A 278,176-nucleotide genomic window follows, 5' to 3' on the forward strand; every position below is an offset into this window, starting at 1 on the left:
AAATAAGTTTTCCAAATAAAATGACTTTTCCATAAACTCTTTATCTCCCGGGTGTCTAACTTCCAATTCAAGTATCATTCACATCTGCATAATCCATTTTACCTGACTGATTAAATATCTGACTGATTGTTGATTGATTGTTGATTGCCTGGTTGTTGAAGAAGAAAAGTGATGTTTTCTGCCATCTTTTTTTTGCCATCTTTTTTTTTCTGTCAGCTTTTTTTCTGCCATCTTTTTTTGTTGACGTGTCCCYSGCTCACCGATCACCCACGGGTCTCCCACCGGCACCCCGATTTTCACAACTACACAATCAACTGCCTCCAAAACAGTCAAATAACTTACCCACTAAACTTCACAATAGAGTCGCAACKTTAATAGTTSTTCTGACTTGTTTAGCTGTTTCTAAATTTAACTTTTGCCATCTTAAACTCAAAAATAGACTTCCCTTACTCCTTTCAGTAAATTCTATTCTCCTGCTTCTTCTTTGAAGTTAATTCTCTTACTATACACAATTACAAGTCTAAAACTCTATTATTTGCTGTGCATCAATTCTTTGTTTGAATTTCCCCATTTTCACCCCAACTAGAACCAACTTTTAGCTCAGAATTTTTGCAAACTCGAGCCCAAAATTTTCCTCTCCTCGGAAATAACTTATTCCCGAAAATGGCAAAAAATGTCGTCGCCTCAAAAAAGATGGCAAAAAATCCCCATACAAAATTAAAGATGACAAAAAATGTCGCACCACCAAAAAAAAGATGGCAAAAATATGTCGCACCACCAAAAAAAAGTCGCATAGTTAAAAAAAAGATGACAAAAAAATGTCGTAAAATCGGCCAAAACTGACTAAAACGGGCTCTAGCTCAACAMCCAAAAGAGGTATCRACTTCTAACCTTGATAGGTAGAATCTACAGAGTGAGAGCTATCTAGTGGTGCTTTAAAAAGTGCAAAAAGTGGGYATCTACCTACTGTTTTTCCGCCTTTTCTGTTCWCCCACCTTTAACCGCGCATATCTCGGCAACCAGTGCTCCGTTTGCTCCCAAACACAGCCCATCCTATTCCTACRCCCCTAAACAAYCTATATAAGCCTAAAAAAAACCCCAAAAAAACCCCAAAAAAACTTGGTAAATTTTTGTCATCTTTTTTTGACARCTTGTAAAATCTTTGCCATCTTTTTTTTCGCGCCTAACAAAATTTGTTAGCAAAAAAATTTTTGCCATCTTTTTTCCGCGTTTCCATTAGTATGGAACAACACGGGGGGTCCTTGTAGGTTGTGTTGATAGAGCAGGTAGAGCAGGTAGAGATGTGTTCGTATTTTTGYGCGTATTTGCGCATTGTGGGGTGTTGTTGCGCATTTTTTCTGTTGACCACGGATGTCTAACTTCAAGCGAGCACCCGAGCAAAGCGAGAGTCACACAAACAAGTTTAGATTTAGCAATAATTTTCTAGCCAATASAGGCCACACACCTCGAGTGAGCARCACTTCTCCAACTGCCGCACCACAACCGTACGGATGCTCACCTTTTTTTTTTTTTTYTTTTTTGGGGTGCTTGCACCCCCWWTAGTCCGGATGTGTGTGAGAATGARTTGGGTGTGCGGATGCTTTAGATAGTTGATTGACYGTACGGATGTTTAAATTGGGTAGKGTGTTGTTTAATTAGAGATTGGTTTATTTGAGAGAGTTGTAATTTAGGTTCGAGGAGTTGTTGAGGTATAGAGTATTTCAAAATAGGAATGTTGTTCCAAACTAGGGGGGTTGTTCAATTAGGTATGAAAGTGGTTCAAATCAGTGAATAAGTTTAATTTTGATATAGTTTTTCAATCTCAGAGTAGTTCMAATTTGAAGAGAGTTCTAGATTGGTGTAGTTGTTTTAGAGTTAGTGTTGAGAGAKGTTTAAATCAAGGGTAGTTCCGGTACAGTGATTTGTACAAAGTCAGAGTAGTTGTAAACRAGAAGAGAGTTTTAAACTATTGGGGTTGTTGTTCAATTAGARATTGGTTTATTTGAGAGAGTTGTAATTTAGGTTCAGGGAGTTGTTGAAATTCCGAGTGGCTCATTTCAGAAGAGAGTTCCAAACTAGTGTTGTTGTTGAATTAGTTTTAAGAKTGGTCTAAATCAAGGGTTGAGTTCTTGGTTCAGGGAGTTGCTCAAACTTAGAGTTGCTCATTTGTGAAGAGAGTTCTAAATAGATTGTACAGTTATTCAAATTTATCACCCGGTTAATACATTTGTTGAAATTAGCTATTCACTGTTTTACTGGTGTAGTTTCCAAGAGAGATATTCAATTACTGAGTGGYTCAYTTGAGAGTGTGCCRAATTGGTTGAATTGGGGTTGTTAAATCTGGTTTAAATAGTTCTGGTACAGTGAGTTGAGAGTTCTAGAGATATTCAAATTGATCACCAGATTAAAGCATTTGTTGATATTGCTGCAAATTAGAGCAGTAAGTTAGATCATTTTGAATTGGTTACAGAACTGCTAGTGTGGGCTAACGAGTGGGTTAATTGTTGTGGTGATTACAGCAGGGGGTAGTTTTAGAGTTGTTCAAATTCGTTAGGCAATTGATAGTGTTAGCTTGATCTTGAGGGACTTTGAATTCGGAGTTGCTAACACGTACAAGTCGYTCTTGTTGGCAGTTAGACTTCCGTAAATCAAACCAGTGGCCCCCCCTTGGTTAGTCTTGGCTGGGGCTACATCTGAAGATGTCCAAAAAATTTTGGGAAAATTCAACACTATCTCTGATGAAGAACCTTCGGGATGAAATTTGATCGACAAATTTCTCTTCACCTGTCGTTACCGCGTTTTTATGTAAGCTTCATTTTTATGATCTGATTACTCCTTGAATGACTTTTTGGGGTAAACTTTTCTCTACAACTGTGYTTGGTGTCTTATAGACATGGGTTTATCCTCCAATTCAGAGTTTCTGCTTCGTTTGGCCTACAGTAGCAGTCGGTCTTATAGAGAGGAACCTGAAATTGCCCCAGTCTTGCATTGCATAATCGTATATTTATTAAACTTCTAATTAGATCATTTCAAGTAGTATTATGGACATAACCAGATTCAACAGCATCGCTTACTCACCTTTGAGACTTGTGCCATAATTCTAGGGTTAGCTGTCTCATCATTTCTTGGTGTAATGTTTTGCCATTTCCCCTGGTTCKGTAATTCATAGACAACAAAAATTGTTAACTTTCCATGTTTGCTGAGACTGATGTTCAATCTGAACMCGAATCCATGAGCGTGGTAWTATTAATCGTTTTTTTTGATTTCTCTTGAYGTTTATATTTTCCAGCTCCTTTTAAAATCCGTCTTACTGCTCGTGTTATAGCTAGATACGTGTACTCTAGGTGTTCGTGAATCGGTGTTTTTCCATCCTGCTGTGTTGATTCGTTGCTGGCACGAAAGATAATGTTATGGCAAATCTGGCGAGAGCTATTTGTAGTTGAAGACTCTGACCTTGTTGTTAGAAGACAATTGGATGATCTGCTGCTCCGTCAAATTGAACAGAACTATCACGAGATTCTTCCATTGGTTCTAAGCAGCCGCAAATGACTACTWGTTCACAAACAACGTCAATGTGTTGGATACATCTGTGGTGSAAAGTGAACTGTTTTTGAAAGTTTTTATTCCAWCCAATTTTTTTTTTTGTGGTGGTGAGACGGTACAACTTTTCTCATTTTGGCAAAAACTTTGCAGTGCTAAATCAGACTTCTTGGTGAGCCCAACCRAAACAGCCATACTTCTAGTGGATCTTTCTATACTACAACATTCACACTGCTTGACCTACAACTACACATATTCCTTGTTATAAGGGCAATCTATCACACAAAAGATKTACTGTTKACTCACAAGATATCAACCCTTTAAGAAAACACCAAACTCATCCTTGCTCTCATTGATTGGTATTTATAGTCAGGTATAACCCTTTTTAGCAACTACATAACCCTCCGCACTTAGAAAAAATTTTTTGCTTAATTTTATCAAAATTTTTGAGTAAAAACATGCCAGACTGTTTAATTGGTACCGTTTAGTTTYATAYTATTCAGAAGTTAAAGTACCTTTAGGAATCTTATCTTTGAGTAGTGATAATAATATAAATTAATGTATTTCAATTCTATACTATAGTGTAGTTTAATAAGGAAATGTACTAATAAAGGAGTGCATTCTATGGCCTCTGGAGATACGTATCATAGAAAAGAGAAAAGGGAACTGTTTGTATACACGGAATATTCGTGAGAATTAGTCCTAGTACACGATAGGCATTAATTTTTAATAAGCAAAAAACAGAGTAAATAAAGTTTACGCCCACTAAAAGTGTCTACTGAAACTCGATGGAGGCTATTTTTACAACAAAGTGACGTGAATTTCTTTTTATTTTAATTACTTCAGATAAATTGCTCGCATGATTTTAGATTCTCAGTTACTAGTTTAGGAAGAAAAATCAATAAAATGACCTCATTTGTACAGCAAAATATGCATAAAGTGGGTTCATAATTTTCATTTTTATTACTATAAATAGAACAAACATGCAATAGCTCGCCTCAACATTTCCCTTTTTGGATTTTCATCCCTTAAAACAAATTTCTAGGTCGACAGCTCTAGGTCGAAGTGGTATTGTTGTTGCTTCGTGCTAGAAAACGCTATCTGGGCCCACCTCTTCGACTATTATTTTAAGTCTTCATAATTTATAYTCAAAAAACAAACAACTATGTACGAATTAAAGAACTTTGTATAAAGATAAGAACCGCTTATTAATTTAATTTCCTTCGTTTGTCTGACCGGCGAGGGTGTGATAAGTTTCTCTGGYCAGTTTCTACATGTTTTACACTTCTCTTGAGTATAGTAATGACTCTACGAATATCTTTCCACTGTGAATTGTGGTATGATCATCTTCTTTTAATAGAAAGGAGCAGATGGTAAATATCAAGGCTTTCACGGATGGGCTCGTCGATTTCTGGATCGTATTCTGTAGTATTTGCTGTCGTATTCTGCGTATTACGACTTGTTGTATTCAGTGTATCACGACTTGTTGAAACTGATGTATTGTGCGATGGAGGTGGCAGCGAAGGGAGCAGCTCAATTGATCTTCCTTCTTCTCGTGAAAAAAAATTTTCCCCATTTTGAAAATTGGAATTGGAAATCTCTTGATTTTCATTTTCCTCATCACTAATAATTGGAGAACTGCTCATTGCCATTGCTTCTTGCAATCGACTTTCAAAACCATCTGGATCATTAACATAATCATCAAATTGAGGGTCATAACTACTACCGATTTCGTCTAGGTGATTGCTGGTAAGAATAGTTGGGGCTTCATCATTGCTGCTCTCTGAAGCTTCATCAATTATGGCAATAGCCAGACTTAATAGGGAACTAATTGGAAGACATCCCTCAAGCGATTCATTTGATGCAGCTAGTTGATTCATTATCTCGGAAACACTTGTTTCCAATTCTCCTTCTTCGTCTAGTTCTTCCAACAATTCTTCTGCAACATATGCACCTATTTTTTGACCAACCAACGGGAACATTTCTATTCTAAGACAAAGAGGTATGGCATTTTGGGGGCTACCTCTGATTTTTTCCCGATAGAAATTTTTGTGGATGTTTATATAACGATATACAGCCAAGGTATGAATACAGCTGCATTCTTCAATTGTAAACATTTCACAAGAGCATTGGCCGGTTTTGTTTTGATAGTTCAATTCAACGTTGTATGACATTTCGCTTCGATGTGGTGATTGCACAACAAACAATTCCAGGTTATTAATAATATTTAATTTAACAAGTTCTTTTATTTCTTCATCCTCAAGAATATCTAACTGTTTTTTTTGTGAAACTTCTGGTCCCCTCGTATTTGGCTTTTCATCACCCGTAATCACTTTGAATTCTTTCCTCCAGAAGCGGGGGATTACTATCTCCACTAACACATAGACTAATGAGTCAAGCCGTTTGTTTGGTTGATTTTTGAGAATAACTGTTTTCAACACCGAAAAGAAATTTTCTGTTAAATTATTTGTTAAAAGAAGTATATCAAAGGTATTGTTTTCTGTTCGTAACCACATATTGATTTTACTCATCCATTGCTTTTGAAAATATGATTTAAATCTTCGAAAAGATGCATATTTTTCTAGGAATTTTTGAATATCATTTTCTGTGTTTTCTGAATTGAATAATATTCGTTTCAAGTCTTGGGTTATCAGGTCATGAATAGCTTTTTGCTGCTCTTTGTCTGGAAGAATTACAACTTCTTTGAGTTTTATAGTAACAGCTCTCAATACGTGAAAGTAGCATAGAACTATTTTGGTGTCCTTGAATATGGATTGGATACCTGAAATTTCAGCAGGATCAGCATCAATTACAAATTGGGTAGGGTTAATTCCAAATTCTGTTTTGAGATTATTTAACCAATGTTGGATAGTTATTTTTCCAGTATAATTTGTCAACATAAATGATAATGGAAAAGTGTTGCGACTAGAAGGTATTATTCCTGTGAGAACAAAAAGATAGGCATTTGATTGACCGTTTAAAGATTTTACCAAACCATGAGTTGCATCTAAACCAAACAAGTGGACGTTCTTTAGTAACTGAATTTGAGTATCAACACAGAATTGAAAAGAAAATACATTGTGATGTTTGGAATTTGTTGTATTATATTCATTACAAAACTTGGCCCATCCACCGTACTGTGTTTTTATAATATTTTTCCAACCCAATAAGGAATCCTTTATTGTTTGACCTTTTTTGACTTTGGATTCGAAAAGTTCACTAGAAATATTTTTCAAATGATATGAATAGACATCAAGACTTTGAGGATAGTAGTCTTTAAATAATGCTGCAATTTCATTTCGATCACTAATATTACATCTGTGGCAACTTTTGTAAATTGGATCTAACATTGAATTAATTATTTCAACTATTGGTGTTTTTTGTTCTATTGCAATCTTCAATTCTTTTGTTAAGTCTTTTCTAAGTCTACTATTATGATAATAACTATCAGTCAAGGGGTGATTATGCTCATAAATCCAATCAGCATAAAACTTTCCATCTTGTTCGTATTGGAACGCAATAATTTTGGCTGGGTATTGGGTTTTTATTGTTTCTTTTCTGTTTCTTTTTTTGACAGCTTTTTGATTGTTGATATTGTTTTCATTCACGGCACCGTCTTCATTCACAGCACCGTCTTCATTCACAGCATAGTTTTGATTCGGTTGGTGGTTTAAGCTTTTTTGAATATAAGATCTGGATTTGTTGCAGATATAGCTTTGGTATTTGATATAAGCTGAACCCTTGGGGGGAGTTTTCCTTTCTCGAACCCAAACACATCCAAGCTGTCTTTGTTCGAGCCATTCCCGGAACTCTTTTTCATTTTTAAAGCTGTAGTTGTAGCAGTCCAAACCTGTTCTCTTTCTTTTCTCGTGTCCATAACAATGTGGATCAGAGAATGATGGATATGCGTTCTTTTTATAAAAAAAGACCAGCTTTCACTAGCCTGTTTTCCTTAAGAGGTGAGGAATCCAAAAGTTTGTCTCTAGATTGCTGAGATGAGTCTTCAAATTCGTTGGTGTTAGGCATTGGTTATATTGATTTCAGTGTTTCAACTGTTTTAAAAGTTTTGTTTACATTTTTTTAAATGTATTTAAAGTGGCGTTTTTATATTAAAATCAATAACAATCGCGCGTTTCACTGATCAAGAGAAGTCATAGTATACTTCATGTAGTCTGTCACACTAATTATGAACAAATCATTAACTTCTTGGTGTATACACAACCACTATATATTAGAACCTACATTGTGATAATTGGTTTCTGTTTTTGATATTGAATCATAAATCCTAGTTGACTGGTAAATGTACCTTGCAAAAACGGTTTATCTATCAGTAATCCTTGTCACGGACCACAAGTTCAATTGATACCATAAATTCACCGAAAACTAGGTTGATATCCTTAAAATCCTGTCATCTCTTATCAAAGCAAGTCAGATAGTCCATTTGGCCACTTTAATGTTAGATTTTATGGTCAATTACAAACCCCTGAATAATCAATTTCCAGTAAAAAAAAAACACTTTAGAACAAGCCAAATCAAGCAATAACATGTGACAGAAGTTGTCAAATAGAAGTACCCTATTGTGTAATCATCATAGCTGACCGAACCGCGATACCAGAAGCATTATGGGTAGTCTCCAAACAACAATCAATAAATTATCTATATTAGTTAGTTAGTAAACAAAATTCTTCAATACCATAGGTAATGATCATACATATCTTAACTTAGGGCATCTCTGAAACACTTGACTAGAATCTTTTCAATGATTTATGATGAAAACCGATACAATCATGAACAATAATCTCTGACTTTTCTATAATACTTAGTTAGTAAACAAAATTCTTCAAAAAAGTTGTATTATTCATACTTGCCATAACTTAAAGGATCAGTAGTCGAAGTAGTAGCACTTATTCAGTCGATCTATGATGAAAACTAATGGATTGATGAACGAATGGTGAAAAAAGAAGGAAAAGAAAGTGATAGGGATAGTAAAATTTTTGAGGTCACGCCAGCGTGGCATTTATGGTGGTGAAAATAGGGGGGCGGGCAAGGGATGAATGTTGCTTAGGTCGACAAAAAATGTAAACAAAAGGCAACAACTTGCATAATTGCGCATAAGAGTCTGCAAGTCGTGGCTATTGACCTTTTCACGTCACTTTGTTGTAAAAATAGCCCCCATCCTGAAACTCGGTCTCTATATCCTAAATACCTTTSTTTTCTCTTCTTTTTATACTAATTCCTGACTCTTGATGAGTGCAAATTCTTCACCAATGTTGACCTAATACGTACRACTTATATTAATGGAATCTGAGTATCAGTGAACAYTTRATAGTATATTAATCACTATGTGTGCGTATGTAGATATATACTTCGTCAATTCCTCGGGATTGACCAGCTCGTCTAGGTCACATCCAGGTCCTTATACAGACCGATCCTTCGGAGGTCGTGTCTCCGTCTACACTCTGGGTGTAGATGTCCCTATATATTAACATATATCAAGGAGTTATTTCCCTGACACAATCGTCGCATAAACCAACAAGAATAATTTTATCACACCTTTATTTCCCCCCACCATGCCAGAAAACCTCCAAACAAGATTACATAACTCACTCGACGAGATATTGAAATCATCAGGATACATATTTGAGATAATTGACCAAAACAGAAAACAAAGCAATGTGATAACTAGCCCCAACAACGAACTAATCCAAAAATCCATAACCCAACTGCTCAACGGTGAAATCCAAAACTTCCATGCTATTCTAGACCAAACAGTGTCGAAACTCAATGATGCAGAGTGGTGTCTCGGCGTTATGGTTGAAAAGAAAAAGAAATTTGACGAATTGAAAGTCAAAGAAGAAGAGGCAAGAAAGAAACGTGAAGAAGAGGCCAAGAAGAAGGAAGAAGAGGCCAAGAAGAAGGAAGAAGAGGCCAAGAAGAAGGCAGAGGAAGCCAAGAAGAAGGCAGAGGAAGCCAAGAAGGTAGAAGAAGCAGCCAAGAAGGCAGAGGAAGCCAAGAAAGCAGAAGAAGAGGCCAGAAAGAAAGCAGAGACCGTCCCACAAAAGTTTGACAACTTTGACGACTTTATTGGCTTTGACATCAACGACAATACCAACGACGAAGACATGTTGTCCAACATGGACTACGAGGACCTAAAATTGGACGACAAAGTACCTGCCACCACAGACAACAACTTGGACATGAACAACATACTTGAAAACGACGAGCTGATACTAGACGGGTTGAACATGACATTGCTCGACAATGGCGACCACGTAAACGAAGAGTTTGATGTAGACAGCTTTTTAAACCAGTTTGGTAATTAGGGGCTCTGTTCTACAAGACATATACAGATAGTGCAGGAATAAGAAAAGAAATATTTTATATAGCTATATATTTCAAGTGTTTATTCTGTTCAACAAGTTCTAACCGTAGATACACCAAATCACCAAGTCAGACATTACTGAGCTAGCTTAACGGKCCAACTACTTTAAATTGCAATCCGTTCTTTACTTGAGTCAGTCGACTCTACAACAACTATCCTGAGGTGATTATTTTTTGGTGGAAATTTTGACCAAATTCTTAAGCAAAAATCTAGTTTCTACTGATAAATAAATACACATTGCTCTACTTCTGTACTCCACACTCTGCTATTGCTTGATAGCCATCCTTAAATCAACAGAATCCACTAATTCTGCTACTTCCAGAACCATGACTACTCTACATTTTTAACCATCTCAATTAATTACCATCTTTTTCTCTCATTATTTGGCACTATGGCCGAGTTGGTCTAAGGCGGTAGACTCAAGAATTATTCTTCTCCTGCGATCCAGGGGTTTCTACTATCGTAAGATGCAGGAGTTCGAATCTCCTTGGTGTCATTATTTCCAAGAACCTCTCATTTTTTTTTTCAAAAATTATTTCTACAATTTCCTCTATTCTTAAAAATCTTTGGTATTAAACTAAAAATGTACCTAACTAAACTACTAGGCTGGAAAATAATAAATCTAACGTTAACGAAATAAGCAAAARTAATTTTTTTTTTTCAAGACAATTCCATGTTTGGGGATSAAAACTGCCTGCAATTATATATCCTGTAACAATCCCCTTATATCAACAACAACCCAAGAACAACAAAAAGTCCACTGGCAGAAACCTTACCACCAATATTCTCAATTTGTGTCACTGATTGGGCAGTTTGTGTCGATATCCATGATGTGGTCAAACTGGCAGCAGTGGTAGATGGATAAACACTTTCAGCAGCAACAGTAACCGAGTTGACAACTTCCTTAGCAGCTTGTGTATCACACTCTTCATCATCATCCCAGCTATCATCCTCATCGTCACACTCTGGTTCAGGAGTTTGATCATCTTCATCATCGTAGCCATCTTCACCAGGGCAAACATAATCGTTACCAGATCCACCCCACCAGCTTCCAGACGATCCACCAGTAACTGAAGAAGAACCGGAATCACCTGAACTAACACCAGAACTGGATCCAGAAGTAGTACCACCACTTGATCCAGCACCAGAACCCCACCAAGAGCCTGTGCCAGATCCAGAACTTGATCCACCTGTTGGCACACATTCGCCATCATCTTCTTCATACCATTCCCATTCACCATCATCAGAGGAGCCACTGGCAGAACCACCGGCATTGTCTTCCCCTTCATAGCCATCATCTTCCCAGTCATCTGGATAGACAGTGTGTGTGGTAATAACAGTCACAGTCGTGGTATATAGCTGTCCACCTGGAGCAACAGTTGTCAGTGGACATGTGGTTGTGATTGTCAACGTAACAGTTTCATCACAGATTTCACCAGATTGTGTGAGATAAGTGGTAAATGTCTGACCACCACCAGTATATGTGATAGAAACAACTTCCGTTTCAGTATGTTGATTAGTGGTTGGAGGTAATTTTGTGGTGAGTGTTTGAGTTGTTGGCACCCCATCGGAAGTAAATGTTCTAGTGGTTGACACAGTTGGATGGATAGTAGGAATTTCAGTTTCACAATCAGTCTCGTCATCGTCGTCATCAGAAGTGGTTGACTTTGTTGGGAGAACAGTAATAGATCCTGACCCAGTTGGAATAATAGTTGGAAGAACAGACGTTGTTGGAAGAACTGACCCACTTGGAATGATGGTTGGAACGTCTGTCTCACAATCAGTCTCATTATCTTCTGTAGTGCTTTTTGAAACAACTGACGAGACACTTGTCTTACTTTGACTGGTGATTGGAAGGGTTGGAATTGTAGGACCAAAATTTGGGGCTTCCATTGGATCTTTACACTCTCCACCACTGCACAACTTTAATTTGGAACCACAACTGGAACTAGTTTCTGTTTCAAGGCTTTACCAGTTGACCTGATCGTAATAAGCCACGGGGTTACCAACTTGTTGCATCTTCACTGATCAGCCATCAATCTTTGATAAGCCCTGATTTCTCTCATCTATGCAACAATCTTCTATTGTGAATCATTTGTTTTGCTAAACTTGTAGTTGGTGTCCAAAAAAAAAAGTGATGTAAAATTTAAATTTTTCTGAACTTGTCGTGTAAAAAAGTCTCCAGAAAAAGGGACAACACACACACCAATTTTTCACCATACCACACAATTCACCAATAAGCTCTCTCATATCCATCTAATAATTACAGTACAGCCTCCTATTCCCAATTTTTGGCATTTCAACCAGTTCACCTTGGCAGGTCAACCAGTTCATCTTGAAAGCGTTTGGGTTCTACAGCACCCTTATAGATAACCTTCTTTTGACCTATTTGACTACGAAAAATTCGTATCAATTAAACTTTCAATAATGGCAGATATTATTGGCCAGGGATAATAGATAACGGTGTCATCATAGAGATATAATTGTGGCGCTTGATATTCTATATTGTAATTAAACTTTCATCCGTTAATTTTTAGGTTAAATGGATCCACGAAATTGCATTTCCCACGTTGTCACTGATAAGGGGATCATTAAATTTTTGGTATATGTCAACGTTTCAACTTCCGGTTACGAACAACAATACTGCTACATCTATAATATTAACGGCTGTATATGCGGTTTTCTTTTGATTTAGATTTTGACACATCATATCTTCTGGCACCTGTTTTGCGGATAATTTTGAAATGGCCGTTTTAAATATTCCTATTGTTCTCTTTGTGTGAGTATATGCAGGATAAACTCCGCATGTAACATATAATGGCCATTTCTACATATCCCAATCAGGAAATAACTCTTTGCTTAGTTGGGAAAGTAATTGTTCTGAACCAGAATCCCACCCAAACTACTAACAGTCTTACCACCTGTCAGTGATAAATTAAACTTTTTTTTTTCGTAAAATTTACAAAAAATCCCTGCCAAAAAAAATTACCACTCCGGATATTCGGAATATGACAAACCGTTATCAAGGTTAGTATAAATGCAAAGTTAACAACACCCTTGGCTTTTACAAACTCCGGTGCCCTTGTTGGCTTATTCAAGATCTAGGGCTTATCTAAGATTCAGAAAATAACCGTGGGATATTTCTAAACGTCGTCCTGCGTATAACCAAATTATCTCCGACAAATCAAATTGCGCTCTTTTTTTTTTGGACCTACTCCACCGCCTGGTGGTGGTGCCGGACATAGAAAATCTCTCCTTTATAGATCATGCATATTATTTCCGACCAATCACCATGACAGATACCTGTTTTAACTGAGCCTAGCGAAAACAGGTTTGCCTAGGTTCTCATAATTTTTAATCGTTGTTCACTGCTGCAACGCAAAGAATAAAGTGGGGCATTAACAAGAGTCGGAGTTTAAAGTGGGTAGATAAACTGTTACTTTTGGCAAGTCAGAATTTACGATAAGCAATAGAGTTGGACAACCAAGCGTGCCCTATCAACTTTGTCCGCACTAACATGTAAAAAAAAACTTCCACTTTTGGAAAATATGCAGCTTCCGGAAAAGAAATAACCTATGGGGAGACAACAAGAGGGGTCGGCCAGAGGGACAGCAAAAAAAAAACAACGGAGTAACACAAAAATTTTTTTTGGTTGTTATTGTAGGTGGAGAGGCAGAAAAAAAAATATAAATTGTTCTGGAATTCTGGGTGTAAACAAAATTTTTTTTTTTTTTTTTTCCTAAATCAACACACCTCTCTACATGTCTTCCACTGTTACCCAAACTATGAACAATAATCCCACTGAAAAAGTGACATTCACAGCATCCAACAGTCAAGCAGACTTTGACTTGCTCGACATCTTCTCCAACGACATGGACTTCGAACAAGCTTACGATATGTACAACAACTTGCAAGAGAAAAACGCCATGGGGTCATTCGAACAATTACAAAAAGTCCAAGCATTGAACCAGCAATACGTCTCAAACTTACAACCACCATCGTCGGCACAGTTCCCAGACCAGTTTGCTTACGAAAGAGCCCAAATCCTAAATGGCGAATACAACAAACAATCAGGACTCATGAACGATGCCACGAACAAAAACTACTCATTCAACGACGACACGTTTGACCAATTCTTTACCAACACCGAATCCAACGCATTAGAAAAGTTTTTAGACAATTTGGCCAACCCCGTTGCTTCAGTTAACCCATTACAGTTCTACAACAACACAAGAACTTCTGTGCCCGATGAAGATGTCGATTTGAGTTTTGAATTGCACACCATGAAAGTGCCGCAACAGTTTAAACCACGAAGCCAAAGTCTCGAGCACAACCCACCACTACAACAGAAAGTAAGATTCACTGAAGAGGAACACGCTGCTTTAAAGCAAGAGTTGACAGAAGCATTTGCTCACCCATGTACACAACTACCATCACCAAGCACAACCGAATACAAACCCAAACCCACCACCCCCAAAGTTGTCAAGCAATTTGTCACGCCACCAAATTCTGGAGACGAGCTGAGAAAGAGAAACAGCGACATCGAAAGCGACGAGAGCGAAGAAGAAACCACCCCCACCACCAAAAAGAGAAAGAGAACATCTAGCAAGCCATTGCTTAGCGTTGAACAAAAACGATTAAACCACTCCCATTCAGAACAGAAAAGACGCCAGTTGTGCAAATTCGCCTACCAACGCTGTCTCGAATTGATAATAGACCTAGACGCATTCAACAAGCTACCTGAACTAAACGAAAGCGAACGCAAATCAAAACGTGCACGAGTTAATAAAGATGGATTACCCAATTTGAGTAAACACAACGCCTTGATAAGAATCAGCAATGAAATGATTCTAATCAAATCAATGAACGACAGTTTAAAGAAATTAATAGAAAATAGGTAGGTCTGGTTATGTAATATATATATTTATTTAGTTCTTATACACATTTTATTTTTGGGCAAGAAAAAAAAAAATCACATGCCAAAAAAAAAAAATGGCAGCCCTATCATGACTAGCAATCATAGTCAGTGGGGGTACATTGCTACTTTTCTATACTTGCTCTAACGACTGGTAGAACATTCTCACAGCATTCGACGTCGTAACCTTGTCTGGTCGAAAGTGGCGCAACTCTAACCGATCTTTGCTGGTCGCCCGGGACAACGCCACATACGCCTGGCCATCAGCAAAACTACGACCCAAATCAACCCTAACCCTATCCAAGGTCTGACCCTGCGACTTGTGAATCGACATGGCCCATGCAAGCAAAAGCGGCAACTGCTCTCTTGCCAAAACATTAAGGTCGTCTAACTGGTCAGTAACTTTCTTGCTCGCCTTTTCCATCTTGAAATCCTGTTTATCCACAAGAGCAACAACATCAGATCCACGCGTCTTGAAATTAACCACCGGAAAACATTCAACACCAGTTCCTCTCACGGCAACGTTTGTAGCATTCTGTACCCACTCCTTGCGCTCATTCAGTAAGCCCTCATAATACTCCTTCTCTTCTGCAGTATACTCGCTCTCGTCAATTCTATGACATATAAACCTCATCTCTTTAATCGCATCCTCGTCGTTCGCATTGATGGGCCCATAATGTTGGATAAACTTATAGTACAATTCCCTAGTCGCAAAAAACAAAACCACTCCCAATGACCCATTGACAATATCCTCGGAATAATTCACAATATTCATCACTTGTGCCCCTTCCTTGAGACGCAACACCTTCTCACACATCAAGTTATCAAGCATTTTATGCTGCCTGGGGTCTCCTCGATCAGTGGCAACAAACACCCTTTCTTTCCCTGGCAACCGTGCAAGCCTCGACAGGTTCGCCTGACGCACCTCATTTAGTGTAGGAAACAATTCCGTGGGCTCTAACTTGTCCTCGTAGTGAATCTCCCGCTGCAAAGTAGCAAACTTCTCCAACACCGCCGCATTTAAATTCCCAAGTCGCAATGCATTCAACATATCAATAAACTCCGTGTCCCCCTTTTGTCTAAAAACTTGTTTCAACACAATCGATTTCTTAATCACTTTGTGCCAACTTTTCCCTTCAAAACAAAACCTCGCCTTGCCGTCCTTGTTGACTGGCGGCAACTGGTAGAAATCCCCACACGCAACAATCTGGATCCCACCAAACGGCTTCTCGTTGTTGCGCACTATCCGTGCAACCTCTTCGATCTTGTCAAACAACCCGGCATCAATCATCGATATCTCATCAATAATAAGCAACCTCATTTGTTGCCATTTCCTTAACAACATGACATTCTTTCTCACTTTCGCTGCCAACTTGTCGACGGGGTCTCTTCCAAACCCAATACCTAGATATCTGTGCACTGTCTGGCCCTGGATATTGCATGCAGCCAAACCTGTCGATGCCGTAACCCCAAAATTGTCTCCATACACTCCTTTGCACGCTTTGACCATCTCTTTCAAAACAACCGACTTACCTGTTCCTGCACTCCCTGTGAAAAAAATACTCTCTTTGGCATGAACCACAGTATCGACAACCATCTGTTGTTCAGGGCTTAAACAAATCTCCTGCGGTGCTACCTCCTTGGTGGGTTCCACCTTGGTAAGTTTGCGGGGCTGGTACACTTCCAACACATCAGCACTTCTCTTTGTTTGGGTCGGCAACACAGTATTTCTCAAATTAACCACTTCAACACTAGTATCATACGAAACATCAACATCATCAAACCCTGCATCATCATCTAAAGATGTAAGCACCGAGTCTTGTCGCTGAAAAACCGGCTTCACCGGGGCTTTCACAGGATTGAGATATTTGGACTTTTTAAAAAAGTCATCCAAACTAAACTGCAGCTTTACTGGGGGTGTCATGATGAAGAGTAATGGTTGTTGTTGTTGTTTTTTTTTTTCAAACGCGACTTCTAAATCTCTAGCCATACCCGATCCAGAAACACTTGTTTTAAATTTTTTTGGTTACCACACACACAAAAATATTCCAACACATACCAACATCCAACAATGAACGAACCACCTCCCAAACGACAGAGTGTCTTTGCCAAAGGAATGAAAAAACTACAACGATCCAAGTCCTTACTCAACTTTGCTGAACAAGCAAAACCACCCACCCCCGAAAACTTTTCGTCGTTGGACCCTAAAAGCAATCTCAATTCTATAGGGTTGAGTCTTGTTGGCTACGGTTTATCCAGCGACCACCTACCCCCACCACGACTAGACACCGACTCTGAATCAGTATCATCTCGAACTAGCTCGCCCACATTGCATGTCACCACCAAATTCAACCCCAAACAACGAGTAGAGTCATTCCAGACCGCCACCAACTTTAAAAACCAAATACCACCAGAAGAGATTGTCGACCAGTTGTTTGAAAAACTCTTATCAATCCGAGTATTCCCCGATGAAGCAGTCTATTCGCTAAAGAAACAGCCAGTTGAACGCAAATGGGAACTCTTGCTACGAGAACACGAAACCAACCACCATTTTGACCTTAAAAAATTGTCGGAACAGGCTACCGACAAGTTTCTCACCAACCGAGATAGATTCCAGGAACACGAGTTTCTCATAATGTCCCGTAGCACTACCCAAGAACCTAAACCGAAATTGAAACCGCTAAGAATTGTTTCTGGCGGCGAAGACTACGACGACGAAGAAACACCTACAGTCACCAAACTAGTCCACGACGATAGCAGCACCAGCAAACTATCCATCGAGTCCGGAGGCTCTTCTGGTGCACCAACAGAGACCGAAAGTTTGTTGGGGTTGGTCAACAAAAAGCTCAAAATCAGAGACGGGTCCCCTGATTGGTATGTGTCACGCATAATGGCCAACAAACTCTCACTCAAAGATTGCAAGAAATTGGAAAGGAAATTAGTCGAAAACAACGTGGTCAAAAACAGCGGCGTGACCTGGACTCAGGGGTTTATCAATGCCCAAGGTGAAACGGCACTTTCGGTCGTTTTGACAAAAATCAACAAGAAAAGCATTAAATCGAACGAAGAGTTTGACAAGGAGTACCTTATAGTCAAATGTTTGAAACACATCAACTCTGAAAAACGTGACGAAACCCTGTCTTTGAAGGAAAAAGTGTACGTCGTCAAGGCATTGGTGTTTTTGTTAGTGTCGCCAAGACTCACAACCCGAATCTTGGTAACTGAGGTGTTAGTAATGCTAATGCTCCTTCGCGACAAAACCTTATGGAAAAGCGCCCTAGATGGGTTGAGCAGTTTGCAGGACAGAAACGGCGACTACGTGATCTTCCAGCCGTGGCTAAATGCATTTGAGGAAACAATCATAAAGTACTCATGGAGCCAGAACAAAGCCGGCGAATTGTCGAACCTCAAAAACTACGCCACAATTACCTTGATTTTGATTAACTCGATGGTCGACATGTGCAGCTCCTTGAAACGGCGTATATCAATCAGAAGGGATTTTGGAAATGCTCGAATCCTAAACATTTTTGAAAAGCTTGCCCAGATCGAGGATACAAGAATCGATAATGAAATTGAGAAATACGAAATGTATGCCGAAGAGGATTACAACGAGTACGTCGAAGGCAAGAAGAAAAGAAATAGCAAGCAGTTGCCCAATATACCCCAATCCAAACTCAAGCTATTGCAGGTATCCGACTTCGTAACCACACCCGAAGCTAACACCTCACTCGAGGAAGACGAACTCACACCTGAATTGGAAGACAATTTATCCGGCACTGAATCCTCGTTTGACGAAAAGAGTTTTATGACAAAACTCAAGGAAGCAGAAGATATCGAGTCCGATGGCGCCATGAAAAGTGTTCTACAAAGATTAATGAAGTTGAAACAGAGCGAACGATCCACCGAGGACGTACACAAAATGTTGGTTTTGGTGGACTCCATGTTGCAGCATGTCACCAACGAGTCTCGTGTTATCGGGACAGACGCCCATTCAGTGTTGAATATCACCATCCAGAAATTGATGGATCGCTTATCTACCGAAGATATGGCTCGCAGAGCCGTTGCCGAATCAAAAATGTTGTCACGCCAATTGGAGTTGGTCAAGGAAGAGAAAGAATTGCTTGAAAAAGAACTAGAAACAAACAAGATCGAAACTATCCGTGAATTAAAAAAGGAAAACTATTACCAGGCCGAATTGATTGCCACCCAAGAACGCCAATTGTCTAAATTACAACAAAAAATCGAACAGTTGCAGTCTCCCAACAATACGGCATTACCGGTGGTTGATGTGGGCCAACAGGGGTTTGGCAATGGCACCGTAGCCAGTCTCAAAGATACGTCTTCGTCAAGCCCATCAAAAAGACCACCTACACCTCCAGGATTGTACAGTATGCAAAAGGGTTCATTAAGGGGTGGTATTTCAGCACCACCAATGCTCGATTTCAAGGATGCAAGACCAGTGTCCGATTTACAGGATTCTCGACCAGTGCTGGATTTACAGGATGCTCCTCGATTGGTGGAGTCTAGCGCACCACCACTTCCAGAATCAAAGGATCCAGTTGCTCAACCACCGCCACCAGAATCAAAGGACTCAGTTGCTCCACCACCGCCGCCAGTGCCAGACTTTATAAAGTCTGCTGCACCACCGCCACCACCACTCCCTGGATTTATGAATGCATCTGCACCTCCACCGCCTCCAGTGCCAGAATTTATAAAGTCTTCTGCACCTCCACCACCTCCACTTCCCGGATTTATTACCACTACTCCTCCACCACCGCCTCCACTTCCGGGATTCATTACTACTACTCCCCCACCCCCACCTATGCCGGGGATGTTACAACCAGGAAAAGTCAAGGAACTTGGCACCCTTTTCAAGGAAAAACACAAACAAGAACCACAAAAAGGCATCACCAAAACCAAAGCCGACGTCGTCCCATCAATCAGGCCCAAAAACAAACTCAAACAAATGCATTGGGACAAGTTGGAAAACATTGAAAAAACATTCTGGAATAATCTCGAGGATTCTGTATTGTCAAATAAATTGATCGAACAGGGTGTTCTTGGTGAGGTGGAACAAGTCTTTGCTGCTAAAACTGCTACCATCAAAAAGAAAACAGCCGTCGAGTCTCAACAACAACCTACAAAAAAATCTTTCCTTTCACGAGACTTGTCGCAGCAGTTTGGTATCAATCTCCACATGTTTGCCAACCTCAGTGAAGAAAAACTTGTGCTAAAAGTACTTCGATGCAATTCGGAAATTCTCGAAAACCATAGTGTGCTTGAATTTTTCAACAATGAAGCATTGGTCGAACTAAGCGATAGTCTATTTAGAAATTTGGCACCATACTCAACCGACCCTCGAACACGCAAGAAACCAATGAAAAACCCTGAAGAATTGGAACGTGCCGACAGAATCTTTTTGGAATTGTGCTACAACCTAAGACACTATTGGCGCTCCAGATCGCGTGCATTGTTGTTTCTGCAAACCTACAAAAAAGACTATATCGATTTGATGAGGAAACTAAATATAGTCGATGAGGCAAACGCAGCACTAAAAAAGTCGGAGAGTTTGCAGAATGTGTTGGGTATTATACGTACGGTTGGTAACTTTATGAACGACGACGCAAAACAGGCGTTGGGGTTCAAGTTGGATACATTGCAGAGACTCAAATTCATGAAAGATGACCAAAACTCAATGACATTTTTGCATTACATTGAAAAGATTGTTCGTCACTCGTTCCCCGAATATGGCTCATTTGTTGACGATTTAAATGTTTTATCTACCTTGCACAACATATCCATCGAGCAATTGGAAACCGACTGTGAAGAAATGTCTCGATCGGTCAAGAACATTACCGACTCTTTGGAACGAGGTAAACTTAGCAACAAAAAGGACTTGCACCCTGAAGACCGGATCTTAACCACCATCAGCTCACCCATGCTAAATGCCAAAAACAAAAACGCAATGTTACAGTCCCATTTGAAACGCACAGCAGGAGAGCTCAACTCGTTAATGACGTTTTTTGGTGAAAACCCGAAAGATGCAACTGCCAGAAACACATTCTTTTACAAGTTTGTCACTTTTATCACCGAATACAAGAAAGCACACGTTGAAAATATCCAAAGAGAAGAAGAGCAAAGAACATACGAGATTAGGAAAAAGATTTTGGAAGATAAAATCGCCAAAAAGGAAAAGTTGAAAGAGGAACTGGCAGAGCCAGAAGCGGTGGTCGACACCGCCGAAGAGTCGTCTGCGGTTATTGACTCTCTTTTGGAGAAACTAAAGTCCAGCACCCCGATCACCACAAATAGAGCCAAAACGAAAAACAGACGCAGCAAGGCTTTGTCGTTCTACAGCGAGAACCCCTTGGAAATCGTTGCTGACACCAAATACGAAAGTGTCAATAACTTGAAACGACGCATGACAACAAGAAAACGCACCACAGACGGCGAAACCAGCCCCAAAAGTGAACAGTTTATGCTGAGGGCCCAAGCAATGTTGCATCAACTTAGAAACAAAGAAGAATAGTTATAGTTTGTAGGTTAAATGACTCATCGGAAAAACTACACCGATACTGCATATACACGTCTAAAAAATTTTGTGATGCTCTTCCTTAAAAAAGAACAACTATTTTTTTTTTTTCTTTTTTCTTTTTTTTCACTTTCTATCCCACCAGCAATGCTTAGGTTAAGACCAACTATACGCTCGTTGAGTAGAAATTTCCACCGTTCGTGTATCAACTTAGATGCCGTAGTGGTTTCCGGAACCAAGTTGGCAAACACCATCAGAGCCAACGTGGCAGAAAAAGTTATCAATTACAACAAAGAACATTTTGGCGACAACAACAAATCTTTTGAAAATTTTAGATTTCAGCCAAGTTTGACCATTTTACAGGTCGGGTCAAGACCAGACTCTTCTGCGTATGTCAAGTCCAAGCTAAAGGCAGCAGCCTCCTCAAATATCAAATCAAAACTAATCAAACTAGACGAATCCATCTCCCAAGAAGATTTAGTTGAAGTGATAGAACGTTTAAATAAAGATCCAAAGGTGCATGGGATTTTAGTGCAATTGCCATTACCAAAACATATTGACGAGTCAGTTATCACCAATTCTGTCGCTACCGATAAAGATGTCGATGGGTTTGACCATTACAATGTTGGCCAATTATCGAAAAGGGGCGGTACACCATACTTCAAACCATGTACGCCAAACGGTATAATGGAGTTGATCAAGACTACTGGTATTCCACTAAGAGGTAAAACTGCGGTCGTCATTGGTAGATCTGACATTGTTGGTACTCCAGTTGCTACAATGTTGAGAAACGAAGATTGTACCGTTACCGTGTGCCACAGATACACGCAAAACTTGCCGGAAATCGTGAGACAGGCCGACATTGTTGTTGCTGCAGTTGGTATTGCAGAATACGTTAAAGCCGATTGGGTCAAAGATGGTGCTATTGTTATAGACGTTGGTATTAACTACAAAGATGACCCAACTGCAAAAAGAGGAAGACGTTTGGTGGGGGACGTTGACTATGAAGAAGTCGCCAAAAAGGCTTCCTTTATCACACCTGTCCCTGGAGGTGTGGGCCCAATGACAGTGGCAATGTTATGCTCCAACGTATACGATGCTGCATTAATCCACGCCAAGAAAGCCCATGAGCACGGGTTCAAGCCTTTGGAACTCAACATCAAGGACCCAGTTCCGTCAGATATTGAAATTTCAAGAAACCAAAAGCCAAAGAAAATAACCAGGGTCGCTCAAGAATTGGGTATACTAGATGCAGAATTAGAGCCATACGGCCACTTCAAGGCTAAAGTCGACCCCAAGAGCGTGATTGAAAGATTGGACGAGCAAGCTGAAGGTTCTGCTCAAGACAAAGGTAACTATGTTTTGGTGGCCGGGATCACCCCTACACCTTTGGGTGAAGGTAAATCCACCACCACTATGGGATTGACACAAGCTCTTGGTGCGCATTTGGGATACAACGCAATCGCTAATGTTAGACAGCCGTCAATGGGACCAACATTCGGTGTCAAAGGAGGTGCTGCTGGAGGTGGTTATGCTCAAGTCATTCCTATGGACGAGTTTAATATGCATTTGACTGGTGACATTCATGCAATCTCTGCTGCCCAAAACTTATTGTGTGCTGCTGTCGACACAAGAATGTTCCACGAATCTACATCCAAGACTACCAGTGGGTTTTACAAGAGATTGGTGCCTATTAAAAAGGGCAAGAGAAGTTTCACCCCTTCCATGCTTAAGAGATTGGAAAAATTGGGTATCACCAAAACTAACCCAGACGACTTGACTGCTGAAGAAATTGAAAAATTTGCCGTGCTCAACATCGACCCCGATTCCATCACCATCAAGAGAGTTGTGGACTGTAACGATAGATTTGTCAGAGAAATTACAATCGGCGAAGGTAAAAACGAGGCTAGCAAATACCCACCTCGTAAAACTGGTATGGACATTACTGTGGCCAGTGAGTTGATGGCTATTTTGGCATTGTCCAACTCCCTAAAGGATCTTAGACAGAGAGTTGGTAAGCTTGTGGTTGGTACTCAACGCAAAACCGGCGAGGCCATCACCGCCGAAGATATTGGCTGTGCTGGAGCAATAACTGCTTTATTAAAAGACGCCATTAAACCAAACTTGATGCAAAGTCTTGAAGGTACTCCTGTTTTCGTGCATGCCGGACCATTTGCAAATATCTCAATTGGTGCTTCGTCGGTTATTGCCGACAAGCTTGCACTTAAGTTGACCTCACCATCAAACCCAATTAACAATGGCGAAACTGGTTTTGTTGTCACTGAAGCTGGTTTTGATTTCACAATGGGCGGTGAAAGATTCTTTAACATTAAATGCAGAGCTTCTGGGTTAAAACCAGATGCTGTGGTTTTGGTTGCTACTTCCAGGGCATTGAAATTACACGGTGGCGCTACTGATGTCAAACCTGGCCAGCCATTGCCAGCAGAATACGTTAACGAGAACCTTGAGTATCTTGAAAAAGGGTGTGCCAACTTGGCCAAACAAATCGCCAACATCAAACAATACAACGTCCCCGTTGTTGTGGCCATCAACCAGTTTGAAACAGACACCGATGCCGAAATCAAATTAATCCAGTCTCTTGCATTGAAAGCTGGTGCCGATTTCGCTGTTCCATCCAACCACTGGGCTAAAGGTGGTGCCGGAGCCGTTGAGCTCGCTTCTTCAGTCGTCAAAGCTGTCGAGTTGGCACCATTGGAACAACAAAAGTACCTCTATGATGTGAACGATACCGTCGAAAATAAATTATTGGCTATTACCACTAAAATGTATGGTGCGTCAGGAATCGAGTTATCTCCATTGGCCAAAAAGCAAATAGAGACATACACCAAGCAGGGGTACGACAAGTTGCCAATTTGTATTGCCAAAACCCAGTACTCTTTGTCGCACGACTCATCGTTAAAGGGGGTGCCAACCGGGTTTACTGTTCCAATTAGAGAAGTAAGATGCTCGGCAGGTGCTGGTTATTTGTATGCTTTGGCAGCAGAAATAATGACTATTCCTGGGTTGCCAACCCATGCTGGTTTTATGAACGTAGAAGTAAACGACGAAGGTGAAATAGAAGGATTATTTTAATAGAACTAAACTTATACACTTTTATATATTCTTTTATCTCTAATATCTAAATCCCCATTAGCAATGTTGTAGCTCTTGCCAAAAGTGTCTTTGTCATTAACAATCTCATAAATGACTTTAGCCACGTCTGCTCTGGTGATAGTACCAATCTCCTCGTCTGTGCTCTTGATGATTCTGATTTTCCCTGTGGCTGCATCGTCGCTCAATGACGTGGGTTTCAAAATCGTGTAATCCAACTTGTCACTAAACTCGTCAACCAAAATCCGATCAGCATAATGTTTAGCAATATAGTAGTTTCTTAAACCCAACTTGCTAAAGAACTCACGATTGTCGGCATGGAGAGCACTAATGATAATGAAACGTCTAACTTGTGCCTCAACACTGGCTTCAAATGTCTTGACTGCAGCATCCAAATCAACTTGCAAAAGGTTCTTGCCAGCTGACCCAACAGTGAAAACAACAGCATCATGGCCCTTGATTGCTGAGGCAATTTCTCCAACACTTGCATTATCCAAGGTAAAGTTCAACGAAGAAACGTTAAGGGAATTGGCAGTGATCGATTTAATGGTGGTGGCCTGTTCATCGTTTCTAACAACAGCAGTTCCTCTAAAAACAGATGTCTTATCAGCCAACAAACGAACAAATTGTTGACCAATCTTGCCATGAGATCCAAAAACAATAATATTTTTAACAGTAGACATGATACGGGGGCTGATGAAAAAGAACAGAAAAGAGAAAAAAAAAATGTACAAAGTATATATACCCCCTTTGATTAGTAATCTCGCCACAGTTGCCTGCCGCGGAAAAATTCATTGACTATTTACGTGTTCTATTCAACAACATAGACCCAAATCTAATCGATTGCGTAGATGGACTAATACCATTCAACTTTGAAGGATCCAAACTAAATGGTTCAGTTGTTTTATATTCTGTATCGAACTTCCACTTTGACTGTAATCGTTTAATGGCATCCTCTTTACAATACACATCTGGGATACCTCCCACACGATCTGTGTCTTGCTGAAAATTCGGTTGCGGGTACTCTTGCTGGTGGTCCAAAAAAACCCTGCCAGCCCTGCCCACTCTTCGACGTATTCTCTGGGGAAACGCCATAACAGGTTCATTTGTTTCTTTTGGCTCAACATCTTTAAAGCCATTGGTGTATGAACTAAAATCTTGCGTCTCCACGCTTTGCAATAATCGTTCAATATACCCACTTGTCGCCTTATACTTTTCCTCAAGCAACGACAGCAAATGTGGAAATGCCTTCGATGGTACCAACTCCCCGTTAGAACCCAAAAACGTTTTTACACCAGGTAAAGGTTTTTTCTCTTCAAGTAGCTTTTTAAGTTGGTCGTTCATGTAGTTCGATGTGTTGAATTGGTGATAGTGTGTGGCCGCAATCGACGAATACGGAATATGGCTCAACTCTTCGGCCCTATTGGTTGAAATATCGAAAAATGGCTGATACGGATCGTCTGTCAAATTGATAAATCCCTTGTCGTGTTCCTTTCTCTTGCGCAATTTCTCCAACACAGCACGTTTGATGGTTTCGTTCTTTTCCTTTAATACCAACGAAACTGTAACAAGATCCATATCTGGAACTTTTGCGGGTGGGAGTTTGACATAAGGCTGGCTCGTTGATGTACCATCTTGTTTTGATGGTGCTTGTTGTGGTGGTTGTGGTGGTTGTTGCTGCTGTTGCTGTAGTGCTTGTTGTTGCTTGAGTGCAAGTTCTTGGTCTTGCTTCTTCTTTTCTCTCTTCTTCTCCCTTTCTTCATCTTCAGTACGAACAATTTTCTTCTTTTTATGCGGAAAGAACAAGTATTCGTCACCCTTGATATTGAGCTCCCTCTTACAAGCCTTGGTAGCGCACCTGGCTTTAAACAATTCATGCTCTGCTTGAAAATTGTCGAGTTTGAGGATCTCTCTTTCACTAACACTCATTATCAAATCACGTGCGCGGTGCAACGACTTTTGCATCAGTCTTATTCTCTCTGCACCAATTGTATCGGCTCTTCTCGTCTTTCTTGCTTGCCTAAACTCACGTCGTCTGAAACATATATATGGGTCATTGTCGTTTTCCTTTTCGTTCGAGTTAGGATCCTCAAATTTGAGTGTGGGCTGGATGGTTTTGCCCTTTCTTTCTATTTTTCTCTCCTTCCAATGATCATAAACAGGTCTGCCGAACAACTCAAACAATTTGGGAATAGGTCTCACCGCACTTGTGGACATTTGGTTCTTATCAAAAATAGTAACAAACGGTTCATACTTTATTTCCTTCGACAATCTCTCTTTTAAAGCTGTCGTCGATATATACTCTAGATTCCCACCATTGGTAACAATATACGGGTTGCTTGTTTTCACTGCACTTTTAAACTGATCCACAATGTACGACGACAACTCCTCGTACGATAGAATGTTGCTGGGGTCCATAGACAAAAACGGTTGTCGTGCTTCAATGGTCTTTTCCAACTTGTCACAGATTGTTTCAAACTCCAATTCAGTACACTTTCGATTGTTCTCATCTGACTTGTTTTTCTTTTTGGGATAGTACTTGCATAGTGTCTCTCTATAAAACTTTTCATCTACCTCGTCCATATTGTACTCCACACCCACTGTGTCCTCTACTGTCGCACTAAACTTGATATATGTCTCTGGCTGCTTGAACTTTTGATCCTTGTAATACTTGTGTGCCTCGGGCCATATCCTCGAAGCGTCCGGTGTGGGAATATACATATCACTGCTTTTTTCTTCTTTTTTCGAACCCAAAAGTGCTTTTTGTGCAGCATTGATAACTTGCTGAAGATGCACTTCCTCTTCCTCATTCTTGTCAACCCCAGTTTCAACTGCATGAAGGTCTCTCGGTTGTTGTGTTGATGATGATGACGCATTAGAATTTAAATGATGGACTTGACTAGGCTCTAACTCATTGCTATCTAGAGTAGGTAGGTCTCTCTGTTTATAAATAGTCAAGGGCTGCTTTACCGAGATTTTTCGCTGACGGAACCTGGCACCTGTAACATGCTGTTTTGCCTTACCCTGGTTTTTCGCTGGTGGTGGTGGTGCTGCTGCCATATCCAGTCAATGTCGTCGAATAAACTATTGATGTTTGGATGTCGCTGTGTTATGATTTTCTCTCTTGCTCTTTTGTCCAATGGCAGAGAAAAATTTTTTCTGTTGTTGTTGTCGGTGGTGCGTGGCGAACAAGTATGTAAAAAACTGGCCGTTTGACGTTAAGTTTATACCCCAGTATGCTCTTTAAATCAGTAAATAATGGTGTCTGGGGATGGTGGACCAATGTATAAGTACTCTTATCACTTTTTTTTGATCGATTAACCCTTAGAATGGCACTATAACTGATGAATTTGTCCGTCAACTGATAATTCGGTCGTTCAAAACAAAATTTTCTCCTTGTTTTCGCATTTTCCTAAGTCACTCGATTTTCTTTTTTGTCTTCCGAAATTGGTTTCAAAGATTTTGGTATGTGCACGACAAATGATCAGTATGGGGGAATGACATTACACTCATCACGTTGGGGCAGTGGTCTTCCCATGGCGTAGTTGTAGCTGGTGGTGACTTCATGGCCCGTTCTATTTGGGGAACTAGCTGCCACACCAAAATTGTGGCAAATCTCGTGAAACGCAGCAGATACGACGTTCAATGGATGAGTATACCCGTTGTAAGGCCATCCCAATCATTATACTAGCCTGACAAGTTGTCTCTTATACTATGTGTGGTTTGCCATTAGTGGAAGTAGTGGGAAGATGAGGGGAAGAACTGGGTAAAGCTTGGGCAAGGACTAAGCAAAGCCTGTCACAACCAGAACGGACTTCTCTTAGTCATGTCGTATATATTGTAGCTCTCATATCCATATCTCACTTCATATACCCCTTGACAGTACTGGTAGGAAGAACTAAATAGTTGGTAGTAAGTTCAGATAAATATTTTCTAAAAGGTCTTTTTTTTTTTGGAGAGACTCTAAAAAAATGAAACCAAATTATATACAGGTACTCTCAAGTAACGTGACCAGTTTTTTCTTGAATGAAAGCAAGTTTCATAAAGTCTTGGACAACACCACCAACACCTTCGACACCGATGGACCCTTCTTCTCAAGTGCCAAGCTTAACCCCGTTTTTAAACTCTGTGTGTCCTGGGTACACTGGTTTAGATGATAATGTCCATTATCCCTTGGACGACATACCCCATGAGTGTGGCGAACTTATTTGGCCGAAATCCACTACAAATGCAACTATCAAGTTGGACTACACTTATTTGAATGTTGCTAGACCTGGGCTAAACAAAAACGAGTCAACAACGTACGTTTCGTTGCCACTTCATATCACCAATTTGTTTGACAATCTAGTGAGCAAAAGCGACAAGACCCTGGAAGGGTATATGCACATTGGGGCCAACGTGAATGCATTAGCCCACGATCCATTCAAGATCATCAACTTGAATCCTGGATGCATAACTAGAATTGTTGATTGGAACCGCTCGAAGAACCCTTTTGCGGATAACAAAACACTTTCATTTAATAAACTTGCAAGCAATTTCAATAAACTATTTGTGAAAAACGATTTGTTTGACGATTTAGGAAATAGCAACGTAAAGATCTTGAACTCCAAACCAATTACTGCAGCTAAGCTTCTTGTCTCATCACATGTGAACGTGTTGAACGTGTTTGCGTTGAACGAAAAATCGGAATATTTGAATACCGTAAAAAAAGAACGCACAACAGGTCCACCAGACACCGAAGAGCCTGTTCTTCGTCTTGAATTCAATTCCATAATTACCGCCTTATCCACATTTGTGCTTAACGAAGATCCAGTGGCTATCATAGGATTCCACTCAGGGGAGATTATGATTTTGAAATTGAATGAACAAAAGTATCAACTATTTGATGCGTTGAAAGTCCAGAAACTTTCGGAAGTGGATGCAGTGACTTGCATTGAAGCAATTCGTCACCCAAACTACGAGTATCTAGTTGTTGCTGGATACTCAAATGGGGAGGTGGTGATACTAAACCCGTATGGTGTCAAAGACAGTTATTCAAAATCGGTCGTCGACAAAGACGTCTCAACAACGTTTTTCAAAAAGTTTGATTTGAGTCCGCTAGGCAAGGTCGATAACTCGTTTGTTTTGGGTCACTTTAAAGTGAGCCACAAACCCATTACTTCGCTAAGCTCAACCTTACCGATAAATAAACCGTTGCAACCATCTGAAGCACAACCGTTGATTCTCGCAATTGCCGCTGACGATGGGTATGTCAGGTTTGTTGATTTCATTTTCACATACAACTGCAACTATGGCGATAAACAACAGGTTATTACTACCGATATAATCTCCAACTATTTCAACACAAGCATAACTGATATTGAGTTTTCACCTGACTTTAAATTCTTTAGTGTTGTTGGCAAGGGCGACTTGATTGAAGTGTTCAAAATGAGCTACTACAATGTCAATGGCTTGTTGCATAAAAGTTCTGGACGTCGGTCGAGGAGCGGGACTGTCAACAGTGCTCATTCCGGGTCTGAAACAAGACTGAAAGAAACAAAAGAAATGTACCCTCCACTTATCAAGGATATCCAAATTGTTGGAAGATTCAAAGGACATACAAATATTGTGAAATCCACCAAGTTTGTCAAAGACGATTTTAGCACCCTGGTTTACAAGTTGGTCAGCTGTGGCTATGACGGTAAAATAATCGTGTGGGAGTTTGACTACAAGGCGTTGCCAAAAATCAAGAAATCGCATCTCAAACCCACACCAACAAGCCCAAGAGAGAGTCGTTCTAAAACATCACACGAAAGAAAGCCGGTATTGTTGAGCCCAAGTCCGTTGGCAAGACGTAATCACCATACAAGAAACAGATCAATCGAAGACAACCAGCTCCACACAACTAGCATGAATATGCTCTTGCAAGATACAAACACTACCAAAACTCCATTATCGAGCGACCAAATCGAGGTGGCAGTCACACTTTACAAATCGCTCTATGAAATCAGGTTAAAGAGACACTACAAGAAAAAGTCAACAAATCAGATTATAATCTGTCCTATAGAGAACGACAAATTAGTTCCCTCGATCGAGGTTCCACTTTTAACTATTGACTTATCGAGATTGATAAAAGATGGTAAAATAGATTCTTTTCATCTAGACGAATCCACACTTTGGTGCTTTGCCAAAAGCGGTGACCTATTTAGATATAGTATATTAACTTAGTAGTTGATTGAATAAAGATAAGATTAGATTGTGAATTACTATGGAGAAATCGTATATAGACTAAATATAAATATAAAAATAAAGTAAAAGGAGGTACTAAAGGTCAATATATATAATAACCACCACTAATGGATAGACTAATTCGAGAGTAACATACCCCGGGATAACGTGGTTGTGTGTTTCAACTACTGGTGGTCGTTACAGTAGTTGTTAAACATAGCACCATCTAATCCAAACCCAAGCTCTTCCTCTAGCTTTATATACTCTTCTCCTGATGGTTTAGCCATGTCTTGGAACAAATTCATGGAGCTTGAAGATTCCAAATTTGAAAAAGTAAACTCATCCAACTCTTGTGGTCTGGGATAATCATCTTCAACCTGAGGAGTACCTATATTCGTTTCCAAGTTATTGTAAGGGGTCTGAGAAATATCCATACTCTCTTGAGCTGGAAACTGTCTTTGCTGTTCTAGTAGCTCTTTCTCTTCCTCCTCTTGTCGCTGTTCTTCACGTTTTTGCATATGTAGCTGCATTTGTATTCGCTGCTGTTCCTCAATTGGCTTCCTCACAAATTCACGAAACTTCTGAACTTCATCCATGATCAACTGTTTCATTTCGTCCAACCCATCTACAGTCTCAAACGACTTGAAATCAAATTTGACTTGGCACTCAATTTCTTCTTTAGGATCATGCCAAAGCTCTAAGTACTTATGATTCAATGCATCTCGAACTGTAATTCTCTCACGTGGGTCTAAAGTCAACATTCTTTCCAATAAATCCAACGCCAACGGGTTGGCGTCAGGGAAAAGTTCTTCGTAGCTAGCTTTTCTCGTAATCGGCAAAGATCTGACATAGTTCTGGGCTCTGTGGGACCCTATTCTTTGTAACGTGGATTCTGGTGGGGTACCTAATATCATTAAAATCTGATTAAGTTGATCTACGTAATCTTTGCCACGGAAAAGTGGCTTGCCCCCCAAAAGTTCTGCCAATATACAACCAACAGACCAGATGTCGATTGCCTTAGTGTAGTTGGTGAAACTCAACATAATTTCTGGTGCCCTGTACCATCTGGTGGCAACATACTCTGTCATAAACCCAGCATTTTCGTCGGGGTTCTCAGAAAACCCTCTTGCTAAACCAAAGTCACAAATTTTAAGCTCACAGTCGGCATTGACAAGTAAGTTACCTGGTTTCAAATCACGATGCAACACATCAGCCGAATGGATGAAGTTCAATCCACACAATACCTGATAAATAAACGACTGGTAGTGCTGATCGGACAATGGTTGTCCAGATCTAATGATTTGGTGCATGTCACATTCCATTAATTCTTCGTATAAATATATTTCATTAAACTCGCCTGTCATGGGATTGGGGATAATGTCCAAATCATATAAACATGTTATATTTTTATGGCCCCTGAAGAACTGCAACAACTTCAATTCACGCAAAGCACGTTTACATAAGATGTTTTTGCTGAAAATATTAGTGATCTTTTTGATTGCCACAAACGATGCATTAGCTGAAGATGAGGCATTACCGTTGTTTGAATCAGGAACCTTTTTGGACCCATTATCGTATTTTGCTGAACACACAATACCATAGGCACCATGGCCCAACTCCTTGACTATTTTGAATCGACTATCAATGATAAATTCCTGGTTGTAGACCTTATTTACGGATCTGCCATAATATATGGGTGCTTCTTGTTGATCCATTATGGAAATTGGTTCTTTATAAAACTGCTGTTCAAGAGAAAGTTTAAAAAGGACAACTAGTAGTGAGCAAAAAAAAATTTTTTTTTTTGGGTTTCAGGTTTTTTTTTAGTGTAGAATGGATAGGAAGTGGGGTGGGAGAGCGACGGAAGTAACTGTTGTTGTTGTCGCTGATTTTGTGTATGCTCGTGAAGCTTATGAGAATTTCAGAACTAAATTTGATGAGAGAATTTCAAGAAACAATAGCTTTTATATCCTGTTCATATGAACAAGATCAGTGGGGGTACCTGTGGCACACATAGTGTCCAGCCCGAGAGGGAATACAGCTATGGCGATAGTTAGGAGATTGGGTTTGCACAACACTATTTCCGCTATTTTTAGCAACTTTTCAATTATTTTTTATTTTGATTTGCGTTTTAGTTTAATTTTTTTTATCTTTTGAATATTATTGGTGAACGTTTGAACGGCTTTCTGTAGGACCGGCTTAATACGAATGTTTGTATCTTCGATTTAATCTTATTTATAGGTATGGTAGGGCAATATTACGCAGGAAACCGTTGTCGGTGAAGTTGATGTGACATCATAGTAAATACATTTTTTTGTCTAAACACTCTACTCTACATAAATGATTTATTTCTATAAATAGATCTAAATGCAACCAGGTCGTTATCAAATCTAATAGCTCTTAGATTCAAAATATTCCGACAACCGTGCTAGACCTTGCTTGATGTCTTGGGTACTGTTCCCAAATCCAATTCTCAAGTACCCCTTTTTATTATCAAAAACTTCACCAGGAACAATCAATGTTTTGTATTTCTCAACCAACTCAACACACATGTCCATTGTATCGATATTGTCGATGTTTACTTTCACAAAACAGATTGACCCACCTTTGGGCTTTACCCACGACAACAACGGAGTGCTGTCAATATACTTTTCCAAAATTTGAAGGTTGGTTTGGCATATATCATAGCTTCGGGCAAGAATGTGCTTGTAGTTTGATAGAGCCACTGTTGCAAGCATATCGTCTATAGCGGAAACAGAAATAGTGTTGTAGTCACGTTTTGAGTAAAGTTTCTGAATGATATCTTGATCTTTGGTCACAATCCACCCCAACCTGAGCCCAGCCAACGCAAACGCTTTGGAAGTGGACGAAGTAGAAATTGTTTTCTCGTAGCCGTAGTTGACGATTGACTTGGGTTTGTCGTCTGTAGAGTGATACAATGGACGATAAACTTCATCGCACAAAATGTAGATACCTTTAGCAGAACAAATCCCAACAATCTTTTCCATAATCGTATGGCCCCACACGACTCCTGTTGGGTTATTAGGGTTGTTAATAATAACAAGTTTGGGATTGTGCGTGTCGACCAAGTTTTGCAATTCGTCTAAATTTGGTAAATAATTGTCCTCAAAATTCAAATTCCATGGAATAATGTTTTCTGAAGCTCCAGAAAAAACTCTTGAGACCGATGCTAATTGCTGGTACGTTGGATTTACTACAATTACTTTATCCCCTTGGTCAACTATAGCATACAATGTCAAAAAGTTGGCACCAATAGCCCCATTAGTGATAACTATATCGTCAGCAGTAATTGACCCTCCTTCATCATTGTACAACTGAGCAATTACCTGTTTCAATTCTGGAGATCCTTTAATACGCCCATAAGTTAACCGTGTATCAAACACTTTCTGTTGAAGTGATTGGGATACTGACTTGTCGGGAATCAATTCAAACAATTCATTGAAACTGAGGGAAGCAGTACACGTCTCTGCCATGTTCCACTCGATTTTAGTCTCATATTTATCCATAAACTGCTCTACAGCAAAGTCTTCTTGTTTAACCATGTTGAAGTTGTTCTATAGTGTTGGTTGTAGAAACCTTGTTTTTTTTTTTGTCGGGGACTGAAAAAAACGTTGAGCTTATTTTTGGTGGGTTCTAAAATGGAAGGCGTCAGCGCGGGCAATCACATTTTCATGCTCTAGAAAATTCTCTTCCCCAATAACCTTTTCTTCATGTTAGAGGAGATAGTGGCGGGGCTGGTAACTTGGCGGAGATAAAACAGTGGTGGTGGTGGTGTCAATGAATGTTTATCAATTAACTTTATTTCAAACTCTGTTTTTKGGKTGGGCTCTTTTTGTTTTTAGCTTTCATTGTTCACACTTTTACCAGTGATAGAAAGGATATCCCTGTGGGAATACAATCTTCACTTGCATAGCAAAAGTTTGAGTTCTCCCCTCGATATTGATTCTTGCTTTCAACTTTAGAAGTTAAAAGTTGTTTCAATGATTTTAGAGGTTTGCATAATAGCGATTATGTAATCACGACTTTGCACTTTTTAAAGTATATTCCACATTTCCCACAAATGTTGGATTTTATTGTTTCCATATCTTTACACAAAAAGTGGCATTCATTTGATTACAATCGTCATCTGTCCAGTACTTAGTCCTTTGTTTGTGCTTTCTAATCAACAAACAACTCCAATGAGAATACAAACTATAAAAGTTTAATGAGAACATAACTTTAAATTGGGGCACTCTTTAATAGCACTTTTTTTTTACCCAAATGCCTAACAGTAGATTATGTAATCCCCCTTTTGGTATAATTTGTTTCCTTTTAGTTCCTAACCATGTCGTGGGTATACTTGTAGTTTTTCGGAAATCCAAGATTCATTTCCAGCAATCTAAAAAACCTTAACCACTAAGCAATCCTATAAAACACATGATCCAGAAACTCTTTCTCCTCATTAGAAACGTGAAGCTTTTCTTGTTTGCAGCAATTTCTTGAATATTTTCTCTCGAGGAGGAGGGGAGAGTTGATAAGATAGAGACTATCTCATGCAAGGTTATGCAAGTGAATTCCATTTTAAGTTACAGATCTCAAAACAAAAAAAAAAAGAATCTTAACACTACCATGTCACTTTTCTTGAGCTAGTCATTGGACAAGATTGTTTAAAGTTAAGAAGTTTCTCAAGCACCAAGAAAGTTAATCCATGGCATGATACTAGATCGAACGACATTAATTCTAGAGGTCAGTTAGCAAACACTTCTTTAGCCTTGTTGATTTCATGTTATTATTTTACCACCTCTCTCAACACAGAACTATCGTAAAAATGCGACAGTGTTGCAACGAGGCGAGACTACAAGGCGGTCTCTAGGGTAAACCAGATCTATGGGCTGTGAGACAAATCAACCAAGAAAATAAAAAAAAATGGTGTAAAAAATAATATGACAATAATTAAATTGGGAAATAAAATAATTTGACAATTACGCCAAAACCAAGTTATTGTTCTTTTGTGACATTTTTATCAAAACGATTACGAACAAAACAATAGAATCATAAACCACAATGGTAGACTCACTCTTTCTCCTGTGGTGTCTCCCTTCTACAAGGCGTCCTGTCATCCTTTTCTGTGGTTGTTACCTTTCTTTGATCACTAAATAGCATGATTTATTTTATTTGCCTGAGTTCAAGATGGTCTATAAAAGCATGTATTGGGTATGTCAATCTGAACAATACAAACTAAACAAGACTTGGAAATTTCATATTAATTTGCTTTCATTGTTTGTGTTTTTTCTTCCCCAATTGTTGTTTAGTGAAATATCCGATAAGTTTAAAATTTCAGAATAGTGATTTTTTTTTTCACCAACCACAACCATAATTAAGCTTTCTTTTGTTACCAAAAGTATCAAACCTAAAACAAAACTAGCTAATAAGGTTTAGATTGTTAAAGAATTGTGTTTTTTTTTTTTTTTTTGGCTTGGAATTTTGCTATTCTACAAGAAATAACCATCTTCAAGCGCCAATTTACCACCATTTTAAGTTTAAACTACATTTTTTTTGTTGTTGGGTTGTTATCTCATATCAATTCAAAACTTAATCTTCACCCTGGAAATTACAAGAGTACTTAACTGGGTCTTTTTCCTCGACATTTGCCTCCCCAAACCTTTTTCATCCTCATCCGCTAATACTTTCGTTGGTAAATCTGGATTTAAAAACTACTTATCTCCAGTGGAAAAAAAAAATAAAAGCTGCAAAAACAGACAAAAGTCAAATTATTTTAACCCTCACCCTGAATATTCTCAAAATAACCTGGGAATAAGAATTCTTATTAGTATAACCAATCTTGGGCAAGAGATTTTCCAAGGACATTTTTGAGATCTTGTTAAAACGACATTTTTGACATTTATTTTTTTTTTTTTGTTTATTTTTTTTTTAACTTTCCCTCCACACGCATCTACGTGAAGAATCAAGAAAGTGGTCATAGGTATTCCCCCACAAGTGAAGTAATATAAATTCCAGACCAAACCCATAAGAAAAAAAAAAAGGAATCATTCGAGCCACACCCACAATGGATTCAAATAAAGAGAGAATCGAGGACTTGGCTTCTTTGTTCTTGCCAGATCTTTTACGCCCTTCAACAGTCAATTCGTCACCTTCAAATGCTACTAGTCCCCATGCATCTAAATCTGAAGACTACGATATGGGTTCAGTATTTTTGAAAGACTCAAAACTTACCAACGCTCCGAGCAATTCAGGATTACCAAGCAGTTTTCAAGAGTTTTTAAGTAATAACAATTTTATCAATAGATCAAACGATATGGAAGATGGCCAAGAAGAAAGATCACAGCAACAACCACAACAGTATTCACATCATTATAATGGGTATATGCCTTTTGAGATGAACCCATCTGTATCACAACACATGATGAGTTACAACCCAGGTATGCAACTGATGTTCCAACAACCCAATAATCCCCAGCAACAAAGTTTTCTTTCTTCAACACTTCCTGGACAACAACAAATGGTGTCTAACTTCCCAAGAACTGGTTCTTATGCAAAATATCCTGGTGAGTATGATGAATGGTTTGCCAGTACGAATAGTAGCATTACCAATTTAAATGGTCTATATCAGCAACAGTTGTTGCAGCTGCAAGCTTTACAACAACCACAGCCAATGCCACAACCACAGAATGGAGCCAAGGATACACGTATGGATACCCAAAGTGGCTCATCGACTCCAAAGAGGAAAAAAGCCAAGAGTAGAAAACGAGACGTAAAAAATCTCGAGGTTCAAATCGACTACAAACCTAGTAAATTGAAACGATTACTTGATCTCAAACAATCTGGCGCAACGTCTTCAAATGATTATAAAATAATAGACAAGGACAATAATGAAGTCACTATTGATTTCAACGGGTTTTTAAATGGAAGATTTCTCACCAACGATATTGATAATAATAATTACATCTTCACTCAGAATGAATCACAGCGTGGCGAAGACGAGCTTCCTAAAACTGTTGTCAACAAAAAAGAGAATCCTAAAGTTGTGTCATGCTATCGACGCAACTATATTCAAATATCAGCCAATATGAGCATTCGTGGATTTAAAAATGATTCAAAGTTGTTGAAACTACAGACCAGCGAGTATGGCTACACTACAACTAGAGTGATTAAATATTTCAAAATAGAGGTGCTGGCAGCAGCTAACAATTCAAACAGCAAAGGAGTTCCTATAATTATCAAGAACGAGAACAAGGATATAGAGAGGGAACGGGAAAAAGAAGCAAGAAAAATGAGTTTACCTTCCAATTATGAATACAAAGCTGACAATGTTCTGCCTACATATATCAACACCAACGAATATGTCATAATATTGAACGATGAACCTATCAGCAATGGAATGATTGACAAGTACTTTGTGGTGAAAAAATTACAATTTAAAAATGCAACACCAAACAACGGGAGTTTGACGTTTCAAAACTATTACCATTTAAAAGCCAAGTTGAGTTGTATTGTTGCTGATATTTATTACGATGATTACGATATTGATGTGGCCAATGATGGCGGTGGTGGTAACAATGAAATATTGTTGGCTGAACTAGTTAGTGAGCCCATAATTGTTCGTGGTCGTAACCCAAGCTTCTACGCTGAAAGAAACGATATTCTAATCAAGGGTCGATCTGCTAGTTCCAAGTCATCATTCAAGATAGCAGGACAATCGTCTGAGCTCAAATTTAGAGCTGCAGCAGATGCAGAGGAAGATGAAGACGATGGATTCGTTGTGGAGCATGAAGACGAGCCAGAAGATGAAGATGACCATCACAACCACAGTGAAGGTGATGTGGCTGGCCAGGAAGACCAACTACCCCACACCCAAAATGGAACTGGAGAATCACCAATCTCATCTGGCGACGACGACGAAAAAGACAATACACAAATACCGCCATTATCATATTCGACCAACCAGTTGGCTTTGGATGTCAAGTCTGTCGACAAATACAAATATTATCCCATCAACAGCGTATATTACCTCCCACCGATAAACGTGGTATATTTTCCCCACAGAGCTCATCAATCACAAAAAGACGATCAAGAACAGACTTCAATTGTTCAAGAAAACAGAAAGAGTTCCAATGTTTATTTCAAATGATACAGAAAAAGACAATGCCGAGACAGTTATATTTTTAATGTAGTTATTTATATTTTTTTATTTCTTTTATTTGTAATATTTAGTATCTTACATGTAGATGTCTGTTACATTTGTATGTTCATTACTTGCTATACAATACACACATTTATTTTTGATTCATAAGACGCCTATTCCTTAATCAATATGGAGGCAGCACCCATACCACTACCGATACACATAGAAGTCAAACCAATTTCACCTGGTTTCAACAATCTCAAGATAGTGGCATATTGTCTGGCACCAGTACAACCAAGAGGATGACCTAAAGCGATGGCACCACCGTTTATGTTCAATTTTTCTTCTGGAACATTACATTGTTCAGCTGAGTAAAGACATTGAGCAGCAAAAGCTTCGTTGATTTCAAACACATCAACGTCATCCACAGTCAATCCAGTTCTCTTCAACACTTCTGGAATGGCGTAAGCTGGACCAACACCCATGATTTCTGGCGGAACACCAACAGTTGAACAAGCAATGTATTTAGCAACAATTGGGTAACCTTTGGCTTCAGCCAAACTTCTCTTCATCAATAAAACACCAGCAGCACCATCTGAAATTTGAGAAGCGTTACCGGCAGTGGTAGTACCACCAAATGCTGGTTTCAATTTGCTCAAGGAAGCAGCGTCAACACCCTTTCTTGGACCTTCGTCGGTATCGACAATGATTTCTTTTTCAGAACCGTCTGGGGATCTGATAATGGATCTGATTGGTAAGATTTCATCTTTGAAAGCTCCAGAGGAGATGGCTTTTTCGGCTTTACTATAAGATTTAGCAGCAAAGGCATCTTGTTTTTCTCTTGGAATGTTGAATTCATTAGCAACATTTTCGTTGGTGATACCCATTGGAATCAAACATTTACTCATTTGTTCGTCATCAGCCAAGTGTGGGTCAATCTTTGGAATAACTTTTGGACTACCATAGTTTTTAGACATGGATTCAATACCACCAGCAAGACCACATTCGATTTCACCGGTTTTGATTTTGTTGGCAATGTCAGAAATGGCCATTAACCCTGAGGAACACAATCTGTTGATGGCAAGGAAAGCTGCAGTGTAAGGAATACCTGCAGCCAAACTAGCACCTCTGTGTTCGGTGGCACCAGCAGCTTGGTTCAAAACGTTACCAATAGCAACATCTTCAATCAAAGATGCATCGACTCCAGTCTTTTTAATAAATTCTTTCAAGAATTCAGTCAAGATGAATTCAGATTGCACAGATTTGAAAGACCCTTTGAAACCTTTACCGATGGCAGTTCTGTATGCTGCAACGATGACAACATCGTCTGGGTTCTTTTGAGTAAGGGATTGTTTTGAAGTTGGTTTTAATTGACCACTTAATTGATTTAATCTATCCATGTTGTTGATATGTGTAGTTAGCTATTGAAAGAAAAAGTGAAGAACGAAAAAAAACTTTACAATTTCATTTGGGGAAAGATTGGTAATATTTTATATTCTTGTTATTTTGCTTGTGAAAAAGTAAAAAAATGTGAGGGAATCAAGATTATGTGGGGAGAAATTAGAGATTATGGAAATGGAACATTTTTATTTTTTTTTCGCCCTTGAAATTTCTCGTTATCAAAATCTTCTCCAACATTTGAGCCGAGGCTTCAATGGGTAAAGTGTTTGTCTGCAGGAAACACTTGTTTTTTCCTCCTCGCTCATTTCCTCTCCAATCAAACTATGATAATGTGGTTCATGATAAAAGGTGATACTATCAATCTTGTTGATCTTATGTGTGAGCTTAATGGTAGAGATATCCGTCGTTTACCATAGTTTAATTAATCGGCATTTTTCTTAATCTAGATATTCCGTTTAGAACATCTTGTGTGTCTGTTGCGGGGGAAAACCCCTAGTGGTAGGCGGGAAATGCACCACCAAAAAAAAAAAAGGCTAGCGGATTTGAATCTACCGTGGGAACACATTTACGTCACAAATTCATAGTTACCTATATATTTACTAATCTCTATTTTCTTATGTTTCTCTTTCGAAAGAGAAGATTCCTATAAAAGGTTCGATAGTGTCAGGTCTACCTTCCGGACACTTTCCTCTAAATACCAATGTTGGTACTTCCTGAATCTGTTTTTCGTTGTTGTCGTTTGAAGCGTCAGTGTATATTTTGGTGAAATCAATTCTCAACATATCGTCATCATCTATCACAACATATAACTTGTATTTCTGATCAATCAAATCGTTACTATCGTTGTAATGTATCAAGCCTCTAGTTGATCCCGTTATTAGCCCCATGGTGGACCCAATGCCCATGATATCGGTGCCATTGATTTTTATATATAACCCACTCAAACCAAAGGGCGAACAGTGAATCTCTAAATCACATTCATTGGCAAACTGAAACGTAACTTGTTTGTTGATGGTTTGAGGTTTAGGTTGTGGATTGGATGTAGCTACTTCCATTGTGTGTTATTGTGATGGACTCTGGAAGTTGTAGTTTTGAAAGGAATTTTTTTTTTGGTCACTTTTTTTCTGACTCCAACAGAATTGTCAAAATACGCTTTAGTTTGGCTCTTCCTTATTACTAAGACCTAGTAAAGTAGATTTGAAGGCACCCCTGTTTCGAAGACAAATGGGTATTCCCACTTTATTTGTGTTGGGCTAGTTTTGTGTTTCTCTGGTATTGCAAAATATGCAGCATTTATTTCGTGATAATCCACAGTTTTCAATTTTAGTATAATTAGAGTGGATTTCCATTTTTTTTTTTTTCTTTTTTGTTTCTTTTGAACCTATTCATGTCAAATTCAACAACTACACCTCGAGCCAGTGTTGCTTGTAATCTATGTCGTTCAAGCAAAATTAAATGTATCAACAACTCAGACTCAACACGGTGTCATCGGTGTGCATCGTTGGACTTGGAGTGTACCTACACTTTAAAGACATCCCAGTTGAAGAAACGAAAGTTGACCAAAGAGTTTGCATCAAAGTCGCCTCCAAAATCAACTGTGTTCCTACCAGATAAGAAACTAATAATTGAAACAGCAGAAATATTTTTCGAGAACCAATACAAGGGAATTTTTCCGTTGTTTCACAAACCCTCTTTTTTCCAATTCCTAAGGTCAAAAGAGTTCGACCCACTGACATACATACAAGATTATCGTCCAAAACGAAACGTTCCGGACCCAGTAGTACTATTAGCGATCCTTGCGTTGTGTGCCCGGTTGCATCCAGAAATGCCCAAAATTTTTGGTGAATTCGATGAATCAGAAGCAGAATCGTTTTTCCCCTCTTTCAATAGTGTGGCAGCACCTGGGTTTGCATCAAATGCTTCTAAATATTTTGGATGGCATGCTCGGAAACTACTACGGTTCGATGAACCTTCCATTGAGCGTGTTCAGGCATTGTGCATTTTGAGTAGCCACGAGTGGGGTGAAGGCAATGCGTCTAGGAGTTATATGTATGTTGGGATTGCCGCCAGAATGGCTTTGATACTAGGTTTGGACGACGAACCAAAACCAGAAGCTGGTCTTTCAGATACAGAAAATTTTATCCGCATGGAAATGAAACGACGTGCAATGTGGTCAGTGTATATGATGGACCGTTGCAATTCTAGTGGACGCAGCAGTCACACGTGCATTTCATTAGACGAAATCAAAGTAAGGCTACCTTGTAACGAGAAGGAATTCATATTTGGAGTCGGTAAAGAACAGCCATTGAGAAGTGGCGAGTTGGTCGACTTGTCATTGTGTGGATATCAAATTGTGTTGTTCGAGACATGGAGAGAAATATCTCGGTGGGTGGGCATCACCGGTGCCAAACTAGAAAAAATACCGCCATGGGAATCTACTGCTCCATACTATACGCTTTCCAAGAAGTTAGATGACTTTGAAGAGAAGTTGCCAGCAGAGCTCAAGTATAATGAATTTAATTTGCAAGCACACATTGCCGGTGGCTCAGCTTCTGATTTCGCATACTTTAGTGGGTTGCTATTGCTATGCAGGGTATTTCTCAACAGAGAATACTTTTATGCATCTCCAGAAGCGTCTCCGCCAGGATGGTGGAAAGAACAGGCTACTATACTATTTGACTCGTTGGACAAGTTGGACCAGATACCGAAATTGCTTAAACCGTTGAATTTAATGGTCATTGCTCCGTTTACTGGTTTCCATGTTTTCAGTACGGCTGCCACATGTTTGTATATTGCCGCATATCCCAAAAAAGTTATGAAAACACATTTCAATGGAGATGTTATAAAGAAATACCAGAAAATGGCTCATGATAATTTAGAAACGTTATTTTCGTGGCTGGACTCATGGGGTTTAGGGAAAAGCTGGATCAACACCTTGAAAGAGATGAAAGAAGTGTTTGCCAGGTCTACAGATTACGATCAGTTGCGGTTCAAGATGCGTGACTACGGGAATATAGAAAAGAAACCGGATATTCTGAATTTATTGGTATTAGATGAGGCTCCTATTCTAGACTTTATGAACAATTTGGATCTACCAAATATTTTCCCTGACTGGAATGATGCTATGAACATATAAGAGCAAGTAGTGGAATAAATAACAACCAGCATATTTGCAAGTTTGTAGATTTTGCTTCAGCGATAACATCTCTTTTGTCGAATAAGGATTGTAGCATTTGGCTGCCCACTGTGGTAGTTAATGTCACATATACTGTTTGATCTGCTGGGACAGTTGAGTACACAGTTTGTAGCGTCGTGGAGGTGGTTGTTCCATCAAACCAACCAAACCAATTGAACGCTGACGCCGTGGGTTTTGGAGCAGATGTAGTAGTAGCAGCAACAGGTTGTGGCGTTGCTGTGACAGACTGGACTGGTGTGGCGTATTGTTGTACAGAGGATTGAGATGAACCAAATAAACTATCTATCCAGGCGAGAAGGTCATTGGTGGTTGTAGATCCGTGTGTGGCTCCTGCTGTAAATCCAACTGAAATATAAGCTGATGCAGTAGCAGTGCTTCCACCATAAGTTCTTGTGAGTGGTGTGTTTGGTTGGTACGAGTTTGAAGGAGCTGCTGGACTTCCTGATCCACTCAAAGCTTGATGTAATTGGTTGAGGTATCCACCATTTTCTGCTGAGGAAATATCCCAAATAGATATACCGCCAAAACTCAGATCCCCCTTGATACTAGCCACGACTCTTTGAACAGTCGACAAACCAACAAATCCGGAGCCAGCAGACGATGATGAGCCAGGAAGGCCCAAATAAAGTTTAATACTTTTACCTCTGGCATAGTTGCTCCATGAGTTCCAGTTGAATTGCTGATTGAGCGAACAGTAGTTGTTATAAAATTGTATAAATGCAAAATCTAAATCAACTTGGGACATTAAGTCACCTACCGACTCATCAGGGTATGGGCATTGTGGAGCAGCTGACAAGTAATAAGATTTAGTTCCAGTGCTAAAATATTTTCTTAATTGAGTCGCTAAAGCAGCATAACCTGTCTGGTCTTTATTTTCAATATCAAAATCAAACCCATCAACAATTGCATCGTCAAAAGGTCTTTCTGAGTCTTTCCCACCTCCAAATTTATTCCATAATGTTCCTGCAAATTGAACTGCTTCTGAGTCGGAAGAAAACCCGTAATTGCCCGTGGCTCCTCCAAGTGAAAGTAAAATTGTCTTGCCTTGTTGTTGACACGATTTGATATCTGATCCTATTTGAGAGCAGTGGGCAAGACCGCTGCTGAATGTCCCAGAACATTGATTAGCAAAGTTCAACAGAAGATTGGGGAACCCATCAAGAAACGAAAGTATTATAATGCTTGCAGGACTAGAAGAACAGTAATCTCCCAAAGTTTGTTGATCTCCTCCAGCATTTTGTCCCCAGTATGCTGCAATATTTGACGCAGATGCCACAATAGATATGGCAAGTAGGATTATAAGATTGAGAATCATATTGGTTGTTGTTGTGTTTGTTGGAAGAAAAACGGACTGGGGGAGGACATAAATCAAAACTTTTATAAGATCCCATTGAAAGGGGGGGTGTGTGAAAAACACCTGCCAGGGACAAGTTTATGTAAACATTTCCACAAGAAGGTAACCTGTCGTAACCAATATCATTTTACGGTTATAGAAGTAGTATATAATTACTGAAATAGGAAGCAGGTTTTTGATGAAGCTTCGTTCGTTTTTTTTTTTAAGGTTTTYCYCCTTCGGATGTTTTTTTTTTCGCGTAATTTTTGGTGAACAAAACAAACAAACCTTTCGTAACTAATTGGATTTTTCCATCATCGCAATTAGTGGCGTCACGAATATGTTAAGTAGTTCGTTACTCCTTTAAAATGTTTTAGAACGCCAGTTTGACGTAGTTTTTAAACTGACTAACAATTAGTGATCTCTTCTATTTTTTTGCAACTTGATGGATGATGGAAATGAACAATTGTCAATCGAAAAAAAATAATTTTCCCGATTAGGTTACATAGATTTTGTGTCAAATTTTTGGCAATAAGAATTTTACTTTCTTTTATTTCCATTATCCTAATTGGGATGGTAAAGTGTTGATCATCACAATTGCCTCAACCAATTAGGCAAAACGTTTATACGTAGTTTACTCCCAATACTCTCACTGTTGATTAATATATCAGAGGCACGTTATAATGGTCTTGTTGGTGGGGAAATTAAGTTGTGGTAGTGTCGTTTGCCCATAAAAAAAAATTCTCAAAACCAAAACAATCTTTAAAAACTTATACGCTCAACCTCTTCACCTATACAAACCCTAAGTAACAGTTGAAGAAAAAAATGTCCACATTTTATGCTGGACAATTATTATGTGGAGGATTTCAAGGTACCACCGTTACCCCTCAAGCGTATCATTTAATTGTTGAACACCATGTATCGGCCATGATATTATCGCGGAAAAATGCCTTTAATGTGGAGCAGATGACGAAATTGATCAAAGACCTTCAGTATATTGCCATGACAGAGGGCAGGTACAAGTATCCAATCATGTTTGCCATAGATGAGGAAGGTGGGATGATGAACTCGTTGTTTGACCCCGACTTCTTAACTCAGTACCCTGGGGCGATGGCGCTAGCAGCGACAGGTGATCCTCAATTGGTGTATGAGATTCTGAGAGCTATAGCTATTGAAATAAAGAAAATAGGGTTTTCTATAATTTTAGGTCCCGTGTTAGATGTTGTGACAAAACTATCACATCAGTTGGTGGGAGTTAGGAGTTTTGGAACCACCATTGAAGATGTGGTTAAATATGGACGTATGTGTGCCCAAGGGTTACAGGATGGAGGGTTGTTTACCGTGGGGAAACATTTCCCAGGTATTGGAAACGCTACTGTTGACTCATTACTAGAACTACCCATGATGGGTGACTCGTTAGAACAATTGAGGCATTTTAATGTTGTGCCATTTGAAATGTTGATCAATGAAGGGTTGTTAGATGGAATAAGTGCTGCTGGGTGTGGTGTGCCCAATATTAGCCCCGACGAAACGCATGCATGTCTCTCCCCAGTTGTGATTAACCAGTTGCTACGACAAGAATTGAACTTTGATGGGTTTGTTATTAGTGAGTGTTTAGAGATGGAAGCTCTTTACCATTCTGTGGGGTTAGGCCAAGGGGTGATTTTGGCAATCAATGCCGGCTGCGATTTGGTGATGGTGTGTCATGACATGGAATTGCAAAACGAAGCTATTGACTCAATTAAAACGGCCGTGGTAAACGGGAATTTGGACGAAGAAACAGTACTAAAAAGTTTGAAGCGAATAAATAAATTGCAGACAAGATTGCCGAGCTGGACACAACTTTTCCCTGAAGGTGAAGTATCAGCCAAGTTACCACCAACTTTGTTTAGAAACGAATGTCCCGTGGTGTGGGAGCAGCATCAGAAACTTTCGTCATTGGCTTATAAGAAATCAATCACATTGATACGTGATTTTGATGGAACTTTACCTATCCCAAAGCATTTAAGTGCTAGAGGTAGCGACCAAATTGACTCTATTTTGTTGCTAACGCCATTACTAAACCCGATATACCCGTGTAAACAAACAGGGTCAAGTCAACGGTTGTTTACTGGAGAGGAGGTGTTTCAGAAATTCGGCGACTTTTTATCTAACCATCCAATCAACAAAACAAAATCATACAATGTCCTTCACACAACATACACTGCTAACGGATTGACACCGCTACATGAATCGTTAATTGAACAATCTAAAATAGTTATTTTTCTCACTAGTGAAGCGGGAAGAAACATGTACCAAATTGGTATTGTAAAGTATGTTTCCATATTGTGCGGAGTCAACCCGTTGACTTTGACTAAAGGGTTGGGTCCAGTTCAGCCAAGAAAGCCATTAATTATAGTTGCCACGCTGTCGCCATACGATTTCTTTTACAACAAGAGTATTGGAAGCGCATATTTGTGTTGCTACGACTACACAAATAATGCTTTAGAAAACTTGGCATCTTTGTTGATGGGGGATTTTGAAGCCCAAGGATGTGTTCCTGGAGAAAAGAAGTTTTCGACAAAGCACAAGAAACTGGCGGTGGAAGGTAGAAATGAAAATAACCACTTGAGTGCAAAATCAGTGCATAAACCTAAAAGGAGATGGTTGGTTGACGAGTTTCTGATGGAAAGAGACTGGCAAGGTTTAACCAAGTTATTGAAAACAAACAGTGATCAACTTACAAACGATGGGTTTTATAAAAGGCTCGAAGGGTTGTTGAGCTCCACAGCGAAACATCAAAAGCATTTTGTTGTTCGTAACTCGTCTTTGAATATCTTGTATGGGATTGTTTTGACATGGGTCAATGAATCAAATTGCGGACATCTTGTGTACATATTGGTTGAAAAATCAAAACGTTTGCAGAGTATTGGGAAAAACTTACACCTCAGAGCAATACGATATTTGATAAAGGAGAGGAAATGTAATGAAATTGTATTAGGTAGCTCGTTCCCGTTGATTTCACTTGGTGGTAACAACAATAAACCATTTTTTAAAGGTGTGGGCTGGAACACACAAGTTTCTACGGAGAAGAGTGTCATGCTTTTGCAAAATTTGGATAGCTGGCTGGTGCCACAGAATATTTTGCAAGAAATCATGATTGTTGGTGTAAGGTTTGATATCTGTTCTGATACAAGTAAATTAATGAAAATGATGGAAAGATGTTTGCTGTCAGAAGCATACGATGCAAGAGAGTATAAAAATGTCAAGAGTCTATACAGTGAGGCACAAAAATACCTCAAGATCAATTCTCCTTACGAAGTAAAGATTATTCTTGCCCTTGAACCAACCACACAAAATGTCATTGGAAGTATTGTGATATTTACTAGCAATTCCCAATTGTCAAAGTTTTATCCGTTTATTGATGTGTTTGGAGAAGAAAATGACAGCCCTGGAAACAGATCGATAATTGGTGCGATTGCTGGTCCTGTTATTGATCCACTGTATTCCAATTTAACAGAGATTTTTAAGTATGGGTTAATTTGCAGTGCAATTACGTTTTTGAAAACATCTTTGAGTGAGGATAATATAAAGAGTTGTATAATGACCGATATGGGTACTGAAGATAAGGCTATGCGTGGAGTTAAAGAGATAGGATTTAATGTTTGGAAGCCTTATCACGATAATTACGGATATAATAGTGTAAATAGTAATGTAGAGAGTAAGTTTGGATTGTGAAATATATGCGAGTCTTTTTTTTCCAGTACTTTTCTTGCAAAATCTTTACAAAAAAAAAAAGAAATACAAAATGCAACCACCGAGATAAGTATCCCCAACTGTTACGTAACACATCTTACTACTCTGCAACAGCCTTGGCCAACACTACTACTGGTCGTTGGTCGTTTTCTGGCAATGCCCCGGAAAAACCTTAAAACTGTTATTTGGTCCATTGCCGTCAAGCAACCAAAAATAACAATGGCGGTCCCGGAAGATGCAGCGTACCAAGAAAAGAGGGGATAACCGATGTGTTTGTCACCACTAAGCCATCTAGCAAGTCTATGAGCTCAAATCAACACAGAAGAGAAAATCAAATCCACACATGCTTGGTAGCACTAGGCGAATTAGAGTTTTCAGTTTTCATTCTTATTGTTAAGTGTTGATTGAGCAACATAAAAAGCCTTGTCCACTTTCTCGAGGCAGTTACCGGAATATTACGTATTCTCCTCCTTCTCCCCTATTTTCTAAACCAACAAACAAAAAATAAATATCATGAGAAGTTAAAGAAAATAAATCGCTCAAAGTTTATCTACGCAAAACTATGCTAAAACAACAAACCACAAAAAAAAAAAAAAGAAATTGTCGACAGCCGTAATAGAGTCTAGACCATCTGCTCATTACCCGAATGAGCTGGTCAGTATCTTTCAAAATTATTGGTTAACCAACAATACCGTCAACTCAAGTCCTAACCTCTTCTTGCCAACCCCTCTAGCACCCCAAGGAACAATCGAATGTTTCTTCCTTCTCTCTTGAAACATTCTTAATAATACGTATGTAATTATTTGCTGACTTCTTTTTTTTTTGTTTTTTTCTTATTTTTTAGAACTTCCGTTTCCCCGCTCCTACTAAAATCTTCCCGGGTTGAACGGTAAGTCTCGGAATACACTTCCTAATAATTCCTATACACCAATTCTACCCCAGATTTTTTGGAGGTTGCGCGTAACCTATTCATATGCCCCCGGGACAAGGGAAGCAATCTTAAAAAGAAAAAAAATTTTCCAGCAAAATTCGTTGATACAAGTCTTTATTAATGGTCTGATAAATTAGTATAAAACCACCATCAAATTCCCTTGAAAACTTGATTGATTTTTTTCTTTCTTTCTTCGAATCAATCATTAACTTATTCAAATAATTATCAATCATGGCTCCTCCTACTGCTGTTGAATCTTCAATCAATTTCGGAGGTCACCCAACTATCAAATCCACTCAAGACCCATTGGTCCAAAAGTTGTCTCTTAATACCGACACTGTGATCAGACACAATGCTCCACCTCCAACCTTATACGAAGATGGTTTATTAGAAAAAGGTACTACTATCTCATCTACTGGTGCTTTAATGGCTTACTCTGGTAACAAAACCGGTAGATCTCCTAAAGACAAGAGAATTGTCGACGAATCCACCTCATCCCATAACATTTGGTGGGGTCCAGTGAATAAACAAGTTGACGAATTAACTTGGAAGATTTCTAGATCAAGAGCTTTGGATTACTTGAGAACTAGAGAAAAGTTGTTTGTTGTTGACGCTTATGCTGGTTGGGATCCAAGATACAGAATCAAGGTCAGAATTATCTGTGCTAGAGCTTACCATGCTTTGTTCATGACCAATATGTTGATCAGACCAACTGAAGAAGAATTAAAAAACTTTGGTGAACCAGATTTCACCATCTACAATGCTGGTCAATTCCCAGCCAACATCCACACTAAAGGTATGACTTCTGCCACTTCTGTTGAAATCAACTTTAAAGATATGGAAATGGTTATCTTGGGTACTGAATATGCTGGTGAAATGAAGAAAGGTATCTTTACTGTTATGTTCTACTTGATGCCAATCAAACACAAGGTTTTGACTTTGCACTCCTCATGTAACCAAGGGGTTGAAAAAGGTGATGTCACTTTGTTCTTTGGTCTTTCTGGTACTGGTAAGACCACTTTGTCTGCTGATCCACAAAGAAAGTTGATTGGTGATGACGAACATTGTTGGTCCGACAATGGTGTGTTCAACATTGAAGGTGGTTGTTACGCCAAATGTTTGGACTTGTCTGCTGAAAAAGAACCAGAAATTTTCAACTCCATCAAGTTTGGTGCTATTTTGGAAAATGTTGTCTACGACCCAATCACCAAGGTTGTTGACTACGAAGATTCATCAATCACTGAAAACACTAGATGTGCATACCCAATTGATTTCATTCCATCTGCCAAGATTCCATGTTTGGCCGACACCCATCCAACCAATATTATCTTGTTAACATGTGATGCTTCCGGTGTGTTGCCACCAGTCTCCAAATTGACTAATGCTCAAGTTATGTATCATTTCATTTCTGGTTACACCTCCAAGATGGCAGGTACTGAAGAAGGTGTTACTGAACCACAAGCTACATTCTCCGCATGTTTCGGTCAACCATTCTTGGTGTTGCACCCAATGAAATATGCTCAACAATTGTCTGACAAGATTTCCGAACACAATGCCAACGCTTGGTTGTTGAACACTGGTTGGGTTGGTTCTTCTGTTGCTCAAGGTGGTAAGAGATGTCCATTGAAATACACCAGAGCTATCTTGGATGCTATCCACTCTGGTGAATTGTCTAAAGTCGAATACGAAAAAGTTCCAGTTTTCAACCTTAATGTTCCAACTTCTTGTCCTGGTGTTCCAAGTGAAATTTTGAACCCAACTAAAGCTTGGACCCAAGGTACTGATTCATTCAACAAGGAAATCAAATCTCTTGCTACCAAGTTTGCTGAAAACTTCAAGACATACGCTGATCAAGCTACTGCTGAAGTTAAAGCTGCTGGTCCAGAAGCATAAACAAACAAATAAACAAAAAAAAAAAAGATCAAGACATGTCAGTTATGTTTTTTATATAGTTCCATACATTTCATATTCATATATATATTTATTTTTCAATGGTTTTTTCAAAAAAAAAGTTGAGAGTTTTGAATGTAGAAGTGTCAACCTGTGGTGCACATACGAAAAAACACCCAGAATAACTGAACTCTATAGTTAGCGCCTCATGATTAAAAAAGGGGACAATCAAAGCCACAACGTGTCAATCTAGACATTATCTCTATTACCATACTCATAACTCAAAATCTCAATTTCCCATGTGCATAGCCATTTAATTACGAGTTTAGAGATAACAAACTTTCACAGGGGCTTGGTGATGTTATGTTCTATTGTTTGGAGCGGATATTCCTGTAGCAAAACAATGAAGAGTCTAATTGCATAACCTTAATTGGATGCATTGATTCAGAGAAGAATGATAAGGCACTGTTTCATTGATAAGATTAGGTCTCATAATCCTATGGGGCGTTGAGCTTGTGATAATTTTTCCTTTTTTGACAGAAAATTAAGTTGGTTATGAGTTGGTACTACCTGGCCTGTGATATTCACTTAATAGCAGCATACAAGCATTGTCAACGACATAGTACTGTGTATGACAGAACATTTTGTGTGACTAGAGCTTGCAGAATGTAGAGATGGATGGATGCTGCAAAGAGCGGCTGCGGATAGTAAGCAATAGTTGTGTTCAGATATTTTATTTGCAGTTGTTATCTCCGCCAAGTGATGATATAATTTCCACTAACCGCAATACAAAGAACGGAGAAAAGACAAAAAAAGTACACAAAAGCTTAACCAGGCGATGGAAAAAATTAAAATCTTTACAATTTTTTTTTCCTTAATTGTTTGAAAAACTCCGCATTTGCACATGCACTACTGAACTAGACATTTGGATTATTATTTATAACCAATGTAATATCCCACCTTCCATCAATATGAAAAGTTGCAATATCAAATTCAAATTCAGAATAGCAATCCATATTTATTTATTATCATGAGTGTTTCAGACATTGTCCAAGAATATATCACCAAATGGTATGTCGTTATACCTACTTTGTTTGTTGTCTATCAGGTTGTTGATTTCTTCTATGTTAGAAGCTTAAGAAGTCGTCTTGGTGCCAAAGCTCCTACAAACAACGAATCCGATGGTTATTGGGGGTTCCATTTACCATTCTTGTTGGTTTCCAAAAAAGCTGAAGGTACAATTATTGATTTCGCTGGTGAACGTTTCAAAAGTATTGCCCACCCAGAAGTCCCAACTTTTCAGTTCCCAATTTTCACTGTCAAAGTTATTTCCACCGTTGATCCAGAAAACATTAAAGCTGTATTGGCCACCCAGTTCAATGACTTTTCATTAGGTACTAGACACAATCAATTTGCTCCATTGTTGGGTGATGGTATTTTCACATTAGACGGTGCTGGTTGGAAACATAGTAGATCTATGTTGAGACCACAATTTGCCAGAGAACAAGTTGCTCACGTCAAGGCATTAGAGCCTCACATGCAAGTATTATTCAAACATATCAGAAAGAGTGGTGGTAGAACTTTTGATCTCCAAGAATTGTTTTTCAGATTTACTGTTGATTCTGCTACTGAGTTTTTATTTGGTGAATCCGTCGAGTCTTTGAGAGACGAAAGTATTGGTATGGCTTTAGAAGCAGTCGATTTTGATGGAAAAAAGGAATTTGCTGAAGCCTTCAACTTTTCTCAAAACTATTTGGCCTCCCGTGCTGTTATGCAACAAATGTACTGGTTATTGAACAGCAGTGAGTTCAAAAGTTGTAACTCCAAGGTCCACAAATTTGCTGAATACTATGTCAACAAGGCATTGGAGTTGTCTCATGAAGAATTGGAAAAGCAACAAGGTTATGTCTTTTTGTATGAATTGGCAAAACAAACTAGAGACACCAAAGTGTTGAGAGACCAATTGTTGAACATTTTGGTTGCTGGTAGAGATACCACTGCTGGATTATTGTCGTTTGTGTTTTTCGAATTAGCTAGAAATCCAAGAGTGTTTGCCAAATTGAGAGAAGAGGTTGAAGAAAAGTTTGGTGTTGGTGAAGATGCTCGTGTTGAAGAAATTAGTTTTGAATCATTGAAACTGTGTGAGTACTTGAAGGCTGTTCTTAATGAATGTTTAAGATTGTACCCATCGGTCCCACAAAACTTTAGAGTTGCTACAAAGAATACTACCTTGCCAAGAGGTGGTGGTTCTGATGGTATGTCTCCAATTTTGGTCAGAAAAGGTCAAACTGTTATGTACAGTGTTTACGTTACCCACAGAGACACTAAGGTTTACGGTAAGGATGCTGACGAATTCAGACCAGAGAGATGGTTTGAACCAGAAACCAGAAAATTGGGTTGGTCGTTTGTTCCATTCAACGGTGGTCCAAGAATCTGTTTGGGTCAACAATTCGCCTTAACTGAAGCTTCTTATGTTACTGTCAGATTACTTCAAGAATTTGGTCATTTGACTATGGACCCAAATACTGATTATCCACCAAAAAAGATGTCACATTTGACCATGTCTCTTTACGATGGTACTAATGTTGAAATGTATTAAGCAGGGCTAGATTTATATAGGGTATATAGGTATTTTAAGAAGGATAATTGTTTGCAAAAAAAGTGCTGTAGATTTTCACATGACTGAGGGTCTTTGTGTTGTATGTAGAACAAAACCTATATGCAGAACAATAGGGATTGCCATTTCCTTGTTTTTGATTTGACAACTTTGTATGCGCCCTTTTGTTGTTGGGCATACATATATATTTTGCGACTAGCATGTGATAGACCAGCAGAATACACTACTATCGAATCAGTTAAAGTAGATCTAGAAATAAACTCAATGATAATCGTGGCACTATTATTAGAGTTTAACTTTTTGCGGAAATTCTAAGTTCTACCAAGAAATCCTTTGACTGATCTTGATGCTCCAATTTATTTTTTTTTAATTATAGCATCGTCTCGTATTCCCAAGCTTCTAGTGTATTATTTTGATTATATCGACAAACTGACAATGCATAGAGGTGCATGTGAACCAGCTCTATTGTCTGGCTAACTTCTTGGTGTGGGACATGTAATCGAGAATTTCAGATTACACACAGAGAGGGGTAAATTTAGCTTTGTTTTAGGATCGTCGCAATTGATGGAGAACAATAACCATTACAACTCCGCAACACTCCGAGAAGTATACCAGTATTCGTTATTCATACGGAGTACATGTGAAAAAGAAGGGAGGCACTAAAATTATGAACATTTCCATTGTTCAGCATAAAAGGAACGTTCGTGTACTTGTGCAAAAGAAAGCACCAAACCTCCTTACTATTCGTAACACATTTTCTATATTGAGGGGTTATTGTAATGATACTTTGACAATCACTTTAAACAGCAAAACAATTGCCATGTGAAGAAAGAGTACAAATATATATATGTTTGATAGGATCCTGCTAGCTACAATGTTTCATTTTTACAGAATAACCAAACAAAATGTCCCCCTCGCTTGTTCACCAAATTCTTGCTATCACTCATCCATATGTTGAATATTTGGAAGAAAACATTACTAAATGGTATATCCTAGTACCAGGTATTCTTATTGTGTTAAATGTGTTAACAACTCTTCATACAAAGTATTTGGAATACAAATTTAATGCAAAGCCTGTCACAAACTTCATTCAGGATTACACTTTTGGTGTCATAACTCCATTGATTTTGATCTACTACAAGTCTCAAGGTACAGTAATGGAATTCGCCAATAATTTTTGGAACTTCAAATTTCTCATCAAAAACCCAGATGTAGGAACAGGTGAGCTTAGAATATTTGGTATGCATTTAATTGAAACCAAGGACCCGGAGAATATCAAGGCGGTATTGGCTACCCAATTTAACGATTTCTCTTTGGGCACTCGTCATGGCTTTTTGTACTCATTGTTAGGTGATGGTATTTTTACATTGGACGGTGCTGGCTGGAAACATAGTAGATCTATGTTGAGACCACAATTTGCTAGAGAACAAATCGCTCATGTCAAAATCTTGGAACCACATATGCAAGTGTTTTTCAAACACATTAGAAAGAACAAGGGGAAAACATTTGACATCCAGGAGTTATTTTTTAGATTGACAGTTGATTCTTCTACAGAATTTTTGTTTGGTAGTTCAGTTGAGTCTTTGAGAGATGAAACCATCGGCATGTCACCTAGTGTGAAGAATCTTGCTGGCCGAGATGAATTTGCTGATGCATTTAATTATTCACAAACTATCAATGCCTACAGATTCTTGTTGCAACAATTTTATTGGTTGTGCAATGGGACTAAGTTTAGAAAGTCAATTGCTGCTGTGCACAAGTTTTCTGATTTTTATGTTCAAAAGGCTTTGAGTTTAAGCCAAGATGAATTAGATGAACAAAAAGGGTATGTTTTCTTGTATGAGTTAGCCAAACAAACCCGTGATCCAAAAGTGTTAAGAGATCAGTTATTGAACATTTTAGTGGCTGGAAGAGACACAACTGCTGGTTTGTTGTCATTTGTGTTTTTTGAATTGGCCAGAAACCCAGAAGTATATGCCAAGTTGAAAGAAGAAATCTACAATAAGTTCGGGTCCGGCGAGGATGCTCGTATTGATGAAATCACATTTGAGTCTTTAAAACAATGTGAATACTTGAAAGCTGTTATCAACGAGAGTTTGAGATTGTACCCATCAGTGCCACACAATTTTAGAACTGCTACTAGAAATACCACTTTACCAAGAGGTGGTGGTCCAGACGGTATGTCACCTATAGTTGTTAAAAAGGGTCAATCAGTTATGTACACAGTTTTGGTAACACACAGAGATACCAAAACTTATGGAGCTGACGCTAACGAATTTAGACCAGAAAGATGGTTTGAACCAGAAACTAGAAAATTGGGATGGGCTTATGTCCCATTCAACGGTGGTCCAAGAATTTGTTTAGGTCAACAGTTTGCTTTGACTGAAGCTTCTTACGTTACTGTTAGATTACTTCAAGAGTTTGAGCATTTGACTATGGATGCAGAAACTCGCTACCCTCCTAAATTAATGAATAGTTTGACTCTTTCCCTCTTAGATGGGGCAAATGTTGAAATGTATTAAGCGCAAGTAGTTTATGTATGTATAAAACATTCGAAATAAAAAAAAATGTCGCCTTTTACTTGAGTCGCTCGATTGTGCGAAGCAAAAAAAAAAGAAAAATTTGTAAACATTTTTCTTTCAACTCATCCGTCATTCTTTATTTACATCCCACTCAACCAACGACAACGAACAAGAATGAGTGGCATATTTAATTGGTCGCTGGATGTGTTTGCCGATATTTATAACACCCTCAAGTTTGAGTCCAATATAGATTTGGATACAATCGACTTCACCAGCATCAAGAATGATCTTGCAAATGTTTTGATTACACCAGTCCCTCTGGATCAATCACGTAGCAAACTTGGAGACGCATCAAAACCAGTGGCGTTGCCCAGTGGAGATGAGGTGAAATTGAATCAAGCATCAATTGAAATTACTGGAGTTTTATCAAATGAATTGGATTTAGATGAACTAAATACAGCAGAGTTGTTATATAACGCAAGTGACTTGAGCTACAAGAAGGGAACGTCCATTGGCGATAGTGCTCGATTGGCTTATTATTTAAGAGCTCATTATATACTAAACATTGTTGGATACTTAGTTTCGCATAAACGTTTAGATATCATCACTAACAACAACCAAGTGTTGTTTGACAATATTTTGAAAAGTTTCAGCAAGATTTATACTTTGAGTGGTAAATTAAATGACATGATTGACAAGCAAAAAGTTACCGGCGACATCAACAATCTTGCATTTATCAATTGTATCAATTATTCCAGAAGTCAGTTGTTTAATGCACACGAGTTATTGGGACAAGTTGTATTTGGATTAGCGGATAATTATTATGAGAGTTATGGCACACTAAACAACTATAAATCCTTAGTGGAGTTTATACTGAAAAATATCAGCGATGAAGATGTTTTTGTTATCCATTTTTTACCATCCACTTTACAATTGTTCAAGAAATTACTTCAACTAGGTGAGGAATCTTTAGTCGATCAGTTTTACAAGACTATAACCTCTTCCATACTAAAAGATTATGAAGCCAACAATTTTTCCAAAAGTGAAGATATTGACTTGTCAAAATCAAAATTGTCTGGCTTTGAAATAGTCACAAGCTTTATTTTTCTAACTGAGTTTATTCCATGGTGCAAGCAGCTGTCAAGTAGAACCGCGAAATACGATTTCAAAGATGATATATTAAAGTATATGGAATTCTTGATAAGTTATGGAGTTATGGAACGATTATTATCGTACTGTTCTGAAACCGCCAATGCAAAAACTCAGCAAGTGTACGACTGGTCAAACATGTACGATTTCAGAGCATTGCTTCAAAAGAATTTCCCACGACTTACACCAGCAAAATTTCATTATCCTGGCAATCAAGAATTGTTGAATGCAGTTAGACCGGGATATGAAAATGTATCCAAATTGATTGACATTTCCTTTTTGACGTTAGATCCATCGCTTAATGAGACGTTGGTTTCACCTTTTTTCCAGAGCTTTTTCAGTGTGTTTATATCTAATGCGGCAGTTGTTATGACCTCTTTAAGGGACTCAGAGGAAGATTTTGTTTTATCGTCGTTGAATGAAAGTGACGAAGAGGAAGAAGAAGAAGAAAGCGACAGCGACGAAGATTCTTCGACCCCAAAAAACAAAGAAAAATCAACTGGGTTAGACCTTGACAAGATTGCCCAGCGCGCTGAATTAGAAAGGTTCTACTTGGCTTTCGCGTACACCTACAACAATAGACCTGAATTGTGTGCGTTATTTTGGGGGAACGAGCAGGTAACTCATGACATTATAGGATTTATTTCCTGGGGACTTGCTAATAATACGTCTCCGTTGATCACTGCAACATTCTGCTTACTATTAGGGTCGTTGGCATCTGCTGGTGCAGAGGCAACTTCAAGGATATGGGAGATTCTTGTACACAACAATAACAACGCAAGTACGAGAAAAAATGATTTTTCAAAGATATCCGTTGACTCCCTTTATGATTCGTTGAAATATTACATTGACTCTTTAAATGAAAGCTTTGAACAAGATTTAAATGCCCAATTGATGTTGAATCAGAAGAAACAAGATTTTCTCTTCAGCACCACAACAAGCAAACAGGACCTTGATGATTCTGGCGAGAATAGAATTGTTATAGAGTTGGCCGAGGATTCACTTGTCTTCATTTCAGGGTTTATTCAATTACTTTCTGCAATTGTGAAGAATTTGAACACTAAGAATGAAAGAAGCAAAGAAATCAAATCCGTGGTATACACTAGATTCTCACCAATCATTAAAGGGTTTTTAAAATTCGATAATTTGATCAATGGTAGCAGGTTCCTTCAAGTTGATGCTAGCATTCAAAGCACAAACAACCCCAAATTTATTGATTTGCCAAATGTTTTCGTCAGTGATGACTCGAGAATTATATTGACGAACCTCATTCTAACCTTTTTAGGCGATTTTGTTACCAACGATAGTGATCCGTATATTAGATATGAGATTTGGCGTTTAGTCGATCGATGGATGTACCAGGGGTTGCATAGTTTGCCAGAAGATAAGAAAGATGATGCTTTTAGACATATTAAGAGAAAGTATATCAGTAAGAAAAATGTCCCCATCAATCAAGCATTTTCAACAAACCTAACTCATCTTAGTCAGATTGGGAATTTCACTGTCTTGGTGAAAAAATTGTTAACCCCATACGCAGATAGTAATGAAGCATTCACCAAGTACTCGTTGTTGTATCCTTGTGATTTAGGATCAGGGTATAGATTCAACAACCAACTTGGAATTTGGCCATACATTGAATTTTTAATGCAAAATGTGTTTGCAAACTCTGCTACTATTGCTAATAAACGAGATAGGGTCAACTTGCAACTTAATTTGCTAGAATTATTTAGCAATGCATTACAGGAAGTTGACTGGAAGTTTCTTATTGATGTGGCACCGAAAATTATTCGTGACTTGAAAAATTTTAATGGGATATTTGACTCGCTTATTCCTGGTGTTCAATTGGACTTTGAAGTGTTTGTCAAATTGCATCATTCAGTTGCTGTGATTAACTATCTATTTGAAAACAAGACATTTTCTGCTTTGTTTAAGCTTGTTAATATTGGAGTTGATTCTGTGAATGAATCAGGTGAATCGGCTGCATTAGTGTCACATGCCCTTGGGTTGATTAATTCTTTGTTGAGAGTTCAAAATTCTTTTATAAACAAGTTGTTACCAATATTGCGAAACAAAGATACGCAGCAACAATTACATTGTGGGACAGCCATTGGGATTGGTACTTCTATGAGTCTTTCGTTAGCAACCCCTAGAACCATATTTGATTGTATATACTATCCAAAGAACTTGGGAACACATGGTGTTGCTGATTTCTACGAAGTGATATTGTTCCACTTATCTGCAGTTGTCCAATTTGCCCTTTATGTCAGTTGTGAAAATACTATTTCCAACAAAGCAATTTCCATATTGAAAGGAGTAAGCCAATCGAAATTTTTTGTTACCAGAGTTTCAAGCTCTGCTGATCCCTTACTCAACAACGATAGATTGATTACCACATTTGAAAACATCGACGAGTCAATAAAAATCAAGTTTGCTTTCATTGACAAGTTTGAAGAACTCGAGGACTCTTTGAATATGAAATATGAGATATTGGATTTTGTTTTGGGCAATCTCAATCAATTTGATGGCAAAGTGGCTACTACTGCCCACTTTTTGTTGGGATACAAAGTGAAAGGCGATACATTAGACTTGGTACAGACAAACGATCAAAACACATTACTAAAATCTTTCTTAAATACATTGAGCATTAGTCTTGATTTAATTTCTGAAATTGATTACAATAATGGTAATAACCATATTATTGATGTTGGTCCAGCCAAGCTTTCGTCGTTGATTTTACAGATTCTTATCAAGTTGTGCCAAGATCCAATTTCGTCGTCAATAACATTGAATCAATTACGTGAATATGAAGAATTGTTTGAAAAATTGGTTAACTGTCAACCTAAACTTGATTTGAATACCGTTTGGTGTGGTAACCAGTTTGATGGGGATTTGCAGATTGATGCTAGCAATGTATTTGTTGACAACCAAGCAAGCACCCAGGCTTTCTTTTCCTTTATTAACCAGAGAAACTTAATTTTGCAGTATTTGTCATTGGAATTCCATAGTGTCAAATCAAGAACTAAGCGGGAGTATTATTCTAAAGTGTTGACCAACGACAAGGAATTTGTTAATCGTACACCTAAGGTGTTGACATTTTTAAACATTCTAAATTATTCATTCAAGAACTTTGAAGTGCAGAAATACGAATGGCTTGACCAAAAATTTAACATGTCGTTGTTATTGGCAGAAGTAAACGCTCAAAAGAATGGTACATTAGATTTTTCTGTTTTAACAAAGGTTTTCCGTCTTTTGTGCCAAACGTCAAACTTAATAACACCCGAGTCAAAGCAATTGTTTGCCGAAGAAATTATGGTTGAAGGAAGTAAGATTTCTGACTTTGTCACAAAGTACCTGGTGTCGACCGACTTGAAGGATGTGCAGTTGAAATGCTTACATTCATGGTGTCAATTGATAGAGATTTTGGTTACTGACAGTGGAATCAATTCGCTGAATTTCATCTTGGAAGTGTTGCAAGTTATTATTCCCAAAATCAATGACTATTTTGATGTGGACATACTGTTTTCTGAAGAAATGGTTTCATTATGTGTTTTATTGTTTGATCTTTATGATCAGCTGACTCTTGCGGACAGAAAAGGTGAAGATTTTGCACTTGGAATTGAGAGATTGATCCCCTTATTTCAGACTTGTATTGCAGGTATTCTTAATTCTAACTCAACACCCAGCTTACGCTCAGACTTGTATGTAGTTGGCAACAAGTTTTTGTTAAAATGTTTTGAGAGAGAGTCGTTTTTGAAACAAGTGATGCATATCATCAAGTCGGTAGATAAAAAGTTTTTCCAGGTGATTTGTAATGACGCTATCTACTCAGAGGGTCCATCTAGAATCACTTCTACTTTATTCCTCGAGTCATTAGTTCACTTAGGGACTTTGGTCAAGGTTGATTTTATTTTGAATGCGTTGATCAAAAATAACGCATTGCTGTTGCTAGTCAGGTCAGTTAAGCGGACTGATGCCATGATCAAATTGTGCCAGGAAAAAAATTCAGGAGTGACTTTAGATCATTTCATATTTGACTTGATGGCATTCAAAGCAACGCTATATTTTTTTGTTAGAGTGGCCAAATCGAAAAACGGGGCATTGCAGTTGATTCAAAATGAATTGTTTTCAATTTTGCATCAGTCGAAGTTTTTGCAGATTGATCCAGATATTGGTTTAAGTTTACGAATTGAAGAAGTTCAAGATCACAAGACTGTCAATGTAAATGTTTTGCTAGATACTCCACTTTCGATAACTGACTTGGTGGATCCATACAAGTTGCGAAGTGAAAACACTATATCATATTTTGAGTTCCTTGTACCAATATTTCAGCTACTTACAACAGTGTTATTGTCAATGGGACCAAATTATCAACCTGCAATTATTCAAACTAGAGAACTTATGAAGAGTGTAAATCGATTGGTGGTAGGTGTTATGAAAAGAGATTTCTTGGTAGAGACCAAACAAATTGGTCAAGGGTTGTACAAGGAAGAGAGTCACGAGTTGGTATCGTTGAAAGAATTGGTGAAGTTGTTTATTTTGATTGATTCATTAGCTCATTATAGTGTGTAGTTGTGGTAGTGACACGACCAAATATATTTTGTTCTTGGAAAAAAAAAATATTTCGCCTTCTCCGAAGATTACAGCAAACCATATCCATAACCAATCAAGTATGGCCGACAATACAGAATTTGAAAAGACAGATCCATCAAAGTTTTTGAGTGGAATAATAGGGTCTTCTGTGAGTGTAAAGTTACACAATGGTGTTGAATATAAAGGAAATTTGCAGACAATTGATGGGTTTATGAATGTGGTATTAGATGAAGGTAAAGAAACTGTCAATGGGAAAGTGACTAAAAAATATGGAGATGTGTTTATTAGAGGGAATAATGGTATGTATAAGGAAAACTATTGGGATATAAATAGCGTTTTACTAACATTTCGTTTCTAGTGTTATATATAAGTGAAGCTTGAAGTAGGTTGTATAATTAAATGTATTTTAGTGATGTCAAATGCTAATGTCTGTAGGAATTGAGCGCAGATTGGACGAATCATATGTCGTCGTGTAGTCCGTGCGAAAAACTTTTTCTGTTTCAACCCACACAACAAACAACCAGAAAAAAGGAAGAAGAAAAAATCTATCAATCAAAAAAGTATTTCACTTTCCTACAACCAACACAGTAACTATTCCAAAGATGTCATTCGTGATTAGAAGACAATTGTCCACTTTGATTCCTCCAAAGATCGCATCAGCAAAAGTATGTTAGGACTGCTAGAAGTGTGTTGAATTAGGATTGATTTACTAACGTTATCATTATAGAACCTTGGATCCAACCCAAATGCCAAAAGAATGGCTGAAGTTGTCAAGTTCTACAACAAGTTACCACAAGGACCAGCTCCAGCTGCAAAGAAATCCAACAATCCATTCGCCAGATACAGAGCTGCTTACTTTGATGGCGATAATGCTTCTGGTAAACCATTAGTCCACTTGGCTATTGCCGTTGTTATCTTTGGTTACTCCTTGGAATACCAACACTTGAAACATGCTCAACATGAAGGTCATTAGTTAATGTTCATAGATTAAAAGAATGTATAAAAAATTTGAAGTGATATTTAGTCTTGTGTGGGCGAAGGGTACACGACCATTGTAGTGGGAGATAGTTCTGTTGAGACCAAGAATGGAAACGCATACGACAGAACGAGAAAACAATGATCGACCACACCGCCTCCAATCAAACAACAGAGGCAAAGTAGGCGTTTCTTATAAAGAATTGTAGTTCTTTTAAGTGTAGTTGTAGACAGTATTCATAAACCAGGTGCGAGCAATCTGAAACTTCCAGTAGTAGTGGTGGTGAGAGAGAGAGAGACCCCTTAAACAAAAAAAAAGTAATCTTACCAAGCTGGCTTGCTCAAGACTCATTTCGGGAAAGAAAAAAATATCCAACATTTTTTTTTCCAAATTAGACGACAACAACACAGGTAATTGATAACATTATCATCAATCATCGAAGGCTCACGTTATAGTTGCTTTGATTGGGTCTGATTTTTTTTTTTTTTTCTAATCCACCTAAAACAAAGAGCTAAACGCACTGACTAAAACGAATAAACTAATCTTGGACATTCCATTTATAATCAATTATGAACAATCAAGACCCAGATTCACAATACCATAATAAAAAGGTGTATCCACCAAATCTACCATCAATTCCACCTCCACCGCAACAACCTTTGAGTGGAAGACCTGCAACACCAAGAATGTTACGTAGTATAAGTGGCACACTAAAGTCTAAAACAGAACTTGCTCACTCTGACAAGGGTCAGGAATCGAACAATGAAACCAAAAATAGCAATTCCCCTCACTATGTACCTGATACACATACCAGACAACCACCACCAGAATCACTCAAATCAAATATTCAAGCTCCAACAGCTGTTCATGGGAATCAGCAAAAAGGACTGTTGTTGCCACCACCATCTATTCCGAATCCAAACACTATGAAACCTGCGCCAACACCAACTGGAGTCGACCAACCACCTGCAAAACAAAAACCACTGCCAGCACCTAAACAACCACAACCACAGCAACAGCAGCAACAACAACAGCAGCAGCAATTTCATAGAAAATCTATTGGTGATTGGAATTTCGTAAAGACTATCGGTGCTGGGTCAATGGGTAAAGTGAAGTTGGCACAACATAATGCCACACATGAAATTTGTGCCGTTAAAATTATTCCTAGGGCAGCTAAACTTTATCAAAGAGCACATGCCAACGACCCTCCTCCGCAAACCACACAAGAAGCAGCTCAGAGACATAAAGAGTTTGAAAAAGAAGTTGCGAGAGACAGAAGAACTATACGTGAAGGGGCATTGGGGAGATTATTGTATCATCCTTTCATTTGTCGTTTGTATGAGATGGTACCTATGACAAACCATTATTATATGTTATTTGAGTATATTGAAGGAGGACAAATGTTAGATTATATTGTTGCTCATGGATCGTTAAAAGAACGACACGCTAGGAAATTTGCCAGGGGCATTGCATCAGCTTTAGATTATTGTCATCGAAACAATGTTGTTCATCGTGATTTGAAAATTGAAAACATTATGATAAACGAAAAAGGTGACATAAAGATTATTGATTTTGGGTTGTCTAATTTGTATGCACCCAAAAACTTGTTAAAAACGTATTGTGGTTCGTTATATTTTGCTGCACCAGAACTATTGAGCGCCAAGCCGTATATTGGGCCAGAAGTTGATGTGTGGTCTTTTGGGGTTGTGCTTTACGTTTTGGTGTGTGGAAAAGTACCTTTTGACGATCAGTCGGTTTCGGTTTTACATGAAAAGATTAAAAAGGGAAATGTTGAGTATCCTGCTTTTCTTTCCAGAGAATGTGTGTCATTGCTTTCAAGAATGTTGGTTGTTGACCCCACTAAGAGAGCATCTTTGTACGAAGTTTGTCTGCATCCATGGATGAACAAAGGATATGATTATAAGGTGAACAATTATCTTCCTAGAAGAGAACCTTTGCGTTTACCGTTAGATCCGGAAATAATCAAAACCATTGCAAATTTTGAGCTAGGCACGGTGCAAGGTGTCGCTGATGAGTTGACGAGTATTTTAACGAGTGTTGAATATCAAATGAGTTGTGAAAACTGGTACAAAATTACTGAAACAGGAAGAGAGTATGCGTCTTCTCAGAATGCACAAATATTACCTGATCCAACTGGCGGGTTCCATCCTTTGGTATCTATTTACTATTTGGTTGACGAAATGAGAAAGAGGAAAAAGGCAAAGGAAGAGGCATTAAAGGCTCAAAGACGTGCTCAAGTTCCGACAATCGCTGTTCCTACACCAAAACAACAACAACAACAACAGCCACAACCAGCACAGCCACAACCACAACCACAACCAGAAGTATCTCAGCCATTGCCAGAACCAAAACCTGTACCCCCTGAGGAGATAATCAACCCTGCAGTGGCAACACAGGCACAAGCTAACATGACAGCACCAAAAATTGTGGAAACATTTTCAGAGACCCCTCAAAGAACATTGGACCCATCCAAGCAATCAGTGGATGAAAAACCAAGTGCACCAGGTCCATCTATTGCTGTTCCAGAACAAGCACACACCACATCTGTCCCATCATCGTTTGTTAAAACACAGACATCGATTGATGAAGATCAACTTTCCATTCCTGAACAACAAAGTCCAAGAACCTCTACCCCACAAACTTTGGATCCTGCAAAGGTGGTTGGCGGCTCATCTGGATCTGCTATATCAGCCCCTAATGCTGGTAGTGGTGCTGGCTTCAATTCTTTGTTAAGAAGATTGTCTTCGAAAAAATACAAGGGGGCCAGTTCTCCTAAACGTTCAACATCTCCACTGCCAAATGTTGAAGGGCTCTCGCCACAACCAACTAAGGCCGACCCAATGGTACGTCGTGGTGTTAGTATGAAGGTTACTGCTAAAGAGAAACAAACGAATACAAGACCACCAAAGTCAGAGTTAATCAAAAAGAAACCGCAACATGGTCGTTCTTCCTCCACTTCAAACAAAATGCAAGGATTCATTCCTGTTGAGTATTTGCCACCATTACCAACCATTGATACCAATACCAACACGATTGTTTCAGACGGTGCTAAACAACAAAATTTGACTGTGCCTTCTACAGCACGTCATATGCACCCTACAGCCAGAGCAAAATCTGTTGGTGGTGGTCATATGCGTAAAGATTCGTATGGACGCGTATCACACGGACTGCAGAATCCGTTGCCACCGCTTCCAACGTCTATGGCAAGCCAGAATAGCCAAGAAGTTGTTGGGAAAGATACAAGCGAAGGCTTTTTTGATGACGTTCAATTGGATGATGTTGGATATCAAGAAGTTCCACAACTCACTGAATCGGAGATCATTGAACAGTATAATATTTCCAAACCTAATAGCATGCCATCAATTGAGCATTGTAAGACATTGTTTTTGAAAGGTTTTTTCAGTGTTCAAACTACATCAGCCAAGCCGTTGCCTGTTATTAGGTATAATATAATTAACGTGTTGAGTAAGTTGGGAGTTAAATTCCAGGAAGTGAAAGGTGGATTTGTATGTATGCACACGCCTTCGGTACAGCCTAGTCACAGTAACGAACTTGATGAGGAGAATAAATTGTATGGCGATGCCTTCAAGTCAAAATCGAGTGATTCATTTGAAGCAGCTGAACCAGAAGGATCAAAAACACCTAGTCGACAACCTTCACTTCAGTTGCCGTCTCATACCCCAACAACGCCATCGGGTCCTAAATCACACAAATCAAGTAACTCTATTGGAAGCATTGGTGGAAATGTGCCAAGACGTAAGTTTTCCATTGGTAATGCGTTTAATACTTACCGTAAAAAGAATGGATCTCAAGTTATGATGCCACCAAATACACCAGCTACAGCTAAAGTGATTCATGGGTTGTATGACGACGACGATAAGGAGAGAAATGGTGAAGACGACGATGACGAAGATGACTATGGATATGATGATTCTGCTGATTCGCTCAATGGATATGGTGGTGGTAGTGATATGTTGATTTCTTCGCGTATTGAGCAACGTGCCAAACATCAACGAACTGTCAGTAGTTCGAGTCAGAAAGCTAGCAAGTCGCCATTGAAGTTTGAAATTCATATTGTGAAAGTTCCATTAGTGGGATTGTATGGTGTTCAATTCAAGAAAATATTGGGTAATACATGGAATTATAAGACACTAGCTAGTCAGATTTTAAATGAAATGAATTTATAGTTACATAGTTGTATTTATTTAATCTATACACCTTCGAACTGGTAATCTCTTTCAACAAGGGCGATCCTTACTTTGAAGTAATCGTAAAATTTCGATTTCCCTAATTTCTGGGCCAATTGATGATCAGACTGTTGTTTCCATTGTTGAATGCTTGACTTGTCTTTCCAATAACTAATGGTAATTCCAATTTTGCTTGTGGGGTCGCGTGTTGACTCAAGTCCAAGAAACCCTGGTTGTTGTTTGGCTAAAGATACCATAAGGTCTGCCACTTGGGTATATTCATCACTAGTAATGTCTGAGTTTAATTTGGAAGTGAATGATACCATATAGTATAGCGGGGTTGCTAAACTCATTTGTAGGTGGCGAGGCAAGAAAAAGAAGAAGTGATGACTAATTTGACACAAATAAAAAATAAATTTAATCGAGAACGATAACTTCTGGTTGTTCTGGTTCTGGTGTGGGATTAGTTTCTGTTTCTGGGGTTGACTCATTATTCAATTGTCTCAACTTCATTCTTTGATCTCTTGACAATTTACCCGTATCTATGTTTTCAGTATTTTTCAATTTCATTCTTCGTTCAAATCTTCTTTCGGCAGCATATTTTGATTCTTCTTCTCTCTGTCTGTCTAATTCTTCTTGCCGTTGCTTTTTGGCCTCTAAACGAGAACTTCTTTTACGTACTGCCAATAGGTTAACCATTTGAATCTCCTTACGCTTGTTTATTAAATATTTTCTCTTTTTTATTTCGTTGTTGAAAATTGTGTCAATGATGGCACTAGACTTACCTGCCAATTTGGTATATAACAATTTATGGGCCAGACTCTTTTTGATTTTGGTCAAATATTCGTTGAACTCGTAGATGTTCTTGTATATCAATTCAAATTTAACATCTTTAACATCAAAAACTTTCTCCTCAAAATAATCTTGTGGTGATTCAGGTGATAATTTTCTTTTCTTGGGAATGGTCAAGGGATAATAAGTTATTGTTCGTTTGTATAATCGATTATCATCAAATAATGAAAAATATTCAGTCAGTGACAATTTGAATAGTGGGTCAAGTCTAGTTGCTAGTCCCTGTTTTTCCGTCCAATCTCTGAACTTGGAATACTTTGAAATGTAGTTAATTAAAATGTACAAGATGTCAAACTTCTCTGTGATGTTTAGAAGGTCAAATTTTACCGAATCTTGTTCATTGTCTGTTTGGACACCAAGTGGAGAGTCACTCCCAAAGTGAGAACGGAACACAAACTCAAAATCTTCTAACTCAACATGTTTAGAGTTCTGAACAGACGTGATTAATGCCAATTTTAATTTATTGATGAATAGACTCGATAAATCGAATGCACTGAAAAAGCCCAATAATTCCAATTCAAATAAATCAACATCAAATAACTCTGATTGGAGTTTTAAATAGCCTCGGTAATTGTAGAGCCAGTTGATAACGAACACGTATTTGTTGCTGTTTCTTAACGCAACTAACTCTGGTGTTTGAAATCCATTTTCTTCTTGTTGGTTTAGTAAGATTATAGGTGTTTGTTTGGACAAGGATGCTATTTGGTCTTGATTACCAATATTTAGGGAATGGATAGGATGACTAGCATCTATTGGCACTGGTGTTGATGAGTGGCTTCGGGATACCATGGTTGTTTGTCAAGAAGAGCTTGAAAACAAATCGTTGAAAAAATTATTAGTATATACAGATTGCTGGTGAGAATTGGTCTTAGTACACGATTGGTATTATTTGCAACCAGGAGACGCGTACCAGAAGTTTTCATTGAAGCATAGTTTCTAAATTTCTTCTCTTGTATATTTATGCCAAGCTATAGATGGTCTTAAGTGTTTTGCTAATGTTGATATCAATACTCGCAAAAAGATTCTTGCCATAAACAAGCGCTGGATAAATCAACAGTGTTTGAAACAATAAAAATCTAGTTGTGTTTCAGTGAAATGGACAAGAGCGCAAAAAATAAAACTAAGCAAGACAATGAAGCTTGTATTATTTCATCCATGCCTACAATGCTTGATTAAACAGAATGACTTGTAGCTGACTGTCAAACTACATTAGAAACCGAACTTTCCTCAGTGTATAGAAAAAGATCAACCACACAAGTCTTAAACAGCGAATCTTGAATTTCTCTGTCATGGATCTTAGTATGGACTCCCCCTAACCAATAGATGTAAAATAATTGTATATCCTTGTTGGGGGCTGTTGCTAACAATTCTTATCTTATCATTACTTGTTCTTGCATTATCAAACAACATCTAAAAAAAAGCCTTGTTTAGATTCATCAAGAGAGAAATCTTATCGACTAATCAGGAATTTTGACGAAACCCGCAAATATGTCTTATAAAGAAAATGTTCAGATAATAATAATACTGTGGTCAAACTTGAAATGGGAAAAACCATGTTTTACGTCATTTACGTCATTATTGTTACTTGCTAATATTGGTTTAGACGAAGAGCAAGAAGTGAGAAAATTGAAAGGGGGGAAATCCTAGCACGAGGGCGGAGTAAAAAAGGCGGAGCGGGGCGGTGGCAAAAAAAAATTACAAAACAAAGCAACAACATTTTAGTGGATGCGTAAATAGTATCAAATGTTTCAATTGTGGTGGTGGTGTCGAGCGCAAAATCAAACAATTCATTTGAAACAGGAATGACTTGTTTTTGTTGATTCTAGTTTGAAGTTTATTAGACCATTAAATAGAGGGGGAGAGGACATAGGAGATCATAATTGTCATTAAATACAAGTGAAATCTAAAATTTGAAAGGGGGTCTAGAACAACAGACCTGTTGAAATTTCAATTAAAATTGATCAAAATTTTTAGTGTAATTTGATATTTTACAGTATGAGAAGAAGCACTGATAACGATAGATAAGTGATTGTAATATCTCTGATTTTACAGTTTTAAACTATTCCGTAGTTGTCCATTCAGTGTCCCTTGACTATCCGAGTCGTCTCCCTCTTGTTACCATTATAGCTTAATTTGGAGAATCTAGTTTATTATTTCGAGTACGTGTGTGTGCTGTTGTTAATAGTAAATGCACTGCAAAACCTTAATTCTACTAGTTGATCATTCATTTTATTTATAAATGGTTTGTATAGGTGGCAGATATCCACCACGCTGCCAATACTGAAACAATGAATAGGAGGAAAATATGAAACTAAGCAAATATGTTTAATTGCAATTCAGGGAAATCCACCGTAATCCTAACGGAGTCCATAAGAAATTTGTTGGCTATCGTTCAAAGTCTATCGTTTAAACTCAGATTTTGTAGAGATCATGTTGAATTGCGGATCAACAATTGAGAAACTTGCGCAACCCCTAAAACAGAATTTTGTTGAGAAAGTACGGAAACCGCCACCACATAATTAAAATAAGAAGAGTTAGGCTCAAGTAATTGCTCTTCAAACATAGTTAACCACCATGTAAGTTTTGCAACACGTTTTCCTCCACAATCTATTTCAATAAGCCAAGCAATTACGTTGAGTACTTTACTTAAGAAGATTAAAGTTCAAGTATCAACTACCATGTTGTTGGAAAGACTTTAAACAAAGAAATCAAGAATCAGACCATTTATGGATCTACTACAGATACTAAAATAGGGGAAACTCAACCCAACCACAACAACCACAACCACAACCACAACCACAACAATAACTACATTCCAGTCGTTAAATCTTTTCCCAATTTCTTTGTTATAGCCACAAAAGCATTACATGGGTGAGGGATGAGATGGTACTGTATATTAACCCAACCATTGATGAGATGGATTGATTATTGTTGGATCTGGACTTCCTTTGGAAAATAATAGGAAACTCTGAAAATAAGAAAAAAAGAGTTACAAAATTGAATTGATCTGTTGTGTAATAAAGAAAAATGAAATGACGGTATAAAACATCCATGTTAGTAATAAGTAAAAGCTTCAAAGCCTTTGCATACACTTGAAGAGTTGAGAGAATAATATGTGGAATGTAGAATGGTATTTTGGGCGTGTAGACGTGTAGTTGCCAATTTGCCCTTTCAATTCTCATTCCAGTATCATTTCTTTTTTTTTTTGGTACTTTTTGAGTTGGTTAATGTAGTAGTTACCCGTTTTCAAAGCTTATTTTAATGTAATACCAAGTGATATACATTAACGATACGAATAACACTTAATCTGACATATAACTAAGAAACAACAACAGACAAGAAATAAGTAAAAAAAAAAGAAAATAAGTTATTATAGAAAGAATAGAAGCCAATAGAAATCAATAGAAAGAAAGAAAGGAAGAAATTATTTGTTAAGAAATTTGTTGGCAGTAAGTAACAAGAGAGAAAACAAATCAAGACACAAAACCCAAAATCATAAAAAAAATACAACAAAAAAAAAAAAAAGAAAACTTAAATACAGAAACGACTGAAGACACAGCAACAACAACAACAATTATTACTAGTAGTATTATTATTTACTATTAAAAATATCAAACTAAAATATTCTCTCTCTCTCATTATCTTCTCTTCTCCGCTTTTAATTAGTAAAAATTTATTTTTAAAGTATATAAATTGATTGTAATATCCTCTTTCTTTATTTCAAAAATTTTACTTACTTGTATAAATAAAGTATATCTTTCTGTCATTAATTGAATTTGTTTTATTTTGTTTATACATTCTTTTTTTTTGCCAAATTATCTATACAACTTGAACAACTTTTTACCTTAGTTGTCTTCATAACATTTATTAATAGAGCTCGTTAAAATAAAGAATGGTTAATAATCTCACTTCTGGTATTGCAGCCACGTCGTTTAAACACAATCATCCTCAACATGCAACTTCCCCTCCACCAGCAATTTCTATAAATACCAGTTCACCAAGAATACCCAATCATTCCCCTATTTCACCTCCTTCAGCTAACAATAGCAACAGCAGCAACAATAGTAGTGTTTCGGGATTTCCATTTTCATCTACAGTGATTTCTCCTAGAAATAGTATTACATCGTTTAGTAACCCAACTAAGCAACTACGGGCTAACAGTATCAACAGTGATAATGGCAACAATAGCAATGGAAGAAGGACGAGTAATTCCAATTATTCAATCACTTCAACTCCAACTACGAACAATCGATACTCATTTAGTGAATATTCCAATGAACAAATTATTGATTTAATGGAAAGAGAACAAGATGCTATTGTCTTGAAATTAATGAAAGAAATTGAATTTTTAAAACAAGAAAATAAAATGTTACGACTGACTCCTGGCGGTAATAGTGCTACTAGTGGCACTTGCAGTCCCAGTAATAGTATGAGTAGTCCTTCAACACCACCAGTTCGTCGATCTTCATCATTATCGTCTCGTCGATCGTCAATCACAACCAATAATCTCAATAGCACATCATTTGGTGCTGGTATTAACGAAAGTTCAAGAATGGGGAATTGTGGTAGCGGTGCTAATAATACTGCAATGTCTGCCCCTGTATTTAATTATCCATTTAGAGATTGTTCATCTACGATAAATTCAGGTTGTAATTTTGATGAGATTCGGAAAAAGCAAAAGAGTGAAATGACGTCTAGTATATCTATAGCTCGGAAACCAAGTTTGAATGGTAGATATGAAGAAATTATTGATGAAAATCGAAATTTAAAAAGACAATTGAAAAAACTACAAGGAGAATTGGAATTATTGAAGAAAAAATAAGATCAGTTTATATTATTAGTTTTATATACATATATTTGGGTTGAATATTTTTTGGGGAGTCGGTCACATATTTTATCTTTTATATCTTTTTCAATATATATATATACATGAAGAATATGTTTTACTCGTAGTTTGGATTTTTTTTTTTTGATATTTTTAAAATCGGTCAATATTGTTGGTGTTGAACTTTTGGTGAATTATGTTATGATATGTTGAAAGGTCAATATCAAAAAACAGAGCGAATTAATTTTAAGGTAGCCTACAGACTAAAAGGTATCAGCTCATTAGTCACTTCTATATCCCTATCACTACCATTAATACAAGACTACAACTTCCTCAAACCTTTATCAATAAACAAACAACTCATCCATCAATGATTACTTGGTTGGTGTTTTATCTAATGCTAACAATCCCCATGATAAATGGATCGGATTTATCTTTAAGACTTCAATCTAAATTCATGCCTACTTCATTTTCACCTCGTAATATATTTGATACACATGGTCCAGCCACAATAAATAGTAACAAAGAAGATAGTAGTAGTTCTAGTGGTGGTGGTGGCGGCAGTGGATTACCACCTTCTCCAATGCAGTTTCCTCCCAAATTACCATTTCCTAAATGGTTAAGTGACTTTACTGGATTACATGAATGGCCAGATTTAGATCCACCTTATATCCCATTAGATTTTATTGATTTTAATAAAATTGTCAATATCCCCATTCATAAACAAGGTCAATGTCATGATACTGGTAGCAACAACAACAACAACCTAACACCATTATCGATTTTACGTACCCCTAAAGCATGTTCATTTGATTGTTTTAATTGTGTTGAAATTGATGATGTTTATACATGTCCTAAATTACTGCAAACATTTGATGATGGACCATCAACATCAACATTAAAATTATTACAATCATTTAATCAAACTGGATTAAAAACTACATTATTCACCTTAGGAGTAAATATTGTGCGATTCCCAGAAATTTATCAACAATCTCATTTTATGGGTCATATTATGGGATCACATACTTGGCTGCATAAATTTTTACCAAGTCTAACTAATCAAGAAATCATTAGTCAAATAGAATGGTCAATTTGGGCCATGAATGCTACTCTGAATCATTTACCAAAATGGTTTCGACCACCTTATGGAGGTATTGATAATCGAATAAGAAGTATATTACGACAATTTGGTATGCAAGCTGTATTATGGGATTTTGATACTTTTGATTGGAAAATGCTTGGTGGTGGTGGTGGTGCGACAAGCAATATTCGTAAAGAGGAAGATGTTTTCTCTGAAGTTGAAAAATTTAAATTGACGAAAAATAATAAAGGATTAATATTACATCATGATGCCATACAAAAAACTGTTGATGTGGGGATTATGATTCATGAAAAATTATTAAATCATGATCAATTGACAGTACCTTTATGTGTTGGTGGTATTGATTATATTAAAACTTTCCCCAAATAAAGAGCAGTTATGTATGTAGTTGCAAAGAATAAAGTGTTTCCTGAATAATGAGTTTATAAATTAAATTTTGGTCGTAAGCAAAGGGTTTGCAAAGATATTGTAGTTGTTAAATACTCAATTGAATAGATACAACCCCCAGAAATGCTCAACTAGCGACAATCAGACAACCATTGAATCATTGCAACTGTTTTACAACCAATAATTTTGACGACAAGTAAACGCTACCATGTGGCGGCATTTTATTTTTCAGACAAACACATTAAACTTGAAAGAACATTTATCTCTACAAAAACGTGATCATGTTATATGTGTGTATAGTAGACGCAGGTTTATATTTTAAAACCCTAAGCAAACTATACAAGTAAAAGTGGTGGTGGTGGTAGGATTATTATAATTTGCTGCACCATTTTTTAACCCCACCACCACAACCGTCACCCCACGGGAGTAGTCCTTACACCAATTTCCAAAAAACTACTAATCTCATTTTGTGGTAAATTGAATTCTAGGGGGGGGATATATATTTTTTTTTGCAATCATGTGGTGTATGCACACACGTGAACTCTTTGTTCTTCAAAAATAACACCACAGATATAACAAAGAGCCAAATGAAACAATTATTTGAAAATTTGAAAATTGAAGCAATAATCAGTTCATTACAAACGAGGCTAAAAAAAATGGGTCTAGCAATCTATCCATCATCGCAGTTATAATGGTTATTGATAAGAGTAACAGATTTTTAGATGACGATGAGGATGAGCAATCCAAGCAAGTAAAGCCGAGCTAAGCAAAGCAATAATAATATAGAATTAGATAACCATGCACATATAACCCACACGTTTAACACTTCCCATGCTAATCTTTTATTCAAAAATCGTACTCATTTAATACTAGTTGTTATCAATAATGATAGTATATTATATGTATATAAAGTAGACAAATAAATAAATAGATACTTAAACAACAGTTAACTTCGTTACTTATCAAACCAAATACAATAAAAGATGTAAAAAAAAACATTCAATAATGATGGGTAACTCAATTTTAGCCACAACATGATGAGCAAACAAAGTTTAAATAAAGATAAGGGAGATAATGAAAGACAAAAAAAAAAATAGGAGTTGAAAATAATAATAGTAATAATAAAAAATTAAATTTCAAACTAAACACACAACATACATTTATTGTTTTCAAACAAAAATAAATTTTTTCAAAACCCCCCTTCTTCAATGTTTTTCGCAATCAAGTGGCATTTAAGAAAGGGAGGGATGGAAGGAAGGGAAGGAAATGGCAATGGATAAACACACATTGATAATTATTCAATTAATTCTTTTTTGAGGATTTTTTTTTTCTCTTTTTATTTTTATGTTTCAAAGTATTACTCTTCTTGTTCTTGGTTTCTGATTTTCAAGCTGATGCAGAAACAATTGGAGCTGATTCCTTCAATTCATTCAATTTAGGGGAAACCTTTTGTTTAGCATCATTAATAAATTCATCAGCACGTTGTTTAGTTTGAGTAGCAAATTGATCGACATAATCTTGAGTTTGGTTCTTCAATGGAGTTAAATAATCGTCATTCAACTTGTTAATAGTTTTAGAAGCAGTGTTATAACTAGCTTGTAAATTCTTACCAATCAAATTTCCCTTTGGGTCAGTAGATTGTAATTCTTTATTATAAGTAGCAACTAAATCTTGTTGAATTTCAATTGATTTATTAAATGTAAAGTTTTTCAAATTGATCAAAACTTGTTGAACAGTTTCAACAACTTTGTAAAATTCACCTTCACTTCTAGTTTTAACTTCAATGGCAGTATTTAAATATTTGTTATTAAGATTAATCAATTTATTTTCAACTGGAGTAACATAAGTTTTACCGAATGAATTTATAGTTTGTACGGGGATTTCCAAAATATATTTATCAAAAGTAACCAACCCAGAGTTTATCAATTGATCAACAAATGATAATAAATCAAATATTGGTGAAACTGAAAAAATATTGACATTGACAAAATCAATCAAAGGTAAAACAAATGATTTGTAAATTGAATTGACAATTTGGAATGACAATAAATATTGAGTAATGTATTCAATAAATGAATAATGATAAACATGTTCAATGGTAATGGATTTGAAATGTTGTTGTGGCTTAACAGCCTGTTTAACTTTTTCAACAGCGTCAGACATTATAAATGATAATATGGGGGGGGAGGGAGTTGTTGTATAAATGATAGTTATTATCTTCTTAAAGAAAGATTTGTATAAATTTAAAAATGTATATGCAAAGAATGCAGTAAAGCTAAGATTATAATATGAGCGGGAGGGTATTAAAATGCTAATAATGATACTGATAATGAATTACACTGAATAATATTGTAAAGTAATATCAATGTAAAAACAATATATGATAATGTATTTGATAGATTGATAAATCTGTATTCTTGTTAGATTTGGGGAAAAAAAAATCAGAAAAGAAGAAGGAAGAAGTAAAATAAAAAAAATCTTAGAAATGAAAATTTCAATTTAAGGAAATTATTACAAATATTTATACCTCCTTTGTTGGTAAAAACAAGAAATAAAATTTTGAGAGTATAAATAGGAAAAGGGAAAAGGGAATAATTTTGAAGATTGAAGATGAAGAAGTAAGAAGTAAGAAGCAAGAAGAGGGGGGGGGTGTATGTGTGCAAGTGTGGATAAGGAGATTATAAAATTATTATGCAATAACACAAAAGCAAAAAAATATTTAGTGACACAGCATTTGAGTACACACTACAAAAATTAAAGTGGAAAAGAAATTTTTGCTTCAATAAAAAAAAAAATAAAAAAAAAAAGCAAAAAGCAAAAGATCTTAAAACTTTAAGAAATTAAACAACAACACAAAAGACAATGAAGATACATCTCTACAATTATCTTTATCACTGCTACAATGCTCTAACGCAGGTCACTCTTGTCTTTTGACATAAACTGAGCTGATTCCCAAAGAAGTTAGATGATGATATTCCTTACCAGTTGAAAATTATCATCAGTTTTCTTACAAACAGTGTTACAATTGATAATTGTTAGGTGTAGTTTGTGTGTGTGTGTGTGTGTGTGGTGTATATACATTGTTTTGCCTGTGATTTATTTTATACTGCAATATGAAGAACTCTTGGTATGTAAATGGAAGTACAGGTATTGGTAGACTTACAAGTAACACATTTTTTTTTTGCAAGCCTGTGAAATCTATTACACCAAGTAATTAATAGTAGTTACCTTATCTAACGTTATTTAATTTCTTTTAAAAAGTAACTTCCTATTATTCTTGGTGTTGGTTCTATTAATGGAAAGGAAGGGAGAAAAGTGTGAAGTGGATGTAGAGGACTATCAGTGCATCTTAAAGTAGGGACGAAAAGAGAAAGGGGGAAATAAAAGAGGAAATTGAAGCGGGATTACAAGTCCAATGTAAGTCGATGAATCTTTATGCACGCACATACGTTTACCTCACCTATTAATAGTGTACACACGAATATAAATCCAATAGCAGTGAGTAAATATAGATTAATGTGTGTTAGTTGTGTATGGTGTGTGTGTGAAGAAGAAGATATTGAATGTTTTGAAAAGTTGTGCGTTCTTTGTTTGTGTTATTTATGATAATCCCGCACTTTGTGTGATTAATGCATCATTGGTTAATCTTAGGCAACCGAAAATTCTGCAGAAAATTGCTCGAGTTTTCTTTTTTTCTTTTTCTAGTTAGTTAGTGCAAGTTATTAAAATTTGCATGTGATAATTTTCTCATTTGTTTCAATTCGCGTCTTTAATTTTCTATTTTGCCATAACCATGCTCAATTTTGCACCCTATAATATAATATGATCTCTTCTTACATTATTATTATCAACATATCCCACAATTATCCCTAACTTATACTTGTATAATATATTTTACTTTATATCAGTTCCCGCTATACATTTGACTATTTGTTTTCCGATTACATAATATATCTGCCCTTGTTATGTTATATCTTACTTGTATTTTTTTGGTATTGTTTAAAGTAGTCATTGTAAAAGTTGACAGCCATAATCAAACCACCACACCATTTGATAACTACAATAGAGACAACTACAATCAGAACAAATGAAAAGTATAACAGCCTCCCCAATAGGATTTAACAATAATAATTATAATAATGATGTTCAATACCAAATCTCAAATGAACGTGAAAAATTATACTCACCTAAACAGAAAATAATTTAAGATATATTATTATTACCTATTCCGTAATTCTATAAGAAAAAAAAAATTTAAGATTATAGATCTGACCATTGTCTTATTTCTTGGTCCTCCCTTCCTTTTTTATTTCACTTTCTGTGGAAATCTCGAGATTTTTTTATTATTATTGTAGTCTACCTATCAATTGCTTTACTAAAGACTGATAAATTGAATCATTCATGTTATATAGTTTCTTTTTCTTTTTTTTTTTTGTATAGTAAAAGCCTTACATGTTCACATGGCTTACTTAAACATTTGTATATGACATTTGCTTTTTCAAATATTTCTTTCTTTCCTCGGGATAAAATATATTTTTTTCTTTTTCAATTCTTAATTAATTAATTAATTAAACTATAAGATTGCTAACTAAGGAAATAAGATAATACTAAGAAATTTAGGTTGATGATGAAACTATTATAATCTAAATAAACTTTACATTAAGAATTTCTCTTAAAATATTTAGAGAAAAAAAAAAAAAAAAAATTTCGGCAAGCCCGAAACTATCACCACTAATTTGATTTGAACAATAAATGTATATATACTTTACGACACAAACATAGATCTCAGATACACCTTAATATGAAATAACTCTATTCGGATGAAATTCTCACCACACACAGGTTGCTCTTCTTCTTTGGGCAATTTATGCAAAGGTGATGGCTCACCAATTATACATTACAGATATGCACCATTCCCGCCTCTTATGCACCTTTAGCACGAGTCATATGTACCTGAGCAAAACAAAATGCAAAACTCTCGTCTTTAATTGTCAGTAATGGCATGATTATATTTTTAACACCCCCTCCCTTTTGGTCGCCTCTTCTTGCCCCTGTTTCTTGGTCCGCGTGGCATTCTGGTCTTGTTGTATCAGCCACTTTCTTCTTCTGGTCAAACTCATTCCTCGGCCGTCGTTTACCTATGATGACCTACAGCGCACATTAAAAGCTCTCTAGTAACATTTACCTTGGCCGCCGATGCTCAATTTCTTTTATAAAACATTACTATTGTTATTATTGTTCACAATTAAGCATTTCTAACTATATTTGTTGGTGAATTGCAAGTATCCTTATCTTACTCCTTGCCTGCTCCCTAAAACTTTTTTTTTTTCAATTCTCAAAATAATTTTCCTGAGTCTAATTGTTTATGCACCCTTGTTCTTATTATTGGCTACTTTGTTTTATGGACATATGGAAATAAGATTTATTATTTTTTTGTTTCGTTTCGTTTTGATTTGCAATAATTAATTTAATTAATTGATGTTGATTTATCACTTTATCAAACGTATGAGCAATAAAAATTGAAAGTTTCTCGTGAATCATCCCTGAATGTACCTTTATTTGTTTTAAGTTCAAGGTTGGAAAGTCACCACTTTCTCCCCATTTTTGTTATTCATATTGTAATTATTACTCTGTATTACTACTACTGAGACGTCTAATTCGATTTATTCGATTCTAATAACTTATCATTTACTCTTTGTTCAATATATCGAGGGATATGACAGTAGGATCAACGGGGGTGGGGCATTTTTACAGGAATTGTTCGGAGTTGTATTACCCCACTCGCAAATCTGATGCAGAACTCTTCTTTTCCAAATTGTTCTTCGACGATCTTTCGGGTCCTTTTGTTTTGTGTATGGTTTGACTAAACTAATTGTAAATCAGGTTTAAAAATTTACAATTCTTTGATTTGTTCTTCTTTTGGGAGTTTGAATCACGAAAAGAAGAGAATTGTTGCAAAAACAATTGACGTTAAAATAAGATCAGAAAATTTCGAAAAGTATACTACGTTTGCATATTTGATTTCATTTTTTTGCCGAGGAATGTACAATAAACGAACTGGAATTAATTCATCATTTACTGTTGATACCAAGTACAGTGATTAAATCAATATAGTATCCAAAATACCTATTTTGGGTGATAATTAAGTCTATTACAGCAAGATACTAAGATATGTTTCGGTACAAGAAGTGCGATTATAAAACAGATTGTTAATGGAATGGAAAAATCGGATAAGTCTTTAAAATGTAGTATTCGATACTTCATCTAAGCCTTGTCACTGTATTTGAAAAGTCCTTTTATAGTTTAATTTATAAATAAACTAAAGAAATGTAAGGTTCATTTTTTTTAATGGTTGCAGTAGTGTTTTCTTTTTAGTCAATATTTCGTTTTTTTGAGTTTGTTTCACTCATTTTGATAGTTAAAATTATCACATGCAAAAAAAAAAATCCATCAGTAACTATCGGAGCTTTTCTGATAATGGAAAACTCCTATTTCTGTTCATTTGGTTATGTGATTAGTTTATGGTTTAATTAGCAGATGTTTAGTTGAATCATTCTTCATTTCGGGCCAATCTCAATGTATTTGTGAAAATAGAAGTGTAGTTATTCGTATGTTCTACCTTTAATACAGATTGTTATGCTTCTCGAATGAGAGCTTTCCCATGTTTATCTGTATTTTTAACCCTCCTTCCGTCACTTCCTGTTCATTTAAGCAATAAAAAAAAGATAAAAGAGGTGTGAGCCAGAGGGGCGGGTTATTAATATCAATTGTTTACTTTTCCAAGATAAGCAGCAATAAATTTTGGCCGCGTTATCTTCTTCTTCATTTCTTTTATCTCTTTTTAGTCAATTTGCTGTGGTTTGGCATCTTGCGCCAATCAATTAGTTTGTTTGAATAATCACCGAGGGCAATCAGTAAAATCAACAGAAAGCAGCAACTTGCAACTATTCTTGGTTGCTCTCAACGAAAACAATACCTTATTGTGTAGTATTTTCTTACATATTTCTGTTGGAAAATATAGATATTTGGTCCTTACATGACGTTATTACAATCGTTACACATTTCAATCATCAGTTGCACCCCCTCCTTGATGGATTGTGATATATCGGTTTGTATTTATCTCTTTGTAACCAAAAATAAATAACTGCTCAAATTGTGGCTGCCAACTCAATGTGACGTAATTTGGGAATCAATAAGCATGTACCGATAAGTGATAAGAGAATGACATAATTTGTTCTTTGAACGTTTGATTCCTTACATATCTGCATCGGTTGTTACTTGTATGAGTGATTTATAGACACCCGGTAATGACCAAATCAAAGGTTTCGTTTTACAGATGTTCTGAATTTGTTAATCATGATTGAGAAATTTTTTTGGTTGTCAATTTTTATCCAAATATAATTGAAAATATTGTTTACCACGCATATTATTTAATAGATTTCTTAAAATGATCTCGATATCTCATGTTAGAACAGCAAACAAACAATTCGTTACAACTCACTTGGATATTTACAACTAACATTTGTTGATTACAATGATAACTATATAAAATAGTGTATATACAAATAACACTCACACAAACAGATAGATTCTTTCGTATTTACCTGCTTACTGTTGTTTACATTCTGGTGGTGGTTGCTTTTGACTACCAGCAGCTTCATCATCGTCATCATCATCATCATCACTATCACCTTCACCATCTTCATCACTATATTCATCTTCATCACCTTCACCTTCAAGTTCCGGATAATCAAAATCAACTGCATCACCAGTAAACCAATCAATAGCACGAGGAATCAACCTATCTTTAATTTCTTCACCCAATTGGTAATCCAATTCCAATCTGGCTTCTAATTCTTCATCTTCTTCATCACCTTCTTCCCCTTCATCATCGTCGTTAGCCTCTTCTTTATCTTGTAATTTATCATCATTGTCATCATCTTCAGATTTAATCTTTGGAGGTTTTGGAGGATCAAAGAAATTGAAAAATGATTCAGTTGGTGTCAATTTTTCAATGGTTCTAGTTTGCTTTGTAGTTTTATTTCTTTGTTTTCTTCTTTCAATGGTTATAGTGACATTGTTTTCTTTCAGTTTCCAACGAATTTCACAACCATCAGCATGATCATATACAAAATCTCCACTGTAACCTAATTCAGCTTGATAATGATAAGTTTTAGTCAAAGTTTGATTTTCAAAAAAATCATTTGGTTTGAATTCAAAAATTAATTGGAATCCAGGTGTTGATAAATATTCCATTCTAATATCAATTAAATTAGACAAGACTTCAGAATCTCTATCAGTAATGGTTTCAGATACTGTAGATAAATTTTCTAAAGCAGTCAACCAAAATCCTGGAATACCTTGTTCATCTTCTTCTTCATCATCTTCTTCCTCCTCTTCTTCTTCTTCCCCATCTTCTTTATCTATTCCCTTTTCTTCTTCTTCTAATTGTTGACCTTCTTCAATCTCTTCAACAGTTGGTTCCAATTCACCATTAATGATTTGTTTTCTTTTAACATATAATGGTTGATATTTGGCGAAAAATTTCTTTTCCAATTCCAATAATTCTTTTTGAAATTGTGCTTCCAATTTCATTTGATTTAATTGTAATGATTTCAATCCATAAACACGATTCTTGACTGGTTTAGATAAATTATCAATATATCCAGATTGTTTACCAACTAAATCTCCTAATTTACCTTGAATCATACTTAATAATACTGGATTATTTGCTAAACCTCCAGCAGCAGCAGCAGCACCAGTACCATCTTCATTGTTTGATTCTTGAATGGTGGACACCGTCGGTGGTTTGGATCTCATATAGGAGTTGGTGACACTAGCAGGAGTGTTCTGTGGCGTAGGGGCTTTAGAAATATCCCCATTCTTCTTTTTGGTGTTGATTGGTTGTTCAGTCATAGTTAATATGGGTTGTGTTCTTGACTAGGTTTATAGGAATAGAAAGTAAATGATAAGATTGGAAATATTGATGGGAAATAATTTTTTTTTTCTATGAATATATAATAATTGAAAGCTTCCATCCATCATCGTTCTTCTTCATCATCCGCGTGTTCATTTTTTTTTTCGCCTCTGTTTCAATTTAGGCAGTAATTACCGTTTCTTTTTTTTTGATTTAGTCGTGCCGATTGGCTATAACTGTTTGATTGTCTTAATGCGTAAGTAGAGTTGTTGTTATAATGGGTTTGGTTGCAACCGTATTGGGCGTATGTTCAATGTTTTACTTACTAACCACCACATGACTTGCACAATAAATAAAATATGTATAGAATATATAACTCTGAATAAACTCATCTCATCCTATATACCAATAAAAATACAAAAAAATCAAACTCCCCCCTCAATGGACAGTTTTCAATTTCCAATCTCCTTCCTCTATTTCCAAAACATGGTCATGGTATTTCTCCAAAGATGGTCTATTCGATAATGAAATAAATGTAAGTTTCTTCTTGATCAACAATTCATAAAGGTATTCTTCAACATCAGTACTGACTGCATTGGTACAATCATCTAATACAATCAATTTTGGATGTTTAAACAAAGCTCTAGCAATACTTAATCTTTGTCTTTCACCACCACTCAAAACCAGCGACCAAGTTTTAACAGTATTAAGACTCTTCTCTCTTTTCAATAAATATTCCAATTTAACTTCACGCAAAATGTGATACAAATAATCATCATTATATCCCATTTCTAACATTTCAGTGTATGTGTGAGGATAAATTATTTGGTCTCGTAAATTACCAGTGGTGAAATAGGCCTTTTGTGGCAAGTAAAAAATATCATCATCATTAGGTTTCGATAATAATCCACTATACAATGGCCACAATCCAGCAATAATACGTGCAATAGCTGTTTTACCACATCCATTTGATCCCAAAATTAACATACTCTTGTGTTTCAATTGGAAATTCAAATTGTCAACCAATGGTGCATATTCTGATCCTTCGGCAGTTGGAATAATAACCCTAATATTTTCAAATCGTAATCCATCAGGGTAATTGTCTTGAATAGTACCTTGGATATCAGCGTAACCATTCTTGTCACCATAATCAAACTTAGGGGCATGAACTCGGTGTAATTGAGTCAATAAATTGAAAACTCTATCAGTGTATCCAGTCAATGTGTTAACATCTTTAATAGAGTACATTAATCTGGATCCAGCATCAGCTAGTGATAACAATAATCTTTTGTTGGTAATGAATTGTCTCATATTCTTGCCTTCAGTAGCTGAATCTACTTGTGCATCTTTGCCATCTTGTTGCTTTTGTTTTTTCTTCTTGGCTATGACAGCAGCGATATCGTCGTCGTCGTCATCTCCAGTTAATGCTACTGCTTCTTTAGGCCACAATTCATCTAAAAACACTGGCAAACCAGCAAAAATATATCCCCATGCTGACCAAGTATATTTCAAAACATAATCCTCTAATGCTGCATACCCAAATGATATATTAATTTCTTTACTAATATGCTGAATCAATTTTTGGAAATTTTCATTCAACTTAAATTTTTCAATTAATGATCCCTTGTAGAATCCAATTTCTTCACTATTGGTCATCACATTCAAATGTTGGTTGTAATAAATACCTTCTAAATGTGCTCTTTGTGACGATAATTTACCAAATGATGGTGTTGCCCGTTTCAACATTAATGCGGTCACCATATAATTGGCAAAGATACCTATAATTGCCCCGGTACCTAAATTATCTCTCAAGTAAACACTAAAGAAAATCAAATCAATAAATGGTTTACCCATTGACGAGAATAATGAACATAAGGATTGACAGAAATTGGTAACATCGTCAGTAATATACTGATCAATGTTTAAGATATCTGAATTGTTTAACCCAATTTTATAATAGGCCATACTTTTGTCCAAATACATATCATGAATGTATCGGGTAAGGTTGGTTCTAAATCCCAAGGCTAATCTAAGATCCAAATATTTTATAGCTGCATTAGTATAAGAGGCAGGGAAGGCAATCAATAACCAATAAATCAAATCGCGAGAAAATTTTCTTCCGTTTGCTGCAATCAAATTTTTAACAATTTGACCATCTAATTTAGCAACCAACAAAGATAACCACGTTCTGAAAATTAAAAAGAAACATTGTGAGACTAACAAAGATGTGTTTTGACAATAAAATTTGGGGATCAAGATCTTCCAAATGATCATCAATTGATTAAGGAATTTCGAATTGAATATAACTCCCTTTTGTTGCTGTTGTAAAATCCTTTGGTTTCTAACAAAATCTTTATATAGATATTTATCAGCAGCATATTGATCGTTGTTAGGTTTAGGAATAATTATTCTTGTGACTTTGTTTTTCCCCTTTGGTATGTATATCTCTCTTGCCCCATTTTTCAAAATATTGGATGACTGTCTAATAAGACTTGGACGTCTTAATTTCTTGTTCAATGCATATTCATTATATTTGGTAATGATGTTTCGAAATGTAAAATATAATCCAAATCCAGCAGTGGCAATCAATGTACTGAAGAATAATATAACTGGTCTACTCTGATAATTTAACTTGACTTTGTTATCTCTATAGGTGGTGATAAACTCATGTAGTAATAACAAGATGTTTTTAACATCCTGTTTATTATATCCAGCTAATCGTGATATGTTGATCATTTCAACAATCAATGAAACTTAGAAGATAAGAACAGAATATATGTAAATCAACAAATAATATATTGGTTAGTTATGATTTAATGTTGAAAACTGTAAATACTAATCAAGAGTGAGTTGAAGAAGTGATTGTTTCTCCAGTTTGTCGATTTTTTTTTTTGTTTGTTTGTTCAATCAAAGTGGGGAAGCAAAAACATGACACGATCAAAAACTCTAAAGTGAAAGTAACAAATTGATAAAATTCTACATTTGCACTACAAAATCTAAACCACCCAAAATACTAAATCACAGCCCTTAAACCTCATCTATTCACCTGGTTTAATATAATTGAGTAAAGCGTAATGTTGATAAAGTTTTACACAGTTAGTGACTAAGAGTCCGACAATAATAAAGCAAATCCTGTATACAAATGTATTTGCATGTGAAAAGAAACTAACATTGATTACAACGTATAATCATATCAAGTATTCATGAAGTATATACACAGTGATATATATACTCTGAGGTTTGATCTTTAGTCAGAACCTATTGGTCATTGATCTCCAAGTAACAATTTGGGCGGTGTCCATTTTCTTCCTTGCTAGTACAACTCCATTGGTGAATCTATAGATAACAACATGAACTGATATAATGAGGAGAGTGGTGGACTATTAGACGGCTGCAGTTTTGAAATGCTTAATTGGCAACTCTTCTCACTTCTTTGCTAATTGATTGGTAACACAGGTTTTAAACTTGATAAATTCTTGTCCACACAAATCCTTCTTTATAGTAGTATAGTTATTTAGAACACAATTCCCATAAGCTAAGCCTTCTGAGGAGCATTTTCCACTAGCTTCCATTAATCTTTTAGCTGGCCTTATTTTAGTTGTTGATTGTGGATTCATTGGAGGATGGTTTCTATAGCATCTGTTCGGATTTTCATGTCTTTTTTCTCAGATAGAAAATTTTTTATGTGTGTCTTTTGCATCGCGGTACTGGCACAATAAATGGAAATAAGCCAAGTAAAGACTGCAAACATCACTTTATTTGTGATCTAAATATTAACTCTTGATTTTCCAATTCAAGTCAACTCTAAATCTATGCAGCTGGACAGAACCAAACTCCGGTTGTAATTTAGTAATAAAAGTGGAGAAACAATTTGCAATTAACATTTTGTGTGAATATCTGCACAGTTTTTTCAATGAGCAATCTCACCAAGAAGTGTGATCAATGGTAACAACAAATACTACGTACGCCTATCGAAGCATATGCTACCTCTAATCTTACATAGAAACAATGCTTGGTAACAGATAAAGCTAATGCAAACTTCAGCTCAAAGCAGTGTAAACTCCGCAGCAATCTCCGGAAATAGGACCAATTCGCACAACTCAACCAAATAATTTAAACTTTTGTGGATATTCCGTTGGAGTCAGTTTTTTTTTTTCAGGACGTTGAGAAAAAAAAAGTTTTCTTGTGTCTCAAGATTTACTCATACCACCACCACTTTTGCTACCGCTACTACCACCACCACAGCAACAAAAATTGTTATCGGAATTCTCTACTAGGTTAAACTACACAAACAATTCAACAATCTTTTCTCTTTAAGAAAAAAAAAAAATAAAAATCACTCGGCTTACTTGTATTCTTCTTCCTTTATTTCCTTTAAAACAATAGATTGAAGATCATTACTAACAATTATATAAATATTGTGGAGGGGTTAAACAAAGTTGGAAAAATTTTCTATAAATTGTACGATAATTATAAATTTGGCATAATTATTACTACCACCACTACCACCCCTTACAAAGAAATAGAAAAAAAAAATTTTTTTTCTTAGTTTATCAATTGAATTATATACAGCCTTTCTCCAAATCAGTGCTAATCATGGACCCTACCAATGACCCAAACTTCACACCACCTTCTTTAAACAAAAATATAGAGCCGACGGCTCCATCCGACAAAATTCCTAGTATCATGCCTATTCAGCCGTTCGTTTTAGAGGAATTGGGTGAAGGAGTTGATGGTCCAGTGCCACACCCAGCGTCGTCTTCGAGACCAACTCCAACCACTGCCAGATCATATGATGCCTCTCATGCATCAGACACCGAGAGCAAATATCACTCCAAGATCCCTAGAAAGCACACTGAGTTGATTAGTTCATCCTCATCCGATGAAGAAAATGAACCACTATCACCAAAACCAGAAATTATCCCACCCAAAAAAGAAATCTTACCACCTTCAATCAAAGTTCGATCTTCTCAAATTGCTGATTTAGAAGAAGTACCACATGGAATTCAAAGACAAGCATTGAAATTAGAGGATTATCATTTCCCCACACATAGATTGGCAACCACATTAACTGATGATTCGAAACATCCATTGGTTATTGTTGCTTGTGGATCATTTTCTCCAATAACTTATTTACACTTGAGAATGTTTGAAATGGCATTGGATGCTATCACAGAGCAAACCAGATTTGAAGTCATTGGTGGGTACTATTCACCAGTTTCCTCTAATTACAAAAAACAAGGTTTGGCGCCAGCACACCACCGAGTTCGAATGTGCGAATTGGCATGTGAACGTACATCATCGTGGCTTATGGTGGACGCCTGGGAGTCTTTACAACCTAAATATACTAGAACCGCGTTAGTATTAGATCATTTCAATGAAGAGATAAACATCAAACAAGGTGGGATCATGACCCGTCTGGGTGAAAAAAGAGGGGTTAAGATTATGTTGTTAGCGGGTGGTGATTTGATTGAAAGTATGGGTGAACCAGATGTCTGGGCTGACCAGGATTTGCACCACATATTAGGCAAATACGGTTGTCTTATTGTTGAAAGAACAGGATCTGATGTTAGAAGTTTCTTGTTGAGTCATGATATCTTGTATGAACATCGCAAAAACATATTGGTGATCAAACAATTGATATACAATGACATTTCATCTACAAAAATAAGATTGTTTATACGAAGAGGAATGTCAGTGCAGTACTTGTTACCTAATTCAGTCATTAGGTATATTCAACAACATAACCTCTACGGTGATTCTGAACCAGTAAAGCAAGTTATGTCCGATAGAGCTGATTAAGTGATGTGTAATGTTTCTGTTTGTCGTATTATTAGATTTGTATACTATTATTTGCTTGTATTACTGCAAATTTATATTACTGTTAGAAGTACTGTTTCCTACAATTCTACCACGGATGTATTCCACAATTTTATATAAATACTTTATTAACTATTAATTTTTCTTTTATTAAACTATTAAATTACCATTCTTGTGCTCTGTTACCGTAAATACTCTTTTTAGTACCTTTTATAGGTTTGATTAATTTAGAACCTCCTTCCAAGAAAGAAAACTTGATTCTTCTTTTAGCTTCATATTCTTTAATATATTCTTCTTTTTGTAAAGTCAAACCAATATCATCTAATCCATTGACCAAACAATGTTTTCTAAACTCTTCCACATCGAAATGTTCAATCAAGACTTCGTCGGTTTCACCGTCTCTGATTTGCTGGTTTGGCAAATCTATCGTCAATCTATGACCTGATGTAACAACGGGAACCAATTTAGATTCAATGATTTCTTGCGGTATTCTGATTGGCAAAAGGAAATTTTTAAAAGAATTATTATAAAAGATATCACCAAATGATGGGGCAATTATACTTTTGATACCAAAATCTTTCAAAGCCCAAGGAGCATGCTCACGACTTGATCCACAACCAAAATTGTCTCCTGTCACCAATAAAATTTCTGCCTTTCTATATGGTTCAGTATTCAATACAAAATCAGTTTCCACATCTTTACCATTTTCACCTTTAACAAATCTCAATTCATAAAACAAACCATCTTTTAATCCGGTTCTCTTGATTGTTTTCAAAAATTGTTTTGGAATAATGGCATCAGTATCAACATTGGCTTTGTATAATGGAGCAGTAATACCAGTTAAAACTTTGAAACTGTTATCAATACTAGGAGTACCAGCAGCAGAGTTGTCGATCTCGGTTCTGGCCCTTTTAAATTCTGGTTCATCTTTTGGAATGTCTTCAAGTCTTTCTGCTTGAGTTTCTGGGGTATCTTCAATGTATTCCTTTTCGTGCTCATAAACAGCTTCTTGTAATTCTTTGTCTTCAATTTCATGAGCAATTTGTATTTGAGGTTCATCTTGTGTGGCATAGTCAAATTCTCTAATATCAGTGAAATGACCTTTAATAGCAGCAGCAGCAGCCATGGCTGGTGACATCAAATGGGTTCTTGAAAGAGCACCTTGACGACCTTCGAAATTTCTGTTGGAAGTAGAAGCACATCTTTCTTCAGGATCCAAAATATCTGGGTTCATACCAAGACACATTGAACATCCGGCTTCTCTCCATGAAAATCCAGCGGCTTCAAAAATCTTATCCAAACCTTCTTTTTCAGCTTGCTTTTTAATTAAACCAGAACCCGGCACCACCAAGACCAATTTCACATTGTCGGCTTTTTTGTGACCTTTGGCAACTTTAGCAGCTGCTCTTAAATCTTCAATACGAGAGTTGGTACATGAACCAATGAATGCTTTATCAATTTTGATTTCTTTGAAAGGTGTGTTTGGAGTTAAACCTTGATATTTCAATGCTCTTTCCATACCCGATTTCTTAATTGGATCGGTCACAGTTGCTGGGTCTGGGACACTAGCAGTTATTGGTAACGCATCTTGTGGTGAGTTACCCCAAGTGATAGTTGGAACAATATCGGAAGCAGCAATTTTAATATCGTAATCAAACTTAGCTCCTTCATCAGTATGTAAAGTTTTCCAATATTTCATGGCCTTTTCCCATTCTTGTCCCTTTGGAGCCAATGGTCTACCTTTGATGTAATTGAATGTAGTATCATCTGGTTTGATCATACCAGCTCTGGCACCGGCTTCAATGGCCATATTACATATCGACATTCTTGCTTCCATTGACAAATTCTCAATGGCTTTACCAGCAAATTCAATAACACAACCAGTACCACCAGCAGTACCAATAACACCAATGACATGCAAAACCAAATCTTTCGAAGTGATACCTTCAGACAAATCACCATCAATAGTAATTCTCATGTTTTTCGATTTGGCTTGAATAATAGTTTGCGTAGCTAAAACATGTTCCACTTCAGAAGTACCAATACCAAAAGCCAATGAACCAAAGGCACCATGAGTAGAAGTATGGGAGTCACCACAAACAACAGTGGTACCTGGTAAAGTGAAACCTTGTTCTGGACCAACAACATGGACAATACCTTGTCTGTCGTCTGTCATACCAAAATAAGTAACATCAAAATCCTTGACGTTTTGTTCTAAAGTCTTAACTTGCAATCTAGAATCATCTTGCTCTATGAATGAATCGACATTCTTGAAATTTGCTCTTGAAATAGTTGGGATATTATGATCAACTGTGGCTAATGTACAATCGGTTCTTCTGACTGAACGACCAGCATTCTTTAACCCTTCAAATGCTTGTGGGGAAGTAACCTCATGGACTAAATGTCTATCAATGTATAATAAATATGAACCAGAATCGTCTTTATGAACTATATGGTCTTCAAAGACCTTGTCGTATAATGTTTTAGGAGCCATAGTAAAGTAATTGTCCTTATTTATGGGGTAGGGGTATTTAATGTAAAGTAATAATTATGGTAGAATAATTAAAAAGGTGAAAAAAAAAAGAGTTGGACGGACAACTTGAAATTTTTTTGGTGGGTTTATATAGAATTGAACAAAGAGAAGTTTTTCAACAATTGTCACACTTTTTGTTTTTTCATGTGGTGAGCAATGCCGTTACAGGAGCGGAACCGGCAAGCATCCCGTTCAGCCAATAACAGAAAAATGATTCATAAGCTGGAGCGGAGACGGTTCAACTGGAAAGTGATTTTTGTGCGGCGTCATGAAAATGTCGTCACATGTCGGAAAGCTAGCTCCTGCGACTTTTGTCGATGCTACCAGAAGAAAAAAAAAATGTTCCAAATCACACTACTTCATTGATTGTTTCCCGTTGCACTACCACTTGAAGTCTCAGAATTTTGAATAAATCTAAACTTTCATAGTTACCCATACACTACAGAAAAAGGGAGTGGGAACCACCTAACAAAAAGAACAATTCCCCGTCTCAATATGATGCCACCAGGGGGACGAAAGTCCAAAATTAGACCACCAAGAAAATCACTAATCAGCTCGTCATCGTCATCGGAAAACTCAACCACCGATCCAGTAATAGATTTCGATAAAAATTGGTCAGTTTTATCTAGTGCCATCTCCCAAATCCAAAACAAAAATGTATCAAACTTATCATATGAGCAATTGTATAGAAAAGCCTATGTGTTGGTTTTACGAAAGTTCGGAGGAAAATTGTATGATAATGTGGCAAACGTTATTAAAACCCATTTGCTAACTAGAAGAGAAAAATTATTGAGCGTGTCTGCCAATCATGATTTGTTCATGCAATCGATACTTCAAGAATGGAGCGAACATTTACAAGCAATGAAGTTTATAAGTGATGTTCTCATGTATTTAAATAAAGTTTATGTTGCTGAACACAAAAAATTGCTAATCTATGACTTGGGCATTCAACTATTCAAAGATTATGTGATAAAATATAACAATGATGAAGTTGGGTCTAAAATTGTCAATATGGTGATTGATGAAATTGCCAAGAGTAGAACTGGGGTTGTTATCACGTCAAGCATGTATATCACGAAAATTATCAATATGATGGAATTGTTAGTGGAGCCTAGTGGATCCTCAGATATCCTTTTCGGGGATTCATATTACCAAATTAAATTTGAACCCAAGTTTTTGAAAAGTTCTGAAGAGTCACTTTACAACTTGTCCCAAGAATTTGTGTCTCACAATCTAGGAACAAAATATTTGCAATTGACAACTCAATTTATTAAAGATGAAGATAATAGAGTTCGATTTTATCTACCGCCTTCAACATATCCCAAATTGGTGGAGTTAATGAATAACATAATGATTAAAGATAAAATAGATAAAATGATTTTGTCACTGAATCAAGGTTTGGAATATTGGTTGAAACCTGTTGTGAGCAATATTTTTGAAGACACTAACATTGAAACCTATCATTACGCAGATTTGAAAATGTTGTACAATTTGATTGGCAGATTCGATGACGAATATCAACTATTAAGATTGCGGTTGAAAGAAGCCATTGTTGCCCAAGGAAATTCGTTACCAGATTATGTGCGTAGTTCCATTGAAAATTCAGGTAAGAAACAGTCTAACAATTCACCAGCATTTGCTACAAAATGGATTGAGACTATTTTAAAGTATCGTGACCAATTAATGCAAGTTTGGAAAAACTCATTTGATGAAAACTTGATGATCGAACAAACTTTTACTTTTGCTATGAGAGATTTCATAAATGGAAGCAATAAAAGGGGCCCCGCATCAGTTAATGCTCCTGAATTATTATCAGTGTACATGGATTATTTTATAAAACAATTAACGAAAGGCAGTTCATCAAATAAAGATATATCATTAAAGTCTGGTGACCAGACAGAGGACTTGATTTCCAATTCAATACAGTTCTTGAGATTTATCAAGGACAAAGATGCATTTGAAGCAAACTATGCTAATCATTTTGCCAAGAGGTTTTTAAATTCCAAAACTGGTAATTCTCCTTCCTCCAACAAAGACATTGAAGAAATAATTCTAGCCAAGTTGAGTGAAGAAATGGGGACTTCATCATTGGATAAAGTTATCAAAATGAACAGAGACGTAAGGCTGTCAAAGGATACCACTAATGACTGGAAACGTTATTTGAATAAACAAAGCAAATCAACAGATTTGGTTGAGATGGAATTGAAAATATGTAATGTGACTGATTGGCCAAAATCCATGACTAAGGATTACAAATGGTTTAGTAGGACTGAAAATGAAGAGACCCCATTCAAATGGCCACGTCAATTACGTAACACCATTAAACAATTTGACGAGTTTTGGAGTAACGGTAAGAAAAACGATAACAAGTCGTTGTATTGGTCTCCCAAATTTGGATCTATGGATTTGCGGATAACGTATCCTTCTAGAACGTACGAAATCAACTTGTCTACATTTGCAGCTATTATTATGCTCCTTTTCGCTCCTCAACTGACAAATGCAGATGGTTCTACAGTTCTGGCATTTGATGAAATGAAGGAGTTAACATATGAAGAGATTCTAGAGTTGACTGGTATTCCTGAACCAGAGTTGAAAAGACATCTACAATCAATTGCAGTTGCTCCAAAGCTGAGACTACTTGTTAAAGTTCCAATGAGTAAAGATGTGAACAAGAATGATGTTTTCAAATTGAATGCAAAGTTTAAATCACCATCAGTGAAAGTCAAAGTGTTGACAGTTTCTGCTTCTTCTTCTTCTTCAGCATCTTCGTCGTCGTCATCTTCTAAAAACACCAACAAATCTGTTGCAAAGACCGAACAAGAAGAGGAACTAGAAGAAGTTAACGCCAACATCATGGAGGGACGCAAAATTGAAGTTAATGCTGCCATTGTGCGTATTTTGAAATCAAGACAATCAATAAAACATAACGATTTAATTGAAGAATTACTTAAACAGTTGAGTAATAGATTCCAGCCACTGATTATATTGATAAAACAACGAATTGAAGATTTGATAGATAAAGAATATTTGAAAAGAGATACAGATGATAGGAATTTGTATCATTACATAGCATAACTGATTAGAAAATAAATAAAATGGAATGTTAAAATGTTTGAATGTATGTCATGTGAAGAATGAAGATCAACACTTATTATTCGGAATTGGTATTTACTTTTTTTGTATTTCCGAATCTGCCTTCGGGCCGAGATCAACAGAAAAAGAAAATCTGGAAATAAGCCATAATTACTCTTTATCAGCAACAGCCTTGGATGTTTCATTTTTTAAAGACCAAATATGATTATCCGCCAAGAAGTTTATAAATAGTAAACAACAGCCACGTTTGGATCTGTATAAACTTTCCAAGCAAAAAAAAAAGAGGGCATTTCTGATTTCAACATTACTTTAATCCTCATCAGTTCGTCTTTTCTTTAACTTGTACTGTTAAAACCACTACCAACATTTGACTTATGACGGTTACTATTCCTTTGACTGAAACCAATCTTTTCAAACCAATCTCTATTGGAGATGTTAAGCTAAACCATAGAATTGTTCATGCACCCACGTCAAGGAAAAGATCTACTAAGGACAACTATCCTACTGATTTTATGATTGACTACTACAAATCAAGATCTCAGTATCCTGGTTCTTTTATCATATTTGAGTCCTGTTTGGTGTCAGAGAGAAGCGGTCTTGTACCTCATAAAATAGGGTTATGGGATGAAAAACATTGTCTTGCCTTGAAACAAATTGTTGATCAAGTGCATAATAACAATTGTGTTATCAGTTGCCAAATCATGGCTAACGGAAGGACTTCAAATGCCAAACTCATGCAAAGTAAGAATTTACCTATTTTAGCTCCATCAATTACTTATCCTAATGAAGCTGCTGAGAAATTAGCTACTGAATTGAATTTCCCAATCAAGCCGTTAACAGTTGACGAAATTCATAATATCCAGGACGATTTTGTTAATGCTGCTGTTAATTCATTAAAAATTGCCGATTTTGATTTTGTTGAATTACATGCCACATCTGGGTTTTTGATTGAGCAATTTTTGTCACCACTTTCAAACAAAAGAACCGATGAATATGGTGGTGATTTGGTCAATAGATGTAGATTTTTGATTGAAATTATTGACAAGTTCATTAATCATCCAGATATTGGGCCTAAGAAGTTTGGTGTTAGAATCAGTCCATGGTATTCCCATAATGGAATGGTGTATCCGGAAGAAGTAAATTTAGAGGATGGTATTCCGTATCAATTTTGTCAGTATATTTTGAAGCAATTAGAGGTTAGAAAATCTCAAGGAAATGAAATCGCCTATGTTTCAATTGTCGAGCCAAGAGTATCTGGAAATTCTGATGTTGATAGTTTTGGTGATAAATCGAACGACGAGATAATCAAAAGTTGGAGTGGTAAACTTATTCGTGCTGGTGGTTATGCTACTAATTTTAATGTTGAAAATCCTACTTTAATTAAAACCAATAAACAGGTTACTAATGAAGGTGGTGAAATTGTTCATTATGCTAATTTAATTAATGATGTCAACAATGATGATAGAACATTAATTGGATTTTCAAGACCATTTACAAGCAATCCTGATTTGGTATATCGATTGGAAAACAATTTGAAATTAGAATACTACGACAGGCCAACCTTTTATACTCAAACAGGTGAAGGTTATTTGACTTTCAAGAATTATGATGGGTCTGCGGTGACTAAGTTGCCAGAGAAAGAGCTTATGCGAGAGGGAATCCTGTTGCAATAAAGACATATTACTAAATAGATTGAAAATAGAGAGATAGAATACATTATTGGAAACACTGTAGACAAATTATTCGCTTGGGCGACACTGTGGTGGCAAAGTAGTGCGACGTAGGTGCAAGTCTAAGACGAAGAAAAACTAGGGAAAGGCAAACGCGTCCAGCAATATTATTTTTTTAGGAATTTTTCGTGTTTTTTTTTTCTACACTCCTTCCTCTTCTTCTTTCTTCTACTGTTTACATCCATTAACTTAATCAACATACCAACAACTAACCTTGTTCCCACTTTCAAATATAAATAGAACCATAACTTAATGATAATATTAAAAGATATAACACAGTTTCATTCACTACTTTAGCATTTTTCATAATAATCATGTCGAATACTGAGTATATATCAGATTCGGAGGATGATTCACTACGAGGGGAATTATTAGTAGATAAGAATAAATTTACCAATATTTTATCAACACTATCTCCCAGTAAACAAGAACTAACGAGACAACGACTAGAAACATTAACAAATATATCGTATGTGAATATAGAAAATAGCACCTGTAGTCCTCGACTAGGGCATAACCAAAACAGCGAGACAAGGAATACCATTAACAACTTAATCGAGGATAGTGACGACGATTCAGATTCAAACCCAATTGATCTTATTAAAAATCTACCGAGAAGATCAGCTAACGAGATAGAACAACGAGAGCATAGCACTTCACAACATCAAAGTCAAGACAATGCAATAACACAAAACATTGTTGGCAATACAGTTGTACCTGAAGACCAAGAAAACGAAAATCATTTGCAATCATATTTGAATACCACGAACTCATATGTCACATGGTCAGGTAGAAGTTTAAGGAAAAGAAATTTTGCTAGTACACATCCCTATTTAGCAGACCAAGCCCATTATTTGGGTCTTTCAGATATTGATTATTTAAATGAAATCTACGAAGAGAATGACCATAATCTAGAGAAGGTGGTGAAATATTTAAATTATAACTATGAAAGACTAAAAAAAAGGTATCCAAAGGATGAAAAGTTTAGGAGTAAGAATTTTTACACTATAATTAGTCGACAATCACATTTGGCTAGCGAAAAAGAGCTTCAAGAAGAGCAAAGAAATGGGGACTCTGGGTCTTTGCCAAATATTGACGAAGAATTTGAGGATGAAGATGAAGAAGGGAATAAAGAATTTACCATCGACCCTTTAGATGATTTGAATTCACAAACCTATGAAACTGACGAATCAAGCCACGAGCCTGATGACTTTTTGCAACCAGTCAAACATCACCGATTGGTTATACCAGACGATGATGATGAAGATGATAACTTTGACACCAATAGCAACTTCTATAGTAGAAATGTTGCTAATGAGGAAAGTGGAAGTGGTTCTGATTCTGATTCGAGCAAATCTGATGTTTACGTTAGAGTGGGTGGCAGGTTTAGAAAGGAAAGGAATGCATTAAAAGGGGTTCTCCCTGAATCAGCTAAAAGATTATCGATATATCAGCCAAAGTCCAAAGGGCCGTCTAGCCGGCATTTGCAGAAACCACATCCGGTTCTGGAGCACAGAAAGGGAATAGCATTGAGAAAACGAACTAAACGAAAAATTTCTGAACGAGACGATTTCACTGGGTTTGTGGATGATACCATAACTTATGACACCAATAATGAACTTTATCACGAATTGTACGACCAGCCTATCGTTATCGAAGAACCGACTCCAGCATTGAATTACCCTAGTTTTGAAAGTGTTACGAACTTTTCAGAAAGTTCAGCCTCAGAAGATGAAGGTGAGCAGATGAATTATGAGAGTGATTTAGATATATTTGATGTTGGGCCACCCCAGGCAGATATTACAGGTGTTGATGAAGAGACCGGAAAACTAGATGAGAATGGGGATTTAGATGAACCTCTGGATTACGAAGTTCGTGAAGGTGACTACATAAACCACATGCTAGCAACTGCACCTAAACGCAAAACCACGGCACCAAAGAGACAAAGTGCTAGCGCCACTACTATGGGTACTTCTGGCAATAGAACGTATAAATCACAAAACCGTTCCATAGATGGAATGTTGTCACGACCCAAAAAGGCTCATAGTTATAATACCAAGAGAGACGTTAGACGTTCAGATTCAAGTACAGTCTCGGTAATTAACAGGTCAACTCCAAATTCAAGACGACAGCGAAAACCTAGAACTGCAAGAGCTGCATCTGATGAGTCTTACAGCAGGCTTCCAGTGAAACGAATTACTTCTCTTCGAGACCAAAACACCCATAAAACAACAAGACCCACTCGCAAATCAAAAAAGAGAAAGGACAATTTGCAGCTAACCACTTTGGATAATTGTATGAAAGGCAATCCAAAAGATTTGTTTACTGACAATTATTTGTTTCTGAGGTCACCTATATTATCGACAACAATCGTTGAAGCAGCAAGTGTGACGAGGTTTGTCAAGGAATCATATAAAAATGTTAACCCTTCAGCTCCACAAATGGCCCCAAGTATAATTCTAGGCTCTCAACCTATTTTTGAGTTTGGGTGTATTTTAAACGATATTGTGCTTGATAAAATAACTGCATTGGGTGATGGAAAGTTCTATCAAATACACAAGGACTCAGTGACAATTGAATTTTTAGGGGAAACAGTAATATTGACATTGATTGATCTTGAGTCCTCGAAATTTAGATATGAAAAGTTATTAATCCATTTGGCTAGACTTTCCAAAAATTCTGATTTATCAAATGAATCATTAATTCAGACTGTTTACACCACAGTAAAAGGCATTTTGGAGTGGAATTTGATTTTGCAAGAGTGTCCTACAGAGAGAATTTGGAAGCTCATCCATTTGGCTGTGTCGAATATTAGGGATAGCCCGTACTTAACTGCTAGTACTATGAAGTTTATTTTGCCTTATTTCATACTTGTGGAATATACCATGAGTATGATTACTAAGCTCAATAATAAGCCTAGCTCGTTTGACTCAAATCCTTTAGGAATACGATACTGGCAATTATTTTTTGAAACCTTCTCGGGCGATTTGTTTGAAAAGCTGAATTTTGAAGCTGGAGCTAAAACCAAGGAAGCAGAGTCCTATTTCATACTATGCAGAATATTAGAAGAATCGGGTGTTTGGTGGACTACAATCATTAAAGCTTTACAGGTATACGAGGCATTTGATCTATCATTATTACTAGAGTCAGTGTTTTGCTTATGTGTATTTGCAAGAAAAGGATTCTCATGGGAACCCTTACAATTGGTATACCAGAAAGCTATTTTGGAAGAAACTCTAGGTGTTGAATTCTACTATAGATACCTTGAAATTGTTTACTTTATGAATCAGAGAAATAATTGGCCACTTCCTGAAACCGTTGTACTACAAATTTATTCCTCAATCACAAGAATGAAATTTGCAAATTTTATTGACGAAATTGGTATGCCTGACTTAATTGGGAAAGTTTCTAACCGATTTGATATCCCTGATGATTCATTTTTTGAACGATTCATGCAATTGCTTTACTGGTACATTTCAGGATTATCTGAGCCTTCGAAAGTGAAAAAATTAGTAACAAAGTTATTCACATTCAGCAAGTTTCAATATGTCAACGATCAAAGCCATCATGTTATGTTTATTAATAGATTGAATTTCATATTATTGTTGGCGCTGGTATGTAAAGTGGATTTGAAAACTCAATTACTAAATTTGTTGGAAGGTATTGAAAATGCCAAAGACGCAAAGCTTATAAAATTGGCATCACAGGGTGTTTGTGTGTTAACAGAAATTGCCATACAAAGAGATACAAAGTTGCCCATAGAGGGTATTTCAATTGTTATACAATGTTGTATCAATGGATATTACAATGTTCATGGGATACTAAAGGTATGGAAGAATTTCTTAATTTCGCTTAAAGATCTTTTTCGTGATCCATTGAGTCGTCTTTCACATCTGCTCCAACTTTTGAATATATCTAAATCCATTGATATCAATAATGTTCCTGACAAAATCATTATAGATATATGTCATGTTTTGTCGCATATAACTTCGTCCATGATAAATGTGAAAGATATGGTTATACAGAAGCATATCAAAACTATTAAATCTTTTAATGAGTTTGTATTATCCTTGTTGCACAGACAAATGGGGCGACTTCCCTTGCCGAGTGTGATACAAGAAAACCGTGTATGCGATTTAATTGAAATATTGCTATCCATATGGGTCCAATGTGCCTTTGTTTTGGATGAAAGTTGGGACAGATTGATATTACAAACGTATGCATATACTGGAAACCAGCAACTGCGTGAACAGTTTGCATTATATTTTTATTCTAAAATTTTGCAATTCAATAATTTGAAAGGGTGCAAGGAACTTGTCACGAGACAAGTATTACGGGATCTAGTATGTTTCAATCCGTCAAAGTATCTTTGTTCGATATTACAAAAACTACAGAAAGAAAAATGGGGTACATTTAATTTTGGCAAAACCAATGGCATCACGTTACTGATGATAACAAACTCCAGATACGTTGTTGTGACAAACATACTTCAAAATTTAGCATCAGATTCTAGTATAATCAGCATGTACGAATACCAGTTGTACGTTAAAGATATTCTACGGACTTTGGATATTGAATTTGAAAAATATTATTCTTCCCTTCGTTATAAAACTTTTTGTGTCAATGTAATAAAGGACATTCAAAAGTATTGCGAGCCAGCAATTATCAATGAATCATTGTTAACAAACTTAGCATCGAAATTGGGTATACTGGAGAACGAATTGTCACATTTAAAAATTCAAAAATTGCCGTTAAAGGAGAAACTAAAAGCTTTTGTTGGTGAATTTTTAAATGCGGTATACTTTGGTGGGGACTACATTAAAATACTAGAGAAATTCACATTTGAAGAAGGTGTTGAATTGATCTATCATTTGGTGTCAGTTTTGTTGCAGGAAATGCAAGCAAATTCTGATTTCATTACTTGGAAAGTAATTTATTTGTTGCTAAAGTTCTTTGATGAAAACTTGAGATTGTTTAAGTTTAAATTTGTTAATTTTCAGTTTAAACGGTTTTTGAAACAGCTTGTTGAATTGCCAAAAGTTAGACAACGCAGTTCCAGTACTGCAGACCAGTATTGTAGAATTTGCTGTTTGTTGTGTATCACATCGATTTTAAGATATTGCAAAATTATATTTGAAGGTTACACGGATTTGAATGAGATTGAATGTTATTGGGTACTTTTCAGCAACGCCGTTCATTCATACAACGCAGACAAATCTAAATTTTCAGAATATGTTTACTCGTCATTCAGAATGCAGGATTTACTAAATGATTTTAGATTCCCAAAGGACCCAAATCCACAGGACGATATCCTGCAAGAGTCCTTACAGGTTGCTCACAGGGTATTGGTTTCAGAGATTGATCTAATTGATACTACCTCGGGTGAAGTGCCGGATACATGTATACTAGATTATGACTATAATTTCTAACGAACAATAATAGAACATATATTTAAATTATAGCCCTCTTTGACTCTTTATCAATTTGATTTCCGATTCCAATTTGTCTTTGGCCTTTTTCACATCAAGTAAAGTTACGACTGACCGAATTAATTCGTCGTATTTTGCCATGGTTTTCCTGGTGGGCATTATTGGTTTCCAAGAAGTACCACCTCCAGTAGGGATATCCATTTCTTGTAACAAAATATTGACTGACTTTAATATTGATTGTCTTTGATTTAAACCAGGTAGTTTTTGTTGAGACCTAAGCATTACACCTGGATTTAACTTTTCTGTTCCATGGAAATACAAACCATATGCTTCTTCTTCCTTTTGAGTCAACCTTTTCATTAATAACTGTTGTATAGAATTGATTTCCTGTTTGACTGCAGGGTTTGTATGATGATTTTGTTTCAAAAAACTAGACAAGTATTGCTGAAGTTGAGTTTGGAAACCGCGGTCACGTTTCACAGATGATGATGCAGCTAATGGTATTGGTGGTGGGACTGGTTCTTGTTGAGGGTTCGACTTATTTGCCATTTGCTTCTTCTTTTGATGTTTGTCATAAATTAACAAATTGTTATACAAGTTGGTTATACCTTGAGAAGATTGATATTGTGATACATTTTGAGTAGTTTGTGGAGAATCGAGCAATGTTAACAAGTTTGATCTCTCCATTAACATCTTCTTTGCTGCTATTTCGAACCTTCTTGCTTCAATAACTAATGATTCCTCCTCAGCAATTTCTGCTGGCGTTCTCTTAAGCAAGTTTTCAAGATATTGTTTTCTTTCCAATTCTCGAGGTTTGCAATAAGCCTTTAATGAATCTATTAATGCTTGGTTTTTATTTTTTTGATTCTCGAGAATTTTGATACATATTCTGTAGAATTGTTCTTTCAAGTCTTCTGCTGTTCGATTTGGATTTGGAAACCTATCATGAATTATTGGCCATTTCAACTCAAATGCCTGACATAATTCAAATAAATGTTTGGTTTCTTTATATGTCCACTCCAGCTCTGTGTCTTCGTCATTTTCTTTTTTATTGTTTGATTGATCTTCCGTAGCAGAGTCTTTACTCTTAGTAAGGTTCCCTTCTCCATCTTTATCGTTGGTTTTGTTAGTTTCATTTTCATTGGTCTTTTCAGAGTTGTTCTGTTCAGTAGTTTCCGTTTCTGATTTTGTAGTCTCGGTGACTGGTTTCGTCTCATTTGTATTATCTTTCAATACCACATCATCTTTCTTTTCGTCAGTTTCCTTTTTTGCCTCTACGGTTGGTTTGTCCTCAGATTTTTGTTCACTGTCCTTTTTATCTGTGTTGTTTCTTGTATCCTGATTTTTTTCATCGTCCTTGATCTGGTTCTGTGGATTTTGTTGTGATTTCTGTTGTTGCTGTTGCTGCTTTTTCTTCTTCTCTTCTAAATCTCTCTTCTCCCTTTCTTTGCGTTCTTTCTCTCTTCTTGCTCTTTCCTCTTTCATCTTACTCTCATATTCTTTAATCTCGATCATATAAAGATCATAAGTGTCTTCGTCGACAAATTCAGGGATTTCCAACTGAACGTTATATTTTTCGAAAAAATATGGTTTGGGTGTACCATCTTCTTCGAACTCTTGTTGTTCAATCAACTCTTTGGAACCCTTAACCCAATGATTTAATTCTATACCTTGTTTAGGAGTGAATGGCATTCTAGTCCATGGAGATGGTTTGAACTTTTTCATTTTTTCTTTATTAGCAGTATATGAATTTGAATTTAAGTTTATAGGTGGTGTATTTGGACCTACTAAATTATATAATTCTCTGGCCATCCCAGTTAATTGTTTACCATCTGGTAATGTAGGCGTCGAAGATGATTTCTGCTTTTTCTTGGGTGGCTGATTCGACTCATCTCGTTGAATGTTTAACACATCAAGAATATCATTTGCTGACATGGTGAAGATGTTGTGAAGATTGATTAGCAAGTGTTGTTATTGTGGTGTATTCTTGAATATTAGTAGATTTTTGCTTCGCATAGATTTTTTTGGTTTAATTTGTTGTTGGGAATCGATTGAGGCAGAAAAAATTTCAAGCATATTGAGAATAACTAGAAGTGTTGATTCTTAAAATCGCGTCCTTTCATACTTTCCAATCGGTCCAAGTGAATTACTGGATTACATGCTTCCTCCAGATATATTACAAAATGGTGAATTTGAAACCATTTACTTCCAGACAAATCCAACATATATAAAATCACCGATACATATCCCCAAATCTACAATTGGGAAACCTGATACAGTTAAAATTCGACACTTTTTCGCTTTACTACATCAAGATCTTGTTGTTTTAGGATTAGAAGTTTTTGTATATTTACAAATTTATTCAGACTTTGTTGAAAAATACGTTTACGTATCCAAATGTGATACTGTTGGATTAGAAAAATCAACAATCAAAATTGGAAAAGTAATTGGTCCGGTGTTACAATACATCATCAACTATAATGGTTATAAAATAAAAATGAAAAATTTGGATGAAAAATCAAAAGATTTGTCAGACCCATCAACTTTGGTTCGTTTACAAAGGTTGCGTGATAAGTTACCAGATATTTATCCAAATTTACCTTATTATAATGATATCCCACCAAAAGAAGAATGCATTGAGTACCGAACTTTACCAAAGACGCAAAACTTGAGATTATGTGTTTTTACAAAACCAGCTAAAGAATATCTTTTCCCCAATTCAGCCAAGAACCCATATAAAAACCTTTTGAATGGACAGTCTCTCTTGAGATGGTGGATATCAATAATTGATAGCATTACCAAAGGTTGGAACAATCACAAACTAATGATTCCTGGGGCAGACAAGTATGCTACCAGAAAATTCATTGAAAAGTATTCTGACTGGAGTGAAGGACACATTTTCAAAAAAGATGGTTTGGCGGTACAGGCAATTCCATTGTTTCCGGATGATCCCAAGGGTAGATTTTTGGAATTGGTAATTGTAGAGTGTCGATATGGAAAGATGACAGTGTCGAGATTTTATCAAGAACTTGCTTATAGACAAGAGTTTCTTCTTGGTGATTGTGTATCGTTGATTGGATGCTGTAAGGAAAACTTGGAGGTTACATATCACGATGATCTGGTTTCAACTGTGACAATTTCAGAATATAAAGAGTTTATGAACCTGTTGAAGCTGGTTGATTTTAGTGATCGTGTTGAAGTTAGTAATTTTGTAAGTAATTATAGAAAATCAAAATAGATCGACGATAACCTCACACGATACGTAATTGCATTGGGGCCAGTTCGATTAAAACCTGGGACCGATTGGTCTTGACCTCTGTCATTATTTTATCATATATTGTGATTAGAGTATAGATGTACACTGTATGTATGATTGTTGGAGGGTGACGTGATATTGTTTGGTGGTGGTGAATGGAATAATTCTCGGGATAATTGAATTGGCAACAGCCCCTTGTGGCCGTTGTCTCCTCCACTTTATTCAGTGCGCAAGTTCCGTTGTAATCTTGCGGCGGAGAAATAAGTATGAACTGAACTAAGCCAAAAAAAAAACGCCCTATCCTATAAAAGTATAAAATGGAAGTTGACTTTTCTTTCGTTGAATAACCTCTTTTTCTTATCTCGAAGTGAATTGTTGATTGGTTTTAATTCAATTCTATAATTTTTTGTTAGAATTACGGAAAATCCCTTTATCAGCATAGACTTAGTGATAGACAGACATTACTGTTGAATTAGTTTGGAAAATCTGATCAACTATTCAACTTTCGTTACATATTCTTTGAAAATTAAAAAACTATCATGCTGCAAGATAACGACAATCAAGATCTTGAATCAATAACCATAAAACCCCCCACATCACAAGAGACTACAACTTCTAGTAGTAGTGGTTCAACTGTGGTAGTGCCGCCCTTGCAAACACCTCAATTTCAAAACGTTAAACATGAAATAGAATATGAAGGTGAAATATTGACTATAGATTCAACAAATTGGCGTAATTCTCGACTTTTAAAATTGCAAATACTAGTATCATTTGCTGTATTTATTTTATTTGGATTAGCTGAACAAACTGTGGGCACAATAATCCCAAAATTACAACATGATTATGCTATCAATGATATTCAAATTAGTTTTATATTTTTCTGTTCTGTCAGTGGTTATTTATTAACCGCAATGATCAATAGTATAACTCATGAATATTTAGGGATACGTGGTGTAACAGTTCTAGGATCAACATCAATGGCATTAAGTTATTTGATTGTTTCTCATAAGCCACCATTTGTGATTTTTTTAATGTGTTACTTCATGAGTGGTGTAGGGTTTGGTACTTTGGATGCATCAATAAATACTTGGATGGGGAACCTTGTTGATTCAAATCAATTGTTAGGTATTGTTCATGGATGTTATGGAATAGGAAGTTTGATTTCTCCAAGTTTGATATCATATTTATTATCAAAATCTAATCATCCTTGGAAATGGCAGAACTATTATGTTATTTTAAGTGTTGTAGCAGGATTTTGTTTGGTATCATTGATCCTTACGTTTAAATATGAAACTCCCAAGAAGTACAAGTATATTTCGGAATTACGTCATCAACAGCAAAAGGAACAAGGACAAACACAAAAAGATGGTAGTATTGAATTAGAACATTTCACTGGTATTCATGGAAGTACTACTAAAGATAGTTTTGATTTGGAAGCTACTGTCGAGGACAACCAGGAAGATGGTGAAGAGGAAGAAGATGACGATGATCACCACTCTACATCAGTGAGAAAAACCTTATCTTCAACATTGGTATGGTCATTTGCATTGATTTTATTTATTTATGTTGGTGGTGAGGCGGTATTTGCTGCTTGGTTAGTGACGTTTTTATTAAGAATCAAGAATTTGGATTATAAAACTGCATCTTATATGGCTACTACATTTTGGTCTGGGGTCACTATTGGAAGAATTGGTTTAGGATTTGTGACCGCACATTTCTTTAGTAGTGAATTGTGGGCTAACCTTATTTACATTTTGGTATCATTTTTAGGTTGTTTATTGTTTTGGATTTTAACTTTCATTGAGACTAGCACTTTATTGGTAATTGTATTGTTTTTGGTTGTGCTTGTTACTGGAGTTGCTATTGGTCCAATATTCCCTACCACCATTGTATCGCTGGTCAATATATTACCTGCTAAATATCAAACGTCAGGCATTGGTTTTATTTGTGCATTTGGTGGAGGTGGTGGTGCGGGAATTCCATTTTTAATTGGATTATTGGCAGAATCAAGTGAAGTTGGATTAAGAACTTATCCTTTGATTATTAGTCTAATGTTTGGTATATTACTTGGAGTATGGATATTGGTTATGCAAAAATATTCCTCAAAATATAAACGAAATACATTATAAATAGATACAGTAAAATAAAGTACACCCATACATAAATATGTACATATAGATAGATATACAAAAATTATTATAATTTGGATTGTCTATGGGTTTGTATATGCCAACAGTTTTTAGACCATCTCTCTCTCTCTCATTTATAGATGTCCACCTTGAGCTATCCATTCATCTGGTGTAAACCCCTTTTGAGTAAATGCATGAATACTCGCTATTTCATCTTTTAATTCATTATTAACTAATCGATGTCGAGCTAATTTATTTTTCCCTTGAAATAATGATGATACAATTATTACAGCAAATGCTTGACCACACCCACCAGACATATCTTCAACTTGAACTAAATTAGCATTTAATCTGGTGGTGATTATATCTCTTAATGAATCAGCAGTTAATGCAGAAGATGACATAACTGTTAAGTGTTGTATGTTGTTGTGTTGTTGGTTGCTAAATAAATAATAAAAAATTAGTAGAGAAAATGATAAATATTCAAGAATTTTGAGCTATTTGTTAAGAAAAAAAAAAACTGGCTTGAAAAAAAATTAGTCGTGTGGTGTTTAACACTATTGATGGTTTAGATTAAGCAGAGTTTTGCTTCCACTTTAAAGCTACACATCAACATAAACCCACAACATTACTTCAATTTACAACAATTATGCTAAAAGTAAAACTAATAATAATAATTCACACTATACATGTATTTATACATATAAAAGAAAAGAATACGGGGGAAAAAAAAGGAATGATTGGCAATTCTTTATTAATTTCTGTTTATCTCTCACTAATACCATTTAATTCTCTATTTTGGATTTTGGATTCAATTCGAGAAACAGAGTTTCGTTTAACTTCTTGACTAGTTAAACTACCGGTAGGGTTTTTCAATTCAAAATTATCAAAATAATCAGGTTTTTCTTTCAATTCCTTGTCAATTTTTATCATTACATCTCTAGTTGTAATTTCTTTTTTCGTTGAATCAAATTTGTCAAATCCACATTTCTCGTAAAACTCAAGAATATCCAGCGGTATAATACTAAACTCTTCATGCTGTTCAATCAATTGATTAACAACTTCAATGGCAAGGAAATAGTTATCCCCTGATGCTTGTTGTGAATCTGAATTATTGGTACCGGAATTAGAAGAATTTCCTGATGATGAGTTTGATGATTGCTTGGAAATTAATATGTTAGGTGCTATAACTGTTGCTAAATTATGGATATCCATTTTAGAACCAGTTTCTTCATCAATTTCTGAAAATGAGGCGACCCAACTGAAAAAGTAAAGCAATACTTCAACCAAGTTTCGATGACTTCTAGGTAACATACAATATGTCAATTGTAAAACTCGTTTACGCAAAACGGGGTTGACTTGTCGTTGAGACGAAACCCACATATCATAAAGACCAAATGTTAACAACGGATTAGGTAGTTCACGTAACCATTTTTTCATTAAAGCAGCTAATTGAACAGCATTCTGAATACTAAAATCAGGTGATTTCAAGGGATTTTTATTGATTTGTTCAGTAAGTTCACGGAGCTTTTTGATATTACCATTCAAACGGAAAATACCTTCAACTGACATATCCTTTTGTCTTAATGCAGCAATAATGTCGTCCACAACAATAGGAATCCTTAGTTTCGAAGGTCCTACACCTAAATCTGAATCAATACCATACTTTTTCGTCAATACTTGTAAATCAACTCCAAACACTGCCATAACTTTATCCTTTTTACCATCGCCGCCTCCAAACTTGAACTTGTCCCAAAATGTAGGTTGCTTTTTTGTTTGAATCAATGACAACAACTCTTCTTTATTGGAATAACTCTTACTTATGTGACTAAGAGCTTCCACTGCGATATGACGAATAATGAAATGCTCATCTTTGGTCAACTCTGAATAATACTTTTGCTTTCTGACAGCAACTGGTTCTTCAGGATGTGGTTGTGATGTGTTCAAAATATTATCCAATACACCAGTTGGGGTAATAACAGTAGAAGTATGACCAGTAGCTTTGAGTCGGTGAGGAGCAGTTTGACGTTGGTATAAACTATTATGGTGTTTGAAAGCATTTGGTCGTTGTTCTCTTGCTTGTTCTGCAGCAACAATTCTTGGTATATCATCTAAAGTTAATGATTTCTCATTCTTTAACAAATCAGATGTTCTATCAAGATGAGTATTTGTGGTTTGCCTTTGAGGTTCATCTCGTATTTTGAGTGATTTACGGGTTACCGAAAGGTTCTCATCACCACCAGGATTATATGATAGCTGTGATGCACTGCTTGTTTTTCTTGATCCTTGTTGCTTTGATGTTTGACTATCAAAACTTAAATCATTCAACTCGTCAGCGATGGTAGTTTCATCATTGATACCGCTAGACCTTGATGTGTCATTGGTTCCCACACCACTACTTTTCATACCTAAAGGATGTGTTTTGATATCTTCCTTTCTTGCCTTGTCAGCTTCTGGTGCCTCCACAATGATTGATTTTCTAGCTTTCTTTTTGATAGATTTGGATAATTTTTGACTCTGTCGTTTGCTTCTTAAACTTGTCACGTCATTCAAGGTTTGTGAATAATTATCTTGAGCAACATCAACAGTATCAGTGTCTGATTGTGAGTCCGAAAGATAGCTTCTGGGTACTTTTGTCAAATCCACTTTCATGACTGAACGTGATCTAAACAATGCTATTTTCAACAAGTATATCAATTGTGATAAATCAGACACCAAATGGAACCCGGTATCAAAATGCTCACATGGACATTCTCGACAAACAATCGATTGATGAATTACATCAAATTTGGTTTCACTGGCTTCTATTGAGGGAATTGTTCTCTTACACAAGGAACAAACAAAACATCTAACGTGCCAACGATTATTATCTAATTTAAGACACGATTTTTCAATACTCTTAGCACATGAGCTGCATGCATCTGTCGAACTTGCTGGAATCGTCAATTTGGAATTGATCAAACTCAATTGAGTCTTGCTATCACCAGCTAATAAACTAATAGCTTCGTGTTCTGATGTTAATTGTAAAAACTTTTCTATAGCATTAGTGGTCCCGTACAATCTGTTCAATTTCAATGCATTATATAATCCAAGTCGAATTAATAGCTTCAAGTAATGGGCACACCCGGTAATCACTGAAAGTAGTTCAGCGGAAAGGCTCCCTGATTTGGCTATGTGGTCTGATTTTCTCAATATGGCAAGATAACTCATAATTTTACCCGTGATATTTCTTGGTTCTTTTTTCAACATTTGAAAATACTCTTCTTCTGTACTTGAGGACTCCAGGTCATCCTTATTAGGAGGAGTACCAAACTTTTTATGCAATAACTCATGTGAACTTTTGCACATAAGAATCACATAATCCAACGCATTAAACAAAACTTCGACATTTAGAACCAATTTCCCAGTTACCACTATACCGTTGAATTTGTTACCAGTACAAGCACATAATAACATATCGGATATACACTTGGCAGTTATCTCCTCATATCCAGAAAGCGTGACCCAACATTTCAACACCACTTGTTCGATTTGTTGTTCAATAGACATGAGCATGGCAGAATCAACCGAAATGTGGCTTTCGTTGTCATCTTTTACCAACTTTAATCCATTGAGAACATCATCTGGTAAATCAAACAATTTTTGGAGACCAACTGAATCTGGAGTAATACAAACGTTCCAAAATTTATGTACCATATAACATTCTGGGTGCCAGTGTTGGTTTCGGCCACCTCTGAACAATTCCACAAATTGTTTGACAATTGACGATTGGCACCCTTCACAATGACTGGCATATAGTTTAGAATAATGGAAATGGCAATATATGTTGTTATCGTGTTCATAATAACTCTCGTCTGACTCAAATACTCGTTGACAAACATTACATCTAAAGTGTTCTAAATGATACTTGTTACCTAATGCGGTGATATATGGACCTCTCAAAGCTGAGTTACAAACATAACAAATGAGGTCTAACTTCTTGAAATAATCATATTCACATAATGCCACTTGAGTTTTCGTGCCATCTTGTTCATTAGTGATTTCGTAGGGGAAGAATTTTGCAGAACATTGTTTGCCACATTCATGACAAGTAAAACAATCAACATGGTAAGCGTTATTTAAAGCTCGAACAAACTGACTGGTGATTTCCAATCCACATTTGGCACAAACTTTACGACTTTTCTTACGACCTGGTTTCCTTTCCAGTTTTGAAGGTGATGATGGTTCTTGTTGTTGTTGTTGTTTATGTGGTAATGAAGATGATGAGCCTGCTACGTATACTGAGGGTACTGGGCGAATTGAACTGGTATTTATCGTGTCGGTCGATTGAGTTGCTGAATCTTGTTTTTCCGGGGTCGGGGAAACTGCTATTGAATGTCTTTGAGAAGGGTCTAACCCTGATCGTGTTGATGATCTATAATTACTATAATTATTGATAGTATTATTATTAAAATTCGATTGATTGGACAACGGGTCAGGGTGTTGCCTTGACGACAGTTCTGGTGACGATATTATTGGTTCAGTGCCAAAATTGAAATCATCGGTATCGATTAGTTTATTCTGTTTCTGTTGCTGAAAACTATCAGGAGAATTATATGATGGTTGTGGTTTCCCCGGTAGTGGTGGGATCAAGTTTGTCCAATTAGGTTGGGGCAGTTTCCCCACAGGTTTCGGAAGTTGACTCATTGGTGGGGTTTGTGGTGGGGTATCTCGGGGTATATAGTATCTTAGCGATTGCTCTCTTTTGGGTTTGCTGCTAGATGTGGTTGTAGGTGCTGGTGCTGGTGTAGGTGTAGGTGAAGAAGGAACTGGCGAAGATGGATGCATTGATTGTGAAACTGTCGATATTGGTGGATATTGATCATTCATATTATGATACCTTCCATCATGATGCACTGGATAAAACAATCGTTTGCCGTTATTAGAAGTATGAGAATGGGAACGAGAATGTCCAAATGGATTGAATTTTCGTCTAGGACTTGAACCTGAGTCTTTGAGGGGTTGTTGTGGTGGCGGCGGTGATGATGGTTCAGTTGTAGCTATTATTGATCCTCTATTGTCGGGACTTTCAACAATATTTATTGTCGATCGAGTTGTATTTGATGCATTAGGGTTGCCAAATGAATGGTGTATACTATTACCTCGTTGAGGGGTATCAAACGAATGCTTCATGTTATTAAACTGTCAAAAATCAAAATCACAAAACAAAACCCAGTAAAACAAATAATAAACAAAATCAAAATGTATCGTTTCTGTTATATCAACTTGGAAATATGATTGATCTAGATGTTTGTTTTGATCAATACAGGGTTAGAATCAATATACCTCTTAAAGATACTTCTTGGCAAGTCTCCTACTTGATTGTTGTAGTACTTTTCTTTCCTGTTGTTTCTGTTTTGTATTTTGTTGAGAAAAATGAGTTGAGTTGTGTTGGGTTGGGTTGTTGAATTATAGTGATTTGATTTGTTAATAAATTCAAAATTAGTTAAATGTAGTTTAATAAAAATAGAAAAATTTCCCAAAAAGAACAACTAACAACAAATTAAAACAAACTAAACAACTTTCTTTCTTTTTTTTTTCTTCTGAGTGTTGTCTCTCTCTTTCTCTCTCTCTCTGTCTGTCTTTTCTGTCTCTTGTTGTCTAAGCAAAAAGGTTTAAATTTTAGTTACTCAGTAAGTTAACTAATTAGTTAGGAGGAGGAAGACAAAAAAGCGAGAAAAATTTAAATTTTTCTGTTGTTGTTGTTTTTTGAATTGTTTTTCTTTTCTTGGTTGTTCGTGGTTGTAAAAATAAAATTATATTTCTCTTTTATTCGTTCGTGATTTTTTTTTGAACTATTATTTCTGTCCACTTGACTATGAATTATGTATGCAGCCCAGGACAAAAGTATTTAGTGCTGTTTTATATAAACACTAATATAACAACAATTAGATAATAAATATATCACAACCTGAAAACTGAAAAAGTACCGTTGATTGGGAAGAACAACAAGGGCAAGGTTGTTTTATAATGAGTGACAAAATAGTTGGAAAATTAATTGGTTGTAGTTATATCAAGTGTAATAGATATTGTAGATCTATGTCTTCTATTGATCCACTAACAACAAAATTGTAATATACTTTGATTTCAAGAATTTTTTTTAAAAAAAAAGGAATGTATGAGGGCTAGTAAATGTAATTAAATCTCAATCAAAGTAAGGGTGATATCAATAACAACATATGTGTATTGTATGGAATCTGTGTACTAACAAAAACTAAAAAACACGAATCTTAATAATCAATTGATGATATTTGAGTGATCCAATTTGAGAGAATTGTGTTAGTTAGATAAAAGGTAAACGTGATGAAGTTATAAAAAGAAGAAGGAGGAAAAGAATTTAAACAGACGGTTTGGTAAAAAAAAATTTTTGGTTGGACAAACAATTCGTAAACCTATTCATCAAAAATTACTGAAAAAAAAAAAAATTTCTATAGTTTTCTTGCAAATTAGAAAATTATTTTACTTAATAATGAGAATGATAGATGTAATTTAATTTAACATGCACTGTGCTACTGCATTACAAGTTCTATTTGCTCACTTAACTATTGTTGTATGACTATTGTTTGTTGGTACTTTCCTGTTCTGGTTTTTGTTCAAGTTTTGTATGATTTTATTGTTTTGTTGTTTTGGGATGTAATTTTTCTTTTTTCTTTCTCTCTCTCTCTTTTTAGGTTTTAAACTTATTATTAGTGGGCGTGTACAAGCTCACAATTATTACCACTTCTTGGTTTTGTGTAATACTAGAAGAACCAATAATAATATTAGCATCTCATTGGTTTGATTCCATCACCGTCAGTATTGCCAGTCTATAGGGTTACACTTCTACTACTATCACCTACACGGATGTTAGAAACATCCAGTCTCTATTCAAACACAGATCTGCTCTGTAGCGAAACGCGAAAAAAAATTGATACAATTGAATACTGACTTGTTGCATTTCAATCCCGACATTGCGAGACACACATACATAAATGCGTTTTTTTTAACAACAACGATCTTGCTTGGTGCGACATGCAAAGTAATGTAATGTAATGAATGAATAAACAAGTTATTTTTAGATTCACTGAGAATAAGCATTTAGTTAAGTTTCTGCCAATCAGTCCCAGGTCTTACTTATTTAGATGCAACCATATACTATCTATACATACATTATTATCATAACCAATAAAAAGAAAGATTTAAATGTAATTGATTTGTCGTTTTTTCGCACACCAAAAATACCCACTTAATTTTGACAAACTAAAAAAAAAAAAATTAAAATTTAAACCTTGGTGCGTCATTACCTTCTCATGTTTTTTTCTTCTATTAATAGGAGATTTGAACTTTGATTTTATCAATTGATTCTATTATGAGGTGTAAGATATTCCCTGGAGATCACAATAGTCTTGATAATTATCACTGTTATCAGTTTTACTATTCCTCAACCCTCAATATTGGATGTTCTTATCCCCCCTATTTGCACTTATTATCACTGCATATAATTCTAAAAATGTTTCAACAGTAATACATGCATAGACACAAACCACAAAGTACAAAACTAATTAAACCTTCAAAATTTCTCAATTGGTGTAAATCCTTGCCTTATTTGGTCTCAGTGTGGTTTTGAGTTTGTGTATTTTTTTTTTCTGTCGTTGTGACGTTCTTTCAAGAATCACCTTAACTTGTTATTCGAGAAATTATTTGTATCATAGACCAGAAGTGGTATTAAGAGTCAATATGAAAAGAACTAGGTTTAGACCGGTTGGGTGTAGAAACATTAATGGTGATGCTATTAATAGGGGAAAGAAAAGAGCTTTATTTTTTCATTATAATTCGTTACAATTTTGTAATAAAATTATTACATACCTTGTGACTTTGTCGTTTGTGTTGTTTTTGTTCTATCTTTTACAGCGTGTTAAAATTCAACTTTAAAAGGTCAATTATTATATTTGATATATCCCTATTAATCATCACATTACTCTATATAACTATAGCATAAAAATACCCTATAAATAGACAACCAGTTTACATTTGATTTCCTTCCTTTCTTTCTTTGTATACCAGGGCTATATCAGTATAACTCTTTCTTTTCAATTCACACACATACACACATCAAATCTGTCTTTCTAATTATGCTAAATCAAAATCATCAATTTTATTCTTATATTTAAGAACATTTCTTTTAATTTTTGAATTATCAACCCAAGTCAAATAATCTTCTAAATTTCTCGTGATTAAATATGCGGGATCAGTAATAACATTTGGCCCAACTCTAACATGACCTTGTTCAATAAATTTCACTGCATCACTTATAGTTTCTGCCATTTTCAATCGACACATAACCACCCCGATTCTTCTTCGACATAAACTACTCACAGTAACTTTATTTTCCAAATCGGATATTTTCGATTTTGTCAGTAATACTCCCATATTATATAATTTTTCTAATAATAATTGTTCATGTTTAATTCTAAATGGATCAGTTGGTTGTAATAATGATAATTTATGTGCTAATTTCCTAATATCACCACATATCTTATTGTATTTATGATAATCTTCACGATTTTGAATATGATACGTTCTCATCACTTGAGTGTCTCGATGACCTTGATCTTGTTTCCAATCGAGGAAATCTACTTTTTTCAATAATTTTTTCTCATGATGTTTTAATGCCCTAACCATGGTTGTGGATGTTTGATATTTAAAGTAGTATTAGATATGATAGTATCGTAATGATTAACTAATTGATGGTTAGCGATGAGGAAAAGAATGAGAAGGCTTTTTCTTTTTCTTTTTTTTTTTTCTTTCTCAACATATATTTAGTCCTTATATACAGGTATATAACTATAAACATATGAGGGGGTTACAATCATTTATTTAAATAAGTTCAAGATGGAAAACCTTTTGAGGCCATTTTCATGGAAAGAAATACTCATAGTGAGTATCTCTTAAAAACCACCTTGTATAATATGTAGTGTATAGTTTACTGTTGACAGCGCTTAGAAGGCACTGTATAAGCAATCTTCATATAAAATTAAACTGTGTTGTTGTTATGTCTGAACGAGTATAAAAGTGTATCTCCAGTTTTTTATAATTAGGATGGAAAGGATATGGCGAATAATAACCAAGAATAAAAAGATGATAGTCTTGTAAAGACCCAAGATTGTGTTTTTGAAATTTGTGCATATTCTTCCAAAATGCAGTCAGTCAATCTGAAATGGTTAAAGCTTTAATTCCTTCAAAATGTTTACCCCAACCATCTGGAATAATTTGAAATTGAGGACATAATTTGAGCTAAAATAGTTATATTATCACCAAAAAAAGAGCTGCAAATCATTCAGCTAATGTCAAATTTTTATAAAAAATGGAAACTTCAAGATGCTTTCCAGATACGCAACAACCTTCAACCAACAAATTTTCACTCTACCAAATCTGCAAAGAAAAGGTTAGATAGAATCTATATTGACTCCAGGATTCGAAGAAAGCTACTAAACTGCCGACTTCTAGAAGAGTTTAAACAAATCTCGACACATAGAATTATTGCTATGTCTTTACAAATTCAAAAAGAACCTATCCTAAAGGTTGGTAACCCACGTTACCTGATACCTCAATGGATGAGTCAAGATGAAAATATAATTAAAGATYTAAATAACAATGAACAAAGTAGTCTCACTCCTTTTTCTAATTGGAATGGAATTATTAACCGGATAAAAGAAAAGGTGATATTTTATGAAAAATACCAACGATATATCAGAGCATACATTCCACATGCCGGAAATTTTCCTGATGAAAAGATGCTTAAATTCAGATTTAGGCCCTCGTTTAACTTTTCCATTATTACAGAAATGCAGACTGAATCTGGTAATACAGTKCAAGACACAGAAATAATGATAAATTTAGCGACAAAATTCTAYCAAGATTTGTTCCTGGTAGAAGATCGACATTTGGAATCATTTACCTTTGTGGACCAGTTTGACAAAAAGATAGATGAAACTGACAAAGTTTTGTTGGAAAAAGCTTTCATTGAAGAMAATGTATATGACCATTYACTAATGATCAATAAGAAAAMTGCAGTGGGAACTGATGGCATTTCTTACCAAAATCTCATTGAATTATGGCCCAGTTTARGTGAAAGCCTCATMAGAGCAGGAAATAATATTTTGAAATATGGAACWTTGCCACAACAAATGAGTGAAGTGATTATTACATTAATACCCAAGAAACTGAAGACACCTATAATTGAAAACTTTCGACCTATCAGTGTWATCAGCTGTGCCGTACGATTGTTATCATCAGTAATAGAAAAACAACTAAAYCCAGTCTTGGCAAAGGTTATTGAGAAWACTCAAACAGGCTTCCTTAAAAAAAGATCCATTAGTAATAGCATATACCTTCTCGATATGGTTCTTACAAGATATCAAACTTCTAAAACTGCAGAAGCAGAATCAGCAGGGCTTGTTAATCTTGACTTCAGAAAAGCTTTTGATTCAGTACATCATGATTTTGTATTGCTAGTTTTACGCCAAGTAGGATTAGAGCCTAAGGCGACGAACTTCTTTGATGGCAACAACCACAAAACAAAAAGCAAAAGTAAATACTAATACCATTGAAGGCCCAAGCTTCCCACTTGAACGTGGGGACAGACAAGGCAATCCTGTCTCCCCTTTAATCTTAGAGACCTTCCTCTCTTGATTGAGTAAGGAAATTGAGGGAATAGGAGTGGCGAATGAAGTTTCGTTGGCCTAATTCTTATTTTTTTGCTGTTGTTCCACCACTCGTTTTGAACATGTTACACGACATTTATCAAAGGTTTTTTTTTTTTCCTTCTTTCCTAAGCTTTTTGGGTTGAAAAATTCTCACTAATCCTGAATCCAATATATATTATTGGAGTACAACAAGTAACCAATATACCTACCAATGTTTACGGCGACGAAGACGGCAACCACCACAACCACATCTATTTGTCGGTTATTTTCTACCTCCACTAAAACATTATCTAATGTTGGTAAAAAACCCATCAGATTATATGAAGGAGTGAATTATTCCATTGAATCGATCCCAGTAGAATTTTGTAAAAAATTCACTAAACGAAACAAAACATTTATTTTAGATAGGCAAATCATTACTAGTGGACCATTAGGTAAATTAAGAGTAGAAATCCCTGAATTCATCAATATTTCAGAAAACAACACCAATGAAAATGATAAATCAATCATTGTATCTGTGAAAAAACCCGAAAATAAGATTCAACGATCATTATGGGGTACATATAGATCAATTTTATATAATAATATCATTGGTATCACTGAAGGTCATTTATCAATTGTTAAATTTGTTGGTACTGGTTATCGAGCCATTTTAGAAAAAGATCCACAAACTGGTGAGGATATAATTAGTTTAAAAATTGGTTTACCTTTTACACCAAAATTGAAAATACCAAAAGGGTTAAAAGTTTCATCACCTAATCCAGCAAGATTGGTCATTGAAGGTTCTGATAAACAACAAGTTAAACTATTTGCAGCATTTATTAGAGAACATAAAAAACCTGAACCATATAAAGGGAAAGGTATATTTGTTGATGATGAAAAGATTGTGTTGAAACAAAGAAAAGTTAAATAATTGTATGGCAGTTTTTTTCTGCTTTATGCTCATATTTATACTATCTACTTGTATATAAACATTTTATAAATATATTCCCTATAGTCTATATGTTGTATGATTCAAGTAGTATTTCTGATTCCCACCACAATGGTCAGATTTGTTATGTTGTCTCGTGTGTGGGTGTGTGCATGCGTGCGTGGGAGGAAAAAAAAATTTTTTAAATACTTTCAACAAAACGTTTAGCCACCACATCCTAACACATCCTAATCCCAGACACAACAACCTCCCTAACTAAACATGTTTAGTCTACCACAACAAACCTCTAAAAGAGGTATTGGGTTGTTGAATAATCAATTTTTGTCAAACATCACGTCTATACGTAACGTATCAGCAAAGATCACTTCGATTCATGCCATAACTTCATTGAAAACAACTGCCCCTACAAGAAATCATACTATTCAAGAAAGTACTAAAAGAAAATTATTATTGGAAAGGCCAGGATTATTTGCAATTAAACGAGGAATGATTACTTGGTTTAATGAAAAAGGTGAACATATCCCGGCAACTGTTTTAGAAGTTGACTCTTGTGAAGTTTTAGGCTATAAATTATTTAAAGATTTTGGTTATACTGCTGTTATAATGGGTACGATTGATAAATTGAAAAATGTTAAATCAACCAATGATTTAAGAATTTTTGAAACAGCTAAAGTTTCACCAAAACAAAAGATTGGTGAATTTAAAATTCGTTCCATTGATAATGATATTGAATCCAAATTAATCCCTGTGGGCACAGAATTAACTGCAGATTATTTCTCTGTAGGACAAAAAGTTGACGTTAAAGGTGTAACCAAAGGTAAAGGTTTTGCTGGGGTTATGAAACGTTGGGGATTTTCTGGTGGTAGAGCTACTCATGGTACTTCAAAAGCTCATCGTACTCCTGGTGCTACTGGGGGGAATCAAAACCCTGGTCGTGTTTTCCCTGGTAAAAAAATGCCGGGAAGAATGGGTCATCAAAATAATACTGGGTTCAATTTAGAAGTTTTACATACTGATGGTGAAGCCGGAATATTGATTGTCAAGGGGAACGTTCCTGGTCCTAAAAAATCAATCATTAAAGTTTCAGATGCTATAAAAGAATATGGTAATTCTATAAATAATACCATCCCTCAAGAAAAGTAAGATTAAACTCTTTCTCATATTTGTATATATCTATCTATTAAAATACATATCATTGTATGTTTAGTAATTTTTGCAGTTCTAAATTGATATCTAGTTTGCCAATCATTGTAAAGTGTAATTCCAAAGAACAAAAACTTAAAAGCATCCTTAGATTAAGCACCACTACAGCCAATGGGCAAGAGAAGAAGTAAATCAACAAACACGCTCAAAATTTTTTTCACTAAATCTTCTTGGTTGTTAGTGTATATTGTGCTAGACATACAATTTCTTATCGTAGAGCTATTGCCATTATCCTTTGTTTGATGACTAGTTGGTGAGTGGAATTATTATCCACCCATCACCAAGCAACAATACCCTCATTATTTTCTTCTTCTTTTGAATATATCAAACCACCTGGCTTGTCAAAAAAATATACTTAAAAAAAGAAAGAAAATTAGATTTTCTTGAACAAGACAAAGTCTTGAAACAATTTTCCAAAAAGTAAAAATTTGATACACCATTGAATGAAGACAATTCCCGGATGGTTCTGGGAAAAGACAAGAACCATGTACGTAGGTAAACTGAAATTGATCTTCTGGCGATGAAGAAGAAAGAAAAGAAGAAAAGGAAAGATTCAAAAAAAATTTTTTTTTGCCCATAGTAAGTTCTTTAAATAGTGAGAAACATCTACATGGTCGTGTCCAACCTAACAAAAACTTAATTAATACACATATAAGTTACACATCAGTTAATCTTGCCATTTTTCACCAGTCAAGTTTTCATAGGCTTCTACGTATTTCTGTTTAGTTTGTACAGCAATATCTTCTGGCATGGCTACACCATCTTTACCAGCAACACCATTAGCAGTTAACCAATCTCTTAAGAATTGTTTATCGTAGGATTCTTGTGATTGTCCGAGTTTATACTTGGCAGCACTCCAAAATCTCGAAGAGTCTGGGGTCAACACTTCGTCAACAAGAACAATTTTGTCACCATCCAACCCAAATTCAAATTTTGTGTCGGCAATAATGATACCTTTAGTAGCAGCATAGTCTCTTGCCTTGGTATAAAGATCAATAGCAATTTTTTCAATTCTATCACATAATTCTTTACCAACAATCTTGTCAGCTTGTTCTTTGGTAATATTTTCATCGTGTTCTCCTTGCTCTGCTTTAGTGGAAGGAGTGAAAATTGGAGTGATTTGTTGTGATTCTACCACATCACCAATTGGAATACCATGAACAGTTTTGCTTTTGGTGTATTCTTTCCAACCTGAACCTGTAATGTATCCTCTTACGATAACTTCAAGGGGAATTAATTTCAATTTCCTAACAAGTAATGATCTTCCTTCTAATTGGTCACGATACTTTTCCAATTGTGGATATTTTTCAAAAATATCTCCTTTAATCAAATGATTTTCAATAGGTAAAAAGGCAAACCAGAACTCAGATAATTTGGTTAAGATTTTCCCCTTATTAGGGATACCATTGGCCATAATAACATCGTAAGCAGAAATTCTGTCGGTGGCAACAAACAAAAGAGTGTTGTCGTCTACTTGGTATATATCTCTAACTTTACCTCTAGCGATTAATGGGAAAGTACCTTCTAAGTTGGTTGAAGTCATTGTTGGTGATGATGATGATGAGCAAAAAGAATAGTTGACTCGGATTAGTATTATTTTTTTCTGGGTGCGCAATTATTTCAGTTTTAACTCTGTACAAAATGAGATAGCTTGGCATATTGATCAAAAATAGAAATTTGAATTCTAGACTAATCAAATATTATACGACTTGAGTCATCTAGTAACCTCATACTCACATAATCCTACATTGTACTAAAAAAACAGTGTATAAAATTTCAAACAAAAAAAAAAATAAACGCAAACTATATATGTATAAATACAACAATTGCTACTTGTGATTGATTGATTCTGTGTGTGTGTATATATATATGAGTGATGTTATGTGGGTATGTTAGAATAAAATGTAGTTAAATTTAATTTAGTGATATTAATAAAGTGGTAATAAAACTCTTTTGTTAGGCTTTTTTGGGGGTGGGGAAAGTCAACTGTAGAAACTAGAAGGTTTCTTATTCGTCATCCATTTCAGAAGGTCTAATTAACCCACCAACTTGCATGTCTCGTTCTCTTTGTAATCTATCTTGTTCTTCTCTTTCTATTTGTTTATCTTCAGCAAACAAATAATCAGTTGGATCTCCACCAAATTCTTTCAATTGCACCAAAAAATCTCTTAATACCGACTTGAATTTGAATAAATCATTATAAACGGTTGTCAATACTTTAAGGAAATTGATCAATTGCACTTCTTGTAAGTTATCAAATGCCGATGATAATAATTGTGATAAATATTGTTTGAGGAAATCTGAATTAGAAGTCCCTTCAGGAGCTTGATCTGATGTGTATAATGGATATTTGATAACATTATCTTCAACCAAATGAATCAATTGAGCTAATAATTGGGCTTGATATCTAAATCCTGCTTTATGATCTGGTTGAGTGAAAACATACAATGTATCAGATAAAATTTGGAAATAAAAATTCTCATAAAATGCCTTGGTGAATGGAGTGTCACCTAATTTTTCAACATTTTCGATCAATTCTAAAGTTAACGATAATCCATTATCTTCAACTTCTCTATTATTATGTTTGAAAGCCCATAAGGCGGCATTAATCAATGATTGGAATGCTTCTCCAGATAATTGTAGTAAACCTTGGAATGATTTGGCATTGATTTCTTTTAATAATTTATAAAATTCAACTCGATGTTCAGGGTATTCAACAAAATCATTTTTAATCATATCCAAAGTACATTCAAACACATTTTGTAAAATTAATACCACACCATCAGGGATTAAATGTCCGGCTTTAGAAACCAATGCTGTCAAACATCTCAATACTTCAGCATCTCTAGCATCAGGAACATTGGAACTATAATCTTCTAAAACGGCTCCAAATAATGGTTGGACCAAATCACGAACAATTTCTTGTAAATTATCAGCTTGATTAATATAAGTTTCAATCATTTTCAAAATCTCTTTTTTGATGGTTCTCAATCCTCTCACTTTAGGGGTCTTGGTAGCAATTATTCCGTCTTTAGCAACAGCATCAGAAATCATTTGTGAAACAGCTTTATATAATGATAACATATCCACGTATAATCCACCCAATTGTGAATAAAATCCTGGACCTAAAGCTTTACAAACAGCAACATTAGTCTTGATGATATTGGCAATAATCTTGACGGTTTCAGTATTACTCAATAACTCGGGGTCTTGACCTGCTTGTTGGATTATTGCCGTCCAGGCCATGTTAGGTAATGCCATCAATTCACTCAATAATTTATCACGAGCAGTTTTATTATATTCAGCACTAACAATAATCCCACATGCTTCATAGAAGGTGTGTACTTGTTGTGGCTGTAAATCTTCCGTAATCTGTTGGATTTCTCTAATGATTTCATTAATGAAGGGTTCGGTTTCATTTGCTTGCACGGCAACAAAATGTTTTTTACACTTGTGGGTAATCTTAATAAAAGTGTCACAAGCCATATCTTGAACCCCCTCGTGTGTTTCATGCATGAATTCAAACAATTTATTGACAACGGTTTTCAAAAATTTCCAATGAGCTTTCAAAAATCTTGGGTATTGACCAACAATATACATAATGTTTGATGCAACCACAGCTTTATTATCTTTACCACGTTTCATTTCCGTTAATGATAATAAATCTTTAATAACGGAAACCAAAAATCTTTTTTCCATATCTTCATTCATGGCCCCAGATATAGATCCTATAGCCCAACATAAAGTATTAATATTTTGCCATGACCATTCACTTTCATCAATTTGTCTAGCCAATTTTTCAATCATGATTTGTTCAGTATCAATAACATTCAAATGAGTAAGATAAACCAACACTTCTCTCATGGATTTATATAATTGAATGGTATCACTTTCTTTAACAAATTCACGAACAATTTCCCCTTCATCATTTTCAACAATTAAAACTTCTTCTGGTCGGGCCATATTTTCAATAATAACCAATCTCAATTTCGATAATATTTCCGCATATTGGTGTTGTCTCAATGGGAATTTCTGTAAAAGAGCTGGGTCAGGTGCACCACCGGAAGATGTTGGTCTTAAACTATTACCATAAGCTAATTGCATCATTGGGGTTAATTCATTGGAAGGTAAATCTCTAATTTCTTTAAATAATCCATAAACAAATGTTGACCAGAAATCTAAACAAGTTTTGAACAATTCACGTTCTTCAATCCGGGAAAGTTCTAATAAATAGAACAATGAATTTTGTAATAATTCACCTGCTTCTTTATGTTTCTCTAATAATTCTAAATTATTTGTCAAAAATGTACACAAGAACATGGCTAAATCTTGTAAAAATGATTGATCACTAGATGAAGCAACTTTATAAGTTTGTTTCAAATTAGTAGTGAGTGGCACTATAGAATAAATTTGTTCCAAAGTGTTTTTAAAATAAATTAAAGTTTTTTCATTATGAGCGGGTAATGAAGAAACTTCTGTCAAACACTTTAAAGAAATTGCTCTTGTATCAGCTGGAGCTAAAAATTTTGTTGATAATAGATTCAATAAATCTGTTTGATATATGTATTCTGAAGGAATCCATTGTATGTATTTCAATAATGCATTCAAGGTGGCAATAATCAATGATGATTTGGTTGTTTTATCCAATACTTCGTAACACAAGGTGAAAATTTTTTCAAATTCATTTTTCATACTGACTTTTAATTGTTGAGCTTTAGCTTGGGTTAATTGGTCTTGAGAATAATCAAAAACTTCTTCACTTAATAATTTAAGAATAATCATATTATTTTCACAAACATTATACGATGATCTAGAACTCATAACAATTTCTGGAATGAATTCAGGCCAGTTATGAGGCCATTCTTGTTTCAAAACAGAAACCAATGTCAAATCAATTTTATTAATTAAGGCTCGTTGAGTTTCAAATTCTTGTTCATTGTCGCAAAGACTAATAATCATATTGACAATGAAATTTCTAATACCAATTCTTTCATTATCAGGTATAGTTTTCCAACGATATTGTATCAATTTGTTCAAAGATGATAAGGCAATATACTTTGATTGAGCATTATTTGAATTGGATAAAATCTTATCGGCAAATTTCCAAGAATCAGGATGTTCTTGAAATTTGTTCAAAACCAATTGAGCATTTTTTTGATCATTACCAGATCCTTTGAAAAACGTGTCAACTGTTTGATCAAATAAATTGATATCCAAATCAGTTGAAAAATCTAATATGGCATCCATAGTTACTTAGAAGGTAAGATAAGATGTTTGTCTAGAATAGGAATTTATTAGTTTTTATGGTCTTTTTTTTTCTTTTAGTTTTGTTTTTTTTTTCTTCTTTGTTTTTCTTCTTTCTCTTTCTCTCTCCCCTTTGAAGTTGAAGTATTTCTTGGTGAGAGTTTAAATAGTCTTTGAATGAGGAAGGTGGTTCAGTAATTTGCAGGAAAGAAGAAAAATGTCAAAATTCTCCAATTGATGATGATGAATGATGAGCAGGACTGTTATGTTGTTGATGTATTAACAGTAAATATATTCCAATATAATAAACAGTTTATTCTTTTAAAAACTACTTTTGTAAATGATGGATAAAAACTAACAGTTCAATTTCAACCAATAAAAATAGAATTGCTTCCTTTGTTTTTTAGTCACTTGTTTAGCTTTGTAGTTTTGACTTGTGGTTTGACTTGTAATTTAAGGATTAAGAATTTCAAAGAAAATTTTTTTTTCTCGCCTCCTCCCGTCCCCCCCTTCTTTCATTGTTGGTTGATTGTTGTTGAATAGTTGAATGTTGTTTGCTTGCTCACTGTAATTTAGATTTTGCCAATACTTTTACGTGACCTCACCCCTTCTGCTGCAACTAAGTAGAGCAGATTAGATTGAAGAATATTTATCTGATCTAATCTGGTAACAGTTTATCAACAACTACTGGAATGTACTAGTGATCACTTTTTTTTTGCAACTCGCTCAACAACTGTTCTCTATGTTTCCCTTGTTAGTATTTGTGTTGAACAAATTCAAAGTTGACATATACATATAACAATCATAATTCTATCCATATACAATTTAGTACGATATTTCTTTCAGTAATTGCTTATTTGTTTCCTCTTCTTATTGGTGGTGAAACAAATAAAAGAAAAAAAAACCTTAGGGCTAACTTCTTAGTGTTTTTTTTTTTGCAACACCACATCACCATAATTGTATAAGCTCCCAATGATTGAATTGGTTTCTAATTCTAACCATGATTGGTTATCATGTTATATAATTAAACTTATTATCACTAGTCAAGAAGAATTGGATTTGGAAATCAATCAATTCTTAACAACAACGATTGTCAATTCACAATTAACATTATTAATAATACTCCACCATGAAGAAGAAGAAGGGGATAACGATAGTATTACCGATTTACAACTTTTAAATTATTTACAATTTGAAATTTATAAACAAATAGGTAATGATATAATTGTATCGATTATGACAATAACTCAAGATTCTAATTTATCGGTAATGTTGTCGTCTCAATTGAAACAAATTGATGATATAGTTAAAGATATTCTGAAATTGGATTTATCTATTGCTTTGGATGTTGTAAATGAAGAGAAATTGATATTTTTAATGTTGAATATACCTAATTTATTACCATATTTAGAAGAGCAACAAGGATATGATGAAATTTCTATTGAAGAACTTTTTGAAAATTTCGTTAAACATCATAATTCCATCAAAAAAATCATGTTATCAAATGAACTAAAAGAATATACGTAGATGATATATTTTATTGAAGATCAAAATCTATGTACTCATAAATAAGAAAAACTAATGATTTTTTATGGCTGTTGTTGCAAAGTTCATTTATTTCTTAGCAAATGAAACACCTTTTTCAATATTCTTTTGTAATTGTTCAATGGCAACTTCTAACAATTTCTTTTCATCATCAGAAATTTGATTTAAGATATCATATTTAACTTCAGTAATACCGTTTTTACCTAATTGAACTGGTAATGAAAAGAAATCTAAATCTTTAACCAATTTTCTAGCTTCAGAAGCACCTTTAATTGAAGAATCCAAGTTCAAGAAAGTACATTCAACAATATCAGTTTTACCATTAACAGCAGCTAAAATTGATTCGGCTAATCTATAACCGGCATAAGCCATGGATAAAGTGGCGGAACCAGCACCATTCTTGGCTTGAACAACTTCATCGCCACCAAATTGAACTCTTTTGATTAATTCCTTCTTTTGTTCTTCAGATAATATATCATAATATTGTTTAGAGTTACCTAATGAATATAATGGAACAATGGTTTCACCAGAATGGCCACCAACAACATTAATATTGAAATCAGATGGTTTAGTTTGATCTAGGAATAATTGAGAAATAAAAGTATTGGCTCTAACAATATCCAAAGTAGTAACACCAAATAATCTAGCTGGATCATAAACACCTTTAGCTTGTAAAGTTTCGGCAACAATTGGTACAGTAGAATTGACTGGATTAGAAATCACCAAGACAAAAGCTTTTGGAGAATTGGCAGCAATACCTTCAGCTAAACCTTGAACGATTGATGCATTAATATTGAATAAATCATCTCTGGTCATACCTGGTTTTCTTGGAACACCAGCTGGGATAATGACTAAATCAGAACCTTTTAATGCAGCAGCTAATGCAGTTTTATCTTCTTTATCTTTTGGTAAATATGATTGAGTTTTAGAATCAGAATTGATATGAGATAAATCAGCACCAACTCCTGGAACATTGACGACATCAAATAATGCCAATTCATCAACATTTGGGTTTAATTTGGTCAATAAAGATAATGGTTGACCAATACCACCAGCAGCTCCTAAAATAGCGACTTTGACCATTGTTGTAAGATTTATATAAATTGATTGATTAAAATAAGTAAATAAATTGAATAAATAAATAAATTAATAAATAATTGATTAAGAAAAGAAAAGAAAAATCAAAAATGAAATAAATTTTGAATCCGGGGCAAGAGGATCAAGGGATATTAAGATCCTTTTAAATGATTTTTTTTCCCTTGTTGTTCGAGGAGAGATTTGAAAAAAAAAAAATAGAATTAGTTTGTTGGTGAATAAATTGCATGTGGGCGGCCAAGCAAGCAACCCCACGCTTTTTTTTTCTTTCTTTCACTTAGTATGCATTACACGTGATTCGCTTACATTTGTTTTTTTCTTTCTTTGACCCCGGGTTTATGGAAGTTCCATTTAACTGTGGATTTTGTACAGAAAGAAAAAAATTCTAAGATTTCCTGGAGAAAACCTCCGTAACAATCCGGAACATTGAGGTATATTTATATCCTGGTTTTCCCGGGACAAGAACCAATGAACAATTCCGATTAAAAGGTATTCAACTGGATTTAGTCGGTCCAGCTATGCAAAGTAGTTGCACAATAGATTTCTCTTGCTCCGAGGGTATAGGTCCACATATCATACAATTTATTATAATTTTTTGGACCCAATTGCTGCATAATACTAAGCCGTTGATATAGTGCCAATTATTTGACATACTCAAAATGCAAGTACTACAGACGTAGGTTGCTGTGTCCTAAATACGGGAATAAAGTCAATTGAGTAAGTTTTACTCTAAAAATGATTCAAGGATTGAGAAATTGGCGTCATTATGAATTGAGATTCTAAGTCAAATAAGTAGCAAACAAACTATTTAAAGTTGGAAACCCCTATTATCTGTAACAACTTTTTTTTTTCATAAAAATTTGGTTCAATTGTTCACTCAAAAAGTGATATATAATGATCAAGTAGATTAAAAAGTAACCTTCTACTGATAAAATGAGGGTTTTTTTTTTTCACAAACTTGGGTCTTCAGGATGTCGTTAAAGACAATCTTGTTGAAACTCTTGAGTTACAATATGAGCTAGTTAAACATTCCCTCCAAATATGCACTGGTAACAATTCCATAGCAGAAACAGAGTTTACCTTCTAATTTGTTGAATTCAACAAAATTTACTGGAAAGTGTATATAGAGTGCTGTTAATAAATGGCAAATTTCCGTAAACAACATAATCAAAAGTCAAAGTAGTTGATACGCGGCAACAATTACTTCTATTTTAATGTATTGTAAAGTGAAAAAAATAAGTTGGAACTCATTATATTCTTTGTTCGTAAAGTGTACCTTGTTGCAGTTGTCCACAATTCTTTTTGTATTATGCAATTTATGGGGAAGCACTTACCACCACACACGTCAAATAGAATATTCTCTGTTCTCTGTATGGTTTTTTTTTTTTCACGCCCAATCTTACATAGAAACACTTGTGATAGACGGAGTTCTGTATTCCTCCCACCACCACCCCTCTTTTTTTCAATTTTTTTCGTTCCCCTCGTCATACACAAACACAAGCACACTTCTTGTTTTATGTTTTAAAATTATCCCGATAATTATCCCGAACAACAACAAACCCATATTACAATGGTTATTGCACTACCACATACACTTACTATTCCATAAACTCCGTCTAGATGTGTATGTGTTTTATGTGAGAGATCTCCTTATGGAAACGTGTTCCCAAAAAGTTTTTTCACATCTCCAGGTGGGGGAGGAGGAGAAAGTAGAGTTGCAGAGATTTAACCTTTGTTTTGACTCATCATCATCAACAACAACCACACTTGTATATAATGTCACAATTGCCTATATACTTTTTTCCCCACATTAACAATCTCCTAAAGTAATGTCTCATTTGCATGACTTTGAAAAGTTTAGTCTATGACATAAAAAGAAAACCTTAATAGTTGTCTTTGCTTTTACAAATTTAGTAGGATTTGCATCTGCAATAATTAAGAATTGTAAGACTATTGAACACCGAAAAATTTACTCAACAATTATTTTGTAAGAACAGGAAATGACGAAATTGGAAATATTACTATTAATAATAACAATTCAAAACAAATTTTAAAAGGAATGAATGGAAATATGAATTAAACACCAGCACCACCAGACACACCTACTTTCTTTCGTTATAGTAATCAGTTGAGTACATAATACGAAGAGAGAGAGAGAACAGGAAAGCAAAAAAAAAAAGAAAAAGAAACTGTGTATCTTCCTGTATATAGGCCACTATTCCTATTGTTTATTATAGTGTTGCTTGGCAGAAGAAATCTATGACAATTCATTTTTTGCCGATTAGAAAATAGAATAAATAGATAACAACTTGTTCAGAAATTTTTCAATTTTTTCAACTTTTTACAACTTTTTTCTTTCAATAAACTCTACTCCCTCATTTTCTCAGTCACTTATCATATTCCTATATTTCATTGGATATTCTTTTTTGCTATAGTTCTCCCTTTATCATGTTTACGAAGAATCATAGAAGAATGTCATCTACATCAAGTGATGATGACCCATTTGATGTTGCTGAAAAATATTATGGTGAGGAAAGAAAGAAAAAATTGAATCGTGTTAGAACATTTAGTGCCTTTGAAAGTACTAAATATGGTGCTGGTCCAATATCACCTCTACGACCCACTTATGAACCACCACCAGTGATTAAAGAAACTTCAGAACCATTATCTTCATCATCGTCAACATCATCTCCACCGACTTTAACTCCTCAAACTAGTCAAGTTCAATTTAATCTTGGTGTGGGTAAAACTAAAAATGGTTCAGCAATTCATTCTGATTCTGAGGAGGAGGAAGAAGATGAAGACCCAGTTAGTAATACTAAAAAAGGTGAAGCAGACGAAAAGGATCCATTTGATACTACTGATTCTAAATTAGAAAATGAAAACTCAACTCCATCTTCTATTACTGGTAAAGAAATTATTCCTCATCCAACTGGATTTCGTGGATCTTCAGAAGAACTGGCCATTAGAAGGAAACCATCAATTATTCCTATTTATCATGATAATATATCTCAAGAATCGGTTATAAGAAATGCCAATACTCCAACAACTTATAATCGGGAAAAATTCCATTTACGTCGTGGATCATTAGATGAATCAACTTTTATTCGACCCAAGAAATATTATATTAATGATGTTCAAGGAACTCTTAGAGAATTATTAGCTAATGAAGATACTGATAATAATTGTCAAATTACCATTGAAGATACTGGCCCCAAAGTTTTACGATTAGGTACAGCCAATTCATTAGGAATTAATCAATCTTCAATTAGAGGTACTTACCGATTAAGTAATTTATTACAAGAATTAACTATTGCTAGTAGATTTGGACGTCATCAAATTGTATTAGATGAGGCAAGATTAAGTGAAAACCCCGTGGATAGAATGAAACGATTAATTTCTACATCATTTTGGAACAATTTAACTAGAATAATTACTAAAGAAAACATTGTTGACATGGCTAAAGATACAAAGATTAAAGAATCTTGGATTGATGATCAAGGTAAATTACATGAAAATCAAGAATCTCATAGAATTTATGTTCCTTATAATCGTAAAGATCAATATGAATTTTTCCAATTGATTAAGAAGCAACGTTCAGATATTCAATTGGATGTACAATATTTACCACAGAAAATCGATGCTGATTATATTAAATCAATCAATAAAAAACCCGGGTTATTATCAATTGCCACTAGACCTGATCCCCAAGCGCCTGATAGTGGAAGTTTGATTAGTTGGCCCTATGTTGTACCTGGTGGTAGATTTAATGAATTATATGGATGGGATTCATATATGGAAACATTAGGACTATTAACTGATGTCAAAATTGATCCTTCAGGTAATCCACGTAATTTGAGACATTTAGAATTAGCTCGTGGTATGGCGGAGAATTTCATTTATGAAATTCACCATTATGGGAAAATTTTAAATGCTAATCGATCCTATTATTTAGGTCGATCTCAACCACCATTTTTAACTGATATGGCATTAAGAATTTTCAACAAGACTATAGAAGTAACCCCAGAACTCATGGATGAAGCTATAGATTTTTTAAAACGGGCTACATTAGCTGCCATTAAAGAATATGAAACAATTTGGTGTGCCCATCCAAGATTAGATGACAAGACAGGACTTTCATGTTATCATCCAGAAGGTAAAGGGATCCCACCAGAAACTGAACCTACTCATTTCAATGCATTATTAAAACCATATCTTGCCAAATATAATGATATTGATCAACTTGATTTCATTGAAAAATATAATTCCGGAGAAATTAAAGAACCTGAATTAGATGAATATTTCTTACATGATAGAGCCGTTCGAGAATCTGGTCATGATACAAGTTATAGATTAGAAGGGAAATGTGCTTATTTAGCCACTGTTGATTTGAATTCATTATTATATAAATATGAAAATGATATTGCCTTTATCTTACAATCATTTTTCAATGACAATTTACAAGACCCATATGATGATAATAACAGCTACAAAATCCATAGTTCGAAAATCTGGTTAGAAAGAAGTCATCAACGGAAATTAAATGTTGATAAATATTTATGGAATGAACAAGATGGCATTTATTATGATTATAATGTTAAATTACAACAACAAACAAATTATGAATCAGCAACCACATTTTGGCCTCTTTATGCTAAATTAGCATCATCAAACCAAGCAGCAAAATTAATTGATCAATCATTACATAAATTTGAAGAACATGGTGGATTAGTTGCTGGAACATTAAAATCTCGTGGTGAAGTAGGATTAACTCGTCCTTCAAGACAATGGGATTATCCATTTGGTTGGGCCCCACAACAAATTTTGGCATGGATAGGTTTAGTCAATTATGGCTATGATGGAATTGCTCGTCGTTTAGCTTATAGATGGTTATTCATGATGACAAAATCATTTGTTGATTATAATGGAGTCATTGTTGAAAAATATAATGTTACAAAGGGAGCAGTACCTCATAGAGTAGATGCAGAATATGGTAATCAAGGATTGGATTTTAAAGGGGTTGCCACTGAAGGATTTGGTTGGGTTAATGCTTCATATGTATTTGGTTTGACATTTTTGAATTTATATGCTCAAAGAGCTTTAGGTAGTTTGACTCCTCCAGAAATCTTTTTAAGAAATATGCATCCTGAACAACGGAAACAATATAAATAAATGAATAGTTTGACTTATTCCATTCAGTCCTTCCTTTGAGTTTGAKTTTGATTTTGATTTTGATTTTGATTTTGATTTTGATTTTGATTTTATTCTTCAATTGTTAGAGTTTATATATATTTTTACCTATTTTGTTGATGTTTTTTTTTATTTTTAATAGATAGAGTTTTATAGTGATGTCATTTTGTTATGCTATTATTGTTGTAAACGTGTAGTGCAATGTGAAATTACTCTGTCCAATAGGCTTACTATATTACATGTGGATTACGTTTATAAAGAGTGGAGCACATTAATTCTAATAGAAAGACATAGACACCCTTATCCAATAGGGGAGTTTTTAATTTTCAGTTTTTCTTAGTGTGTGGTTCTTGTGTGTATGTTGATTTGTTGATAGTGAGGAATTTTTCAATTGCTGCTTCCATTTCTAAGAAGGGTGAAAAAAAAAATGAAACAGGAAAAAAAATTTTCCTATTGGTCCCCCGAATTTTATCTTTTCAACAAAGATATATATATATTCTACTACTATTACTGTTACTAGTCATATTCTTTGAATTGCATTGCTAATATTACCATTATAGTATACTGGAATTAGAAAAACAGGGGAGGTGGAATAGTCAAAAAAAATATAGTCTCTATATCTATACATACACACATTCACAAATAACCAATAGTCATGCTTTCGTTTAAACAATTCCGAGTATCTACGTCATCATTACTCACGAGAAGAATAAGATCAAGACATCATTCATCTTCAACATTTAAAACTGCCGTAGAAACCGCAGAAAAATTAGTAACACCACCAACATCAAAATTTCTGGATCCATTTTCTATAGTTAGTCATGAAATGTCCAATTTAGCTAAATCAATAGCTAATTTAATTGGATCAGGACATCCAACGTTAAATCGTGTTAGCTCATATTATTTTGAAGCTGAAGGGAAAAATGTTCGTCCATTAATTGTCTTAATTTTATCCAAGGCATTACTGAAAATCCCTCTTGAACAAAGAAATAGAATTCCGATTGATACAATTGATGTCACTGAACAAAAAAGTTTTAATGGTACACCAACAAAACAGAATAGTACCATTGCTGGGAAATCTATTGATGATTCATTATCTCCATTGGCAATTTTACATGGAATAAATCCCAAAGTGATATTAGATCCTTTATCTAAACCAATGGATAAATTACCAATTATTAATGGGCATAATAAACCTGGAGACAAAGATAACTCACAGGGACAACTTGATATATTACCTAAACAACGTCGATTAGCAGAAATTGTTGAAATGATACATACAGCATCATTATTACATGATGATGTTATAGATTTATCTGATTCTAGAAGAGGTAGACCAAGTGGGAATATTGCTTTCACTAATAAAATGGCAGTTTTAGCAGGAGATTTCTTATTGGGGAGAGCTTCAGTGGCGATTGCTCGATTAAGAAATCCTGAAGTAATTGAATTATTATCAACTACTATTGCTAATTTAGTTGAAGGGGAATTTATGCAATTGAAAAATACTGTATTACAAAATAATAATAATGATGAAATTTTTAATGATGGTGATGTTAAAAGTATTCCACAACCAACTGGAAAAGTACCAACTAAACTTCATCAATATTCTGTACAGCAACAACAACGAACAACAAATGGAGGAAATGGAGGTGATTCTGCTGATGCTGCTGTTGTTGTTGATCATGAAATTAATGTCGAAGCAGCATTTGAATATTATTTACACAAGACATATTTGAAGACAGCATCATTAATGTCCAAACTGTGTCGTGCAGCCGCAGTTTTAAGTGGAGCACAAGATGATATCATTGAAAATTGTTATCAATTTGGAAGAAATTTAGGATTATGTTTCCAAATTGTTGATGATATGTTGGATTATACTAGTAGTGATAAAACCATTGGTAAACCAAGTCAAGCTGATTTGAAATTAGGTTTAGCTACTGCACCAATATTATTTGCTTGGAAACAAGAACCAAAATTAGGGGATTTGATAGCTAGGAAATTCAATCAACCAGGAGATGTTGAAATAGCTAGAAGAGCCGTGGAAAAATATGATGGAGTAGCTCAAACTAAAGAAATGGCAACCATGTATTGTCATCAAGCTTTAAAAAATTTAAGAGTTTTACCAGAATCAGAAGCTAGAAGTGCCTTGGAATTGTTGACTAATTCTGTTTTAACTCGAACCAATTGATAAAATTGATTGATTGATAGATAGATATATATATACTTACATAACTTCTCATATCTGTACATACATACATACATATATATCCAAATTAGATGTGTTAAAGACGGTTGTAGCTGTAGTTGTTGTTAGTGGTAAAAGTGGTTGCCAATAGAAAACAATTATCTGGTAATAATTACACGACTAGTTGTTGTTGTGTGATGGCAATAATTATGAGGAACTTGTTTTTTCGTGTAGAATTGTCTAAAAATTGATCGTCTCATTCAAATTGTTTCTTCAATAATTGATCTCTCTCTTTCTCTCTCACCAAAATCAAAACAGAAATACAAAAAAAAAAAATTTTCTTTCAACTTTGTTTCTGTCTATCTATCTATATCTTACATATCACATTCAAAGGTCATATTGAATTTCCTTAAAATAAACTACTAAATAGATCAAAAAAAGCAATAGCACTATACTTTTAGTTTATAATTAACTAACTAACAAAACTTACTAATTTAATTGCATATTATTTATTTAATTTAAATATAACAACAACAACTACTACAACAACCCACAACCTACAGCCACAATTACTCCTATAATGTCAGCCGAAGATACTAAACCAAAGACTGAAGAATCAACTTCTATTCCAAAACCACCAACTTCTAATGTATTCTCCATGTTTGGTGCCAAAAAAGAGAAAAAACCAGAACAAGAAGATTCAGACAACAAGAAAGAATCCGATAAAAAGGAAGAAAAAGATACTAGCAAATCAACCGGCGATGACAATGAAGTAGCTGAAGAAGAAGAAGCTGATGTCGAATTTACTCCAGTTGTTCAATTGGATAAAAAAGTTGACGTTAAAACCAATGAAGAAGATGAGGAAGTCTTGTATAAAGTTAGAGCCAAATTATTTAGATTCCATGGTGATTCAAAAGAATGGAAAGAAAGAGGTACTGGTGATGTTAAATTTTTAAAACATAAAACTACTGGTAAAGTCAGAATTTTAATGAGAAGAGATAAAACTTTGAAAATTTGTGCTAATCATTTGATTTCTGCTGATTATGAATTGAAACCAAATATTGGTTCTGATAGATCTTGGGTTTATACTGTTACTGCTGATGTTTCTGAAGGTGAACCTGAAGCTCAAACTTTAGCTATTAGATTTGGTAATAAAGAAAATGCTGATCTTTTCAAAGAACACTTTGATAATGCTAAAAAGGAAGCTAAAAAAGATTAAATTGAATAATAAATCCTTTGGTACTTACTTTTATTTTTTTTTGAAATTGGGTATAATTAGTAGTATTCCAATGAGGTCTTAAATAGGGGAGAAATAATATATAATCATATACCGTCATTATCAAAAGGATCTGTCTTTTGATCATATGAATAGATTCTCTCTCTGTATATCCTGCTGAGTAATAGATGGAATACAAAATATAGCTATATAATATGATCTGAATCAAATGCTTGTCGATCAAATCACAAATGTAAAGATGTAAATATCAGTTAATTTGATACAAGAAACTCGTAAATCATCAACTATTATATGTAATAATTAATAATATGAGTAGATATAATTATGTAAGAGATTTCTTCCATTATCTCTATTGTCCATTTAATCGCAATAGTGAAAAAAAAAGAAAGTGGCACACGTGCTTAAATGGGGGCTGCTGCCAAAAAAAATAAATATTAAATCACTATAATCTCTTTTTATCAATCAATCAATAAATCCTTCTTTTTTTGGACAACACTTTTCAATCAAGTTCTCTTTTAGTTTGAAACTATTCTACTTCCCTATAGTCAATCCATAAGCTTTTAACTTTATATTTGGTATGAAATTTGGAAAATATCTTGCTTCAAGACAATTGGAGCTTCCTGAATATTCGGGCCATTTCATAGATTATAAATCATTGAAAAAACTTATTAAACAATTGGCAATCCCTTCTACAACTGCCACAACCACCACCTCAATAGATGGAGAAGTAACAATTTCAAATATTCAACATACCCTTAAAGAGAACAAGGCATCATTCTTTTTCCGAGTTGAACGTGAATTGGAAAAAGTCAATTCTTTTTATCTTGAAAAGCAAGCCAATTTAGCAATTAACTTGAATTTATTACTTATGAAACGTGATGAATTATTCAACAAATCAAATCAATATTTGAAAAGACATGGATCAGCAGGGGATGATAGTTCTTTATCAAATGCCGATATAAATTTTCGTAATTCTATTTCATTTTTGAATTTATATCAAAATTTCAAAAAAATTCATCAAGATCTACTTCGATTACAACAATTTATTGAATTAAATGAGATCGGTTTTTCTAAAGTGGTGAAAAAATGGGACAAACGTTCAAAGTCTCATACTAAAGAATTGTTCATTTCTACAGCAGTAAGTGTTCAACCAGTGTTTCATAAAAATGAAATTAATGAATTAAGTGATTTAGTTACACAATCATTATTTGATATTGAAAGTATTATGGATGGTGATTATTCCAGTTTACTGAATTATAATGCTTCAAATTCTGGTGTGGTATCCACTACAGCCACCACAGGAACAGGCAATAGTTCAACACCTCCAGCACCTAATTTTAATATTCCAAGTGTGCCAGGTATTGGTGAAGATCAAGCTGAAGAAATTTTCACTAGACATTCTTCTATTGTTAGTAATCAACCCAACAATAATGAAATTGATGAATTATACACCAGTTTTGTTAATGTTGCAACTATTAAAGAACCTGATTTATCGTTATTGGCTAGGTGGGTGGAGAAAATTAATAATGGTGGCAGTAAATTACCAGAACAGCCTTTCACCCCTGTTGTGAAATATAAGATATCAAAAATTTTCTTATTATCTATAACCAATTTGAAAATTTCAGATTCATTTCTTGAATTGTTTTTACAATTTATTAATTACGACGTTGATTTTACTTTTATTAATGACGATTTCAATAATAATAAAACAATATTACATCAATGTTGTTCTATACCAACGGCTTCATCACAGCTGGACCCCAACAACAACAACAACTCTAACAACCATCATCCACATCATGTCACAATTAACAATGGTGTTAAAGTTATTAATTCAACTGATTTAATAAATCATTCTCGTACATTTATTGTTAAATATATTGTTGAAAAGTTGCAGTTCCCCTCTGTGGAAGAGAAAACTAAATTATTGGTTCATAAGGATTTCAATGGGAAAACTTGTTTACATTATGCAGCACAAATGAATCGACCTGATTTGTTGGATTTATTATTGTTGTCATACCCACAATCACATATTGATGAATTAGATAATGATTCTATGTCACCGTTACTTTTAGCCATTAAACACGGACATTTAAACATCACCAAGAAATTAGTTCGATTTGGTTCCAATCCTTTCCCTACAGCTAGTAAAGATACTTTACAGTACTTACCAATTAATTATGCTTGTAAATTTGGTGATTATAAAACTTTAGAATATTTATTATCCAATGCAAAATCTCAAGAATTAATCGCAAAATTAATTAATCAACAAGATGTCGAAGGTTTGTTGCCCTTACATGTTGCATCAAGACAAGGTCATTATAAATTGATAAAATTATTAATTCAATATGGTGCACAAATTAATAAATTGGACGGATTTAATAAATGGACTCCCATATTTTATGCTGCCGCTGAAGGGCATGTGAAAACTACTCAAGAATTGATTAAATTTGGAGCCAAGTTAAATATTATTGATGAAGATGGCTATAATGTATTATATTATTGTGTTGTTGAAGGTCATATTGATGTGATTAATGAGTTGTTGAGTTATTATCAAAAAGCATTTTCTTCATCTAAGTTGACATCAGATTCAGCCAATTCAACAAACTCTACAAATTCAACGTCTATGTCGATTTTAGGTAACGATAAGGATATGGATTCTGGAGAAGAGGAAGAGGAAGGGGTTCTGGCTATAACAACAACAACAACGCCAACAACTGCAACTGCAACAGCAGATGTTGATGTATCATCTTTGAATGAAAACTCTAGCAATAACAACAATGTTGATAGCATACCTGATTTACAATTACCGCCACCAATTTTACCATTACGAAGATATGGTCATAATTTTTTGGAACAAAAAGTTTTAATTGAATTAATTTTCCCTTCGGATCAGGTGTTTATTAACTTGTTTAACTCAACTGCTGATTTGAAACCTGGAAGAATAACCATTACTTCAAATATATCAGATATTGTTCCTAGAAATATTCTATTGCCAATAAAAGAAGATAGCTACAATAACAATAGCAATAGTAATAATAACTGTGTTTTCCAAACTGATGTTGATTCATTATGTGAATTTCGAATTGATTTTGAAATTTTCCCTAAATTTGGTACGCGATTAATTGCTAAAACTACAGCATTATCATTTGAACATATCACTGGAAATTCACCAGAAATTAATACTGTCCTGCTTCCATTGTTTGACTTAAGGTTGAAAAATATTGGTGAATTAAAATTTAGCTATCAAGTGATTTTCCCTTATTCAGGGACATTATTAGAAACTTCTAAGTTTGATACTTATTGGAAAAGTTCTACTAGTTTTGTTAAAAATAGACAAACTTTGAAATTAAATGCAGCTGGTGGATTATCACCAAATAACTTTTTATCGCCAGGATCAGTGTCAACCATGCCAATCCCCAACAATGTCAATACTATTAACAACACTATCAACAACAACAACAATATTAATAGTAGTAATGGTAATGGGCCTGCTGGTGGTGCTGGAACGAACTCCACTTTAATACCATCAACACAATCTATCGTTACTGCAACTTCATTATCAGGAGAATATCTTCGAATTAAAGTTTGTTTATTGAGTGATGGAACACCTATTGTTTGTCCTAATTGGTCAATCTCCATTACTGATAATATTGATTTGTATTTGCCCAACTTAACTTTAAAACAATTGAATTCCATTACTAATGATCTATTTGATTATCCAAGAATTATTCATGATTTATCTCGGTTAACTAATAAAGATATACCATTAATTAAGAAGTTATTACAAATTATTTATTTACCATTGGATTTGGTATTGGATATTTTAAATATTGATATTAATTTGAATTTGGAAATTGTTTTCCCATCAATTTATGAATTAGAAACATTACCATTTATTAATAATATTCTGAACAACTTGAATCAATTTATTGATAATATTTTAAGTAATGTTTTCAATCATATTAGATCCAATAAAAAACGTCAACGAGAAACCCTCCCTACTGGCAACACCCCTCCTAATAATAACAACAATTATAGGTCAATTATTTTTCTTTCTTCAAATTCATTGATTTGTAAAATTTTAAATTGGAAACAACCCAATTTCCCAGTATTTTTAATCATGAGTGGTATTGCCTTTAATACTAAATTGAATAAATTTGTTAAGAGATCAACTAATGGATTAGAGATTGCTCCACATGTTTCCCAACCACATTCTCAAGATAATCTTTTACATTCGCATTCTACTTCATCGTCCCCTTCTTCTGCTTCATTGGAATTGGATGATTTAACCACTAGATCTATTAAGGAAGCAGTTAATTTTACTATCAACAATAATTTAATTGGATTAATTACATCAATTCATTTATTAGATTTAGTTCCCAAATTGATCCCATTGATTAGATCTACAGGATTAATATTAGTAGCATCAAGTGATGTAATTAATGAAGATAAAGATAAACAAGATGACGCAATCTTACGCAAAGAATTGGATTGTTATACCAAAACAGAAATCAATGGGTTGAGATTTGATGATGTATTAAGTTTTAAAGAAGACATAAGTATGTAATAATATTAAAGTGTATGTAGAATTAAAAAAGTAAAAAAGAAAAAAACAACGTGAGTAAAAGAACTATCCATATATGTATTATTATTTAATTAATTAGTTGAGTATATTTGTTGGTTCGTTCATTGATTCATTTCCGCCTTCTTGGAGGAGGAGGTGGTGGAGGTGGAGCTTTTTTCTTTAATGCCTTTTGCTTTAATGAAGAATTAGAATTTAATGATGAAGTTGAAGAATTTTTGTTATTATCATAAATCATCATATTTTGCCTTTTTTCAGGGATAGGTAATTTTGGTAATGGTTTAGAAATTAAATATTCTGTAGGTAAATCAAGAATGTTATGATTGTCACGATTGTTTTGATTGCTGTTGTTGTTGTTGTTGGTACGTTCTGATTGAGTGTTTTTTCTTGAATTATACAATAATGAATCTGACATTGATGTATTATTCGTAAGTTGTCGGCTACCACGATTACTATTATCATTGATTGACATTTTAGAAAATTTGGATAAAAATATATTCCCATTATTTTCCATTATCATATCATTTGAATCATCATGATCATTGGAATTATTAGTTTTGCTGTTGGTTGATGACGATTTCATACTATTTTTTCTTTCTATATTATGAACAGTTGTATGTTTATGATAATCACTTCTTGAAGATGCTCTAACGGATGCAACTCTAGTAAATGAATTGGTTAAGGATTCCTTAGAAGTATTAATCTCTTCATTTAATTTGATTTTCTCATCTTCCTCGTCTTCTTCTTCAGGACTGTTGGAATTTTGAGTTGGTAGTGATTTAGTGGTAGTAGATTTTGTACTTGGAATAACCATACCTTGTTTGGAATCCTGATTTTGGACCAGTTTCTTTAGCCATTTAACATTCATACATTTAACTGCTAATTTAGAAATACTCAATTCTTCCTCCGTTTCAACTGATTTTATTTCTGAATTAATAATTATATTCCGTAGTGTTTCTAGAATTTCTTGACTTTTATATCCATGTCCATAACCATTCCTGTTTCTATTCCCATTAATTTCACAAAGTTCAGAAAACATCAAAATTGGATACAACACTCGAAGATAAGTCATTGTTAAAACAATATTTTCATTATAATCCAAATCATTCAATTCTCTTAACAAAATATCAATAAGAATTTTTAAATCATTTAAATATATCAATTTACATGTTGAGGATGATGTGAATACCAAATATAAAAATTTAAGTATTAATATTTTAATAATATGAGATTCTTCTCGATTTAAATGATAAATTAACAAATTAATAAACCCTGTAATGTTATTTAAATTCCCATTGGTTATATTCCCCATCATTAATTCATCAAATACTAAATTCTTATTGTTAGTATTAAAAGATTTCATTAAAAATTGTTCATTAATTAATAACAATAGTTTCAATTCTTCATAAGCTATTAATTTATCCTCATTATTGAAATCATCGGCGTCTAAATCATAATTATTAAAGTTTTCATTATGTAGTAAATATTGAACCAATGTAGATATCAAATTCTTGTTGTTATTACTATCATTGATCAATTCACTTAACTCTATATCAGATAATATTTCTACTCGATAGAAATATTCAAAGATTATATCACAGCTAAATTTTAAAATGACAAATTTTGATTTATGTTTATCAATTGCCATTATTTCTGTATTTATAAATTCAGACATTATTGACATCATATGATATTGTCTTAAAGTTTGAAATAAATAATCAACTTCAATTAGTTTCAATCCATCAGTAGTAGTGGTGGTGGCATTTGTTGATGCACTATCTGAAGATATTATTGAGTCATTCCCATCAAGGGTACTTTCATCTTCACTATTCTTAATTTTCAATAACAACAATAAAGTTATACATAAAAACTCTTTTAAACATTCAGATTCATATTTCACACAAGAGCTTTGATCATTGACTTCTTCTTTTTCTTCTAGCCATGTTTGAGTAATCTGGGTAAACATTTTTAAAAATGCTAATATTTTCCCCACACAAAATTGGAAATTCTTGATAAATAAATTTGATGTCAATAATTTCAATGAATAATAAGAAATCTCTTCATATGATGATGATGAAGGTAATGTTGTTGACGATGACGATTTATCCTTATTACTGGTATTATATACATTATCTAAAATACATTTGATGAAAATCAGGAAATTCTCGTTACATTCAGATGAATCACTATTGATTAATATTGTTGATATTTCTTCTTCAAGAAAATCTCGAGGATTGGAAACTAATGATATTGTTGAAGATGGGAATGTGTGAAGTGGTAAAGATAAGGATGAAGAATATGGCTCAACTCTCTCGTTAATGTTAATGTTGTCATTGTTGTTATTCTCATAGTAGTAGTCAGAGTCCTCACTAATGAAACTATTCATTACCAACCACTAAAATTCTTTTGCTCTCTCTCTATTTTTGCATTCAATGTTGAGAATTAAATTGAATTTGAACCTGTTTGAATGATCTGGTTTTTTTAATAAAGTGTGTAAATGTGAGTGAACAAGAAATCCGAAAATTCGCTCAACGCCGAAAAAAAAGCTTTAAAAAAATCAAAGTTATCTACGGAAAATAACGCAAACACTCACCCGTAAATTACCCCCACCTACAACAACCAATATTAATTCACAAAATAAATATTTTCAGTTTATTATTGCTTATATATACAATCAAATTGTCTGGTTTATTAAGTAATAGAGATTGTTAAGGTAAAATTGAATTAAAGTACAACCAACAATATAACCAGATTGCAAATGTAGAACGATATATTAAAGCGTCGGAGTACAACAATCATTTCAAAGTTAATTGATTGGTTCATCTTTGGTATTTCTTTCTCTTTGAAGTAAATAATATTAAGCCTGACAAAGTAATATACTAGAAGATAGCGACAATTATTACACTCGGTTGGTTTTCCAAGAGTTCTACTATTCGATAATAATTATTCGTTACTCCGAAACTCCGGGCATGGCAAAAAAATATACCACCATATTGCGCTTTTCTAATTTGTTCTTTCCTTAATCACTCTTCAAGTCTTAAGTATTTCTTTTGTTCTGGTAAATAATTATATTTGGTCTTTTGTGGTTGTTGTAGTTGGTGGTGTTGGCGGTGGTGGGGAATTTCGGTTATTCTTATATGGTAGCAGCTGGTCTTTTTGTTTTATTTTTTACTGCAAAAGAAATTGTTTACGATTATTATTTATTATTATGATTCGGTTATGGACACCAACTTTCCCCGTAATAATTATAAATGTTGTAGATTTCTTGTTTATGTAGTTTGTAAATGTTTCAATGTACAACTACGATATTGTTCATTGTTATTTTATTTTGTTTCTTTCTTTTTACTGAAGATTTATTTCTTTTATTTTATAATAGAACAAAATTGTTATTAGAAAATAATCGAAAACCATCGGCAGTGATTTGAATTGAACCGGATAAAAAAGAAATAAATAAAGATTCCTTCTATCACTCCTAAAAGATAGTTTTCTAGAAACTGACAAAGAAAAGAAACTAAATTTTGCAAATCGTTAAAGCCAAACAAGATGATATGAAAAACTATAAATTCAATTTGTTATCCTTTCTGGTTTTTTGACAGTTCCGTTTTCTTTCACGTCAACTTCAAACAACAATTATGAAATTCCTTCAAAAATTTATAATCACAGTTGCTTTGTTAACAAACATTGTTTTTGCCATTGACATTACTGAGAATAAAGTTGATCGTGGCTCTGTCACTTTAAGTTTTGGAGAGATTATCATTCACCCAGGCGCATCTTGGTCTATAATTGATAATGCCTTTTCTAATTTCATTGGTAAACTAGACGTCAAAGCTAAAAGTGCATTATACATCTCGCTGACCTCACATCTTTTAGCCCTTCAAGTTAGTTTGACTACTTTGCTCCATTCAATCAACAATAGTGGTATCATTTCGTTTGATTCACGTGTCTCGTTGACACCATCTTCATATGATTTAAGAGGTCTATCATTTACCAACAGTGGTGAAATGTACTTTGCTGCTTCAGGTAGAGTACCAAGTACCATGTCCCTTACTTCTGCTCTGTGGACCAACACCGGGTTATTGCTGTTCTATCAAAATCAAAGAACTTCAGGTGCTGTATGTCTTGGGTTCCCTCTAGGATCTATTACCAACAGTGGTAAAATATGTTTGAACAATCAAGTATACCAACAAACAACTCAAATTAAAGGTTCGGGTTGTTTTTCTGCTAATGGTGATTCCACTATTTATATTGCCAATGTGTTATTGTCGGTTTCTGCAAATCAAAACTTTCATTTGGTCGATAAAGACTCTTCTATGATTGTTCAAGCAATTTCGACTACACAAACATTTAATGTTTATGGATTTGGTAATGGTAATAAAATTGGATTGACTCTCCCTTTAATTGGAATTATTCTTGAATCGGCTCACAGTTATGATTCCTCCACGGGTATATTGACTTTGCGTAACTTTTTACTTGAGCAAAGATTCAATATTGGATTAGGATATGACTCCAGTAAATTTCTGGTGGTTACTGATTCTGGGTCAGGTATTCCTTCCACCATTTGGGGGTCAGTTACATATACTGGACGTGTTCCAACAAGAGCATTACCTAAATCTTGTCAAATGGCATGTAAACCAATTCCTGAGGCACCAGGAGTAAAACCGACCGATTACACGACCACTATCACCAAAACAAATACTGCGGGGAACACCGTCACTGAAACGGGCGCGGTTACAATTCTGACGGATAAAAGTGGATCATGGTTCACTACAACATCAATCTTCCCAACATTAACAACTGCTACATCTACCTCCATTACAACTACTTTGTCTAATGAAGCTCATATAAAGACAACTGATAACACTTTAGCTAAAGTATCATCTACTGTGGATTATATATCTGCACCAATCTCATCAAGTGAGTTTATTAGTTTGGAATCGTTTGTTGATGAAACTTTGTCCAATGAAAATCCTATTTCAACAAGTACAGACTATGCTAGTGAGAACTCTTTTGCCATCAGCGAATCTACTTTCATAACTGCTAGTGATTTCCAAGCTACTGAATCATTGGTCACTGAGTCATATTTTTCAAAACTGCAATCTAGTGATTCTGAATCTTTTGTAATCAATACATCTTCTGCTGTTGATAATTCATATGTTTCAAGTTCCTCAAGTGCTGGTGGATCATCCTTTCCTGAAGAGACACATATGTTGCAAACATCTGATAGTGATTTGTCTTCTACAGCCGGAAGTGAATCAGATGTTACAGAATTCAGTGATGTGTCATTGGCTACTGCCAGTGACTCTTCCATTGCCGATAAATCGATTGGAACTGAATCTTTATATTCTGAAATATCTTTAGTATCTGCTAGTGAGTCAACTGGTTCAATTGGTGAACTTTCTATTTCTGGTGATACATTACTTAAGACAGCTAGTGAAACCAAATTTGTTAAATCATCTTTCCTGAGTGATTTGATTTCTGAAACTTCTAGTGAATTATTTGTCAGCTCATCTGTTTCCACTGATATGATTCTTGAAACTGCCAATGACTCTTTCATAACTAGTGACAAAGTTGTGGAAACTCCATCCTATTCCAATGAATTGGCTTTTGAAACTGTTAGTGAAACAATTATAAATTCATTTGTCTCCAGTGAAAGCTCCCTTAATACTGCTAGCAACTCTCTCATTGCTAGTAAACCATCTACAGATAGCTCATCATATACAACTGACATTGATTTTGAAACTACAACTAAATCATTTGCTGAGTCACCATCTTATTTCAGTGAGACTGTTTCTGAAATTGCAAGCAAATCATCCTTATCCATGGTTGAACCCTCTTGTTGGAGCGAATTACCGTTTGAAACATCCATCGAATCATTAATTGCTCCATCGTATATCTCCAGCGAGCCAGCTCCTGAAACTGCTAGCGAATCATTTATTGTCAAACCATCCTATTCCGAAATAGCTTCTGAATCCATTACCAAGTCCATCATATCTACCATTGAGGCTTCTATTTCTAGTGACATATTTTCTGATGCAACTACTGGGTCAATTGTAGTACAACCATCTGTCTCTAGTGGAATTTCTCTTGAAATTCCCAGTGAATCTATGCTTTTCAGTGAAAGCAGTATTTCCAAACCTTTTATTTCCAGTCAATCAATTCATGAATGTACGAGTGATTCCATCTTGGTTGTTCCATCATTCTTTTCCAGTGATGTTTCTTTTGAAACTGTTGAATATTCATCGACTGTTAGTACGTCAGTGGATGCTGAACCGTCGTATTCCAGCGAAATTTCTTTGAAAACTCCTAGTGAATCTTTCATCGTTAGTGAGACATTTCTTGAACCCTCTTATTCTGGTGAAGTCGTTCTTGCAACTCCTAGTGAGTCTGTCGTTGCTAGTGAAACAGACGTCAACAAACCATCATATTCTAATGAAGCTGTTTTACAAACTCCTAGTGAATCTTATATTCTCAGTGAAACAGGCGTTAAAGAATCATCAGAATCAAGTGAATTTGCTCTTTCAACTCCTAGTACATCCTTCATTGCTAGCGAAACATTTACTGTTCAATCATTTGCATCCAGCGAAGTATCTTTTGGATCAGATAGAGAGTCTACAATATCTACAGAAGCTATTCAGGTTGAACCTTCTATCTCCAACGACGTGGTTTTAGAAACTGCTAGTGAATCCTTTATTTCCAAAGCACCTACTACTAGTGAATTTACCATATTAAGTGAAACAAGTATTGTTGAACCTTCCATTTTAAGTGATTTACGTTTTGAAACTACCAGTCAATCAACTGAAATGGCTCCATCGGCCACTGGTGTATCATATTTTTCAAGTACCGAAACACCCTTAGCTTCTAGTAGCAGCTATGAATCATCATTTGCAACAAGTTCAGTTTCTGCCATCCAATCTATTAATTCACAAGTTGCAAGTGCATCATTTGTTTCCGCTGACTCTACAGATTCAAGTGAAGTCGGCTCCAGTTATACCACAGCTTCAGCTTTTGGTCCTGCTTCAAGTGCTAGTGAAGAAAAGTTTATATCTGTTTGGGAAACTTCCAATTCTGGTGGTTCTTTTACTCTAGAGTCCAGCACGTCAGTGGCTTCTGTTGTAACAACCCCATTACCATTCACATCAAATGATATCATAACTGAGATTTCATCCACCTGGAATGGTGCTAAGTCCGATAGCCCACATACTTCAGAGTCTGATATTACTAGCCAATACAACTCACATTCTACTTCTGTCGCTACTCGTTCAGACTCAATATCATTAACTGATACTTTCGAAATTGGCTTTGCATCAACTTGGACAACCGGTGGTTCTGGAAATGGTGGTTCCATGAAATCTGACGTCAGTAATCAAGATTCTTATGCCACAATGTTGCCTACTTCATTCTTGGACACTTCAAATTCGGATATCACCACTGGAGTTGTATCAACATGGGATGCTAAAAATTCCAATTCATATACTTCAGCTGAGTTATCAACAGATCCGTACAGCTCTGATGGTTATGCCAGCTCTGCTACTGCAGCTCTTTCTATAACCGAGTCAATTCCAACTACTGATACCATTAATACTGAGTACCATTCTAATGGGGACATTACAACATCAGGCGGATTTAAAGAAATAAGCTTGACTTCCCATTATGAAGGTGGTTTCACTTCTGAATCTGCTGGATATACTATTGCTTCTCCAAGTGGGTCGACTCAAGAATTTGCAACTGCCACAATCACAAGTTGTTTTGAATCCAAATGTTCCGAAAATGTTGTCACTTACATTTCAAGTGTTTCACATTCAACAGTAACTACAGGCTATGAAGATACTAGATTTACAGGTAGTATCTTTTCTGGAGATTTAGCTAGCACTGGTGATAACATCGTTAGTGCTCTGGGAAGATCTGTTACGGACGCAACAAATCCTTTTGCAACCAATACCGATATTGGCACAACATCTACGGTATCTTTGTATGGTGATTTGAATGATTCTGATTCATCTGTATCTGGTTATCCTACTAACAGGTCTGATTCAAATGGCTACGCTAATACTCCTACTACTGGATCAAATACATCAGGCGATTTTTCACAAACCATTGAAACTGGGCTGTCGTCTTTTACAGCTATCCCTTTTGAAAATGGATCAACAAATATTTCCAATAAATATCTAAAGTTTTTGGGTACAGTTGTTAGTATTTTAATATTACTTATCTAGAACAAAGTTGATCTCAAAGTTATGCAAAACGGCATTGCGTTATAGAGTCAAATTGCATAATATCTTATTTCATCGTTGTTAGTTTTTTTTTGTCATTCACTTTTATAGATTATTTAAATACATTTTAAGAATAGAAATATTGTTATTTTACTTTTCTTAATCATTCAAGTAATATTCATGTTGTTGTTTGGTGAATCTATGATATTAAAACGTAAAAAAACTTCATTATATTATTATTACTAATTTCCCCTATAAACAAAAATCATTTACAAATCCAATGGTTTACCCTTTTCTCTGGCAGCTTCACCGTATTTCTTGATTCTAATGGCTTGCACAGCAATAAACCCACTAGTATCTTCTGGTGAGAATCCGGTCAATTCATCCATTGATGATTCGGTTTCATCGTATAATTTTTCAGTGTCTGAAGATCTACCTAATATGGTGACAGATCCTTTATAAGCAGCAGCTCTAACAACTCCATTAACAGTGACTTGAGATGGAGGAATCATTGAACGAACGTATTCTCCTTCTGGTGTGAAGTACATACCATTGTATAAGATTTTGGCCCAAGTTGGTGTCACAAATTGATCTCTGATGGCTCTAACTTCACGATCTAAAGTCAATCCTTCTAAATCAACGTGAGTATTTCTTAAGATGGTCAAACCTGGAGTTTCATAACAACCTCTGGATTTAATACCAATAAATCTATTCTCCACAATATCAATTCTACCAACCCCATTTCTTCTAGCTAAAGAATTAGCTTCAATGAATAATTCTACTGGATCAGTAATTTCTTTTTTACTGTCATCCAAGATCAATTTCACTGGTAACCCTTTTTCAAAAACAACTGAGAAAGTTTCTGGTTTATCTGGGGCATCAGTTGGATCCACAGTTAATTTCCACATATCTTTTGGTGGAGTAGTATCTGGATTTTCCAAAATACCAGCTTCAAATGAAATATGAGCCAAGTTTTCATCAGTAGACCATGGTTTAGCTTTGGTTTGTGCCACTGGGATGTTTTTAGAAGCAGCATAATCTAAAAGATCTTTTCTACCAGCAAATCTTTGGAAGAATTCTGGGTCTCTCCATGGAGCAATGACCACAACATCTGGTTTCAATGCATAGAAACTCAATTCAAATCTAACCTGGTCATTACCTTTACCAGTACAACCGTGAGAAACGGCAAAACAACCATTTTCTTCAGCAACTTTAATTTGTGCTTGAGCAATGACTGGTCTAGCTAATGAAGTACCTAACAAATAAACATTTTCATAAATGGCATTTGATTGAATTGCTGGGAAACAAACTTTTTCAACAAATTCTTTTCTGACATCAACCACAACAAATTTGGTGGCACCAATGGCTAATGCCTTTTTTTCAGCTTCTTCAAAATCTTCTTCTTGTCCAATGTTGGCTAAGAAAGCAATGACTTCATAACCTTGTTCTAATAACCAGGCTAAGATGACTGAGGTGTCCAAACCACCTGAATAGGCTAAACAAACTTTTCCCTTTGACATGTTTCTGTTGGTGTTTTGTGTATATGTGTGTGTATAAATTGAATGGAATAAAAAGAGAAGAAAAGAAAAGAAAGAGAAAAAGAAAAGATATATGAAATTTTCGTTCAACAAGTTTTTACTATCCCTTTTATAGTTTAAGAAAAAAAAAATTTCTTTTCTTGATGAATGAATGGATAATAGGTTAAGCGCGGTTAAAAAATTTTTCAATTGTCCAATTACCGAATTAGTCATTATTTGTGTGGTGCACGACTTACTTTTTGTTATCTAGACGGAAAAAATTCATCAAAAATTTGCCTTACATAGATATCATTTCCGCAGAAAGTTGTACAAGAGGAATTGTATAGTTAGTCACAGTTTTAGCTCATCTTCTGGTATTCGATGAAAATGCCTGGTTAAAAATAGCAGTGTCGTACAAATCATTAAACCCGAGAAATGTCAGTATTTGCAAAACTTTCTTATGTTTGAACCCTCGAGTATATTTTATACTAAAAATTCTACAAAGTTTAATTGAAAAAAAGAGGTCAGCAAAATATTTGAAATTGGTACTATTTTCTTTTTCTGGTGTGTTCTTACTAGCTAGCAATCCAAACGACTGGTCATAATGAAGCTATCTAATACTATCCTTCATAGGTATGATGGTTAAGAGTTTATCAGGAAATGTTGAAAAATTGGTTCACCCACACACTTTTCAACTTTTTAGTCGATGGATGGAGAAATTTAAACTTCTTCTTGTGCATGACAACACGACCTCGAGAGGATGACTAAAAAAAAACTCAAAAAGAAAAAATTAACTCAAGCGAACAAAAAACAAATAAAAAAAATGTAGTCATTCAAAAAATTAGTTTTTCCCACTACCTTTGACCCCAATTAGAATCAAGACGAATCACACACCAGCAACAATCACAACAAGCACAACAACAACCCAAAAAAAAAAAATTTTTTTACTCACAAATTCTGATTCAGAGTCATGGTTGACTTTAAGTCGGTCAATAAATGATTTCTTTAATACCATTTCCTCATAAACACAATATATTTATATAAACTACAAACATTAAGCAATGGAACACAATAAGAAATTAGGAGTTACCCATGCTATACGAGAAAAACTAAATTTCCATGATGAAAGGTTATGGAAGCGGTTTAGTGCCAGAAGGTTAGAATTAATCGATACACTAGATTTGAGTTCTCGTAAGGCAAGTGAACAAGAACTGGAAATTAGAAGGGTTTCAGAAATGCTACGATTAGAATTTGATTATCCTGCTTCTTATACTTCAGATTTCAACAAATTAGTTCGAGCAGCAATACAAAGTGTTCGAAGAAATAGAAAACGGTCATCCAAAAAACACACCAGTCCTGAAGAACCATCTTTGAAAAGGAATAAACTAGATGATAGTGATCTGAATGGTAATGTGAATGGGAGTAATAGCAATTCGTTTTTGTCGGAAATTGTCCGTAATGAAGATGACGTTTATGATGTGAACTACAACAGAGAGAAAAGATTCACTAGTGACGATCAAGCAAAAGACACTATTGACAATATGACTAAACCTCGATTACCACCATTGACTAATCTCAGCATGAATGAGACAATAAATATTCCTCTGGCTGCTGCTGCTAAGAAGAATATTCTTAATAAAATTGAAAAATCAAGATCTTGCAATGAAAGTGTTAATTCCAAACTGGAAAATTTACAATTTTTAGGCAAATCAGTAATGTCTACTTGTATTGGGTACATTTTCGAAAAATCTTTTCTGCATGTAAATCCACAATCAATGTTGTATTTACGAAATAAATTGAGTAGTGAACTATCATTGAGTAAATTTTTCCGACAGCTAGATCCAGTGAATACAAATGGTATAAATGATGAGACAGCAGTGATATCTTTATACATATTATTAGGTGCTATGGTGAAAGATTTTGGGTTTGAAGAAGTTATTTTCCCCATCTGTGAGATTTTGTATGCATCAGTGTTGCAAGAATATCCACTAATGGCGAAAAATTCAATCCCATTTAGAAATGAAGATCAGCATTTAGGCAGTAATAATATTGCCTACCCATCAGAGAATGATGTTTACTCACTTAATAAACTTGCAGAAGTGGCATCTCATTTGCAAAACACTGGTAGTGATACGTCAATGTCAACTATGGAACCGTCAAGAAGTGTGACTCCAACACTGTCGTTGACCGGATCATACAAGAAACGAGTGTATTTGAAATTTTTCAACCAAAAACTTGAGTTTTTATACCCAGTTAGAATTGCTGCCACGCCAAGATATAATGAACTTTTGGAGAATGCAAAGTCTGCATTCAAGCTACCAGATACTACAATTGTTTTTAAACACCATGGCAAGATTGTTCAAAGTGATTTAGAATTGGAAAGAGTTTTCAAGAGTGACGAAGATGAGATTGAGTTAGAGATATCCACTCATAATCCTATGCCAATTTACGAAATGCACAAGAGATTATCACAACAAGATTATCAACAACCTACTGAATCACAACGAATTATATTGCCGCCTCCTATAGCTTCGAATACAGCAATGAGCAATGGTTCAAGTTTGAATTCAAGATTAGGTCTGTTTAATTTCTTGAGTAATTCAGATGATGTTCCGGGTCCAAAACCACTACATCCTCAGCAATCAATTCTACCCAAATTCCAACCATTATTATAATTTAGAGAGATGGTAAGATTAATAGATAGTGGGTTATGTTTTTTGTTGTAGAAGTATAAATGTGTGTGTGTATGAAAAAAAACGGTTTTTCCTAACTATATAGATTGTGTGGGAATTGACGTCAATTATATTGCATGTAAACTGGTGTGTACTTTTGTAAGCTTCTTGTATTTGTTGGTTAAAAATTTGAAAATTTGTTACAAAAATTGAAACACCAAAAAAAATATAATCCCAACTCTAAAAATTTTTTTTGGGCTTTTTGATTATAAGGACACGCCCATACAAAAAAAAAAGCTTCTTTTCTTTCTCCTTTTGGCGTCCGGAGCAAAACTTGTTGGGTCAACAATTACAACCTCTACAAGTACAATATATTGCCTCCTTTTGATAGGAAGTAACTCCGAGTGTTTGAATTTGAATATATGTTATTCATATACGTTCAATGGCTCTCTTCTATGCTTTGTATATACTTTCTTTTGAATAGATACTCATGTAAAGAGATTTGAAACCATATTCTAACCAACAAAAATATTGTACGGTATAGGTTAGAAAAAAAACTCCGTAAGGTCCGCTTACACGGTTAAATTGAAAACACGTTAAAAATATATTTGGGTAATGGACTAAGCTATATACAGTACTCAACAAAAATGAAATCAAACACAATGTTCTTTGGGAAATTCATTTCATGCAACTAGGGTGATTCTCTTTCTACTATCCAACAACGATAACCCTGCTTTTGAAAAATCTTTTCTAAATTCAAATTGATATAATTCTTATTTATATATTACTTTCTTTTTCCCATATAACCCCATTTTTTTTTTGGAATCATATTTGTTTTTGATTTTTGCTTTCCCTTTCAGTCTGAGGAACATACTAATTACGAACAACAATTATACATCCAATCTTCATCTAACGAATTGATTATTTACATTTATTAAACCCTTGGATACAAACTGATTACACTTTTTAGTTAGTTTGTTCAATTATAAGGGTATTATACAACAAAGATATCATTTAAAGTTAAATCTCAATCTGGAATAATAAAAGTATTCAACACTTTTGCTTACAATAGGTATGTTCAAAATCAATTGAAGCCATCGAGATAAGAAATTAAGCAAAAACGTTTACAATTGTTGTGTGTGTGTTGCAGTGTTTGAAGAAGCTCGAGTGATTGCTTTTCTTCGGCATCAGCTGTGTTGGGAACATCTTGTCGTTAAAGTTTCGGAGTAATATTAGAGTAATGGAACGAAAAAAACAAAATAAAGTTCTGGAACCACAAAGATTTGAAAAATTGGGTAGAAACAAAAAAAAGACAAAGCAGGAACCCAACAATAAATGAATAAACACTCAAAAACTACTCACAACAACAACACTTATTTTCACTTGCTTTATTTCTTCGATTTTTTATGAGATGCAAATTATCTCTAATAAAGAATACTAACTCACTTGTACATAGATCGCGTTTCCTAATTACAAAACCACAACTATATATACCTCATCGTCATTATATCCCATTCAAGAACATATTCAAGTCATTGTTAATGTCAGATCAATCTCCATCTCCTAGTCCTAGCGATTCCCTTAGCTACACTACATTACATGAAAATTTGCCATCTCATTTCTTGGGTGGAAATTCAGTTTTGAATGCTGAACCTTCTAAAGTCAGAGACTTTGTCAGAGCTCATCAAGGTCATACAGTTATTTCGAAAATTTTAATTGCCAACAATGGTATAGCTGCAGTTAAAGAAATCAGATCAGTTAGAAAATGGGCTTATGAAACATTTGGTGACGAAAAAGCCATACAGTTTACCGTTATGGCCACTCCAGAAGATTTGGAAGCTAATGCCGAATATATTAGAATGGCCGACCAATTCATTGAAGTCCCTGGTGGCACCAATAACAATAACTATGCTAATGTTGATCTCATTGTAGAGATAGCAGAAAGTACAAATGCTCATGCCGTTTGGGCTGGGTGGGGGCATGCTTCAGAGAATCCTTTGTTACCAGAAAAATTAGCTGCATCTCCCAAAAAAATTATTTTTATTGGTCCTCCTGGTTCAGCTATGAGATCTTTAGGTGACAAGATTTCATCTACTATAGTTGCTCAACATGCTCAAGTACCATGTATTCCATGGTCCGGTACTGGTGTTGATGAAGTGAAAATAGACCCACAAACTAATTTGGTTTCTGTTGCTGATGATATTTATGCCAAAGGGTGCTGTACTAGTCCAGAAGATGGTTTAGAAAAAGCCAAAAAAATTGGGTTCCCAGTTATGATTAAAGCCTCTGAAGGTGGTGGTGGTAAAGGTATTAGAAAAGTTGATGATGAGAAAAACTTCATTACCTTATACAACCAAGCAGCTAATGAAATACCAGGTTCTCCTATCTTTATTATGAAGTTAGCAGGTGATGCCAGACATTTAGAAGTTCAATTACTAGCAGATCAATACGGTACTAACATTTCCCTTTTTGGAAGAGATTGTTCCGTACAAAGAAGACACCAAAAGATTATTGAAGAAGCACCAGTCACCATTGCCAGAAAGGAAACTTTCCACGAAATGGAAAATGCAGCAGTCAGATTGGGTAAATTAGTTGGTTATGTATCTGCTGGTACTGTTGAGTATCTTTACTCCCACGCTGAAGATAAATTCTACTTTTTGGAATTGAACCCAAGATTGCAAGTTGAACATCCAACCACTGAAATGGTGACAGGTGTTAATTTACCAGCTGCTCAATTACAAATTGCTATGGGTATACCAATGCATAGAATCAGAGATATCAGAACTTTGTACGGTGCCGATCCTCATACCACTACTGATATTGATTTTGAATTCAAGTCAGAAACTTCATTGGTTAGTCAAAGAAGACCAACACCAAAGGGACATTGTACTGCTTGTCGTATTACTTCTGAAGATCCTGGTGAAGGTTTTAAACCAAGTGGTGGTTCTTTACATGAATTGAATTTCCGTTCTTCTTCTAATGTGTGGGGTTATTTCTCAGTTGGTAACCAATCTTCTATCCATTCATTTTCGGATTCTCAATTTGGTCATATTTTCGCATTTGGTGAAAACCGTCAAGCTTCAAGAAAACATATGGTTGTTGCCTTGAAAGAATTGAGTATTAGAGGTGATTTTAGAACTACTGTTGAGTATTTAATCAAATTGTTAGAAACTCCAGATTTCGAGGATAATACCATTACAACTGGTTGGTTGGATGAATTAATCACCAAAAAGTTGACTGCTGAAAGACCAGATCCAATAGTTGCTGTTGTTTGTGGAGCTGTAACCAAAGTACACATCCAGGCTGAGGAAGAGAAAAAGGAATACATCCAATCTTTGGAAAAAGGTCAAGTTCCTCACAGAAACTTATTGAAAACTATTTTCCCAGTTGAGTTTATTTATGAAGGTGAAAGATACAAGTTCACTGCTACTAAATCTTCAGAAGATAAATATACTTTGTTCCTTAATGGTTCTCGTTGTGTTGTTGGTGCACGTTCATTGTCCGATGGTGGTTTATTGTGTGCATTAGATGGGAAATCACATTCTGTCTATTGGAAGGAAGAGGCATCTGCCACTAGATTATCAGTTGATGGCAAAACTTGTTTATTAGAAGTTGAAAATGATCCAACACAATTAAGAACTCCATCTCCAGGTAAATTGGTCAAGTATTTGGTTGACAGTGGTGAACATGTTGATGCTGGTCAACCATACGCTGAAGTCGAAGTTATGAAAATGTGTATGCCTTTGATTGCTCAAGAAAATGGGGTAGTGCAGTTGATTAAACAACCGGGTTCCACAGTTAATGCTGGTGATATCTTGGCCATTTTGGCATTGGACGATCCATCTAAGGTCAAACATGCTAAACCATTTGAAGGTACTTTACCATCTATGGGTGAGCCAAATGTTACAGGTACTAAACCAGCACATAAATTCAATCATTGTGCTGGTATTTTGAAAAACATTTTGGCTGGTTATGATAATCAAGTGATTTTGAATTCTACTTTAAAGAGTCTTGGTGAAGTTTTGAAAGACAATGAATTGCCATACTCTGAATGGCAACAACAAATTTCAGCTTTACACTCCAGATTGCCACCTAAATTGGATGACGGATTGACTGCATTGGTTGAAAGAACTCAAAGTAGAGGTGCTGAATTCCCTGCTCGTCAAATTTTAAAACTCATCACCAAATCAATTGCTGAAAATGGTAATGATATGTTAGAAGATGTTGTTGCACCATTGGTTTCTATTGCCACAAGTTACCAGAATGGTTTGGTTGAACACGAATACGATTACTTTGCATCTTTGATTAACGAATATTATGACGTTGAAAGTTTGTTTTCAGGTGAAAATGTTAGAGAAGATAATGTTATCTTGAAATTAAGAGATGAAAACAAATCTGATTTGAAAAAAGTTATTGGTATTGGTTTGTCTCATTCACGTGTTAGTGCCAAGAACAATTTGATTTTAGCTATTTTGGACATTTATGAACCATTGTTGCAATCCAACTCGTCAGTTGCTGCCTCTATCAGAGAAGCTTTAAAGAAACTTGTTCAATTAGACTCTCGTGCTTGTGCCAAAGTTGCATTAAAGGCAAGAGAAATTTTAATTCAATGTTCTTTACCTTCCATCAAGGAAAGATCCGATCAATTGGAACATATTTTGAGGTCATCTGTTGTTCAAACCTCTTATGGTGAAATTTTTGCTAAACATAGAGAACCAAATTTGGAAATTATTCGTGAGGTTGTTGATTCCAAACATATTGTTTTTGATGTGTTGGCACAATTCTTAATCAATCCAGACCCATGGGTTGCCATTGCTGCCGCTGAAGTTTATGTCAGACGTTCATACCGTGCTTATGATTTGGGTAAAATTGAATATCATGTTAATGACAGACTTCCTATTGTTGAATGGAAATTCAAGTTGGCTAATATGGGAGCCGCTGGTGTAAACGATGCTCAACAGGCTGCTGCTGCCGGTGGCGATGATTCGACATCTATGAAACATGCAGCTTCTGTGTCTGATTTGACCTTTGTTGTTGATTCTAAAACCGAGCATTCCACAAGAACTGGTGTTTTAGCTCCAGCAAGACACTTGGATGATGTTGATGAAACTCTTACAGCTGCATTGGAACAATTCCAACCAGCCGATGCTATTTCATTTAAAGCAAAGGGTGAAACTCCAGAGTTATTAAATGTTTTGAATATTGTCATTACCAGTATTGATGGTTACTCCGATGAAAATGAATACTTGAGCAGAATTAATGAAATCTTGTGCGAATACAAAGAAGAGTTGATTTCTGCTGGTGTTCGTCGTGTTACATTTGTTTTTGCTCATCAAATTGGTCAATATCCTAAATATTATACTTTTACTGGTCCTGACTATGAAGAAAACAAGGTTATTAGACACATTGAACCAGCTTTGGCTTTCCAATTGGAATTGGGAAGATTAGCCAATTTCGATATCAAACCAATTTTCACTAACAACAGAAACATCCATGTATATGATGCAATTGGGAAGAATGCTCCTTCTGATAAAAGATTTTTCACCAGAGGGATTATTAGAACCGGTGTTCTTAAAGAAGACATTAGCATTAGTGAATATTTGATTGCTGAATCCAACAGATTAATGAATGATATTTTGGATACTTTAGAAGTTATTGACACTTCTAATTCTGATTTAAACCATATTTTCATTAACTTTTCCAATGCTTTCAATGTTCAAGCTTCAGATGTTGAGGCTGCCTTTGGATCATTCTTAGAAAGATTTGGTAGAAGATTATGGAGATTAAGAGTTACTGGTGCTGAAATTAGAATTGTCTGTACTGATCCTCAAGGTACTTCGTTCCCATTGCGTGCTATCATTAATAATGTTTCTGGTTATGTTGTCAAATCAGAATTGTATTTGGAAGTGAAAAATCCTAAAGGTGAATGGGTTTTCAAATCCATTGGTCATCCTGGTTCCATGCATTTGAGACCTATCTCAACTCCATATCCAGTTAAAGAATCTTTACAACCAAAACGTTACAAGGCTCACAATATGGGTACCACTTATGTGTATGACTTCCCAGAATTGTTTCGTCAAGCAACAATTTCACAATGGAAAAAATATGGCAAAAAAGTACCAAAAGATGTTTTCGTGTCTTTAGAATTGATCACTGATGAAACTGATTCCTTAATAGCTGTTGAAAGAGATCCGGGTGCTAACAAAATTGGAATGGTTGGATTCAAAGTCACTGCTAAAACTCCTGAATACCCTCATGGTCGTCAATTAATTATTGTTGCCAATGATATCACCCACAAGATTGGTTCTTTTGGTCCAGAAGAAGATAATTATTTCAACAAGTGTACTGAATTGGCCAGAAAATTAGGTATTCCAAGAATTTACCTTTCTGCAAATTCAGGTGCTAGAATTGGTGTTGCTGAGGAATTGATTCCATTATACCAAGTTGCCTGGAATGAAGAAGGGTCTCCTGACAAAGGATTCAGATACTTGTACTTGAGTACTGCTGCTAAAGAGTCTTTAGAAAAAGATGGTAAAAGTGACAGTGTTGTTACTGAACGTATTGTTGAAAAAGGTGAAGAGCGTCATGTCATTAAAGCTATTATTGGTGCCGAAGATGGCTTAGGGGTTGAATGTCTTAAAGGATCAGGTTTAATTGCTGGTGCCACATCAAGAGCTTACAAGGATATATTTACCATCACTTTGGTAACTTGTAGATCTGTTGGTATTGGTGCTTATTTGGTTAGATTGGGTCAAAGAGCCATTCAAATCGATGGTCAACCTATTATTTTAACTGGTGCTCCTGCTATCAATAAATTGTTGGGTAGAGAAGTGTATTCTTCCAATCTTCAATTGGGTGGTACTCAAATCATGTACAATAATGGTGTTTCTCATTTGACAGCTAATGATGATTTGGCTGGGGTTGAAAAAATTATGGAATGGTTATCATATGTTCCAGCTAAACGTGGTTTACCAGTGCCAATTTTGGAATCAGAAGATTCTTGGGACAGAGATGTTGATTACTACCCACCAAAACAAGAAGCTTTTGATGTTAGATGGATGATCCAAGGTAGAGAAGTTGATGGTGAATATGAATCTGGGTTATTTGATAAAGATTCATTCCAAGAAACATTATCTGGTTGGGCTAAAGGTGTTGTTGTTGGTAGAGCACGTTTGGGTGGTATTCCAATTGGTGTTATTGGTGTCGAAACCAGAACAGTGGAAAACTTGATTCCTGCTGATCCAGCAAATCCAGACTCTACAGAAAGTTTGATTCAAGAAGCAGGTCAAGTGTGGTATCCTAACTCTGCTTTTAAGACAGCACAAGCTATAAATGATTTCAACAATGGTGAACAATTGCCATTAATGATTTTAGCAAATTGGAGAGGTTTCTCTGGTGGTCAAAGAGATATGTACAATGAAGTCTTGAAATATGGTTCATTTATTGTTGATGCTTTAGTTGACTTCAAGCAACCTATCTTCACTTACATTCCACCAAATGGAGAATTGAGAGGTGGCTCTTGGGTTGTTGTTGATCCAACCATCAACTCAGATATGATGGAAATGTATGCCGATGTCGATTCGAGAGCTGGTGTTTTGGAACCAGAAGGTATGGTTGGTATCAAATACAGACGTGATAAATTATTAGCAACTATGGAAAGATTAGATCCAACTTATGGTGAAATGAAAGCTAAGTTAAATGACTCGTCATTATCTCCAGAAGAACACTCGAAAATAAGCGCCAAATTGTTTGCACGTGAAAAGGCTTTATTACCAATTTATGCTCAAATTTCCGTTCAATTTGCTGACTTGCACGATAGATCAGGTCGTATGTTGGCCAAGGGAGTTATTAGAAAGGAAATCAAATGGACTGATGCTAGACGTTTCTTCTTCTGGAGATTGAGAAGAAGATTGAACGAGGAATATGTTTTGAGATTGATTAGTGAACAAATTAAAGATTCTAGCAAATTGGAAAGAGTTGCCAGATTGAAGAGTTGGATGCCAACTGTTGAATACGATGATGACCAAGCTGTCAGTAACTGGATTGAAGAGAACCATGCCAAATTGCAAAAGAGAGTTAATGAATTGAAACAAGAAGTTTCAAGAACCAAGATTATGAGATTATTAAAAGAGGATCCAAATAGTGCAATTTCTGCAATGAAAGACTATGTTGAAAGATTGTCAAAAGAAGATAAAGAGAAATTCCTCAAGGCATTGAAGTAGAAGTGGTTTCCATTAATTCAACTTTTTAATGACATTGAAAGTAGTAGTAGTTGTTGTTTTTTAGATTTAAGTATATTATATTATGTAATAAATTATAGAAAGTAATTATAGTTTTGACGGTTAATTGACGAGAGTGGGAAATTGGCTTTTTTGTTGCTCGTGTGATGAAACAGTGATTGACACAAAAAAATAGACAATGAAAACAACGTACTGGCCAAACGTGTCTACACAGTTATTCTTCATTTTACATGTGATCACTTTGCTTTTCAGTAGTATTTAAGGAAAAGAAAATCATGAAAAAATTAATAAAGTATAGACTGGAAGAGTGGATAATTTTGTCTTGTGTTTTATGGGCGGCTGGGTTGTGATGTGCTCGAATAATACTGTCTGGGACGAAATATTTCAATTTATAGTATAGGACTTGTGTTAACCACATTTTGAAGCTTTCTCGGGATGAAATGTTTCTTGAAGATGGAAGTGATCAGAATTCAAACTTTTTCGAGGCCTCTTTTTCATCTTTAGTCCGATACTTGTAGGTGACTATTAAATCTACAGTTCAGTTGTGAAGATTACCTTCTAACTGTTATTAACAATGCAACAATAGCAGACCAATTCTATAGAAATTGAGTTTAGTTTAGAATTGAGTAAAACGTGTTAAATATATTATTAATTTATTGTTATAGTTGTTACTTCGTTATGTCTCTTCCATTTCCTACTACAAATTCTACTTTTAGAGTACCCCTGTCTGCTGAGCATAGTGCCAAATCACGACAAAATAGTAATAAACTTTTATCTAACTGTTAATATATTATAAATTTTGTCAATTTGACTGTTGAATGTTTGTCTTAAAATTGACGTCGCCAGCAAATCCGTTTCAGACAACTGCTGACCGGAAATCAAGTTTTTTTTTTTGTATGCTTCTACAATTATTAATTGATACAGATTTTTGTTTTGCAACCATTTTTTTTTCATATTTCTCACCTTTTGTCTACAACAAAGACTATGGTGAAGTTACTTCTATCCATATGGATCTCGATTTACTTTATGGCGGGCTCATCATTTGCAAGTAGTTCTTATTTAGTGTCACTTCATTCCCAAGAGACTATCGATACATTCATGGCCTACGACGCGACATACCCGCAGGATCTTCAAGTTGGCGAACTAATCAATTCAAAATTTAAGATAGGCAATTTCTCGGGATTTTCTGGAAGTTTCTCCAAGGATATCATCAAAAGGTTAGAAAGGTGCCCTTTAGTAGATGAAATTGTTCCTGATATTACAGTTAAAGCTTATGATGCCGTGTTTCAAGATCTGGCTCCTAGACACTTGGCAAGAATAAGCAGAAGAAAACGAATGAAACCAATAAAAAAGTATTCCTATATTTACGAATCTGACTTCATTGGTAAAAAAGTGAGTGCTTATGTAATTGATTCAGGAATTGCAATTGGTCATCCAGAATTTCAAGGTAGAGCCAGAACTGGTAAAGATTTCACTGATGAAGGGCCAGGTGATAACAATGGTCATGGAACACATGTTGCTGGTTTGATTGGTTCTCATACATATGGTGTTGCTAAGGGTGTGCAGATTATTGACGTCAAAGCATTAAATTCAAAGGGAACAGGCTCGTTAAGTACTATCCTTGTTGCAATTGAATTTGCCGTGAATCATAGGTTGCGTTCAGGACGAATGGGTGTTGCCAATTTGTCATTAGGTGCGTATAAAAACAAACTACTAAACAAAGCCATTGATCAAGCTACTCAAACTGGACTTGTGTTTGTAGTTGCTGCCGGAAATAACAACATTAATGCATGTTTAACCAGTCCATCGAGCTCTCCTTATGCAATAACTGTTGGTGCTATAGACGACTACAATGACTCAATTGCCAGCTTTTCAAATTGGGGCGAGTGTGTTGATTTGTTTGCAAGTGGTGCTTACGTAAAGAGTGTAAATATTAGAAGTGATTTTAGACCACTGGTATTACTGGGGACATCAATGGCGGCTCCTATTGTCACAGGCTTGGTGGCAAATTTGTTAAATGAAGGAGTTGATCCAGAGCTTATAAAGGGGCAATTGATAGAAATGTCAACGAAACACCGAATCTCGAAATCATCGCTATTCTTGAAAAAAAGAACTCCGAACTGAATTGCATATAACGGAATTTGCTTCAGTTATTATCAGGATGAAGAAGATTGTTTCTCAGATTGATGCAATTGACTGTTGTCGTGTGTGGAAAAATAGCATTCCAAAAAATACAAGAAAATACCCGAAATCACAATCGAAATTATAGTGCCATAGATTCAATTTTCTTACGATACAGAGAAAAATCTAATACAATGAAATGGCGGGGAAGAGCTTGATTTGGTTAAGACAATACTATGGGGAGATTAATAAATATATATGTATTACATCTTACTAAGTAAGATTTTGAATAACAAAATAGTTCTTGAAAATAAACACAACACAGCTGACAATGAATATTTTGTTATGATTTGGGAATATAAATATGTACTGGGTCCCCATTGAAAGAGGGTTTTTAATAATCAGAAAAGAGGGAGCAAACCCTGTTTTAATTGAACTTACGGAAATGTTAATAAATTTGGCATGTGTGTTTATTGCATTAATTGACAAGTGTTTTTCCAATGACCTGTATTTTGTTTCACTTAAAGCATCAGAATCAATTGACCACTTTATGGAATATGATAAAAGATACCCAAAGCATTTGCAAGTGCGAGATTTCATTAGTAATTCAATTGCAATTGGAGATTTCAAGGGATTTTCAGGGAGATTCTCCAAAGATATTATTGATAGGTTGAAAAGATGTCCTTTGGTTCAAGAGATAACTGAAGATATTATGTTTAATGCACTTGAATTTGAAATCCAAGAGGATGCTCCGAGACATTTGGCCAGAATAAGCAGAAGGAGAAGAATGAAGCCAAATAAACCCTATCCTTATATGTACGAAACTGAATATCTGGGACAAGGTGTAAATGCGTATGTGATAGATTCTGGAATTGAAGTTGACCACCCTGAGTTTGAAGGAAGAGCAAGCGCAGGCTATGATTTTACTGAGGAAGGGTCTGGAGATAATAATGGACATGGAACTCATGTAGCGGGATTAATTGGTTCTGTCACGTATGGGGTTGCAAAAAATGTCAGAATTGTTGAAGTAAAAGCATTGAACAGTAAAGGTGCTGGCTCACTTAGCACAATTTTAGCAGCTATAGACTTTGCAGTCAACCATAGAATCGAATCTGGGAGAAAAGGAGTTGCTAACTTATCTTTGGGTGCATATAAGAATCACATTTTAAACAAAGCAATTGAGCAAGCAACCAATACAGGTTTGGTATTTGTGGTGGCAGCCGGGAATTCGAATATCAACGCTTGTATGACCAGCCCAGCAAGTTCCAAATATGCAATTACAGTGGGAGCCATTGATGATTACACCGATTCAGTCACTGCCTTCTCTAACTGGGGTGAATGTGTTGACATATTTGCAAGTGGTGCATATGTCAGAAGTGTTGATGCACGTAACCACGACAAGACACAAGTTTTATCCGGCACTTCTATGGCATCACCTATAGTAACAGGTATGGTTGCCAACTTGTTAAGCCAAAATGTTGAATCAGGGAAAATCAAATCAGTTTTAATTCGAATGGCAGCTAAGAATAAGATTACCAAGACATCTTTGTTCTTAAGAAAAAAGACTCCAAACAGAATCTTATATAATGGCATTCAAGAGAGGGAATTCGAATATAATGAAGATGATTAATAAAACAAAAATGGAGGAAATGAATTGATCTATGTCATTGTTAACTACTTCTTACTTAGTCCTTCTAGAAATTGATAAGCAGACATTTTCTAGAGTCACATCTTTTTGAACATACCAAAATATCTCCACTTTGTATTTATCATTCAAAATAGATTTTAAAGCATGAACTCGAGATTCATCTATTAATCTTCTAGCTTTCAACCCAATTTCTTCTCTTTGATGTGTATTAAGACCAAGTATACCATTTTCTTGTGCGTCCTTTTTGTCCACTGCCCATGACACTAACTTTTTCAATACATTGAATGATTGTACGGTTGTGAACCCGTGGTCGTGCAAATATTTCCTTGATTGTGGTAATAATTGTTCTAAGGAACAGACATGGCGACAACACATTGCAATCAAGGCACCTCCAAATTGATCATTCAGCAATAGTGTCGAATTTAAAATCAGTTTCAACGTGAGATCAGTTGCTGCTCCGCATAAATGCTTGGAAATAGCAACAACTTTATCAATTTTTAGATCAACTAGAAATTTATCCAAATTCAAGTCTTTAATATCTATCTTGCTTCTTTTTATTTGTGGCTTAGTTTGTAAGGTTTCAGAATCAGAAATGATCTTGCTGTCGGCTTTTAATCTGTTTTTACCTCTATCAATTAATCCAAAACCGTAAGTGCATGAACATTCTGTTTTTTGTTGTAATATACATTGATTCAAATATCTCAGCAATTCACCTTTACCAGCACCAAATTCCAAATAAAGAAATGAGTTACTGAGTAAACCCATCAGATCCATGTTGGCGATTATAGAGTTTTGTTGTATGGGGTGTTTCTGGTTGGTTTTTTCTTGCAATCTTGTTTCCAATCCTTCATGATGAAGTATCCTAAACTCTAGTGGTTCAAACTCTATTTTTTGCAAAACATGAATGTACTTTTCCATCAACTCAGTATTCTCCTCTTTCTCCTCATTAGCCAATTCAAAGTTCTCTGCGTTGTTTAGCAGCTTATTGAAGTCAAGTTCATAACATGAGTTAGTATTTTCCTTTGGTCTATCGTTACATTTTTTCATATGCTGTTTCAAATCCTTTTTCCACACTGTGTGACTAGAACTAAAGGGACATGCAATTCTTTCTCCATTGAAGTTTTCATCGTGAATCAAGTGTTCTGAACAGTACTTTGCATCTTTTTTACGTAACATTTTGCACCTTCTATTCTTTCTAGGTAGAATATATTCACAGGTTAAGACATTTTGATCAAGCTTTCTTTTCTTTGTTTCTTGTATAGTCATTGTTGTTAGATAAATTGATTTGTTAGCAAAAATTGCATCAAGATACTCACCTCAGCTCCATTTACAAAAAAAAACCTTCCACAACTAGGAAAACCGCGAAAGCATTGGAAAAAAAAAATTCCACTTTTTGATTCCATCTATTTTAACATCTCATCGCTTTCTTTCCTACATCAACTAATAATGAAGACGAACAATTATATGTGGAAACTTGATTTGTTAGAATCCAAGTTTAATAAATCTACACCCAGATTTCCTCATACCAAAAAATTATTAATTGCAAGTAATCACAATCACAAATTATTAAAAAAAATTCCTAAATCACCAGAGGATGCCCAAGTAGAAATTGAAAAAATAAAATCAGATATCTTTCAAAAGAAATATCATTCGGCATATTCAAAATTAGCCAAGGAAGTGGAGAAAAAGACTATCCCGGTGGACGATAAAGAATTTGTATCAAAATTGATAACTTCAAAGCTAATAAAAATAATTCAAAGTGCATGTTTAAACTCCAAAGAATTGAAAACGAATCCTCCAACATATATTGGACAGCATCTTCGAGAAATTGTAATTGACAAATCAAATGAATGTAACCCTTCGAGTTTTTATATCACTTTTTGTCAAAACGATAAGGCAGTGAATAATTTTGTCGCCAATTTATGGAATAATAAGAATGTAAAGAAGATATTGGATGAAATTGAATGGTCATTTAGAGTTGTTCGTGGAAATTTGACAAGACAAGAAAAGGACTCTAGAATTAAAGCTACTGGTAGTAAGGTGGATTTGAAGGACAATGAAGATAGTGATGAGGGAGAAGAAGACGATAGTGAAGATGAACACAAATCTTTGGATTTGGAAGATGCTTATGACAAGTTTGCAATTTATGACAAGGTAGACAATGGATCAGGAGGTGAGGAACAACAACCAGAATTAGATCCTAATGTAAACTATAATGAGGTAACAGATGAAGAGCCTTCAGAAGAGGAGTCAAGCGAAGACTCATCGGATGACTTTTTCGAGGATGAACCACCAAAAAAGAAACAAAAACAGAGCCAAGATAGTGGGAAATCATTCAATCTTCCTCAACTTGCCTCTGGTTATTTTTCAGGGGGTTCTGATGACGAAGAAGACGATGCAGATAACGATAAAGTAGTAAAGGAAATAACTACACAGAGAAAGAATCGAAGGGGTCAAAGAGCAAGACAAAAGATATGGGCCAAGAAATATGGTAAAGAAGCAAAACATGTCAAGAAGAATCAAGAAATACTTGCCAGCGAAAGAGAACGTAGACAAATGGAGTTTGAAGAAAGACAACGTAAACGTGAGTTAAAGGCAAAATTATTAGCTGAGAAACAACAAACTGGTGCTAACTCATTACCACTTGGTGAGAGAAAACCTACTACCAGCAACACTGCCAGTACCATACCGCAGCTGCTGCTGGTCTCTACTAACTCTGTTGCAACAGAGGAAAAATCCATCCATCCATCCTGGGAGGCAAAGAGATTGGAAAAGGAAAAACTCAAGAATGTTAAATTCCAAGGTAAAAAAGTTGTTTTTGATTAGCCTGTAATACATACCCTATAGTAAATCATAATTTATTCTAAATCTATTTTGTATTTCTTGTTCAGTGATTGGATGGCACCATGCTTCTCCTTTGATAATAAACTTGTAGCTACACTTTTCTGGTTCACTAACTGAAACCAAGTCTGGTCCCTTCCCACATTCAAAAATTCAATTATTGCTGATCTTTGCGGACCATTCCAACACTTGGCTCCTCTGTCAAAKWAAWCTTTCCATTCTCGTATTTTTTGTAATTTCCAATCAATACGTCATCCTGGGCCACAGAGTGTAAAAGATTAATTCTGTAGGTGTAACCTCCCAATTTTTTGTTAATTGTAGTCAGATCAAATGCTCTTAAAATGTCGTCCGACCCATAGTCGTTACTTAAATTTTTCTTAATATCATCAATTTTGGATTCAATCTTGCTGATTTCTTGCTTTTGTTTGTCAATCAGATTTATTAATTGGTCATTGGACAAAGTTGTTTTGACTTGTAGTTGAGGTTTTGTCAAAAACGTGTTTGTGAAAAGCTGAAAATAATGATGAAGCATGTTTCTAATTGTAGGTTGTAAAGGTGTGCTATCAGTGTTACCGACTAAACTTTTGGCTTTTTCTGATAACTCCAGAAGTATAGCATTGGTTTCTTTGATGTCCTCCACAACGTCCTCGTCTTTATTCGAAAGATACTCCTGATATTTGTGAATAGATTCTTTGACTGCTGGATCATTGAAATTTGGATTATATTCCTGAGATAATTTCGCTAAAAGTTTTTCTAAAGATTGAATTCTACTTTCTTGTTTTAATAAATCCCTTTTATGTGCTTCTAGTTTTGTAGCAAGATCACTAATATGGTCTCCTAAGACATCAAACACTGAAGTTTCTTGCTCGTTGCTATTCTCTAATTGGACTTCCAATTCATACAAATGTGATTTCTTCAGGGGTAATACAGCTTCCAATTTCCGTAATTCATTCACTAATTGTTTTCTTTTTCCTTGAGCTAATTCGATTAACGACTGTTTCTTTTTCAATGCATCATTGATGAAACTTTCAAGTTGGGTTTTGTATTGTTCATATTGACGATGAATGATTTCACATTTATCTTCACAAATACCTTGTTCATCAGATCCATCACAACAAACATCATAATCACAAACCCCATCATCTACTTTAAATTGATCAATGAAATTTGGGAAATGACCCTTGTTTGCACAATAGAATTTAAATGGAGGACTAGGGCAAGCATTGGTACCTGGTTCGTCAGATCCATCGGGGCAATCGCAAAAGTTGTCGTTAATTTGGTCATAAGTCAATCGAATTGAAGAATCGTTTAAACACCTCCAATATTGTTTACCATTTTCAATAATTGGTTTGTACAAATCTTGATTCTCGGGACTGACTCCTCTAATTTCGCCCAACACAAAGGTTACCAATGAAGAAATTGCAAGTAATTGTTGGAACATTGTTTGTAGATAGCAAAGTATGTTGAAAAAAGGGGGAAGAGAGTGATATTTCAAACTGGAGTCGGGTTTTTTTTTTGGTTGTTTACCGAACGAAGAAAATATTCGAATTCTTCCACCTCTATTTTGATCTGAAAATAAATGGCAAATAAAATATCAACAATTAGATATAAACGACAAATCCGGCCGTTACTATCCAAGATTCATACTTTAAATGACTTGTACTCCAAAAACCCACTGTTGTTTGAATTTGACATTTCTAAAATTGATATAAATAAACCAATTAAATCCCCAGACGCTGATTATCACCCAAGAAAAAGAACGAAAACAGTACTACTTGAAGAATCGTTGGAGCCGGACTTTTACAGCCCTAGGACACCTGAAGAAAGACTCAAATCATTAAAACATTATGTATCATCCGAACTATTTAAAGCTTATACTGAGTTACTTTCCATACTAAAACCAGTTCTTATTTCTTTAGCACCATCTGATTGTTCTTGGACACTTGCTACCAGATGTGCATTTGAAATAGGTAAAGAAATGGCAGAATCAACAACCACCACCTACTATCGACTAAACAATGTGCATTTATTTGATCCTGATCTTGTGAATCCTAGTATCAAAGAATTGTATGATGAGTTGTATGGAGACATTGATGATTGGATTGATATGGAACCAGCACAAGTTACGAACAATTATAGACAATATCTACTTATTGGATATGTCAGTAAACTCTTGGTGATACATTCCCAGACTACATTATATATATTTTTGCCTGTGTTACTACATTGGCTATCACATCAAAATCCGTATCTACGACATTTGGGACAGTTACTCGCCAATGATTTTTTTAGTTTCCCCGATAATTCAACAACCAACATTGAGGAGTTGAATGGATTGAAATTTAATAATACTTCAAGAATATTCTGGACCTTATACGGAGTTGATTATTGGAAGCCATTTTTGAATAGAGCGAGTTTATCAGTTGTGCTACCATACAAGATTTCTTTAGAGTTGTTTGATGAGTTAGAAGACACTCATCAGTTACCAAAAGGTTATTACAGAAGAGAGTTGTATTCAATGTTTCAAATTTGTCTCAATTATAATATAATAGTTATGATAATGGTGAAAATACTACAAAAAACCCGCAAGAAATGTAAAACATACGAAGATGCGTACCAGCATTTCAAGAATATTTACACTTTGGCCGTGGAAATGGCATGTAACTGGTTGCCTTTCTATAGCATCACTTTTCCAAATAATAAAATAATTTTCAATTCATTAAGGCAACTACAAGAATTTATGCAAGGTAAGTTAAAAGTATTGTCTAGTCAAGGAGGGAAGTATACATTATTATATAAGAGATCACAAGGCTTTTTCGAATCACTTGAAGCTATACTGTATTATTATCTTTATCCTGACCGGAAGATTATTTTGAATTCGGTGGACACCGTTGCCAAGACGGCAGTCAAGTTGAGAATTGACAATCATAAATTTCTAGCCTGGTTGAACAGAAACGCATTTTAAAAAAAGAGCCTTAAACAATTTTGTTTATTTATTTATCTATCTATTTATCCAATACAATGCATTCTCCATTTAATTTTGTATCTTGTAATATTCTTATAGCTTCATTTGCTACCGACTCAACCAGAACCAGATTTATATCTGCCATGACTTTATTCCCCATATCTGTTTCTTTGACTAATCCGGGCATCAATGCATTGATTCTAATTTTCCCTCTTAATTCTTTTGATAGACTTTTAGTAAATCCTAATAAGCCAGCCTTAGATGCAGCATACACCGAAGTCCCTGGTATAAAATGTTCAGTCATTGATAATACTGAAGAAATATTTAATATTGTTGGATCAGACCCTTTTTGGCGAAGCATATTCTTCACCACCATTTGACTTAGTAGTATGGGAACCGTTAGATTTAAATTGATTGTGTTAACGATTTCTTCTTGTGTCATACGAAGTAACAAGGAATGATTAGTAACTCCAGCACAGTTTACTAATATTGTAGGAGATCCAAAATTCAAATCCTGTGGATTGCGTAACAATAGACTTGTCAAATCCAATGAGTGATATGTATGGGTTTGACCATGATCAGTCGCTAGTTCCAGTAATGATTGTTGCAATATGGTTTCATTTCTAGCTAATAATGATACTGCTGCTCCTTCAATGGCTAACTTCTTACTGATTGCAAGTCCAATTCCTCGAGATCCGCCTGTGACTAATGCAGTTTTGCCTTTAAACATCGTCAAAATGAGAAAACACACTTATGAAGAGAATTTGTTCAAAAAAAATTTAGTCAAATAATTGAAAAAAAAAACTTGATCGGAGCCAGGAAAAAAATGCTCTCAGCAGGATTCGAACCTACGATCTCCTCATTACTAGTGAGGTGCCTTACCAACTTGGCCATAAGAGCTTGTTTCCTGACATATTTTATTTCGGGTATTTTTTGAAGTGATTTTAGCACACAAATTAATTATATTTGAGATCTGCTTTATTGCAATCAATGAAGTTATATTCCATTTGTTTTTTATTTCTGAACAAAAAATGTTTCTTTCAATAACTATACTAGATATATCTGGCAGTTTTAGCTGTTTTGCTGTAAAAATTCTTTGGAAGTGAAAAATGCTTTTTGATGTGATTTAGAAAAAATCTGACACCAAATTTATGTTCCACTTCAAAGATAACAAAATCTATACTAAAGGCCCTTATAACTTGAACAATGAAAAATCACCCTATTTCTATACATATGCATCGTTTATTGCTTACAAAAACAATTTATCTATAAAAAACACCAAGAAATAAATAATTTGCATCAAGCTATTTATTCTTATATCTTAGGAAATAAAACATCTAGAGCCAACGTAAATCTCCATAAATGCAGTCTACTCATCTTGATAATTTATCCCACCCCATAGTATCTTTAGACAATGCACAATATTGTTGAGCTAAAAACGTAGAGCATTTACTCAATAATCTACTTTCCAAAACTGGATCACTGGATTCATCTTTCAATCTTTCCTGAGTAAATTCCAACATTTTGGTTATATAAGTTAACCAACCTTTTGCATTGATCAACTTGTTAGTTTTATCTGCTTCACTGAATGTCACACTCATGTAGTCATCTTTTATAAACGCCACACTATTTGGAATCAACACCAGTTTACCATCACTGCAAGTTGTTTTACCAGGAGTCCATGGTTCAGGATTGACATTGAAATCTATCAAATCAGATACATAGTTTAACTCATACTGATCTGATTTCTTGTTACGAGAAATCAAAATAAGGTGTGGACGATACAACTCTCCAACACAGCCACAGTCCGTTATATGGGATCTTGCAATACCAAACCAGTATTTGCGAGACCTCAAATGTTTGGGCAAAGATTGTGATGGAATTTCTACCAAATTGGTACCACCACGTAATTTACCAGCATTTTCATGAGATTTGTCATTAAAATCTGGACCACTCACTTTTTGACAATCTCCGTTATTAATATTACATCTGAGTATTCTCAAGGGGAAATTATACACAAAATTAAGATTGTTACCATCTATAAATGGTGCCCAATTCTTTTCCTTTTCTCTTGGAGCATAGTTTTCAATTGACAAACGAATAATACGATGTGGATCATGTAATGGTCTATAAATATGCATTGCCCTTTTCCAATCCACTTCTGTGCTTAAAGCATTGAATGCAATTAATGGTTCTTGAATTCGTATCCCGTTTTCATTAGTATATTCATGTAAAATTACCCTTGGATCCTCTGCACCCAATATCACCTTCTCTGCTTCTTTACCTTCATCAATATAATGAGGCAAAATAGTAGGAAATTCAAGACCAGAAAATGGGAATTTTTTGCCAGTTAATTCAATCCAATTTTTATCAAACACTTGACCAGCTAATACAGAAATTGTAGGATTGTTCCGTGTACCTTTTTTGGAATAGGCAATTCTATTGACCATAAAGTAAACGCCATATTTGTCCAACCAAACGGCAGACCCACAAAACTTGTACCATTTTCTTTCTAAAATACTTTCTTCAACTTCATCTTCATTATCCTGAAAGAACAAATCATAAATATTATTTAAAGAACGGAGTTCGTTTAATTTGTCTCTGAAAAATTTTAAGTCCTCTGGTTTGTTCAAATCAACAGCTTGACTTACTTGAAGGTCCAAATCTTGATCGTAAACAATACTATCACATTGCAAATTCTTGGTGGCAACTTGATTTTTAAATGTGTAGCCGGAAACTTTTATAGGTGTGTAGTCCACGTGGCCCTGTTGTTGTGTTGTAGTGATGGGATCTATCGTAAGGGTGTTAGCAGAGGAACCATCATGACCTAGCGTGATAGTAAGTGAGTTGATAAAACTGTAAAGAATATTCAAATTAAGTATTGCAATTAAACATTGTAAAAATAATGATACTTTATTTGCACCTGTATATCCTTTGATAGGGAATTTTTTGAAGAAAACTATTGATATTGGACAACATAATATTAGAAGGGCCAGATAGAAAGATAAATCTGATTCAAACATTTCCAGATCTTCAATAAGAAGTATATCTTTAATAATAATGGGTAAATCTCTATTGATAAAATAAAGGAAAAAAAAAGTCAAAAACGGAAAGAAAGAAAAAAAAGAATGAAAAACAATCAACACTCAGATTTAACCAGAAAGGTAATTCTAAATGATTAATGTCGAATGAGATTATGAATTCAAAACAAATTGAACAACGTTTTCTAGTTAGCTTTTTTGGGTTATGTGGATTTTCTTTTTCAGTTTTCAATGTATTGTGTTAGTTTGTTATCGGATTATTATTGTTAATGTGCACTCTAAACCACAACAGTAAGACGCGGATATACTAATCTTTCGTACTACTACTAAAATTTAGTTAGCTAGTAATGTACCTTGCGCCTCCCTCATACAGATGTACAAAAAACACAAACACAAATTACACACACACGTAGTAACTAAATCTTTTTTTTATTTTTAGTTTGCTCAATTTTACTTGTTGCGGTTTTTCCCATACTATCTCTAATTTTTTTTTCCATTTTTGGTTCAAACACACACACACACATCTTATCAACCGGTGTTTCCAGCTTTCTCAAAAACAATTGTTAGTTGCTACATCAATTGTATTGAATTGTATTGTATTGTATTGTATTGTATTTTCTTTTTCTTTTTCTTTTATTGTTTAGACGATATTAAATCTTTTGTATGTTATGATTCCATCTAAACTTCTATTGTATAAACTTTTTTGGTAAATTTGATTCTGTACACTACCACATACATATACGATAAATCGTCATTTTGATTTTGTACTCTTCGTTTTTCACTATTTCAGTCAATCTCTTGAAATTTCGGTTGTATTGATAGTATACACAAGAGCAGGGCTTTACCCATGAATACCTTACGTAAAGCCGTACAGTGATGAGCTGGTTTGACTCTTGGTAGAAAATTTTCACAGTAATCAGACACAAAAACCTACATAATATCTCAGATGATATTTGCTCAACTAAAGTTAAAGTTTCTGACACAAAATGGTTTCTTCTGGATATTGTTGATTGTCAATCCAAGCTAGTTGATAAATTGATACTGCCACAGAGAGGAAGAGGAAACAGTCGGGATTCTAAATCATTTTTATAGCATGCTAGTTATACAATTATTTGTAAGCTACACAATCGCAACTGGCCAAGACCAAACGTAATACTATGCTCACACGGCAGTACCATACAAATCCTCTTTCCATGCCAACAATTTGTTAATAAATACCATTGGTTTGCCGATTGTTTTAGGAATACTTCTTTTTGCTGTTGCATTTGTTTTGCTTAGTTCCAAATGCCCTTGCAAATGTCCAATCAATCGAGTTAATATTGCATTACCATCTTCATCCTCACCTATATCACTTTGAAACTCGTTTTGATGATTATAATAGTACCACGCAGTCAACCATAGCACTTTGTTAAACATAGGAAATCTAAACTTTGTTGGAACTTTGGTTTCTCTTTCAATTTCATTGATTTTCAACTGCATAACCATATCCCTTATAGTCAAGTAATTACCTCCTATCACAATTGAATCTTGTGGAGTGTGGACAGCATGGATCCAACCACTGGGGATAATGAAAAGATCACCAGGTTGTAGGTCGACTTTAAACCCACCGGTTGGTTTAATCTTCTTTTTATTCTTTGTTATTGTATATTCAGGATACCAAATAAAGTTTTGTGAAGGCTCAAGACACCAGGATTTATACAACTCCAAATTATTGTCTGTTGGTGGGAAAAACAAAAAAGTTTTAGCCCCACTTAACACGGTGTAGTATACCGAAGTACCCCCAAAATCAATATGGAAATCCGTGAATGAATTCTTCACAGACATAAGACAGTATTTGGTGACTTTGCTTCTCTTTTGTTCGTCCTCTTCAATCCACACCCGATCCACTACATCCATGTCTCGAACACACTTGGGTCGTGTGAAATCAACACCCAATTTTGCAACATCAGATATCTCCAACGATATCACATTTCGTATTCTATCACGTTTCTCTTCATTAGTCTTGAAATACTCTCGCCATTGCTTCAATTTCCATGGTGGAGATATACCTTGTTGTGATATCACATCCATCACCTCCAAAGGTGTATCTTCTCCGCAGCAATCAGTAATATAATCAATTGTAATTTCGTTTTTCTCAATGGGGAGTTGCATTCCATTTTTGGACAAATCTGCTTGTGGAATAAGAATTGGTTTCTCCATTTGTGTGTTCAATGCATATGTCTTTGTGAGTTTATCAATCACATTAATGTTTGTTTCTCCCTTAAAGTTTAAAAAATTGTGTAAATGGAAATGGCTCGATTTGTCAATTGCAAATGTATCTCCTTCATTCAAAGATTGATAGTCAATAGATACTCTGGCACGTTTAGATTTTCTTTTATAGGTAGATTCTCCATATTTGGGCACACATTCAGGACAATGATAGATAACTATCTGATCTATTTCATCAGTTGGAAGGTCCAAACAATGGACATGGTACCATACTTTGCATTTAGAACATTGAATCCATGAAGTTTTGTTGTCTTCTTCATCTTCGTCTTCTTTTTTGATTGTATTGCTGTGCACTTTACACAAGGGACATGACTCAGAATTAATTGGCATTGCTATGCTTGGGTGGTGAGGTGATTCTATGATGTAATTCAATAAGAGAAAAAAAAATAGAAGAAGGTAAATATCACCAGTTTTGGATTATGCTCTATTGTTTTGATTTTTTTTTTCTGGCTCCTAAAGTTCGCGTTCCGGATAAATGTTAGTATGGGTTTTGTTTTTAGTGTTGAAGAGTTCGTACGACCATATACTCTTTTAAATCAAATCAGGCTATGCCAGGAAGAATAGTCAAGTGAATTGCAAATTAAACCATAATTGAAGTTACATTGTTTTCACTCAAGCCTGATAGGGATAAGAGAAAGTAGTCACTATTTTTTTGCTCAAATTTTAGCCAGAGTATAGATTATCTACAATAAAGAATCATTCTTAAAATTAAAAACAATTTATAAAATAGTAAAATTTAATAATACAAAGTAACATGGTAAACAAAAAGTAAACAATATCAGACACCATTAAGATATATAATTAAAAAGGTCGCCACCCACCTAAAAATAGCACTGTTGTTGAACACATTCAGGAAACTACACCAAATTTGATCCACCTCATAACATTATAACCACACAAATAGCCAAAAACACAAATATCATTACAGGTCTAATTAATAGTACCACAGATTCACTCTTACTAATTAAACCTGAAACATTAGACCCTCCAACACCGGCACTATAAGTTTGATTACTGGTAGAATCAACACCATTTGCATCCGACTTAAAAGTGTTGGAATTTGCAATAAATGAAAAATCAGTATAATCAGTTTCAAAAACAGTCGAATTACCAACAATCAGCAAGTGGGCAAAAAAGGAATTTGAAATATCAGTAGCATTGTCTTTTGGCTCAAAGCTGAGAGTGAAATCATTGTTTGTAGGACTGGCAGTTTTTGATATAAAAGTCCCTTCAAAATGAGAGTTTGTTGTGCTATGGCTTGCACCTTGTTGAACTTTCTCTTGCGTACGAGTTACTTGTTGAGTCCCCTCTTGAGTGTATGTTTCTTGTTTAGTGGAAACCCTCTGCTGTATGGAAGTCTCTTGCTGAACAGAGGCACCTTTTTGAGTGGAAGCATCTTGTTGGGTATAAGCACTTTCGTGAATGTGAGTTTTAGCACCTGCAAGGGAATAATTGTAATCACCAGTTTGATCAATTTGAATCTCATCACTCTCTGGATAGAATTTCCAAGAATAACCAGCCAGTGTAGCCTTAGCACTAATGGTATCGTGCAACAGTGTCAAAAGAATAAAGTCAACTTCCAAATCATCACTAAGATCACCATTATTGCTGGCAATTGAAGTTTCCTCAGAAATATAATACAAATGTGATACACTAGAGTCAATACTACTACTAATGACAGCTTCGCCTTGTTGGAATTCAGGATTGTTGATATTTTGATTATCGTTGACAGTAATACTTGCAGTAGTAGAGGTTTGATTTGACAGACCATCATTCGGTGAAGCGAGTATCAAGGGTGCATCCAGTTCAGGAAATTCACTGGAAACAATTACAATTGATCTACTAGAAACTCTGCTATCCCATAAAGAAACATGTTTAAATTGATTATCACTTGAATCAAAAATCGGAAAATTAGTAGTCAAAGTAGTTGGTGATATCATAGTAGACACCAGAGACCCAGCATCAAGAATTATAGACTCTGAAATATACTCAGATTCAATTGGAACGGTAGTGGACGATGACTGACTTGGTGTGAATGTCGTATCATCCGGAAGATCTAAATCATGACCAGTTGTAGGACTGAAAACATCCGTATAAGTATTTCCTGGTGAAGATGGGAACTCGTCTTCAATGATAACAGACTGATAGATGGACAGGGAAGTTGCAAGTGGTGTCAGCTCTATATCACCTGCATTGATAACCCCTGGCGAATGCGCTTCTTCGGATTGGTAAATAGTAAATGAACTTAACTCGTGTGGGAAGGTTGTTACAGTAGTTTGATACAAACCAGACTCACCAACAATACCAGATTCAGTTATAATAGAGCCATCTTCATTGGTAACTATCCAAGTTTTAGTATATTCTACTGTATTAGCAGCCCATTCCCAATTTTGATCTTTCTGTGGGAAAGTTGTCACGGTAGTGTGATATGATCCCGATTCATCAATAATCCCAGATTCAGTTACAACAGAACCATTACTATTGGTAACCTCCCAAGTTTTAGTGTATTTAGTATAGCCTTCCATTTGGTCAAGGTCTCGGAGAAATGTAGTTACTGTAGTCTGATATTCACCAGATATAAGAATAATCCCAGATTCAGTTATAATAGAGCCCTGTGAATTAGTAACTTCCCACATAATTGTTTTCTCACTCATGTTAGTCCTACTAGGCACAGGATTGAATGAGACAGGCGTATCAGTTTGAACCAAAGGAGGTGGTAGATCGGAAAACAGCTCACTAGTTAATGAAAACATACTCAAATCACTAGTTTCATTGAAAGTCTCATAACTCTCAAATGTCTGAGACGTCTCGAAAATATCAAATGACTCAATGGTGCCAAAGGTGTCGTACGTCTCAAAGTTTTCAACAGTGTTAAACATTTCAGTGGTGTCAAGCGTGTCATATGTCTGAAAGTTCATACTAAGATCACTGGAATAGTCAACATCAACTGAAAAATCTGTAGAAATAACACAAGATTCATCAGTATATGACTCATACACTTCAATAGATACTTCATCAGACATGAAGGGCTCACTGGGAAATTCTTCATCAACCATGGATTCACTTGAATAACGCCTATTACTCGTCGATGAATTTGTAAAATGAGTAACTTTAGGGGGTAGCACAGGAACAACAGTACTTTCGGTAACAACTCGAGTTTCACTTTTCGTGGGAACAACTAACTCAAGTGACGTAGTATCTGGAATTGGAGGACCCACAATTGAAAATGTTCTAGAAGCTAACTGAGTTTCCGCAACTGGGACCAATGATACTGTAGTCAAAAGACCAATTTTAGTCGACTGTGTAATGGTACTACTAGTGTGCAATACACCTGACACAGTGGGGAGCCACTGGGCCTCCAAAGTGAGTGTCGGAGGAAGTTCTATCGTAACGGTAGGTATCGAGGTTATTATTATCACAGCACTCACCCATTCATAGTTTTTATTAGTAGCAACTTCAAACAATCCAACATATTGTCCATTTCGGCCAGAATCGTCGGTTGAAACAAAAACACTTGTGAATTGTGTAGGTTTGGTCCCTGGTATTTCTAAAGAGCTAATTGGATCAATCTGACAAATCGAAGGTAACCGTCTCGAAGGGACACAACCAGAATAAGACAAAGATCCTAAAATGGTAGATGGGATTCCAGCACCCCAATCTGTCACAATTTTAAACAAACTAGGGTTATAGCCTAGTCCTATGTTAAACTTCTGTTCCAAAAATACGTTTCTCATTATAAGTATACCAGTTGTAGCATCATAGGTATATGAGGAATACCAGTAATTACCAACAAGCGGGAGTGTCAATCCAATCATGTTCCCGTTACCAAATCCATAAACATTGAATGTTTGAGTGGCCGAAAAAGAATCCACTATAATGGAAGACGTGCTATCAGCCAAATAAAAACTTTGTGTTATCTGAACCGGCAATAACGAATTGGATATATAAATAGTAGAGTTATTTATGGCAACAAAGCAACCGGAACCGCTAATTTGAGTTCTTTGTTGGTACACTTGATTGCTCAACTTAATTTGACCATTGTTAGTTATGGTCCCCAAAGCTGAACCAAGTGAGACCACACCACTAGTTCTTTGATCCTGATGAAAACTCAAAAGCCCATTATTTGTCCAATCTGATGCAACAATATCCATCGTATTTGGAAACTTCCCAGATGCTGAAAAAAACATTCTGCCAGTATTTCGAAATGTCAGGGTAATAATCCTGTAAGTAGCTGATGTTAATGAAGCACTGGAGTCGAATGTGATATTCCCCTGGTTGTGAAATACACCAAGAATGGAAACAAAGGCCACTTGAAGTGCCAAAATAGGGGAAGTCAGGGAAACATAAAGACTAGCTTGGGGCTCAACCATCAAGCTACCAAAAAAAGTGCAGATAGAATTGTCAACGATGGACCAAAAGGCACCAGATTTTATAGTAATATCTTGTATCTCAAAATTTAATTTACCACGATCAATCCTATTCTCCGTAATTTTGAAAGTCAAACATATAGGTAACAAGAAAATGATAAATCTTATAGCTTGTGAGTACAGAAACATGCTTTTTCAAATTATAAAGGATTGATAGATAGTTTAGTTATACCGAAAAAGCAGTTTTCTGAATTTTCAATGAAGTATACTTTGACTATTGGATCCTCAGTATTTAAATAGAAAACTCATTTTATATATCCCAAATGTCATGTTGTAAATTATAAAGTGCCAACCATAAACATGTCCACCAAACAAGGGTTGCATAATTTGTTATTAATTTGCTTGTTAATTTCCAACTCAAATTGCTGATAAACCATTCATCTTCTTTTCCATTGGCGCATCAGTTTTGAGGAAATTAATTTTACGTTCCAAAAAATAATCCAATATCATCAGCCAAGGATTATTGGAAAGATTTTCTTAGTTAATCATTCCTTTTTGAGTTAAGATATTAGATGAATCATTGAAATAATAAATCAATTTGGCTAAAAAAAAAATATTATATCTAAGAGAGAGAATAAAATATCGCACGTTAATGAGAATACAATTTGTACTCATTAAGCAATATTATTAAAAACTACAACACTGTAAATAATGCCATTTTTATTTGAAAGAAAGGCGTTAAGAACCATTCAGTCATTTTTGTCTTTATCTATAATCATGTTGCATATTGACTCTGACTTGAGATTGCCTAATTAGTCACCAGAGTTTACGAATCAAAGCTTGAACGACTAACGTCTATCCAAGACTTTATTCCAAAATCAAAAACAATAAAATACAATTGAAACTTTGTAAGAAACCTATACATATGTATATAATTTATAAACAAGCATATAATATTGGGCAAAAATTAAGTTTAAGTTTCTTCTTCACCCAATTCAAAATAACTAATGTCTTGGTTAGCGTCTTGTAATGAGCCAAGATCACCTGGCGTGAGTAACAAACTTCTTGGAGAACCTGGAACTGACATTGGTCGAGTGATTTTCATCTTGGATTCAACTACCTTCTCACCAACATAATCAGGATAAGCTCTTTTAAGTGCCAACAAACGAGCCTTAGAATATTCGGAATGAACTGATCTCCAATCCAAAAGAACACTCAATCTTTCAGTTCTATTTCTTTGGTTGATTCTTTGTCTTCTGGATTTCGCACAGAAATCAAACATGTAATCAGTCAATTGATTGATAGACTCATCGACAGATTTCATTCTTCTGTCAACAATATAAATACCGTAATCAGTTGGGTTTTCAACCAAATCATTCATGTAACACCCAAATCCAGACAAATTGGTGGTAATAGAAGGTATACCCATAACGGTACACTCGGCAGGAGTGTAACCCCAAGGTTCGTAGTAGGATGGGAACACACCCAAATGACACCCTCTAACAAATTCATCATAATCTAATGACAAAATAGGGTTGTTAGCATTCAAGAACTCTGGATGGAAAATAATCTTAACTCTATCTTCTGGTTTGTTAAATAATTGAACTCTTCTAATATGATTCAAGACTGGATCAGTACTGTCATCAACCATGTTGTGAGTGACAATTGGTGGCAAACCATCTCTCTTCAATGCAAATATACGTCTTTTCAACAAAACTCTATCGGCTGGTTTAATCAACTCATCAATAGTTGGAACTTCATCGTTTCCGTGATGATCAGTATTAGGGTATCTAGCACAATACTCAAATAATCTTTCACCAACTTTCTTTTGCACTTCACCAATAGTTGATTCTAATTGTTTAACAACAGCCTGACCTTTCAAAGTCTCAACAGTGTAGGATTGAGTTTTTCCCGGCATAATAATGAAAGCCACAACTGTGGTTTTGGAACCTGCCTCTTTCAATTTATGATTCAATCTTGCTAACGATTCAATAAAGAAATCACACCCTTTATTTCTAAACTCGTATCTCCCGGCGATGAAGAAATATAAGGTATTGTCTAAATCAAAATCATAGTTCCCATAGAAATGTCCTTTGACAAATTCATTGATCTTGGCCTTTTTGATAGCATGCAAATTTTGGAATTCATGAACTGCTTGGAACTTGACAACATTCAACCCATTAGGTAAAACACCATCTGGTTTTCTTTTCAACAAATGTTCGGCTTCATAGGCAGTAATATCAGAAACTGTAGTGAACACATCAGCTGAATGCGTAGCAGATCTTTCGATACAGTAACGGTGATAAATACCTCTTTTACCAGCTTCAGCATCAACATCAAACTTGTCCAAATTGTTGTAGAAATCGGTACTACCAGCACACAAGTATCTTCCCAATAATGTTGCATGGGTAGTGAAAATAGTGGTAACGTCAATTCTTCTTTTTCTACATAATGGCAAGGCAATACCTGCTAACCATTCATGACATTGACAAATAACAGCACGATCACGGTCGTTATAAACCAATTCACCCAAAAACCAAGCAACCAAATAACCCAACAAAATAGCATCATTGGTTTCCAGGTCATGATCAGGGGTAGGGATACCAGCAACATTCCACAAATCAGCTTTCCATTCATTCAAATAATGGCCGGCAGACCAAATGTCAAACAATAATACTCTTGGTGCACCTTCAATCAACCATCTACCATAAAGCCATCTAATACCTTTGGAAGACATAGAATCAAGGGTTTGTTTGATATGAGGGTCGGTAACTGGCAATTCTTCAACTTCAATTTGTGCTGAGTCATAATGTAATGGACCCAATAAAGTGTAACGTTCACGATATTCAGCTACAGTGACTGGGGCTTTTGATTTTAAAACGGAGTAAATACCTCCAACTTTATGAGCTACCTCAGTAGCAACCTCAAATAATAAATGATTATCAATATCTCTAGCCATTGTTCTTCTAAATTAAATGTGGACAAAAACTAAAGGGGGGACGGTGGGAAAATGAAACAAAACGAAATGAAACGAAAGGAAAGAAACAGTCAAACAAATGAACAATTATAGAATAAAAAAAAAAGTGAAATAGAACAGAATAGAAAAGAAAAAGTGAAATAATATATATGTAAGTGGGAATGAAAAAGATTATATAAGGTTGAAATAGTTTTTTGTTGAAAATTTAATGAAAATTGCTGGACTAAATGTTAATTCTATTTTTTGGGGGGAGAAGGGGGAAAAAGAAAATTACTTCGGCGTTGTGTTGGGTGGTGTGTGGTGTGTGTGTGGTGTGCCTAATATATTGTTAGCGTTTTTTTTGTGTGTGTTTCCACGTCGGACTACTTAAAGAAAGAATCTAAAATTAAATTAATTAAATGAAGAAGTGGGGGGAGAGAAGGAGAAAGAGAAGGAGGGAGAGAGGGGGAGAGTCATTCAGTCAGTAAGTCGGTTGGACAGGAATTGCCAATTCGAGAGACAATGCAAGGAAAAAAAAAAGAGAAGAAAGGAACACTAAACTAATATTAATTGGTCATGGGGGTTAACTAAAGCCGAGACAGGTACAGAAATTTGCAAGTATGAATGGTGAACTTTTGAAACTTAGTAATGCAATCGACATCCATACCAAGGTTATGAATTAAACGAATGATTTTTTACTTAACAATCAAACCTAATAATAATAATAGAGTAATCTAGAAAAACAAGGATTAGATCGGATGTTTGTGGTTTTAACTCTTGGTTCACCACAAAATTCAATGCTATTTATTCCAATATAATAAATAAAAAGCCAGAAAATAATTAGCTGAGCATTGACTAATAAAGCCAACATTGGGTCATGAATATTAATTGTTGGTCTTTAACCTTTTCAGACAAACTAAATTACCCAAAATTAGTGAGTCTTGGATAATCAATTCATCTGGTGGTATTACTATTTTTATCGGAAAAATTACAGAAATTGTATATACAAATTTGTATCTTGCAAGTAAAACATATTTCTCAGGTGGTGGTTCGTCAACCATGCAGAAGCCCCCCTAGAAAATATTCAGCATTTCTTATCCTTCAAACAACAGCATCTACTACGAATTTTTTGGAATCTTGTTTTCCAAACATTTATAGATGTCATAATTGAACAATAACATCCTGATTCCTATTGTTAGGTACGGAACAATGGATCGAATGAATTGAGTGTAGATGATAAGGTTTAACAATGTTATTTCTTCCATGCAAGCATTCACCAAATAGAAGAGTTCCAGCACCCTTGGAAAGAAAATGTGACGATTCTACTACTAGAAAATAGTGCATGAAGCTTATATGTGAAGAATGGAATTTTCTTAACTCAAGGCGTAGGAAAGGAGGGAGAAAAGCCAGCACCATCTGCATGCCAAGACTAAAAAAAATTAGGGTTAATTTATTGCGAGAAATAATTCCGGTGTGTGATTGCTCGTCTCTTTCCCCCATGGTTCTTCACCCAATTACAATCGCCACAGGCTGGTCGAAAAGATACAATGATAGTGCCCTTGACTCCTGCTTGATTGTATAACTCTATATCTTTTAGTAACAAGGACAAAACAAATGCAATTAGAGCAGATATATAATCAACTGAGACTTTGCTAAAGAGCTTATTTTTTTCTCCATATACGAATAACTAATTGAAACAAGCAGTTAATGCGCTGATACTATGGCGTGACACGCTTAGTTATAGTCATCAAAACTAACCAAAGCTCAATTAATCCGTGTTTACAAAATCATTTCAATTAAAACCATCTACAATGTGCCCCCCCACCGTCTATTGGCTAGACATCTGGAGATTTTAATTTCAATTAGATTCTTTAGTCACCACATCCCTCACCTTTGATAAAGAGGGCTGTCCATTTTTTTCAACCCGGAGATAGTTGGTTGCAAGAAAATAATCTATTACAGTATAATTCACTAATTAGATTGCCTATTTGATTACTCTATACTTCAATCAACTCATCTTCATCCTCTTCATCGCTACTGTCAGCCGGTCCACTAAAAACAATTCCATTTGCAGCCTTTACAGAGTTTCCATTTGGACCTAACCAACCTTCTTCATCATCGTCGTCCTCGTCAATGTCTATATCTTCAGCTTCCAGGTCTTCGTTCATTTCTATATTCTCTTCTCCTTCACTGTGACCACTTGCAGTTTTCAAATCTTTACTAACTGTTAAGTAAGTCAATAAATGGTCATTTCTTTTACCAACATTTATCACATCTTTAGCTGTCTTATTTAAGAATCGTGACAACAACTTCATGGAAGATTGAAATTCAAATTTATTCAGACTAATGTATCGACCATGCTGTATCAATAAGTTTTTAACCATAATCAAATAGTATTCAATATGCGGAGATTCTTTCTTAGTCAACAATTCACCAATGAAATTTAATACCCTGTTGACGTAAATTACTGGTAAATCTTGACACACTAATTTGATGTCTTGTAATGGAATAGATTCAATAACTCTGTGGATCAAGTAATTTTCATTCAAACGGAATGCCATGACCAATGCAACCAAATATTCTTTCTCCTTAAGGGATTCCAACGTGGCTTCAGGGGTGACATCAACATCCAAGTCAAATGGATCAAAAATAAGCTCTTGATTTATAGAAAATATTAGTAACCCTTCAGTGGAAGCTGCAGCAAATGCAGCTGTTGTAGGAGAAAACTCGACAGCAGTAACTCTGACTTCTGGTCTCGTTCTACGTTCACTAGGATCACCACCACGATGTGAACCAGGCAAACTATTGTCTACTCTATCTTCCAAGTCACTTAATTCACCGGCTCTATCGATTAAATCAGAGTTTGTACCAGCATCGGTAATTTTGCTACTGTTCAAAAACTGTAAAGTACCATCCAATGACATATTTTCCGAAACAATGAATCTCTTTAATAGTACCTCGTTTTCAATATCATACATGCAAATAGAATTGTTGTTACCCGCGGCCAACAAAGTCAATCCATCAAAGGAATAAGCAATGGTACTGAAATATTTCCCCCTGTTTGAATTCTTGGCAATAAATTTGTCTTCCAAGTATCTCCCATTGACAATATCTTTTCGTCCATCAATTAAATGCAATTGCTTAGCATCTTCAATATCAAAAATGGTAACATGGCCATCTAATGTCAGCACTGCCAATTCCTTACAATCGGGTCTCATAGTCAAACATAATGCATCACTTTGAATTTCAATAGGTTCCACAGTTTGATTACGACTGAAAATATTCCAAATTCTAATGGTTTTGTCCCATGATGCTGAAGCCAAAATTGAATTCTCTTTACCAAAAGTCAAACAAGAGATTGGACCTTCATGACCGGTTAATGAGTCTAATAATTGACCTGTTTGTACTGACCAAACATATATTTCAAAAGTATCTTGTGACCCACCAACAATGACTTCACCACTTGGATCAACTGCCAAGCAATTAAATTGAACTCTTGATGTGGCAGTAAAAGTTTTAAAATTCCTGAATCTGATTAAATCCCATGCTCTAATAGTACCATCTAATGAACTTGAAAATAACACTTGACCACGTTTGGCAAATTGAACTTGAGTGACAGCAGATGTATGTTCTGTAAATGTCATTAAACAGAACCCTGATCGAACATCCCAAATTTTAATTTTCCCATCGTCAGACCCAGTCACTAGACGTGACCCATCAGGAGAATAACACAATGTGTTCATGGAATCAAAATGGCCTTGTTGTTTCAATATATATGACTCTGATTGCCATTCATAAACCAACAACTGTCCTAATTTTGCCGATCCAAAGGCTAACCATTCGCCGGTTTTATTGATATTTACAGTATTGACGGCATTTTGACCCATACTTAACAGTTGAATAAGGTTAAAATCTTCAATTTCATAAAGTCTAAATTCACCATTTGTAAATCCTACAACCAACAATTTTGATTGTGGGTGGAAACAAGCACATTTTAATTTCCCATCAGCGTAGAAGAAATTCTTTGCAGTAATTCTCCAACTCATTGGCTTATCAGTTGCATCATCTTCACTATCACTGTCTTCGTTTTCTGGTTTAGGACGTTCAGTATATTCCCATTTAAACAATGCACCATCTTTACTAACAGTATAAATGATTTCTTGATCATGACTGAAAAATGCATTTATCACATAATCACGATGTCCCGAAAAAGTCATTGCAACATCCTTTTCATCACTATTCAACGAAAAAATCTTGGCAGTCATATCTTTACTGGTACTTATAAAAAATCTTGAATCCAATGACCAAGATATATTCAAAACTTCATCGAAATGTCCCAGATAAATTCTGTGTCTAACAAACGGAGCAAATTGTCTATCTTCAGTCAAATCAGGAGTCTTCCATACTTGAATGAATCTATCTATAGCAATGGCAAAATATTTACCACAAGGACTGAATTTAATGTCATTTACTTTAGATTTGAAATTGAAATGATGTAATACAACACGGGATACAAAATTAACAAGAATTGCTCTACCATCTTCATCTATGGAAATCATTAAAGTGTTTTGATTGTTTAAGGCAATACATTGAACATTCTTACGATGTTGGTAATCGAATGTAAATGATTGAGATTTGATTAAATCAAAGCACGAAACTCTATTCCCTACTGGCGATAATAGTTTTGTTCCATCTTGATTGAACACTAAATTTCCCTTTCTATAAACTGTCCCTAATAAATTAGAAAATTTAAAATCTGACTTCATATTAGATTATTAATGTTCTGGCGTGGCGAACTGAATGGAATCTAATGGAAAGAATATTGGTATAGGTGTATTTTTCAAAAAAAAAAAAATATTCCTCATCTCTTCTCAAAGGTTTGAAAAATTGAAACCCACCCAAAATTTGGAAGGGAAAAAAAATTCCCTAAAGAAAACTTTAATCACCAACTTTGATCAATATTAATCAACAACAACAACAATAAGTCATCTCTAATAACAATGTCGACAGGGTTATCAAATCGAGTCATGAACATGAAGTTCATGCAAAAAGCCGAAGACTCAAAACTAGGGAAACAGAAACTAGAGGAACAAAAGAAAATACACGATTTATCAGAATGGGTATTACCCGACCTGGCAAAGCTCTTGAAATTGGCAGCCATGAAACCGAAAATAGACAGAGTAGGGTTTGGAACTATAATGACTAATGGAAATTACAACTATTCATCAACTACAAAACGATCTTGGGGTAGTAATGTTTCCTTTGAAGAAATTAAAGATGATGATTCTAATAATGTTGAAGACAATGACGATGAACCACTAGATTTAAACACAATGTGGAGGAAAAGAAAACTAGAAAGTCCATCCAATTCAAACAAAAAGAAACGATTACTGTAAATGAAGATATTCATATTTCAATTTTTAATTTTCATTTCATTTCATTTTTTCTTTTTCTTTGCATTAGTAGTCTTGGTACTACCATTCGTATTATCATTTGCATCAACAATAAAGTTCCCTTTAATAATTGCTTCCCTTGCAGCAGAATTTATATGTTTGAATCTGTCTGGTCCAAGATGAGTTCCCCCAAACCACCGACTAACCACAACTATAACATTCCATACATCCATCATCTTCAAATAGAATAGAACAAAAAAAAAGTTAGTATAGACAAATTCACTAGAAATTAATAAGAAGTAATAATATTTCATTATTGATACATACTTGTAGCAAATGTAGTAATCTACCTCCAGCGGCAGTTTCTCCATCATCATCACAATCTTGGAATGTAACTCCATTCTCCATTTTTATTCTCCAACTAGATATATTATGAGTCGCCTTGGCTATTTTCTTATCTGTTAATAAATCATCTAAATACTCTTGAGCATCTTGTAGAGTATTCACTTGTCTAACATATGCAATGAATGTAGAACCCCTATCAACTATTGGATCAGACTGAATCCAATCAATTGTTGGATCTTTCAATTCTTGATGCACATCATCATGCTGCTCAATTGGTGTAGCTTGTTTGGATTGTTTCTCATTAGTTGGCGTTACCTCTATCTTTTCAATCACTGGTTCAGGGTGCTCTTCAACGTATTGATCAAAAAACTCCTGTAATTCAGTCAATAATTCAAACAATACAACTTGTTCCGGCACAAACACTTTTTGCAATATTTCATCAACGTGTTTTTCCAAATATGCAATATCAGTAAATGATGACGATTGAGTAGTTTTCTCTACTATAATTTGTAACAATTGAGGGATTTCTTCAGGATATGTCAATGGGAAATTTAATTGGATACTAACTGATTCATGATTTGGTATTTTAAAAGTATATAATTGAGGACCTAAATTGGTTACAGATTCGGGATAAATTGCTTCAATAGCACTTATCTCATCAGTTAATTCTTCAACTGTCATCTGTTGTGTTAGAGATATCTCATAGAATTATGATTAGTGTTGTACAAGATCAGGTCACCTCGAGGAAAAAAAATGGATTTGAAAAATACAGGAAATTAGTCAACAGAAGTTTGATGAGTATATACACCAAGAAGTTTGACTCTTCTCTTGAAATTACAATCATGGCACATCCATACAAGATGGACAGTTTAAATACTGGATAAGAATGTCCCGTTAATCAAATCAAACTGTTCTGCTACTCTTATCATTTCCGAGTTGACACATAAGTTACTTCTACCCCATTCTTACAACTTCTGTACACCAACCACAGAGATCAAACTATTTAATGTTATATACTGACTTAATTATACTCTCATTATACCACTTTACTTACTAATTTGAACTGATATAACATTTACCAATATTGATTTATAGATTCTTTGGTGTTATCTGGTCGTGCAATTTGCTCAATATCAGAATAGAAAAACATCTGAAAAATTCTATTTATTTTACGGAAGCTACAACCATAACCCCATTAGACATGGCATCAGCAGAAGAACTAAAAGACCAAGGTAATAAAGCATTTGCACTGAAGGAATATAAAAAGGCAGCTAAAATATATAGAGATGCTATACAAATAGACACATACAATCCAATATTATATTCAAACCGAGCACAATGTTTTCTTCATTTACAAGATTATGATCGTGCTTACAAAGATTGTGTGAGTGGTATAAATTTGATCAATAGTAGCAACCACAATAAGGGGAGTACTGCAGTATTGGTGAAATTACAATATCGGAAAGGTATGGCTTTAAAAGGTCTACAGAAATGGAATAGTGCAAAAGAAGCCTTTGAAAAAGTATTACAATTAGATCCTTCAAACCAAGCTGCCAAGACAGAACTAAATAAATTACCAATTGAAGATAAAATGGATGTTGATATTAAGATCCCAATTGAAAAAGTTGAAAAATTACCTGAAAAGTTTTCAAAGATGATACAGTCACCTCCTTCAATTGAAAAAAAGCCTGTCAAGGAACCAGAAGTGACAGCAGCAGCAACTAAAGAAATTGAAGATTTGTTTGGTTCTTCCAAGAAACCAGAAATTACCAAAATATCAGAAGTAAGACATAAGCCACACAGTAGCATTAAAGACAATTCAGATTCTACACCTCCTGTAATGCTTCTGCCAATGCATTTCCTTACCACACTCAAACAACTACCAGAGGAACAAAAATTAAACGGGTACAAGTACATTTTAAACATTGATAATCAATCTTATGCAGATATATTTAGTTCAGGAATTGACACTGAATTTTTACAATTCTACTTAGATGCAGCTAGTTATGTTTCAACTAATGACTCATTACCCAATTGGAACCAAGTTGTTTTGAATCATTTAAAACAATTTAGCACTTTTAAAAGATTCGACCTTTCCTTGCTAATGTGCGACGATAAGTCAAAGAAAGCCATTTTGCAAAATATAAAAGACAAATTCCCGAAAGACTTATCAGAATTCCAAAAATACATATCCTAGCTAGTAATGCTTAATTTCTAATTTTTTCTTTAATCCTTTCAGATTTGTAGGAGCATCGTAGGGTTGAAACAATGGATGAAAAAACTCTGGAATATATTCAGAGAATTCGATATCAAAATACTTGGTAGCAATAAGTGGTAAAACGAATATACTGGAAAACAATATTAATCCCAACAAAAAGATGAGCAAGTACAAGTTTGCCTGAAATCTTCTTCTTCGTTTTTGACGTTTGGATAATATTCTAGGACGTATCTGGTTCCCTGGCTTTAGCCAGAATAACATTAAAGTATGCCACTTATCAGCATAGGGGATCAATAATATCGGGATCTGAGCAAACAAAATGATATGAGTTGCAACTAAATCACCAGCAAAATAAGACATCTCGCTCAATTTGCATACAGCTTCTCTCATGGGTTGAGTTATTATATACCAACCTAAACCAGCTGTTGCCCATTTTCCTGACCACCATGAGCGGTTAGACCTATCGTGTCTGAACTCTCTGGAAACTAACAAGATCGTCATCATTTGCAAAAACCAACACTGAATTAAGGCCGATAATGCAAACCCAAGAACTGTAACTGAAAAGTTCCAATTCTGAAATAGCCATAACAACTCAAAGAAAAATACATGATTGGCGACTGCTAGCAAGTGTGCTATTGCTGCAACAAATGAGGGAAATTTCTTACAGAATAATGTGAAAATGGGACCAATTGATATAGACACCACAAAGCAAGCAATCAATATTACGAGGTTTACTCCAATAGGAACAAAGCTTATAATAAGAATTCTCAAGATACTGTTGACTGGATAGGTTCCTCTAGATTCGTTCTGGGAGTTGGTAAATAAATAAGCAAGGCCAACCAAGGTGATTACACACAACTGTAAGAATGATTCTGATATAATGAGTTTGAATCTTGATGGTTTCACTTCACTAACCACTTTAATCTCTTCATTTATGCTGTATCTTTTGCTTTTGACCCCGACAATCCGACTTCGTTTGAGCCTGGTAAAATTTATCCACGAAGAAAGCCTTGGTTTGCTGTTACCCCGGTAAAACCACTGGATACATTCCTTGTAATCGAGAAAAAAGTCATTCCAAGAAAACTGGTTAGGATTATACAAAAAGGGACATATCAAAAGTCCAAGTATTGTAATCCAGAAATACAATAGTTGCAACTTCCACATTGATAGGGAACAGTAAAATATCAATAATCCGCAAATGGATCCATAATACAAACTCTCAACCGCAAATCTGGAATACAATGTGGCAAATGGGACTCTTATAGTTGCAAACCCCCTACCTGTGGCAAGATACCTGGCTCCACCAATTGAAATATCACTGGACAACGAATGGGCATAGATTTTACAAACAAACACTTCAAACAACGGAGAAAACGATGCAAACTGTTTACCCAACCTTGTGATAGCTTTATAAAATCCTCTTTCAGTTAATTCTTGAACAGCCAATGGAACAAAAGAAATAACAAACACAATGAAAATAGAAAATATACATCTCTGCAACCAATGGACAACAGGAATCAAATTGTAACATCCATGTGGCCGTTTGGGATCAGTTATGGGTCTGAATCTGTCATATTCACAAATGGTGCTTTCGCTAGTTAAAGCTGCAAGATTAGCACCAACAAGCAAAAATAAATGAATAGAAAGCATAATAAACAAATTATTCAAATGAAACCCTGAATGTGCATAGTAAAATGACAAGAACCTATCCAATGGAAGTTGTGTACCCATATAGAAATACTCTCTTGAAAGCATTTGCTCACCCATCCCTGCTCCTATCTTTGTAGTGAAATTCAATATTGAGCCAAATCCTAAATCCCTTCCCTTTCCACATTGCATGTATTCGCAATGTTTGATACGGCCGCCTCTCAAAACAACATTCATACCGGCATAAATATCTTCATTCAAATGCAAACCTTTTTGTGCCTTGGAAACACCGCCTCTAGTTGTCATAAAGATTCCATTTAAAAAATCTGGATGGCCATAATGCAATTTACCTCCAATATGGGCCAAAGTTCTGGCAAATAAAGTACCAAAAGTTTGTTCTTTCCCAGCAGCTACATCTCCCAAAATTCCAATATTTTCAGAAAAAATATATTCTCTTGTCCCAATTATGGCAACAGGATAAACCAGCTCTGTGCCTTCCAAATCAGTCGAGTAAGGATCCAAGGGGAAAGTTGCTTCCTCAAATTCTGCCAAAATGCTTCTAATTTTAAGGCATTCTTCCAAATAATTATCTTGGTTAGCATCAACTAGTTGAATATATTCTCCTCTGCAAAATATCAATGAATGGTTTTGGTTATCAGATTTACCATCACCAAGAATTGGGTTCCCAGATAATCTAATACGGTACTTTGGCTCTCTTTCACCATTTTCCAAAATGGCACAACTTCCATCTACTAACGCTGAATAGTAGACAATTTCACCAGAAGCCTCGTCAACTTCTTCATCAAGGTAACATATTTGTAGTTCAGGATAAGCTCGTAACAAGAATTCTGTGTTTTCTTTTTCCTCGGGAGTAAAATACTTTAATCTTTGCATCGACGTGATTATTCTGAATTTACGATGGGCCATTATTGCAGCTTGTTCTAACTTGTCGTTCTCCGTGCCAAATTTAGTCAGGTCTGGATTCTCGACGTCAAACAACAACTTGATAGCACGAGAGTAATTCATGAAACCAGAAATGGTTCTATAAAGTGTTTGGGAGCGAAGTGATGCCCAGATTCGAGTTCGAAGAATGTATTCCGGTGTGGCAACCTTGAATCCGACGGAATAGTACGGTAAATCATCAAGTTTCTCTCTTTTAATTTCAGCAGAAGACGAATCAGTCTCAAATTCTTCCGCTAATAACTTTGTATCTTTTACAAAACAGCTCCATTCCAATGGATGTAACAGCTTTAAATACTCTAGCATCGTAACATGAGAATATTGTTCCTCCTCTCGGATTATCTCCCGTAACGATAATGTTATCTTTTCGCTGTAATGAGGAATTAAAACTGTAAACGACGGCATTAAATGTACTGGACCCACTTCAGGCATAGGTGTTGATAGAGACTGAGCAAAAAAAGTAATCCTTCGCTGTGCTTCTGCTTGATCTTGAAATAATGATGACTTTATCGTTTGATCCTCTTGTGAAACAAAAAAGATTGGTTCTTTCAAAACAGAATCCCCTTCAACTCCGGGGTTATCGATTTGTTTATAGATAAGTTTTTGAACATGTTCCAAAGATATCAAGTGTTCACGATACATGGAAATAATGATAGAATTCCATACTTGCGACACAAGTAACTTTGATTTTATATTTTTGTCTCCAGAAACCGAAATTATTTTAGAAAATATTCTCTTGGGTAACCTTGAAAATATATTTCGCCATGGAGTCCAAATTGAGACGCCAATGTAAAATGAGCGACAAACTGAAAACACAGTATTCCATACAATGTACCACAAGTAGGTGTCTAATATAAATAATACCAAATCAGTAAGATAAATTAACCCTAAAACAATTGTTGGTTGTCTAGTACAAAACCAGTTGCCTAACCATACCTCACCGGCACATCTACTCATTTTCATTATACTCAATTCACGAACTGGGTCTCTCAATGATAGAGTCAAAAAGAAATATGACTCAATGAATTTTGATACAAATATAGCAAACCATAAACCATAAGATGCAACTCTATCACCTTCGGCTAATGAATAGAAATTAGTCACAAACAGACGCTGGGGCAAAAACCTTCTATCGTTAGCTTTAGGTTTTTTGGAAAAAAGCCTCCCCAATGGTACTGTAGACAAATATAAAACCATAATGACAGAAAATGAAAACTGGAAAGCAGAAATAACTAGACCCACTGTGTTCTGAACATTTAATGGGATAAACATAAACAAGTAGACACTTGGGCCCACGTTCAAAATCAACGCCAAAATCAACAAAGCTAATCTTTTACTAACAGGTTGAGCTCCAGTCCATTTTCTTGGAATAAACCGTAACTCGAACAATAAACTGATAATATCAATAACAATGGCAACCACACCTCCAAACGCCAACACTGACAATCTTGCTTGTGTTGTGGGTTGGTTGTCTAACGCCGGTTGATAATTCTTTGTGTATAATGTTGGCGAGTTAAAAGCCGTGTAGTACCAAAACACAGCACTGTGAATTATCCAAACTCTGTGAAAGTTTACCAATACATGAGACCAGCCTCTGTTTTCTTTAAAAGTTTTATAAAAGACACGATTCCATAATACTTGATTTAATTCCTCATACCTTTCTCCTGGTGGAAGACTCATCAATCTAGATTTCTTGTCTGCCAAAACAAGTCTTTCCAAACCTTTGCTGTACCAGAATAATTGGTTCATATCATCATAACCAATCACAGACTCGTGATCTTTATCGCGACGACGGTATTTCCCATCAACAAGAATGTACGATTGGTCTCGGTAAAAGTTGTAGAGGGGAGTGATTATGTGGTCTAAAAAGCTTGGAGTAACAGTTGTAACTGGTGTGTCAGGATCGATGGAAAAATAAAAATCATTACAGCATTTGAAGATAAAACAAATACACTCAGGCATAAATCTGATATTGTTGGCTTCACCCCAAATCAAAAGATATATGGCTAATTGTATAACTGAATCAGTAGGAGATAAAGCTAACATATTTGTAGACCATTGCAGTTCAGCTTGCTCCAATGTTGGAACTGGGTCATTTGACCCCTTGATTTTCCCATTTTTGGCAAGATTGTCAAAACCAACGAAGTCATCAATATCCAACTGGGCTGCAAAATACCATTTTCTAAAATTAGAATTCATGCCACCAATATAATCAGCATGAATAGATCTGAGAGCGTGGGTTGGCCCCAATCTAGATGTTCTTGAATCTAACAACCTCATTAAGTAATCAAACATGTTTCTAGTATTATCAAACTGGAAACCAAATATGGTAGTTAATTGCAAGAAAATAGCTTCAATATCCTCACGTGTGATAGGTACTGCTTCTGGAGGGTTCCAAGTGGGATATGGATCATATTTATTGGAATAGATATCGTAGATCCCATTTTCACCCAATTGCTTTCCCGGTTCGTCGTTGAATTTATCCTCAAAGTCGTCAAAGTTGCCAATCTTTTCAACTTCATGCCATCTACTTGAGTTGACATATGGGGTTCTAAATCCAGTCAGCGGGAATGCTGATGTATAACCTTTGGGATTCCTATCTGTATAGATAAACAAGAAGTTAGTATCTTAGGGAAAGAGTGTTGTCCACTCCTAAATAATTTTATCCATCACGTGTTATCCGTACTAATTGCAGTTGCTGTACGCTTGAGCAACTCAATTGAGTCATCCTTATCAACCTGCAGTGACTGGAGTTTCTTTTTAGGCATCATTTTGCTCAACCTAGAATAAGAAGTGGAGGTGGCAGCACTTTGGGTGGTTGTAAAAAAAAAACAACAAAAAATAAAAATTTGGCGCACTAATTTATAGAAAATAGAAATTGGGGTTTCAACATCCAACACATTTATGTTAACAAAACCAGCCATGATAAACAGTGTGTATTGAGAATTTTCTTTTACAATTAACAAAGGACAATCTTTGACGTGTTTCCTTCTTCTAATACCACTCAATTGATTCCATGCAAAGCAGATTTTCCCCCAGATACTACAGATTGTAAAACACAATTACTAACAAGAAGTGAATTATACTTTGAAATTACAAATAGTATACTCTGTATATAGATACCATATAAACTGAATTGTACATGTATTGAGCACTCTTAGATTTTGTTTTCTTTGACACCATGTTTCCAGATGGCGACGTAAGGAGTAGTACCATCTTCTCTGTAGTTCAACAAGACAACCATAGCATCTGGGTCCATTGATTCACCAGTGTAGAATTCCCAATCTTTGAAAGAACCCAAAACCTTCTTAACGTAAGCGGTAGCACCTTTTTCAAAAGCTTCAACGGAATCTGGGTCGTTTTCAGCCAAGTAAGCCTTAATTCTCTTCATGTAACCTTTGATGTAGGTGGTAAATGATTTTTTGTCAAACATAGTTGGTTGCAATCTGAAAGAATAGACAACATTGTTAACAGTTTCAGCACCATCTTCCAAAGCTTCTTCACCGTCTTCAGCAGATGGATTGGCACCAATATCAATGTCACCGTTACCAACAGTGACCATAGCACAGTCGGCTTCGTAGACGGCACCGTCAACTAATTTGACGTCGTAAGCGTCAGATAATAATTCATCACCGGAAATAACGTCTTCAAAGATAAGCATTGTACCTATAAAATTGGAATTGATGTTAGAAGGGAGATGGGAAAGTTTTTGTATTTTTTTTTTTTGAAAAATTTTTTTTTTTCTTCCCTAGTTTATTTGCTGTTCGAAATTTGATGAGGTTAAATGATTTTTTTTAGTTCACGTGCGCCAACCAATAGACTTCCCAAATAGGAAGTGCACTACAATGGCTCTGTTGATTAATTGGTTTTACTAATCAAGCAATTATGTAAGTTGTATTTACAAGTTCAATGTATAGTGGGTTGCAAAATCTATTATAAAAGATAAATACATTCGCAAAAGACAAAGCTGGGCAGTCTCATTTTGGCTTACCTGTATTAATTCTGCTTACCATTTAAGTCGTTCTATAAGATTGTTCCAAAAGCCATGATCGTAAATATTAACCAAGTCATCCTCTACTGACTGAATCAATTGAAGTTTAAAGTTTTTCACATTGCTATTATAAATTAAAATTCTCTCATCTTTTAAGCTAATGTATACCGCATTTCCATCTAAGATTGCCCGTTCAACATAATTTTCATTGGCAATTGATGGTTCTATTTGGTAAAGCACACCTAATCCGACCAAATGGTCAATTTCAGACCATTTATCCAATTCATTAGTCGTGACACCAAGATAAATATACCTTAAATGCAAAAAAGTGAATAGTGTTGTTATCACAATAAATATGGAGCACAAGATCAAGAAAATCCCAGTGACTTTATTTGCATTGTTCGTTGATGTTATTTTCCGCCAAGATACAGGAGTCAATGCCCAATAGCATAACCATCCACCGTATCCTAACATGTTGATGTTGGAAATCAAAAACAACATGAACCATTTGTAGTTATAATAGCCAACACAATTATTTATCCATACACAATGATGATCATATAACAAAAAACATTGGTTGCAAACTGAACAATGCTTTGAGCGTGCTGGTTTGGCTATGTGACATGTTGAACAAGTTTTCCCATCGAAAAATATCAATTGATTGGGGGTATATGGATACAGTTTCAAATTGATTGTTGTTATTCTCCCTGGATCACTGAATGCAGCTAGTATAGTTGAAGCATATATTAAAACCATGGAGAAATATATTGTGAAAAGTCGAAAGAGGCCCGGACTAGATAACATGGGCAAAGTGTGGGTTAAAAACTGTTGAAAGCATACTGTTACGACCATAACATATCCAACTGGCACTAGCCAGTTTAAAATTTTCAATAGTTGACCATTTAGTTTCTCATCCAACCAGTGATAGAATTGAAATATATCTCGAGATATTGATAATAAACTATTTCGTAGTTTTTGTATTGGAGTATTTCGAAAACTGGGTGAATCACCAAATAATAGTAGGAATGTCGCCAATGAAGAAATTATTGTCAAACAGACAATTAATGTAAAAAGCATCTAGTGGAAGTACAACGATTGTTGTTATAGTTGTGTTTGTTGGAATCTGTATCTTTGCATTCTTGTGAAGACGAACACCATGGAAAAAAAAAATGTATTGGATTACGTGCCCTGTAGTAAAACGCCAATTAATTTAGACACTAAAAAAACAACAAATACAACACAATAGATTTTCAGAAATCCCTTTATTTGACACTAGTTATACGCCCATAGTGCTACCCCCACCTATTATTCTCAACCTGTTAGTTACATCATGTCAACATTTATCACGACACTAGATGAAGAAATAAATTACATTCAGGATTTACTTCAATCTATTCCATTTAGTTCAGACAGAACAACACACTTTTTAAAAGTGTACAAAATTTCTCATCAAGAATTGATGAAGTTGAATGAACAACCACTTAAATTCCCTGTAGATGCTAATAAGTTGTTAAAGTTGGGTATCTCCTTGGGGAATTTGATTAGAACTTTACAAATAGATGAGGAAAGTTATCAGCAACAACATAATCAACAACGCCAGTTTTTACAGAATTTAAATAATGCTAAAAACAGTGGTATCAACAGTGGGAATAACAGTAATAATGGAACCAGGGTTTCATCGACAGTTTCTGACCCATTTAGAGATTCGACAATATTACAACCACCTCCACTTAAACATATCATCAATTCAAATAATAGTTCCAACACCAATTTCTTGTCACCTAATGTATCACAACCACCTTATCAAATTAGATTTATCAAGAATTTGGTGAATATTTTGAAAAACTTTGATATTGGTCCGAGAAATGATTTTGTTCAATCAAGTGCTACATTGAATCAATCGGGGAATAATAATGGAACCACAAATAGAGATAGTGTAAGTTCCAATCAATCTATATTCTATACCCCACAAAGAGTCATGTCTAATGGGAGTAACACATCATCAGCTAATATGTCACCGATTAAATTGAATTCAAAGCAATTACTCATTGAAAAATTGGAGATTAATATCAATTTAGATAATTTGTTCATTTATAAAATCACATTGAAATTGATTTTGGAAATCTTTCACATTTTGAAACAAAACCTTATCAATACCACCAGTAAATTGAATGATCCATCATTTGCCATGACTCCAACAAAATACGATTTTGATGAAAGCTCATCGATTTTCTCACTGAATTCTTCAACTTCTCAAGACTCAAGCTTAACTAATGATGAATACTATAAACTTTTATCAGTCGCTATACTGAGAATAAGTCACGGTATCGTGCAACCTTTTGTTATTTTGATATACAGAGAATTTGCAGAAACTAAAATAAGCGATGATTTCACACAATTGATCAACAGTTTATAAAAGGATTAATGACTGGTTAAATTGGATCGGTCTTGATCTTTTTAGGGTACTACTTTTCTATGGTTATATATATATATATATTTTTTAATTCTTTATTTTTATTTACTAATATACATTTATGCATATATATAAATATATTTCAAACCAATAATACTATTTGCCACTTTTTTGACAATTGCATTTCTCGTGAGTTTGATCCTTTCTCTGTTGGTGAAAATTGAGTTTAAATGAAAGGCTTGTGCCAGTTCAAAACTTTCAATTCACACAAACCACCAATTTGCAACTTTTCTCCATATTATTTTACTAAATCGTCTTCCTAATAGTTTACCAATTAAGGGGAATATCACAATACTGAATAACATTGTCAATTGTTTCATACTTTCTTCCCAATGTTCTTGTGCTGATAATGCATATTCAGAATCTTCATCTGATGTATAATCGGAATATTCATCATCGTATTCCTCATGGGAAGATGTCATTGATTCTTCTGTTAGGTCGTTATATTGTTGTAGTTGGGACATGATTTAGCTAGAGGGGGGGGGGAAGGAGACAATTCTTAATTTCACCTGAGAACAATATTGATCAATGTTGTTAGTGTTAATTTTTTTTTCTTGTGTTCTCCTGGTTGGTTTGTTTCCTCTCCTTTTGTCGTATTTCGCATTCAGTTATAATGGTTGTTTTGTCTTGATTCTGTTCTACATGTATTTCATCAAAACCTTTAAACCGTTCAAAACACTCCTTTCCCACTAGTAAGTAGTGGCTATAGCAATTGAGCTCAATTTATTTCTCCATATAATAAATGAATTGTTCAGTTTCGAGGTTGTTACAGATTCCTGACTATAAAACAACTTTAGTCGCCTTGTAAGTAGAACGAAAAAAAAAAAACGGTTCTCCATCGCGCGAAATTTCTGGCGACAAAATTTTTTTTTTTTTTCACTCTCACCCAATCTCTACTATAATTAATGAGAAGACTGTTGTTAGTTCTTTTTTTTTTCACTTCTTTTAATCAATGATTAAAAGATTGGTGAAATTGTTATCTAAAATGTCAATTCCTCCATCTTCAACATCAGCAATGGAAACAACCACGACAAACATAGTTCAACCAAACTCAACTATTTCTCAAGAATTCAATACTGTTCAAGAAGGGAAAGCCACGATATTGACTCCTAAACAAGATGAAGTATTCTATAATCCTATTCAACAATTTAATCGAGATTTATCCATCATGGCGATTAAAGCATATGATGAAATACGACACGAAAAGATACAAGCAATAAAGAAAAAGAGTAAGAACAAAAGGACTAAATTGAATGGATTGAAAATTTTGGAAAGTTTAGCGGCATCGGGTTTGAGATCATGTAGATATGGATTGGAAATTCCTGAAGCAGGGAAAATAGTTGCTAATGATATGTTGGCCGAAGCAGTTAAATCTATCAATAAGAATGTTGAATATAATAAACTAACGGACAAAGTAGTTGCCAATCAAGGTGATGCGATAAAATTCATGGGTTCTACTGATGAAAAATTTCATATTGTTGATTTAGATCCATATGGTACTGCTGCACCATTTATTGATAGTGCAATTCAATGTTTAGAAGATGATGGGATGTTATTAGTGACTTGTACTGATGCTGGAGTATTAGCTGGAAGTGGGTATCCAGAAAAATGTTTTGCATTATATGGAGGGAATAATTTTGGTAATGCATATGTTAATGGAGAATCAAACCATGAAGTTGGAATTCGATTGATTCTTAATTTAATTGCCAGTACTGCTGCCAAGTATAAAAAGACTATTGAACCGATGTTGAGTTTATCTATTGATTATTATTTCCGTGTTTTCGTGAAAGTGAAAACTAGTCCCATAAATGTTAAAAATCATGCTAGTGAAACAATGTTAACTTATGGATGTAATGGTTGTGGACATAAAATTGTGCAACCTTTAGGAATGAAAAACAATACCAAATTCCAATATCCAAAATTACAAGGTCCAATATCTTCCAATTGTCAATATTGTGGTACATCATATAATGTTGCCGGACCTATGTACGCTGGCAATTTGCATAATCGTGAATTTATAGACAAAGTATTGAAAATTAATGAATCGAGTGATAAAGAAATCTATGTAACCAATGAAAGAATCAAAGGAATGTTGACTTTGGCGTCTAATGAACTTGATGATGCACCATTTTTCTTTAATCTTAATCAATTGTGTTCTATTTTCAAATCTCCACCAATATCAATTGAACAATATACGAAAGCAGTGGGTAATTTGGGTTATAAAGTAAGTTTAACTCATGCTAAAAAGAATTGCGTGAAAACCAATTTACCATGGAATTTGAATTTATTAATTAATCGAGCATGGCAAATTGATCAAAATGAGAAATATGTCAAAGAGATGGAATCGAAAAATGTTGATGAATTGAATGAAAAAATTAAAGAGAAATTGATTAAATTGAAAGATAATATTGGTATTAATCCAAGTTTGGCAGAAAGTTCTCCTGGTTGGAAAATTTTGAATTATTTTAAGACTAATATGAATGAAGAAGAGAAATCTGTTTCTATTGATTTTGAAACAGGTAATGAAGAGTTTGAAAAGATTGCGAAATTAAGAAAAGTCAAGATGGTGAGATATCAAGAAAACCCAAGAAAAAACTGGGGACCAATGGCCAGACCAAAATAGATCAGTTAATATACTGTAGTATTTGATAAGCAAATAAAATCATGTGTAATACTTAGAGTAAATAGTGTAAGAATATAGCCTTAACTTTCTACTTTAGAAGCTGTCATGTTGGTTATCTGCGAAGATAAAAAATTATACTATAGATTGGTTTATTTTCATATCATCAAGTTTTCCTTTGAAATTGTTGCAAAACTCCAAAAAAAAAACTTCTTCCTTCAAAAGCTATACAAATCTCGTGTGATTTCACAATCAACAATAACAAAAGATAACAATTTTCAACCATGACTACCAAAACACAACCTATCCCTAAAAGCTTGTGATTTTTTTTTTTTTTTTTCACATACAATGCCTGAATTTACACTTTCCGGTATCTACTGGCAACTCTAATATAAAACAATGCAACATAAAAAGTCTGTTAACACAATTCAGTAATGATCATTCGTCAAAATCATAGCGGATAAGTGCAATAACCACGGAAATATCTATCACAACTTTCACATAATACAATATGGGTTGCAAATGATGTAAACGCAAATGTTGACGAAGATGTATTGCTCTGCTCGAAATAGTGTCAAAAAACTCCTTACTAATAATCTGCACTCTTACGTAAGGGCGTGCATTATGATAAAAAATGAAAATAGATTTATCCAGTATTACACGACTAAGATATATTTTTTGATAAAGGCGCACGCACGCACGCAGAATAATATGGAAGCTGGTGGAAATTAGACATGCACGTGTTCATGCAGATCCTTGGCAAAAAAAAAATAAAAGAGATAACCAGACTCCTAATCAAACAGAAACTTTGAAAAAGAATTGGAAGCAAATGTAACCAAGAAATTAGCGATAACAGATTGCCCCTTTTTTTTCCTTCTTCTTCTTCTTCTCCTTAATACAGAGACATTGAACTGATGAGTCACAAGAATGTTATCTTCTTTAAAGTTGTCTTCAAAAGTTAATAATAAAGTAACAATAGTAGTAATCTTGTCTCGTGTAGAATAAAAACTAACTACAGCGCCAAATAATAATTATTATTATCGTTATATTTATAATTTGTGGTGCGGCGATACACGTCTAATAAAATTTCTCTGGCTCCTCCCCTTCCCCCTCTCCCCTTCGACACGAAATATTCATCCATCCTTTATTATCAACACACTTTTTAACTCCTTTTTCCAACCAAGAAAAAAAAAAGAAGATAAAAATAAGATTTTTCGTCTTTATTTGATGCACCACTTTCCTAATTGAGGTTAATTCAAAGATTAGGGATATTATATATTAAGCCGGGAACAGGTTCTTCTTTTTATCCCCCCCTCCAAGCAATCGTAATTTTTCTCCAACTTCTATTTCATTGGTTGCTGAATTAATTTATTTTACATTTACCAGACGAGCATTATCTTTTTCATTTTCGTAATAGTAGAGATAAAAAAAACGAGAAACGAAACGAAAACAGCAGATAGAGATACACCAAAGAAGAGGCTTGTGATATCGAAATTATTCATTCCATGTAGTGTCTTTACGTTTCATAAATTTAAACTGAAAATAGAAAAAGAGGGCGTAGAGTGACTAAAAATGACAATATAATTTAGTTCCAGAATAAATTTAAAATAGATTTTGGTGTAGATAAGGAAAGACGTATAGTTGCTATTTTTGAATCAATCAATCAACTAACCCAACTAACCAACTAACCAAACAGATTCCTTTCATATATCCAAGGAACAAGAAAAAAAAGCAAAGAGTTGCTAAAATCCATTGCTTGATTGCTTGCTTGCTTGCGATCCACAATTTCTACCTTTTTAACTACAGTATATTTTAAACCACACCCTGGACTTTTCTTCTTCCTCCTCCCCCCCCCAAATATCAAAAAAAACATGTATTTAAATTAACTGCATTAGATACAAAAAAAATAGGGGGTCAATTTTTTTTATCAAATATCCAATCCCCCAAAGCAAGTAATCAAATAACCAAAAATGTCGTTTTCCCTGCCTACAAAAAAGGAGGCACAAATAAATAAATTATAAAATCATGACGATGATGATGTAAGATCTACACGACCAATTCTTTTATCTCTCACCAGCTAAAAAAAAAGAGAGAGAAGGAGGTTTTTGCCGTTTCAGTTTAAATTTCAATATTGTGGTGGGTTTTTGTTGTTGTTGTTGCTGCGCCTAAATTACATCTATTTTTTTTTTTTTTTTTTTTTCAAATTCCAACTGACGAGAATGAGAAAGGATTATACTTACATCAACATCAACAACAAGAACAATGATTACAAAATACAAAAGCCTCTAGTAACAAAAAATTTCTACAGTATAAATATGACCCAATTCGCCCCCCTCTTGTTTCTCTTATTGAATTATTTTAGTTTTTTCTTTTCTTTTCTTTTTCTTTCTTCTTTTTTTCCTTTATAATTCCTTATCAAATTACCAAATAATCATATATATCAAAAATGCAATTCAAAAACATCATCGTTGCCGTTACTGCTGCTGTCTCCGTTGTCTCCGCTGCCAACAACTCCAGTTCTAGTGCTGGTTCTGGTGCTAATGCCGTCCAATTAGGTGTTGCTGGTACTGTCGGTGCCGTTGCTGCCGGTGCCGTTGCTTTATTGATCTAATTTTAATTTAACTTTTAAATTAATTGTGTGTTTATAATCCAAAGATTTTAAAATGATAACATAAAAAAATGGAGGGAGGGAGGAACATCTTTTATTCTTTTCAATCAAAACGATGATTAATAAATTATTTCCTTTTTTTCCCAAGATTGTATTATCTACTTTTTACTAATAATTTTGAAATTAAAATAAAATAAAAAAGAAGAGAACAACTAATTTATAGATTAAATTGAAATATAATTGATAATAATAATACTAATACTAATAATAATTACTGAAAAACAGTCTAGTCCAAGTGATTAGATATATATGTATATATCACGTTATGTAAGAATTTTACTCTAGTTGCTCTGCTATCTATCTATCTCCTGTAAATGTTCATTTTGTGTGAGAGTGAGAGATTCATTTTGCTGGCAAAAAAAAAACTGGTCCTTGCTTATGTAATATTATTGTGCACCTTTTAATCTCCTCCTTCTTTTTTTTGTTTTGATTGAGTCTTAATTGGGAAATTATTTGTCATTTAGTAGTAGTACGTAGCTATTTGATTAACAAAGGAAAAAGAATGCCAAAATGTTACGATAATGTTAGAAGAGAATGATTAGCCAAAGATTAATATGAGAGTATGCATCTATCATTCTTGATTGAAACCGAATTACCCGTATAATTATTTGCCAAATCATTCAGCGTTTTCGGAACGTCTATTGTTTTTTTTTATTTTCAGCTTACCCGTGACATTTACAATGACTTCGAGTGACATTTTTGTTCACAGTCTTGCTTTTTTCTGAAAAATGATTGGAGTTTTGAATTTTGAGTTATTGTTGTAGTTGTAATAGTCGTCGTCTCTTTTTTTTGTTACTTCCTATCTATTTTTGAGAATGTTTGCACAATGAAGAATTTGATGCAAAATTAGGAAAGTAGATTCGTCTCTCAATCCCATGGCACAATAACATTTCCAATAACATTCCCAATACCTCAGCAATAGGAATAGGACATAGACGATAGGGTTATTGTTATTGTTAAGTATTAAAGTATAATTGCACAAAGGATAACTTCCTCCAATCTTTCTATTAACTACCTGGCCGTGATGGTGGTATCGATAGTCTAACTAACTAACTAACTAACAAAACACGTACACGCGCTTTTTGACTCGTCGTCTTTTATTTCAGAAACAAAAAATAAAAAAAGAAAACACTCCGAAATCAAACTAAAATACAATAAATAAACAAATAATATGATTCAAAAACTGTATCTCATCGAACGATTACGATCCTGTAAAATATCTACCCTTAATGATCTTGCAATATTAACTGGATCCCCCATAATATCAACCAATAAATCTTGTCGAATTGAAGGATTAACAGCAGGATATTATTTTTATTTGAATCATTATCATAAATTCTTATCAACTCAAAAACAAAGAACAACATTATCAATTGATGTTGGAATAAAAAATTTCTCATATTGTAAATCAAAATCATCAAAATCAACATCATCATCAACATTAACAACATCCAATTTCCCCATAATAATTACTAAATGGGATAAACTCAATTTAGATACTCAATATGGTGGTGATAATTATTCCCTGATATTACATAAGGATTCTATCCTTGACAATAAACGATATTTGAATCAATTAACTAAATCACTTGTAAATGAATTACAACCAAATGAATATGATGTAGTGATTATGGAAATCCAAAGAACGAGATCAGCAGGAAATACTAGTACTTTACCTACAGTATTATTGAATTATACATTAGAGAATTTAATTTTTGGAAATATTTATCCTCAAATTGTTATACCAATGACTTCATTTAAAATGACAAATTTTTGGTTACATAGATTCATAACTAGATCAACCACTAATACCAAACAATTAAAATCAAATAATAATAATAAAGGCATTAGATTTGAATTGATGAAATTATGGTTGAATAAATTATTTATATTACCAAAATATCCCCAAAATGAATTAACAAAATTGGATTTATTAAAATATTTAAAACTTGATAAATCAGAAAAAATTGATGATTTAATCGATAGTTTATTATATAATTTAACAATTAATCGTCAATTTCAACATTTGGCAGAATTTCATCAATTAATGGTATCTAATAATGGAGATATCGCTCAATTTGTTCATGATAAGAATAAATATCATTTGCAATTGATTCAACCGATAATTGATAAATATGAATTGGAATTAAAACCTGGGAGTATAGACTGAATTGATTGATATACTGTCAACTCAACAGATGAGATAAAACTGGTGGTGGTGGTGGTGGCCGTTCCTTTATGTTTGTCGCCATCTCCCCACACACACACACACACACACACACACAAACACAAAAAATTTATCCACCAAAATTACAAAACGTTTCATTTCCTCCTCCTTCCTCCCCTCCCTTTGATATCTTTATTTGGTAATGTTTACTTACTGAGTGGAGAGAATACGAGACCGATGGATAAATTTGAAGAACTGCATATTTCCATAGATTAACAACACTATAATGAATCATCAATTGTTTTATTGTTTTCAATTTTTAGTTCTGACTACGTAATCTCAAACCGGACTTTTTATGGGTTTCCATGAATTTAACAAAATAACGAAACATGCTACAGAGATTAAATGAACGAAAAAAAAAAAGACGTTTCACTAATATTATGCATATATATATATATATTTTACAACCTATTATAGTCAATAATAATTATCATGAAGAATGAATAATATTAGAGTATATTTTCATTTTACCTACTTTTCCCTTGTCTCGGTTGATTGATTATTCCAATTATTCCAATTATCCATTATCCGTGGGGACTATGGGAATAACCGTGAGTTACCGAAGAGCAAATTTTTTCTTGATTATGGAAAGTGGGACAACTATACCAAAAAGTTATTATTGACAAGATATATTATGGTGATATTTGGAGGGATGAGAGATGAGGGGGGGGGGGTACTAATCAAATAATTGCTTGGCTTTGGGTTTATTTTTACCCCACAATATTAGAAAGCAACATATTATTTTTTTCCACCAAGGCGGCGCGGTGTGTGATGATGAGGACGGATTTTTTTTTTTCTTGTGCGGCGGAATATTTGTTCCACTAATTATAGATGCTACCAATCGAGACTATTTTCCATTGCCAACTTGCTAAACTCTTTTAGGTTTTGTTATCATTAGCCACTTTATTGCCTTAAATTCTTAAAAAAGATAATTATTGATGGTTTTTTGTGTATGATTTAAGTAGAGTCAGTTTATTTCCCCAAATTATTTACGATAAATTCCTTTATTGAGATTAATATTAAAATGTGGAGTAAAAAAATAAACAACAAGAACAACAACAATGTAAGTTACAGATCTGAAATGAATTATCCAACAATACGACGCCTATTAAATTGAATATTTTCTAATAAGTATCGTCGTTTTTTTTTTCTTGGACAATTAGATTCTTTAAAATTTCACCAATACCACTCTTTAATGTCTTTCCCCCCCCTGTTCATTATCAATTGCTTTACTGATACATCAGCCCCTCTTCATTTGTTGCATCTATTTTCCCAACAACACATAAAATGTTCATGTATAAATAACAATAGAAATGCCGCTGGAATTGATAGTTTATTCTTTTTTGTAATCAATAGTTTTGTTCAAACATTAAGCAACACAATATACTATACCAAAATTTCTTATGTCAAGTGGAGATTCTGATTCAAATTCAATCACATCACTCAAAGATATCGATGGTGCTGATACCAATTCATTAAATCAACCAGTCAGTAGAGTTAGAACTACTGGTGATGGAGATGAGTTTGTTATTATTGGTAATAAAAAATATTATCGTCATGAATTAATGCAAGCATTTGGTGGTACATTTGATGTTGGTTTACATCCACCACCAAAATTAAAAATTGGTAATCCTTCACCATTAGGTTTATGTGCATTTTCAATAACTACTTTAATCATGAGTTTATATGGATTAAATGTTAAAGATATTCATAATAGTAATGTTGTTGTTGGTATGGCGATTTTTTATGCTGGCACAATGCAAACATTAGCTGGTGTTTGGGAATTTTTTGTGGGTAATTGTTGTATAATCGTGGCATTCGACTCAAATAAAGAACAGATTGCATTACCAATTTAATTTAAAGTAGTTGGTCCAATAAGCTAACACCTTAGCGTAAATTAGTAATGTCTGACTTAAATGATGATATAGCCCGTTCTAAATCTGTGTAGGCAATGGTGCTTGATGAATTTGATTTAAGTATGTGACATAATGAATTTGTAGTATCTTTTAGATTTGGACCATAGGCTTTAAATGTAATCTCTACGGTTAAATCTTATAGAACAGAATAAACATTTAATTTCCCATAATTAAAATATATAACTATATAAAATATTTGACATTTCTTATTCCTTTTATACCAAACTCATGTTTCACGTCCTTCCGGCATATGTTTCCATTCTTGGACATACAGTTCAAGTGTAAGAGAACACATGTCGTGCAAAGTAGCTCAAATACCAATCATTGGGAAGATTTGTTGCTACTATACGACAGACTCCCCTTGGCAAAAAAAAACGTCCTCTCCACGTAATTCTTCATTAATTGTCTAATATTGAGTGGAGATGTAGTTGTGGTACCTTGATTGGGGAAGTATTAACTTAATTAACCTTTCTTATCATATTTCTTATCATGTATTCGAACTTATAATCATTATCATAATTAAAACATTGATTACCATACTTGTAGATTACCCAATTATTCTTCTATATTTGCTTCATTAGTCTGAATGTGATTTTGATAATTCCTTCATTCCTATTTATCAATTGATTTCTTCCAAATTCCATTATGTCGTAATATTTATATTCAATTTTGATTCACATTCTAGTTGGCTGTTTTATAGATGAGTGAATTCTGTATTGCCCTTTTCAATTTATTCAACATCGAAATAATTTGGACCCCATTCATTGTGGAATGTTGAAACATCAGAGCGCTTGTTACTTGGTTTTGACAGGCGTCTCCGACCACCCCTTGAAAATCTCGGGTCACTACAAGGTAGTTGAAATCAAAGGAAATAAAGCAACACTTAATGTTTAAAAGTAATCCAACTTAAATATGTGAAATAGAATGCTTCAATATAGACACTAGGTTTGATCAATTACTCTTAGTAGGCTTTCTTTATTATTATCTTTTTCTTGGTGAATCAATGGTAATGTTGTACAACTTAGATTGTGTTTCTCAATTCAATTAGCTTGTTATCCATAATGAATAAATCATATGCTTCAATAAATTCAGTAATTATTTTCTTGAGTTGTATAATGAGATGGTATAATATAATTCTTAGTAAACTGTTCTCTATCCTTTAGGATCTTTTCTTATTGGACAATCAAAATATCTTCTAAATCTTTAATTCTTTAATTGATTGCTCCAACTTGGTAATTTCTTGAACTTTATATTCTTCTTGTAACAATTGCATAATATGTTTCAATATAATATTATATGTAATAATCTTTTCTAACATGTGATTTATCTGCTGTTGTTGAATTGCACTTTCCATCTCTAAAGTGTTAAATCGCTTCTCGATCCTATGCATCGCCATGACTTCCTTATCGTGGTGATAATTTTCAATAGCGGAGTTAGGATCAGTACTTGTGTTAGTTTTCTCTTGAGGTTTCTTCGAAGACATATTTCCTAATGAACTAATTGATAATGTGAGATTAGTGTGTAGCTGCAATATCTTGGCTAGTAATAACATTGGAATTTGTTACTATTTTATATTTTATCTTCATGTTTAGCCAAATTTCAACTTTGCATAGCTATAATTCTACCTAAACGATAATGCACACAATTAAATTCTTGTAACGTTCAATCGTATGATTCTCACAGATCAACATTATAAAGTTTCTCACTCTTCGGTTATTCTTACCAATTCTTTAAACTAATACAAGCAGGATTTATGATCTCATTTAAGTACTTTCTTCAATTAGATGAATGGCAATTGCAACTTGACAAATTTTGTCAGCCTTCAGTATTGATTCTTGGATCAACTTGCTTGACTTGCTTAATATTCTTGTTCATACTCTTGATCATTCTCTTCAGACCAACTTGGTATCGATCTCTTCCTTAATATCTTAAAACTTCTTAATACTCCATAAAATATTTCACTGGACAGGGATAGGTAATCTTCTTTGATTTATTAACCTCGTAATTAAACTTCGTATAACAGTTTGGTTTTCTTATTAGAATTCTGTAACACTTCATATAATATTTTACTTGACAGGGATAGGTAATCTTCTTTGATTGATTAATCTCATAATTAAACTTCGCTTAACAAGTTAATTTATTTATTAAACTTCTTTAGCAATGGGAAATTTGGAAATTTGAATAAGCTTCATCTTAGACCAATTCATGCACTTGGATATGACTTAATATAGTAGTTAAAGTTGTGGCAATTGTAATGACAGTCTAGTAGTAACTAAATCTTGAAAAAATCCAATTCTGCAAACATTAATGTAGATATTTACCTTACACCCATTCGACCATAGTATTGTAGTTTCATCTGCCTAAATAGCAATGGTTACTTATGATCTGTGGAATGCCTTAAGTATCTAATCATCTAATGAGCAACTTTAGGAATAGAAAACAAATTAAAGTTCTTAAACCTTGTCATGTAACTAAACTCCACTAATTAACTAACTTGATGATTAATTATTTCCATCTTCTATGCTTTGGTTATTATCAATTCCCAATTTCTTTACCCTTACTAGAAGTATGATTAGATTTCTTATCAATAGTACATCATAGATATAACGCTAAATGGTACATCCAATTCAAACTTCATTATCTTGTCTAGCTTCATGATTTAACTCTTAGCATCCAATTGATTAGAACTTTTAGAAATTGATTTCACGTGTTGAAGTGATAATTAATTTCAAACAATATCTATCAACTATAATAATTTTGACTTAGAAAATTCCGCATAATCGTTTCTCTAGTTAAATTCATTAACAATGTGCAAGATTCTATTTTTATCAATAATGGATTGGAAGGTTTTTATTAATAGGATTTAATTGTCTATTTCATTTCTCAATTTCATTTTTAAAATCATTAGAACTGGACTGTAATAGGATCGACATTTGACATTGTAAAAGTTTGATATAATTCATCTTATCACCAATGAGAAAACTGATAGTTCACTAACTCTCTATTGTGCCAACAGTGATAGTAATTTATATTATAAGGATTAATCACTAGTTTTGTTGAGCTAGTCTATGTGAATGATTTATAATAGCATCCCAATTGATGATAGGTTCGACAACGACTTGTCTTTCCAAATATCCCCAGTTGTGACTTTTCTTCAGATGACTCAATGTTGTTTCAACCTCCAATTGATTCTTCTTGCTTGCAACTTGTTTAGGTATTTATAGTATACTTTCACTAGCTGTATGTAAGCTCTTCCTGATTACTTTTCACTACTATAAATATTTCTAGTGAATTAAGATCTCCATTAATTCATTAATTTCAATATTGTGTTGGTGTTCGATTGGGTAATACTAATCTATCTTATTCTTTCCATATGATTTGTGGCATATCAATTATATTCTGATCTAAACTTGTAATTAAATTATTGTTTGTAGCCCATTTCTGTTGTTCTCATTAACTTGAGTTGTCGTGGATCTTGCACGGTTCTCGATTTTGAAATTTTCTTGATTTTCTCAAACCTTCGCTTCCACTAGCTTCTTAAGGAAATATCCAACACTGCAAAGCCACATGTTTCCTAAACAACCAAAATTTTTCACCACTAATCATACGATTCTCATTTTGTACTCATAATGTTTTTGACTTTTTAACTATTTTCTCAATTCTTCTGAGATTACCATTCACATCCCTTAATTTTTCAAATACTTCTAATCTCTAAACGATTGTAATCAGTATCTTCACTTGACTCTAATGGTATCAGCATTTGTTACTGACCTTATTGAATTATATCAGTAGTCTCTACTGAACCTTTAAAGCAACTTTTATTACTTCTTTTGTTGATTTTGCATCAACCTTCTAACTTAGATCTTGTATTGATCATATAACTTGGTTTGTCGACCTTACCATGGATAATTTAGACTAATTTTGAGTTAGCCTCAAAACTTCTAAGCGCATATAACATCAGCTGACTACTGTTGCATATTCAACAGTTTTCTTATTATTTCCAATCGTCTGATTTCTTGTAGATGCATAACCTAAAATTTCAACTTGTTGCTTATTTTCACCATTATTGAATTTGACATTTTCAATTTTGTTCACTTAACTTCTTGATCAATCCAATTACTGGTGCCTTTAGCTTCAATATACTTGACAACAGTCCTAATTGGTTTAAGGTTGATTCAGCGCTGATTGGTTCAACCAATATTCATCTTGTAAAGACTTCTTGACCGGTTACTTTTAATTAATAACTTAGCGAGTTGACGTCCTCCTCTTGTTAATTCTAGGGTTTAACACAACTTGTGAACTTCCTAGACTTCTAATGGTTTTCCCTTCAGAACTAGTATCTGGAAAACACTCTCTTGGTTATCGACCTCGCTTTACGGATGGGAACTCTCCTGGCCAGGGAGACGTAAAACTCCGGTGCGATATTTGTTTATTCCTGAAATTTTCACTAACAAATTCTTAATCGGCAACTTAAGTAACAGTTCCTCATATTTGCCATTGATTATATGAACTTGATCGTCTTTATAATCACATCTTCCTGCTAGGGACCACCAAAAATCTGTTGTATAGTCGTGGCATTCGACTCAAATAAAGAACAGATTGCATTACCAATTTAATTTAAAGTAGTTGGTCCATTAAGCTAACACCTTAGCGTAAATTAGTAATGTCTGACTTAAATGATGATATAGCCCGTTCTAAATCTGTGTAGGCAATGGTGCTTGATGAATTTGATTTAAGTATGTGACATAATGAATTTGTAGTATCTTTTAGATTTGGACCATAGGCTTTAAATGTAATCTCTACGGTTAAATCTTATAGAACAGAATAAACATTTAATTTCCCATAATTAAAATATATAACTATATAAAATATTTGACATTTCTTATTCCTTTTATACCAAACTCATGTTTCACGTCCTTCCGGCATATGTTTCCATTCTTGGACATACAGTTCAAGTGTAAGAGAACACATGTCGTGCAAAGTAGCTCAAATACCAATCATTGGGAAGATTTGTTGCTACTATACGACAGTAATACATTTGCAACTACAACAATGATTAGTTATGGAACATTTTTTTTAAGTTATGGAGCTCTTTATATTCCTTCATTTGGGATAATGAAAGCTTATGCAACCGTTGATCCAACATTAAAAGAATTACAAAATGCCATTGGATTCTTTTTAATAGCTTGGGCTATTTTCAGTTTTTTCATGCTTTTATGTACTATGAAATCAGTCATTTCTTTATTTGTTTTATTTGTATTCATTTTTTTCACATTTTTTTTACAAGGTATTGGGTTTTTACTTGAACATCATGGTTTAATTAAAGCTGGTAATGTTTTTGGAATATTGGTCACTGCTGCTGGTCTTTTTAATGCTTGGGCTGGGGTTGCTACTAGTACTAATTCATATTTTGTCATTCCTATCACTTGGTTATCAAGACATCACGGGAAGTAAGAAGTTAGTGGAAAACTACAATCAAAGGGGGAAGACAACAAACTTTTTTTTTATCATTTTTTAAGGGACAACAATAACAACACATTATGGGGTGGGAGACGGGAGCCTTCTATATTTCTACAATTTTTCATTCTATTCTATTCTATATTTTTTTTTGATATTTTTAATTTTAACAACCATGACTAGGACTAATCATTAATATTGTTGTAAGTAATTGAAAACTCTGATAAAATTGAAGCTATCTCATAATTAGCACAAGCCTAAGTATGTAGGGGCTACTAATCTATTGATAACAAAGATTATGAGAGCCCGAAGGGAAACGCCGTGCATTTTCAAAAGATAAAAAATTTGGGGGGGGGGGGGGCGGCGAAGCAGGCGAAGAGGGCGGGGAATAAAACTGAAATAACCTGAAACTAAACCCTTTGACAATTTAACACGACTTATACTTTGTGGGGGGAAAGCAATTGTTCATCAGTTTTTATTTTTGCAATTACGTACATTAGTTTATTCAAACCAACCACTTAAAACTTACTACATTTTACACAATTCATTGTTTGTTTTATTCAATAGTTATCATATATTACATTTAGATAATTGTAATTTTCAACTATGTAATGAGTTTGTTTATCAAATAAGATTTTGAGTTTCTTTAGGGATCTTAATCTTTTGTTGACGATGTGAAGGAACTGGAGAAATTGTACGTGATTCATTTGTAACAATTTCACCTTCATCATCCTGTTCACTTTGTTCTTGATCAGTGATTTCAAATATCATTTCATCATCATCTTTTTTAGGTAATTCCTCACTATTGCTGGTATTGTTTCTGACAAGTTTTCTCTTGTTTGTATCATCAACATCCTCTTCTTCATTATCTTCTTCTACATCGTCATCATCGTCATCATCATCATCATCGTCATCATCGTCATCATCATCATCATCGTCATCATCATCATCATCGTCATCGTCATCGTCGTCATCACCTTCTTCATCGTTATCATCATCCTCCTCCTCCTCCTCTTCTTCTTCGTTTAATCTTTGTTCTTCATCTAACAATTTTTTCTGTTCAGCCTTAATACTATGAACTCTTCTTCTTAAAACATCAACAATTTCAGCCCATTCTCTCATACCTCCCATACCAATATCACCACAAACCAAAATTTTTTCAACTGGTTTTAATACTTCAATACCAAAATCAGGTGACAGTATTATATTTAATTGTTTAGCGGTGATTGGATGAGTATACATAAATGTATTCATTGCTGGAGCAACAATAATTGGTTTTTTAACTTGTTGGAAAGTCGATGGACACCATGATCTTACAATTGAAGTTAATAAATTATCAGCAATACCATTAGCAATTTTTGCCAATGTATTAGCAGATAATGGAGCAATCAACATAATATCCGCCCATTTTCTCAATTCATTATGAAGAATCAATTTCTCAAAAGGATTCTTGGGCTTTTTATTGACAACATTCAAACCATCATTACCCATAGTACTACAAACTGTTGTAGAAGCAGAATTATAGGCATCAGAAAAATTGGCCCATTCATCTTCATCACGCCATATTTTAACATCCTCATGAATTTTACAACCACGAAGAAAATGACTAGATGATTTGGTTAAAACTAATTGAATTGAAATCTTCGATGTAGTGAAAATTTGAAATAACTTATCAATAATCAATGGAACTTTAATTGTAGCTACCGAACCAGTACAAGCCAATAAAATATGAAATTTCCCATCATCTTGCTTTGATAAAAATTGTTGAAATGGAACTGGTGGACCAATGGGGGATGATACAATTGTTTTATTGGATTTCTTTAAAGATCCACGACGTGAGGAATTGGCACTTCCAGTTCCAGTAATCTTAATTGGTTGAACAATTTGACTACTAGGTAATGGTTTTATTGCTGATTGTGAAGAAGGTTCTGATATCAATTTCTCTGTTGTAGTTATAGGTTCCTGTGGTGGTACGGGTTCCTGTGTATTTGGTGTCTTGCTTCTTTTTGGCGATGAAGTTGAAGAACTCCCGTTTGAACGACTAAATGGAGGTGGACTAGGACTAGCAATTCTATTTAATGAATTTTTGTTATAATCAAAATTAAACCCTGGATCAATAGCTCCTTCAGGTGTTATAGGTGAAGAGTTATCACTTCTGATTGCGCCGACATGAACATTTGATGGTAATGCGGTGTTTAATTTGCCATGACTATGATTGGTCATAAAAGTCAACACATCATTATACACATTCCCTTCACCACTGTTAACTGGAGATGTAACTCTTTTAGTCTTTACTGATGATTGCCTCGATGGTGCAGCCGAGGAAGGGTGTCGTGACGATTGTGGTAGTTGAACTTCTTGTGGTACATTAACAGTTGATGGTTTTGCTGATATTGTAAATCGACGGGAACGTTCTTGATTGTCTATATCAGAAAACGATACACTTTGATTTCTTACAGGTATATTGGTCCCACTAGTATTTGCTGATCCGAGTATTGGAGTATTTGAATTTTGTAAAACTGGCGATGTAACTTCTTTTGAAGAATTGGTTAGAATTTTCGTTGGTGGTGCAATACCACTAGCACTATTGGTATTTACCTTAATACCGCTGGCAACCAGATTCTTTGTAGACCCATTTCCTTTGATGCTTGATGGGTTATGACCCCGTGCTATATCCGACAAACAATGGTTACCATTTTCCAATTTAGTTTCAGAAATACGCTTTTCTGTATGTTTAGTAGTAGTAGTGGTATTGTCTGAGGATATTGTTTGTAATGACTCAGATTGTGGTGGTCGCTGATCTGAAGAATCTTGGGACATTAAAATGTATTGAGTGTATGTGCTGCTGAGTTGATATTATATATATATAAGAAAATATGAAGCAAATGAAGGCAAAAAAATAACTAGTGGAGGATATGGTATCAAAAGAAATGATTCGTTTTCAATACTCAAATATAAGGGAAAAATCAAAATAATTACTCGAGAAATGAGTTGAGTTGAGATTAGTAAATAACTGATCGGGTTATTGGTTTGAATGAATTAGTTTTGGTTGAATAGAAATAGGAGTAAGAAGGAGGCGTAAAAATTTAATTGTTTGTAATAAATTAAAAGGGAAAAAGAAGAAAAAAAAAAGAAAGAGAGCGAAATTTATATTATAATGAAAGAAAGAAAGAAAGATCAATTGAAAAAAAAAAAAAGTATTCAATACAGAGAGAGAGAGATAGAGAAAAGTACTATAGACAAGTTTATAAAGAATTATCTAACAAATTAAGCTTATTAATACTACTACTACTACTACTATTAATATCAATATTAAAGTTACTGATAACATAACCACATATTAGAAAAAAGAAAAGAAGGAAAGGCAAAATACTCTAAACTCAAACTTGAATCAAACAAAGAAAAAGAAGAAATTTGTGTTTTCTGTTTGTTCTTCTTTTTTTGAGGGAATTTCTGTAGTTTATAGTAATTCAGTAATACTGGTTCATCCTTATTTAATGTTTAGTTTTATTACGGAAATTGATTCGTTCTTGTTCAGTAGTATTATGATGTCATGTGGGGAAGAAGGAAAAATTTGTTGTTTTGATTCGTGTTGTGTTGTTCTTGACCACCACATAATCATTCGAATTAGCAACAATCAACACCAATCATCATCAGTTGTGTGTTATATAACATGCGACGACCTCTTTTTTTTTTTACCCCAAGCCCATTAAGTAGATCAAGATCCTTTTTTATGCAAGTTTAACCCAATGGGAATCAAAAAAAGGATCAGCACACACACAAATATGTCTATTATATCCGTAGACCCAGACCCACACACTCACATACAGAAACAGCAAATAGACACAATATATCAAACATAGCATAACATAATAACAGTGCATTACCTTACTGTAATCGATTACTGATTTTCTGAAAGGGAAATCAAACCTCAACTGAAAAATTGTTGTTTTACCGGATTTAGGATGTTGCTTTCTCATCATTACTTTAAGAAGTACATTATTGTAGCTTATTATTGGCATTTCTTTTGTTGAATACGAAAAACCAACCAGATAAGTATTGTTCGTAGTTTCCAAGTATACGAAACTTTAAGGGTATAAAAACCCATTAGTGTTTCATTCTCATAATAAACATATAGTCTAAGTTGGGGAATCCAGTGAATAGTCTTTGACTAGCAAACCCCACGGAATACAAACGGCGGAAGTTGCCAATTCGACTAATTGACAAAAAAAAAAAAAAACAACTGATTGGAATTGACATACTTCTGGTAGATAGCAAATATCCAAGCAACAACTCTGGTTGCTTATTCAACTACGATTTGATTGAATTATACCCACACAACACAATAACAATAGACATAACCCCTCTTACTCCATTATGTTAATCTTCTTGTGAGTTTATAGATCACTCCCAATGTAAAAAAAAAAAGTTAATCATACCATTATTGTTAATGTGATTGGTATGATCACGTCAAAATAAACTATCATCATTGTTTTCATAATTGTAAATAAACAATTATCAGTGACAACCAAGTTCGTAATTGAATCTAAAATATTTTGTATCTACTTCGTTGTTTCCCATCTATATATAGCAATAGTAGAGTTTGCTTTCTGATAATGAGGAGACATGATATGTTCATTTACGAGTTAATTGGTGCCTTTGCAACTGATATGATTTTTTTTAGTTGTTAGTGACTCTTTTATGTGAGTTCTAAGAGTGGAGGGCACCTGATAATTCCAAAAATGGATACAAATAGCTATTTCCAATCAAATCTATTAAACACGCTTCAAAGGAAATTGAGTAGTAAATTCATTGATCAAGGGAGTTAAGATTGATTCAAGGTTTTTGCAACAGAAAGCCAACTATCATCAACTTCAATCACGTGACAAATTTTCTACCTGTTTAAATTTTTTTTTTTTGTCGCGACAACACACAAATTACACGCTGTTCAACAACACCATAAAGAAAACTGTGACAGTTGAAAATTAATAACAATCACCCAAGAAGAATAAGTTTAAACCACCCTAAACCTCCCCGGACATCCCCTTATTATGAATATTCGTCAACAAATCACTCAATTTTTATCACTTGCATATGTTTTTTCATCAGCATTTATGTTATGGAAAACTTTATCGGTGATAGCCAATTCTCATTCCCCCATAGTTGTTGTATTATCAGGATCAATGGAACCAGCTTTCCAAAGAGGTGATATATTATTTTTATGGAATAGAGATCATCAACAAAAAGTTGGTGATATAGTTGTTTATGAAATTGATGGGAAATCTATTCCGATTGTTCATCGAGTTTTAAGAGAACATCATAATCTGGAAAAACAATTATTATTAACCAAGGGGGATAATAATGCTGTTGATGATTTATCATTATATGCTAAAAAGCAACAATATTTAAATCAAAAACAAGATTTGGTGGGTACCGTGAAAGGATATTTACCATTTATTGGATATGTGACCATTTTAATTAGTGAAAATGTATATTTTAAATATGGTATGTTAGGATTATTAGGATTATCATCATTATTTTCCAATGAATAGAGAAGAGGTTGTATATATACACTTTTTTTTTGGTTATAGTTAGTTAATATAAATTAATATATATTTTAAAGGTGTATGTGTGATATTACCAATTGTCTTTCACAAACTCTTTATTCTATTATTATCAGTCTCCTTATTTTTAATCTATATTATTATTTCTCTCCTATATTTTATGAAGTAACGACTTCATTTGATAAAAATTCAACAAGAACTTTCTTTATATTAGTTTTACTAATTGGTTTTGTAATAAATCCACTCATACCAGAATTCAAACATTCTTTAACATTACTTTCATCAGCAAATGCTGTTAAGGCAATAATTGGTTTATTATATTGTAAATTTTTTCTAATCATTTTTGTAGCTTTTAATCCATCAACTTCAGGCATTTGAACATCCATAAATATTAAATCAAAATTTTCATTATTTTCAATTGATTCTTTAACAAAATCAATGGCTTTAGCTCCATTACATGCCATAGTAAGATTAGTTATTCCTTCTTGTTTTAACATCCGTGAAATAACTTCTTGATTCACCAGATTATCTTCAGCTACTAAAACTCTCAAATGTGATATATCATCCAATACAGTAGTATGGTCTGTTGTTGTTGTTGTTGTTGTAGTAGTTGTAGGTGTTGGATAAAGTATTTTTTTATCGGAATGAGATGAAGTGGTACCGGAATTGGCAGTACCAGTTGATCCTCGAGTAAATAACAGTGGTTTATCAATTGTAAGGGTAAGGTCTTTATTATCATCACTATGATTACCATTAACACCACCACCACCATCATTATTGGTGTGTCTCTTGGTACCCTTAGTTGAAGATGCAGAAGAATTTGTTATGATTCGTTTCTTTGCATTGATATTTTTATTGTTGCCATGACTTGTTGTTTTAGATTTATTGGTACCTCCAATATCAGACGAGTCTGAAGCAGGTAATGCTGAATCAGTGGATGAAGAATTTGGTGGTGACGATGAAGTGGATGATTGAACGTTTCGATCCCCTTGCGTATCTTCTTCTGATGAGGGATTTTCTTGTTGTTGTGACTCAGTATCAATATCACCATCTTCAAATGCAACTTTTCTATTAATTTTTGCTGCTGGGTTAAATTCATCTTCACAAAATTCTGCCATATCTTCAGGAGGTACCATAATTTCTCCAGTTTGTGGTAATGGTAAAGTTAATGTGAAAGTTGAACCTTTACCAATGGTTGATTTTAAAGTTAAAGTTCCATGCATCATTGTGGCTAATTGTCGACATATACTTAATCCTAATCCCGTACCACCATAACTTCTTGATAATGTTTGATCACCTTGAACAAATGGTTCAAATACTTTTTCTTGTAATGCGGGTTCAATACCTGGCCCTGTATCTGTAACTTCAATCTGAATTACCCAAACTTTTGGTTGATACATATTTCGAATTCTATATACTCGATTATTTTTAACAATTTCATTATTAGACATATTAGAATCATATTCTGGTTTTTTATCAAATGTTGGATAACTTTTGAAATCTTGAGCCAGAGGCATCATATTATGACGTGGTCGTGTAACAGTCACCGTTGTAGAATCATTTGACCGAGGCAGATTCTCTTGCTTTTCATTGGAGGAAGAAGAAGAAGAAGGCGATGACAGAATACCTTGCTTTTCATTTATGGTATCCTCGCTATCATCATCCTTAATACTGCCACCACTAGGGTCTTCGTCATTAACGTCATTCTCATCTATTTTTCCCGATACTTGTGGTTTTGCATCTACGGGCAAAGCAGGTAATGGTTTTGATTTAAATTGTGATTCAAATATGGTGGTTTCATATTGTACAGTTGATAACGTAGTTACACTAATATTATCACTATCAGCAGATGAAGTTAAATATTTATCAATATTTTTTTCTATTGCTGTAGGACTTAATTCTTCGTCATTGGTATTATTAAATTTATGGGAACCGCTTAATCTTCTATTCATAAGAAAATCACTATTATCATTTTTGTTGTTATTGTTGTTGTTGTGGAGGTTTTTGTTGGTTTTCTTTTTCTTTCTGATTTTCATATTCTGTTTAGTTACATTATTGGTAATACTCTTATTTTTGGTTTGATTTGTTGGTTTCCGTACAGGTGTTAATGGTGATGTAGTATTGGCCAGTCTATTATTATGATCAACCAAATGCAGTCTTGTGGGATCTGGTTTAGGTGTAGGTGTGGATTTAGGTTTTGGGTTAGGTTTAGTATCTGATGGAGGTGTTGGAGGTGGCACTGCTACTGTACTACTACTAGAATCATTCAAAATACAAACTTTTTTATAATCCAATTTTTTAGACCTTTCATGATCATATTCACCTAACAATTTAAATGAAACCGATACTGATCCATCCACAGGAGTAAATTTTAATGAATTAGATACTAAATTCATAACAATTTGAATAATTCGATTAGAATCTCCATAAATGATTAATTTTCGGAAAATATTTGGTTTCACTAAAATTTTAAAATTAACTCTTTGATCATGAGCTAATTTATTAAAAATTGATCGAACTTGATAAACAATTTCTAAAATTTGGAAATTAGATTTTTCTAATTTTGATCGATTTAAAGTATTTTTAGAATATGTTAATAATTCAGTTAAAATATGTAATAATAATTCTCCAGATCGATGAATTAACTTTAATGAATCATGAATTACATTAGGATCTTCTTCTTCCATGGCAATTGAGGTCATACCTAATATACCATTTAAGGGTGTACGTAATTCATGAGATATATTAGCAATGAAAACAGTTTTAGCTTCATTAGCTGCTTCGGCTTGAATTTTAGATGCTTCCAATTCTTTTGTACGTAATTTCACTCGATCCTCTAAATGAGTATATTGTTTATCTAATTCTTCTGTCATAATATTAAATGCTTCTGATAATTCAGTCAATTCATCTTTAAATATTTTTTTCGATCTTGGTATTCTTGCCGGTAGTCTTATCCCCGTAGAATAACTTGATGAAAATGATGACGAATTTATACTATTTCGTTTCCCCGTATCTAACAGTAGTGATTGGTCTGCTGAAGAATCTGAATTAGCTCTTGATCCAGAACCAGATCCAGAACCAGAACCAGAACCAGAAGTGGGGCTATTACTGTTGACACTATTTAATTTTTCCTTTTTGTATTTGGTAATGGCTTCTGTGGCCTCTTTTAATTTTGTAATCGGCCGTATAAACCAAACTGCCAACGGGAATGTAACAAAACACATGAATGCTCCAATTCCAATGACAACGCCTATAGTTATTTTTCGTAGTTTATTAGCGGGCCCATTGAAAACAGAATTAGATTGAACAATAACAATTGACCAATTTAAATTATCTTGAACACTTATTCTTGAAAATCCAATGGCAACTTTTTTACCAAAAAATGATTTGACGCCAGTTGCTGTACCGGAATTTGATGCTAATGCAGTTTTCATCGATGAAGATGAATTGATATTATATATGGTACCAGCTTCTAATAAACTATTTTCCACTGGGAAAACTAATTTGAATCCAATAACTTCATTGTCTCCATTATAAGCATTTTGCAGTAGATTATCTATCCCCTTTTGAGGATCTCCATATACTGGTTGTACTGCCATAGCTTGATAATCATCTTCACTAGTAGAATTTAATGCTGAACGAATGGATTCTGCTGCTGCTACAATGGTGAGATACCCTGAAATTGATGGCTGCAGTAAAATAATCGAACTATTCGATAGCACCGGTACGGTGATCCCCATAAAATACCTTGAATTAAAATTATCCGAATTATTGGCAATGGGACCAGTAAAATATAATCCCAGTGGAGTACCTAATACCGGAGGCATTGATCTATTTGGTTGTAAAGGATAAACCACATCTTGAGCACTTTCAGAAATTAAAGTCATATTATCAAAACTAGATGCTACAACTTGTAAATCCAAATCATATAATCTAGCTGCAGTAAATGAATCAGTGGTAAGGACATATTGTTGTAAATAATTTTGTGCTTCCAGGAAAACTGCTTTGGAATTATTACCAGCTCGATAATTTGATAATGGAACCGTTAATGAATCTACTTCCGATACTGTCATCACTTGATAGGCAATATATTGTATTGCTTGTTGTACTTGAGTTCTTTTTAATTGGGATATAACTAGTAGTCTTTCTAATCGTAGGTTTTTTAAATTGGCACTAAAATATATTCCTGTTACAATACCCAAAATCAATAATGAAAACAACGATGCAAAACAAACAATTATGATTAATTGGGGTCGAATCCCAATCTTTAATCTCCTCATAGTTTAGTTTTTGTTGCTGTTGTTGTCGTTGTCGTTGTTGTTATAATAATGATATGTATCTTCTTCCCCCTTCTCCTTGTAGTAGTAGTAGTAGTATATAGTTAACGATATTAAAAAGGTTGATGCTTAGTTTAAGTAGATCTTTTCATGAATATATAAAAAAGAGAGTAGGAGTTTGGTACAAGTTTTTGTTATTATTAATACAAGTCGCAGAATTTTCGAAGTCCTCAGTCTCATTTTTTTTTTTTTTTGGTTTCTCGCGCACTAACAAATTTTTTATTTAATTTCTTTAATTTCTTTTTAATTGAAATTTGCTGTTAAACTAAACCACTTTAAGTAAGTAGTTGATTTTAATCATCATTCTAAACAGAGAGACTACGGGCTCAAATCTACTTATTGGGGATATTTTTTTTACTACAGTTAATTGTTTATATGATTTTTTGCAATTACGTGTTTTAAACGTATATGTTGACTTGTAAACATTTGGGCTCATGTGGAATGGTAGCGATGTTTTTATTTTCAACACACACACAGACACACACTCAGAACCACAACAACAACCAACTACAGTAATACTCTTCTTCTTCTAGTTGCTTAGACGGAGAAATAGAAATAGAAAGAAGAAGAAGAGGGTTATTCGTGTAATTCATCAACAACATCAATCACCACAAAAATAAGAGAGCAACCAAGTAAATAGTAACACTACTACTAAGACTAGTCTTATTGCCAAGACCAGTTGGGTGGTTAGGAGATAATAAAAAAAAGAAGGAACAAGAAGAAAGGAAAAGCAAGAAAAAGCACGAAAAAGAAATAGGAAAACCATTTAATCGATGAGGTGGTATTTTTTTCATAATAAAAAAATAACGTACCTGTCAAATATTAATAACCGTTCTGTTTTGGGCATGAGCAATTTTTCATATGATTTGGCTAATCAAATTGGTAGGAGAATAATAAAGATAAACAAAGAAATAGAATTAAAGCAACAAAAACTTGCATTTACGAACAGAGGAGTATTGTTATAATTAGATTTGTACTTACTCTTGCTAATAGACTATAGTACCCTTTATTTATATATTTATTTATTTATTCATTCATTAACTTTAAGCATCTTGAACATTGGGCTAATGAATGAATGATGATCTACGTTTGTCCCCTTGACTTGAAAGAAGATTTAAAATTGAACTTTAATGTTTTATGCATTTCATTTAAATATCGTTAAAATGAATTTCAATGCTGATCTAAAAAAAAGGGAAATGTTTGATTTAATTAAATTTAATTTAATTCGTCTTACATTTTACATCTTACATGCTTACATGCTTACATCATCAGAATTTTTTTTTTCTTTTCTTCTCGGGTAGTAGTAGTAGTAAACGATTAATATTATTATTATTGTTTGTTTGTTAGTCGTGTAATTATACCAATTTGGAATTTTTAAAAAAAAAATAATTTTTTGTCGCGTTAATCAACTCTGATGAGACACACAAAGATTTCACAAAACACTACCCATCACTATTATGGTATTAACAACAACAATCGACTTAGACCAGACCCCTCTCGTATTATATACAGCTTTCTTCTTCTTCTTGTTTACACTTTGTCACAATATACCTAATTCTAAATTAATGTATCCTTTTTAGTCCACTAATTACCATTTGTTATGACAAAATTAATTTTAAATCCTGGTGATTTATCCCTGATATTCCCCGATATTTCTATATCTAACCCACAAAGAATTCGAATATTATGTCAAGTCATAAAATATATCCCTAATGAATCATGTCTAATAATTGATAAAATACCCACCGTAGCAGAATCGTCAACAAATAAGGAGTCTTTGGTTAAGATTGATGTATTTGATATATTGGAAGATATATTATCAATTGAAATTATAAATAAAGGAACAATCATTAATATTGATGGATATTATGATGGTGAAAAAATTCAACCTATTGATATTTATGAAATTAATGGGATTAATTTCACGATTGAAAATATTGAAATATTAAATCAATTGAATCAAATGAAAAGTTTAACATAAAGGGGTTTTTTAAGATGGGAGTAATTGTTGTGGTAATTTTGTTTGTATCAATGTGTCCAAATCATGATAATATGGATTTTAGATATCTATAAGTATAACAAAAGTATCAAAGCTTCAGAGAAATGTTAGAAGTTGATTCTACACGTCCTAAAATTGTTGATAAATATACAATTATATTTCAAGTTATAACTTATTACTCATAATATAATTAAAAAAAAAAAAGTATGTTATACAAATGATGTTCTAATATTATATTTTCATACTGTTGATATGTAAAAATGCATCGTTAATTAGTGAACGATTCATAAGTAAACTTTTTACTTCTTTAAAAAGAAAAGAAGTCAATGACATTATTGAACCTGTTTATACACCAAGAAATTAGATTGAAAAGATTATTAAACCGGTAAATCTATCCAAAATATGTGGTGGATTTGATTGAAATTATTCTTTCCAGTCTGCTATCTGCTATGAATATTGCTTTATTCCCATATTCAGGATATGATTTGTGAACCCGGAACAAACCCATTTCAGATTAATCTATTAATGCAAGGACTTTTTTAAACTTATTAGGTACTTCCATAATCCTTCTATCAACATATCTAGGATGTACTGATTTGGTTGATCCATCTTTTTTAGGTTTAGTTTTATCTTTCTTTCGATCATAAGATTTCAATCTTTCAATAAATGTTTTATAATCAATATCTTTTACATTATCAACTTCAACTTTTCTTTTCTTCTTCAGTTGATAAAATAAATCATCTGGAGTTATTGTAACTATGTCTGAGTCATTATCCAGGTTATTGTTATCCTGGTTATTATTGTCATCATTTTTGTCATTGAATACTTTACCTAATAATGCTTTTTTCTCTTCAAATTTTTGTCGTTTTCTTCTTTCAATTAATAATTTTTCTTCTTCGGATGGTTGTTCATCTGTTTGATAATCTCTTATACGTCGTTCAAATCTAGGTTCTGTTGGACGATAATGTGATGGTTGTGATAATGATGATGGTGAATAATTTGAAGAATTTGATTGTGGAGGTGAAGTTTGATATTTTTTTGGTCCTGTAGGTGGTAATTGACGCCCTGTAGATGTGGATTGTAGATTCTGTTGGTTGTATTGATTGTTTTGGTTCTGTGACGATAATGGTGATGATGACTGTTGTTGTTGTTGTTGTTGTTGTGAATTAGATTGAGATGGTAAACTAGATGTTGATCTTTGTGTTTGTGGTGAATATTCGGAATCACTAACAAATAAACCATTACTACTTGATACTGGTGTCTTACGAGTCGATGGTCTATATGAATCCCAAGATGTTTCAACTGTCGATTTTTGTTCTTGTTGATGTTGATTAAACTTTGATGTTGAGGGTATATATGAATCTGTTTCATTTTCTTCAATTACTGTAGGTAAAACACTTATACTTGTTCCCAGTTTATTACCATTAGTATCAATTGATTTATCATTACTATTATTGTCGCCGTTATTAGCATTACCGTTGCTGTTCTCTTTATTAAAATCTTCTTCAAATGCTTCTTCAAAATCAATCAATTGTTCATCAAATTCAAATGGTTCATCAGCAAATGTTATTTTTGGTGCTCCTGTTTTTGATTTTTCCAATGCATCTTGTTCCAGTTTCCATTTATTATATTCTTCTTCAGTAACTCCATCAAATACTATATGTCTTTGTAATTTAAATGCATCTTTCACCATTTGTACCATATAATCCAATAAAGTAAATTGTTTAAAATGCTCTTCCATATCTATATGTCTTTCATCAACAATTAATTGTAAATAATTTTGAATTGAATGTCGATTAACATCAACAAATTCTATTTTATCAAAATTCATTAAGAAAAATCGACATATGGCTCTATATTCAACAATAATATCATTATTTATTCGATTTTTAATATGATTTTCTCGTACATTGGCTGATTCTTGAGGAATTGATTTTTTATAATCTTTAAGATTATTATTTAAATATTTGAAAATCTTGTTATTATTGGAATCATCCACATTTTCTTCAATTATTGGCTCAATAGACAGGTTATTATTGGGACTATAGTTTCCTCCGCGAGAATAGGAATTTGGGGATTGATTATTTTGATAATTGTTATTTCTATTCCATTTGTTACCTCCGTTGCTGTTGTAATTGTTGTTATTTTTCCCTTGATAACCGTTGTAGGTATCTGTTTGTGGTTTGCCATTACCTTTATAATTGGACAGTGATTTCTTATAGGGACCATTGTTACTATTATTATTATTATTATTGCCATGTCCATTATTCCAATTACCTTGATAACCTCCCCTTTTGCCTTTATATGAGCTGTTATAACCGCCACCTCTACTCATATTGTAAGTTCACTTAATGACACAATTGGTAGATATTGTTAGGAATCAAATAATTATAAATAAATAAAATAATTTAACGTGTTGCGATATGTAGTATATGTATATTTTTTTTTCTTTGGGTGATTTTTTCAACTTGAATAATGAAATAACTTTTGGTTACGTTTTCTGTCTTTTTTTTGTATCGAGTTTCAAAGTTTATTAAAGTTGTCTCCTAATTAACATTTCATTTCAATAGATCAAATTAACTGAATTAAGGTCAAATGTATGAATATACTATGATCTAGAATACAAAAAGGATGAAGAACTGGATTATATGTAAAAGCTATAAAGGAATGGAAATGTAATGAAAGCGTTTTCGAGATCAATATCAGAATCAAAAAAAAAGCTAAAAATTAATTACAAACACTAATACTAACAATAAAAAGAAGGAGAAGGAGAAGAAGCAGAAATGAGTTTATTCTCTAACAAAAAGGAACGTTCTTAAATGAGGTTTGGAAATTGATATGAAATGGTTGTTATTTATTTTTGAGTGGTTGCCGTTTTTTTTCTTTACTCTCTTTAGTTTACCTTCTGTTTACAGCTCTTCTTGTCTTCCTTCTCCTCCTCCTCCTCCTGCATTTATTGTCTTCGAGGGTTAACAGTTTTTTTAGTAGTAGTGCCTGATATGCAGGAAAAAAAAAACTGGAGGTAGGTAGTGTTTATGTAGTGAGAGAGAGCGGCAATGAAATCCCTTTACAAAAAATTTTTTTTTCTTTTGTTCACCGGTACACGCATATTTTCTCACTCTCTTCTACTTTATTATTATCTCACTATCTCTTTTTTCTCTTTCTCTTTCTCTCTCTCTTGCTTTTTGTTTGTTTGTTTGTTTGTTTGTGGGTTTATTTTTTTTTTTTTTTCATCTCCTTTGGAAAATCTTTTTAGTCTCCATATATATATACACTTTACTTCGTATATATACAATATATTATATTGGGGGTTATTATTCTTCATTTCGTTTATTTGAAAGGGTATTCTGCTACACTATTTGATTGTTTAGATTGGAGATATTGAAACTATGGATAACCAGCAACAACAACATAATCATTCGAGACATCTGAGTCTACAGCATAATGATATAACTAATACTACTAATACTACTAATACTACTACTACTACTACTAGTAATACCACTAAGAATAATGCTAGGAATAATATTAAGAATAGTAATATTAATAAAAACTCCCCTAATGTCTCCTCCCCTCATCATAATGAACAATCTTTAAATAATAATAATAATAATAACACCMAACAGTAATAATAATAATACAAATTATCCTAATTATGAGCAATTATATCTACCCGAATCTAATTCTACAAATAATTTTTTTCAACAAATGGATAATCAATCACCAAATTTTATGGATCAAAATTGGACCCCACATATGTTACCACAAACAGCTTCTTATTTGGCCAATTTGGATTTACCAAATATCCCCACTACCCATAGTAATAACCACTACAACAACAACAACAATTCAGGTTTAAACCCTTCTTATAATACATCATCAATTATGCAAACTATTCAAAATCAACATAATGTACATGACGATCAAGAAAATCAACAACAACAACATCATCATCATCAATATATAAATCTGAATTCTCCTTCATCATCATCTCATCAAGTCACTCCCAACCCTACAATTTCTTCTTCGTCTTCGTCTTCAAAATCAAATAAACAAAAACGTCCGTGTGATCAATGTCGGAAACGGAAAATTAAATGTGTCTTAGTACCCAATACTAATAATTGTGTCCAATGTGAAGCTAAACAAGTAACATGTACATATACTGATCAAGCACCGAAAAGGAAACTTGCTGAAACAACTACTCCTGCCAATAATGATCAATTATTGAAACGAGGAAGAATAATGGATACCAGTTTATTATCAAATGGATCAACTATTGTTCCACCTGATGTTGCTATTCGTGAGGTATCTCCTATACAAGATTATTCAGCCATGAATAATTCATTATTGAAAAGAACTTTATCATTGCAATTTCCTCGATCAAGTTTTTATGTTGGGCCCACATCTTCAGTATTTGATATCAATTTATTAAATTCAATAATCAAATCCCATGAGCATCAAATGGCAAATGGAAATGAGAGCACGACCACCGCAAGAAACAACAATAGTAACAACAAAATTGAGCAAGTTAGTCTAAATAATTTAGTTTCATTAAGAAAAGTTAGTGATACGGTTCAATTTATTTTAAAAGAAGATCAATCACCTCAATCTTATCAAACAATGTCGAATGATGTTGATACAATTGAAAAATTTATATCACCCCATGGTCAAATATTAGTTGATTTATATTTTCGAATTATTCATCCTTCATATCCTATAATTCATAAAAAAGTTTTCATTGAAAAATATTCTCGTACTCATCGAGAATTTAGTGCTCCTTTATTGGCAGCAGTTTATGTATTAGCTATACAATGGTGGGATTATGATCCTCAATTAAATCGTTTCCCAAAACCAAATGTCGAAATGATACTTAAAATTGGGTTAAATAATTATATGTTGGAAATATTAAAACGACCAAAATTAAGTGCTGTTCAAGCAGGATTATTATTGTTACAATGTAAACATATTATTAATTGTAAATCATCCAATGACGGGCTGCGACAACAAGGTGGAGGTAGTAGTAATTCTAATCATAGCAATAGTGTTGCCACTGGAGATGCGGATTATTCTGAATGGATTTTATGTTCACAAATAGTATCATTAGCAGAAGAATTAGGACTTGGATTAGATTGTAATGATTGGAAATTACCTAAATGGGAACGAGGATTACGGAAACGATTAGCATGGGCAGTATATTTAGAAGATAAATGGTTATCACTTAAATTGGCTCGGCCTTCACATATAAATGAATCAAATTGGATGGTGTTACCTTTATATGATCAAGATTTCCCCGAGAAACATGGTGATGGAGATTTAAAAGAAGGTTCATCCGATATTGATAATGGGAAAAAAATTTTCATTCATTTAATTGAATTATCAAAAATTTTATCGGATATTTTAAATCAATTTTATTCTATGAAAGCTATGAAAGAAATCACGGAAATTGATCAAGTATTAAAATTAGCTAAACCTTTACAATTAAGATTACGGGATTGGTTTAGATCTTTACCTATTGAATTACAAATGAGTTCTGTACAACCTAGAAAATTATGTTCTAATGGATTTCTTCAATTGGCATATTTTGCCACTGAATTGACATTACATAGGAAAATCACCACCATAATTTTCAATCAAACTAAAGCTGGCAATCCACCATCACCAGAATTAGTTGGTGTTTGTCGTAGTGCTGCCAAAACAAGATTAATGGCATCAATTGAATTTGTTCGAGATTTGAAACAAGAACATATTCATTCATTTTGGCATTGTTCAGCAACTTCAAATTTTACATTAATTGGTACATTTGCGGCAATTTTATTAATGTCTTCATCCACAAAGGAAGAAACTGATTTTTATCGTGATCAAATTTTAAATTATCGTTGGATTTTAAAAATTTCTTCAAAAGGTTTTGATCAAGCTGCTGAAGCATTAGCAGATTTAGATTTAGTTTTGACAAATATCCCGGGATTAATTTATGATAATATTAACGTTCCTTCACTTCTTCCTAATGTTCTGGATAGTTTATCCCTGATACAACATTTTCAAATGTCACATTCACCGGCAGGAGCTAGTCCACCACAAAATTCTACATCAACAATCACTACTACTACTACTGCTACTGCTACTACTCAACAAAGAATAAGAGCGCCAATTAGAGAATCACCATTAAGTTCTCCTCAAAATATGTATACACCACCATTGAATAATAATAATAATAATAATTCTAATGTGGGGAATTCTAATAAAGGATCACCAATGTCTAATGCTCAAGGATTATCACCAAAGAATAAGAATATGAGTGGTACAACTTCTAAAAGTCCAGTAAAATCACCCGAACTAACCAAATGATCAACTATGTGTCAGTTTTTCTGTAAATGATTAGAGAGATACAACTTTAGAAATCAAATCTTTATAACGTAATATATTGTATATGTTTATGTGTAATATTTCAATTTTTTTAAATGTATAACTATGTATAATAAACTATTTTATCTCCCCCATCATTTTTTAATCAAAGGGAATCAAAAATGATTCAGCAACAATTCTAGCTCTTGCATTCAAAAATAATTTCATTTCACTAATTTCTTTATCAACATCTTCCATAAATTCAATAATAAAATCAACTAATTTATCTTTAACCATTTGTTCAGTATGAAAATTTGTAATTAAAAATGATATATCATATCCCTTTATCGGAGTTCTTCTTAATATAAAAAAATTTTCTGCTCTACTAGTTAAAAATCTAGTAAATTTATGAACTAAAATATTTTCAATTTCATCAGCTTGTTTAATTTTAATCAGAATTCGAATTGAATTTATACTTGATTCAATTAAAATTTTTTCATTTTCATTACGAGCAATAATCATGGGATTTAAAATTAATTCGGGATTATGGCATGATTTGGAATCAACCTCTATTTCTGGTCGATTATGTCTTTCAATTAATTGAGAAGAAAAATCTTCTAAACATATAGCAGCGGTAAGTGATGCTCGAACGGCCGTAAGATAAGGTTTTAATGATTGTGACTAAGAAAAAGGAAAGAACAGGAAAGTGTTAGTAAGAAAAGTGCCCAACTCTTCAAAAAGTGTGCTAGTGAAATTACGTACCATTGATGGTGATTAGATAGTATTTATATAATAGTATGAATTGAATTGAATTGAATAAGAGGTTTTATTAACTCTGGTGGAGGTAAGTTGATCTTTTTGCTAAAAGTTTCGCTGTTGGTTCACTCACTCGCGGGAAAAAGAAAATCTATTCAACTTTCAACTTTCAACAACAAAAAGACATATTTTTTTGTCCATATTACACGACTATATAAATAAATTAAGTTAATAAATTAAGTTAATAATTTAATACAGTGGCTACACCAGTTTTCAATCTCTTGTCACCAGTTTTATTAGTTTCTGAAGTAATACTTGATTGTCTTTTCCTTGAAGCATGTTTATTGTATTCAGAAACAAATTCTTCAATGATTTTTTTCGTAATTTTAGTTGTTGATAATTCTATTTCATATTGTTTTAACGGTTTAAATTGATCAAATTTCAGTAATTTTTCATATTCATCTTCATAATTTACTCTATTAGAAATAACAAATCTTGTCCCTTCCATACGTAAGAAATTTTCTCCTAAATTTCTATCATTATCATAAATCCATCGAGCTAATTTCGCTATATCTTCATCCATTTTTTTAAGGTATTTTTCTCGTTCTTGTTGTTTTTTCAATTCAAATTCTTCCTTCAACAGTGTATAAATCATGGTTATTTCTTTTCCTTTACCACCATCTCCTAATGTTAGATCAAGATTTGCTAATCTTTCATCTCTTGTTGATTTCAAGGCATTAGAAAATGTTTCCAAGGATTCCCACATTTTTTCATCATAAGTGTTTCCATTCTTCATAGTGGAAATCACCGAATCAACTAAATTCTTTTTAACTTTTAATATTTGTTTCTTCTCATCAACGATATCCCAAAATAATTCTAATGCACTAGATCCATTTCTTCCACAAATCTCAATAAAAGCATCATTATTCTCAATCTTATCTATAATGTCTTTAAATTCAGTATCAGCATCAATTTCTAATTCACCTAACAATTTCTTATAACTCTCACGTGCCTTACGATCATTACGATAATTTATTTTCGATATCACGGTTATTTGTGATTTAATATCATCAATTCTCCGTGGGAAAATCTCATTTTCATATAATTGTAGAATATTCAATTTAGTTAAATTTTGGAAATTTTTATTACTTTGAAATCGTGAATCATTAATTAAATTTTCATAAAGTGATTCCCAAGTTTGAGATTTTTCCACTAATGATGAATTAACTTGTCGTAAATATGTTGATAATTCAATCAATGCTTGATTTTTCTTGGTTTGTAAAAGTTTTTCATGTTGTTCTCTTAATTTATCAGTATATTCATAAAATATTGCTGCCAATTCAGAATCCAGCATCATTGAATGTTTGAAAATTGGATTATCTTGATCAATCCATAATTTCTTAATAGTGATCCATCGAGTATTATAAGTCACTAAATTCTTAGCTTCCAATTTCCTTAATTCTTCATTGAAATTGCGTTTGAAATTTTCTAATAATAATGATTTATTGGATAATTCACTTTGGAATTTCGATACCAAATATTCTTCATAAAGTTGTTTTCTTGTCACTGGGTCTTTAACAGACCAATACTCGGGCTTATCCACAAGATTTTCCATTACTGCTTGGAAAGACCAAGTAGAATTTACCTTGTTGTCTGATAATAATTTCAAAAATGATTGTTTGGCTTCATTGTCGGTTTTAGAAGTTGGACCTGTCAATTCTACAGGTTTTGATTTTAAAGTTTTATCCAATTCACTAAGTTCAGTTTTTTCTGCTAGTTTTTCATTTGATAATTCTTCTTCTATTATCTCATTTGGTTTTTCCCATGTTGTTTCTCCAGTAATTGCATTATAATAATACTTTTTCCCATCATCTGTAGTATATTCTTCCCATTTACCCGTAGTAGTTGATGTGGTGATGGTTTCCTGTTTTTCAGAAACAGGTAAAGTTTCTTCTGTCTCAGGAAAAGTCCAACTGGTCTCATTGGTTTTATAATTATAATAATAAACCTCTCCTGTTTCAGTTCGTAGTTCTTCCCAATCTGATGACATTATTATAGAAGGGTTATTCAGCCGTTATTGCTGTCTATTTGTTAGTTAAACTGAGGGTTTATTTTAAGCTTGTTTTTTTTTTCTTTTGCTTAAGTTGCCATTTTTCTTTTCCCAGTCTTCATTTTCACCAAAATTTAAGACAAAATTTGGTTGTAAAAAAAAAACCTTGAAATAAACTACACACTGTTTTATATAAAGGTTCCATTACTATAGACTACAACTTATCAATTGAATTTGTTTAATATATGGGGCTTGAATTTTTTTGATAATTCAAGTTAAAATAAACTTTGCCCACGCCACGTCACCCCTACTCTTAGGTGTTGCGCCATGATACCCAACTTCTTGGTTTCCTGCTTTCCCATTGACATATGTAAGATGATGTTTGCAAATGTTGGCAATGTCGTGTTTTTTTGTCCTGTTTGGAGGTAGTGTTAAACGACACAATTATTACTCCTATTTTTTTTCTGGTTTGATAAAATTTTTGCAACACGAACATTCTTGGTGTTTTTTTCTATCTCTGCAAAAGTATGACCCAAACCTTTGAATTGATAATATACAACTGCCTGCTCACCCATTTAGTTGCTTTGGTATGATCATTATTAACATTTGTTTTGCATGCCTATTAAATAGATATAGAAAAGGATGGACTTAGGCAACATTCATTTCTTCGTGTTTTTGTGATTTCTTGACATTTTTGCTTTGAACTGATGACACGACTGAACTGAAATTTTTTTTTTTTTGCATTCTCTCTCTCAGTATCTCTCAGTGTCTCTCAGTGTCTCAGTGTATTAGTGTCTCTGTCCCAACTAAATTAATTTCCCAATCAATCAATCAACATATATAATAAATCTACAAATTCCTCTCCACCAAAAAAATATACCCAAAACCACAACACTAATTACTTTGTTATTAGTTTTACTTTTTTTAGGTTTAAAGTATTTGAATTAATCAGGTAGTAATTTTTGATATTTAATCTAAATGTCATCGTCATCATCTTCACTTGGTGTTCCACACGAAAACCCAATTCGTCATCGTTCTTCATCTGTTGGTAGAATAGACGTTGGTGACACATCTGCATCTTTATCAACCATGCCAACCACGAGGTCTCTGAGAAGAAGATCTATTGCCAGATTGAAAGAATTACAAGACAATTCAACTACAGATTCAGCAATTGTTCATAAATTATATGTTGGGTTTAGAGAATTAACTTATAGACACACTTGGATTATTCCTTTGATTGTTTTACTCATGGCTTTTGGTACATATTATCTTTCATCACCTTCAGGAAAAGTTCATCAAGTATTAGAAGATATGATTATTCCATCTTATCATATCCCTGGTACTGATCAATATGGTAAAGGAGGTAACGATTTCAAATTTGTTGGATTTTATGCTATTTTTTTCACTTTTTTGAGAGAATTCATGATGTGTTGTGTTTTACGTCCAATTAGTGTTTGGTTTGGTATTAAAAAAGAAGCCAAACAGAAGAGATTTTTAGAACAAACTTATGCCATGTTTTATTATGGTATTACTGGTCCATTTGGTTTATGGATTATGAGAAGATTACCATTATGGTATTTTAATACCACTCAATTTTATATAAATTATCCACACAAGACTCATGATATTTATTTCAAAATTTATTATCTTGGTCAAGCAGCATTTTGGGTCCAACAATCAGTAGTTTTAATTTTACAATTGGAAAAACCAAGAAAAGATTTCAAAGAATTAGTCTTGCATCATATTATCACTATAGCGTTGATTTGGTGTTCTTATAGATTCCATTTCACTTGGATGGGATTGGCTGTTTATATTACTATGGATATATCTGATTTCTTTTTGGCATTATCGAAAACTTTGAATTATTTGGAATCTCCCATTACCGGTCCATTTTTCGTTATATTTATTGGCGTTTGGATTTATTTGAGACATTATATCAATTTACAAATATTATGGTCGGTTTTAACTGAATTCAGAACCGTTGGTGATTTCGAATTGAATTGGATCACTCAACAATATAAATGTTGGATCTCACAGCCAATCACTTTTTTCTTGATTTTTGCCTTACAATTAGTCAACTTTTATTGGTTAGTATTGATTTTCAGAATTTTATACAGATATGTTTTCACTGGGGTTAGTAAAGATGAAAGAAGTGATGATGAAGATGAAGATGAAGATAGTGAAGATTCTGCTGATGAAAAGAAAAAGGAACAATAGGTTAATACTATTTTTTTATTTAACTTGAAGTGATGGTTGAAAAGCAGTTGCTTATTCTAATTCAACTTGAATTGTATTACCCACCCACCCTGCACTAATGCTATTTATGTACCATAATGCTTTTTTTTTTATTTTTACTTTAATATTGTTGTTATTATAATTACAGTGTATACATTTTGCAGTAACATTTCCCATATAAATTTAATAATTAATAAATAATAAACAAAACAGTTAGTTTCATAAAAAAGTTTTATACTTCTAGTAACAGATTAAAAGCAGTTGTAGATGTTGGTGGTGTGGCTAGTAGATAGAGAGAGGGTGAGAGAAAACAAAAAATCAAAACAATACAAAAAAAAAAAAACATAAACATAACAACTACAACAATGTTTACTCCATCTCTCTAGATCGTTTAGCTTTCATTTTGCGTGATTTCCCTATATATATATATATAACACCACCACTATGTCAACTTCAACTCAATTACAAACTCTTTCAAAAGATGAACTAATAGAAAAAGTATTAGAATTGGAAGCAGTACTAAATGAATTTCAAGATTCTTCAAAAGAACTAGAACGAGCATTAGAAGATGAATTACTCGAATTAGAGAATACCAAAACTCAACTTTCTGAACAATTAGATCTTAAAAAACAGGAATTAGCACAAGCAAATACCAAAGTCATTAATCTCACTTCGGAATTAAATAATTTACACGAATCAACCAATACTAAATTATACGAAAAAGATGAGATCATTCATAATCTAACGTCCCAATTAGTTAAAACAGAAATCATGAATGATTCAATGGAAAATGAAGATAGAATAAAAACTAATAAATATGAAGATCAACAGAAATTCAATAATCATCTTTTAGAAAAGTTAGCTTTATTAGAAAGTGATTATGAACGTGAAAGGAAACTTAATATTGAAAAACAATTATATATAACCAATTATCAAAATCAAATTAAAGATCTTAATAGGAAAATTGAAACTCTAGAAAGTCAAAAAATTGAAAATGATATTCAACAACAACAACAAGCTGATGTCCTGATGATTAGTTTTAAAGAAATGCTTAAATCAACACCACCACCAAATAAAATAAGAGATGCTGAAAACCAAAAACAATCCAATATAAAAAAATCCGATTCATTAAGAAAACTTAAAAATTTGACAATGGATATTGAAGCCTTTTTAGGTAATTTCTCTTTATCTTCTTCTTCAAATAAATCTCCACCAAGTCCTAAACCTTCATCGAAAATATTGAAATCTCCATCAACTACTCAATTAGATACTTCAATTACTACTGATAGATCTCACAACAACAATAACGATGGAACAATTACAAAGGATAAAAGACTATCGTATAGTAAAAGATTTGTGGACTTACCTTCTATTAGAGGTTCTCCTACCCCATCTAAAAGAAGTAATATTGAGAAATCAAAATCTATGAAACATTTAAGAATGTAAAGAGTAATCTGCTATGTACTGTATGTAAATGAATTTAGTATACAAAACAACAACGACAACAACAACAACAACAATAACAATAAATTTGAACACGCATAAAAAAAAAAGGTTAAATCTTTCAGTTGAGTTTGTTCAATTCATTTTCAAACTTTTTCTTCACTCTTACTTTTACTTTTACTTTTACTACTAGTTTCATTTGAATACTCCCCCTTATCCTATATCAACTTTTCAAAGATGGAAAATTTTGATCAAATACTTGATCGTTTTGAAAAACTGGAAGTTTTTAACTATTTGACTAGTTTAAGTGCAAAATTATCTAATGAAAATGAAACCAAATCAATTCAAGAGTCCGATTATTTGATTTATTTAAGTCAATTGAATCAACTTGTAGAAAAAGCCAATATCACCTTAGATACAAAAAAGAAGAAACTGACTACAGAAACCACCAACCCCAACAATGAATCAAAACAAACTAGACAAGCAATTTCATTCAATATTTATCGATTAGTATCAAAAAATTATATACTGGTTTTACATAAAATTCCATCTAAAATTTATGATTTGGGTAATCAATTGGTTAATAATTTGGTTATTGATGATAAAGGTGAACTTTCTCCTATAACTCAAGTATCAATTATTATTTTAATTGATTTATTTGAAAATTTCCCTAATTCATTGGGGTCATTAATCAATTTTTCAATAACCCAATTATACAAAATATTAAAGAAATATCCCAACATCAATAGTAATTTGATTTTTTTGTTGAATTCAATTACAAAAAATGCCACCAAATTGGATATTGATGATAAAATGCAATCCAAACTCATGAAAATTGTCACCAAAGGGATTATCAATGAAACTATATCATATAATATGGAAATTGAATGTACTTCAAATGTATTAATAAAGAAAAATTATGTGTTATGTTATAAAAATTTGTTGTTATTGATGGTTTCAACAAACTATGAAATGCTTCTTGCTGCTTCAACATCATCAACTTCTGCTGGGGCGAAAATGAAACCAGAAACTATTATGAAACAACAACATGATTTTCAAATGAATTTATTAACTACTAATGAAAAAATTTTCAATTATTGTTTATCAAATTTTTCTAAAGAAATCAGAATTGCCATGGTTGAATTATTAGCAAATTTATTGATTAATTTTGTCCCCACAGGGAAATTTAATGCCATTGAATATCTTGTGACTCTTTTTCCCTTGCCGGAATATAATCAATGGGATTCCAATCTTTTAATGAAAGTTGGTGAAAATGGTGAACCTATAGTTGATATTAGAAAAGAGAAAAATACTTTAATGGGTCATGATAGTGAATCTATTATAAATTCAAGTTTAGAATTATCATTATTTCAAGCTAGTGTCACAGAAACAATTATTTTTTATTTACAATTGGAACAATTTCAAAATCTTGAATTTTTATCAAATAATTTAACGTTTATTTTAGAAGTGATATTAGCAAAATTTGTTGAATTAAATAATATGGAAAATCATTTTATGAATCAAGAATGGAATAAAGTTTTGAAATATTGGAGTACAGTTATAGAATACATTGTGCAAGAGACTGGTTCCGCATCTCATGAAGTGCTTTGCAGTTTTATTTATGGTAAATTTGTACCGGATTCAAATAATGAAGATATTTCTTCACAAGATCAACATCAACAACAACAACAACTTGTTAGAACTCAAAGTTTAAACAAACAAAGAAAACGGGAATCGAAAATATTTTCATTTAAAACAAAGCAAAGTTCGAAAAAGAAAAATGTATCTAATTGGGAAATTAAACCATATCAAAACCCATACCAAGCCTATTTTTTGTTGTTTATAATTGATATGTTATTACCATATGGTGTCAGTTTTGAGTCGTTGAAAAAAGATGAGAAACCAACAAATAAGGATATTCCAGTGGGAGAAGAAGAGGAAGAATTAGAATTGGATCTCCCCCACGGTTCGTCAGAAACGGGGTCATCATTTATAAGAGGGATATTGCTTAATTTGATTGTCAACAATAATTACTATATTAGAAGCTATGCAACTCAAACGTTATTAGTATATGCAAAGAATAATCAAGCAGAGATAAATCAATTGATTTTACACACATTTAGATTGGTGGATCAAGAACACAAACATTCAGATAAGGAGACACCTGGAGGAGATCAAAACATCAATCCTATTTCCTCTGTCAGATTATTGGGTTACTCTTTAGCATTACTGTCATTAATCAAACAAACAGATCCTGCGTTACTTCAAAATCTGACTATAGTCAAAGTATTGAGTTTTTGTACACAAAGTTTAAAACATAATACTCAATCAGGGGTTAAGAATTCTAGTTGTTGGATTATATTATCATCACTTGTCACTTTACACAATTTTTCCGAATATGTTAAATTAAATTCATCACAGTTTCTTGTGTTTTGGAAAAGTTTATTAACTTCACAGTTTATGAGTACTTCAATAAGTGCCAGTACCCCTGAGGGGCAAACTAAAGAAGTAATTTTTAATTTAATGTTGAGAAATTTTAGTTTGGTTTGTTTATTGAATTATTTGAATTCAGTTGAATTGACACCAGAATCATTAAAACAAATTCAATTTTTACTTACTAAATCATACAATTATTTGACATATCTTGAAAGCAACATTGAAGTAGTTGGTGCCGTTACTTTATTCAACAATACTAATTTCAATGAGTTGGATTATAATGTAAACATGCTTAGTAATTTGCTTTACACCAATTATGCATTCAATAATAAATTATCAACCGACAGAGTATTTATAAGTCTCATATTATACAGTAAAAAAATCATTTTCCAAAGTTTCACCAAATTGGCCACTTTGCTCAAAAATGAAATAAATTCCAATATGGTGATTTTTTTAATCAAAGTATTTAGTGATGCCAAATTATTTTCAAGAATTCCATCAACAGACAATGAAAAATCCAAATCTAAATCCAAAACACTTAATCAAGTTGCCGATATAGCTGATAATTTGGTATTGAATGAAGATTATAATTATTCATTTGGGGTTACAAGTAAATTACAACATGAATCGATGAATATAGATGAATTATTGATTAAATTTCCATTCCAATTTGGTATTGAAGAAACTCAATGGTTGAGAAAAACTTTTACTTTTGCAACTACACCATTACCTAAACTGTCTATTGAAAGTGAATATTCATTGGAAACTGGGTCATGGTTTGATTATTTTGAAAAAATTGCGTTTCTGTCAGTTGATCATTCCATAAATTATGAACCAGGAATTGTTTTAACACAAAATTATTCTACTCATTATAAATATCTGACCAATTTAACCACATCTTTGGTTGATTTATCAATTGAATTATTTCAATTGGTTTTCCCTTATTTAAGCACGAAAATTCAATTTTCATTACTTGAACAAATACGTAATTCATTAACATCAAGTTCAATTGATCCTTTAAGATTGAAAGCCATACAAATAAATGTTTCTGTTACATTACATGGATTGATTTCAAATATTGTGAAAAAGAAAATTGCTGTTGAAGAAAGTATTTTACTTGTTATTATTGATATTGTTAAAAAAATGCCCATGGAATATGATCAATTAATCATTAAAATCAATGCCTCAACTTTAGGTTTAGTGGGCCAATTACTTGATAAAAATGGTGTTAGTGGACAAATCACAACTTTGATAAATGATATAGTAACTGATCTGAATCCATACAAAAGAGGATTCTCCTTGTTGGCACTTTCGTATATTTATTCAAATACCAAATTAGGATTTTCCGACATTTATCATATTTCTTTACAATTATTGAATGATCCAAATCCTATAGTTTATCATTTCACAATTATTTCCACGAGACAATTGTTTGAATTTAATCATGATAATTTACTGTTAATACCAACCGTTTTAAACAAAATTTTTTCCAATTATTTAAATGATTCTTTTGGTTATGATTTGTCTAATAAAGTTTTAGTCAATTTAGAAACCAAATATAATTCCATTGCCGAAATAACTAAATTATTGAAATTATTTGTTGGTTCATTGGGACCAGCATTACGTGATTGGGAAATCGATGAGAAATTGAAATTAAAAGACATGATTATTTCATTAAGTTATGGAATAGGGTTATCAACTTTAAATGATTATGTTGAAGTTTATAAACAATTATTATTATTATTCCAAGAATTGATTATATATGATCCTAATTTAATGGAAGGAGAAATCACATTTTTCCGAGATTTGTTGAATTTAATCATTTCTAAAAATTTGAAAATCTCATTAGCTAGTGTTTCTCCAACTTCATTGACCACCGATACAATTTTCCCATTTAATACTAGTTTTGATTTATATTCTGGTGCTTATGAATGCTATTACGAATTATTGAAAATACTTGGTGTTGACATTTTGACTCAAGATACTATTAATTTACTTTGGGTATCGATGAATATTAAACCTTGTTTAGAATTGAAACAATTTATCAAATTATGGTTAGAAAGCAGTTTAGACAAAAATTGGTTTGCTATATTAAATTCTTTATTCAAATTAAGTTCCAAGAAATTGATTGGTCCATTTATCGAAACTAATTATCAACAAAAATTGTTACCTTTACTGCAACGTCAAAAAAAGAAGAATGCACAAAATGTTGATTTTAGAGATGAAGAAATTGAAAATATTGTTGGTGGTGATGAAAGTTCCGATATGGATAAAAATGAACCTATATCTTGGGAATTTAAATTGTTCATTTATGAAATGTTAAATCATTTGTTGGATTTAGCACTGGGGAATTCACAATTAATCGAAAGATTGAAACTGAAAATTCCTGATATTGTCAAACTTTCATTTTTAGGATCAACTTCTTCCATAACAGAAATAAAATTAAAAGGTATTGAATTGTTGAATAGATCATTAGCGTTATTTGGAGAATTAGAAGATCCATTGTATCCAAGTGTTTCTATTTTGGAACAACAACAAGCACAAATAATCAGTGCATTAATACCTTGCTTTAGTCCTGGTAATGATTATAAAGTTATTGTCAATGCCATCAATGTGTCTTCCAAATTTATTAATCTTCCAAGAATTAAATTCTATTCAAAGCAAAGAATTTTGAAAACTTTGATTTATTTATTAGAAGAAATTTCATCCAATAAATTTGTTCGTTTTGGATTTTTAGAAAGCATGTCAGAATTTGGTAGAAAATCTATTCAATTGGCAATTTTAAATTGTTGGGCAGTATTAAAAATTGATTCTTATGAAGATCCAGAAAATATTGAACCCGAGTTTGAAGAGACATTAACCAATTATTCAGCATTATTGACATCACTTTGGATATTGGTGTTACGAGAATTTTCTACATTGAAATATAGTGAATCATCAAGCAGAGAATTGGAGATTTATGGTAATTATTGGATAAATTTGATTAGTATATTGAGTTTAGAACTGGAACGTGATAATGAATTTATTAATCAATATTTACCAGGTGATGCTCAGAATTTCTTTTTCATTTTGTTCAGTCAATGTATGGAATCTTTAATTAAGAACCGCAAAGTTCCAGAGATTTTGACTTCAGTGAAAAGATTAGTTAAAAATCCAACATTGGTTACACTTTTATTTAATGATGAAATATTTGGAGAAATTGTTGATTTATTCGATAGATTAATTTTAATTGATGATGACACCGAAATTCAATGTTCTCTTGTGGAAATTATTAGTAGTTTATTCCAAACATTTGTTCAATGCCATCAAGATAATTTGGAATGTGGATTTGATAAGTTGTTTGAGTTGATTAGAATTTCCATGTTACCTTTATTCCGTATATTACCCTTTTTACGTTCAGATTACGATGCCAATAACGAAACTAATCAATTGTTACTTAAACATGTTGGAGATGCAGCGAATTTATTAATTTTGAAAAAAGCTTTAGAAAGTTTATTGAAAATGATTGATTTACTCCCGACAATTGTTAGAACTGATTTATATTCTTGTTTGTTGTATATCTTGTCAAAGATTTATGAGAGTCGAAATAAATTACTAATTTCCGTGGTTGTGCCATTTTTGAAAAAAATTGTTATTGATACCAAAGAGTGTGCTCCTGAATTAATTAATATTTTCTACAAAACCATCCGTCTGTATTTTGAAATTGAAGTAGAAAACAATTATTCTATTATAACAATGTTAATACTTGTGACTAATGGTGGGTTAACCTTAAATGCAGATGAATCTCAAAAATTGAGTAATGCTTTGTTGCAATTGTTGGAAAGTAAAGATACAGCACCTACTGGAATTCAGTGTATTAAATCATTAATACAACTTTCTTACGTGCTGAAGGAAAATAATTTGGTGGTCAAATTTTTGATTAGTGATCTAATAAAACACATTACTAGAGTAAATGAAACTAATCATATAGATTTGAAAATTGCCATTGAAATATTAATGTTGTTTACAAGATTGGTGATCAATGATGAACAGAAACAAGTGGCATTATATTCTATAATCATTCCCGTGTTAGTTAAATCTGTGGATGAAGTTGACAATTTATATTTACATGAGAAATTGATTGTCTTGGTACGGCAAAGTGCAAGTAGCTTTAAACAAGTTGTCAACAAATATCTCGATGACAACCAAAAGAAACTAACTGAAGAAATTGTTACTTCAAGTGTTGCAAAAAACACCGTTGCTAACCAATCTGTTGATTCTTTTGATCAAGTTCCAGAAATTCAATTAAAGACATTTGGTGTATAGAAGAAGTAGTCAGTTGTTAGGTAGGTAGTTATAATTAAAGAAACCTTAGATCTATTGGTGATATATTTGACTATAGTAGTGACACTTTAAGCAACAACAACAACAACAACAATCACATACAAAAAATAATATATTATAATCGCACTCTCTCTTGGAAGAGTGGTCGTCAACTAAACTTGTCACACACCAAGAAGTTAAACACGCATTTTAGTTGCTCTATCTAATTTTTTGAACTAATTAACACGCCCTATCTATTTTCCAATTGACACTGATCAATCCCTCTCTATACACAGTATATACAGTATAATAATGACATAATAATATTATTATTTGGAAAACAATTCTTATACACTCTTTTCTTATATTCCAATTAAGTTCAATTATTAAATTTTGTTTAAATTTTCATTTAAGCTTGACTAAGATTATCGTATATAAACTATACTTTATATTCCTATTTGCCTCCTCACCCCATATATATTTGACACCAAGATAAAGCAAACCGTTAGATAATGCCGCCACCATCTACCCCAAATCCCCGTACAAGTAATGTCCTACCAACGAATCAAGAACAATCAGAAGACATACCATCTCTGTCTTCTTCACCGAATTTTTCTAGATACGAAGAAGCCAACACACTAGATTCAATGCAACGGTTTAGAAATGCCTCAAACACCACCAATAACACTAGTCTGTTTTCAAGGTTAAACTCAATAAATTTGGTTTCTGATTATATGTACCGAAATCTTCATGCTGAATATAATGACCATGCAATAAATGAACCAGATGCACATTTCCGATCACGCATACTTCGACATATCAGTGACATGCATAGATTACAAAATCATTTCAACGAACTAATAAACACACGAGAGCAAAGAAATACATTGGATCATGAATTGGCTATAAATACAATCCCTGTGCAATTGAGAAATTTATCTAGGGAATTGACAAGAAATGACAATAGAGAAGCATATTACATCGAAACAACAGATGAAGATGATCAAAGTTTCCAAGAGGATGATGATCCAAATGTGATCTATTACTCAGACAACCACGATGAATCTGATGTCATTGAAGTTGACGATGATGAGAGTGCACTCAGTGATGATGCGTCTGCCGCTCTTCGACAAGATGTACGGAATAACGAGAGGCTAATAGTAACATCAGCACGAAACAATAGTGCCTTGTATCCATATAGATCTTCTTTACTAGGGACAACAAGCGCCCTTCCATTGAGAAGACAAAATGCCATTCGAATACGCCAACCACCAAATAAACAGGGAGAAGAACATGCCAAATCAACAAACAAAGATGGAAACTTGATTACTGAAGTACTTAACGAGGAAGCAAATGCGTTGCGAACAGATATTAGTAAGTTTTATCAAGCATTACAAGCACTGGGCTGCTTTCAAGGAGAGTCTCCGTTGTTTGAGAAAAATTATCATGATCACGGTGCCAATTTCAGAAAATTATATCTAACCGGTCCGAACGGCGGGAGTGCGATGATAACAGAATATCGGCTTCTGAATTTAGATCAACGTATGGATGCATATTTACAGAGTAGAAGAAACCGTCTGCTTTGGCAAAAAACTACTCTTCCTATCCCGCCACCTCCCACACTTGACAAAAAGAGATCTCGAGGAATCGCAAAAAGGACTTCCAAAAAACAAAAATTGATCCATAATACTGATGATGAAGTTGCAAAATATGTTGATGATGCACCATCTAATTTTCCGAAAACTAGGTGTACATATTCAAAAACCGAAAAGGAAGCTATAATGAATGGTTTACCAAGCAGTTTGTTGGAATCAGGTTCAAGTTATTCTGTTGGCATTTCTGCTGACCCATTATACAGATGTGATGTAAATTTCACTGATGTAAATAAAATAATTCATGGTGTTTTCAGTTTTACACCAGAAGAGAAGTCCCCTTTATTGTCAGTGCTATTAAAGCTACACAATTTTACCAAATTTTTCTGTGGCTTTAATGATTATGCCCAAAATTTACCCAGAAGCAAAATATTAGTAAGGAAACTTAACGTTTTGGATAGAATATCAATTGATAACAAAGTACATTTCAATAATTTTAAAACGCGTGGAGTAAATATTCCGTTTAATGGTCATTTAGTGGATTTTAGAAACCGGGATTTGCGGTTTTTGAATTATGATTCCAATGAATCATTTTCTTCCAGATTCAAAACAAACAGAGTTAGATTGCAATTATTGGAATGGATGAAGTTACATCCTTTTATTCAATTTAAAGAAAACTATTTTTTAAGTTTTTTGAGAGAAGTTAATGATAGTATGGGTTATATTTGTGAAGCCAAAATGAAGAAATCAACAAAGTCTCAAGCATTAAATACAGTGAAAGATTTTATTTCAAACTTGCATGAATTGACCAAAGATTTCCTGTTTATTAAAGACACGAATCTGCCACTACTTGAAGAACAACGAAAACAAAAACAATGTTCCAGACGTTACAAAGATTTATTTGTTGATGAATGGGAAAGATATTTAACTGGAAAATTGTGCCAGAATATAACTACCAAAGAATCCAACACTCTTATAAACGTTCAATTAAATTTCATTTTATTTGTTTTGGAAGTAGATTTATCTAAATTCTTGGATAATTTCATGGACTTTATTTTCCAACATTGTGATAACAATGATTATATCAATAATTATCGGAAAGTATACCGCAATATACTATCAGATGAAGCAAAAGAATCAGATAATTATCGAGCCATACTAATTTGTTCCATAGATAGAAAAACCGGGGCTATAGAAATACACAATACCCTCCCCTACTTGCATTATAAAGATCGATCAATAAAGAACACCAACTTTATATTGTCTAGTGATCATAATCTATCCACCTATTCTAGCAGAAACACCTACGTTTACGATGATTTTGAAATCTTTGAAGGTGAAAACGTGCCGTTGAACTCGGGGACATTTAATACTAGCATAAATCTTGACGGTCTGACTGAAGCAGTTGTCGACCTGAACTTAACCGGAACAGTAAAACTAGGCACGCCCGTCTGTGACATGGTTTAATATGATATTGATAGTTGTAAAAGTATTTCCCTAAAAAGGCAAGAAGAACATTAGTTCTCAAAAATATACATATATACAAGTACTAAATACATTCATTTATCATCACATTCCGTACAATTTACCAACCCCATCCTTTGGCTCCATCTCTATTGTCTTGTCTCTTTTTTCTAAAGAAATCTTTCCGACATTCCCTATAAGCATCAAAAAACTCTTGACATGCATACTTGTCATCCTGATTACGATATAAGCAATCCATAGAAGCCATTCTACTCTCTTCACATGGGTCATAAAATTTAGAAGGTTCTTTCATTGACCATTTGTATTTATGTCTATGACTTTTAGGATTGTCAGGATAGAATTTAAATTCCTCTACACCACCTTTAGTAAAATCAACTTTTGAAGTATCTTTTTCCACTTCATCTGATATCAATTTTGTGGGTTGCTGTTTTGTGGTAGGGGTGGTAGTAGCAGTAGTATTAGTATTCTTTGGAATTATGGGTGTATCTGCTTCCTTTTTAGTTTCAGTAATCTCCGTCATTGCTTTGAATATGGGGGCCAGTTTACTATCCAACAAAGTAAATACATAAATTGGCAACCCAATAAAGAAAAATTAAATCGGTAGTGGCTCTAAAAATTGGAATAATTACACGACCTTTTCCCACAAAATTACGACGGAAGGAAAAAAAAACCAGGCAAGAAAACAGGAACAAACAAAAATTTTCCACTAATAAAAGAGAGAAAAGTTTGTTGGGACCACTTTCAACATTATATTAAGAAACTATGGTTTTAGCAGATTTAGGATCAAGATTGAGGGGTGCTTTGTCATCTGTGGAATCTGGTTCTGATGACGAGATCCAGCAAATGATAAAAGATATCTGTTCAGCACTTTTAGAATCAGACGTCAATGTTAAATTAGTTGCCAAGTTGAGAGGCAATATCAAAAATAAAATCGACGAATCCAATGTATCTAAAGAAACTTCAGCTATGAATAAACGTAAAAAATTACAAAAGATCATTTTCGACGAATTGTGTGCGTTAGTTGACTCCAATGTCGAACCTCCAAAACCAAAGAAACTTTCTACATCAACCAAAACTATCAATGGGAAAAAAGTGAGATTGTCAAAAGAATCAAGTCACGTTATTATGTTTGTTGGTTTGCAGGGTGCGGGTAAAACCACGTCATGTACCAAATTGGCTGTCTATTATAAGAAGAGGGGATTCAAAGTTGGTTTAGTGTGTGCCGATACTTTCAGAGCTGGTGCTTTTGATCAGTTGAAGCAGAATGCCATAAAGGCAAATATACCTTACTATGGTTCGTATTTGGAACCAGATCCAGTTAAGATTGCATTTGAAGGGGTTCAAAAATTCAAACAAGAGAAATTCGATATTATAATTGTCGATACTTCAGGAAGACATAGACAAGAAGAACAATTGTTTACAGAAATGGTTCAAATTGGAGAAGCTGTCCAACCAACCCAAACCATAATGGTGATGGATGGATCTATAGGTCAGGCTGCAGAATCACAAGCTCGTGCATTTAAAGAAAGTTCTAATTTTGGGTCAATCATATTAACCAAAATGGATGGTCATGCCAAAGGAGGTGGTGCTATTTCTGCTGTTGCAGCTACAAAGACACCAATTGTCTTCATAGGTACTGGTGAGCATGTGGGTGATTTAGAGATTTTCAAACCAACCACATTTATTTCAAAACTTTTAGGTATTGGTGATATTCAAGGTTTAATTGAACATGTTCAGTCATTGAATTTGCACCAAGACGAAGGACATAAACAAACAATTGAACATATAAAGGAAGGTAAATTCACATTGAGAGATTTCCAAAATCAAATGAACAATTTCTTGAAAATGGGACCATTAACAAATATAGCATCGATGATTCCTGGTCTTTCCAATATAATGTCACAAGTGGGAGACGAAGAAACATCGAAAAAGATCAAAAATATGATTTATATCATGGATTCAATGACCATCAAAGAACTAGAAAGTGATGGTAGAATATTCATAAAGGAACCAAGCAGAATCGTCAGAGTAGCGAGAGGTTCTGGGTGTGCTGTTGTCGAAGTGGAGATGATATTACAACAACATAGAATGATGTCAACTATGGCCAAATCTGCCATGGCTGCACAAGGTGGTCAACCAGGCCAACCAGGAAACCCAATGGCCAACAATCCACAAATGCAAAGAATGATGCAACAGGCTCAATCAAACCCAAATTTTATGCAACAAGCCATGAATATGTTAGGAGGCGCCGGTGGCGGTGCTGGTGGCGCTGGGGGATTAGCTGGAATGATGAACAACCCTGCTATGATGCAACAAGCACAACAGATGATGAGACTGAATCCTCAAATGATGCAACAGGCTCAACAAATGATGAAAAATCCAGGAATGATGCAAAAGATGATGCAACAGTTTGGTGGTATGGGTGGTATGTAAAGAGAATTTTTGAAGTATAAATTTTACTTAGTTATTAATGTATTTCATTCGTTCTTATTTCATTTTAATTTCTTTGCATAGAAATTAATAAATACACATATAAAATACAAACCTGCAAAAAGCAAAGACAAAGCATTACCTGTAAAAATCTGGTCTTGAAGTGTTCATACCATACTCAGATAAAGCATTACTTAAATCTTCCATTGTCAATACTATCTTTCCTTGCTGGTTACCTGCGTTCGAATGTGATTGCAGTGATTGTTGTTGATCACCTTCTCCATTATTATTAGCATTACCAGTCAAGGTCTGTTGATTTGCGTATTGTTGACCCTGTAGTAATAGTTTTGCACGAACCTGAGGATTAGAGGAATTGTAAACAGCACTTGCACTTCTAATTCTGCTATATTCGTACGCATCCTGTGCAATATCACTAATGAACTTTTGGGTAGCAAGAGCCAACAACCGTTTAATCTTTATATCCGATGTCTCAAACCCATTTTTGGCCAAATAATAGTCAGTTACCGCGTCGGGAATAATCGGTGCAAAGTCGCCATCCATCAAATCGAGCACTTCCTTTAACGATTTATCTTTACGTGTAAGGTCTGGTAACTCGGGTATTACTGACGCTGGTGGGGTACCGTTAGCTGTACCTGTAGGATGAGCAGTTGATGAAGTAGCATCATTTTGAGGTTTTGCGCTATCACCAGTGTCGATCTTTGTCTCCGCTGTTTGGCTCTGGGATTGTTGGGGTTGTTGGTCGTCCTGTTTCTGTGCTTGTTCTGGTAATTCATCTGGGACAATCTGATCATCAACGTCATTAAACTCAACGTCCATCTCTTCGTCTTCTGGCTTATTTATGGGTTCACTCATTTGTTGTTATATTGATAATTTGTATTGGAATTGATAAATTGTTCACTTTGTTGCTGGTTTGGTATTATTGTTTTTTCGTTTTTGTTAGGATATATTTTTTTTTTGTTCTTCCAAAGAATTTGTGTGTGGGTTTCGATATTTTCCAGTTTCTAATATCTCAATAATCTATCACACTTCCTAATAGTTAGCAAAATTTTTTTAATTCTACAGTACAACCTGACTAACCCACGCTAGGTCATGACGAGTCGAAAACTAAACCCATATGAAAGTTCTACATTTGAAAATTCTTTACTGCTTAGAGTGGATGGGGCAATTGGTGCCATGTCGCTATCGCCCAACGGGAGAGACGCAGTTTTAGCAGGGCGACGAGGTCTTTTTATTATTGACTTAGATGACCCATTTACACCTCCAAGATGGCTACATCATATAACTTCTTGGGAAGTGGCCGACGTTCAGTGGTCACCTCATCATTTTGTAAAACCATCATGGTGTATTTCTACCTCGAATCAAAAGGCACTATTATGGGATTTAAAGAGACCGTCAAGTAACGCAATTGCAAGTATACTACATTCGCATAATAGGGCCATATCTGACATCAATTTCCACCCATTTGATCCTGAAATTTTAGCTACATGTGCAGTTGATAGTTTCATAATGAGTTGGGATATGAGAGCTCCAAGAAAACCAGTTGCAAAGTGGGCAGAATGGAGAGCTGGTGCAAGTCAGGTCAAATGGAATCACGAAAACCCCAACGAGATTGCGCTGTGTCACGATAGTTCATTTTACATTTGGGACACTAGAAAAGGTGCTTTACCTGTTGTTAAAATCGAAAAAGCTCATGAGAAAAAGATAAATGGGATTGATTTTACTCAAGGATTGAAAAACATTGTAACCTGCTCCAATGACAATAAAGTGAAATTTTGGAATTTGCAAAGCGACGAGGCTTCCAATTACATCTCAAATTTCAATTATTTTGATAGCGCACAAAACAGTCCGATTCGTCCCAGTGTAGTTATAGAAACCGATTTCCCAATAGCTAGAGCCAGAAATCTACCTTTTGGATCTGACAAAGCATGCGGAATAATGCCTTTGGCAGGAGGGAATAACTCAATTCATATAGTAAACTACGATGATGCTTACCGTGATTATTTACAAGAAAAAACCACACAAATATTAAGTAGCCAGCCCGTTTATTCATTTAAAGGACATCGAGGCCCTATAAAAGATTTTCTTTGGAGAACAAGACACGAATGTTACGAGGGCTTTGATTCTAGAAAGAAATGGAAAGACTATCAATTGGTGACATGGTCTTCAAAAGACTACGATTTAAAATTGTGGCAGCACGATGATAGGATTTACAAGGGTGTGAACTATGACCCTACTTTTTTTAATGTTTTCAAGGACGAACTGGACTCAGAAACCTCCCGGCCAGAAACACCACGAGCAGAACATGTTTATAAATATGATACCTTTTGCTGTGAACCACGAATAACGATAGATGATATAACAAAAACAAATGGTGGCGATTTGCTTTCTGCAATGACACTTTCATTAATTGCGGAGAAACATAAATTAGCCAATACGGAGTTTACACAGTTGAATCATCTCAACTGGATTTCAGGTGTTCGAATGGGACATAATGACTCTGCTGAGCGGAAGAACAGTTCCTCAAGTTTTGAAGATGATGGACCAACCAACTTGGGTGAGGAGGTTAGTATCGTTGGCCACAAGTTTCCTAAAATAAGATTTGAAAAAATATCCGTTTCCACTGGGGAATTGGTTATCAGTTTACGTGGGCCGCTACCTACACTAGAAAGTACTAGTATGGACCGCAAAGATTCGGTTGAATCAAATGAAAACAATAATGCAGAGTCGGCAGTATCATTACGTGATAAGAGTATTATCAGTGAAGGCGATAAGGATACCGAAAAAATGAGCCACAAAGAAAGAGAGAACTTGCATACTGAATCTAATATTGAGAAATCCAAAGAAGAGTTTACAACTGATCAAAAATTGGTGTTTATACGTCTTGAAATTGGTTTTCCTAAGGCATATCCATTCTTGGAGCAAGTCAGTTCAGAGCAATTCAAATCAGCTAAAAAGTTTTCCAAGCTACAAAAACAGAACCAGATTAAGTTCAATATTGAAGAGACCCATGAGTTATCAACCTCTACCAAGAACATAATGCAGGAGAATTTGGACAATATTGCACAATTCTATACTAATAAGTATCAGCGATTTTGTCTAGAACCTTGTTTAAGATATTTGATGGGAGAGAAAGTGGAGCTTGATGACGATTTAATGATTGAGGGCAATCAAAATGGAACCGACAGTGGCGATAGTGAGGTCATCCAAGAAGTAGGTGATGAAGCATGGGTTGACGATTTAATCAACCAACAACCCGATATTCCGACATATTCGTCCGGCGAAGAAGAGGAAGGAGAAACTGGATTGGCCGATTTGATCCCTGCACATGACAGAACTCTATACCAAACAACTGATTCCGAAATTAAGGACGATGAAACACATTTGGGCCGAGTTAATGGGAAAGTACCTACTGTTGATAGTACACCTTTACCAAATGGGTGTGGTGCTATTTGGTCTCCCACCGGCCAATTGGTTTGCTTTTTTATACCAAAGTCAAAAGCAGATGGGGATGCACAGGAAGACAACGAGAGTAAGGCATTCCAGAAATTTAATATTTTTAAATTTACAGACGGTGGGTTTAGTCTGCCACACCATCAAAAATCCGAGTCTATAGGATCCGAGTCTGGGACTCAAGACGACTGTGATTCAGATAATTCTTCTGAAGATGACAATGACAATCGATCAGTTTCTTCTTCTTCATCCGATGGCAGCTTTGCCAAAGATTGGGATGAAATGTTACTGAATGACGCACCGAGAGTAAGAGTTCAGGGATTGTTCAAAACTAGTCTTGGCTTGGGTAATTATTTTGATCACGAAAGCAGTCACAAATCATCATTGAATAGATTGACAAGCAATGGGGGTACAGCTTCCAACTACAAATCATCCCTTAAAGGTGACAGAAAGAAGTTAACTGATGCAATTCAACTGAGAAGAAAAAATATTGTGGGTATATTTGATTTTGGACATTTGCTCCCTGATAAATACGAACTTGCACGAGAGTACAGAGTACTAGGAGACTCGCCAGAAATACTAGCAAAGCACAATTCTTCAGTGGCTCTAAAATATGGGCTCAAAGAAATTAGTGACGTTTGGAAAATACTTGAAATGATTCTCATTAAACAAACACAATATTCAGACATCATTGATGACTTTTATCCAAATTATAGCTTGAATATCCCTGTTCAGACTGAAATTGGCGATAAATTTCTCTATAAATCACGATTTTATTGGAATACACACCCCTTTGGAAGTTCTTGGCTTATTAAAGAGATTTTCGATTATTTTGAAAGGAAATTGAATGTACAAATGTTGGCGATGATGGCATGCATATTGTATGAGAATCCTAAAAACTTGAAAGTGGCCAGTGAATTAATGAATGTCCCTGTTCACACACCTTATCAAGCTTTGCCACCACCTCCTATAGTATCATTGAGTGCTTGTAACAGTACCATATTTGGGCTTTCTTATGGGAAAACTACAGTTAGCGAAGATACCGGGTACGATCATAGAAATTCAGCTTTGCTGGGCACTATAAAGGAGTCCCTGGCCCCGCCTGCCACTGCTTACGCCAGATCCATAACTTCGTCGGTTGGAGCAGAGAGTATTGCTAATGGATCGCCAGATAAATTTAGAGTTTTGAAAAAAAACTTTGCATTAAAATCGCATTCGTTGGGACCTTCCAACAACTCGCATTCTTCCTTGAATGACTCTTTACTTGAATCTAATGTCTCTACACCGGAACGGAATATGAGAATACCGTCACTGGAAAAGAAAAGTAAGGGTATTGTTTTACGAAAACCATATCCTTTGAAGAAATTCCGACCAAAGCCTACCCCTACAGTATCTATTGAGATGCAAAATATTGAAGAGTTGGATGTCTACGAAGATATTAACTCAAGATCTTTATTGAGTTCGATAGACAAAGACAAGTTGGTCAAGTATAGAGAGATTTATGCTGAAATGTTGTATAATTGGCAATTGCCTGTGGGGCGTATCAAACTTTTGAAATTCAATTATCCTGAGCTGGAAAAAACGGAATTGACTACTAAAGATATTCACAAGTGTTCAATTGGATTCAAAAAGAGATCGCAACAGCATCCGCATCAAAATTTGTTGAACCCAATAACGACAATTTATTCAAAGTTCCCAAACTCATGGAATACAAGCAAAAGACAATTATTAAAATATTGCAATTTGTGTCAATTGGCAGTAACTAAAAACTTCACTTTATGCACAGTGTGTGAACATATAATGCACACGGCATGTGCCAGAGAATGGTGGACTACAGATAATAGTGAATGTGCAAGTGGTTGTGGTTGTAGATGTTTAGAACGTAGCTTTTGATAGTTGTTTGTAATAAAAGTATCTGTATGTACAAAGGAGTAAGAAAACTAGATCATCCTATCTTGAATCACTCAAGGTTGACGTGTATTTACTATTTGATCCTTCAACTTTTCGTCCCACTCTTTAGTAAGTGTGTCCAAATACAGGACAACGTCGTCCAGACCAGTGCTGTCAATCTCTTCTTCTAATAAATACTCTTTACCAGATCTAGTACAAGCCGAGGCAGTTTTGCAGTTTTGTTTAGTTTGACCTAAAGCAGCAGCAACAGGAGCGTTCGCAGCAATATACCCAGAAATATTGTGATATGGTGACCCTAAAAATCTTGCAAGGTAGAATAAAAATAACATACCATAGTATGTGAAAACGTTCAAATATTGGAAAAACGAGAAACTTGTGAATATCCCAGGATGAACTAAATACTGTTTGATTCCATGTTCTCTTTCTAGCTTGTTGTAAGTTCCAAAATGCATCAAGTCAACCAATCTTTTTGAGCCTTCATAGCTTGCTGGTGATCTCAATAATTGTAAATCATTGAAAGACAAATATTTTGGACTTGACATTAATGAGCTGACCCACACTATTTTCCCACCATTTTCCAACAAGTGTTTGATTCTGTGGATAAAATAATATGGTCCAAACACATTTGCTTGAAAGACTAATCCCAATTTATCGCCACTTTCTACTCCAACTTTTTGTAATTTATAAGTTGGATTAGTGACTGCCTCAATTGGGCTTTGCAAAACTTCGAGAACTGCGCCAGTCCAATCTATGCCTCCGTATACTCCTTGGGCCGCATTAATAAACAAGTAATCAATATGTTTGTATCGTTTATTCAATTCATAATATGCTGATAAAATTGATACCATATCAGTGAAATCCACCAATAAATAGTCAAATTCCACCTTGTTTACTTTAGTTGGGATTTTTGCCACAATATATTTTTTAATATCAGAAATCACTTCCTTTACTTTTGGTAATGTTCTGGAAGTAACAACAAGAGTAATTTCTTTGTTGTCAGGAAGCCCCTCCAACAAACGAACAGCTATATTGAATCCTAAATTTGAAGATGTCCCGGTAATGACTGCAACTGTAGAATCCTTTAAAAGTGACATAGCTAGATGTGTTGCAAGCGATGGTGTGCCAAAAGAGAAATGAATGCTATTATTGTTTTCTGATAGATTCACATTTTTATATGTCTATTTTTTTTTCCGACTTGAGTATTTAATTTTTCACACAATAATAATAATGTTACGCGATCGTATAAACTGATAATGTAATTTAACTTAACTCTATACATCACAACAAATTGCTTAAACGATCCAGAGATCATTCCAACCGATATTCTTTCTTACAGCATTTGAGAACCCTTCATTGTATTTTACCCATATTCTTGAAGTTTTAAACTCCTTGTCTCCATCAGATGATCCTTCATCAGTATTAGCAGTATGAGTTTTGGAATTAACTTCTTCATATCTCCCTTTAAAGAAGTTAAGGCTTGTAGTGGCAAGGGTTTTCGATCTTTTAGCAGCCTTATCTCCGTTATTTGATTCTTTAGTGTTCTCTTCTAATGAACGTTTGACAGATTTTTTGGAAACATCAATTCTATCCAATTCTGCTGTAATCAATGGGAACAACGATTGACGACGAAGCTGAGTTTGCTTCACAACAGATGCTGCAGGAATAGTTGTCAAGTAGTTATCATAAATTGTCAACAGATCCAAATCTGGATTCAACTTGAGTGACGATAAGCCAGTTTCCAAATCTTTCAGGTATTCCAAGGACAAGTCGAGTTCTTTCACCAATCCAGCAATCCTTTCTAAACATTTCTTTTCTGTAACATTCAAATCAGACTTTACTTTAGCTGACATATGAGGAGATAATATTTTGGCCAAGCATGGTAAAACTAAACTTGCAGCATTCTCAGCGTTCATACCAAGGGCTACTCTCATTTGTACCAGCAATCTATTTTCTATCAGTCGAATTATATTTTTATTACTTTTCAATAATTGACTGTGTTCAAAGTCTAAGTTCTTGGCATTAGGAATCAATGTTTGGTTTCCTGGCTGGACTCGGATATCGCTAAATAAAGATGAGGCCTTTAACAAAACTAATGGAGAGTATTCATTAGTCTCATTAATTCTGGTGAACCGCGATTGGTAACTTATCCAATCACTGAGTTCACAAGGTTTAATTAACGAGTCGTCTTGAATGTGAACAGTGTCTAAATATTTGTCAAATATGCCTTTGAGGACTCTGTCAAATGTTCCAGAATTACTTGCCAATGCCCTACCTTCCCCATTCATAAACCCATCAAACAAGCGAGCAAGATTCTCTTCCTTAGACAACTGAGGGTCTCTTTTGAAAAGTTGATCAGTCATTGCAAACCAAGAAAGCTGTCGATCAATTAAATGAGTATCCTTCGAAATTCTTCTTTCAATAGTGTCAACAATTCTACTATTAAATTGCATATGATTGATGCATGCTCTGATGTCACCTTCACAAATTTCCACAATATCACCAATTTCTTGATGATCAAGTCCCATATTTTCTTGTTTGTTAATTTGCATCAAATAATCTTTGACTGATTTGATGGCATTCCCTCCCGTTTTTGCACCGGATGATGTTTTAGAAGTAGTTGGTTTTCTAAATTGGATAATTTCTGAGATTGGTCTCAATTTCTCCATAGGATTGGGTCCAAATCTATTTGATTGTTGGGAATAAATGTCATTGGCAATACAAATAATGGGACGATTTAAGAAGATGTCTTTCTTTTTCGATTTCTTCTTGGCTTCGATTTCCTCAGTCGACAGTCTTTTTAGTTTTTTGTTGAGGGCGCGGTGATCTGCTTGGACCAAATCATTCAACACTTTGACAACGTCATTGATATTTGCCAAGGAGTCAATTTCGTCTATTATTAAACAAGACGGCTTACCTTGTGAGTGAATAGAATTTGATGTCAAGGCATTGACGATTTTGAGTTTTAATGCAGAAGCTGCATTGGTGTAAGCAGTAGACCCACCGCCAGAAGCCTGTGGTAGGGTATCCATACTATTTGCTGCATTCAACTCTTGAACGGTGTAGCCCATATGCTTTGCCAAAATGTGTGAAATAGTGGTTTTCCCAATACCAGTAGGTCCATGGATTAACAATATTTTCTTATAAGGTCTTCCCAAGAGATCTGAATTTTCCGTGTTTAAAATATCGTCACCAAACACCACGGGTGACCATTTCTTCAACCATTGCAAAATCAATCTATACTGTCTATCATTACCTGCAGAGCATAATTGGATAAAACTATTTGGTTTATATTTTTCAGTCCAGATTTGAGACGAAGTAGAGTCATGCTTAATGGATGACAATGATGGGGGGTCTGATAATTTCTTTCTATTTTCTTTAAATGAATTTCTCAAGTTGGCCTTGTTCGTTAAAGAATCCATATCTAGAAATATTCCTGAAAGTTGCTTCTCATCGATATTTACTCTCTCGGTAGATCTTGGAGCTAACTTAATTTGTTTACCTGAAAATAGTTTTACTGTCTTTGATGGTTTAGATGCTGGTGAAAAATCTTGGTCCATGTCATCAAAATCAACAACAACAAGTTCTTGTGAATCTTGTTTTAAGCTTTCTTGATTAGGTTCCAAATCCTCTTGAGGTGCTATTAGATCATGTAAATTAGTCTGATTTGCTTTAGAAAATTCGTTAGTTTCGTAGTCATGTATCACATCCTTGAATAATAATGATTCTGACATATTGAAAGCATTTCCTCCAGTTTCCATATTCGTTTCTGGTTGAGTAAACAAACATGAATCCTTCATGCTAAATTCGGTACTTGAAGGCATTGGCTGTTGATTATGATCCTCTGATTGTATCATTTGATGAGTTGTGAATGTGTCTGTGTTGGATTACTATGTGAAAAAAAAAATATGCAGTTTGGTAAACAAGACGCGTCTAACCAAATTTTTTCTTTTACGGTGTTGCGAATTCACTCACTTTCTATTTCCGTGATACAGTTCTCTCTACTGTCACATACTCAGCCAATATTACCACGAATACAGGGCTGATTAGACCAAGTGTGACATTTAAATAATCATCTCAATATGAAAGAAAGTTTATCTATTTGATCAGATAATTATGATATTAAATATGAAAGGAGTCAAGACATATTGGCATATATGTTATATATTAAATAATTTGAAAATTCTAGAATCCAGTAACACCAACCAATCATTGTAATTCAACGTTGAGATTTGAAGGAATTCAGTTCCAGGAAGGTATCTAATTGCGTTTGAAGAGATTATCTTTTTAGTTCATTGTTTTGAGGTAATTGGAATTAAATAAATGACCACATACAGTAATAATTTGTATTACGAGTTTTACAAGCTGGTGCTAAATTTCTTTTCTACAAGCTAAAACCAAACCAATAATGTAAAATACTTTTGAACAATCTAAAATGGTAAAAACAAATGACAGAGGTATGGCTTTTGGAGGGTTGTTTGAATTGTCGTTCTTATTCACATTAATGCAATAGATAATCACCTATTTGTAATAATCAACCTTAACCTTGATAATCACATTGAAACTATTTTTGCTAAACAATGCTCAATTGCACATCAAATATGAACTCAAGGAAAAAGACTATTAATAATTCCTTTCAATTTATCTGCTCTAAAGCTGTTAGGTAGTAGACGTGCTCTCATAAATAACTTATTATAATAACAGGCGCCATAGTCATTGTATCGCATGATTGGTCGTCTAATGAAAAAACTTATGTATTATAGTTTCCACCTTATTATAGATTTATAGAGTTTCTAGGTTATTCATTCAAGACAATACACTTTGACCCTTACATATATCAAATTTTAATCTCTGTGGCAAGTGGGAAATTTAACATCTTTATTGATACTAACTTTAATTTCAGAAGAGTTTATAAGTAATTTTTTTCCTTTTCATAAATAAGATAAATCTGCTTGTATAGTATAAGTTTGGAAAAGAATCTTTGATTTTTAGGTTTGATAAAAACTTCCAAAGTATATATTAAGAATTTTAATGGTCATTTGGTTGCAAAAGTGCAGCGTCCACGTGACACAAAAATCTGGGTCTTAGTTTTAAACCTCACAAATACAGCGTATATGAACAAAACACACTTTGGCAACTAAATTAACTCTTATGGTTAACATGCATTTCTGCTTATTTAAAATAAATAATCAAAGGCGGTGATCAGGGATTCATTGGAACTGTATTAGAAGATTCATGATTAATGAGCACTAGTTACTCATCACACCGAGGGTTTAACTTTGTGAAAACTTTCCAATCCGTTCGATAGTTCATTTTTAATGCATTACCTACTGTATAAAAATATGTGAATAGCTTGTAGTGATTCTGGTCTCAATTTTTGTGTGTCAGGATTAAGAGACCTCAACACCAACAATAAGAGACATCCACTAAACATATCATTTTTGAGAAAAACCCACTCATGTCTAAAAATACTCCAAGGGGTAAAATTGTCGATGTTGTATCCTATCATGTTAGAAATGATATTGGTTACGTTTCAGTTCGTTACGAAAATGGTGCCATTAAAAAATACAAAGAAGCAACACTTAACAGACTTGATCCCCAAGTTTTGAAGAAATTCTTTGGGAAAATAGGCAAGTAAAGGAGTGATAATTGCCTATTTTTAGAAATCAAAAAATCTATTTTTAGCTGATTTCTTGTTTTTTTAAGTAATACTTGAATTTTCACACTATTATATGATACCTAAAACTTTAGATGTACTAAGAGGAGTGTTTTGAGAGATGCAGGTGGCTAGAACAATTAAATTTAAAGGCTTACACGTGACTTGGTGAGTTTCTACTAAACTAATTTTATGGAAGGGGATAGTGAAATGACTTTAACCTTAAATTATATTACCTTCTTTGCATAATTGAGATTCCCACCTGTTTTGAGTTTTTTTATTTACTTTTATCGAGAATATACAATTTCATTGACTCATAGTCAAGACAAAGTTTGTATGATGTAAGCAGAGAAACTCTACTGTAGAGTTCTATCACTCATCATATATAAGAATTAGCTTTTTTATAAATAATGCTAGAATCGAAAAATTCTTATTTCAATAAATTTACAGTATAAAAATGAATGACTACTTCCTTGGATTTTATTTTCTGCAAAGAAATTTCTTTCCTATAAGAGATACAAAGGTTTAATACCCTCAATTATAAACTTTATTCCATATAATATTTGAATTTTAAACACGAATTGTCTAATGCCAAGAAGCTCATCTAAAGGGAATATCGACTCTATTAGATCCAATTATACTGAGAATGGAATAGATTACGTTGTTGTTCGTTATGAAAGTGGTGAAACGGAACACATGAAGCTAATTGATCTTTTATTGTTTCCTCATAATAAAATAGCAAAGGTTTTGAAGAAATAAAATGATATTTACGATGTTGTTGGATTATTAAAAGTTTGATTTATTGGTGTAGACCATTTTTGCTTTATACTTATTTTGTAGTTAATATTCAAAATTATTTTCCCAAAGTGTAAGGTTACTCCCTTTAGGGATGATTCCGTTCAAAATAAAGTTATTGATGGACATTAAAAACACATTTTCTGTACGATGTTTAAAGTTTGTCTTGGTGGAGACCTTAAAGTGGCTAATGACAAATTCAAAATTGTGGATACTGACAGGTAATGCATGACCACCATGGTTTTGACTTAATTATTATCAAATTAACATTTCCATTTAAAAACCTGGCTTCCAAGAATGATTTAAAGTCTAATAGATTAGTAAATAGTTGTACTCTATTTGCCGAGTATACTTTTTCTCTCTTTGCGGAACAAACTTTTGCAACTCTCGCTGCAAAGTATTGCCTTAATATAAATTTTGTGACACATTCCACAAAAGCTTATATGTTAATAAAAACCCATTACACCTAATTTTACAATATAAAAGTAGCCCAGTATATCTCAAAATAATTTTCAATAATTGTTTACTTGTATGTTTGAATGTCAACAGCAAGTATACAACTACACTGAATAATCAATATTCAAACTTTTACTTAAACTATTACAATGTCAAGTGGTACTTATAAGGGTAAACAATTTGTTCTCATTTGTCGTGACTACAAAGATGGTGAAAGGTATCTTACTGTACGTTTCAAAGATGGTACTGTTAATACTGTGAAAGAATCAGATGTAAAATATGATCTTGAAGAACCGTATGTAATTAGAAGATCACCTTAAACGGATGAAGGTCGGAAACATTTATTTTGTAAATGCTGAATCTAGAGCTGTTTCAATTTTTTTGGCTTCTTAGAAGCAGCTTTTTTTTATTTATGCTAGATTATTTATTTTATATTTTTGTACATTTTATAATTGTGAAATCATATAATAAAAATCTTAAACATGAAAATCAAAAGATATATAGTTGGTAAAGATCTGATACTTACACAAGCAGGACACATTTGTTTACTTCCCGCAGCCAAACCAATTTCTTAACTTCTTGAAGATTTGTTAAGAAGAAAAATTCAATAGCTTAAAATCTAAATGAAATGATTTGTAACTTAATTTACTAATTTCTTATTGACTTACTCTTGTCTCAGAATAAGCTTTGTTTTATTAACAAAATCAATTTAGTCTGGATTATAGATCAATTGCTTATTGTCCTTACAAGGTAACTCTAAAAATGTGAGATCTGTCACAAATTTTGGAAATATTCATACACAAAATTAAATTATTATATAACTTCTGATAAAGAACGCTATTCAATTTGGTAGAAATAATTTTTAAGAGTAGACTGTCCAGTACAGTTGACTAAATATTTTATACTTGTTTATTATAAGATAGAAACTTCAGTCAAACCCCCCCTGAAAAAAAGAATTACCAGGTAAGAGATTCACAATGCCAAGCACATCTTCCAAAAGAGAATCATGTGAGATACAATATGCTTACACTGATGATGGTGTAAGATATATTGCTGTTCGTTACAAAAGTGGTAAAACTGACATCCTTACACAAGCTGAGTATCGAAGACTTTACCCAATTCAACAACAGGGCACCAAAAAAAAACACGACGGTACTTGAGATCACGAAAGCGGCTTTTGGTGTTTTTGGTTTTTATTCCTTGAATTGTTTATGTTTGGGGATGTTAGGTTTATTCTATTTTATATTTGTGTATAATCAATTCTACAACTAAATATTGAATTCTAATAATCAATTTATTAAAGCAGCAAAAAGCATAGTGTTGGAGGAGGCAAACTACAGATAGATCAATTTGTTCAAACTACACTACTTTTAACTTCTTGGTGGAACTTTGTTTCAATTAGAGACTGATTTTTCATTTAACTAACAATATTGGGCATAAATTAAGTTAATAATGATATATTGAACAATAAACAATTGACGTAAGTCAAGACTTAAGGTTATAGATTAACCTTAATTTGATACATCCCTTCTGAAAAACTACAATAAACCATATATGTTTATAGTTTACTTTTGAAACAAATTGAAACTTTTGCAACTAAAAAAAAACTAAAAGCACTGAAAATGTAACACATTACATTAAGACTTCCGTCTCCAGAAATCAATTTCACCTCTCCCCTTGATTATTGCATCCTGTTTAAAATGCAATATATAAGCAGATGATTATTCCACAAAATCTAACATTAAGATTCTTGGTGTAATTCCCAAAAGTTTCTCTTACAGACTTCTTTGTGGCTAATCAAATTCAAATTCAAATAGAAATGCCCCATTTACGTGGAACCTTTGAAGGTAGACGGTTTGCTGTTGTCGCTAGAGAACATAGAAAAACTGGAATTTATGTCCTCATCTGTTTTTCAGATGGTACTTCTACAACTGTACCAGAATCAGCACTTGTGTATGAGAAATAAGTTATCTCAACTGCACATAGAATGAAGAAATTAAGAGATTTGTTAATATTTACAAAAAAAAAGAGGGTTAAGTTGATATTGCTTGGTTATAGTTTTTTGTTTATACTATTTTTTGTATAGGTAATTTGAGTATTATGAGTGATCATAATTATTTCCCCAAGAATAAACTTTTATAAATAAGATTGTCTAAAATTTTCATTCAATTATAATTTATAATACTAAACTTTAAACTAACTGTGAGTAATTTAAACTGATAAAGTCTCCCTGAAATCAATCTCAAATATAAAATGTGGCAAAGATAGCCTACAGTTTTTGATGATGATTTTCCATTTATTTACTAGAGATTCATCAAACTAAACAAAATCAAATTCAAATTCTACATTCAGTTTGCCTCCCCTCCTACCATCTTCAAACAGAGGAAGAAATACAATCATAATGTCAAGAGGAGCCTTCGAAGGTAAAAAGTTTCTTGTTATTGATCGTCAACGTGTGAAAAGATTATGGTATATTACAGTCCAATTTGAAACTGGTGAAATTGACATATTGGATGAAAAGGATGTTGAGTATGATGAAGATGCTCCATTAAAAGCCAAATCCAAGGCAAAAAAATAATATGTCCCAAGTGTTTTGCAGCTAGCTTAAAGTTTTGTAGTAAATTTTTATTTCTATATACAACATTCTAAGATACTATAATTGCGTTCTACAATTATCAAAGTAAGTTCTGAATTGATTAACCTTGTAGAAATGTTAATAAGAATTCATATATTACATTAAAACTATATATGGGTTATACTACAGGACTTTTTATTTGAATAATAATAGTTGTGACTGATCATCATTCTTAGGGAACTTTTTCAAAACCTAAAACATTCTAGGCAAACTTAATACTATTAGTTATACTCCCATTTTTAAACTTTTAGGAGGATGTGCTATAATTTATTGGATATTCACTTTAATAAATTGCATTATATAAGAAACTAATCATGCCCTATCAATTTCTGGTACTTTTATTTTTGCTAATCAAAACATACTCCAGGGTTTGGTGAATATTCAAAGTTATATAACAACTATAATGTCAGCAATAAGTGGACTATTTAATGGTAATAGTTTTGTTGTTATTGGTTGTGGTACAAAAGAAGGTGAAAAATATGTAACCATTCGTCTTGAAAATGGTCAGATTAAAACAGTGAAAGAATCCGAAGTCACGTATGATGAAGTAACACAGTTAAGCGACTTTTTACAGAATATTTAAAAGTTGCAAATTATTTTGGTAGTCATTTGTGTTCTCAATTCATTTTATTGAAAGTTATGGTGGCTTTCCGTTGACAGACATGTGTACCGTGTATTTCTGTATGTGCAATGTTTTGAATTCTATGATTATATTTGAACCATTCTAATCTCTTGTCTTTACCTCTAAACTATTCATTTTGGAGTAATTATGAACGTGTAAGATAATTGTCAAGTGCACAGATTTATTAACTTAAAATCCAGAATTCTAATTAGAACAAATTCGATGAGCTTTTTGATTGTATATTACTTTGTTGTTTGTGGATAATATGGAATAGGTGTCATCCTTGACATATATAACAGGATATCCAAGCAAGCACAAATACATAGTAATTCCATTCATTAACTCAAGAGTTCGAGTTTTAAGGCATTACTTGTGGCTTTTCCTACTATTGTCAGCAAGATCATAAAAGTGAACAGTTTGTAACTTAGCAATGAATTCAGTTATTTTTGCTCCCCATTTTATGAGTAATACCCTAGTAAGTATCATAACCAACTTGTACTACCAATGTAATCCCCTGAACTCGATACCAATTAGTTATTCTAACATTAGATCGTTTACTCGGTATTCCAATGTGACATCTTTGATAATGGGATCTTTGGTGGATAATTCAAGTATTCAAAGGGATTATTGGGAATCGGTAATAATGGTGGTGATGGGAGATGTGGCCGGGGTGGATCGGATGCAGGGCAACAAACGGTGGCAGACAAAGGAGAAGTGCGAATTTATTGTTGTTCTTATTTTTTGCCACACAATTTTGCTTCAAAACAAAAGCTGTGTTATAAAGAAGAAAGAAATAACTACAATGAGTTTTCGTTTAAAAACAGACCAATAATTTAAAGTCTGATTATAATATGGTAATACTTTTTTGCTAAATAGTATCATTATATGTGTATTTTCTCTCGATTCCAATCAATGTGTATATACAATTATATATTAATAGGATTAACCCTTGTTAAAAGAGTTTTACCTACTTGTTAATGAACTTTGCCATTTTGGATTCAATTCTCTCTCTGGTTTTTTTTTTCGCCATTCTTGATTCCAACTACCTTTTTTTTTCCCTCTCAATTCTAAAACTGTCTCTCTGTCTCTCTATTTTTTTTCTTTCCTTCTTAGTAAAACCAGACTTACTATTCTATTCACTTCTTATTCAATATATTCTTGATATCATTTTCATTGTAACTCTTTAAATATGACTGATAAGGAAAAGAAAGTCAACAACAGTAATCCACAAGAAGATGTACTGCGATTTTCTGACGATGATAGTATGAGTATTCAAGACGCTGACATTAGCGATAGTGAACACGATTTATTGATAAGATTATCACAACAAGCACAAAATCGTCGAGCATCGCAAAATCAGTACCACAATGATATTAATGTTATAGGTGATGACTCCCATAATGATACAACTGCCAGTTTAGACCTTGAAGTTGTCTCAAACGAACACGACATTGAAGATCATTTGGATGATGAAATTATCGAAGAAGACGACGATGACGACGATAACAGTGACAACGATGATAATTCACACGATCATAGTGACGATTTTGAAGATCCTGATTCTATGAGTATGATGGAAACTGCTGATTTCTTACGTCAATTAATGCAAGCAAGAAGAAATAGAACCACTGAAATCCGTAATCTGAATAGTGACAGTGCCGGCCAGAGCCTAAACGAGGATGATGATGAAATGGATAATGACGAACATGACAATATCAACGATGATGACGATAATGATGGAGATGGAAATGAAGATGACGAAGAAGTTGAGGAGGAGGAAGATGAAGATGAAGATGATCCCCGTGCTGAGTTTTTGAGGGCAATTGGTGCGCTTACAGGCGGCAATAGAAACAGCAGTAATGGTGATACCAGCTCCAGTGGTAACGGGTTTGTCGATGTAATGCAAAGATTGATGGGAGGAGGTGTTATTTTCGATGGAGGATCTGCTCGTGATAGTGGCGAGATAGATGCGTTGGTCAACAATTTAAGTCAAAGAGAGGATACCTACATTGTCCTTGAATCTATGAATGAGTTGTCAGAGAGATTATTGATGATGAATGGATTAACCGCAGAAAGATTGATCCCTGCCAATAAGTTAGCTAGAAGCTTGATTGAAATAATGGAAGATCCAAAGTTGGAAGAGGAATTGGAACTACATTTAGTGGCATGTCGATGTTTATATAATTTCTTGGAAGTGAATCAAGATTTCATACACGATGCTTTGAATAATAATGCTATTCCTGCCTTGTGTAATAAACTTTTGGAGATCAAATATATCGATTTGACTGAGCAGGCATTGCAGACACTTGAAATGATATCACGAGACCCAATTTCTCATAATAGTATTATATCAAATAACGGGTTAACTGCATGTCTACAGTATTTGGATTTTTTAACAATTCATGCTCAACGAAAATGCTTAACTATAGTTGCCAATTCATGCAGTAATATCTCCATTGGAAATTTCCCCAAAGTCAAAGAAGCATTTAATGGTATTGCTGAAGTCGTAAGAAATCATAACGATAAGGTAGTTGTTGAAAATGCATGGTTAACCATTTCAAGAATAGTTATGTGTTTCAAAAACAAACCTGATCTATTAAATGAATTGTTTGCAGATAAGGAGTTACTTTTCAAAGAGTTGACAAAAGTTATTCTTGTGAGTTGTAATAAATCCCTGAATACCAGTTCGGAATCAAATCAAGTAACACTCAATCATGGATCCAACTTGAGTTTGATTAAGTCGTTGATAATTTTAGTTAGTGTGAGTGTCGATGTTTCTCGGATATTGATTAGTGAATGTGAAATTGGATCTATAATTGTTAAATCATTAAACAAATATGCCAAACAAAATCAGGAAATTGACCCCTTGAAAACTCATTCTGATAGTATATCTATTGAGGCATTAATGTCTGCACCTAAAGATTTGATTTCTCAGTTTTTGAGTTTGATTGGATATTTATTACCCATTACATATTCAACATCTGATGCTTTATATTTAAGACCTAATTACGAACAAGATCAGGAGAGACAAAATATAAACCAAACTAGGATTGAATTATGCACCCAACTTATACCGAATGAGTATTGGAAGTTTGTCAATGATATATGGTCATTATTAATTCTAAGTTTCCAAGCAACCATGGATTTTGAGATTAGACGTAAAGGGTTTGTCAACTTGTATCGTATAATTTGTTCAAATGAGAGCGATTTTTCACTCATTAAAGATGTGGATTTTATTGCAGGGTTACTTGCTAACGTTGTCACTCAATATCAATCAATTGTAATCAAAGAATTTGCAAGTGTGGAGAGTAATGATGACGATATGGTGAGCACCGATGTTGAAGAAAATGAGGAACTTGGTCAAGCTAGTACATCCCAAGAAGACGAAGACGACTATGATGACGAAGATGAAGACGATGAGGTTGTAGATGAAGATGAAGATGAAGAGTTTTCTATCCTAGATAGTCGAGGTACATCTAGTATTCAAAGCAGTACATCATCATTACCAGAAGATGTCAATAAATTGAACTCATTGATGTTATTGCTAAGTTCATTGAAGATCATCAAAGTTTTACTTGAAAAAGCACCATTCACAATTATTGGCTTATTTGAAAAAGAAGGTTTGATCAATGACGTATTAAGACTTTTGAAGACATTGAGTGACAAAGCTGATCTCAACGAAAAAGATCCAAGAGCATCCATCAATCTGATGATGAGTGCATACTCAAATAAATTTATTGATAGTGAATTCACCAAGGAATATGAGTATAAATTAACCAGCAGAGTAATTTATTCTAATATCGTTAGTATTGCTACCGATATTAACTCGTTATATCAACAAAGTAAAAATGAAGGATTACAGAATATATCTGAAAACATGAAGGTGTTACAAGAAGTCAAGACAACTTTATCTAATCATAAAAATATCAAGTCTTTTAGTTACAATCAATGGCTTGAATTGTGGAATAATTTGAAGCTTGCATTTTGTGGGTCATCTTCACCGGTTTCTAGTTTTGAATTGATTTCTTCTGGTGCTATAGAATCATTGACCAAATTGTTTAGTACTGATTTCGGTTTAGAATCAAGTGATTGTTATAAAGCATTCACAGAAGCTTTTTGGAAAGATGATTCAGCTACATTTTTGGTTCAGAAACTTCAAGAGGCGTTAACAAGATCAGAATCATTTGATATTGTTTCAGCTACCAGCAGCACAAATAACCAATCATCGTTTGCTCGAGATCAAAACCAAGCTGCAATCATGGCAAACCAAATTAAATTAAAATTGATTGCTGAAGATGAGAATAGTGATCAAAGTAAATTACCTGGAAATATGCAAAATATGATTTTGTCAGTTCACGCCATTGCTACATTTAAATCTGTTTTTGCATTTTTGAAGCAAAGATTTAAATTTTTTGAAGAATTAGGAGGTTCATTAAATCGAAGTTTCAATAATGAAGATTCAGAACGCAAACAGGATTTAAATATTGAATTTTTGATCAATGGAGAAGTGATTCCTAATGAAACAACAATCTATGGTGTCATATACCGTTCTTTACAAGAAACTCCAGATGAAGTTGTTAACTCAAGTAAAATATGGTCTAAAGTTCATAATATCACTTACCGTAAAGTGAGTTCCGAAGTTAGCAAGGAAGCTCCATTTACTAATTTCAACCTTCATTATAATACTGATCGTGAATTAAGTTTATATGACGATACAACTATTAATATTTTGAAATTATTAAAAATACTATTCCGAATGAACAATAATTTTAGTAATGGTGGTGGTCACAATGTGGCTACTAAGGAGTTTACAAATTGGAAATTGACTGTGAAGTTGAATCGACAATTGGAGGAACCATTAGTTGTTGCTAGTGGTACGTTACCGGGTTGGAGTATTCATTTAACTAAACAATTTCCATTTATTTTCCCATTTGAAACGAGAATATTCTTTTTGCAATCAACTTCATTTGGCTATTCTCGTTTAATTCATCAATGGCAATTGCGTACAAACCAAGGTGGCGATGACAATGTTGGTAGTACTAGTACCAATCAAGGTAACAATCAAAGAATGCAATTGGGTAGACCTACAAGACACAAAGTTAGAATTTCCAGAAAAATGATGTTACAGAGTGCAGTGAAAGTATTGGGCATGTATGGATCTACCCCAGGGATTTTGGAAATTGAGTATTTTGATGAAGAAGGTTCTGGATTGGGTCCAACTTTAGAGTTTTATTCAACTGTGTCTAAAGAGTTTTCCAAGAAAAAACTAAGGTTATGGAGAGATGAGGAGCCAAGACAAGCCAGTGATGTTGATGTTGATGTTGATGAATCTTATGTTGTCAACAAATATGGATTATTTCCTAAACCAATGGATAAAACCCAATTATCTAGTGAAAATGGTCGTAAAGTATTGTATTTTTTCTCCTCATTGGGTAAATTTATTGCTCGAGCTTTATTAGATTCCAGAATTATAGATTTCAATTTCAACCCTGTCTTTTTGCTGCTAATCCAATTATTAAATAAAACCAATGGAATAAATTCAACTTCCAGGACCAATACATCAAAGTTATCGAAGAAAATGGCTACTATTAGTAACTTACGTTTGGTTGATCCTACTTTAGCTGATTCCTTACAACATTTGAACAAGTATATTGAGTTATTTGAATCTAATTCAGACATTCACAATGTTACTGTTGATGGTGCAAGAGTTGAAGATTTGGCATTATTTTTTGAATTACCTGGTAATCCCGATTATGAATTGATTCCTAATGGTAGTGATACCCTCGTTACCGCCGATAACTTGGAACTTTATATCAATAAAGTGATTGAGGCAACTTTATTTAGTGGTATTCTTACTCAGACTAAAGCATTTATGGATGGATTTTCTAAAGTTTTCCCAATAAATTCGTTAATAATATTTTCGTCACGTGAGTTGGTGGAATTATTTGGTAATGCGGAAGAGGATTGGTCAATGGATACTTTAACTTCAAGTATTGTTGCTAATCATGGATATACTAAAGAATCAGAAGCCATAAAATCATTAATTGATATTTTGATGAATTTCAGTATTGAAGAGAAACGAGAGTTTTTACAATTTTTAACTGGGGCACCAAAATTACCTATTGGTGGATTTAAAGCTCTTAGACCTGAGTTGACAGTAGTTAGAAAACATGCTGAAGACGGCCTCAAAGATGATGATTACTTGCCTAGTGTTATGACTTGTGCTAATTATTTGAAATTACCAAACTATTCAAGTAAAGAAATGATGAAAGAGAAATTAATACAAGCCATGAAAGAGGGTGCTGGTGCCTTTTTGTTATCATAAATAAGGTGTCTGTCTGGTCAATTTTTTCTGTTAATACTATTTTATGTGAATTATATTTATATATAGATCAGGTAAAAATAATGTAAATCTGACTTTTATAATAGTTGTCCCATGTATACTTTCCACTGTAAGACGTGTGTTGTCCAGTGGTCGATGATTTTGTTAAAGTTATGACAATCTTAACTTTTTGGTTGTTTCTGTTTTTTTTTTTTGTGGTGGGTTTTTCTGTTTGTTTGATCGTTCGCTCGCTGTTTTGTCTGTTCGTTCGTTCTCTCCTTTCCAATTTCTCTAACTTCTCTGTCATCATATTATTGATATTTTTGATATATTACCACATAATATCTCTAAAATCATAACTCACTATTCAAATGTCAATCAACCTTAACGAACTTGTTGATTCATTAATTCAATCAGCACCTCCAGCTGAATTGAAACAAGTGTCACAATCGTTATCCTCATTAACTAAGGGAACATCAACATCGTCAACCAATTCATTAATTCAAGATAGTATTGAACAATATGCCCAAGAGAATATAATTAGTATTGATAATATTATTATTTCCAAATACAATAAGGATGAGAATTCGTCTAAATATATTGATTATGTTAATAACAAATTGTTCAATGTTGATTGGCAAAATCAAAAGATTATTGATGTTGAATCATATCACGACAACAACAATAAAAGGGGCAGTAATTATGATGAATTGATTCAGAAATTGTCTCAATATGGTGATGATTATTATCCATCAAACTTTGCATTTACAGTTATTCCTGAAAGTGAAGATCAATTGAGAGTGATTATTATAGGACAACGAGCCAATCATGATAATTTTTATACTGGACAATGGAAATCAAATTATTTAATTACTGAACAAGGAATCAAAGGTAATATTGATTTAGATATTCATTATTTTGAAGATGGTAATGTCAGATTGAAATTCAATGAATCTATCAACAGTAGTAATAATAATAATAATAGTTCAACTTTGCAAAGTGGTAATTTGATTAATAATGCATCTAGAATTGTCAATTTTATTAATGAACAAGAGAATGCTACTATGGTTAAAATTATTGAACAATTTAATAATTTGAATCAAAAATCATTTAAAAATTTACGAAGATTATTGCCAGTTACCAGATCAAAAATTAATTGGGGGTCTGCTATTGGTAATTATAGATTAGGTAGTGATGTAATCAATAAAAAGTAAAACAAAAAATAATAATACATGTTTATAAATATATATATATCATTCTGTTTGTCTTATATTAATTTATACAACATCCAAATTATAAAGAATCCAAGCAATATCATTCCTACTATCCGAGTAAGACTAGCATTTCTATTCATAACTGTTCTTAATTCTCCAGAAGTTTGTTTAACCAGCACCATTAAAGAATTGAAATTATCATTCAATGAATCTAGTAGGGAGTTTTCTTGTTGAACATTATTGTGAATATCATGATCTACGGTGGTTCTGAATTGGTGTAAAGTTGAAGCTAATTGTTCAAATTTCTGATTGTTCTGATGTTCTCTTTGAGAATATAATGTATCTGACATAACTGAAAAATGATGTATTATTAAATGAAACTGATGGATATATGGTTTATAGAAGTAACAACTAACAGAAATAAGTCAGCCCTTTTTTTTAATTCTGTTATTTTTTTTTCGTTGTGTAATGATTGTAAGATTGTGCGTTTTTGATTCTTGTTTTGGATCTTTATAACTGACGTGTCTATTGGATCAAAACTTGACTACCTTGCCTCTACCTTACATCCAAATCAATGCTTACAATCAGACTACTAACTTACATTATGAGTGGTCTCTTAAAATGTGGCTAAACCTAATCAAAGTTTGCTAAATACTTCCTGTCGTGTTAAGGTGTAGATATAGATACCAGTTTTAACCCAATCCAACCTTTAATTGCGTCTCAATTCATAATCAACTGTTGACAGAAGTCATAATTACTCTTGATCTTACGTGACTTAAACAAATTCTCTTCGTCGCCACTCCCGGCATTTCTAAGATGCATATTAGAGTCACCTTATTATGATTAATAACTCAAATCCAAGTCTATTAAACTTACTAATTTGGGTGTTTGGTAAATTATTTTTGTACCTATCAATTCCTATAGCATTTAGGGCTTATTTCCTAATTTGGGTTTATCACCGGTGCGTTGTGTGTGTGTACCACACTCAAATGCTTACTAAATAAAATTGGTCTTTGTTTTTTGATTGCGAATTTTTGGTGTAAATGGAAAATTGACAAATGCGGAGTTAATTCCTAAAAAAAACGCAATGATTAATAAAATGTATGTTGTATTACAAGGTTTTGAAATTTTTGTTTATTAATAACTTTAATCACAATTTCAGGCCTGTGTCAATTAGTAATCAAATACTGGGGAACATGTTGCAAAAGCAATTTAATCAAGTATTTCAAACAATATAAAAGAGTCCAAAATCCCCTAACCTTTCGACAAAATTATTTTTATTCAGTTTTCTACATCAAACACTTGAAACATAACAAATCATATATATTAAACTTTCATCTTTAAACTACAATGACAATTTCCAATTCCAATTTATTTAAACCAATCAACATTGGTAAAAAAACTATCAGTCATAGAATTGCCCATTTACCAACCACTAGAAACCGTGCTACTAAAGACCATGTCCCTACTGATTTAATGCAAAAATATTATACTGATCGTGCTAAAACAGGTGGATTATTAGTTACTGAAGCTACTTTAATCTCTTTGAATCAAGGAATTTATCCAAATGTTCCAGGTATTTGGAATAATCAACAACGAGATGCTTGGAAGAAAATCACTGATTCGGTCCATTCTGTTGGTGGATTCATTTCTGTTCAATTATGGGCTTTAGGTAGAGTTGGTAATGCTAAATTATTGAAAAATCATGGATTACCATTAACTGGTGTTAGTCCAATTTATGAACATGAACAAGCTGAAAAAGATGCTGTTAAAGCTGAAAATCCAATTCAAGAATTGACTCAAGATGAAATTAAAGATATTATTTATAATCAATTTGCTAATGCTGCTAAATTAGCCGATGAAGCCGGGTTTGATTTTATTGAATTACACGGAGCTAACGGTTATTTGTTTGAACAATTCATTCATCCTGGAACCAATAAGAGAACTGATAAATACGGGGGATCAATTGAAAATA

The 278,176-nt window shown here is 34.2% G+C and overlaps 109 protein-coding genes and 4 non-coding genes across 113 annotated transcripts in view, besides 3 other annotated features; 60 read left to right on the top strand and 53 right to left on the bottom strand. All coding sequences in view use genetic code 12, as the record gives it.

The window, feature by feature from the left end:
* Positions 1-4,883: 4,883 nt before the first annotated feature.
* CAALFM_CR00010CA (uncharacterized protein) lies at positions 4,884-6,890 on the bottom strand (the record flags this gene model as incomplete). Its single annotated transcript, XM_713606.2, has 1 exon — positions 4,884-6,890. The coding sequence occupies one exon, from the start codon at positions 6,888-6,890 to the stop codon at positions 4,884-4,886; it is 2,007 nt and encodes a 668-aa protein (XP_718699.2).
* Positions 6,891-9,110: 2,220 nt separating this feature from the next.
* Positions 9,111-9,863, top strand: TLO1 (Tlo1p; the record flags this gene model as incomplete). Its single annotated transcript, XM_713605.1, has 1 exon — positions 9,111-9,863. One exon carries the CDS (start codon positions 9,111-9,113, stop codon positions 9,861-9,863), a length of 753 nt encoding a protein of 250 aa, XP_718698.1.
* Positions 9,864-10,307: 444 nt separating this feature from the next.
* On the top strand, positions 10,308-10,418 carry tL(CAA)6. The gene is made up of 2 exons: positions 10,308-10,346; positions 10,375-10,418. It is a non-coding gene; the product is annotated as a tRNA-Leu (tRNA).
* A 227-nt stretch (positions 10,419-10,645) lies between these two features.
* CAALFM_CR00040CA (uncharacterized protein) lies at positions 10,646-11,815 on the bottom strand (the record flags this gene model as incomplete). The annotated part of the gene is made up of 1 exon (XM_713603.2): positions 10,646-11,815. The coding sequence occupies one exon, from the start codon at positions 11,813-11,815 to the stop codon at positions 10,646-10,648; it is 1,170 nt and encodes a 389-aa protein (XP_718696.1).
* Positions 11,816-13,683: 1,868 nt separating this feature from the next.
* On the top strand, positions 13,684-14,823 carry INO2 (Ino2p; the record flags this gene model as incomplete). Its single annotated transcript, XM_713602.1, has 1 exon — positions 13,684-14,823. One exon carries the CDS (start codon positions 13,684-13,686, stop codon positions 14,821-14,823), a length of 1,140 nt encoding a protein of 379 aa, XP_718695.1.
* Positions 14,824-14,970: 147 nt separating this feature from the next.
* Positions 14,971-16,827, bottom strand: CAALFM_CR00060CA (uncharacterized protein; the record flags this gene model as incomplete). The annotated part of the gene is made up of 1 exon (XM_713601.1): positions 14,971-16,827. The coding sequence occupies one exon, from the start codon at positions 16,825-16,827 to the stop codon at positions 14,971-14,973; it is 1,857 nt and encodes a 618-aa protein (XP_718694.1).
* An 81-nt stretch (positions 16,828-16,908) lies between these two features.
* Positions 16,909-21,366, top strand: BNR1 (Bnr1p; the record flags this gene model as incomplete). Its single annotated transcript, XM_713600.1, has 1 exon — positions 16,909-21,366. One exon carries the CDS (start codon positions 16,909-16,911, stop codon positions 21,364-21,366), a length of 4,458 nt encoding a protein of 1,485 aa, XP_718693.1.
* An 18-nt stretch (positions 21,367-21,384) lies between these two features.
* Positions 21,385-24,462, top strand: MIS12 (Mis12p; the record flags this gene model as incomplete). Its single annotated transcript, XM_713597.1, has 1 exon — positions 21,385-24,462. The coding sequence occupies one exon, from the start codon at positions 21,385-21,387 to the stop codon at positions 24,460-24,462; it is 3,078 nt and encodes a 1,025-aa protein (XP_718690.1).
* An 11-nt stretch (positions 24,463-24,473) lies between these two features.
* Positions 24,474-25,163, bottom strand: CAALFM_CR00090CA (uncharacterized protein; the record flags this gene model as incomplete). Its single annotated transcript, XM_713594.1, has 1 exon — positions 24,474-25,163. One exon carries the CDS (start codon positions 25,161-25,163, stop codon positions 24,474-24,476), a length of 690 nt encoding a protein of 229 aa, XP_718687.1.
* A 115-nt stretch (positions 25,164-25,278) lies between these two features.
* On the bottom strand, positions 25,279-27,540 carry EPL1 (Epl1p; the record flags this gene model as incomplete). The annotated part of the gene is made up of 1 exon (XM_713592.1): positions 25,279-27,540. The coding sequence occupies one exon, from the start codon at positions 27,538-27,540 to the stop codon at positions 25,279-25,281; it is 2,262 nt and encodes a 753-aa protein (XP_718685.1).
* Positions 27,541-28,506: 966 nt separating this feature from the next.
* On the top strand, positions 28,507-30,687 carry CAALFM_CR00110WA (uncharacterized protein; the record flags this gene model as incomplete). Its single annotated transcript, XM_713591.1, has 1 exon — positions 28,507-30,687. The coding sequence occupies one exon, from the start codon at positions 28,507-28,509 to the stop codon at positions 30,685-30,687; it is 2,181 nt and encodes a 726-aa protein (XP_718684.1).
* A 185-nt stretch (positions 30,688-30,872) lies between these two features.
* Positions 30,873-32,402, bottom strand: MKC1 (mitogen-activated serine/threonine-protein kinase; the record flags this gene model as incomplete). The annotated part of the gene is made up of 1 exon (XM_713587.1): positions 30,873-32,402. One exon carries the CDS (start codon positions 32,400-32,402, stop codon positions 30,873-30,875), a length of 1,530 nt encoding a protein of 509 aa, XP_718680.1.
* A 672-nt stretch (positions 32,403-33,074) lies between these two features.
* On the bottom strand, positions 33,075-34,247 carry CAALFM_CR00130CA (uncharacterized protein; the record flags this gene model as incomplete). The annotated part of the gene is made up of 1 exon (XM_713586.1): positions 33,075-34,247. One exon carries the CDS (start codon positions 34,245-34,247, stop codon positions 33,075-33,077), a length of 1,173 nt encoding a protein of 390 aa, XP_718679.1.
* A 2,504-nt stretch (positions 34,248-36,751) lies between these two features.
* REP1 (Rep1p) lies at positions 36,752-38,833 on the top strand (the record flags this gene model as incomplete). The annotated part of the gene is made up of 1 exon (XM_713585.1): positions 36,752-38,833. One exon carries the CDS (start codon positions 36,752-36,754, stop codon positions 38,831-38,833), a length of 2,082 nt encoding a protein of 693 aa, XP_718678.1.
* Positions 38,834-39,000: 167 nt separating this feature from the next.
* On the bottom strand, positions 39,001-40,227 carry POT1 (acetyl-CoA C-acyltransferase; the record flags this gene model as incomplete). The annotated part of the gene is made up of 1 exon (XM_713584.1): positions 39,001-40,227. The coding sequence occupies one exon, from the start codon at positions 40,225-40,227 to the stop codon at positions 39,001-39,003; it is 1,227 nt and encodes a 408-aa protein (XP_718677.1).
* Positions 40,228-40,842: 615 nt separating this feature from the next.
* Positions 40,843-41,283, bottom strand: CAALFM_CR00160CA (uncharacterized protein; the record flags this gene model as incomplete). The annotated part of the gene is made up of 1 exon (XM_713583.1): positions 40,843-41,283. The coding sequence occupies one exon, from the start codon at positions 41,281-41,283 to the stop codon at positions 40,843-40,845; it is 441 nt and encodes a 146-aa protein (XP_718676.1).
* Positions 41,284-41,615: 332 nt separating this feature from the next.
* Positions 41,616-43,364, top strand: ZCF38 (Zcf38p; the record flags this gene model as incomplete). The annotated part of the gene is made up of 1 exon (XM_713582.1): positions 41,616-43,364. One exon carries the CDS (start codon positions 41,616-41,618, stop codon positions 43,362-43,364), a length of 1,749 nt encoding a protein of 582 aa, XP_718675.1.
* Positions 43,351-44,739, bottom strand: CHT1 (Cht1p; the record flags this gene model as incomplete). Its single annotated transcript, XM_713581.1, has 1 exon — positions 43,351-44,739. One exon carries the CDS (start codon positions 44,737-44,739, stop codon positions 43,351-43,353), a length of 1,389 nt encoding a protein of 462 aa, XP_718674.1.
* An 843-nt stretch (positions 44,740-45,582) lies between these two features.
* NGS1 (Ngs1p) lies at positions 45,583-48,474 on the top strand (the record flags this gene model as incomplete). Its single annotated transcript, XM_713580.1, has 1 exon — positions 45,583-48,474. One exon carries the CDS (start codon positions 45,583-45,585, stop codon positions 48,472-48,474), a length of 2,892 nt encoding a protein of 963 aa, XP_718673.1.
* Positions 48,475-49,654: 1,180 nt separating this feature from the next.
* On the top strand, positions 49,655-51,316 carry PCK1 (phosphoenolpyruvate carboxykinase; the record flags this gene model as incomplete). The annotated part of the gene is made up of 1 exon (XM_713578.1): positions 49,655-51,316. One exon carries the CDS (start codon positions 49,655-49,657, stop codon positions 51,314-51,316), a length of 1,662 nt encoding a protein of 553 aa, XP_718671.1.
* Positions 51,317-52,343: 1,027 nt separating this feature from the next.
* ALK2 (Alk2p) lies at positions 52,344-53,912 on the top strand (the record flags this gene model as incomplete). Its single annotated transcript, XM_713577.1, has 1 exon — positions 52,344-53,912. The coding sequence occupies one exon, from the start codon at positions 52,344-52,346 to the stop codon at positions 53,910-53,912; it is 1,569 nt and encodes a 522-aa protein (XP_718670.1).
* A 923-nt stretch (positions 53,913-54,835) lies between these two features.
* Positions 54,836-56,452, top strand: CAALFM_CR00220WA (uncharacterized protein; the record flags this gene model as incomplete). The annotated part of the gene is made up of 1 exon (XM_713576.1): positions 54,836-56,452. One exon carries the CDS (start codon positions 54,836-54,838, stop codon positions 56,450-56,452), a length of 1,617 nt encoding a protein of 538 aa, XP_718669.1.
* Positions 56,453-56,626: 174 nt separating this feature from the next.
* On the top strand, positions 56,627-62,170 carry CAALFM_CR00230WA (uncharacterized protein; the record flags this gene model as incomplete). Its single annotated transcript, XM_713575.1, has 1 exon — positions 56,627-62,170. One exon carries the CDS (start codon positions 56,627-56,629, stop codon positions 62,168-62,170), a length of 5,544 nt encoding a protein of 1,847 aa, XP_718668.1.
* A 100-nt stretch (positions 62,171-62,270) lies between these two features.
* LSM6 (U4/U6-U5 snRNP complex subunit) lies at positions 62,271-62,572 on the top strand (the record flags this gene model as incomplete). Its single annotated transcript, XM_019475500.1, has 2 exons — positions 62,271-62,490; positions 62,550-62,572. 2 exons carry the CDS (start codon positions 62,271-62,273, stop codon positions 62,570-62,572), a joined length of 243 nt encoding a protein of 80 aa, XP_019331045.1.
* Positions 62,573-62,793: 221 nt separating this feature from the next.
* ATP17 (F1F0 ATP synthase subunit f) lies at positions 62,794-63,164 on the top strand (the record flags this gene model as incomplete). The annotated part of the gene is made up of 2 exons (XM_019475501.1): positions 62,794-62,856; positions 62,919-63,164. The coding sequence occupies 2 exons, from the start codon at positions 62,794-62,796 to the stop codon at positions 63,162-63,164; spliced, it is 309 nt and encodes a 102-aa protein (XP_019331046.1).
* Positions 63,165-63,736: 572 nt separating this feature from the next.
* KIN2 (serine/threonine protein kinase) lies at positions 63,737-67,375 on the top strand (the record flags this gene model as incomplete). The annotated part of the gene is made up of 1 exon (XM_713574.1): positions 63,737-67,375. One exon carries the CDS (start codon positions 63,737-63,739, stop codon positions 67,373-67,375), a length of 3,639 nt encoding a protein of 1,212 aa, XP_718667.1.
* A 23-nt stretch (positions 67,376-67,398) lies between these two features.
* On the bottom strand, positions 67,399-67,866 carry CAALFM_CR00270CA (uncharacterized protein; the record flags this gene model as incomplete). The annotated part of the gene is made up of 1 exon (XM_713571.1): positions 67,399-67,866. The coding sequence occupies one exon, from the start codon at positions 67,864-67,866 to the stop codon at positions 67,399-67,401; it is 468 nt and encodes a 155-aa protein (XP_718664.1).
* CAALFM_CR00280CA (uncharacterized protein) lies at positions 67,793-69,016 on the bottom strand (the record flags this gene model as incomplete). Its single annotated transcript, XM_713570.1, has 1 exon — positions 67,793-69,016. The coding sequence occupies one exon, from the start codon at positions 69,014-69,016 to the stop codon at positions 67,793-67,795; it is 1,224 nt and encodes a 407-aa protein (XP_718663.1).
* A 3,103-nt stretch (positions 69,017-72,119) lies between these two features.
* Positions 72,120-73,049, top strand: CAALFM_CR00290WA (uncharacterized protein; the record flags this gene model as incomplete). The annotated part of the gene is made up of 1 exon (XM_713568.1): positions 72,120-73,049. One exon carries the CDS (start codon positions 72,120-72,122, stop codon positions 73,047-73,049), a length of 930 nt encoding a protein of 309 aa, XP_718661.1.
* Positions 73,050-73,422: 373 nt separating this feature from the next.
* On the top strand, positions 73,423-74,526 carry CDA2 (chitin deacetylase; the record flags this gene model as incomplete). Its single annotated transcript, XM_713567.1, has 1 exon — positions 73,423-74,526. One exon carries the CDS (start codon positions 73,423-73,425, stop codon positions 74,524-74,526), a length of 1,104 nt encoding a protein of 367 aa, XP_718660.1.
* Positions 74,527-75,930: 1,404 nt separating this feature from the next.
* Positions 75,931-76,707, bottom strand: CAALFM_CR00310CA (uncharacterized protein; the record flags this gene model as incomplete). Its single annotated transcript, XM_713566.1, has 1 exon — positions 75,931-76,707. The coding sequence occupies one exon, from the start codon at positions 76,705-76,707 to the stop codon at positions 75,931-75,933; it is 777 nt and encodes a 258-aa protein (XP_718659.1).
* A 5,445-nt stretch (positions 76,708-82,152) lies between these two features.
* Positions 82,153-83,460, bottom strand: NAP1 (histone chaperone; the record flags this gene model as incomplete). The annotated part of the gene is made up of 1 exon (XM_713565.1): positions 82,153-83,460. The coding sequence occupies one exon, from the start codon at positions 83,458-83,460 to the stop codon at positions 82,153-82,155; it is 1,308 nt and encodes a 435-aa protein (XP_718658.1).
* Positions 83,461-83,899: 439 nt separating this feature from the next.
* PXA1 (ATP-binding cassette long-chain fatty acid transporter) lies at positions 83,900-86,197 on the bottom strand (the record flags this gene model as incomplete). Its single annotated transcript, XM_713564.2, has 1 exon — positions 83,900-86,197. One exon carries the CDS (start codon positions 86,195-86,197, stop codon positions 83,900-83,902), a length of 2,298 nt encoding a protein of 765 aa, XP_718657.2.
* Positions 86,198-86,886: 689 nt separating this feature from the next.
* On the bottom strand, positions 86,887-87,078 carry CAALFM_CR00340CA (uncharacterized protein; the record flags this gene model as incomplete). Its single annotated transcript, XM_019475502.1, has 1 exon — positions 86,887-87,078. One exon carries the CDS (start codon positions 87,076-87,078, stop codon positions 86,887-86,889), a length of 192 nt encoding a protein of 63 aa, XP_019331047.1.
* A 979-nt stretch (positions 87,079-88,057) lies between these two features.
* Positions 88,058-89,263, top strand: CAALFM_CR00350WA (nicotinamide-nucleotide adenylyltransferase; the record flags this gene model as incomplete). Its single annotated transcript, XM_713563.1, has 1 exon — positions 88,058-89,263. One exon carries the CDS (start codon positions 88,058-88,060, stop codon positions 89,261-89,263), a length of 1,206 nt encoding a protein of 401 aa, XP_718656.1.
* A 181-nt stretch (positions 89,264-89,444) lies between these two features.
* Positions 89,445-91,775, bottom strand: LEU1 (3-isopropylmalate dehydratase; the record flags this gene model as incomplete). Its single annotated transcript, XM_713562.1, has 1 exon — positions 89,445-91,775. One exon carries the CDS (start codon positions 91,773-91,775, stop codon positions 89,445-89,447), a length of 2,331 nt encoding a protein of 776 aa, XP_718655.1.
* Positions 91,776-92,309: 534 nt separating this feature from the next.
* On the top strand, positions 92,310-94,889 carry CAALFM_CR00370WA (cullin; the record flags this gene model as incomplete). Its single annotated transcript, XM_713561.1, has 1 exon — positions 92,310-94,889. The coding sequence occupies one exon, from the start codon at positions 92,310-92,312 to the stop codon at positions 94,887-94,889; it is 2,580 nt and encodes an 859-aa protein (XP_718654.1).
* A 392-nt stretch (positions 94,890-95,281) lies between these two features.
* CAALFM_CR00380WA (uncharacterized protein) lies at positions 95,282-96,580 on the top strand (the record flags this gene model as incomplete). Its single annotated transcript, XM_713559.1, has 1 exon — positions 95,282-96,580. The coding sequence occupies one exon, from the start codon at positions 95,282-95,284 to the stop codon at positions 96,578-96,580; it is 1,299 nt and encodes a 432-aa protein (XP_718652.1).
* A 371-nt stretch (positions 96,581-96,951) lies between these two features.
* Positions 96,952-102,066, top strand: MMS22 (Mms22p; the record flags this gene model as incomplete). The annotated part of the gene is made up of 1 exon (XM_713558.1): positions 96,952-102,066. The coding sequence occupies one exon, from the start codon at positions 96,952-96,954 to the stop codon at positions 102,064-102,066; it is 5,115 nt and encodes a 1,704-aa protein (XP_718651.1).
* A 27-nt stretch (positions 102,067-102,093) lies between these two features.
* Positions 102,094-104,001, bottom strand: SWC4 (Swc4p; the record flags this gene model as incomplete). Its single annotated transcript, XM_713556.1, has 1 exon — positions 102,094-104,001. One exon carries the CDS (start codon positions 103,999-104,001, stop codon positions 102,094-102,096), a length of 1,908 nt encoding a protein of 635 aa, XP_718649.1.
* A 223-nt stretch (positions 104,002-104,224) lies between these two features.
* RTT109 (H3 histone acetyltransferase) lies at positions 104,225-105,304 on the top strand (the record flags this gene model as incomplete). Its single annotated transcript, XM_713555.1, has 1 exon — positions 104,225-105,304. One exon carries the CDS (start codon positions 104,225-104,227, stop codon positions 105,302-105,304), a length of 1,080 nt encoding a protein of 359 aa, XP_718648.1.
* A 557-nt stretch (positions 105,305-105,861) lies between these two features.
* On the top strand, positions 105,862-107,451 carry CAALFM_CR00420WA (uncharacterized protein; the record flags this gene model as incomplete). The annotated part of the gene is made up of 1 exon (XM_713554.1): positions 105,862-107,451. The coding sequence occupies one exon, from the start codon at positions 105,862-105,864 to the stop codon at positions 107,449-107,451; it is 1,590 nt and encodes a 529-aa protein (XP_718647.1).
* Positions 107,452-107,585: 134 nt separating this feature from the next.
* CAALFM_CR00430CA (uncharacterized protein) lies at positions 107,586-107,855 on the bottom strand (the record flags this gene model as incomplete). Its single annotated transcript, XM_019475503.1, has 1 exon — positions 107,586-107,855. One exon carries the CDS (start codon positions 107,853-107,855, stop codon positions 107,586-107,588), a length of 270 nt encoding a protein of 89 aa, XP_019331048.1.
* A 361-nt stretch (positions 107,856-108,216) lies between these two features.
* Positions 108,217-112,623, bottom strand: LRG1 (Lrg1p; the record flags this gene model as incomplete). The annotated part of the gene is made up of 1 exon (XM_713553.1): positions 108,217-112,623. One exon carries the CDS (start codon positions 112,621-112,623, stop codon positions 108,217-108,219), a length of 4,407 nt encoding a protein of 1,468 aa, XP_718646.1.
* Positions 112,624-112,871: 248 nt separating this feature from the next.
* On the bottom strand, positions 112,872-112,934 carry CAALFM_CR00450CA. The gene has a single exon (XR_002086421.1). It is a non-coding gene; the product is annotated as an uncharacterized ncRNA (small nucleolar RNA).
* Positions 112,935-115,599: 2,665 nt separating this feature from the next.
* CAALFM_CR00460CA (snoRNA-binding rRNA-processing protein) lies at positions 115,600-116,151 on the bottom strand (the record flags this gene model as incomplete). The annotated part of the gene is made up of 1 exon (XM_713552.1): positions 115,600-116,151. The coding sequence occupies one exon, from the start codon at positions 116,149-116,151 to the stop codon at positions 115,600-115,602; it is 552 nt and encodes a 183-aa protein (XP_718645.1).
* A 662-nt stretch (positions 116,152-116,813) lies between these two features.
* Positions 116,814-118,070, top strand: CAALFM_CR00470WA (uncharacterized protein; the record flags this gene model as incomplete). Its single annotated transcript, XM_713551.2, has 1 exon — positions 116,814-118,070. One exon carries the CDS (start codon positions 116,814-116,816, stop codon positions 118,068-118,070), a length of 1,257 nt encoding a protein of 418 aa, XP_718644.2.
* A 316-nt stretch (positions 118,071-118,386) lies between these two features.
* Positions 118,387-119,088, top strand: MRPL6 (mitochondrial 54S ribosomal protein uL6m; the record flags this gene model as incomplete). The annotated part of the gene is made up of 1 exon (XM_713550.1): positions 118,387-119,088. One exon carries the CDS (start codon positions 118,387-118,389, stop codon positions 119,086-119,088), a length of 702 nt encoding a protein of 233 aa, XP_718643.1.
* A 279-nt stretch (positions 119,089-119,367) lies between these two features.
* On the top strand, positions 119,368-120,249 carry CAALFM_CR00490WA (mitochondrial 54S ribosomal protein uL3m; the record flags this gene model as incomplete). The annotated part of the gene is made up of 1 exon (XM_713549.1): positions 119,368-120,249. The coding sequence occupies one exon, from the start codon at positions 119,368-119,370 to the stop codon at positions 120,247-120,249; it is 882 nt and encodes a 293-aa protein (XP_718642.1).
* A 447-nt stretch (positions 120,250-120,696) lies between these two features.
* CAALFM_CR00500CA lies at positions 120,697-120,831 on the bottom strand. The gene has a single exon (XR_002086422.1). It is a non-coding gene; the product is annotated as an uncharacterized ncRNA (small nuclear RNA).
* Positions 120,832-120,976: 145 nt separating this feature from the next.
* ADE1 (phosphoribosylaminoimidazolesuccinocarboxamide synthase) lies at positions 120,977-121,852 on the bottom strand (the record flags this gene model as incomplete). Its single annotated transcript, XM_713548.1, has 1 exon — positions 120,977-121,852. One exon carries the CDS (start codon positions 121,850-121,852, stop codon positions 120,977-120,979), a length of 876 nt encoding a protein of 291 aa, XP_718641.1.
* A 464-nt stretch (positions 121,853-122,316) lies between these two features.
* On the bottom strand, positions 122,317-125,556 carry CRM1 (exportin; the record flags this gene model as incomplete). Its single annotated transcript, XM_713547.1, has 1 exon — positions 122,317-125,556. One exon carries the CDS (start codon positions 125,554-125,556, stop codon positions 122,317-122,319), a length of 3,240 nt encoding a protein of 1,079 aa, XP_718640.1.
* A 969-nt stretch (positions 125,557-126,525) lies between these two features.
* On the top strand, positions 126,526-127,080 carry CAALFM_CR00530WA (uncharacterized protein; the record flags this gene model as incomplete). Its single annotated transcript, XM_713546.1, has 1 exon — positions 126,526-127,080. One exon carries the CDS (start codon positions 126,526-126,528, stop codon positions 127,078-127,080), a length of 555 nt encoding a protein of 184 aa, XP_718639.1.
* Positions 127,081-127,167: 87 nt separating this feature from the next.
* MDH1 (malate dehydrogenase) lies at positions 127,168-128,181 on the bottom strand (the record flags this gene model as incomplete). The annotated part of the gene is made up of 1 exon (XM_713545.1): positions 127,168-128,181. One exon carries the CDS (start codon positions 128,179-128,181, stop codon positions 127,168-127,170), a length of 1,014 nt encoding a protein of 337 aa, XP_718638.1.
* Positions 128,182-130,641: 2,460 nt separating this feature from the next.
* Positions 130,642-133,365, top strand: NTH1 (alpha,alpha-trehalase NTH1; the record flags this gene model as incomplete). Its single annotated transcript, XM_713543.1, has 1 exon — positions 130,642-133,365. One exon carries the CDS (start codon positions 130,642-130,644, stop codon positions 133,363-133,365), a length of 2,724 nt encoding a protein of 907 aa, XP_718636.1.
* A 673-nt stretch (positions 133,366-134,038) lies between these two features.
* On the top strand, positions 134,039-135,571 carry CAALFM_CR00570WA (trans-hexaprenyltranstransferase; the record flags this gene model as incomplete). Its single annotated transcript, XM_713542.1, has 1 exon — positions 134,039-135,571. The coding sequence occupies one exon, from the start codon at positions 134,039-134,041 to the stop codon at positions 135,569-135,571; it is 1,533 nt and encodes a 510-aa protein (XP_718635.1).
* A 577-nt stretch (positions 135,572-136,148) lies between these two features.
* Positions 136,149-136,787, top strand: YRB1 (Ran GTPase-binding protein; the record flags this gene model as incomplete). The annotated part of the gene is made up of 1 exon (XM_713541.1): positions 136,149-136,787. The coding sequence occupies one exon, from the start codon at positions 136,149-136,151 to the stop codon at positions 136,785-136,787; it is 639 nt and encodes a 212-aa protein (XP_718634.1).
* Positions 136,788-137,382: 595 nt separating this feature from the next.
* PHO81 (Pho81p) lies at positions 137,383-141,375 on the top strand (the record flags this gene model as incomplete). Its single annotated transcript, XM_713540.2, has 1 exon — positions 137,383-141,375. The coding sequence occupies one exon, from the start codon at positions 137,383-137,385 to the stop codon at positions 141,373-141,375; it is 3,993 nt and encodes a 1,330-aa protein (XP_718633.2).
* Positions 141,376-141,502: 127 nt separating this feature from the next.
* Positions 141,503-143,776, bottom strand: CAALFM_CR00600CA (uncharacterized protein; the record flags this gene model as incomplete). Its single annotated transcript, XM_713538.2, has 1 exon — positions 141,503-143,776. The coding sequence occupies one exon, from the start codon at positions 143,774-143,776 to the stop codon at positions 141,503-141,505; it is 2,274 nt and encodes a 757-aa protein (XP_718631.2).
* Positions 143,777-145,022: 1,246 nt separating this feature from the next.
* On the top strand, positions 145,023-149,603 carry IFF4 (Iff4p; the record flags this gene model as incomplete). Its single annotated transcript, XM_713537.1, has 1 exon — positions 145,023-149,603. The coding sequence occupies one exon, from the start codon at positions 145,023-145,025 to the stop codon at positions 149,601-149,603; it is 4,581 nt and encodes a 1,526-aa protein (XP_718630.1).
* A 266-nt stretch (positions 149,604-149,869) lies between these two features.
* ARG1 (argininosuccinate synthase) lies at positions 149,870-151,120 on the bottom strand (the record flags this gene model as incomplete). The annotated part of the gene is made up of 1 exon (XM_713534.2): positions 149,870-151,120. One exon carries the CDS (start codon positions 151,118-151,120, stop codon positions 149,870-149,872), a length of 1,251 nt encoding a protein of 416 aa, XP_718627.2.
* Positions 151,121-152,178: 1,058 nt separating this feature from the next.
* Positions 152,179-153,792, top strand: CAALFM_CR00630WA (uncharacterized protein; the record flags this gene model as incomplete). Its single annotated transcript, XM_713533.2, has 1 exon — positions 152,179-153,792. One exon carries the CDS (start codon positions 152,179-152,181, stop codon positions 153,790-153,792), a length of 1,614 nt encoding a protein of 537 aa, XP_718626.2.
* A 1,403-nt stretch (positions 153,793-155,195) lies between these two features.
* On the top strand, positions 155,196-162,011 carry ACC1 (acetyl-CoA carboxylase; the record flags this gene model as incomplete). The annotated part of the gene is made up of 1 exon (XM_713531.1): positions 155,196-162,011. One exon carries the CDS (start codon positions 155,196-155,198, stop codon positions 162,009-162,011), a length of 6,816 nt encoding a protein of 2,271 aa, XP_718624.1.
* Positions 162,012-163,013: 1,002 nt separating this feature from the next.
* On the top strand, positions 163,014-164,153 carry CAALFM_CR00650WA (uncharacterized protein; the record flags this gene model as incomplete). The annotated part of the gene is made up of 1 exon (XM_713529.1): positions 163,014-164,153. One exon carries the CDS (start codon positions 163,014-163,016, stop codon positions 164,151-164,153), a length of 1,140 nt encoding a protein of 379 aa, XP_718622.1.
* Positions 164,154-164,514: 361 nt separating this feature from the next.
* Positions 164,515-165,780, top strand: CAALFM_CR00660WA (uncharacterized protein; the record flags this gene model as incomplete). The annotated part of the gene is made up of 1 exon (XM_713528.1): positions 164,515-165,780. One exon carries the CDS (start codon positions 164,515-164,517, stop codon positions 165,778-165,780), a length of 1,266 nt encoding a protein of 421 aa, XP_718621.1.
* A 51-nt stretch (positions 165,781-165,831) lies between these two features.
* CAALFM_CR00670CA (tRNA:m4X modification enzyme) lies at positions 165,832-167,064 on the bottom strand (the record flags this gene model as incomplete). The annotated part of the gene is made up of 1 exon (XM_713525.1): positions 165,832-167,064. The coding sequence occupies one exon, from the start codon at positions 167,062-167,064 to the stop codon at positions 165,832-165,834; it is 1,233 nt and encodes a 410-aa protein (XP_718618.1).
* A 180-nt stretch (positions 167,065-167,244) lies between these two features.
* BUD22 (Bud22p) lies at positions 167,245-168,624 on the top strand (the record flags this gene model as incomplete). The annotated part of the gene is made up of 1 exon (XM_712884.2): positions 167,245-168,624. One exon carries the CDS (start codon positions 167,245-167,247, stop codon positions 168,622-168,624), a length of 1,380 nt encoding a protein of 459 aa, XP_717977.2.
* A 172-nt stretch (positions 168,625-168,796) lies between these two features.
* CAALFM_CR00690CA (uncharacterized protein) lies at positions 168,797-170,080 on the bottom strand (the record flags this gene model as incomplete). Its single annotated transcript, XM_712883.2, has 1 exon — positions 168,797-170,080. The coding sequence occupies one exon, from the start codon at positions 170,078-170,080 to the stop codon at positions 168,797-168,799; it is 1,284 nt and encodes a 427-aa protein (XP_717976.2).
* A 138-nt stretch (positions 170,081-170,218) lies between these two features.
* On the top strand, positions 170,219-171,604 carry CAALFM_CR00700WA (uncharacterized protein; the record flags this gene model as incomplete). The annotated part of the gene is made up of 1 exon (XM_712882.1): positions 170,219-171,604. One exon carries the CDS (start codon positions 170,219-170,221, stop codon positions 171,602-171,604), a length of 1,386 nt encoding a protein of 461 aa, XP_717975.1.
* Positions 171,605-171,644: 40 nt separating this feature from the next.
* On the bottom strand, positions 171,645-172,334 carry CAALFM_CR00710CA (3-oxoacyl-[acyl-carrier-protein] reductase (NADPH); the record flags this gene model as incomplete). Its single annotated transcript, XM_712880.1, has 1 exon — positions 171,645-172,334. One exon carries the CDS (start codon positions 172,332-172,334, stop codon positions 171,645-171,647), a length of 690 nt encoding a protein of 229 aa, XP_717973.1.
* On the top strand, positions 171,661-171,984 carry CAALFM_CR00720WA (uncharacterized protein; the record flags this gene model as incomplete). Its single annotated transcript, XM_712881.1, has 1 exon — positions 171,661-171,984. One exon carries the CDS (start codon positions 171,661-171,663, stop codon positions 171,982-171,984), a length of 324 nt encoding a protein of 107 aa, XP_717974.1.
* Positions 172,335-172,431: 97 nt separating the features above from the next.
* Positions 172,432-172,504, bottom strand: tT(AGU)3. Its single transcript has one exon. It is a non-coding gene; the product is annotated as a tRNA-Thr (tRNA).
* A 473-nt stretch (positions 172,505-172,977) lies between these two features.
* BMT3 (Bmt3p) lies at positions 172,978-174,627 on the bottom strand (the record flags this gene model as incomplete). Its single annotated transcript, XM_712879.1, has 1 exon — positions 172,978-174,627. One exon carries the CDS (start codon positions 174,625-174,627, stop codon positions 172,978-172,980), a length of 1,650 nt encoding a protein of 549 aa, XP_717972.1.
* Positions 174,628-175,806: 1,179 nt separating this feature from the next.
* CAALFM_CR00750CA ([Histone H3]-lysine-36 demethylase) lies at positions 175,807-177,243 on the bottom strand (the record flags this gene model as incomplete). The annotated part of the gene is made up of 1 exon (XM_712878.1): positions 175,807-177,243. The coding sequence occupies one exon, from the start codon at positions 177,241-177,243 to the stop codon at positions 175,807-175,809; it is 1,437 nt and encodes a 478-aa protein (XP_717971.1).
* Positions 177,244-177,791: 548 nt separating this feature from the next.
* HYR4 (Hyr4p) lies at positions 177,792-181,469 on the bottom strand (the record flags this gene model as incomplete). The annotated part of the gene is made up of 1 exon (XM_712876.1): positions 177,792-181,469. The coding sequence occupies one exon, from the start codon at positions 181,467-181,469 to the stop codon at positions 177,792-177,794; it is 3,678 nt and encodes a 1,225-aa protein (XP_717969.1).
* A 784-nt stretch (positions 181,470-182,253) lies between these two features.
* GSY1 (glycogen (starch) synthase) lies at positions 182,254-184,239 on the bottom strand (the record flags this gene model as incomplete). Its single annotated transcript, XM_712875.1, has 1 exon — positions 182,254-184,239. One exon carries the CDS (start codon positions 184,237-184,239, stop codon positions 182,254-182,256), a length of 1,986 nt encoding a protein of 661 aa, XP_717968.1.
* A 1,994-nt stretch (positions 184,240-186,233) lies between these two features.
* PWP2 (snoRNA-binding rRNA-processing protein) lies at positions 186,234-189,002 on the bottom strand (the record flags this gene model as incomplete). The annotated part of the gene is made up of 1 exon (XM_712873.1): positions 186,234-189,002. One exon carries the CDS (start codon positions 189,000-189,002, stop codon positions 186,234-186,236), a length of 2,769 nt encoding a protein of 922 aa, XP_717966.1.
* A 234-nt stretch (positions 189,003-189,236) lies between these two features.
* CAALFM_CR00810WA (uncharacterized protein) lies at positions 189,237-189,632 on the top strand (the record flags this gene model as incomplete). Its single annotated transcript, XM_712872.1, has 1 exon — positions 189,237-189,632. The coding sequence occupies one exon, from the start codon at positions 189,237-189,239 to the stop codon at positions 189,630-189,632; it is 396 nt and encodes a 131-aa protein (XP_717965.1).
* A 41-nt stretch (positions 189,633-189,673) lies between these two features.
* Positions 189,674-190,655, bottom strand: CAALFM_CR00820CA (uncharacterized protein; the record flags this gene model as incomplete). Its single annotated transcript, XM_019475504.1, has 2 exons — positions 189,674-189,865; positions 189,957-190,655. The coding sequence occupies 2 exons, from the start codon at positions 190,653-190,655 to the stop codon at positions 189,674-189,676; spliced, it is 891 nt and encodes a 296-aa protein (XP_019331049.1).
* Positions 190,656-191,175: 520 nt separating this feature from the next.
* Positions 191,176-192,171, top strand: CAALFM_CR00830WA (uncharacterized protein; the record flags this gene model as incomplete). The annotated part of the gene is made up of 1 exon (XM_712869.1): positions 191,176-192,171. One exon carries the CDS (start codon positions 191,176-191,178, stop codon positions 192,169-192,171), a length of 996 nt encoding a protein of 331 aa, XP_717962.1.
* CAALFM_CR00840CA (uncharacterized protein) lies at positions 191,346-191,900 on the bottom strand (the record flags this gene model as incomplete). Its single annotated transcript, XM_712868.1, has 1 exon — positions 191,346-191,900. One exon carries the CDS (start codon positions 191,898-191,900, stop codon positions 191,346-191,348), a length of 555 nt encoding a protein of 184 aa, XP_717961.1.
* GSL2 (Gsl2p) lies at positions 192,172-197,094 on the bottom strand (the record flags this gene model as incomplete). The annotated part of the gene is made up of 1 exon (XM_712867.2): positions 192,172-197,094. One exon carries the CDS (start codon positions 197,092-197,094, stop codon positions 192,172-192,174), a length of 4,923 nt encoding a protein of 1,640 aa, XP_717960.2.
* Positions 197,095-197,956: 862 nt separating this feature from the next.
* Positions 197,957-198,460, bottom strand: TMA19 (Tma19p; the record flags this gene model as incomplete). Its single annotated transcript, XM_712865.1, has 1 exon — positions 197,957-198,460. The coding sequence occupies one exon, from the start codon at positions 198,458-198,460 to the stop codon at positions 197,957-197,959; it is 504 nt and encodes a 167-aa protein (XP_717958.1).
* Positions 198,461-198,805: 345 nt separating this feature from the next.
* Positions 198,806-199,867, bottom strand: CAALFM_CR00870CA (palmitoyltransferase; the record flags this gene model as incomplete). The annotated part of the gene is made up of 1 exon (XM_712864.1): positions 198,806-199,867. One exon carries the CDS (start codon positions 199,865-199,867, stop codon positions 198,806-198,808), a length of 1,062 nt encoding a protein of 353 aa, XP_717957.1.
* Positions 199,868-200,120: 253 nt separating this feature from the next.
* CAALFM_CR00880WA (uncharacterized protein) lies at positions 200,121-201,206 on the top strand (the record flags this gene model as incomplete). The annotated part of the gene is made up of 1 exon (XM_712863.1): positions 200,121-201,206. The coding sequence occupies one exon, from the start codon at positions 200,121-200,123 to the stop codon at positions 201,204-201,206; it is 1,086 nt and encodes a 361-aa protein (XP_717956.1).
* A 260-nt stretch (positions 201,207-201,466) lies between these two features.
* Positions 201,467-201,727, bottom strand: CAALFM_CR00890CA (uncharacterized protein; the record flags this gene model as incomplete). Its single annotated transcript, XM_019475505.1, has 1 exon — positions 201,467-201,727. The coding sequence occupies one exon, from the start codon at positions 201,725-201,727 to the stop codon at positions 201,467-201,469; it is 261 nt and encodes an 86-aa protein (XP_019331050.1).
* A 488-nt stretch (positions 201,728-202,215) lies between these two features.
* TRM1 (tRNA (guanine26-N2)-dimethyltransferase) lies at positions 202,216-203,886 on the top strand (the record flags this gene model as incomplete). The annotated part of the gene is made up of 1 exon (XM_712862.1): positions 202,216-203,886. The coding sequence occupies one exon, from the start codon at positions 202,216-202,218 to the stop codon at positions 203,884-203,886; it is 1,671 nt and encodes a 556-aa protein (XP_717955.1).
* A 2,443-nt stretch (positions 203,887-206,329) lies between these two features.
* Positions 206,330-206,494, top strand: CAALFM_CR00910WA (uncharacterized protein; the record flags this gene model as incomplete). The annotated part of the gene is made up of 1 exon (XM_019475506.1): positions 206,330-206,494. One exon carries the CDS (start codon positions 206,330-206,332, stop codon positions 206,492-206,494), a length of 165 nt encoding a protein of 54 aa, XP_019331051.1.
* Positions 206,495-207,722: 1,228 nt separating this feature from the next.
* Positions 207,723-208,721, top strand: CCE1 (cruciform cutting endonuclease; the record flags this gene model as incomplete). Its single annotated transcript, XM_712861.1, has 1 exon — positions 207,723-208,721. One exon carries the CDS (start codon positions 207,723-207,725, stop codon positions 208,719-208,721), a length of 999 nt encoding a protein of 332 aa, XP_717954.1.
* Positions 208,722-210,181: 1,460 nt separating this feature from the next.
* ATO10 (Ato10p) lies at positions 210,182-210,634 on the top strand (the record flags this gene model as incomplete). The annotated part of the gene is made up of 1 exon (XM_712860.1): positions 210,182-210,634. The coding sequence occupies one exon, from the start codon at positions 210,182-210,184 to the stop codon at positions 210,632-210,634; it is 453 nt and encodes a 150-aa protein (XP_717953.1).
* Positions 210,578-211,047: a long terminal repeat ((psi-Rb) Long terminal repeat (LTR) associated with the transposon Tca9; about 470 bp long, 30 copies per genome).
* Positions 210,578-215,723: a mobile genetic element ((Tca9-R) Retrotransposon Tca9 on Chromosome R, about 5.1 kbp member of the gypsy group, flanked by 470-bp LTRs (psi elements)).
* Positions 215,254-215,723: a long terminal repeat ((psi-Ra) Long terminal repeat (LTR) associated with the transposon Tca9; about 470 bp long, 30 copies per genome).
* Positions 215,621-216,148, top strand: ATO9 (Ato9p; the record flags this gene model as incomplete). The annotated part of the gene is made up of 1 exon (XM_712858.1): positions 215,621-216,148. One exon carries the CDS (start codon positions 215,621-215,623, stop codon positions 216,146-216,148), a length of 528 nt encoding a protein of 175 aa, XP_717951.1.
* A 627-nt stretch (positions 216,149-216,775) lies between these two features.
* Positions 216,776-218,971, bottom strand: CAALFM_CR00980CA (phosphopantothenoylcysteine decarboxylase complex subunit; the record flags this gene model as incomplete). Its single annotated transcript, XM_712857.1, has 1 exon — positions 216,776-218,971. The coding sequence occupies one exon, from the start codon at positions 218,969-218,971 to the stop codon at positions 216,776-216,778; it is 2,196 nt and encodes a 731-aa protein (XP_717950.1).
* Positions 218,972-221,202: 2,231 nt separating this feature from the next.
* On the top strand, positions 221,203-221,703 carry CAALFM_CR00990WA (signal peptidase complex catalytic subunit; the record flags this gene model as incomplete). The annotated part of the gene is made up of 1 exon (XM_712856.1): positions 221,203-221,703. The coding sequence occupies one exon, from the start codon at positions 221,203-221,205 to the stop codon at positions 221,701-221,703; it is 501 nt and encodes a 166-aa protein (XP_717949.1).
* Positions 221,704-221,873: 170 nt separating this feature from the next.
* SLN1 (Sln1p) lies at positions 221,874-225,995 on the bottom strand (the record flags this gene model as incomplete). The annotated part of the gene is made up of 1 exon (XM_712853.1): positions 221,874-225,995. The coding sequence occupies one exon, from the start codon at positions 225,993-225,995 to the stop codon at positions 221,874-221,876; it is 4,122 nt and encodes a 1,373-aa protein (XP_717946.1).
* A 1,657-nt stretch (positions 225,996-227,652) lies between these two features.
* Positions 227,653-228,033, top strand: TEN1 (Ten1p; the record flags this gene model as incomplete). Its single annotated transcript, XM_712852.1, has 1 exon — positions 227,653-228,033. The coding sequence occupies one exon, from the start codon at positions 227,653-227,655 to the stop codon at positions 228,031-228,033; it is 381 nt and encodes a 126-aa protein (XP_717945.1).
* Positions 228,034-228,565: 532 nt separating this feature from the next.
* On the bottom strand, positions 228,566-230,386 carry CAALFM_CR01020CA (uncharacterized protein; the record flags this gene model as incomplete). The annotated part of the gene is made up of 1 exon (XM_712851.1): positions 228,566-230,386. One exon carries the CDS (start codon positions 230,384-230,386, stop codon positions 228,566-228,568), a length of 1,821 nt encoding a protein of 606 aa, XP_717944.1.
* Positions 230,387-231,759: 1,373 nt separating this feature from the next.
* On the top strand, positions 231,760-234,396 carry DAL81 (Dal81p; the record flags this gene model as incomplete). The annotated part of the gene is made up of 1 exon (XM_712850.1): positions 231,760-234,396. The coding sequence occupies one exon, from the start codon at positions 231,760-231,762 to the stop codon at positions 234,394-234,396; it is 2,637 nt and encodes an 878-aa protein (XP_717943.1).
* A 159-nt stretch (positions 234,397-234,555) lies between these two features.
* On the bottom strand, positions 234,556-235,158 carry ARC19 (Arc19p; the record flags this gene model as incomplete). The annotated part of the gene is made up of 2 exons (XM_019475507.1): positions 234,556-235,074; positions 235,156-235,158. 2 exons carry the CDS (start codon positions 235,156-235,158, stop codon positions 234,556-234,558), a joined length of 522 nt encoding a protein of 173 aa, XP_019331052.1.
* A 232-nt stretch (positions 235,159-235,390) lies between these two features.
* CAALFM_CR01050CA (uncharacterized protein) lies at positions 235,391-237,199 on the bottom strand (the record flags this gene model as incomplete). The annotated part of the gene is made up of 1 exon (XM_712848.1): positions 235,391-237,199. One exon carries the CDS (start codon positions 237,197-237,199, stop codon positions 235,391-235,393), a length of 1,809 nt encoding a protein of 602 aa, XP_717941.1.
* A 978-nt stretch (positions 237,200-238,177) lies between these two features.
* Positions 238,178-239,416, top strand: LAG1 (sphingosine N-acyltransferase; the record flags this gene model as incomplete). The annotated part of the gene is made up of 1 exon (XM_712847.1): positions 238,178-239,416. One exon carries the CDS (start codon positions 238,178-238,180, stop codon positions 239,414-239,416), a length of 1,239 nt encoding a protein of 412 aa, XP_717940.1.
* A 462-nt stretch (positions 239,417-239,878) lies between these two features.
* On the top strand, positions 239,879-240,880 carry CAALFM_CR01070WA (uncharacterized protein; the record flags this gene model as incomplete). The annotated part of the gene is made up of 1 exon (XM_712846.1): positions 239,879-240,880. The coding sequence occupies one exon, from the start codon at positions 239,879-239,881 to the stop codon at positions 240,878-240,880; it is 1,002 nt and encodes a 333-aa protein (XP_717939.1).
* Positions 240,881-241,114: 234 nt separating this feature from the next.
* Positions 241,115-247,618, top strand: CAALFM_CR01080WA (uncharacterized protein; the record flags this gene model as incomplete). The annotated part of the gene is made up of 1 exon (XM_712845.1): positions 241,115-247,618. The coding sequence occupies one exon, from the start codon at positions 241,115-241,117 to the stop codon at positions 247,616-247,618; it is 6,504 nt and encodes a 2,167-aa protein (XP_717938.1).
* Positions 247,619-248,127: 509 nt separating this feature from the next.
* Positions 248,128-250,674, top strand: CAALFM_CR01090WA (uncharacterized protein; the record flags this gene model as incomplete). Its single annotated transcript, XM_712843.2, has 1 exon — positions 248,128-250,674. The coding sequence occupies one exon, from the start codon at positions 248,128-248,130 to the stop codon at positions 250,672-250,674; it is 2,547 nt and encodes an 848-aa protein (XP_717936.2).
* A 118-nt stretch (positions 250,675-250,792) lies between these two features.
* CAALFM_CR01100CA (uncharacterized protein) lies at positions 250,793-251,212 on the bottom strand (the record flags this gene model as incomplete). Its single annotated transcript, XM_712842.1, has 1 exon — positions 250,793-251,212. The coding sequence occupies one exon, from the start codon at positions 251,210-251,212 to the stop codon at positions 250,793-250,795; it is 420 nt and encodes a 139-aa protein (XP_717935.1).
* A 242-nt stretch (positions 251,213-251,454) lies between these two features.
* On the top strand, positions 251,455-253,125 carry SRP54 (RNA-binding signal recognition particle subunit; the record flags this gene model as incomplete). Its single annotated transcript, XM_712841.1, has 1 exon — positions 251,455-253,125. The coding sequence occupies one exon, from the start codon at positions 251,455-251,457 to the stop codon at positions 253,123-253,125; it is 1,671 nt and encodes a 556-aa protein (XP_717934.1).
* Positions 253,126-253,260: 135 nt separating this feature from the next.
* CAALFM_CR01120CA (uncharacterized protein) lies at positions 253,261-253,995 on the bottom strand (the record flags this gene model as incomplete). Its single annotated transcript, XM_712840.1, has 1 exon — positions 253,261-253,995. The coding sequence occupies one exon, from the start codon at positions 253,993-253,995 to the stop codon at positions 253,261-253,263; it is 735 nt and encodes a 244-aa protein (XP_717933.1).
* Positions 253,996-254,232: 237 nt separating this feature from the next.
* Positions 254,233-258,486, top strand: CAALFM_CR01130WA (uncharacterized protein; the record flags this gene model as incomplete). Its single annotated transcript, XM_712839.1, has 1 exon — positions 254,233-258,486. One exon carries the CDS (start codon positions 254,233-254,235, stop codon positions 258,484-258,486), a length of 4,254 nt encoding a protein of 1,417 aa, XP_717932.1.
* Positions 258,487-258,557: 71 nt separating this feature from the next.
* On the bottom strand, positions 258,558-259,598 carry ERG27 (3-keto-steroid reductase; the record flags this gene model as incomplete). Its single annotated transcript, XM_712838.1, has 1 exon — positions 258,558-259,598. One exon carries the CDS (start codon positions 259,596-259,598, stop codon positions 258,558-258,560), a length of 1,041 nt encoding a protein of 346 aa, XP_717931.1.
* Positions 259,599-259,796: 198 nt separating this feature from the next.
* Positions 259,797-262,358, bottom strand: CTF18 (Ctf18p; the record flags this gene model as incomplete). Its single annotated transcript, XM_712837.1, has 1 exon — positions 259,797-262,358. The coding sequence occupies one exon, from the start codon at positions 262,356-262,358 to the stop codon at positions 259,797-259,799; it is 2,562 nt and encodes an 853-aa protein (XP_717930.1).
* A 7,496-nt stretch (positions 262,359-269,854) lies between these two features.
* Positions 269,855-274,990, top strand: CAALFM_CR01170WA (putative ubiquitin-protein ligase; the record flags this gene model as incomplete). The annotated part of the gene is made up of 1 exon (XM_712835.1): positions 269,855-274,990. One exon carries the CDS (start codon positions 269,855-269,857, stop codon positions 274,988-274,990), a length of 5,136 nt encoding a protein of 1,711 aa, XP_717928.1.
* A 368-nt stretch (positions 274,991-275,358) lies between these two features.
* On the top strand, positions 275,359-276,201 carry CAALFM_CR01180WA (uncharacterized protein; the record flags this gene model as incomplete). The annotated part of the gene is made up of 1 exon (XM_712833.2): positions 275,359-276,201. The coding sequence occupies one exon, from the start codon at positions 275,359-275,361 to the stop codon at positions 276,199-276,201; it is 843 nt and encodes a 280-aa protein (XP_717926.2).
* A 53-nt stretch (positions 276,202-276,254) lies between these two features.
* Positions 276,255-276,551, bottom strand: SFT1 (Sft1p; the record flags this gene model as incomplete). Its single annotated transcript, XM_019475508.1, has 1 exon — positions 276,255-276,551. One exon carries the CDS (start codon positions 276,549-276,551, stop codon positions 276,255-276,257), a length of 297 nt encoding a protein of 98 aa, XP_019331053.1.
* A 1,000-nt stretch (positions 276,552-277,551) lies between these two features.
* OYE22 (Oye22p) overlaps positions 277,552-278,176 on the top strand; it is a gene marked incomplete at both ends in the record, with an annotated part of 1,179 nt that continues 554 nt past the window's right edge. Inside the window, one exon of the mRNA XM_712832.1 lies at positions 277,552-278,176. This exon is cut by the window's right edge and continues 554 nt beyond it. Coding sequence (XP_717925.1) covers positions 277,552-278,176 — 625 coding nt within the window.

This window comes from Candida albicans, chromosome R, assembly GCF_000182965.3.
Source record: "Candida albicans SC5314 chromosome R, complete sequence".
NCBI classification, from domain to species: Eukaryota; Fungi; Ascomycota; class Pichiomycetes; order Serinales; family Debaryomycetaceae; genus Candida; species Candida albicans.